The 288358-nt window shown below is 38.0% G+C and overlaps 2 protein-coding genes and 1 pseudogene across 7 annotated transcripts; 1 reads left to right on the top strand and 2 right to left on the bottom strand.

Moving 5' to 3' along the window:
- Positions 1 to 57178: 57178 nt before the first annotated feature.
- Positions 57179 to 264143, bottom strand: TMEM232 (transmembrane protein 232). 4 transcript variants are annotated; one of them, XR_013814773.1, is made up of 15 exons: positions 263668 to 264143; positions 248834 to 248969; positions 231198 to 231309; positions 229961 to 230066; positions 227402 to 227559; positions 224256 to 224355; positions 222479 to 222645; positions 212035 to 212189; positions 203857 to 203980; positions 202256 to 202505; positions 194075 to 194253; positions 176492 to 176733; positions 141397 to 141483; positions 106969 to 107062; positions 57179 to 57189 (listed from the first exon to the last, which is right to left on the bottom strand). XR_013814773.1 is itself a non-coding variant. In XM_079794161.1 (14 exons), exons 2-14 carry the CDS (start codon positions 248956 to 248958, stop codon positions 101779 to 101781), a joined length of 2019 nt encoding a protein of 672 aa, XP_079650287.1. In that variant the 5' UTR covers positions 248959 to 248969; positions 263668 to 264143; the 3' UTR covers positions 101673 to 101778. The 4 variants fall into 4 exon arrangements, 3 of the variants coding, with proteins under 3 accessions (XP_079650287.1, XP_079650288.1, XP_079650289.1); XM_079794161.1 differs by lacking the exons at positions 57179 to 57189; positions 141397 to 141483 and adding an exon at positions 101673 to 101985; XM_079794162.1 differs by lacking the exons at positions 57179 to 57189; positions 141397 to 141483; positions 222479 to 222645; positions 224256 to 224355 and adding an exon at positions 101673 to 101985.
- On the bottom strand, positions 260622 to 263967 carry LOC307110763 (periphilin-1-like; annotated as a pseudogene). The gene is made up of 2 exons: positions 263775 to 263967; positions 260622 to 261899 (listed from the first exon to the last, which is right to left on the bottom strand). The product of its transcript is annotated as a periphilin-1-like (transcript).
- A 13-nt stretch (positions 264144 to 264156) lies between the features above and the next one.
- Positions 264157 to 282247, top strand: SLC25A46 (solute carrier family 25 member 46). Of its 2 annotated transcripts, none has more exons than XM_079794191.1 (8): positions 264157 to 264618; positions 267048 to 267090; positions 268947 to 269004; positions 269595 to 269672; positions 270132 to 270232; positions 276108 to 276164; positions 277349 to 277406; positions 281458 to 282247. In XM_079794191.1, exons 1-8 carry the CDS (start codon positions 264324 to 264326, stop codon positions 282031 to 282033), a joined length of 1266 nt encoding a protein of 421 aa, XP_079650317.1. In that variant the 5' UTR covers positions 264157 to 264323; the 3' UTR covers positions 282034 to 282247. The 2 variants fall into 2 exon arrangements, with proteins under 2 accessions (XP_079650317.1, XP_079650316.1); XM_079794190.1 differs by having other exon boundaries at positions 264157 to 264645.
- The last annotated feature ends 6111 nt before the right edge of the window (positions 282248 to 288358 follow it).

Here is a 288358-nt window from a genome sequence, read left to right as displayed (position 1 = left end):
TGGCTCATAGATGATGGGAGGGGTGAAGGATATTTCTGGGGTCCCTTTCATAAGGTCATTAATCTCATCTCTGAGGGCTCCACCCTTATGACCTAATCACTTCCCAAAGGCCCCACCGCATAATAGCATCAACTTGGGGGATTAGGTTTTCAGCATATGAATTTGGGGATGACACAAGCTTTCTGAACATAGCACTAAGCAAGGCTCTTGCTGCTGCAACTGGACTAGGCTGTGATCACTGTATGTCCCAGGACAGGCAGTGGGAAAGAAAAGTTGGATGGAAATGAAGAACATACTGGAACCTATAGGGACAAATGGAATCCATGAGGACAAAGTGGAGATCACATTAGTCTCTTTCTGCAGCCAATCTTGATGTTAGGGAAAATCTGCAGAAGGATCTGGTGCCCCTGGCTGCAGAGCTGCACAAGCAAAATGAGTTGCTTACTCTTGGATGTTTGAATGAGCCAGAAGTATAAATGTGGATGGAAACTGGGATCCTTGGCTCTGAGTCCACCTCCCTCTCCTATATCAAGTTTAAAAAAAATAGTGAATTCATTTATTTCACTCTGTGCCTTTTTTTCAAAAATCCTTTAGAAGCTCAGAATTATTTAAATGGTTTCTTTTTCTCCTTAGAGCAATGTTTATTATATTAGCTATTTCTTCCCTGGCAGAATTGAAAGTCTCATCATTAGCAGATATCACCATTTTCATTTCTCCTCAGGGGACTTGATGGGTTGGAACTTAAGCATGAGTGTTCAGTGGAGACATATCCTGTGATTCAGGTTAAATGTGACATAATTCCATAAGTACCCAGCCTCTGCACACCAAAGCAGCATTATCACATACAGATGGTTATTTTCTTGGCTTTCTAGGATTTAGTGTCACCTCTGAATCTTGACACTTCATATTTCTTTTGAGGGCAAACTTGAGCTTTCTTCTCATGTTGTTTTCATGTCTAATGAATGTGTTTTTCCTGAGAGGCTTTGATGTCAGGTTATTTCTCACCCAGAGTTACACTTTAATGTGTTATCTGTGGAGTGCAACTACTAGAGCTTTACAGTGTCATTAAGTTGGGTAGGCATGGGAGCTCTACAGCAAAGGAAGGCTGAAATCTTTTCATTTTCATATTAAAGGGTCCCCACTGAAAAATAAAATGGGTTGTTTTTAATTTTTTTTTTTTTGGTCTATGGTCTTATGAAGGAAAGAGAGAAGGTTTCTATTTGTACTGTGCCATTATGGGATTTCGAATAATATACTGTACAAAGGTGATTACATTTAATTTTAGTCTTTGTAAGAACTCAGCTACCAGGACTCAGTCTCTCTAAAGAGGCTGAGTTACATGGAGAACAAAATCAATTACTGGTTTCAGGATGGTGGGGAAATAACATCAAGATAGACAGTTCCCTTCTTTATTCTTAATGCTTTGGGAGAGGACTCCAACCCTGCTCTTGTGTTATTCCTAAGTGCCAGTGGGATGACTGACACGGACTTCAGTTCTCGGGATTTCTGAGCTCTCACAGGTTAATAAGCACCTAGACTAACAGCTCTATGGGGAATTCAATTTAGAGTTTTATGTAAAGTAACATTCACTTCCAAGGGAATAAATATTTCTTATCTACACATAAGGTTTGGCTCTTAGGACTAAAGCAAAGTCATCTACTGGGTAATTTCTTCTGAAATATCTTATTCAAGCTACGGTAGCAGTAAAGTCTAACCCAGCCTGACGGTGGTGACCATCATCATTAGCATCATCATCTTTTTAGTTCAAAATAGCTTATTCTTTAAATCAAATGCAAACTGATCTGAACCTATGCAGGCAAACATAATAAATGGTAAAGAGAAAGGCTACTGTGTATTAACAAATGCATTGCATTAGATTTGGCTAATTGTCTCTTGGCTATTGAGATGTTACTAGATGTCACTATATTTGGATTTAGCTCTTGTGACCTTTAGATGCTAGCTAACATAGAGGAAGAAAGGAAGACATATCTGACTGTGCAGACAATACACACTGTAAGGCAGGTTGCAAAAGCTATTGGTTTCACGACATAAATCTCTTTGCCACAGAGAGGTTGGAAAAATCTTAGTGATTCATGGGCACAACCTTTTATTTACTCTTTTCCTGGGTGTCACTGAGGGATGGTAGGAAGGAGAAACCTTATTATCAGGAGCACCATTCTTCTATTGGAAAACAAAAAGGATGTGAAGAGAGGATTCAGTGGCTAATTATTACCATGCATTTGCTTGTTATCAAGGTGACTAACTGGAAGTCCTTGTGCAGAATTGAAAAGAGGTCTTGCAGCATTATTAACCTTCTTTTGGACTGCTCACATACACTGAGGCACTAGCTGGTACTTTGAATAGTTGTCTGTTATGGCAAGATAAACTGAAGGAAATTTTCATGGGCATCTCTTTTTATGGGAACTCATTTTTTGGAGTGTATCTTGAAGTAATGTGTGTATTAGATGGAATGGGTTTAAGAACCTAGTGAGGGACAAAGGAGGCAGAAGTGTAGCATGTACTTTCCTTTTTCTTATTGGGATTTGTCATGATTTTCTGGAGGGAAGTTTCAAAATATGAAAAGTAGCCAGAAAAGAACAAGCTCTTTAGACTATGATATCGCCCTTGTTTGCGAAGTGGCCTGCAGCATCTGGATGGTTTTGTTTCTGATAATGCTGTATGGTCCCATTTCCTAGCTCCATGGTGGAGCCTTTTTATTGTTATTCTATCCAGTTATCCTGGGGGTGCAATAGTAAGTAATTTCTGGCAGAGACCAAACCCAAAGCACAAACACTGTACCATCTCATTCGACACTTGAGGCTGCATTGTCAGAAATGTGAAGCCACAGGAAGTTCCTCACAAAGTGGTTTCGTGGTGTTCCCAGCACCGCTAGAAGTCCTTACACCTGTCAGTAATACGTGTCCCTGGCACTGTTTTGCAGATCATAAGCCTCCTTTCCCAAGGCTCTTCCAAAAGAGAGGCTCTTGAGGCAACACTCAAACAGCAGCACAAACTCTAGAATGCACCCGGGATCTCAAGAGCACATATCATGCTGGCAAATAACATTTGACAAATAAATCAAATAGTACGTTCATTATCTCCATGCACCTTGAAACTTGCACTAAAATTAAGGTGAGTTTCAGGCCACCTCCGTTCTGCTTTGAGGAAAACAGCAAAGAATCGGGAAATATTTTCATGGACATCAATAATGCTGTGGTTTAGGAATTTAACCCCTATTGAAACTGGTGATTTATACATCTTGGAAATAGGAATGATGGTAAAAACAAAAGAGAACTTTCTTCCAGTAATATTCACAAGTGAACAGGTAAATCACATCAGTGGAACTAAGACCATGAAGGAAGTTTTCTCATGTGCCCCTTTTTCTGGCCCAGCAGGAGGAATTTCCCAGGTTCAGTGCCTGTCCCTCAGGGGCTGGCATACTCAGGACAGCTCATAGTAGGTACAAAGTGGGGCATGCTATAAAACAGGTGTATTTTCCATTTTCCACTTCTATTTCTTTAAATATTAAGTTGTTCTAAACCCATTTAGGCATTGTACGTTTGTGACAGAAAAGTATATTAAAATATTAATTTATGTTTGCTTTTCCAAAGGTTTTCTATGCAGGTAGACAAACCATAGTGCTTTCATTCTTCAGGTGTGTTTGTAGAGCCAAAAGCAGAAGCCACCTAAAGTCAGTGGTTATTTCTGTTTTCCATAATATCCCAAGTTCTTTTAAGGAATGATGCTGGTGTCTCCGAGAGCAGAGGGAAAAAACGAGCCTCTCAGGAGAGACCAGTGCAAACCTCCTGGATGCTGCAGCCAGCAACGATGTTTGCAAAACCCTCGGGAAGGAGGAGCTGCAATTAGGATGGCAGTGGGACTCAGAACTGAATTTGAGTGCCTTTAAAGAGAATACATTAGATATTTTCTACATACTAGGGTTTATGGGGTGAGGTTCATACCCTCCCATATTTTATTCTCTGGGTAATTATGTGATAGCGTGCATCATAGTTTGCATAAGTCCGTCTACTAGATTGTAAGCTGCAAGGGCAGACGAATTAATAAGCCACTGTCTCTCAGCTTCAAAGGCACCTTGATGTTCTACTTTGTGATGCTGGCACGGAGACACTACAGTCACTTACCTGCTTTGCCTTACCAGCTCTCTGTCAGGCACAGCCAGTAGGGAAACTAGAGGGAGAGAAAAGCTGGAAAAGGAAGAAGGAGCACTCGCCTTCCTGTTTGCTGCCTATGCTTGTCAGTGTCACCCTGGGACGCTGCCTCTCAGCTGTGGCAGGTCATTCTAGTAGGAGCACTTGAATTGGTTTAAGTTTTTGGTTTTCTAAATCAGAACCAATGACGTTTGCCCTCTCAGAGACCTGGCACCAGTTGGTCAGTTAGGCTCCGCTCCTCAGAGGTCTGGTTACCAGACCCCCACAACCTTTCCTGAGATGAGAGTCTAGCACCTGCTGGCCCACCCCTCCTCAGAGGTCTGAGTGGCAAATCTGTGTGTCCCCAGCCCCCCAAATTTTAAGTTTTAAAAAGTCTGAACGTTTCCCTCTGACCCTTTATTATAGAGGAAGAATCTATATCCTAATACATTTGTGATACTCAAGCATTTCTTTATTATGCCTAGCTAACTATTCTGTGTATTCTGTACATGCTATTTCCTCTGTGAAAGTAACTGGTGTAGTTTCTATCTCCTGACAGGACCCTGACAGACACAAGGGAATTTTTTTTTTTTGCATGTGCCACTTTTGCCTAGAATGATATCTTGCATTCCCCATATGTTCAACCATTTCTCTCTGTTGTCCCCAGATTACTTATTCAGAAACATGTGCTAAATAAGAAAAGGAAACTATCTTGTGAACCTAAAATCGAAGATGGGGCTTTGTCTTATCTGCTGTCCTAGTGCCTGATAAGGGAGGGAAGCACCAAAATGTGTTGATATTAAGGTGCCATTAGATCAAAGGAGCTGAAATGCTGAGCTAATACCTGACGATAGCTCCTCACAAACTTGTCTGCAGAGAACTTATCCACAGAGAATTTAGCATGAAGAGGCTGTGAGAGATTTGGAGGTTGTTATCATAAGAAACCTCACCTCTCTTGACTCATATACTATCTTTGATGGGTAAAGGATGGGGCGTAAATAATTACATATTAATATTCTTCATACATGCGTCTTCTCACATAATCATCAAAGCAACCCTATAGTAAGTACTGTTTTTATATCTGTTTTATAGACAAGGATACAATGGCTCAGAAAAGTGAATTTGCAAAAGGGCACACAACTGCTAAGGTGGCAGAGCTGGGGCTTAATCTGAGGTCAGAGTCCGTGCTCTTAGAGTTCACACTCCATTGCCTCCAACCATGTTCATTCACTCACCAGGTGAGGCGCTGGATTCTCTCTTCATCGACATCAGGATCCTCCAATACCTGGTTAGTACCAGATGTGTTCCATGGCCTCATCCCAGATGGTTGTATAGCAAATTTAACTACAGGATAGGTATTTTTCTTGGTTTTGTTAAACGTTTATTTTCTGTTGGTTACAATGATGTAAAAAACTGATTAAAAGAGCAATTGGCCTATAGTTAACAAAACTGTATTATACACTTTAAAATTGATAAAAGAGATAGCATGTAAAATGTTCTTGTGCAATTTAAAAAAAAAAAACCACAAACTCGAGAAATTGGCTTTCTCACAAAATATATACAGATACACAAATGCACACATGCATATTTTCATAGTATAACTGCTCTGTCAAGTAGTGAATAGACACAATATACTGATTTATAATGTACATTATTTTATTTTCAAAGTGGACACTGAATAGCCCACTTCACATATTAAATACATTCCAGTGATGAACACGTAACTAATCTATGGAAGGCATAGGTAAGCAAATTTATGTAAAGTGAGATTGGTTCATGTGAAGTCGGGTACATTGAAATGACTGTTTCATTTCAGTCTCCTTTCCTAGTTGGTTGGCTCAGCAGAAATGTTCATTTGTCCAAACTACTCCAGTGATCCATTCTGCTGACCTCCCTCTCCCTTGCCTTTGGAAGTCGTAAGTTTCCCTTCAAACTACTCCAACTCTTGTGTAACCAAGCTTCACAAAGCTTTATGAAACATCAAGTTCTTGTCCCTGAAATAAAAGTCTAGTTACTTTCATTGTGAATTACTTCCTTCAGCTGGGTGGAATTGAAACTTTTCTGTTTTCATCTGTTCAAATAACTACCAGGTCACATGGAGGCCATGAAGAAATCAACAGAAATACTTTCTGCTTAACACTTTGGTGGCTCTAGATGCTGCAGTTAGAAAGTGAATAGGATGTATTTTCCTGTTATAAACTACCTCTTCTTAAATTTTGCCTATGCCTTCCATATTCAAGAAGCTTTGATTCAAAAAATAAGTGCAATTTGAATGTATATATTAAAAGTCTACTCCAAATATTTTCATTGAATAGTTTATCTTTACTAAAGTGCATAAGTTTCAGATATGGATCAAAGATCTGCAGTCTGTGACCTCTGGCCTCTAGATTTGCTGCTACATTTGATAACAATTACAGCAGTTGAATCTGCAGCCATCAGATTTGATTGTTGTTCCTGATAAAGTAAGCCTTTGTCAGTTTGAATTATATTTTAAAGGCTATTGGGACAACCAACTAAAATTTATAAAAATTATTAATGTTCTGAGTGTTCTTGCAAAGCAAGAGAAGCACTTTCTAAATTTCTTGGTGGTTTTGCTCTAGCATAAGCTCCTTAAGTTCTGCTTAAAATATAAAGCATTTACTGATATTTTGGTATATCTGATTACATGCTTACTGGAGAGCATAAAATAAAGTCACCCCAAAGTAGCAATGGTGACTACCAACTACAAAGAGAAACTCAAGTGGCTTCTTATTACAGCCCTACACCAATATTTCTCTAACTGTGCCCATCCACAGAATATGGATTCCTTTGTTGAGTGAAGGGAGTCAGGGTTTTGGTCACAATTGCCTCTAAGTAGGTAAAGGATTTCCAAATTCATGTAATGCTGTGTCTTTGTTTTGCCTGTGCCGACACCAAAGAGATCTAAAGCTTGGTGTGGAATATTTTAGTCCTAGTATCCTGGTGAAAACTACATGTGCTTTACAGCAAAAGCCATTTGCTTTTCAATCAATTATAAAACTACCATCTATACATATAAAGAGGTAATATGCTAATTTGTCCGTTATGGTGTCCCAGTCACGACCAGTCTGTGGGCAAGGACTTCCGCCCCCAGCGCTAACATCACGCTGCCTGCATGCGTCCCTGCCCAGTGCTGAGGTGAAGATGCCCGCCTGCATCCCCGGCTAGGGACGTGACACTGCCTGCGTGCGTCCCTGTTCAGCACTGACATGATGCTGCCGGGTGGGGGGGTGGCAGAGGGGGTTGCTGGGCTTGACGGGGGACCTCAGGCTGCACCCCTCACCCAGTGGAGCTTGACGGGGGACCTCAGGCCATACCCTCCCCCCCAGCACCAGGCCGGGGGACCTCAGGCTGCACCCCCAGCCACAGCACCAGGCTGGGGTATCTCAGGCTGTGTCCCCCACCCAACAGGGCTTGACAGGAGACCTCAGGTCACACTCCCCACCCCAGCGCTGGGCTGGGGGACCTGAGGCTGCACCTCCCGCCCAGCTGAGAGGCTGCTGAGACTGTGCCTCCCCACCCAGCGCCAGGCCAGGGTACCTGAGGCTGCGCCCCCTGCCCAGAGGGGCTTGATGGGGGTGGGGCAGGCCAGGTCTGGGTCTCCTGTGTTTTCAAAGTGCATGCAGGTGGTGGGTGGGGACTTGACTCTGGGTCATGCGGCATGCCCCAGACTCTGACAGGAGGGAGATTTTATATACACTTTACTAATTTTCTTTTATCTCTGACACTTCTATTATAGAGAAAGGGCAAATAGCAATATTAAAATATTTCTTCTAATTAATTCCCTTTTAATGTGCATGAATTTTGTGCACTGGGCCACTAGTTGTTTATATATTTGAACATCTCAAAGCTCCCAAATAGTTTAGTTTATAAGAAAGACAATATATTATAGGACATTTTCTACTAGACATTGAATGATTCTTTATATCATGCTAGAGGCCCGGTGCACGGATTCATGCACTGGTGAGGGTGTGACCTACGGAGATCGGCCCACTGTGGGAGTGCAGCTCATCTCTGTCAGCTGAGCAGCTGTGGACCCACCATCTAAGAGGCTGCTGAATGAGGAAATTAGTCTGAGCTGATATTTCGGGGTAATGTCTGGGTAAAGGCGTGCTCTGTGTCCTGGAGAAAACTGGCGGAGAGCTTTGCACCCCAAAGCCACTCGGTGAATGTCCTTGATGTGTGATGGTAGGTCAGTGATGCCAATGGGGATGTTCAGGGCAGCCGTGCTCCAGGATTCTCAGCCATCAGGACAGCCTCCCTGCAGGGTCCACAGTCATGTCCCCTCTTACCATCGCTTATGCCAGCTTCCCGTGCTCTTTCTAGAACACACCTTAGAGGACCTTCATCAGCTGGTGGGGTCAGGCCAGAATCTGGATTGTCTCAGGTATTTGATAGGTGCAGAAACTTGGCCTCACCCTGGGCCTGCTAGTGGCTGCTCCTGCAGTGGGAGCAGCCACACATCCTGGTCAGCCAAGCGGTGCTCCCACTGTGGGAGTGTACTGACCACCAGGGGGCAGCTCCTGCATTGAGCTTTTGCCCCCTGGTGGTCAGTGCACATCATAGTGACTGGTCGACCAGTCATTCTGGTTGTTCTGCTGTTTGGTCGCTGGGCTTTTATATATATAGATAAACAAAGGCTGTTAATAGGAATTATTTTTTAAAATTCAGACTTTAATGTATGCTTTGCTACTCTATTGAAGCATAAATCCTACCCCAAAACTTAGTGTTTAAAAAAACAAATAGGAGAAATATTGGCAAAATATACACTGAGTGGTCAGATTGTTATGACTACCTGACGTTTATAGGCAAATTAGCCATACACTGCATTGTATGGGATATGGAAGCTGAAGGCCTGTTTGAACACCTTTGCTGTCTGCAGTTACCAAGATAAAACATCTCCAATTTGCACAGGAACACAAGGATTGGACAGTTGAGCACTGGAAAAAAGTCATGTGGTCTGATGAATCACATTTCCAGTTGCATCATGCAGATGGCAGAGTGAGAATTTGGCAGAAGCAGCATGAAAGCATGCACCCCACATGCATGAGTACAACCCTTCAAGCTGGTGGGGGCAGTGTTATGATTTGGGGTATGTTTTCCTGGCATGATTTGGGCCCTTTAATTCATGTGGAACAACATCTGAATAGCACAATATACCTAAGTATTGTTGCTGATCAAGTTCATCCTATCATGTTGATGGCGTATCCCAATGGAGATGGCTTCTTCCAATAAGACAATGCACCATGCCACAGTGATCGTATTGTGCAGGAGTGGTTTCAAGAACATGAGGGAGACTACCTTGCTTAGGTGGCCCCCACAATCACCATATCTCAATCCAATTGAGCATTTGTGGGACAAAGTTAAAAGAGCCATCAGGCAGCTGGTTCCACAACCATCAAATCTCACAGAACTGGACAGTGCTATTTATCAGACATGGTGTCAGATTCCTCGCATCACCTTTCAACATCTCATGGAGTCAATGCCAAGAAGAATTGCTGCAGTATTGAAGGCAAAAGGTGGCCCAACGAAGTACTGAAGGGGTGGTCATAATAATCTGGCCACTCAGTGTATATCAAATAAAGTTATAATAGCCAAACTATATAAGGAATTCAAACAACTCAATTATCGGGGGAAAAAAAAATCTGATTTCAAATGGGTAAAGAACCTGAATAGACATTTCTCAAAAGAAGACATACAAATAGACAAAGATATATAAAAAGATGATCCCTAATAATCAGGGAAATGAAAATCATAATGAGATTTCAAAACCATAATGAGATAGCACCTACCATGTGTTAGAGTGACTATTATCAAACAGACAAAAGCTAAGAAGTGTTGATGAGGATGTGGAGAAAAGGGAATCCTTTTACACTATTGGTGGGAATATAAATTGGTACTGACATTTATTTATTTACTTATTTTTTTAAATATATTTTATTGATTTTTACAGAGGAAGAGAGAGGGATAGAGAGTTAGAAACATTGATGAGAGAGAAACATCGATCAGCTGCCTCTTGCACACCCCCTACTGGGGATGTGCCCGCAACCAAGGTACATGCCCCTGACCGGAATTGAACCTGGGACCCTTGAGTCTGCAGGCCGACGCTCTATCCACTGAGCCAAACCGGTTTCGGCTGGTACTGACATTTAGAAAACTATGCAGATTCCTCAAATTATTAAAAATAGAATTACCATATGACCCAGCAATCCCACTTCTGGATATTTATCCAAATAAAATGAAATTAGTATCTGGAAGAGTTATCTGTACCCCCATGTGCCCATTGATGGATAAAGTAAGTGATATATATATATATATATATATATATATATATATATATATATATATATAATTAATCCATGAGAAAAAAAGGACATACTGTCGTTTGAGACTACATGGATGAACCTGGAGGCCATTAGGCTGAGTGAAATAAGCCAGACACAGAGATATTTATATTGTATAATCTCACTTATTTGAGGAATTTAAAAAAAAGTTAAATTCATAGGAGTCAATTGTGCCTCAACAAGCTGGAAAAAATAGATTAATTATTTGTTCATGGATTTGTAATTTGGGCAGGATGAGGTGTGGGCAGTTTGCTCCTATTCTGTGTGGTATCAGGTGGGGTGGCCCAAATGAGGTTGATGGATTTACTTGTAAGATGGCTTACTCGTGTGGTAAGCACATTGTTGGTGGCTGTCAGCTGATAGCTCAGCTGGGGCTGTTGGCTAGTTGCTTTGATTCTTCTTCACAGGGATATGTCTTTGTAGCTGGTTGACTTCATAGCATGAGGTCTGGCTTCCAAGAGGGTGAAGGCAGAAACCTCTAGTCCTAATTTATGCTGTATGTTAATGGCCAAAGCAGTCTCAGGCCAGCCAAGATTCTAGAGGGTGAAGGAATAAACTCTACTTGGTAGGAGGCAGGAAGGAAATGAATTTATAGTGGTCATTTTTGCAAACAAATAATAGAGGACAATAATAGAGGACAATAGGTTTAAAAGTAGGAACGAGTAACATTAGACATTTGATCTTTGGTCAATATTGACACCTGTATTTATCTCAGGAGCATTTAGAAATTCCTTTTTAGTTGTTGAATAATCAATTTCTGCTTTGTAAATGTCAGCTACCAGTATTTATTTGAAAGATAGAAAAGGCTGATGATCTCTACCACAATTTTTTTCAGACACAGAGAGAACACAACTAGTTTGAAGACAGGGTACTTGAAACCACAGCATGACTCTCTGTTACGACCTTCTGATTTGCTCAGCAATATCTGAAAACCTGGCTAGCTTTCTGGGTTTTCATCTTTCTCAATTTGACCATAACTAATATTAGGTGCTTTTTGCTATCGGTTAAAAAGAATACTTAAAAAGCAAGACATGAAATAGAATATGTGAAATGCTAAACAGCTGACTTTGCTGGATTTTAACTTAGAATACAGGAATAAATGCCTGCATCCACAAAAATAATAATTTTTGGTCTAACTCCTTTAGAGAATTTTATCTGAGAGAATGATTTCTTTCTAGGCAAAGCTAAAATGAACATTTTTGTCATGCATTACTGGTCTCTATGTCAACTTGGGTATTTAAAGCTTGATATAATATGGCTAGTAAACTTGAGAGGGTTATATCAGTGTTCATCAACTTCAACACTATTGAAACTTGGGCTGGATAATTCTAGATTCTAGGTTGCTGTTCTGTGCATTGTAGGGTGATTAGCAGCCTACTTGGACTTTACTCACTAAATGCCAATAATTCCCACCAGTTGTGACAACCAAAAATGTCTCCATACATTACCAAATGTCCTCTGGAGTGAAATTATCTCTGGTTGAGAACCACTGGGGTTTAATAAATTCACAAATTGAAAAAATATTTTCCCTGAGGCAACTTTTCTTGTCTCAGTAGCGTTCCTCCGTCTGCCCTTTTATAATTTGAGCTATCTTAATGAGCTAGATTTATCTTCCATTTAAATTAAAAATAGGCTTCTTTAAAATTTGAATTGATATTTCAAGAAATAGAAATGGATATGTTTGCATATTTTAATGCATTTTCCACCAGTTATATTTGTGGTTGCCCCCCAAAAGTGACTTTTTAATTAAGAATTTTAAGAAAGAAATTAATAAAAAGAAAATATAAACAAAACTTCATAGATTATAGTGCTGGAAAGAACCTTCACTGTCATCTATCATACACTTATATGACAGTTGAGCTAGAAGGGCTTTAGATAGCAGGTTTGTAAAAAAAACTTTCTTATTTACAAATGAAGTCAAGCCCTAGAGAAACCATTTGACTTGGTCACACTTCAGATTTAATCACAGATTGAATAAAAATTAGAAGCTTAAATCTCCCAATTTTCAGCCTAGTTCTGTTTTCACTATCCCAGGGTGCTTTTCAAGTGAGCTCTCTTATTATCCTCCTGGTGCAGTATTTTCACAAGCATATGCTACAGTATTTTTAGACAGGACCCTATAGCACAGTGGGTGTAAGATTGAAAAGCTGCAGGAAGGGAAGAAGTAACAAAGAATGCTTATTTGAAGGAAATTCCATGTCTGTAGAGTCTGTTAAGATGAGGTTTAAGTGAACTAATAAACACTTGTATATATAGATATATCGTTTCTATTTCCAGTGTTTGGCTATGACTATATCTACTTATGAAACTATCTCTTCCTCTATCCTCTCACTCCCAATAGCCCTGAGAGATTACTTGGCATTGATACCACCCTCTTGGGAATATGATTTATTTACTTGTTTAAGAAACAGGCAAATCTAGTTCCAAAGTTAGTCTCTAAGGATAAAGCCACATTGTGGCTTGAATATATTTTGACTGTTTCCTCGGAGAAACTAGCCCTGAGGAACAAGATCAAAGGAGCGATTGGCAGCGGCCCACCTTGCAGTGAGAGGAGAAGAGCCCAGAGAAAAGGCTGCCTTGCAGAAGGCTCATCAGAGCCAGCAGTTTCTTTTCCAAGGCTCTACTCTCTCTTCTTTCTAGATTCCTTCCAAACCTCTCTGTCCCTGTGCTGCCCTTGTGTTAGTCCTGATGCCAGACATTTTTTCTCCTTTGAGTTTAGCCTATCCATTCTGTATTTAGCCTTTAAAAATTATAACTCTTCTCAACACTTATATCTTGAGAAGCAATTTACTGACTCTAACAAGTGACATAGGATGGGCAGTTCTGATGGACTGTAAGACATACTCATGTTATTTTACAGATGGAGAAATATTGGCACAAGAAGTTAAGGATGTGTCTGAAGACTCCAACCACTGAAGTGATAATACTGACAATTCAGTGCTTTTGCCTAGACCCAGTCATTCCAATACTTCTTAATGCACAAGCTTTAAACTTAACTATAGAGAAGTTAAATATTCAGCATCCTGCCTGCTGAAAAAAAGAAAATCTGAGATGTGGGAGGTAAAAGTAAAGGTTTACAATGTGGGAGAAAAGAGTAGGTCTTCTCTCCTAGTTTTCAAACTCCTTTCTCCAAATAGTATTTGAAAAATAATTTATTCCAAAAATAGAAGGATTAAATAAAACTACCATTGCTTTCCTGGAATTTGATTCAAACCTCTTGGTCAGGGCCAATGCTCTAAGTAGAGAGAGCAGTAATCATGAATTCAACAAGACGGTTTCTGAAACATCTGTCAAGTGAACCACTTCAAATTCTTTGCATATTGGCAGGGAATAATATATGCATGGATGGGTAGATGAATGGGTAAATAGATGGATAAACAGATAAACCATAGATAGACATTAAAACTTAGACTTTCTACTACATAATTAAGTATATAAATCCAGCTTTTGATTGATTGAAACATTGCTCTGAGGCTATACATTCTCTTTCTTACTCCTGTCTCATAATTGGTACACACACTCCTTCTCCTACCCCCTCTCCCCCCGCCCCCCAAATGCAATCAGTATCTGTGTCCCCTTGGAAGGAATGGAGATTGAATTTCTGAACTCCTTCCAGCGGACACCCAAATAATCACGATAACCTCTGATGAGGAGCAAAGGAAGATCACAAAAAAAGGGGAAAGGTACAGGCTTCTCTATTTTTTCTTAATGTTTTTATTTATTTTAGAGAGAGAGGAAAGTAAAAGGATAGAGATATAAAAACATCAATGAGAGAGAAACATTGATCGGCTGCCTCATGCATGCCCTTACTGGGGGTCAAGCCCGAAACCGGGTCATGTGTCCTGACCTGGAATTGAACTGGTGACCTCTTGATTCATGGGTCAATACTCAACTACTAAGCCACAACTGCCTGGCCAGGCTTCTCTATTTTAATCATTGGTACTTTTTAGGAAGTCAAAGCAACTAAGTAATTACACATATTTAATGATTGTAAAATGACTGAATAATAAAGTCCATATTACTGCCCCAATCTTATTTTTACTTGGTATCCATTACTTATGTCCAATTTCACTGATAATTTATTGATTTGAATATATATATATCCTATCTAATAAAAGAGTAATATGCAAATTGACCATCTGGCCGCCCCCATGTGGTCAAAGATGGCTGCACCCATGTGGACACAAGATGGCTGCCATAAGATGGCCAGCAGGGGAGGGCAGTTGTGGGTGATCAGGCCATCAGGGGAAGGCAGTTGGGAGGGACCAGGCCTGCAAGGGAGGGTAGTTGTGGGTGATCACGCCAGCAGGGGAGGGCAGTTGGGAGGGACCAGGCCTGCAGGGGAGGGCAGCTGGGGGGTACCAGGCCTGCAGGGGAGGGCAGTGGGGAGGACCAGACCTGCAGGGGCGGGAAGTTAGGGGTGACCAGGCTGGCAGGGGAGGGCAGTTAAGGGTGACCAGGCCAGCAGGGGGGGGGCAGTTAGGGGCAATCAGGCCTGCAGGGGAGCACTTAGGCATTGATCAGGCTGGCAGGGGAGTGGTTAGGGGGTGGTCAGGCTGGCAGGCAGAAGTGGTTAGGGCAATCAGGCAGGCAGGCAGGCAGGCGAGCGGTTGGGAGCCAGCAGTCCTGGATTGTGAGAGGGATGCCCGACTGCCCATTTAGGCCCGATCACACCAGGCTCCCTCCTCAGGGCCGGCGGCCAACCTCCCGCATCCCATCCCTCCCCCAGTCGTCAGGCCCCGATTGGACATCCCTCGAGGGGTCCCAGATTGGAGAGGGTACAGGCTGAGCTGAGGGACACACACACACACACACACACACACACACACACATACACATGCATGAATTTCGTGCACTGGGCCTCTAGTGTATGTATGTATGTGTGTGTGTGTGTGTGTGTATATATATATATATATATATATATATATATATATATATATATATATATATGCCTAAGTGACCATTACAACCAAATGACTGGAAAGACTGGAATGACCAGTTGACCAGACGCTATGATGCACACTGACCACCAGGGGACAGATGCTCAATGCAGGAGCTCCCCGTTTTGGCCAGTGCACTCCCACAGCCAACCTCCCGTGGCCAGGCATCGGCATCTGGCGTCCATTCCTTCAGCACCATCCTGGTGACCATCGCCACCTCTCCCAACCCTTCTGGGGCCTTTGGGCCCTGGGCTTGGACAGGGAACTGGGGGTGGGTGACAGCGGATGCGGCCCCTTTCCCAGGGGGACCGAGGGCTGGCTCCCTCCTCAGGGCCAGTGGCCAACCTCCTGCACTCCATCCCTCCCCCCAGCCACCAGGCCCCGATTGGCCTGCAGGCCCTCCCCACCACCAGCAGGCCCAGATCAGGCCTAGGGACCCCACCTATGCACGAATTCATGCACCTGGCCTCTAGTATATATATATCCCAGAACATAGAAACTACTTTTTACAGCAACTCAAAATAGTCAATAATTAATATCCTCTCTGTAAAAGATTTATGTATGATTGATACCAAGAGGTTCCCAAACATTAGTTTTCTATGAGTCTCTATTTTTTATTTTCTCCGCTGTTAAGACCAGAATAATTCTTCTTAGGTCATTTTGAATGATATGCTCTACTTTCAACAGTTTATATAAGAAGAAAAAATTAATTGTTGGTTGTCAGAATGCAACAAAGTTGTTAGGTAGTTATTTGAAATGATGGCTAAGACATTTTTAAAAGACTAATGTATATATACATTTACATAGCCTTTTATATAAATAAAAAATGTGGGAATAATTAATACTCCAACACAGTAGATTAAATTATGGTATATCCAAACAATGGGACACTGCAGCCATGAAAAGGCAAGCCTTCAAAGATTTTATTAATTGAGAAAATGCTCACCAAAAAATGGCATGTGCTGATTTCTTAGGGGGAAGTATGTACAAAGATTATTCTCTGTCCTTGAGGAAAGAAGTTTTCATATGGGATAATGAAACTACTGGGCCTTTGGCCATTCTACTAGAGCGTGGAGTTTATGGTATTGGCAAAAAACAAACAATAATTCTTGTGTCTATGGAGAAGGCTTCCTTGAATTTCCTTACTTGGCTCTTGGAACTCTTGTCTCTCTTAAAAGTATATTATGAGTGTAGAGGTCTAGGCTAAAGGGAATGACAAGGCCAGTTAGTCTAACCCTAAACCAGAGGAACTGGCATAGTCCCTTGTTGTCTATCAGATATGGTCAAATTTCCTAAAGGTTGGGTCTAGAGAGAGGCTTAAAGCTAAAACCTAATAGTACTAACAAGAGTAGCTACTTTGAGTTTTTGTGTGTTTGTGATCTCTGCTGTCTCTCAATCTTATGCATGATCTACTTTTACATAAAAGAATTCTGTCTATCAAATGGAATTTATGAATGATACATATGAATTATATCAAAGATGTGATGGAAATAATTTAAAACAGTAGTGGTTATCCGTGAATGGTGAAAAATAGTAACTTTTATTATTTTTCTGAGGCTTTTCTGTATTTTCTAAAACTTATTTGTTTATCAGAATAATCACATGTATAAAGACTTTTACTCACAAACATACATGCCCAAGGAATAAAACAGTGAGAGTGTATTACAAATTCTGTGGGTGTAAGTTTAGAGGCAAGATTAAAAAAAAAAAAAAAAAAAAAAAAGCACAGCTCAAATATCCAAGAAATCACACACTGTGACTGTGTCTGAATATTAGTTTAAATCAGTGTTCATTTGGTCATTTTATGCAGAGGGTCCATATCCTTAGGATTTCTAAACGAAGCAGGGATCATTGTTTAAAGTCTGTCCAACAGTAAACCCTTATTTAAAAACGTTGTTTGGTTCCCACTCAAGAATGAAATGAGCAGCTCACTGAGCAAAGATAAAGATCTGTTTGTCTGGCTCAGCTCTCTCAGGGCCAATGACACAGAGCTAGAAGCCAAAATGATAGGACGGCCAACATTTCTCCCAGTTTCGCACCTTGGTGAAGCCACATGAGTTCTGAAAAGTCTGAATTGGAGGAGCACGGCCACAGGAGGCAGCAGCCACACACAATGAGAGCAGATTAGGCTGGCCCATTGTGGGTACAGATAATTGCTCCTGCAACTTGTCCTTCAGGGCCCAGAGGTGTTTTTGAGCCAGATTCTTAGCTTATATGGCTTTTCACCTCCCAACTCCTGCCCAGTAATTCTGACCTTCCTCTCTTCAGAGTGGTCTCAGTTGAGCTACGGATATAATTCTGCACACGATCCTAACCCTGTTAGACTCCAAATGAAAAGCTGAGAATTGAGAAAAAGAATAGAATGAGGAGAACTGAAATTTTTCATGTCTCACACCTGGAAATTTCTGGTTTATTCTCAGAAATATATTAGCTACTAGTGCTAGACACTGTTCTGGGTGCTCAGCAATTATTCATTTTGCTGTTCAGAAATACTGGGGATTCTAAATCATCTCCAGATTGGTGATGCTTCCTAGGCACGTGGGCGGGATGCTGGAGGACTATAGGTGTTGCTCTACACAGTCAGACCCCAGTCCAGCCTCCCCGGAACCTCTGGAGCATCACTCATCTGGTGATGGTCTTGTCTCAGTCAGTACTGAGGTCAATGTCAGACTGTAAAATCAGCCCCAGGAGGCATACTTTGTTTACCCAAGAGATCTCTATGGATGAGAGATCTCTATGAGAACCTATGGATGGTCATGGAGCTGTGAGTTCTGGAACTCATAATTGGAAAGCATATTGTGTTAGACAGAATTCTGAGGTAGCCCTCCCTTAACATTTCTGCCTCCCTCCTCCGTTGTATGTGCCTTGTCTAATTCTCTCCCCTTAAGTATGCACAGAACCTGTGAATATAAGGGGATTTCACTCCCATGATTCGGTTATGAATCAGTTGAATTTGAGTTAATAAAAAAGGAAATTATCTGGATAGGGATGATCTAATCAAGTTAGCCTTAAAAGGTCTAGGCTCTTCTTAAAAGAAAGTTTGAAGCATGAGAATGCGAGAGGGTCTAAAAGGGGCCGTAGCATAAGGACTCAAGAGTAGCCTCTAATAATGTAGATGGACTCCTGGCCAATAGCCATCATAAAAATAGGAACTTCAGTCCAATAGTTGCAAGAAATGAAATTCTGCCAGAAGCCTGAATGAGTCTGGAAGGGACCCCAGGCAATTTGATGAGACCCCAGAATTAGTTGACTCATTTTTCAACCTGGTGAGGCTGGGCTAACTCATACCCAGACTCCTGACCCATGGAAACTGTGAGATGATAAATTTGTATTATTTAAGCTGATAATATTTTGGTACCTTGTTACAGAATAGTAGAAAACTAATATTCACTTCAAAGTTCATTTAGTTTAATATGTAAAAACCTTAATAACTACATCCATGAAAATGATGCTGCTACTTCTTACTTACCTTCAGTTCAAGGAACTTATTCTTTCAAAGAAGCTCATTCGATTGTTGGAAAGCTTTAATTATCAGGCATTATTGTCTTTTTCATATTGACTTGAAACCTGCACTATAATTTTTACTCATTGATCTTAGATCTATATTCTGGAATGACATATAAAAAAATCCCCACTCCTTTTATATTCTAGTCTCCCAATCTTCTGAAGACAGCTATCATGATCTAACTAGGTCTAATATACCCTAGGTAAAAATTCAAAGTCCTGGACTTCCCCCATTTAACAATTTTTCTAGATGTTTCAGCAACAATATACTTGAACTTGTCAAACACTGTTAAATCATGAGACCCAGAACATTATCCAAGCTGTGTCTTACAAGTACAGATCCTGTGCTTTCATCATCTCTCCTATTCGGGTATGGAGCAACTAATGATCTGATCAAAATTTGTTTGTTTTTAATTTCTCAATTACAGTCAACATACAATATTATATTAGTTTCTGGTGTATGACATAGTGACTAGACATTTATATACCTTACAAAGTGATCACATAAATATATCTAGTACCCATCTGACACAATATACAGTTATTACAATATTGACTATATTCCTATGCTGTACTTGACATCCTTGTGGCTGTTTTTATAACTGGAAATTTGTACATCTTCTATCTTAAACATGAAGGGATTAAGATAAAAATTTAAGTTAGGTGCCCTTAGAAAACAGACCTATGCAGAGTTTCACTTGTAGTGTTTGGTGTGAGTGCTCTAAGGAACAAGAAGAGTGAGGTACTAAGGAAAGCAGAGTTAGGCTGAGGGAATGTGGGTGTAAGTGTAATATAGGTACAGCAGAGACCCCAGCATTCTCCATAGTGAGCTTAGGATCCCTGATGGCCCTGCAGAATTGTTCTAAATTGAGGCAAGAGGACTTGGCCTTTATATACTCAGATCAACCAGTCATTAGATATAGCCTGCTTCTGGGGAGGAGGTAAATGCCATTACCTTTAGCTCAGGCCAATTTCCAGGGGGACCTAATCTACGAGCCCTTAGCTAACAAGACCCCTGAAGCTGGGGAAGGAGTGTCTCAGGGATCTGGGTGGCACCCAACAGTAGTCATTATAGTCCACTTAGTGTGCTGCTCAGACCCACTTGTCTGATACAAAACTGCCATCCCAGCAAGGAACAGCATTTCCAGAATTCTGGTTGGTTTTACTTCCTGGGGAACTAAAAAGAGGAATTTGAATGCCATGAACCACAGTCCTTGCCACTGAAGTTCATCTCAATATGTAGTTCATACTAATTTCTTCTCCTATATTACCCAGTTTAGATGCTCCTTACCAGATCAGCTAGGGTGTCTGCTGATCTGGGTGAATTGTTTGATAAAATGACTCAAACCTTGATCACCAAAAGGATAGAGCCTCTAGTCACCATGCCTTTTTCAGGCCGTGTGTACTACAGTTGTCCATTTATTGATCAGATTGGGCAGGAGAGTAAAAAGAGAGGCTTCAGAGAATCACCTGGATGCCCAAGTGTTCTTCTCTCCCCCCACTATGAAGCAGCTTATCTGCCTCCTCCTCATGGTCAGGTTCAATTCTCCCTGACAGAATGTTAACTCTTCCTTGCTTATTTGTAGTTGGCATGAGGAAGCTGATGTAATCAGTGACAGACATAGCTTAAAGTTTAACATGACTCTTTCTGAGTCTCCTGGTAAAAGTATTTTTTGTTGGGAAGTAGCGCCTGAGACAGAGCCTAGAATTTGGGGGAGAAAATACTAAAATTACCCAAGTGGGTCACTTGGAATAATGCTAAGTAGGACTATTAACTATTATCTCTTGGTTTCTAAACCCATGAATTTCACATACTGGGAATATAATAATTTATAATGATAGTTGGTTCAGGGCATATATTCTGTTCTGGGGATGAATAAGACAGGGTATCATAACCAAGGTGATACTTCAGCTGTGTCTTCAAAAGGCTGTTTGATATCTCCATTATCCTCTGAGGACTGATATATAAGTTAGGATTAGTGGCTACCACAGTCATATGCTCACTGTCGTAATTCTTGCAGTGAAACAGGACCTTTAGGCAGATGCCACATTATATCAGATCCCACTTCAGTGAATCAAAAACCTGTAAATGTTCAGGTAAGCTAGCTAGCTAAAACCCTGTGGGCAGAGAAGGCTAACATATGCCCAAAATACATGTTACTTTTAGTCAAGTTGCACTGCTGACTCTTCCAATGACTCCACCAGAATGGAAGAGGTTCAGTGTTATGAACTTGTCACACAGACTGGTTGGGCTTTTCAAGGAATAGTGTCATCCCAGGGACACAGCATTCGTCTTTGTTCCTGACGGGCTGAACATTTGGCAGTGGCAGAAGCTAGACTGGCATTTGTGAGTAAGAGTTCATGCATAGCCTACACTCCTGCCACCGAAATGACTGCATTAATGCACCTGTGGTACAGGCACTGAAGTGACTGGCAACGGAGGCAGGTGGAAAATCAAGTAGCTAAATCATTCTTTCTAATTCACTGGTCAGTCTATTCCACAGTGAATAAATTCTGGTGGCCAGTAGCATGCAATATGAGGGTCTTCCCCCTTTGTGCCTGCCTCCACAGGTATATTCACATGCCTCTTTTCAGATTCCTTTGTTACAAACTTCTAATCTTTCTCAGTCTAGTTAAAAAATTAATAAGCCAAGCCATTCACCACTGTCAATGATTTAATATATATTATTTTATCAGGCCACTTTTCTATGTACATATAGTGGATAGCCAAGTTCACTACTGAAGCCTGCCTATTGGGAGGATTTCCTCTCACTACTATCTTTCAGCAACATACCACAGTGGGGCAACAATGCAATTTGTTTTTGGTTTGTACCAAACGTACACGGCCAACCTATCCATGAACAAATCTTATTTGGATTCCCTCCCCCACCAACCCCCACCCCATAAGCAGGTCATAAGTGCTCCTATGCAGCTATAGATGTGAAGAGAGAGACAGAGGCAATGCACAGAGACAGTGGCAGAAGTCATAGGGGTTTGTAATACCTGAGTATGCCACTAACTTTTGTCCTCTGCCTTGCTCATGCCGGTTTTCAAATATGCCTCTTCCATCTGGTGACAAATTGCTGTTGGGCCCACCCAACCATACCACTTGGTGGGTCTGAGAGAAACCAGGTCATAATGGTTAGTCTGGTTGCACGGTTACTTGTATTTCATGATGTTGCTCTGCCTCTCCCAAGACCAGCTAACATGCCAGAAGCTATTTTTCAAATGATGAAACCCTGGCATATCCTTTCTCCAACCCTAGGGTTTTGTGTTGTGATTGCTACTGGAGCTTGTTATAAATGCCAGTGAGCATCTTTTACCATAGATACTCTAATGCCATGGGATCTACTGAGTTGTATAGGCCAACCAGCAGGGCTACTTACCTCACAGCCAGGGCCTGCATCAGAAACCTTTTCTGGCCTGGACCCTGAGGCTGGCAGCCATCTGTGTGACTCAGTGGTCAAAGCAGTATTCCTAAGAGTGAAATATGCTGTTTCCAGAACCTGAAGAAGCCAACTAGGCATTTTTCTTTTTTCTTAATAATGAGAGTCTTTAAATGCAATAAATTGGTCCTTTCCTTTGGATGGTGAAGTCCTAGCATGCCCCTTATTACTGAACTCCTAAAAACTTCACTAATGTGACAGGACTGAACTGCTATCAATTTTATTTCCTCTCATCTCAAGCACATGTGTCTTACTAAGGCCTTCAACATTTTTGCCACTTCTTGCTCATCCAGTTTGATTAGTTCGATGTCATAGATGCATGGACCAATGTAATTTCTGCTAGAGGTCCAAATAGTGTAGGTCCCTTAGAATTGTATTATGCAGAGGGAAAGAGAATTAACATAGGCTAGGGCCAGACTGATGGAGTAAGCTGTGGTAAGTCTCATGTGAATGCAAACTTCGTTAAGTCCTGCCTCCTCATTGGGATGAAAAAGAACTCATTTGCCATATCAGGGGTCATGTACCAGGCACCTGAAGCCATGTTAATTTGCTCTACTAAAGATGCCACATCAGGCACAGCAGCAGCAATTGAGGTTACAAGTTGGGTGAGTTTAACATGGTCTGCTGTTATTCTCCAGGGTGTTTTTTATGTAGGTCACACTGTTTATATGATGTGGACCACCACCTAGGCAGTCTTTTAGACCATTAAGAGTGGCATTAATTTCTGCCATTCACCTTTATATGCACTGTTGTTTTTGACTTAACTGTGTTGGTTGGGAATGGGGAAGGGAGGTGTAGTTTTACAGGCTTCCAATTAACCTTCCTCCTCCTGGTTGTTACCCTACAGGCTAGGGGGGAAATACAGCCAGCTATCAACCACAAAGTATGTCATTATACATTCAGGGGTTTGGAAAATGACCACTAAGAGGGTTTATGGATCCACAGTCCCACCGTACCAACCCAAGACACCATTTTACCCCATAATACGCACTAGAACAGGAGGGCTATGATGACACTTTGCCTCCAGGTATAAATGTCAATCTGTCAAAGCTGTACTTAACATTTCCTTTCACTAATGTATTATAATAGTTCAGGCTTCTATGACAAAATGCCACAAATTGGATGGCTTGTAAACAAAATAAAATTTTTTCACAGTTTGGAGCCTAGAAGTCTGAGATCAAGGTGCCACTATGGTCTAATTCAGCTGAGAGTCCTCTTCCAGTTGATAGATGGCTGCATTCTCATCAACTCCTCATATGGCAGAGAGCAGAGAGAGAAGACAAGCTCTCTCATGACCCTTATAAAAAAGCACTAATATCTTTCATGAGGGCTCCACCTTTATAATATCTAGTTCCAGCTATCTTCCAAAGACCCCACCACTTAATACTATCACACTGGGGAATAGAGCTTCAACATATTAAATTGGGGGAAGGGTACTAACATTCAGTCCATACAGGTATGGTTAGCAAAATAAATGGCCATAGATTCCCTTGGGGAAAGATTTGATGGATCATAGTTATTACTGTGGTGTTGCATGATCCTTCTTGGGACTGATCCTATTCTTTAACCAGTGGGTTCTGGATCTAAAAAATGGGCTCACATCCAGAATTTGGGCAAAGGATCCTGAGTTTTTATTGAGGTAACTGCCTTCAATTTCCTAACCTGTCATTTTTTTTCTTTTGAATGTATAAATTAAACAACAAACTTGTTGGCTACCATCTGTTTTGCTCCTCTACACATTTATGTGTGTCAGGTTATTCTCATTGCCACTCTCAGCATGCCACTCATTCAGACAATTGTGTCCACCTTGCTCCTGATGGGTAAGTATCATGTTCTGGCTTCAATTTCTTCGAGATCCCACTATCGCCATTGCTATGAGGGAGTAACAGCTTTTTGTATCAGATTTTGAGGTATAACCAAGAGGATTTGCTGACAAATTAGATGTGGGGAATGAGAAAAAAAGAGGTATAATAGATAACTCCTAGAGTTTTGGCTGAATGAGATAAAAATGTAACAATTTACCACCATATTGAAAACTGCGAGAGAAGTAGGCTTGGGGGAAGGGGAATCTGGAGGAGTATGGAAACTTGTAAAAATGGAATTTATGTTTTGACTGGACAATAAGACTACAAATAACACTGCTACATTTCAGCAGCTTATTTTTGGTGTACATGGTTAGCCTGGCATATTGATAAAATAATCATTTCCCTTTCTTTGGAGTTTACTTACCAGGAAGGGCCTGAGCCAGAATCAAACCAACGTCTGGGGTGGTAAAGTGTGAAGTAAAGGAACATGTCAAGATGCTTAGGACTCTTCTAGTTCTCCCCATTTCTCTAAATTCTGTATGGATCTGTTTCTTGAGTTACTGGAAACCACTGCCTTCAGGATTTAACATCCACATGGGAAGACATTTTGAGAAGATAGAGGGAGAGGTGACACTATTGCCACCACAAGTCATGGATTTTCAAGGAAATTAGATAAGACACGTCACTAAAGAGCACCCTCAACTAACAATGGCTTCAATATTATTCAGCATCTAGAAAAATCTGACCCTTTCTGCTTGACTCATTACTGGATTCTCTAGGTTCCTTAAAAAAATTAAACATCAGATTCAAATGCTGGCTTTTCAGCAAGCTCTCCTCACACTCTGATGATGGGGGAGACTGAGCTAGCTGCTTCATTTAGAGCCTGGATTTTAGAGTAGGTTATGTCAAAGAGCAGAAAGTGGTTACACCATTTTACAAATGGAAAAATGAGGGAGTGAGGGGAAGTTTTGGAGTTTTCTAAATTCATATTGAAAAATGCCAAAACTGTAAAAGAGGGGTACTGGCTGATTATGGGGTCAATTACAGGAAACATGCCCTATGACACAGAAAAATATAGCGGAGAAATGGACTCTGGTAGCACCTTTGTTCATGGCATGCTGATAAAATGATGGCAATCAGATTGAAAATAAGGTCCTGTAGGCAGAAATGGTTTTTAATGGTCCAGCTCTGTACCTCTGAAAGGTTTATTTTAGCACATTTGTAAAGGATTACACAGGAAAGGTACTTAGTTGGAAGCCCTTCCAGTCTCCTCTAGCCTTTCCTCAGACAAATGTTGAGGCAACTGCCAACTTCTATTTAGGACAAACTGATTTTATTTGTTTGTTTGTTTGTTTATGCAAGCTCTTTTCTGGTCACTAGAGATTTGGGTCTCAAATGTCTCTGACACTTTTAATTCATTTATATTTGGCACTTTGTTGCATCATATGATGATACTTTCTAATTTAGAAATATTCAAAATGGAAAAGAAATTCTCCAAAGTAGTCAATCCCAGTCCCTTAAGCTATCTGAGATGATTAGTTAAAAAGTGCCATTCTCAGAGAATAAAGTCTTCTAAAAACCTCAATCAATGAATACCTTAGGAGGAAGAAATATAGATGGCAGCTAATCACTGGAATTTGGACAATTAGGATTAGAAGAAATATTTCCTCATTGTATGCAGTGATATTTATATCTACTTCCAAGTCCTGTGTCAAATAATTATAGAGCAACTGAGAAGCAGCTAGGTCAATAAATATGTTATCAGAAAATGGTTTATACCTTTGAAGGTGTGGTAGGGAGAATAATGATTGTCCAAAGATGTCCATGTCCAAACCTCCAGAATCTGTTACTTTACATGTAATTAAGATTTAGGACTTTGAGATGGGGAGATTGTCCTGGATTACCTGGGTGGGTCCAGTCTAATCAAATGAATCTTTAAAGTGAAAGCCTTTCTGGCTGAGTCAGAGAGAGAGAGATGTGACAATAGAGGAAGGATCAGAGAGATGTGATGTAGTTAGATCTGAAGAAAGAAGAGGGCCAGGAGTCAAGGAATGCAGGTGACCTCTAAAATCTGGAAAAGACAAGGAAGTGGATTCTCCCCTAGAGCTTCCAGAAAGGAAGACAGCTTTGCAGATCCCCAGTGAGGCCTGGGTTGCAATTGCTGACCTCCAGAACTGTAAGATGGTAGATATGAGCTGTTTAAGCTACTAAGGGTGTGGCAGTTTGTTAAAATAACATTAAAAGAACTAATGTGGAAGAATTACACCTTTGATAAATTTTACTGTAACTAAAAATCTTTGACATGTACAAATATCCTATAATCACCAAAAGGTGAAGTACAAGCATATGGGCAGATGGCTATGAAGAAGCCATTTTCTTTTAAAAAATAAATTTATTATTTATATTTCTGATTCTAAAAATAATTCTTATTCAATATAGAAATTCAGGAAAAATGAACAAAATATAGCACATAAAATTTCAACATTCGTTGTCAACTATTATCAACATATCATTCTAATTCTATTTAAACATTTTCCTAGGTATGTGTGTGTATATCTATAATAATAAAAGCATAATATGCTAAGTAGACCGGACATCCTTCTGGACGTCCTTCTGAATGACCTTCTGGACTAAGCTGTGATGCAGAGGGAAGCCCGGGTCCCAGGTGCCAGAGGGAAGCCTGTGCTGGCAGCTGGGGGAAGGAATGCCTACTCTTGCACGAATTTCATGCATCGGGCCTCTAGTATCTATTTAAATAAATAGATATACATATGTATGTATATGTATATACATGTATATATAGGCCTATGTAAATGTACTTTTATATGTTTATAAGCATATATATGTATATATACACACACATAAATATACATACACAGAATAAATGGAATTTTATTATGTATCTGTAAAAGCAAAAATACTTATTTAGAATCCCTTCTCTCCTCCAGGAATGGTGGATCCAACTCATAGTAAAGCCTTTGTTTTCCTGAGCTCTTTCATGGATTTGTAAATATACCTGTACTCAGTCTACATAGTTACCAAGCTAGAAACTTGACAGTTGTCTTTGACATCTTCTTTTTCTACATTTCTTATCCTCAGTCCATCATCAATTTCTTCTAATATTGTTGTCTTAAGATATTGTCTGTCTATTTCTTTCCTTCTCTATTACCACCACCTTTTCCCAAGTCTATTGGCACTACATCTCTTTACCCACCTATGCTTATCTCTATCAGAAGTGGATTTCACATGCATCCAAAGTGACCTTTCCAAAATAGATTTCAAATATCATCCTGAGTAAAATATTTTAATGTTTTGTCATTGCTCTTAGGGTCAGACCAAAATATCCTGAATTTGACAAAAAATAATCTACATCATATACTTCCTTTCTACTTCTCTAATGTTTTCTTGTGTAAATAAAAGCTTTGGGAGAAATGTAAAGAATTTTTAAACTTTCAGTCTGAATCTCTGTATAGTGAGGAGACAATGCAAGAAAATTTTGAGGATATTTTTGCCAGAGATGTCCCCTGCTGAAAACTGAATTCTCCTTTTAACTAAATATTATGTGGTACACATTTTTTGGTATCATGAGTTTTTCAGATGCAGTAGAGAAGAGGACAGGCTTTGGAGGTGCAATAATCCAAGGGATCTTCCTTATGAGAGAGTAAATAATAATGGAATGTGTAGATCCTGTCAAAACAAACCCCAGGATTCTGCAGCTGCTGCACTTACTGGGTCTGTGGTAACCATCTCACCCACTGATCCTATGGAAGAGTCTCCTCTTCTACTTTAACAAAGTGAAGGAAAATAAGCTGACATTCAGTAAGAGCTTGTGCTCTGCCATGCATATGCTATACTATCTGAAGTATACAAGCAAAGATAAGCAACTCTAATCTCAGTCATTCTGCAAAATTTCAGAGAGGTCCAAATTTAGTCATTCCTCTGAACAGGAAAATCCATGGAGAAATCAAAGGGCTAGTGAAGGTTATTGGGGCAAACTTGCATGCCTCAGAGAGAGAGCTGAGTGCCCTGCTTTAGAAACATTTAGAACTAGAGCAGTGGGTGAAGAATAAAGAACAAATTGGCGAGAGTCCTGTACTGATGTCCTTGCAGCCCATTTGTTCATAACACATCGATCTGATGGGTGTGGGCCTTATCATTTTCAAAATTTAATTGGTTCATCCCATCTTGTTTTAAACAGTTTTAGGGTAGACTGTAGGCTATGTAAAATACAATGAAATAGCATTTATTGGAAGCAGAAAAAAAATTAAAGAGGGATGATCAGGAGTTATAAAGTGGAATGAGTAACAAAGTAGAGGAAAGTGATGCCCTGGGACAGTTGTAGACTCTAAAGTACCAACCTCTGTCAATGCAACACCTGCAGGCAGTGGTGACTTAGGCCCTGATAAGGATAAGGTAGTAGGGCTTAGCCTGCAGTTGAGGCCTCTGCATTTTAGGAGGCTCCCAAGTAGACAGATTCCCATCCTGTTTGCTCCTCAAGCATCTCCATTCCCTCTTTCAAAATGCTCATAATACATATGGTCTCCTGTGCAGTGCCTATTTGTGTTTGACTGTAAGCTCCACTTGGTCTGGTATATTCAGTACTATATTCTATCACCTAACACAGAGACCAGCATTTAGTAGTTACTCAATATGTGTTCTTTTAAGTTAATAATAATGGATCAAGGCAGGAGACGTCAGAGAGAAACATAGGCAGAGGTAAATTGATTCAATCAGAGCTGGGAACAAAATTTATTTTTCAAAATGTCACTTTATGATTATAAAATGTGCAATTATATGAATGGTGCCATGCTATGTTTAAACAATGTCCTATTGTTGGGCATCTTTTTTACTTCCAAGAGCACTCTGCTGAATATCTTCATTCACAAATCTTTACCCCCATCACAGTTTGACTGGATATTCAGAGAGAAATCATTGTATTGAATATGTGAACTATTACAAATGAAGTATTGCCTTCTCTCAAAAGAGTAACTGCCTTTCAGTGCTAGCTGATGTTTATATTTCTATCTTTTTGTTATGCAGTCTACACCTTCAGGAATCATTTTAAATTTGTGATTTCCCAGAAACTACTGCATATTTAAAAAGGCACTCTGGGCTGACCCTCCCCGGTTTTGTACCCACCGATATGACACATCTTTGGCAGGCAGAATAATTCCCCACCCCAACATGTCCATGTCCTAACTCTCATTATCTGTGACTATGTTATATTGCATGGCAAAGGGAACTAAGGTTGCAGATGGAGTTAAGGTTGCTAATCAGCTAACTTTAAATAAAGAGAATATTCTGGATTATTTAGGTGGGCCTGACGTAATTACAAAGGCCTTTTCGATGTGGAAGAGGAAGGCAGAAGAGTCAGTGTCAGAGTGAGGTGATATGAGAAAGACTCAGGACGCCATTGCTGGCTTTCAAGATGGAAGGGATCAAGAACCAAGGACTGGGGCAGCCTCCAAGAGCTGGAAAAAAGCAAGAACGCAGATTTGCCCATAGAGCCTCTAGAAAAAACTAGCCCTGACAACAAGTTGATTTTATCCCAGTGAGACCCATGTGGGAATTGTAACTTTTTAATTGTAAGATATACATTTGTGTTGTTTCAAGTCATCAAGTTTGTGATAAGTTATTACAGCAGCCCTTAGGAAGCTAATACAACACTCTTTAGCTTCCAAAGACCAGCTCTGCCTAGCCTCACCTATTCCCTCTTTATCCAAGAAAATAACGCGTTTCCATTCCAGCAGCAAGTGCTCAGCCAGCTGCTCATGCTGCTGCACCTTCTGCTTTATGGTAGTGCCCCTTAAGATAGGGAAATAAAAATAAATACAGAGGAATGTGATTGTCAGGTCTAAGCTCAAAACTCCAGTTTGGAATTTACATTTATTGATGTCTGACCAGCAGATCAACTGATATTGACTGAAACTAACCCTGGGCCATGGCCTTACTCCTTTGGCTATTGTCCCCAGCTCTGTGTCCTTTGATAGGTACTAATCAGCGCATATTCTCTAAGGGCAAGAACAAGCTATTAGCACTGCTTTTTTTTTTTAACCTCTTCAGAAGCTTGGTCCTTCTCCTTACAGATTCCAAGCTGGGAAATCCTTACACATTTTTAAATACCAGCAGCAGACTCAGGTATAGCAGATGACTTTAAGCAAGGTGATGACTTAGCCAATGTTAATTGTGCCCTCTCTGTCAACAAATCCCAAAGAGGAGATCAGTCTCTGTGTGAGTCTCACTGGGAAATAGATTATTGTTTTATGGGACTCTTGTTGCAAATCTCTGTAAACTCTGACATCAGTCATGGTCTGCTGCTGTAGTGTAGGAATTTAACAAATGCACACAGTCCTTGCCTAAGAGCAGTACTCATGGTTCAGGTGCTCAATCAAGGGTGCCAGTGTCAGATCCAGATTCAATTAATGTTTGGTGAGTACCCACAGTATAATAGACACTGTTCTAGAAACTTTCACGTTATCTCATCAATTCTCACAACAGCCCTCATTTTACAAAGAAGAAAATTGTGACACACCAGGGTTAAACACATTTCTTTAGCTGATACAAGCTAGTAAGTGACGGAGCCAGTTTTTTACTCTCTAGTCTTTTGCTATGGAGTCAATGCTTTTTCCACTACACAGTCTCCACCTCACAGCACTTGGACTAGGAGTGTAGGAAACACAGGCATGAAGCTAGCTTCCACTGCAGCCTAGCCCAATGGCCAGTCCCAGTCTTTGTATAACTCCGCCCTTTCTGTTAGATACTCTGCTCATAGGCACTGGAGAAGACCTTAGACATTGCTAATCTAGAGCAAGAGATGGTTGGTGCAAGCCCTGGGGACAAAAACACAACCTTAGTAGCCTTGGAGCAGAAAGTGTGCCAAGAGATAGAAAGAACTTGAATCTCCAAATGTAATCTCATATTGGGGGAATTATACAAATATTTTAACAGTAGAAATATTATTTAAATAAGTGGGAATAAATCACAGTATTATAGATCTGGAGAAGACCTTAGACATTGCCCAGTTCTATTCTTCACCTCACTGAGGAAACTAGGGGAAGGAAATATCAAGGTTCATGGCCAAAATCTTATATAAAACAATCATGAAGGTTAAATTAAAGCCTCTTGTAACTTAGGGCAATATTTTTTCTTTATACATGATGTTATCTCTTCTAAAGGACTATAATTTTAGGTAATAGCACTTTATAATTTAGCTGTAGAATTTCCATGTACATTTATGAAAAAAAGGTCATTTCTTGAAAGTAAAATACCTTGTTAAATCTACTTAAAAAATGCTATAGAGCTCTAGTGAATTTTGTAGCCACTTATTGCAGGACCCAGAGTAAAACTGTAAAAAGCAGACAGACATGATTTGTCTGCATAAGTGGAGTCCTCTGATCGTGGCTTTTCTGCACACAAAACAATTAAGGTAAAATAATGGGTCATATACTAAAAGACAGATTTCTCTTATCTTTCATTGAAACATAAACACCCTTATTATCGATGATGAAATGGCAACTGAGTAAAGCATGAATATTTTGTTTCCCAAGCAGCAAAATGACCAAAAACTTTATCCCCAATGCCTACCTTTCTATGTGTACAACAATAAAAATAAGCCAGAATAAAAACAAAACAGGCAATCCTGGGACAGTTTCTAAAATTACTCACTTCATCCATACATCTTAAGTTGACTATGAAAATCTCTCACTATGGATTCCTTCATTGATCCTGATTAAGAACTCGTGGTTTCTGATTGGTGGTAATAAAAATAAAACTATAAAGAATGAAGAAAAAAAACTTTGCATGATACACTATATTCTACTAAATTAAATTTGATATAGTTAACTACTGAGTGTTCCTGTGATTTGATTTATATGCATGTTAGAAAACTTCATCTTCCTTAGTTATATTATATAGAGTTCATAAAGTAGAATGTTAATGTTAATTCCCACAAAGCTGGGTGGCAAAAATTTGTTCAGGAATACTAATTCTTATTGTGCCACTTTATTTTAATGAAAAAATAAATTTTCAACTCTGCAAATTCTAACTTATAACACTTTATTCTAAATCAGTGATTTTCAACTCCTGTGCCACAAGAATTTTTAAAACTTGCACTACTGACCTCTTTTCCCTTAGATTGTCAAATAAAAAATCACAATGTCCAACACAACAATACCTGTCTTTATTATGAATGAATGAATCAAATGTAAATGAATCAAAATTATACCTATTTTTTTGTCAGATGGACAAAAAATATAACACTTTTTGGTGTGCCTCAGAATTTTAGTAATTAGTTTATATGTGCCATGAGATGAAAAAGGTTGAAAATCACTGTTCTAAATACATTACTCACTTTAAGTTTGATGAACATTTGTACTAAGAAGAATGCCAGGATCCAGTTCATTAGTTAGTAGCCCATTCAGAAAGTTTCTATGCCATTGTAGGAGCTCAAATAACTTTTGTTCAGAGTTCGCTTTAATCTAGATAATTTTTATAATCAGAAGTTCCCCAGGATGGCGACATCCTTTCTCTTTTCTCACTGTGTATTACAGAGTTTTCAGTCCCTACCCACTGGGATGATTATTTGCAATTAGAGTGTACAGAGCTCATTCATTAAGAGACTGCATGCTGAATTCCTTGGCTTGGAAATAAGGCATCTTAAAACTTGATGTACTGAAGAATTATTCCCTTTTAGGTGGTCAGCCTAAAATATATGTGTGTGTTTTTTTTCTTCTGGATCCATGGGGGGATAATAGGCAGTCACTTTCTTCCTAAATCACTTTAATTCTCTCTAGATAAAATAGGCAACTATATTTGCATTAATTTAATTAATGCGGTTACATACAGATTTCTATTGCCTAGTAAAAAGTAAATCAGGTGCAAAGAAAATTAGTTCTGCTCAGAGACTAATTTATTTCTGTCCAGAGTACAATACCATTTTCTTTTTATTCTTAGTGATTCAGTGAAAACACATTATTATATCACCTATCATAATGTGTACCGTTGTTGGTGGAATATACATGGATGTGGGTGTATGTGTATGCATGTGTGGCCTTGAATGATTGTATATATTCTGCATATGTGTACATATTGCATACCTAGTAAGAATTAATATAAGTTAAAGCAGGAACTAGAAAGCATGTTTGGTGATTTCAAATGAATCCTAAGGATTTGGGTTCCCACTAAGGGCAATCAGGAGTAATACTAATAGCTCAAATTGGGTGTCCTGTCATTTTGTGAGCTAGGAGTTTGTTCTCTGCTATTTTCAGACACTATGTAATTTTTTTTTTTTTTACAATTCCTTCAAAGTCCTGGTAAGGCTGCTGTTGTTTTACATCTCATGTAGGAAACAAACCAAATATGGAATGCCTACAAGACGTAATTATGTTAAAGAAAAGGAAGAGGGGAAACGATGGCTTAAGATCTCTATGCTGGAAAGTCTTGGCAGTGCCAGTCCCAGTTCTAATTCTGGGTGGAACGGAGACCTAGTTGGCAAGGGCCTTTCTTTGCAGAGCCAGCACAGGAAGGCAAAGAGTGAAAGTAGAGAGCAGACAAACTTCTCTGCGGAGTACAATTCATTCTTTGATTCTTTTTTTTTTTTTTTTTTTGAGTAGATTTTTTTGCTTGGCTCAAAATTTTGTTTTTATTTTGGCATCAATGACTTACTTCTTAGTGACTTTCAGGAGAGTCTTCTAAATTTATGACTGTTAAGATGTTTGTGCTAGTAGAGAGAAAACACTAGAAATGTCCATAATTAGAATATGAATAAGAAGTGTTCTACAGTCATTAGAAAGAGAAAAGAGATTGTGCTGATGTGTGTGTATTTATAGGACTGTATACATTTCTTGCCACACTAAGCTCAGAGTCATAGGTCACAGATAATAATTACCCAAACTAGAAAACATTATATGACATCTTTATTGCCATAATATTAATATTAAAAATTATAAAGAAAATATCAGAAGAAAACACTTATACAAAATAGTCCAATAAACCACATTACAACAACAACAAATAATAAATTCACAGCCTTCTGAATTTGGTGATCTAAATAATGGAAATAAATTTCCCACCAAAAGCATCTAAAATAGCTGAGTATAATATAAAAACACTAATAAAAGACAGTTTAGATAGTCATATTAATTTTGAACAAAGTGCCTGTAATGAAAATTTATTAATAGTGTCACTTCATAATGATAATAGTTTTAATTCACCAAGAATATATAACAATTTAAAATTTTTATGCACTTATTAATACAGTTCATATTCTTTAAACTTCCAAGTGACAGAACTATAAGAGAAATATACAAGTCCACACTGTAATTGGAGAGATTTTAAAAATACAGTAACTCACAGGTCAAGCAGACCTGTAAAAATATAGATAATTTTAACAGCATAGCAAATAAGCTTGAAATAATAAACATATGAGGACATTTTCACCCAACAAATGGGGGCTCACTATTTTTAAAAATGGTGAAAATTATAACTCTTAGCCACATACAGGGGTCTGCTACTTACTGGATTTTTTTCCCTTTGAAGGTATTTCAAAACTCTGAATCCCAATTTCCTCAAATTTAAAATGATAATAATAGCAGTTACCTTGTAAGACTACTACGAGCATTACATTAAACTATGAATGTAAAACATCTGGAATGTGCAAGTTGCTAAAATAAAGGCATTTCTGCCTTATTCTAATATTTACCTCACCCAGGTTTCAAAGAGCAGAACCTTTCTAACACTATGCTAATACACCAAGAATCTGGAAACAAGCTTAAATTAAATTTGTTCCTAATTTTTATATGATTTCACCTTTTTTTCTGCCTCTGACCTATATACTTTTACAGTTTAAATATTCCAAATATGCAATATAAAGCATTCTCTTCTTGTTTGGGTCACTGTAATTTTCCCTTTCTAGACTTCCTATAGTTTGTGTTTTGCTTTTAGAGTGTGATAATGCCAGTTGCTGCAAGGTGAGTGCAAGAAGGTTTCTGGCATAGGTCCAGAGTTCAGAGGTCATAAATTCTTCCTCATATATGTGTATTCAAATTCAGTTTCTACAAATTTCCATGGTAGCTAAATGGCACTTCATAGAAACTAAAAGATATGTAGTTTGTTCATATTCTATTACTTTGAAAAATATGTATAACAATTAGAGTGTTTTCATGTTTGTTTGTTTTGGTTTGCAGAATATATATGTCACTTAGCCAGAATCCAAACGCCTAGAAAGGCCCACAGTTAGTATTCATTCACAGTTCTTAGCAAGCACTAAGTGTGGTCAGGGCTCAATAAGTCCATGTTGATTGGTGAAGGACTAACCAGACACTTACTAGATTGGAGCATACATAGCACAGGAAGATGAAAGGAGTCAGGAGGACTGGGAGGCAGCACAGGAAGAGGAGAGGCTGAAAGAGAGTTCAAAGACTGAACATTCTGGAAAATCCTGCAAGTGCAGTCATTTATGAAGTGCGTGATGGTGTGCAATTGCTCACAGTCCATTGATGATGTAGGGTATGTACAGTACAAACCAGAAATGTGAGCAGGATGATTTAATTTTTTCGTTAGCAGTGGCACAGACTATAAAATATTTATGTTCATATTCTAAATATGTATGCCTGGAGTAAATAAATAATTTACTATTCAGGCTGTAAATTATTTACTAAGTTATTCTAAATATATAATACAATTTGCATTTTACTGAAAGTAAACAGGTAGACTGATGGTCTTTTAGGGTTTTGAAATAAAAAAAGAAAAGGAAAAAACATCAAGACTTAAGCTACAGTAGAAAGTTTTTTATAAAGGAGAACAATAGCAGAAGGCAGCCCCAAATATATTAGGAAACCCCCCCCAAAAAAAATTAAATAAAACACCAACAACTTAGCCTTCCTTGTTGAAAATACCCATTTTACCTGTTATTCCCAAATGCCCAAACATGATAAATGTATTTTCTTTGAAATTTCTGAGCTGGGTGTTTTGATTAGAAAATTTAGTACCACAAACCTTTTTTAAAATTGCATTTTAAAGCTTGCTGTGACTTCAAAGCAGTAAGCAAGATAATGTCCTGTTTGGGTTGGATGCTCAATAAAACGTGGCTATCTGGCTGGTTCATTCTTTGGAATCAGTCTGCCAAAGATTTCAAATCCCTAGCAATGACTCAGAAGAAAGCTCCTTCGTGAATAAATTTGCTTTCTTCTTAAGCATAGTATGTGTTGGTTGGCCAAACAGTTCAGACTCATTCCCTTGGCAAGCAGAGTTCTGAGTCCGAGTTGTTTTTGGATACATCTGTTCCCAATATCAAGCATGGAGTCATGTCTTCTTGTCTCCCACATACAGACCTGGATGCATCCTCAGAATAGCTTGGGGGAGCTAAATCTATGGTGATGGAGGGATAGATCTGCTGCCCAGAGGTAATGGACTCTACTGCCCAGAGTTCTTACCTCATGGGCATTAATTTGGGAAGTATTGATTCCTTATGTGCACAAATAATACAATTTATACTGTATACTAACGAGAACAGAGGCTCTAGAGGCAGGCATCCCAGGTTACCTCCCTATTTTATTTGGGTGGTCTTGGGCAAGTCAACCTCTACATATCTCAGTTTCCTTATCTTTAAAGTGGTGACCATAGTGCTAAACACCTCAGTAATTGTTATGAGGATTAAATGAGTTAAAACACACAAAACACTTGAATGATGCCTTACACATAGCATTCAATGAGTGCTAGTTCTTGTTATTGCTACTATTATTATAGATACATGTTTTTTTTTTCTATTAAATTTTGTGTTTATTTAAGAAAGAGATTTTTTCCTTATTAATTTTGGTAACTAGTATGGTACAGGCCATGTCAGATGATCAGTGAATACTTATTGAATGAATGAATAGGTGGATACATATGAATAAGTGGATTAATTAGTGAGCAAATGAAGTGAGATGCATACTTCAACAGAGTGGATTAGTAAGTTATTGAGAATGTTCAGTGTAACTAACTCCCAACATGTACATGCATGTAAAACTCATAATATAATTGCTATATAATTATAAACTTATTGACAATGTGTATCATTTAATCCGGAATTCCTTTGTTGGTCTTAAATAAAAATGTTCCCCCACTTTGGTTGGAAATTTAAAAGATATTGGTCTGATTTTCCTGTGCCATAGGCTGATGCATTTACCTAAAAATTTGTGAAAATGGTGCCCTCAGAAAGGAGAGTCTTGAACTTCTTGGTAACCTTTTTCTTTTACATCGTTGAGTCTCTTTACAAGCTTCCTACCAGTGAACCTGTATTCCAAAAAACAATCTTTGGGTGGTAGAGTGGTGGACAGCAGGGCTCTTTCCTAGGAACAGTTATACTTACCTTTCTCTAGGAACTCTATGGTCACTGTGGCTTCCTGTCCTTGGGGACATTGCTACCATGAAGTCCTCTGAAAACATGGAATCTGATGGAGGTAGAGCTGGTGAGAACTTGTGACAGCCAATGGGAGAAAGCAGTGGCAACACTTCTCTCTGTGCTTTTCATGGGCAACCCAAGGCCCTTGGTTTAATCCAGTTGCCAACCCCTGAGCAGGCAGGGTGAGGTGTTGCCTGACCACAGCCAAGTGAAAAATCTGTGTTACCAGACCAGAACCATCAGTGGCTATAGCATCTTCAGCTTGAATGTTAGAGCGGCGTGTGGAAGCCAACAACAAAGGCTGTTCTATTATGGCCTAAAAGGGAGGCTTCCTTGTTCTGCTCCTTTCTGCATGTCCAAGGGGGTTGTAGAGAAGAATGTTTATGTAATGGCTTGATGTGGTCTAAAAATGATTCTTGGTGCTTACCCTCATTCCCTTCTTGATGTTCATTCTATCACTGACCCTTGTCAAGTCAATGTCATTTATATCTACATTGCACTATCCAAAGGAGACAGAATAATAAATGAAATAAAGGGGAATGAGACTTAGGGATTGGATATGGGGAGAGGCAGGGACCTATTGTATATAGTACTCGATCATAAAGCTGTGTTGATGTTTTCATGTAAATACATCAAAATATCCTGGTTTCAATTATTTTTACTTTTAGTGATGACATATCTGATAATAATTAATTATTTGCCATCTAATATAGAGTGCAAAGTTTTCATAGCTTTTTGCCACCTCTTTCTTTTGTTTTTCTCTTAAAAACATTCTTTGATCTGTTAGAGTTAAAAAGTTAATAATGCTTTTCTTTAAAATAGTGAACAATTTTTATTTTCTTTTGTGTCCTTGTGTGTACTTTCTAAATATTATACAAAGGACCTCCATCACTTTAGTAATCAGAAAAAACTATTAAAGTAATAATGGGATTGCAAAAGAAAAGCTCACAATACTTCCCGTGAGGCCCTCCTCTGGCTTTCTTCCATGAAAACATTTTCTCTCTGCATGGGAGTCACAGAAATTGCTCAATGCTTTGTTGTTTTATTTCCATGGAGTCTGTCCCTTTTACATGACCCCCACCTCATTTCATCATCCCTGCTTCTATTCTAGTAATAAGATAGCTTATAGAGGAGAAAATAAAGATGCACTATTTGTCAGCGACTCTACAAAATATTTCTGCCAACTTTATGGCTTTGATTGCTAATCTAGAAAGCTATGAATCTTCTCCCATCTTCCACCTTGGGTACCATGTCTAGTCTGGCACAGGATGGGTAGGGGTGATGCTCCCATCTCTATAATATATGGAAAACACTTCTTATTCTTGGTTTTACTTTGGTCTAGCCATTAGCTCATGGCAACCAATTTTTTGTCCTTTATATTTGTTTCTTAACTATTAAAAAAGGAGCAAAGCTGACTTTGCTGCTTAAACTTTCTGTTTCCACTGCTTATTCGATGTCTGAGCTGAGTTGCTCAGGGATTGTCACTGCCTTGGTAAGCTCCTCTGCTTTCTCCACCCTTGAGTCTTTCTTTTGGGAATGGTCCTTGGCTTTATTGGGTCTAAGACTTCTTTCCAGGGAGCTTCTGGGTGTGGCTGAGGCTTTGGAGGATGTCAGTTTCTTTCGTCTCTCCCATTCTTTCTTCCTCTCTACCTTTTAGAAATATAACATTCCTGGATTATCTCTCATTGAAGAGTATTCACAGTGAGATTGCTAGAGATTTCACAGTCAGAATCCTAGGCATGAAAGGGAGAAGAGGAAAGGGTAAGTTGCATATATTGAAGATCTAAACATTCCGCATTGCAATTCCTGAAAAAACCCCTGAGGGAAGAATGGCCTTACCCTGTTTAAACACTTTCTTCCATTAGGTATGACAGGAGCAATGAGAAGTCATCTACTGTTCTCTCTATTGGAACACTTCCCCCGGACTCACCTGCCTGGCTAATTTCCACTCACCCTTCAGTATTCAGCTCAAACACAAACTCTTTTTGGAATTATTTCTTCCTGCCTTAATTTCAAAAATGCCTTTGCTCATGGCTCACTCCTGATTAGCTAGGTGACCATTCTTCAAATACCCACAATACTCTTTAGTCCTCATCGTCTTGCACAGTAATTGTTTATTTTTACCACTAGATTGAGAGCACTTTCGGGGAAGGCCCTGCCTCTTCCTTTTCTTTTTATCCTTGATACCTGGCATGGAGCTTAGCACACAGAAGGATCTCAGTAAGTATTTGTTGAATGGATAAAGGTTTGTGGCTCTGGTACTTCTGTTGTAGTATCGAAGACAAAGAACCCATGACAGGGTACAATGCCACACTGTGTCCCAGAAGTTCCTCTCTGTGATTCAAATCGCCAGTAACACCTTTTTCTAGTTTGAAATGTAAGGTGCCAGTAGAATCAGGTTTTCCTGAAAATAAAACTCCTGTCTAGCTTCTAGGACTCCATAGCCAGGTTCCCATTGTGCAGAGGTCTACACTGCACCACTGTGCTCCGTTTCAGTTGTTAGCATTTAGCCATCTCATGCAATTTTCATTTTGGTCGCTTTGTGATTCTTCATCTCTAGGCAAGAGGAGGGTAAATAAGAAAAAAGTCTCTGATGTTCCACGGCAGCTTGGCAGTCACACAGCTTTGGAAATCCGGATACCGTCCTACGTTGTCTGTGCAGTGGCGTAGCTCCAAGTATTTTAGCTCTGAAAAATGAGCTTGGTTTCTGTCTGTGAGTTAACACATGCATTTTGCACACACTCTGCTAGCTCTGTGGGAATAGTGTCCTAGAATAACAATGCCAGAACCCACCAGGCTCCTTGAGATCATAATCTTCTTTTTAAAAAGAGGGATGTGATCGCCAGAGAGGTGGAGAGATTTGCTCAAGGTCATGCCTTTAAATGGGAGTAGAACTGTAAGTCAGGTTTCTGGTGCCCAGTCTAGAGATGTTCTAAACACAATGGGCTGACTTTTCTAGCCTGGAGAAGAGCTTGTGGCTTATAATGGATCAGAGGAAAGAGAATGACTTTTCCTTTACAGAAAAGGGGTGGGGAGGAATCCCACAAAGAGGAGCATGTAACCTTAGACAGCTATGGCACCTAGCTGGGCCTAGTTTTCCTTATCTTGAAAGTGGGAATGACAGTAGTTCCCCTACCAGCTATGTTGAAGATGAGGTGACATCATGTCAGCACAGTGCCTGGCACAGAGCCTGGCCTTAGGGGGAGCTCAGCGAACAAACTCAGTGAACAAGGGCCATTATTACCAACAAGCATGTTGTCCAGCTCCGTTCCCATTCCAGCTCCAGAAAGCTTCCCAGCGGGCAATCAATGCAGCAACCTGCTGGCTGCCGAGCAGTCACGCAGGACACATTTGTGAAGGGTTTGAGAACAAATCTAGTGTGCAAGGAAACAACCAAATTCCAATAAAGCCTAATTATTTGCACTGTTTATTAATAGCTTTGCTCCTCCGCCTCTCCCCCAGCAACAAATGAGGATCTGACTTGAGGTATGGCTCTGGGAAGGGAGGGCCTGGTGTGCATTTCTGCAGGGGGTATCTCCTGCATAATGTATCCTGGCATCCAAGGGGGGTCTGGATGGCTGCCCGCTCTCAGCTTCCCTTTGTATCTCCCATCATTACCCATAAAAGCCTTCATTATGATTCGGGTCCCCTTTATTGCACAAATAAATAAAATCTGACAAAATTGTAAGTAAATCCTTTAGTGGTAAACGCTAATAGAAGAGGGCAAAAATTAATTTTATGCATGAAGAATCTCATTAAGTAGCTTCACGGAAATAAAAGGAACTGGCACCAGAGACTGGCGGGGTGCTGGCTTCCCTGCAGCCTTGCCCCGGAGGAGGCAGCGCACTCCCGCTGCTGCTGGTGGCACCAAGGATCACACGTGGCTGCATGGCTCCAGAGCCACACCTTCCAGGAAAGGCTTTAGCTCCAGGCCGGCAAAGCCTAACCCCAAGGCCCTTCCACTCCACAGGCCCTAGGGATGCACAGGGAGGGCACTAGGATGAAAGGTCTCCCAGAAACCTTGAGCAAGGCCCCGGGGCAAGGCAGGAGGCATGCTCCTAAGACAGCATTGCCTGGGCTAAGCAGCCACCAGCTTTCAAGATTCCTGCAACCAACTCTAGCCCCTCCCCTGAAGGGTCCTCTAGTGCTAACTTAACCCTATAAGCTGCTCTCAAAGGAGGATGAAGGATGTGTTGGAGGGGTTAGGGGAGGGGAGGAAGGAAAGTGAGGTACAGCAGCCCGGGCTTCAGCAGAACCCGTATTGGTCCACTGGGGATAGGAAATGGACAGCAGGCTCAAATGCTCTGCCAGTGAGGCCCACCCGTCAATGATTGATTCCATATTAGTTCCTGACCAATTAATTCTATGCATTTCTTCACTGCGTTTTTCTGGTTTTGATTCATGTTGTGTGGGATAAATGATCTATTTAACGTGGTTTACTTCCCCTCCTGGAAAGGAAGCTGTTGACATCAAGGCAAAAGTAATTTGTTCAGTCCATCTCCTCTCACTAGCTTTCTGCTTTCAGCCATTGTACATTCTAGGCGATGCCATTCATCGATACATGTTTTATCTAGATGTAAAATAACTCATTATCGGCTATTTGTGGTTTCAGTGTACAAAGACCATACACAAGTGTCTTATCATAGATAATTTTAATTGATCAACTATGTATGTAAGTACAATGGATTTTAAACACACAGTGAAATCTGCTGAGAGGATAAGGTTTTAAGAAAATATTATACTTTTTACTTATTTTCCAGTGTGGCTGCATGTCTCATAAGGAAGAGACACTCAGATACAATGGGAACTGTATTGGATATCAGAGAAAACAAGCAATAACAACATTAAGAAAAAACAAGAAGGAAAGAACAACCCTTCAATAGCAGCCCCTTATTGATGTTAAGTTGTTCCAGGAAAATTCTGTAAATCCCTGAAAACATGCTGAGAAGACACCAAACACACTAACATTTGCCTGTGCACCTGGGCATCAATAGGGCAGAAACAGTATTAGGATAATGGTCAGAAGGGAATTGAATTCAGAAGCAGCGGGAAGTGACAGAATTACATTTGAATCCCAGCTCCATCTCTTAGCAAGCCTGAGACCTAAATAGTGTAAAATAGTTCATCTTTCTGGGCATCAGTTTCCTCAAAGTTCCTTTGAGGATTGTAGAAAGCAGCACAGTGCCTGTTTCTACCACAGGCTCTCCATAAATGACAGCTCTTACGAGTCTTTAGGGAACTGAGATTGGATGTGTAAGGTGAACCAGATTGTAATCTCTGGGCCTTTTCCAACCATTTGCATCTGACTATTCCTTCTGAATATCTTCTGTTCCATATGTCGTGCCTTCACTTTGATGAAAGCACCAAAGCGATTAGAATAAAGAGCAAATGCATTTTTGAAATGTCAGCCCCAGAGCATTGTTTAGATATCGTTTCCAAGTTCCTTTCCAAGTTGTTTTTAAAGAATTCAATTTTCTTTTTAACTGTGCTTGCTGATCAAGGCACCTGCTTCATTGGTTGGGAATTTGGTTTTCTCAAACTCTGTCTTCATCATATGCCCCAACTTAATTGCCTTGCTCTCTCATCTGAATTACTGGATTTACCTTTTGTTTTTATTGTGACCAGATAAAGGTAATATTTTAGCTATCTTCCTTTAAAATGAAAAAAATCTAAATCTGACTGTCATGCAATTAATTAAAGAATTATCCATTTGTGATTAAGTGAAGATAGTTTAGTTTAGTAGTTACATCATGAAATATATGCAAATTGTATGCTGCTCTTTGAGAAAGCTGTTCTTTAATGCACACTTAATATTGAAAAGTGTGAATTCACCTATTTCTTCTTAGGTCCTTTATCATGCTTGCCCACCTTTCTGCACCAATGTGTGACAAAGATGAAATATGAAGTAAAAGAAACTTCATGGTTTTCTAAACTAGCTGCACTTTCTAATTTTATAAACCTTAAAAAAAATAGAATATTGGGACTCACCCCAAATATTCAGGGTATAGTCTGGGAAGCCCTTTTAAATCATCCATATGCAACTGTCCCATGAAGTTGTATTTAGGGAGCATTAATCTAGTCCACACCCCATATTTCACAACTGAGGAAATTGCAGTGAAGGAGAGTTAAAGCAACTCTCAAGGTCACAGAGCTATGTAATGACAAACAGGTTTCTGACCATTGGGCTATTCTGAATTCACCACTTTCATTCTGCTCCTTGGAACCACTAATTTGATGCTATTATCTGTATAAGATTTTTAAAATTATTTCTTTAATATATGACTAAATGTTTATCCCAAATCATAGAAAATAATATTACAATATCAAAACAGAAAAATACCAAGTTTACAGTAGAAGATGCCTCCAAAAACATCCAAGTCTGTAGAGTGAATGGACAAAACTTAGAAAATCTGTTTTGCTTTTTTAGTAGTTCCTTAAATGCATCCCACTCATTTGACTGACACATTGAGTCTTAAGATGGCCAACCTAGGTATCTTTGGTTACTCAGCAACCATATCTGACTCCTGCATCGATGGCCCATGCACCATGAAACTGGTGCTATAATTGGTCAATTATATGACATGATTGGCTTAGCTGAGGGGAGGAACCAGGGATGCCATTTCACAACTCTTTGAGAAACAGGATTATCCCAAGTGATAGAATCGTCTACTCTTCCTACTTGTTTTCTTATTTCTGCCTTCTCTTCTTCTCTTCAGACTGGTTCTAGGAGAAGCAGTTGAAATAAAGTTGTCCAATAGCTATGGTGTAGCTAGAGTAAAAACCGATGGAAATCTTGACATCCTCAGACTCTCATTATGTCCTCTGGGTTGACAGCACTAAACTCCTGTACATTATTCCTCCCCTCTTTGTCTCGGGTCTCCTTTTTCATGGTGATGGCAGAAACAGATGACTTTGTATGTTTTCAGTATATGAATGGTTTGAGTTTCCCTGAAGAAACTAAATGTAAAAACAATTTGTATGATAAAAACCTACTAAATTTTGAGCTTCAATTTCCTCAATGGCAAAATGTGAGAATTTAGCTATTAGCATCGTGTTTGATCACCAATACAAGTCAGTAATAATTAAAAAGAGCTACTAATGGCTTTGTATTACTATTCATTATATTAACAATTTTGATCAGAGTGTTTTTCTTATGAAAGATTCCAAATCTTTCACCATATTAAAAAACAAATATTCTCAGCCTGCACAGGTAACAGCTCTTTAATCTACTATCCACAGCGTCTTGCATTAGAAAAACATAGTTCTTCAGTGTTTTTATCACAAGGTATTGAAATTATTTGTTTTTAGGTCCTTATTTACTAGATTTTTAGCTCCTCAAGGAAAAATGCTATCACTCATTCCTTTCTGAATCTTCGGGGGCCTAATGCAATGCCTGACACATAGTGGGTGTTCAGAAAGTGCTTGTGGAATGAATAGAGAATTGCTCAGGCTCAAAAGGACCCTGAGCAATCATGGTGGCCAACACAAGGCTCCCCAGTTTAAGACCCACAGGCACACTGGACTTTGAGTTTGGGTTTTCCAAATTACAAAGAAATGAAAATCAGCTTTGTCCTCCTCCTGCCTGCCTTATAACTCATGCTGTTATGGGTTAGAAGCCTTGGCAGGGATAAGGCAAAAAGCCATTCTGTCAAACTTGGCACCTTGCTGTAAATTTGGATAATGGGTCTACTCCGGTTTAAAAAAAAAAAGAAGAAGAAGAGACAATCTGGGCTTTTTCTTCTCTTTAATGGAGTCAGATAGTTGTAACAGTTTTTTCCAGCTTCATTTAACTCCCTTCTGTTATAAGAGAATGGGAAAATCAACTTTGACAGGAACTCGCATTAAGCTGCTGATCTACAGCTATGTGGCCATTTGCTACAGAGGGGATTGTTTGTAAGAAAACTTTTTAGAATTCAGAGGTTTCTGCACAGACCACTATAGTGACTTGTTGGTTTAATAGTGATTCCAAAGAAGGCACAACTGATCTCTGTATTCATCCCATAAATATATGTTATGGTTCCAATACATTAGGACAAGATTTTCCTTACAGTCACTTTTGGAGATAAAGCACCAGGTAAGCAAACGAAATTTCCTGGTCTCTAGAGCTTTAGCAGATATTTAATTCTCATTTTGCCAGTGTAGAATCAGCAGATGTTGCCAACAAGACTCCTATAATCTATCAAGGGTCACATCCTAGGGCCCTGGCAGGCTGCACTAGATAATGAGAGGAGAGAAAAAGCAAACATTGCCCTCTGCACCACACATGCTCCACCCCAAATGCATTTATACTCATCTTGCTGACTTGGTAACTGAACTTAAACATTGCCTGCCCACTTTGATTTGCTCCTTTCTCTTAATGATTTTCAAAGGTAACAAGAGAATTGCAAATTAAAGAACAAATGAGGAAAAAAAGATAAACCCTAAGTAGTTTTTAAACAATTCACCTGGAAAGTTTATGCACAGCTGACTACATGTCTGAAGGCCATTACCAGTTCCTGGAAGGATAATATCCCTACTTCCTGTTCACTGCATTTATCTTCTCTGCTTGGCAGGAGAAAACCATTCTGCTTTGCCTTTGAGGACATAAGGGAACAATTTTCATCTCACCTGCTTTCATTGAGCTCATACTACCACCTACTAGGGCGTTGGGCATGTAGTGCTCAGTAAATATTTGTATGCTTTACTCAGTAGTGCTATTTCCCCTGTACTAATCAAAATAAGACCAAGTCATTTGAGTCTGTGATATCTGCAGTAGGGTCTGTTTAGAAACAATTTCTAGGAGAATTCCAGGCATCTTTAGTAGAATAGCATATCATACCTGTTCATAGCCATCTTTTCACACTAGATGTGACTCTTTCTAACCCCCAATCTATATACATGCTCTGATGTTGACCATTCCCTGATGACTACTGTGGTGCTTCGTAAAGAGGAGAGTGACCATTAGGTTCCAGTCCTGACACTATGTGACCTCAGAAAAATTAACTTTTTTGGACATTTACTTCTTCATCTATATAACAAGAAGGTTGGAATAGATTATCTCTAAAATTAGAATGGTTAAGGTTTTCTCTGGGTACCAATACCACTCTGTCAGCAAGTTCTGCCTGGAGCACTATGCTTATAAGGGTTGCAAGGTCACATTCTGGCTCAGAAAACAAATATCTGGGGTGAATACAATGTCTGTCATTCAGATGGAAGCATGAGTTTAAAGACTGAATGATATGCATACACCAGCTATCTGACTCTTAGCTGTGTGGCTGTGGACAACTTACTGAATCAGTTTTCTTATCTGTAAATGAGTATAACGTTAGTACCTAACTTAAGTAGAATTAAATATGGTGATACATCAAATGCATTTCAAACAGTGACTGGAACATGGTTTACACTGAATGAGAGTTAGCTATTACTTTTTTTTTTATTAATGTTATATTTCAATTATTTACCTAAGATCTCTTTCAGTTCTGATATTTAATTATGATAAGCCAACACTTGCATTTTATGAAAAGTACTAGCCCAGCCTTATGGTGTGCATTGAAATACTAGTCCTTGATTTTGGATAATCTGTTAAGTGTCCATAGTAGTTTGCCACTGGGGGTCAAGAGCAATCATTCTTCATAGGAGGTTGCAAATAGGTTAACCCTATTTCTACATCAAATGGATGGCTGGGTAATAATAAATGCAACTGGAATTCTTTTTTGTTTTTATTTATTTATTAATTCACAAACTATATAATTAGTTAATATCCACAATGTACTATTGTGGACACTAGAGATGGAGTGACATTTACAACAGAAAAGATCCCTGTTCTCAAAGAGCTTAATTCTAGTAAGGCAACAGGTGATAAATAAGTAAACAAATAAAGAAAAAGGTCAGTCTCGGAAAGTTGTAAGTGCCATGATAACCATAAAACCGTCCTGGGATAGGGAACACTTTACACCGGGTGATCAGAAAAGGCTTCTCTGGGGACAAATGTTTGAGATGAACCCTGATTCCTGAGTAGGAAGCAGCAACACGGATATGAGGAGGATTGTCTGGTCCTGTGCAAAGGCCCTCATGCAGGAGCGTGGCATAATCAGGAACAGAAAGAAGCCCAGTGTGGGTGGAGTAGAGTGAGCACAGAGGAGAACGGTAAGGGCTGAGATGAGGAGTTAAGTAGTGCCCGGTGGTTTTGGGCATCACAAGTTCTGGTAAGAAATTTAGATTTTATCCCAACATATTGAGAAGCCACATGAATGTTATAAGCAGAGAAGTGACACAATCTGATATATGCTATACTTTTTTTCTGTGAATGGTCAACATGATATCTGACTTTATTTTTCTCCATTGCACCAGAAGATATCTTTTTTTTAATTTATCTTTTTCAATTACAGTTTTCAGTCAATATAATTTTGTATTAATTTTGGGTTTACAGCATAGTGGTTAGACAATCATGTACTTTACAAAGTGTCCTCCCTGATGTTTCCAATACCCAACTGGCATCATACATATATTTTTAAAAGATCTCTATGGTTTCTTTGTCCCAAAGGGATTTTAGTGGATAAAAGTGTAATCAGGTTAGGCAGTTGCCATTAATCCAGGTAAGAACTGAAGGAATTTGGAAGGTGAAAAGATTGGATAGATTGGCATATGTTTCAGCGGGGAAGATGAAAAGATTTGCTTTAAAATGTGTTTAAGATTTTATCTAATGTGGCATTTGTCCCATATCTACAAACTTCTTTAAGGCAACAGTCCACTTCTTCCTCAAGTATTGCATTAGTTTCTAATTATTCTGCTTGTTCTAGAAGCCTAAAAATGTTAATGCAACTTTTTTGAGTATTTGTCATGGAAAAAGCATTACTTCCACACAACTCACACACTGAGAAAACTGAATCAATAGGCACCGCCAAAACAAATGTCATTGCTTGGTCTTTAGAGATATCACAATAATTTTATTGTTCTTCCACATGAAATAAATTAAAGTCCACAGCAAGTGATTAAAAGCCCATTAAAATTATCATGTACTAGAGAAAACATGAACAAACCTGAGTTCTTAAACCAAAGAACTGTCAAAATTTACAACATTCCCCCTGCTGGGCCAGCCCCATGTGTGTGGCCTCCTTGCTTCCTACCTTCCTTCAGAACACTAGAGATTACACTCCTCAACTTGCAATGCCTAACTCCCCCAAAGGAAACTCTGGTCCAAACATATGCCTTGCAGTGTCTTTGTTCCTGCTACATTGCTTTCAAGGTAAGTTATCTGGGATTCCTCCATCCTGGAGGAGGAATCCAGAGTTCAAATCTCTTTGCTTCCCACTCAGATAAGTGATGTGACTCTGCCTTTATTGACCTTTCTTATCTAGTGACTTACACATCTTTCTGCAGACATGTTTCTTCAGGATACTTTGACTTCTATCATGGCAAAGTTTGGTGTGTGTGTGTGTGTGTGTGTGTGTGTGTGTGTGTGTGTGTGTGTGTACGTGCGGATCACAATTTGTCTATTTAACATTTTACAGGCATTTGTGTTGTTACTAATTTGGGGCTATTAAATAAAGATCCTATGAATGTTTGTATAAAATTTTTGTATGTACATATGCTTTTATTTCTCTTGAGTAAATACCCAGGAGTAGAACATCTGGGTCATGTTGTAGGTGTATGCTTAACTTTTTAATAAACTGCAAGACATTTTTTCAAAGCAGTTGCAATATTTTACCACCAGCTGTACATAAAAGTTCCAATTGTTTCATGTTGTCCCCAACACTTGATGTGGCCAAAAATTGGTATTGTCAGACTGTCAGAGCTCTGGTAACATATTTATAGTTCATGACCCACTGGAAAAAAAGAACATATATAAAATCCTTTCCAATACCATATATAAAATATTGGGAAATAATTCCTCTAGTGTGCCAGTCATTGGCCTGTGATGTTCTTGGCTAAGACTAGAGAGATACTGTAATTGGAGGTGACATGATGGCCACAGAAAATGGGGAGGAAACGTTTCCTAAAGCATGGCAGGGTTATTATCAGAGGGAGAGAGAGTAAATCTAGGTAAACAAAACACTAGGTATGTTAGTATTGCCTTGAGTTTAAGGAGTGTGGAGACTGGGGGAAAACTTAGTAACAATGTTCAATAAAGTTTATGAGTAATACCCAAAGTAGGCAATATAAATCGGGCTTTTTATATCCACAAGGATCAAGGCACGAAGGGGTTCAAGACAAAGACCTGGAGTGTATAATTCTACCAATAAGTTCCCCCCTGTGCTGACCTGGAAGTGCTCAATGGGAGGTAACAAGTGAATCTTGGAATAATTCTCTGAGCCAAGGGGGGGAAAAAGCATTGTAGTGGCTTTTTAGTATGTCCTGAAAGCTTGAAAGTGCCTGCTAGGAGGCCATACTTTATCACTTAACTATTAGTTATGATTAAAAATTCTGTCAGTAAATCATGTATAAATATGGAAAACAGTAAGTTTAGAAATATTTAATTACCCCCAAATTAAGATAGCCTTAGTCCTATCCTTAGAAAGGTTCTATGTCTTCTCTGTATATTCCACTTTTTGTTAAAGTCCAGTGCTCTTAGAATGTACTCAGCTAATGGGGATATCAGTATCATTGATGGTTCTAGGGTTTGGGTAGTATTCAAATAGAAATGTGGATTGTTATTTGGAGGTACCAGTTTGTCTTCTGCTTCAATAAGCCTGATATTTCTTTGTATTTTTATCTCCAGTGTAGAGATGACATTTTTAATGTTGATATTAATTATATTGTATAATTATAGCTTGCTGATGCTTTACAGTGCATGATGGAGTAGAGATTGGTATGGGATATAGATGACTCTCAAGTGTTTCAGGACTTAAACCAATTAAATTCTTTCCATCTCTTATGAGGTTTGAGTAATTATTTCATGAAACTTATATGAAATTATTGCTATTATAAAGAAGTATTTTATTGAGAGTTAATGCGATGTTGAGGTCTGAAAAAAAGATGAGGAGAATCATTTGATTTGCTGTGCTCCAGATGTGTTGGCTTGACATTGAAATCATTATTCTTCATCTCTACCTTACTCACCTGATTTCTCTCTATCTCATTAAGTTGCTGCTATAGACATGTTCACTGGGAAAAGTCTTGTCTGCCAATGTGAGCATTGCTACCACATTCTCTCCGGTATAAACACTCCTTAAAACCAGACTCATGGGCCTGGGCTTTCAGTGCTTGCTCTTTCATGTCAAAATCCCAAGGCCAGTGTTCTGTCCTTGATTAAAATAGTTTTCAATTCCAGGTGCTCGGTCGGTGGCATGGCTTCATGAAGACTACAGGGACTGAAAAGATGATGCCATTTTATTTTATATACTCTAACTTGCCTGACTAGTTCCCTCATATTCATTCCACAAAAATAGAGTGGCATCTTTGCTTTGAATTTTAGGATACACTGAATAATAATAATAATAATAATAATAATAATAATAATGAAGAAGAAGAAGAAGAAGAAGAAGAAGAAGAAGAAGAAGAAGAAGAAGAAGAAGGTTACATCACAAACAGAAAATGTTCCCAAGTGGATTTTGTGAAGGAAAACTCTACAACTGCAATTATCAGGAGGCTCCTGGTGATCTCCACAATCCCTTTGGGAACTCATGAAAAAATGGTACTTTTCAATAAATCCATTCCAGGAACATTAGTGAGCAAGGTCTTTACAGTAGATATTGCAGGAGTTAAAGTTTCTCAGGGGACACCATCAGTAGATCATAGAACATTTCCATGTGAAACATGAACATCACAATGATAGCTTTCTTTCAGACATTTCATTGAATAACTGAGAGTTCTTGTTATCTTATGATATAACTCAGCTAAATAGTTGCCAAGGATGGATGTGCTCAAAACTAGGATACAACCCTGACCAGTTTGGCTCAGTGGATAGAGCGTCGGCCTGCGCACTGAAGGGTCCCAGGTTCGATTCCGGTCAAGGGCATGTACCTTGGTTGCGGACACATCCTCAGTAGGGGGTGTGCAGGAGGCAGCTTATCGATGTTTCTCATTGATGTTTCTAACTCTCTATCTCTCTCCCTTCCTCTCGGTAAAAAATCAATAAAATATATATTTTTAAAAAACAAAAAACTAGGATACAACTAGGGGAGTTGATAAAAAGGTAGAAAAAAAGTCATTCCCTGAAGACTAGTAATAAAGAAAAGATAAAAACAATCAGTAGATAAACAAGGAACAAAGTTATTGTGCAAGAGCACCAAGTTGGGATTCAGGGCATCTGGATGAGACTTCATGCTATGTTTTTGTGTGTGTTTTTCTGGATGGCTTTATGGAAGTCAGGTAATATTTCATACTACAATTATAGTGCTAGACTAACATTATGGGACTGGTTTCCTCATGCAATCATATTTCTGAAGGCAGAGATGACACAAAAAGAGATTATTTTACATATTCGTTCCCATTTCGTTTCTTAAATGAATTACCAAAGCACCCTATATCTGGGAGCTGATCCTCATCCAATTAGTTCCTATTCTGACATTCCCCAAATGATATTACTGATACAAGTGACCATTGGTGTTTATTGCCTAAGCTGACATATTTTGAATCTTCTCCATTTCCATCTTCATTATAGTCGCAGAAGTGGTATCCTCTTCCTTAGCCTCCTCCACAGCCAGAGCTTGTCAAGTGATTCAATTCTGATTAAGGAAAGGTAACCAAAAGTTTAGTGGCACTACTTAGGGAAGGTTTCCTTTCCATCTTGTGTTTCTCTCTCCTCTCTTACTGCTGTTTCAAACACTCACAGGATGATGCCTGAAGTTGAGACCACCATCTCGTTTCATGTTGAGCCACTGAACCTACCAGTAACCACCTACTTCCACACCTCCTGTTGTATAAAACAAACACCCCCACCCAATCTTACACTGCTGTCAATTGGGTTTTAACTACTCCTAACTGACACAGCACACGATGAAGTAATATAAATCTTCTCCATTATCTGAGGATAATTGGTGCTGAAAAAGGCCACTTAAGGTGAAATCATACAAAGCAGCAACATCAACATCAGTCAATAGGGATACAATGTTCAATTAGGATTTTATCTTGGAAAATGAGACTAAAATTGGTGAAAATAATTTAATTAATACTTAACATTTAGGTAATAATTATAACTACAGGCAGTGACAACATTATGGCTTTTTAAACATCTTTATAGAGGTATAATTGACATGTCACAAAATTCACCCATTATAAATGTACAGACTTTTTTAGAAAATTTATACTATTATACATTTATCACCACAATCCCCTTTTAGAACATTTCTATTACCCCTAAAAAGTTCTCTCCTGCATTTTTTTAGTCAATCTTCATTATTGCTCCCAGCCTCTGACAATCACTAATTAGATTTTATATCTGTAGATTTGCCTTTTCTAAAAATTTCATGTAAGTGGAATCATAATATATTTAGTCTTTTGTGTATAGCTTCTTTCATTTAATGTAGTGTTTTGGAGGTACATTCATGTTGTTGCATAAATTAGTAATTTGATCTTTTGCTGGACAGTAACCCATTGTTTGGATATACTACATTTTCTTTGTTCACCAGTTCAGAGATATTTGGATTCTTTCTATTTTTGAGTTATTATGAGAAATGCTGCTGTAAACACTGGTGAACAAATCTTGGTGCAGACATATGTTTTTATTTCTTTTGGGTGAATACCTAAGAGTGAAAATACTGGATGACATGATAAGTATATGTTTAATAAGTTTAAAAACTGCCTAACCGTTTTTAATGTAGGCTATAGACCTACATTTCTACCAGCAATGGATGAGTCACTCTTCTGGTTTCTCCACATGCCCAATGCTTCTGCTTGTCTTTTTGTTTATGGCCATTCTAGTGAATGTACAGTGCTTTCTCATTGTGGTTTTAATTTTCAATTCACTATTGTCCAATGGTATTGAGAAACTTCTCATGTGATTATTGTCCATTTGTATGCAATTTTCCCCATTTTAAAATTGATTTTTTTTCTGTATTATTGAGTTGTAAGAGATGTTTGTACAAGATACACAACATTTGTAGGATATAATAGGTATACTGGTTAATAATAGGGATTTTTTCAATAGATGAAGTTACACATATGTTGATATATATGTGATTTGATATGTATGCTATTTTGTTGTACTTACAATAAGCTTCAAAACTTCATATGTCAAGTTTGCTGAAGGCATTAACATCATAGATATTTTTACACTTAAAAATGTTGAATTTCGTGCCAGAAAAAGAGCATTTATGGGAAGTTTTAATTCATTACTTTATTTTAAAGAAAAGTGCTGCTAAATACTTCAGGAAGCTTATGGTGAACATGCTCTATCTCAAGATACTTGTGAACACTGGTTTAAATGCTTTAAAAGTGATGATTTCGATGTGAAAGACAAAGACGTCCAAGTCAACTGAAAAAGTTTGAAGACCAACAATTACAAGCATTATTGGATAAAGATGCATGTCAAACTCAAAAACAACTTGCAGAAAGATTAAACATTGCTCAGCAAACAATTTCTGATCATTTACAAGCAATGGGAAAGATTTTAAAGGAAGGAAAATGGGTGCCACATCAACTGAACAAAAGACAAATGGAAAACTGAAAAGTCATCAGTAAAATGCTGCTTCAACGGCACAAAAGAAAGTCTTTTTTGGCATCAAATTGTGACTGGCGATGAAAAGTGGATTTATTTTGAGAATCCCAAATGCACAAAATCATGGGTTGATCCAGGTCAACCATCAACATTGACTGCAAAGCCAAATCGCTTCAGAAAGAAGACAATGAATGCTCTGCATTTGTTGGGATCAGGAAGGTGTGGTGTATGATGAGCTTCTAAAACCAGGTGAAACCGTTAATACTGATCACTACCGACAACAAATAATCAATTTGAACCATGCTTTGATCATGAAACGACCAGAATGTTCCAGAAGACACGGCAAAGTAATTTTGCTTCATGATGACGTACCATCACACACTTCAAAACCAGTTAAAGACACATTAAAAGATCTTGCCTGGCAAGTATTAACCCGGACCTTGCTGTTTTCACCAGACCTTGCTCCTTCAGATTGCTACTTATTCCGATCGATGGCACATGCACTTTCTGAGCAACCCTTCAAAACATACAAAGAAGTGGAAAATTGAGTCTCTGAATGGTTTGCCTCAAAACAAGTAAAGTTCTATTGGGACGGTATCCACAAATTACCTGAAAGATGAGGAAATGTGTATTAGCGATGGACATTACTTTGCATAAAGCACTTTTAATGTTTCTCTTGAAATTATCATGTTTTCTTTGATTACAAAATCTGCTATTATTAACCGGTACCCCTAATATGATTTGAAAATATTTTCTCCCATTCTGTGGCTTGCCTTTTCATTTTCTTAATGGTGTCATTTGCAGTATCTATATTTTTAAAATAATGTTCAATTTATCAATATTTTATTTTATAATTATACTTTTAGTGTCATAACTAAGAAATATTTGTCTAACTTAAATTCACAAAGATTTTCTCCAATATTTTATTCTGAAGAATGCACAATTTTAGCTTTTTCGCCCAGATTTATGATCTTTTTTGAGCTTATTTTTGTGTGTTGCATGAGATAAAGTCTTAGATCATTTTTTTAAAAAATATGTGGATGTTCAGTTGTTCCAGCAGTTTTTTTTTAATACCATTCATTCCCCATTGAAATTCCTTGGTACCCTTGAAAAATAAATTATTCGTAAATATAAGGATCTATTTCTGAACATTTGGTTCTGTTTCAGTGATGTAAATGTCTGTTCTGATGCCACCACTACCTGAAACAAGTAGTATGTCCTTTAATTTTGTTATTTTTCAAATTATTTAGCCATTCTAGGTCTTTTGCATTTTCCTATAAATTGTAAGACCAGCTTATCAATTTCTATAAGAAAGCCTGATGGGCTTTTATAGGGATTGAATTAAATTATTGAATATTTTGGGGAGAATTTCCATCTTAAAAATATTTGGTCTTTTTATTGTTGAACAAGATATGTCTTTCAATTTATATAAATATTTAAAAATTTCCCTCAGCAATACTTCATAGTTTTCAAGGTACAGGTTTTGCACTTAAATATTTTTCTAATAACTTAAGTTATTGAATGTAATTTTCTTGATTAACTTTTGAATTTTTCTTTCCTAGAAAGGTAATATACATCAATTTTATATCTTCCTAAATTTGATTATGGACTCTAGTAGGTTTTGGGTAAATTCTCTAGGATATTCTACATACAGGATTATGTTATCTGAAAATAAAGACAATTTTACTCTATCCTTTTCAAAATATATGCCTATAATACTGTATATGTTGTAAGCTCTGAAAACCTCCCTAACGCCATCTCTATCTACTCTACCTTTCATTCAGTCATATCGACCTTTCTTTCAACAAAGCTTATGTACCCTTATTTCTGTCTTATGGTATTTTCCCATGTTAGTCCTTTTTCCTGAAACATTCTTCATCCAAATATTTCATGACTGCCTCCCCTTCATCATTTTTATCCTTCATGTCTCAAGTCAAAAATCATCACTTCAAAATGAACTTTCCCAGGCCATCCTGAGGAATTTAACTCCTCTACAACCATTCTGTATCTTTCTGTAAGCTGTTTGATTCAGAGCATTTACAACCCTCAAATAATCTTATCTTTTTGTACATTATTTCTGTCTCACAACTTTCAATTTGAATGTAATCGTCTTAGATACTATGACCTTGTATATCTTTTCCGCTGGTCAGTCCCGGTGCTGAGAATAATGCCTGCCTAGTAGTAGATGTACTTTTTCTTTCCTTTCTCTTTTTACTGTATAATTAACAAAAGAAAGAAAAATTTAAAGCTGGCCAAGAAAAACTCTTCTAAGAGAGTGATTTTTATACTTTCAGTTATTGCTATAAAGGCGACTGGAAATTATCACAGGGATTAACTGTTCCAAAGGGAAGAAAGGCCATTAAAGAAAGGTAACCTGACACATTCTGACTATGTGTTGGCTCTTTGAAACACTACAGGACATAGTAGTGTCTTAGTGCACTCATGCATGGTATTGGGATTGTCTCAGATCCTAGAGTTTAAAGGAGAGATATTCAATTGTATCTGTACAGATTCTTTCTGTGAATTAGTTTGGGAATTAAGAGTGCAATTTCTAATTCTGGGAGTTTCTGTAAAGCACAGACCAGCTCATGACATATGGGCTTGACCTTTGTTCTTCTGACCTGTGCTCATCCTGTCCTCGCTGCTCGGCCTGATGTCAAAGTATCACCATCCCAGGATGTGATGCTGCAAGGCTAATAGTGCTGACACAGAGCCATGGGGACCACTCTGGTGCACCATAGCATCCACTGTTGAGCCCACCAGATCATTTATTAATTTCCTTGGTGTCATTGTCTTGACAAGTAACTCTGGGAATTCAGTGCATATTTCCCCTTCAGCTAGATGCCACCAGAATATTTGACTCTCTGGATGTGTCAGGCAGTCTCTGTAATTAAATGGCTCAGCATTTCTGTTTGTCAGGGTGATATAAAATAAGGGGAAAAAAATGTTTGCTTTGTGAAGCCCTGCCATAAAACCTTCAGGAAGGATTATACATCATCAGGCCTTTGGCTCCCAAAGGAAACTGCTCTGAAAGACAAAACATATTTAGTGTCAATTTTCAACCAGGAGAAAATTGAATGAAATAAAGTTTGACATATGGAACAGTTTTCCTAAGTTGTTTCAAATATGAGTCACAAGAAAGGTCACTTTGAGGATATGGCAGATCAGTGAGATGCTTCTCATAATTTAAATAGAGCCCAGAGCTGCGTTACCATTGTGTGCTCATGGGTCATGCCATGGACCACTTTCAGTTAAGGATGAAGTGGATCCATTAATCATTTGTGATTGCAGAGTTGGTATTTGTGTCTTACAGTTGCTTCTATAGATAGGGAGACTGAAACTAGATTGGATAATACTTAGTAAGATTATCTCTACCTTCATTTACCTAAGCATCACTTGAAAACAGCCCTTTCACCAAGTATTTTCATTCACATAGAATTTTTAAAAATCCTTCTATACCAGCAAATTTAATACATACAGCTAGACACAGAATGAAATATAACTAGCACAATTGCATCTTCAAGTCATATTAGAAATTCAGTCTATAAAATTAACACTAATATGCTATGATGAAACATAGTTATAATACCAAACCAAAGATGGTAAGAGGAGTATATTTCTTAGAAACTATGGTCACGTATGCATTTTCGGGTGTTAATAAATTAATATGATTAAAATACAACTTCATAAAGTATTCATAGTTGGCTAGCCTCAGTTCTAGATTCAGTATACACCACAGAAGAATTACTTCAGATTCATTTTTTAAACGAATTAGGGTTTACCAAGCCTTGTATCATGCATTTCTTTGCATGGCTATGAATCAAATTAATACACCCTCTTCCTCATTGCCTCCTCCCCTGTTCATAATCCCATTTCCCCAAACACACAATAATATGTAGATTTGTTTCTGTTTTCTTGCAGTTCATGGAAAGTTAAATTACAAGAGATTACAAAGCCAGCATAGTAGCTTTCTGTCCAAATTCACAACCTCAGCAGACACAAGAAATTACTGAATGCATCTTCCCTTGGAGAAGTATGGATAGCAGCTGGAAAAGCAAATTTTCCTCCAGTATGTTAGATATAAGGAAATAAAAGGGAGCTTTTCATTTTACATTTATGAACCCATGTCACTGTCCCCTCACCTAATGCCCAAGCCTTTGTAGATTATACGTCCTTTTTGAGATAATAGCATGCCAATTGAGATTCATAGAGTATAATTGTTCCTTTTGGTGAGAGCAGCCCATCATCACAAGTAGCAACAAGAAACATGCAAAGATACAGGAGCAGATTGCCTTCTTACCTGAGCTCCCCGCACCACGTTTCCTGGGACTTTTTCTGTAGCATCAAAGGCAGTTTTGTGAGTGCTTCTGTGGTTATGTTTCAGCTTCCCACACAGCCCACATGCTAACTCTTAGTGGATTTAAAGCACCAGGCCCTTTAGTATTAGTCATGCTGATCAATTTTAATTGAAAAAGAAATATACATTTTACACAGAATGGCACAAAGTACACCCACCGAAGAAGCTGCTGGTAGGGAGGTCAGAACATTTCCTACTTGCTCCCCTCCTCTTTTGCTGGAGTCGATGTTTCTGGGAGGAAAACACAGAGTAGAGAAGGAGGAGAGGGGGTGCAGGACTGCTGGTCATCTCTGGTTGTCTGCATGGAGAAGGATGTCGCAGCCATATCACCCTCTCTGTTTTATCCTTAAGAGAAATCAAGTCATTGTGTCCTAGAAATAATTAGCACTGTTTGCTAAACATGGAGGCTAAGCATTCCCCTTATATGATCCAATTTCCTCCTTACAGTGAATCTTGGCCTGTGCCTACCTCAACATCCATCTCTATGCTCTGGCCTGGTTGATCTTCACATGCCTCATGCCTTCTTTTTCTATAACCTTCTCTCTTGTCTCTTATAGTCTTGGTACTCAAAGTGCTCTTTGCCTACAACATTTTCTGGATGTCTTTGTATAGCTGGTTTCTTATTTTTCTGTCCTTTTCTCAAATATCATCTTTACTGGACCATCTGGTCTACAATCATTCCTCACCGTCACTCATTATTGCATATCCTGTTACTTCCCCTTACAGCACTTTCCACAGAGGGAAATTATCTTATTTACTTTACTTGTCTGTCTTCTTTCCCAGAATGTAAGCTCTATAAAGGGAGAGGATTTATCTGTCTTCTATCACTGTTGGCTCTAGTGCCACATGTCCTGCACATGGTATCTGTTCATCAGACACTCATGCAAACCAATCTGAAACCAGAATAATTATTATCACTGAATAAATTAGTAAATTGCATTTTAGAGATGCCAACTAACTTGCCTGTAACCACTAAATGACAGTGATAGGATTTGAAACCCAGGTTTTCTTAGCTTAGTTCTAGTGTTACAGGTTGAATGCAGAGCTAGGAACCCCTTTTCCCACAGAATTACCTTGCAGTGTCTTCAAAAAATTTAACTCATTTAGGTAGCTTCTCTGGTGGGAAAAAAAAAAATCTGATCAACAGCTAATCATTTATCTACATGATTTCTCAGACCTCTATCTAAATAATTATTTTTTTATGATTTGCCATTTAAAACAATAAATAAGCAAATAAATTTAAAAATAAAAACCCTCCTTTCCTGAATTTGCTTTTGGATTTGTAAAACCCAAACTAATGGGTTTGTTGTTGTTTTATTTTTAATAACAGCTTTGTTGAGATATAATTCACATAACCATAAAATGTACCCTTTTAAAATGTACAATTCAGTGGTCATTAGAATATCCTCAGTGTTGTGCAACCATCATCACTGTCTAATTGCACAATATTTTAATAGCCATGAAGAAATCTCATACCGTTAGAGTTCTCTTCCCATTTGCCTTCCTCTCAGTCCTTGGCAACCACTAGTCTACTTTCTGACTCAATGCTGGATATTTAATATAAATGGAATCATATAGTTTGGGCCTTTTATGTCTGGCTTCTTTCATCTTATAAGTTTTTAAGGTTTATCCATATTATCACATGCATCAGTACTCCATTCCTTTTACTAGTATATTACAAAATAATATTCCCTATACCACTTTTTGTTATCCACTTATCAGTTGATAGACATTTAGGTTGTTTCCATTTGGGGGCTAATGTAGATAATGTTGTTATGGACAATTGTGTAAAATTTTTTGTGTGGACATATGTTTATATTTTCTTAAGTACACACCTAGAAATAGAATTGCTGGGTCATATATAAACTCTAGGTTTAACTTTTTAAGAAAATGGCAAACTATTTTCCAAAGTGACTACACCATTTTCTATTTCCATCAACAATGTATAAAGGTTTCAATTTTTCTACATCCTTGCCATCACATTTATTATTCATGTTCTTGATGATAATGATCTTAGTGGGTAGGAAGAGGTATCTCATTGTGGTTCTCACTTTCATTTCCTTAATAACTAATGATCATATGTTTATTGATCATTTGTATATCTTCTTTGGAGAAATATCTATTAAATCCTTTGCCCATTTTTTAAATTGGGTTGTCATTTTATTTTTGGGTTATAAGAATTGTTTATAAACTCTGGCTAAAAGTAAGTTCCTTATCAGGTATGTGATTTGAAAATATTCTGTCCCTTTCAGTGGGCTGTCTTTTCACTTTCTTGCTGATAGCCTTTGGAGCACAAAAGTTTTTTTGTTTTTTAATTTCGATGAAGACCAATTTAACTATTTTATATTATACTAGAGGCCCAGTGCACAAATTCATGCACTGGTGGGGTCCCTCGGCCTGGCCTGTGCCCTCTTGCAATCCTGGACCCCTCAGCGGATGTTAGACTGCCGGTTTCAGTCCAATCCCTGCAGGCCAGGCTGAGGGACCCCACCGGTGCACAAATCCATGCACTGGGCCTCTAGTATGCATATAAGATCTTTGGTTAATCTCTTCCCACACTCCCCCCTTCCCTCTAAGATTTGTCATTCTGTTCCATGTTTCCATGCCTGTGCATTGAGTGTCTGCCCCCTGGTGGTCAGTGTGTGCCATAGTTACCGGTCGAATGGTCGAATGTTTCACTTGGGCTTACACACACACACACACACACACACACACACACACACACACTAGAGGCCTGGTTCACGAAATTTGTGCACAGGGAAGGGGGTGTCCCTCAGCCCAGCCTGCACCCTCTCCAATCTGGGACCCCTCGAGGGATATCTGACTGCCCGTTTTAAGCACTAACATTACTGTTTTGGTGTGCTCCATCTAAACGGACAGTCGGACATCACTCTCACAATCCAGGACTGCTGGCTCCCAATGGCTCATCTGCCTGCCTTCCTGATTGCCCCTAACTGCTTCTACCTGCCAGCCTGATCACCCCCTAACCACTCCTCTTCCAGCCTGATTGCCCCTAACTGCCCTCCCCTGCAGGCCTGGGTCCCCCCCCCCCCAGCTGCCCTTCTCTGCAGGCCCAGTTGCCCCCAACTTCCCTCCTCTGCCAGCCAGGTCACCCCTAACTGCCCTCCCCTGCAGGCTTGATTGCCCCCAACTGCCCTCCCTTGTTGGCCTGGTCCCTCCCAACTTCCCTCCCCTGCTGGCCTGATCGCCCACAACTGCCCTCCCTTGAAGATCTGGTTCCTTCCCTGCTGGCCATCTTGTGGCAGCCATCTTGTACACATGGGGGCAGGATCTTTGACCACATAGCGGCAGCCATCTTGTGTGTTGGAGTGATGGTCAATTTACATATTACTCTTTTATTAGATAGGATAGAGGCCTGGTGCACAGGTGGGGGCTGGCTGATTTGCCCTGAAGGGTGTCCTGGATCAGGGTGGGGGTTCCCTTGGGGCATGAGGCAGCCTAGGCGAGGGGCCTGTGGTGATTTGCAGGCCAGCCACGCCCCCTGGCTACCCAAGCGGAGGCCCTAGTATCTGGGATTTATTTATCTTTTATAATTGAAACTTTGTAGCCTTGAGTGGAGTCCACGGCCAGCCAGGGTGTGCGGGAAGCTTGGCTTCCTCCATTGCCAGGGAAACCCAAGCCTCCTGCTTGCTCTGTGGCCACAGCTGTCTTAGTTGGGTTAATTTGCATACTCGCTCCTGATTGGCTGGTGGGCATGGCTTGTGGTGTGGCGAAGGTACGGTCAATTTGCATATTACTCTTTTATTAGATAGGATAGTTCATTTGTGATTTTGGTGTCATATCTAAAAAGCCATTATTTCATCAAAAGTCACAAAGATTTATACCTATTTTTTTCCCAAGTGTTTTATAGTTTTAACCCTTACATTAGGTCATGATCCATTTGAATTAATTTCTATATAATGGTATGAGTACAATTTCATTTTGTTCCTTTTGTATGTGGATATCTACTTGACCCAGCATAATTTGTTGAAAAAACTATTCTTTCTCTGTTGAATTGTCTTGGTACCCTTGTCAAAAATTATTAGACCACATAAGTAAGGTACAAAACTATTTCTGGTACAAAACTATTTTTATCACCTTATTTTCTGAAAATGTCTTGGTTTTAGAGTAGTAAGTTTCAGATCCCTATCCTGAGAATTTCAAACCACATTCATTGGACAACATACTCTTTATTTATGGTTCTCAAGTGTTGTCTTAGGTGGATTTTCCCAGCAGCAGATTCTAAACCAGGATTTAAGTGCAAGTTTTTTTTTTACTTAGGAGAAATAGGAACATGGATGGGATGGAAGACAATAATTAGAGTACTGTATTATTAAGACAAACCCTCTAGAGTGGGCAACCGGAGGTCAATATTGTGGGGAAGCACTAAGAAATTACCAAAATATTGCTCCAAGTTTTTATACTATCTGAGAGATGACAACCTGTAGTGTTTTATACATCTCCTGATTGTCATTGGTTGAAGCTTGCTCCTGAGATTGTTAATTCTCTGGAACATCCAGCCTGTGTGTACAGGGGAAGAGGGGCTCTCTACAGTGCTTGAAGACGCCTTTAAGCACACAAAGGCAGATACTGGCATTCAAAAAGTCTGGAGCACACCAAAACAGTAATGTCAGAGGGTATAGGAAAGGCATGGGTAATGTCTATTCCATGAACAAAGAGAGATTTTATTTTTCAGAGGGTGCTTAAAACTCAGGCCCTACTTAAACACTATAAACCTCTACCCCAACTACCACTTCTAGAGGAAGGCAGTAGGAATATGAAGCACGAAAAAAATACCAAGATACTATACTTGCAGCAGTATACCATTTTCAGCTGACATACTAGAGAAAATGAAACAATTCAAATGTCATACATACAGCTGGAGGGGAAGACACTTTTATATTTGAGGTCACTGACTTAGTTAGGAATCTTAGGTTGCAAGAGACAAAAAGTAAATTTGCTTAAACAAAAGAGAATTCTACTGGTTCATGTAATCAAACTATAGAAAGAGCAGGGGCAGCTGGCCTTTGGGACATCTGGAACTAGGGCCTCAAGTACAGTTATGATTCTGTCTCTACATCGTAGCTTCTTAAAATATGTAACTTCTCTAAAGCAGAAGGAATATGACTTTCTGCTGCTCTTGGCTCGGTTCCTTTTAGCCACCAAATTATAGACAAATGGGCACTTCTCTGGCAATGCAATTAAAAAATATTCATAGGAAGCAACCTACTCTGATATCATGGCCTGTTTTAACCATTCTGTCCAGAAGGATGTTGCTCTGATTTGGTTCATGTGGCCAGAGGGTAGAGCCTGTTACCAGAAGAAAAGCTGGGCAGTTGAAGCAAAGAACCATTGATTTCTGGGGAGGTTACAATGCTGCCTAGTTAACAAGAGCTGTTCAGCTGTTTTAGATATAAGTGAGTAACATCAAATATCAAATAATCAGTTTTCAAGCAAAGATTAGAATGAGAAAGAGTCTAAAAATGCCTGGGAAACTCCGAAGTGTTTCCTTCATCATTTCCCAATAATTATCACCATTTATATCTCCCAGGAATCATCCAGACAGCAACAAGACCCACCAGCCATTTCTGGGAAGGGCGAGTCTGACTGTTTGCTTTGAGGGAGCAATCTCTTTAAGAAAAAAATAAGAACATTGAAACTACTTTTACTAGTGATGTGATAAACATAGCAAGTAGTTACATGCTAATTCAGGCTATCACCTTTAATTAGGATTTGGGGAGGCTGAGTTCTGCTGTCTTCAGTCTTTGGAGATGAGCACTCATGATCAAAGAGCTCTCTTCTTTAAATAATTTAAATAGATACCCATTTTAATTAAAGTAGATATTGAATATTGGATATGAAAATGGCTGCTTTTTTTAAACCTTTAGATTTGGCTGCTGCTGCTTAAATGAATAGGTCCCTGTATGGAAGAAAAAGCATTGGAATAGTTCCTCTTCAGGGCTGAGGATCAAGTACACTCATAGCTGAAGGCCTTCTGTGATCCCAACAGCTCCCTTGGATGGAGCAGGTGGGAGGAACCCCTTCCAGAGTTAACCTGTGGGTCACTGTACAGGTCTCAACATCTGACCGAGGACAAAGCAATCTGGTTTGGGCAGGGAGGAGAGAGAGAGAGAGAGAGAGAGAGAGAGAGAGAGAGAGAGAGAGAGAGAGAGAGAGAGAGAGAGAGAGAGAATGAGACTGGATAACATAGAGCAAATTTTATTTACTTATATTTTCTGATGTCCATGTGCCCACAGACTTCTTTCTAGGCCTCTAAAAAGAACTGTGCTACTGTGCTCTTTTTTCTCCTCCTCCTCCTACTTTTTTTTCTTAAATGTTTATAGATCCTGATTAAACTCACCAGTCTAATGTGATTTCATTTATCTAGCATTTCACTGAAGTGGAAAGGACAGATTAAATTCACTGCCACTCATTTTACAGGTAGATTCCATTAATCAATGAAAATATCAATGAAAAATCATAAAAATCAATCCAGAATAATACCCTTCTAGATGTTCATGAAAACCCAATAGCATGCTGCAGCCGCCCTCCAATGAGGATTCTCTATGGATTCCCATTCACTGAGTCTGACTTGCATCCTGTCCTTTTCATACTCTGTGACTGCTCATCTCTGTCATTCCACAGGTCTAGCTCCCTTGCTCTGAGTAACTTTTGGCCATCCATCACCAACTTGACTCTTGGCATTTCCTTTGAGATGGGCTTTAACCGTTGTTTCCTGGTTTTATGCACTGGACATTTGGGCAAGAATAGCTGTCTTTCAATCACAGGTTCCCAAAGCAGGCTGCCATCTTCTCTTCTCTACTTGGCCTTTACCTCACAGAAGGAGGATCTCATACAAAGGGGTTGGACAACATGTACAAAACAATTTTGTTAAAGGAAAATAAATAGAAATTAAGACTTCCAGTAAATTAAGGCAGTGCAAGGAGAATATGGGTGGGACATGCAGAGGCAGTGGGTGGCTAATTCCGTAAAGATGAACAAGGTGTTTGAAGAATGCCAGTGATTTAGGGTGGTTATTGTCACACTGACTGAGTCAGAAGGTAATGTGAGCTTAATCATGGTGGAGAAGAGAAGAGTAAAGGAGATGATGGAAGAAGGCTCAAAGCAGGAGGGTGTGCAAAGTGAGAAACATTAAAAACATTTTTTTCCAAGACATCCAGGAGGTTGAGATACAGTTCACTTGGGCTTCTGTTTTCCCTAACACCAGCAAATTAATGTGTGGCTGAGCATAGAACCCATACATCCAGGGTAACAAGATGATGAGTTTGAAACCATTCTCTTTCAAAACTAATCAAAGGTACTTGATAACTCTGGGTACAAAATTTGTGCTAAAATAAAAGTAAAGTTTGTTTTAACCATTGCTTCGAATTCTGAAATGAAGCTCAGCTGGCATAAAAATTCAACGTCAAGAGAACACAAACATACTGCATGACCTTGCATTAGAATAAGCCTCCCAAATGACTAGAGGTACTATAAATTGAGCAAGAATCAGGCTCTTGTCTAAATGCCAATACCAGACAGGTATCAAGATTACCACGTTTCCACTGGGGCTCAGGAAAACACTGACACTAGAAATAAATGGGCCACTGCCTGTCAATGCCCAGAAGCCCACGTTCATCCTTTGTTCTGCCACAGTGAAATTCATAATAAAATGTGAACAAAAATAAAGAGCAAGTCAGGCCTATTCATATCAGAATAAGTGTCTGCTAGGATGATCCTATGCCCCAAACACTGGCAATCCTGGTACATGCATACATCTGTCAGAGAAGGGTGCATTCTGTGAGGTGTGAGGACTGACCTGCAGATTGGCATCTCCTGTCCTTGGGGAACATTAAGAGATAAAAGATGACTGCACGTTTCCTGAACATTCCCATAGCCAACTGAGCTTTTTGTATCTAAGCCACTCTCTTTCATCCTCGCTGTTCTTGCTACTGCCCTCTCCCTATTCCATGACTATCATATCTCTGTACAGAAGAGAAAAATGAAATGTGTAGGTTTAAATGGTGTCATCTCACTGCAGGAGGGTTCTACCTCACAGAAGAGAATGATCAAGTATTTCGCCAAAAGGGTTTCCTCTAATTCCTGCAAATGAGAAGGCTTGGAGGATGTCATAGTCTGCCACCTTGTACACTTTGCAGAGTGACCCTTCTTTATTCCTCTCTGGAGATGGGTCAACCTTGGCTCAGTTTTGCAGTCCAGCTATTAATCTTTCTTGCCTTCTCTTTATACCCAACCATGTCTTTTTTTTTTTTTACTTTAAAGAAAACTTTGAAGTAGACAGAGTCAAGTGATGGGCGATGAATGGCCGAAGGAGCATTGAAATACCCCCTGTGAGCGCCTCACCCAAAGACACAGGAAAGCCAAAGGAAGGACCTCTGTGGCTATCAGAACCTAGTCATGTATAACATGAGCAGCTGGATGTGGGACTCTGAATTCCTCTTAAAATACATTGTTTTGGCCATGTGATGGTTTAGTGATAATGTTTTTGTAATAATAGTGTGATAGCCAAAGTCCAGGTCCCCGAACTAAAGCAGAGAATTTGCTTGCTGACAATGTTCACCTTTGGGAAGAGTCACCTGCCATGTGCATGGTGACAGTTTCAAAGAACTAGCCTAGTTCTTCCCAGCAACATTACAGCACACACACCATAGGCATTCATTGCCTCTGACAGGAATTAGAACCAGAGGAGTTCCTTCAAGACACTGCTGTCACAATGATGCCACAGAGGTTTAGAACGTTTGTTTGTATTAGCTTGTGTATATGTAGCACTAGATGCCTGCTTTATTTTATTCCCTCTGTCTTGCAATAAACTATCATGGCAGGGATGGCCTTTTGTGCTACATTGCTTTGTAAGTATGCCCTGAAGCTAATAAGCATGGGCATGTCTGATGAATATGATGAGATAACTGTGTCAAATGCTGCTGGAGAAAGGCTGGTACATGTCTATGAGCAAAGAAGTCTGAGGCTCCCATATGAATAAGAGTGTGTGTGTGTGTGTGTGTGTGTGTGTGTGTGTGTGTGTAAGCGGAGAGAGAGAGAGAGAGAGAGAGAGAGAGAGAGAGAGAGAGAGAGAGAGGCTTGAGTGAGACATATCCTGCATGCATGCATTCATTCATTCAATCAATTATGCAACAGGTATTTACTGGGCCAGTGTGCCAGGTGCAGGGGATAAAATGAACAAAATATTAAAGTGACTATGCATGCCCTTATCCTATCTAATAAAGAGGTAATATGCAAATTGACCATCACTCCAACACACAAGATGGCCGTCCCCATGTGGACACAAGATGGTCACCACAAGATGGCCGACAGGGGAGGGCAGTTGTGGGCAATCAGGCCTGCAGGGGAGGGCAGTTGGGGGTGACCAGGACTGAAAGAGAGGGCAGTTGGGGGGGACCAGGCCTGCAGAGGAGGACAGTTAGGGGTGACCAAGCCAGCAAGGGAGGGCAGTTAGGGGCAATGGGGCCAGCAGGGGAGCAGTTAGGCATCAATCAGGCTGGCATGGGAGTGGTTAGGGGGTGATCAGGCTGGCAGGCGGACGTGGTTAGGGGCAATCAGGCAGGCAGGCAGGCAAGCGGTTGGGAGCCAGCAGTCCTGGATTGTGAGAGGGATGTCCGACTGCCCTCGAGGGGTCCCAGATTAGAGAGGGTGCAGGCTGGGCTGAGGGACAGACCCCCCCCTGCCCCCATGCACAAATTTTGTGCACCGGGCCTCTAGTAGAGTTTATAATCTAATAGGAGAGAAAGATATTACTCATATGATAGGCAGTACTAGTTGGAAAGGAAATGTAGTGTGCTGGATAATGCACAGATCTTGGGTTAAATAATGACATGAATTTGGTTAGAGGTTTTGAAAAGGAAAGTTATAATTATGTGCTCAAGCATATTTAGGGATATTGTAGACATTATATTTTCTTGATAAAAGTAGAATCTATCAATACAGTAGAATTAGATGAAATTGCTTTTGTCAAAAGAACATGTTTGATTATCAAGATATTTAGAGATTAAGTCAAGATAAAAGTGTACAAATGGTACTGCACTGATTTTGACAAGAGAATCATAATTACTGAGGGAGAGTGTGCAGGAGCTTGGGTAGGGCTAGAGAAATAAACCAAATGCTGGATGGATGAAAAAATACATGTAGAGCTTTTATGCTTAAGGATCTATTGAGCTTGGTGCATGTCATTGTGTCCCTTACATGTGCATTTTTAGCCTAACTAGAGAAACAATGAAAAGCTCACATTGCTTTGTCTGCCCTACCAGTCAGCCTTTTTGACTCTTTTGTATAAGGAATTTCTCATACAAATGGCAGAGGTCATTTTCTAGATAGTGTTATTGAATTAGTTAGGGTTGTTAGCTATGTGGCAGCCTGTTTCAATTGCCCTTCAAAACCCTTGCCTCACAAAAGAGGACTGAGTCAACACTATGAGAGGCAGAAAAGGAATAGATTCAGGGTGGGACAAAATTGTTTTTATGGCCCTAACTGGTTTGGCTCAGCGGATAGAGCGTCGGCCTGTGGACTCAAAGGTCCCAGGTTCGATTCTGGTCAAGGGCATGTACCTTGGTTGCGGGCAAATCCCCAGTGGGGAGTGTGCAAGAGGCAGCTGATCGATGTTTCTCTCTCATCGATGTTTCTCTCTATCCCTCTCCCTTCCTCTCTAAAAAAATCAATAAAATATATTTAAAAATTGTTTTTATGGAAAATAATACAATAATTAATAACTCATATAAGAATAAACTTCGTTTTGTGTACTCATAACTATAACCTCACATTTGTCCCACCCTGTAGATTAAGGAGCCAAAATCTTGAAAAACTGAGCCAAGAAGCAGAAAGAGCAACACATGGCTAAGAAGGTCAGCATCTTGGTGAAAGGATATACATGGTTTGATGGGCTGAATAAAACTTAGGTGTAGATGTCCTCCAACTCAGTCATATAAATAAATTAGTCAATTCAGGCGGCTATCACAAATTACCGTAGACTGGGTGGCATAACCAGCAGACATTTATTTCCCCCAGTTCTGGCGGCTGGGAAATCTATGATGGAGGTGCGGGGTAATTGGGATCCTGGTGAGAACTTGCTTCCTGGCTTTGCAGCAGCTGTCATCTTGCCCTGTGCTCACGTAGTGGAGAGAGACAGCGAGCTCTGGTTTCTTTCTCTTTTTATAGGAGCACTAATCCCATCCTTTGGGTCTCAGACTCATGACCTGATCTAAACCCAATTACCACCTAAAGCCCCCACCTCCAAATTAGGTGGTTTCAAGCTATGAATTTTGGGGGACACAACATTCAGTCTATAACAACTACATTCAATATTTTTGTTCCAGTGACCTAACATGGAGTCACTCTGTCTGCATAATCACTGTATTTATATGTCTGTATCTAGAAGAGACTACATGTTGTCTCCCAATATTTCATTTTCTCTCTTTCAATAGCAATGGAATACCTAATATTTAGAAGTGAGTTAATTTACACATATTTTGTGATTTTCTAGATTGTCTTCTCTTATTGATTTCTAGGTAATTCTGTTATGGTCTGAAACTATACTTTGAATAATTTCAATCCTTTAAATTTGTTGAGGTTTGTTTTATAGTACAGAATATGGTCTATTTTGAAGACTGTTTCATGTGCACTTGAAAAGAACATATATTCCGCTGTAATTGGGTGGAATTTCCTAGAAAAGTCAATTAGATAAAATTGGTTGATAGTGTTTTTTGGATCAACAATATCCTTACTCATTTTCTATCTACTTGTAATTCTGGATTTATATTTTTCTTTTCTTTCAGTTTTTACCTTATGTATTTTGTAGCTTTGTTATTGGGTATTTAAATATTAAGTTCTTTTTGAAGTATTTACTCCTTTATAATCATGGAAGATAATAAATAATATTTATTCTAAATAATATTTCTTTCTCTGGTGATAGTAATATAGCTACTTTTTTATTAATATTTACATGATATATCTTTTTTCATCTTTTTTTACTTTTAACCTATGTTTTTATAAATGAATTGATTTATTATAGATATCATATAATTGGAATTTAATTTTTTTAATCCAGTATAATTTTTTGTCTTTCTATTGGTGTTTTTAGACAGCTTATATTTAATGTAATTATTTATATGTTTGGATTAAAGAATATGATCTATTTTCTATTTGTTCCATTTGTTCTTTGTTCCTTTCCCCTCATTTTCTGCCTTCTTTTTAATTTTTGTTTAATTTTTTTTAATCTTTATTGTTGAAAGTATTACATGTATCCCTGTTTTTTCCCCATTGACCCTTCTAGCCGCCCCCAAATGCTGCCCCAGCCTTCACCACACTATTGTTTGTGTCCATGGGTTTTGCATATTTTCATATAAGTTCTTTGGCTGATCTCTTTTCATTTTATAATTATTCTATTATATCACCACTATTAGCTTATTGTTTATACTCCTTTTAAATATTTTGGTGATTGATCTAGAACTTCTACATCAAATAATTTATTAGCACTTCACAATAGTAAAAGGCCCTCATAACAGTATAGTCTCAATAACTTACTTTTTTAAAAAAATATATACTTTTATTGATTTCAGAGAGGAAAGAGAGGGAGAGAGAAAAGTATCAATGATGAGAGAATCATTGATTAGCTGCCTCCTGCACGCCCCCTATTGGGGATCGAGCCCACAAGCCTGGCATGTGCCCTTGACCAGAATCTAACCCAAGACTCTTCAGTACGCAGACCAACACTCTATCCACTGAGCCAAATTGTGCTATTGTTATTTTCTGTGCTATTGTTGTCATATGCTTTACTTTTAGATGTGCTATAAACACACAATACATTGTTATTATTTTACTTTAGACAGTCATTTCTCTTTTATGACCAATTTAAAAATAAGACAAACTGATATTTATGTTTAACTACATATAATGCATTTTCAGTATACTTTCTTTCTTTGTGTAGAGCTCAGTTTTATTGGGTAGCATATTATTTCTACCTGAAATTTTTCCTTTAATACTTATTTTAGTGTTTATAATTTTGCTATTAATTTTCTCATATTTTGTTTGAGGAAAGTCTATTTCTTATTTATTTTCAAAAATATTTCATATAGAATTCACATACAGAATTCTGAGTTGACAAATTTTTTGTACCTTCGTCACTTCTGGTTTGAATAGTTTCTAATGAGAAGCCTGTAATTCTATTTTTTCCCTGTATATATAGTATCTTTTATATCTGATTTTCAATAGTTTTAATATAATGTTCCTACATGTTTTTGTTCATCTAGTTGCTTATTTGTTAGTTTATTTTTGTATATATCTTGCTTGATGTCCTCTCAGTTGAACTTCTTGGATCTGTCATTTTATGTATGTCATAAATTTTGGAAAATTCTCAACCAGTATTTTTAAAATATTTCCTGTACTGTTTCCTCTCTCTTTCTCTCTCTCTCCATTTTTCTCTTTGTGTTTTAGTTTGATTAATTTATACTGGCTCACCTTTAAGCTCAAGTTCACTATTTCTCTACTCAGCTATATTGAATCTACTGATAGGCACATTGAAGGCATTCTTTGTCACTCTGCTTTACATATCTAGCTTATCTACTTCTATATTTTTATCTCTTCTCAATTATTCATCTGATCTGCCATGTTATTCACCATTTTCTTTAGAACTTTTACTCTATTGATGATATAAATTCTCTATTGGTACATCCACATCTGTGCATATCTGAGTCTGATTCTGTCGATTGCTTTGTCTCTTATGGTAGGTTGTTTTTATATGTGTTTTTGTATGCCTCATAAATTTTTGTTGGAATTGGCCATCTTGTGTAGGACAGGAGAATCTGAGGTAAAAAGAAAATGTTTAGGCATATAAATGGACATATCTTGCCCTAATTGGCTTGACTCAGTGAATAGTATTGGCCTGGGGACTGAAGGGTCCCGGGTTCTATTCCAATCCAGGTCGCATGCCCGGGTTGTGGGCTCAATCCCCAGTAGGGGTTGTTCAGGAGGCAACCAATCAGTGGTTCTCTCTTATCATTGATGTTTCTATCTCTCTCTCCCTCTCCCTTCCTTTCTGAAATCAATAAAAATATTTTTATAAAAATAAAAAACATAAATGAACACATCTCTTCTTCTAGGCTTAGTGTGAAGTTGTATGTGTCTGTGTGTGGTGGGAATGATTGGGTCATTATTGTCATGAGTTTAGATGGATTTTAGAGTTATTGCAATGATTACTGTCAGTATAACATAGGCTTTAAATCATGTGGACTGGTTTGCCAGAGAGATTTTCTTAAAAGTCTCTTTCACCCTCATTTTGGTCTTCCCTTTAATCTATGCCTCAGAAGGGGTCTTTCTGCATGCTTTTTCCCATCTTCAAGCAGTAAACCACTGGCAGTTGTTACTCAATGCTCATTAGCCTGGTGAGTGGGTTGGTGGCATTCTCTGTTGTTTTAAGTCTCAGTTGTAGGCAGGCACGGTGTTCCTGAGTCTTGGGTCTTCCTCAGTGATTCTTCCCCACTCCTAACTATAGGTTTGGGCCCAGCAGGTATTTCTCCTATTCCTCGCTTAGGTGTGGAGGGTTTTGTTTTGTTCCCTTCCCCTGGCATCAAACTTCTTTGAGAAGTTTTCACAGTGGACTAGGGATATGAAGTTGTTTCCCTCCCTCCAATAGTTTAAACCTCTTATTTCACAGAAGATATAAGGGAAAATTATCTGTGCTTCCACCCCATTGCCCTTGCTACTCCAGGGCCTGTATCACAAGGGACACATTTTTAGGACTCTTGCTGATATTTTGTGTGAGCACCTGGTCCTTCGCAGAAAAGCCTGTGATAAGTGCAAGTTCTCTACTACATTCTTTTCCCCCTTATGTTGGCCTATAGCAATTCATTGAGTAATTACTAGCAAGTTGAATTTCCACTTGTGACAGATAGCATCTGTCCCATGTAAGCAAGTGCTCATGTCCTAACTCTTCTTGAATGGCTTTCTTTATATTTCTGTTAGGTTGGTAATCATTAATTTCCTGCATGGATTGAGAAAAGTTATGGATTTTCAGATTGTTTAGCATTTCTGCTGCTGTTCCTTCTGCTGCTGTAGTTGTTATTTTTGTAAATGCAGGAGGAGTGGGTGCTCTTTACAGCATTCTACAGCCTAAGCAAAATGCAAGTCCCAGAATACACAATATTTAGTTGGGCATGTGACCAGTTGGAATTAAGACTCCATTTCTTGGCCTCTCTTAGGGTTAGATCTGTCCAATTATGTGCACATGGAAGTTGTAAAATTCTAGCAAATATACTTAAAGGGAGAAGGAGCATGTTTTTCTCCTTCCCATTCCTTGTTCTGCTGACTCAAATGCAGACATAAGATCTGGATCTGATGCAACCATCTTGCAACTTGAAGTGAATTTAGGAAAAGAGGGCAGTCTTGGTACTACATAGAAGTACCAAGATAGAAGGAGCCTCATATAAGCATTGGGTAACCTATATGGATATTCACCTTATAGAAAAATAAATAAATAAAATAACCTCTAACTTGTGTAATTTACTGGATATTTTCTTTGATTGCTGAACCTAATTCTAATATATAAATTTTATAAGCATTCAGTGATGAACAATTAGTATCAAGATGAGTACTATTCTGCTGGTTAGCATGACTGATGCAATAGACTTTCTCTCTCTCCATCCCCTCATCTTTAGTACCCAGTACCTAGCTCAGGGACTCACATGTCACTGGTGCTCAATAAATATTCAGTAATGAAAAATTCAGTCATACCATCTGACTATAACTTCTCCAAACTATACATTTGTGCTGCTATGTTTCTTATATTCTTTTATATAATCATGACTTATAAGTACCTCCTCAAACACCCCATTTAACCCCACCTTCAATCCTCAGTCAAAGATATATAATTAACAGAATGATTTACTATTCTTTCTTTTTGTTTTTTTCCCTTTTAGGGATGTAAAGAAAGCCGAAAAGGTGAGAACATGTCTACAGGGGAGAGGAAGAAGAGAAGCAGGAAGCTGAAAGACTCATAACTTTAAAAACGGACCCTTATAAATAAGAGGTGACTCCTGGTCATCTACTGGGATAACTCTTTGATTCTGGTTGAGCATTGGGCCATAAAAGTGTTCTTGGAAGAAATATTTCCTTTTCTTTTCCAGAAAGCTACTATCTTCCAGTTATTTATATCCCACGTTGAAGAGAAAAACAGTAAGACAGTTCTGCAATCTGTCACTGGACATAGAGCAAATGCTTGAAGATCTTACCGAGTCACCAAATGTGGCCTGAAAGCACCTGTGCCATTTTGGGTAAATTTGAAATTTCTCAGGACCAGGATCTATATGCCATCTGTTTAAATTTCAAATGTCACACCATAATGAACATAATATGTAAGATATTTCTTACACCTACAGCTGCTGTTACTGCAAAAATACCAGCAACTAGCAACTTCAGGGATTTAATTGTAAATGAAGGAACTGTATTGAGAAATGACATCTCTCCATGCAAGAAATAAAGAAGAGACACATTTCTCTTTTCTGTGTATTATTAGAACTTGTCTGCCCTCCTCAGCACATCGGCACTAATGATGCTGAAGTCCATGAAAGATAATTGCCTTGCGTCATTCTCTAGCCCCAGAGAAGGTAAGATTAATAAAGAACATTTGTTATAATTTTGCATCTAATTTATATAATGGAACCCATAATAAATAACCACACTTAACACAAACATTCATCAAAGTCAATTTATACATCAATTTGTTCACTATATGTTAAACCAACCATTTATAAGAATAAGTTGGTTTCTTTCTCTGTTTTCCTTTCTCTCTATTAAACTATAAATTATTGTTAGATATGGTAATTTTTTGCCTTTATAAAGGCAGCATTGATAATGATATATGTTGACTTCTCAGCTGTTGCTACATGATATATAATTTTGCACAGCATGTTGCTTCTGTCTGGACAAAGAGAAAATTATTGTTTTAAAAATATAAAACCATTATTGATAGTCTATTCTTCTCTCAGTAACTTGTCACCTCAGGTGAATATAGTTCATAAGAGAGGTTGTGGAATGCCATGGACTGTCACCTCTTAATTATTTAAAGAATAAGGGGCCGATACAGTCTAGTAAATAAAATTATTATCTCTAAGCATTTTTTAAAACCATTTTTAAATACCCTACCAGTATTTCTAAGCTTTAGGCAACATCATCATTTCTCCATTTTTTTATCTACCCACTATTGCAAGGAGAAGGTGGCTCTTACCCATGTATATCCTAGAAAATGCTGCCACTGCATAGTCATTTACAAATCCGTGTAGCAAGAAAAAGAAAGGATCCACAATCTTATATTGACACAGAATAATCAAGGTCAGAACTGTTGTTAATGTATGTAGCACATTTCTATCAGAAAAAGACCAAGGTCATAAATGGTTGGTGGTTCCAACTTTGGTAGCCTGAATAATGCCCCCCTTAATATGTCCATATCCTAATCCCCTCCCAGGAGCTTATGAATATGTTACCTTTCATGGCAAAAGGGAATTGGCAGATGTAATTAAATTAAGCTCTTGAGATGGGGAGATTATCCTGAATTATCCAGATGGCCCCAATGTAATTACAAGGTTCCTTATGAGAAGAAGGTAGGAGGGTTAGATAACAGAAGGAGTGGTGAGAGTGAGGGTCATGAGCCAAGGCATGCGGGATGCTTCTAGAAGCTAGAAAAAGCAAGGAATCAGATTTTCCCCTAGAGGTACCAGAAGGGATGGAGTCCTGCCAACAACTTGATTCTAGCCCACTGATGCTGATTTTGCACTTCTGACTTCCAGAAATATAAGGTAATAAATGTGTGTTTTTTTAAGCCACTAAATTTTTCATAATTTGTTATAGTAGCAACTAGACACCCAGTACATGAAATTTGTGCACAGGGAGGGGCGTATCCCTCAGCCCAGCCTGCACCCTCTCCAATCTCGGACCCCTCGAGGGATGTCCGACTGCCCGTTTAGGCCCGATCCTACCTGGATCGGGCCTAAACGGGCAGTCGGACATCCCTCTCACAATCCAGGACTGCTGGCTCCCAACCGCTCACATGCCTGCCTTCCTGATTGCCCCTAACTGCTTCTGCCTGCCAGCCTGATCACCCCCAAACCACTCCCATGACAGCCTGAATGATGCCTAACTGCTCCCCTGCCAGCCTGATTGCCCCTAACTGCCCTCCCCTGCCAGCCTGGTCACTCCTAACTGCCCTCCCCTGCCTGCCTGGTCACCCCTAACTGCCCTCCCCTGCAGGCATGGTCACCCCTAACTGCCCTTTCCTGCAGGCCTGGTTCGCCACCCCCCCAACTGCCCTCCCCTGCAGGCCTGGTCCCAACTGCTCTCCCCTGCAGGCCTGGGTCCACCCCCCCAACTGCCCTTCCCTGCAGGCCTGGTCGCCCCCAACTTCCCTCCTCTGCTGGCCTGGTCACCCCTAATTGTTCTTCCCTGCAGACTTGATTGCCCCCAACTGCCCTCCCTTGCAGGCCTGGTCCCCCCCACAACTGCTCTCCCTTCCTGGCCTGATCGCCCACAACTGCCCTCCCTTGCAGGCCTGGTCCCTCCCAACTGCCCTCCCCTGCTGGCCATCTTGTGGTGGCCATCTTGTGTCCACATGGGGGTAGCCATCTTTGACCACATGGGGGCAGCCATCTTGTGTGTTGGAGTGATGGTCAATTTGCATATTACTCTTTTATTAGATAGGATAGAGGCCTGGTGCATGGGTGGGGGCCAGCTGGTTTGCCCTGAAGGGTGTTCCGGATCAGGGTGGGGGTTCACTTGGGGCATAGGGTGGCCTGGACGAGGGGCCTGTGGTGGTTTGCAGGCTGGCCACACCCCCTGGCGACACAAGCGGAGGCCCTGGTATCTGGGATTTATTTATCTTCTATAATTGAAACTTTGTAGTCTTGAGTGGAGGCCAGGGCTGGCCAGGGCAGAAAGCTTGTCTTCCTCCATCGCCAGGGGCAACCCAAGCCTCCAGCTGGCTCCAGCTCCGTGGCTGCCGCCATTTTTGTAAGGATTTATTTATATTCTATAATTGAAACTTTGTAGCCTTGAGTGGAAGCCAGGGCAGGCCAGGGTGGGCAGAAAGTTTGGCTTCCTCCATCACCAGGGGCAACCCAAGCCTCCTGCTCTCTCTAGCTCTTGGCCGCTGCCATATTTGTTGGGTTAATTTGCATACTCGCTCCTGATTGGCTGGTGGGCATGGCTTGTGGATGTAGTGGAGGGACGCTCAATTTGCATGTTTCTCTTTTATTAGATAGGATAAGAAACTCATGTACCCACAAAGCCAGAATAGCACTTATGAAATTTTCTTTATAGAGCCATCTCTCTAAGAAAAGTGAACAAAATCAAAATTTAAGATGGATTTGAATTAGTGGGAAATTATTTGAAATTGCAAAGACTACTTTGAATACCCAAGAGGTCATGTTATTTTTTTAATGTAATATAATTTATACTTCCTAGTAGACAAAAATTTGTAAGAACACATGTATAACACAATGGAATGTCCACCTATAAAAGCAACTGTATTTATACCTGCATTACACTTTTAAATCTTTGAACAGGACCATGTATCTTTGTTCAGATGTACAAAAATATTCATATGATGTCAGTTCATCAGATGGAGACTTATGGGGGGGTATCATTTTTGAGATCAAAGTCTGTACTTGAAGACCATATTTAATGAGGTTCCTGGAAATTGATACAGTCATACTGACCATGATATGTGATTGAACTCTCTTCTCTCCTATCCTTATTTTTCAACATTAGAAATGTATTTATACCATGAGAGTAATGCCTAAATATTCATTAAGTCAACACTGAATGCATCTTATTTGGAAACATGATGTCCTATGAGATAAAATGCTAGTCTTTAAAAAACTAAATGTAATAAATTGTATTTTAATTTACAACCTGAATGTGCCTTATAATGCCAAATTTTGCATGTGAGTTATCTCTGGCTCCCACAGTATGAACTACCATTTACTGTGTGTCTTTTCTGCTAATAATATTTTGTATATTAGTCTTATTTTCCTACAAAGAAGTCAAGTTCCTTAAAGATATAGACCATATTTTCCGAGTCCTTAAGAAGCCCTCTGTATATTTATGATTAGTTAAAAATAGACTCCATTTTAATTAAATCCAAGTTATATCAGTACATTTGTCTGGAATAGGTAACTAATTGTTATTTCAGCCTAATGATATTGAGGTTAAATGCCTGAAACAAATAGCATCTTCAGGAATAAGTTTCACATAGAACTTTTCTTCTGGATTTTGTATTATTATTTTTTTTACTTTTATCTCTCAAGAAAAGGGTATGACCATATTAAACAATATTTCTAAAAATAATTTTTGTATCCCCTTGAATAGGAATGGATGTATATTGTTCTTCTAAGACAATGGCTGCTAACCTTGAGTCATAGACTCCAAAAAGTCTGTACAAGTGTTACGTGTAATTTGGTAGGTGTCCAGGGCTCTTATGGTTTTGGAGTATGAGGAAAAGCTACAGCTGGTGCCACAGAACCCACAACTCCCTTGCGTCTCGCTCCAGACAGATTTGTACAATCCACTTTATAATCCATGAGCCCTGATGCCACATAGTTACCTTCGGTTAGTTTGGCGCAAGCTATGTGCTTAATGGGATTGCAAACCATGTGAAATGCTATAGTCTCAGAAGGTGTCCTGATGTTGACAAGGCTACACCTATGTGTCTACATGGCTACATTAAGTCAGCATTCAAAATGATTCCTTAGTCTCTCTTCAGAGCTCTTAATATGAGATTGTATCCATTTCATAGAAATTCTACAATGGACCATAGTGGCTGTTACTGGGGTTGTTGTTTGGAGAGACAAGAATTTCAGCTATCTACTTCGCTCACCATAAGTGAATAAATATATACATGAATAGAAATGGTTCTGGTGTTGGCAGCTACAGTAGTGGCAGAGCAGCAGAATATCTGTAGCCCATTGCACAGTGTGGACATGCAGCTATTTCTGGAAGCTCAGGCAGTCTGTTTCCTCGGCCCTCCAAAGATTCTGTGAACTAGACTACCTACACCCTTTAATTAATCCCCTCTGCTTCATCTGGCAGGTTCCGGGCTCTCCCATGAAGAACCTTGGACAACACACCATTTAATTCAGCAAAAAAAAAAGCTTACATGGCACAAAGAAGTGGAGGACAACTGCAAAAGGTAAACTTTTTCTGACAGTTGATTTTCTTCTGAGTACAGCCATTAATCCTCCTGTCAGCAGGAATAAAGATACTTCCTGAGGAAGGTGTGAAGCAGGTTCTTGTAATGGTGAGCAGTGGCAGCATGCAAATGAGAATAAGCCTCAGGCCCTCTCACCTCCTGTTTAACTTTGCGCCAAATGGTTTCAGAACTTCAATTAAATGTGTGTGTGTGTGTGTGTGTGTGTGTGTGTGTGTGTGTGTGTGTGTGTTTAATTGAATCTACAGGAAAGATGCTTCATTTTTTTAGGAGACAATGAGACCACAGAAAATCCAAGATATTTTTATTTACTGATTATAACCAAAATATATTGATGGGGAAGAAGGTAGATTTTGTAAAGAAAATGAGATATGAAGAAAAGTTGCTTTAAGTTCCCTGTCTCAACCCCACTTAGAATAATAAAACAACATATTTCCCAGAGGTGTTGCTTTCTTCCCTCACGATTGACTTGCACTTTGCCAAAATGCCCTTAGTTGTCTTTTTGCCCCAGTATTGCTCAGATCTCTCTCAGCTGCACAGGACAGCCATCTGTCTCTGAGACCGTTCTTGTCAGGCTCAGTAACGCAGGCAACTCGCAAGTGGCTTGTTTCTCACTGCCAGCCAACCGTGGCTTCCTGCTTTTTCCTTCACACTGGGGCCAGAGATAAGCTGGTCATGTTGGGCCTTGTCAGGCCTGTCTGTTTCCCTTGCAATACCTGCTTTATCCTTCTTCCAATATCAATATGAACTTATCGCTCAGTTGAACGCCCCCTCCAAGGTACCATGCAGCAGTCCATCCATCCCCTCCATCTATGGTTCCTTTCACTGTTCCTCCTTTTAAGTCACTGGAGTGGGACAGTGGGCTCAGAAGCGTGTTAGCTCTTCTTGATTTCCATCGGCCTCAAGTGACTTCAAATCAATACGTATTAGCCACAGTGTTCTTTTCACGCAAGTGCAGATTCAAGACAAATTCCCTAGTTGCCCTTTCTTACAAGATGGCTACCCAGGACCTTTCTTTCTAGATATTCTGAAGCCACTACTCAATGACGTGCACACTCCCAATCTGAGCATCAGGCTCTTCTCCCCAAACGCCCTATATTCGGTGACACTGATGTTTGATCAGTACATGTTCACCAGGCTGCTTTTGGTAAGAGACCACTAAGTTGTGTACTTTGTGGAGGGATTGGGGATACCACACACAAAATAATCCTTGCTCTTAAGGCCCTAGCATGCACTTCTAAGACGATAATCTTTTCTGTGCCCTGTGGCCTGCCTACCTTAGCCCCATGCAATCATAAATGTTTAAATATTGACTATCCTATTTAAACAATTCCCCTCTCATTTTTCAACTCTCACTCATTCTGCCTTAGGTCAGTATAGATAAATAAAAAATGCTCAATTTGGAATCAGCAAGACTTAAGATCAAATTCTGGCTGTCCTACCTATAAAATGTGTGATACTGAGCCAATTATTTAAATTATTTGTGTTTTGGGGTTTCTCAAGTGTAAAAGATAAAATTACATGTCATGATTTAGCTGGTATTTTTATGTGAAAATTTAAACGAGATAATAAATGTATTACCTGCTATATAATTACTATTATCTGCTCAAATAAATAGCATATTATTTTTATGTATTAATAAGCAATCAGATTTACTCTCATAGAGCTGGCACATTTCACCCAATAACAGAAGCCTGGAAGCATAGGCTTAATCCATATGAAAACAGATAAAATAATATACATCCTGTTCAGTGCATCAGTAAGCAGGAAAAGGCAGGTGAGCCAATTATTCTATTTTCAGGTTGTATATTGCCAGAATCCAAATAAATTATTTTTATTTTAAATATGGGTACACAGGATGCCTGCTTAAAATCAATAAGTAGTGTAGTGGCATTCATTAGAACAAAAATTTCCAAGAACAAGCAGAATCTTCTACTTCCTTAGACACATTTTGACCTTTGTGGCATAACTTTCTGAAAAATTACTAGCTATCATGCTAGTCGATTCCTGGCTGTATTCTTTTGTTCTCTCAATCATTTTAATCTTTCTTTCTTCTCTATAATCACTGAAATACAGATATTTAGTCTGTCATTCACCTCCCACTTCCAATCCTTTCCCTAAAAGTGGTGTGTGTCAAAAACCACTTTCTGCCTTAGTATTTGGGAGCCTTGTGTCAGTGTAGAAAAATACCCATTGTCTGCTGTTGCTGTTGGGTATAAATGAGGCTGACGTATTTTGGAAACTACCTGTCCAAAGCTACTGTAGTTTGACTAATGGATCTGAACAGTGATGTCAATCTTATTCTCTTCTTTGTTAGAAGGTGCTCACTGGCAAAAAAGTGGTTCATTTTTCTAGGTAACCCATGTAATCTAATGCAGTAGTCTAAAAGCAACTTAGTATTAATGCACCATTCTTTGTTTAGCTTTGAGCACTCCAAGAAAAGAGATGAATTGGCTTTATTAATTTGGAGTATCAGTATTTAGGGTTTTATTGATTTCTTCCTATATAACTTGGGGTGTGACTAAACCACTTACCGACCTGGGTATGATTCACCTGTCTGGCCCAGCAAAGTGCATCAATATGTCCTTGGAGCTACCAGCACCAGAAAAGCCTTCTCCTCTCTGCTCATCCTCCATCACTTGCTGGGCCCTGCAAGATTTCATCAGGTCACCCCTGGGGATTTATTCCATGACCATAGTGGCTTATTCTAGCTTATGAGTTTGATTCTTTTTTTAATTTTGTTTGCTTAAATGTTGAGCTTGATATGTGTTTGAGGCCTGGTTCTCTTCAGTTCTCTCACTGATTGTGGTGCCATCCAATGTCTTTCTAACACATTCCCTTTTACTTAAATTACCTAGGGTTTGTTTGTATTGTTTGCAACCAAAGGAAACCAACTCATGCAAATGTTGGCAAACGTAGTGAGATGGTAGAGGGTTTTAAGAATAAGTAGCTGCTTATTTTCTCTTTAGTTTCCATTGCCCTGGGAGAGGTATCGGTGAAGAAATTGCTTCGACATATGTATGAGATTTCTCTGCCTGTGGATTCCTCTAGTATTTTTATGGTTTCCTGTCTTATGTTTAAGTCGTTTATCCATTTTGATTTTATTTTTGTGTATGGTGTAAGTTGGTCGTCTAGTTTCATTTTTTTTTTGCATGTATCTGTCCAATTTTTTATGTTTGGTATTGAGATCCCACCTACTTGGTTCGTCTTTCTCAGTATTGCTGTGGCTATTAGGGATCCTTTTTAATTCCAGATGGATTTTTGGAGAGTTCTTTCTAGGTCTGTGAAATACGCCGTTGGTATTTTAATGGTGAGTGCATTGAATCTATAGGTTGCTTTGGGTAGTATGGACATTTTAATGATGTTGATTCTACCAATCCATGAACATGGTATGTTCTTCCATCTGTTTCTGTCTTCCTCTATCTCTTTTTTCAGTGTCCTATAGTTTTCTGCGTATAGGTCTTTTACTTCCTTAGTTAAGTTTATTCCTAGGTATCTTAATTTTTTTGGTGCGATGATAAATGGGATTGCTTTTTTAGTCTCCCTTTCTGTAAGATCACTATTGGTGTATAGAAATGCCATAGATTTTTTGGCATTAATTTTGTATCCTGCTACATTGCCGAATTAATTTATTAAGTCTAATAGTTTTTTGATGGAGTCTTTAGGGTTTTTTATGTACAATATCATGTCATCTGCGAATAAGGAGAGTTTTACTTCTTATTTTCCAATTTGGATGTCTTTTATTTCTTCTTCTTATCTAATAGCAATGGCTAATACTTCTAGCACTATGTCGAACAGGAGTGGTGAGAGTGGGCATCCCTGTCTTGTTCCTGTTCTTAGGGGAAATGGTTTTAGTTTTTGCTCATTGAGTATGATGTTGGCTGTGGGTTTTTCATATATGGCTTTTATTATGTTGAGGTATGATCCTTCTATTCCCACCTTGCTGAGAGTTTTTATCAAAAATGGGTGTTGGATTTGAAATGGGACTACATCAAAATAAAAAGCTTTTGCACAGCAAAAGAAACCATCAACAAAACAACAAGAAAGCCCACTGTATGGGAGAACATATTTGTAAATGTTATCACTGATAAAGGTTTAACCTCCAACATTTACAGGGAACTCATACAACTTAATAAAAGGAAGATAAAGGATCCAATAAAAAAATGGGCAATGGACCTAAATAGAAACTTTTCGAAAGAAGACAGAAGAAAGGCCAAGAGACATATGAAAACATGCTCAAAGTCATTAATTATCCAAGAGATGCAAATCAAAATGACAATGCGGTACCATCTCACACCTGTCAGAATGGCTATCATCAACAAATCAACAAACGACAAGTGCTGGCGAGGATGTGGAGAAAAAGGAACCCTCATGCACTGTTGGTGGAAATGCAGACTGGTGCAGCCACTGTGGAGAACAGTATGGAGTTTCCTCAAAAAACTGAAAATGGAACTCCCATTTGACCCAGTGATCCCACTTCTAGGAATATATCCCAAGAAACTAGAAACACCAATCAGAAAGGATATATGCACCCCTATGTTCATAGCAGCACAATTCACCATAGCTAAAATTTGGAAACAGCCTAAATGCCCATCAGCAGATGAGTGGATTAGAAAACTATGGTACATCCACACAATGGAATACTACGCTGCTATAAAAAAGAAGGAATTCCTACCATTTGCAGCAGCATGGATAAAACTGGGAGAGCATTATGCTAAGTGAAATAAGCCAGGCAATGAAAGAAAAATACCACATGATCTCACTCATTTATGGAAAATAAAGAACATTATAACCTGATGAACAAAAAGATAGATACAGAGGCAGTAAAGCATCGAACAGACTGTCAAACTACAGCAGGAAGGCTGGGGAGTGTTGCGGAGGGGGGGAAAGAGATCAACTGAAGGACTTGTATGCATGCATATAAGCACAACCAATGGACACAAGACACGGGGGGGGGGATGAGGGCATGCGACAGGGGTTAAGGGAGGCTGGGGGAAGGTCAGAAGGGGGAAAAAAGGAGATATATGTGCTACTATATGTAATACTTTAAACAATAAAATAAAATTTTAAAAAAGTGGGGGGAAAACTAATGGCAACAGAAGAAATAAAACAAAGTAACTAAATTATGTCTACTTTAATACTTTTAAAAAAGATTAAGTGGCTGCTCCATAATATGTCTCTGATTCCCTAACTGTACAGGGAAGTTCAGTAGTAGGAGTGATTGATAGCTTCAACAACATTCTGGTGATGACAGGTAACATCTCTGAAGGGTAATTGTGTCTTATTTTTGCTATCCAGTAACTCTAGACTCAAAGTTGAGACGTCAAGATGGTCTGGAGTGGATGACATTTGTCCCAAGAGAGGTCATTGTACCTTGATTGAGAGAACAAGGCCTCAAATCTGTATCAATTATCAAAGCTCAGCTCCTTATTATATAAAGGCCAAGAACAGAATGCACACTTGTTTTCCTGGATCAATATTTTAAAATTATTTTTTAAAATCAGAAGATGTAGCATTTCCCAGCCAACCTTCCTGCAAGGCAATAATTGGCCAGCGCTGAGGAGTGTTGCCCCATGGAAAGGGTACATGTTTTTCTAGTTCCTGAGTCCTTATGATCCTGCTGTTTCCCTGAAAAAGAGCGTGAGTTTCAACTGCTGTTTATCATTACACTGGCAGTGGTGTTTTCCTTGAAGTTGAGCAATGTGTTTCTGGGTAATGCCTCTATCAGAGGGGGAATTAAAAACAGAGACCGAAGGAAAATGACTGGAGTATTTCTGCATGGTAGTGAGAGTATCCCAGATGACTCACCCGTTTGCATCAGTCTCATTCCCTACAGACAGTTTGGTCTGCCATCCCACTTCTAAACCCCTTTGGATTGAGGAACACGAGAATTGCCTTCCTGATGAGACATTTTCTCCACAGAGAAGATCGCCAGTGCTGCTTGAGGTTGTTTCCTGACTAAATCTTTTACATTTTGCTGCAGCCTCACGAAGTTTCAACTTCTACTCTAATTGCTCTTTCAGAACTTTAATATAAATATTAAAATAAATATTTGTACAGTTAGGGCATCAGAGACATATTATAGAGCAGCTACTTACTCTTAAAACCCTCTACCATCTCACTACCTTTGGCAACGTTTGCATGAGTTGGTTTTCTTTGGTTGCAAACAATACAAACAAACCCTAGGTACTTTAAGTAAAAGGGAATGTGTTAGAAAGACATTGGATGGCACCATAATCAGTAAGAGAACTGAAGAGAACCAGGTCCAGCAGCATAGGGACAGGAACAGCTCAGGGAAGTTCAGTAGCAGGAGTGAGTGACAGCTTCATCAACATTCTGGTGATGACAGGTAACATCTCCAAAGGGTACTTGTGTATTATTTTTGCTATCTATAACTCAAGACTCAAAGTTCAGACATCAAGATGGCCTGAAGTGGATGACACTTGTCCCAAGAGAGGTCATTGTACCTTGATTGACAGTCTCACCAAAACTGCAAACAGTGGAGGACAGGTAATTTTGTAAAAAAATGTAATAAAAAAAATTCCAGAAGCCTATCAAAGAAGAAAAAGAGAATAGTAGCTAAAAATATAGCAAAATTCACTATAATCTAACAGATGACTTCTAATGTCTTCTAATTCTGCAATTTTTTGACATAAAGAAAAATAAAAGGACCCACTGTGTGCTTTTGGCACATTCTCTACAGATTGCCTTTCATGGATATAAAGCCATATACTGTTGGCCTGACTCCTTACAAAAACAGCCCAATGCCTAAATATGAATAGAAAAGCTCAGTCTTGGTATTTCAATTCCAGAGAAAATTTTGACTAATAAATCTCTCAGACTGTGAGCAGAATTAGAAAGTCTACTTAAACTACCATAAGGCAGATAAATAGATCTAAGTGTTAAATTATATTTGCTAGTTTTCCCCCAATATAAATGGCCCTCTTTGCCATCATCTCTCTCAGCTAGGTAAAACCTCCTAATCTATGTTGGTGCCTCAGGATAGAACACTTATTTTCCCTGCAGGATTTTCTGGGATAACTAAGGATGCCCCATATTCTTATTTTGATCTGTGTAGCTTCAGCTATCCATAGATTGTCAGACGCTAAAACAATTGCTTGGCAGAGAGCTGCCTGGGACCATTCAGAGCTCAGGAGATTTACAAATGATATCAGAGGATATCTAAAGCCTCTGAACTGCAGACCTGCTACAAAGATTTGTTAAAAGCAGAGGAATTATTTATGCTGGAGGGAAGAATTACAATAGGAACACATAGGGATTTGGTCTGATGAATTCAAAACTGAGTTGAATTTAGTAAATACTATGAACCCCTATTTCTCAATGTAATTCAAAAACCTTTAAAAGTAGTAAGCTGGAAATATTCAGTGGGCAGCCTGGGCCTGTAAGCCAAAGCTAAAAAGATCTCTACACTGATTTTCAACTGTGTGTTCAGTGGGGTGGGGAGTGAGGAGGGAAGGTGTGGGAAGAGGGGAGTAGGTTGAGCAGAGCCTAACTATCTTTGTAAGCAAATTCTCCAAACTGAAACATAGGAGATGCAAAGGAGAATTAGGTATAAGATCAAAACAGTAATGTGGGTTGTGGAATGGGTGTTGGACAATGGTGTCACAACTGTTGCTTAGCTGACCACAATTGCAAAGCACCATCAATTATAGAACACATTCCGATTTCAGGGTGTTAAATGTAAAATGAATGTAGTTAGAATCATGGAAAATGGTACATCCCTGACCACTATATTCACAGCCTGAGTGCTGTTGCTGAACCTGGGCTTCTCTTTATGAAAGATTATCCTTCTTTTCAATATGCCTGTTTTCAAGAAAAGGTTTAGAGATAATCTTCTATGTCACTCCCATTCCTCTGTCTGTCAAATATCTTGTAGTCCCTGCTATATAGTCTTTCTCTTACAGGGTTGGGATGGGTTTTGTTTTTTTTAATGATTTTGCTCTGTACTTGTAATTAAGGGATGTGGAATCAGTTTCTGTTGCACATTGTCACCTGTAGATGCAGGCACGAAGAGCTTTTGCTCTAGGCTGCAGATATGAGCAAATCCTACTCTCATTCTCTGGCCAAAGTTCTCTCTATAGAGCAAGGAGTTAAGGAAACCAATTGGTGTGTCTCCTCTCTCTCTCTCTCTCTCTCTCTCTCTCTCTCTCTCTCTCTCTCTCTCTCTGTCTCTGTCTCTGTCTCTCTCTCCCTCCCTTTCATTCTCTCTAAAAATCAATGGGAAAAAATATCCTCCAGTGAGGATCAACAACAACAACCAAAAAGAAGTACTGTCTCAGGTTCATCCACCCAGTTACCTCTCTTGCAGATGCTGTAATAGAACCTCAGCGCCACGCTGGATGAAAAGGATGTTTAGCTCTAGGCCTGTGTCCTTCCAGTCTACCCCAGGGCAGTTACCTTGATGCTGCCAGGTCAGAAATTCCATACACTTTCCCCCCAAGATGTTTATGTCAGGACACATCCCAGAGAGTAAACAAAGACATATAGACTAGACCTATAAACATTCATATCAATGTTTCTCTTTGTGAATTTTCATACTTTTCCAGGGGTTCAATGTCCATTTTTCTTCATTTTTCTATCAATAAGTGACATCCCTTTCTTCTTCTTGATGTGATAGTTACCCTTTTAACAATATTTTTATAAATTGTGATTAAAGGCACATAACCTAAAATGTACTATTTTAATCATTTTTAAGTGTTTAATTCAGTAGTGTTAAGTATATTCACATTGTTATTCAACCAATCTCTAGCATTCTTTTATCTCACAGGAGTTATATACACATTGAACAATAATCTCCATTTCTTCCTCTCTCTAGTCCCTGGCAACTACCATTCTAATTTCTGTTCCTCTTAATCCAATTAGTCCAGATACCTCAAAGAAGTAGAATCATACAGTATTTGTTCTTGTGACTAGCTTATTTCACTTGGTATAATGTACGGAAGGGTCATCCATGTTGTAGCATATGACAGAATTCCTTTTCAATGCTAAATAGTATTCCACTGTTTTTATAAACCTCAGTTTATCCATTCATCTGTCAGTGAACACTTGGATTGCTTCTACCTTTTGACTATTGTGAATAATGCTGCTACAAACATGTGTGTGCCACATTTCCTTTGAGTACTATATTACTTAAACGATGATAAAGGAACATGTTATGTGAGGGGGAGAATAAAATCCACAATCTATATTGGTTATTTTCAAAATAGTATTTACTCCTCTTACATATGGTGTCCCATCTCCTTAGCACTTTGATCTCACAGCTCTTCAGAGCTTTGATCTCAGAGACACAGAAATGAGTTGTCAAACACATCCACTCAGCTTTCAATGTTATTAGTGCCTACATGAGAAAAAATAGTGTTTGTCAGTTCTTCCCACAGAGGAATATAATTTAACATTAAAAACACAAGTCAACAGAAGAACTAATTACATTTGATGCTGGAGACATTGCTTTATTCTGCTTCTTAAAGTGGGAAATAATTGGGAATTCAACCCTAAACAATCTTATCCCTTGAAAATATTCTTAGAAGACAGCTACTGCCAAATTCAATCAAACCTATTTTCTTTGCCATTGATATGGCAGCTACAGTGAATGAAAACCATCAAAAAACTACATGCACCATTGTGAGAGCTCCCTCGTGCCCTATTTTGAGTTCCACATCTCTGCTTGGCTTGAAGCAATCATGGCCATTGATATGTTGAATATATGCCTTTCTTACTGAGAAGGAAAAAAATGAAGGCCACTGTATCAGTTTAACAGTAAAAATATAGTAGCCAAACTCTCTTTTTGGAATAGAGCAACAAAAACAAGAAAAGCATCCTTCTGTAGCATATGTATTTTTATTTTTAACATCTTTTTCCAATAAAATCTTAATTCAACTGAATAAATTTTAAGTTCTTGTTGTTTGGTTTTCCTTTATCAAGTTTGTTTCATACATTACGTTAATATCTGTTTCCAATGGAAAGATGCTTAGATCCATCTTTGTTTTATATTGAAAATTATTCAAGGTATTAGGTTTAAGTTGAAATTTTTTCAGCTCCCAAACCACCATTTTATAATTTGTGATATTCTTTTCAGAGCATATTAAAATTTTGGTGAATTAAATATCAACTTCAAAAGAAAGAAATCATTACATCTTTTAACATGAGTTGCAAAGCATTACAGATTAGACTTAAAGTTGTGTGTGTGTGTGTGTGTGTGTGTGTGTGTGTGTGTGTGTGTGTTTCATCATCCCCTACAATAATTTTCCACAACTCTCAGTTAAAAATCTCAACCTGGAAGATGGCTCTCATAGTTCTACCTGATCCGGCCCAAATTTACCTCTAGTTTTATCTCCTTTGATCCCTCTGGGGTCTAATCTCCAGCACCACAGGATTCCTTGCTTTTCTTTTGAACATACTAAACTAACTCCTCTCACATCAACATAGGCTGTGTTATTCCGCAGTGATATATTAACTCCCAAACCTCAAACTCTTAAAACCTAAAGGTTTTGTCTTTTCATATCCATCATTTTTATTAAGGGAGCCCAGATTGAGAAAGGACTCCATATGTTGAACATTGTTAATTATTTTTCTGAAAGGGAATAAAAAAGAAACACTGTAAGTTTTTAAGTCAACAAGTAAATGCCCATCCCAGAAATGGAACACAGCATTTCCTTTCACAATCCATTGGCCAGAATTTGCCATATGACCCGCCACAACACAAGTGCCATTAAGCACAATGCTACTATGTGCCCAGGTGGGAGATGAAGCAGAAATATTCAGGAAAAACATGCATGACTACTCCAGTCATTTTGCACTTGCTGTCAATGCTGCCCGGAATGCTCTTCCCCCAGAATGTCAGATGGCTCACTTTCTCTTCATTCCAATTTTGCAGAAATCTTTAGGTCATGCCTGAAGGCTCTCTCTAAAACAGACCTTCCTCAACACTGTTTTGTTTTAACCTTCCCTTATTCCTATCTGAAATTATATTTTTGTTACTGGTTTTATGCATACAGACACACATATTATTTTTAATATGTAGAATGCTATATTTTATGTCATGTTCATTGATTAATTGATATATTCTCAGTGCCTAAAAGAGTATCGGGAACTGAGCAGGAAGTCAATAAATATTAGCTGAATGAATGGTTAAATAAATGCATATCCCAGATTGGTGAATAGCTGTTGAGATTATCTGTTCATTCATATCCATATGTTGGAATGTCAGTTTCACATATATGTTGCAAGGATGCAATTTTAGTTTCTTATAGCATTTTAATATAAAGAGAACATTTAGTTTCTGAAGTTTTATAAAACCATTTGGATCTTCTTTATGAGGCTCCCTCTGCTGGTTATTTTGGGCAGTTTTAAAATAATCCAAATCTAGGAAATCATGAGACCATTCGAATGTTAACTTGTTTCTTTGGGATAACTGCTTTGCATTTCAGCTTCCTATCCACCCTCCACCCCATTTTCTTTTCTAAGATGGCATTTGACTATCTGGTGGAGAGAGGTATGGCCTGTATAAGACAGTAGAGGGGAGACTGGTCCTTAAATTTTCCCAGTGTTCCCAACGTGCTCTGGCTTCTCCCTGGCCTCTGCAGCAGCATGGATGGAGGGTGTGCTTTCTGCATTAAGGCGTCTTGAAGCAGATCCAATCCTCTCTGGCGATGGGTTCACTATGCTAACACCAGAGACTGGGCATCCCATCTCTCCCCTACTGGGTGTGTCACTGGAAATGGCTGCATACAATGCCTCTCCCTTCAACTTACTGACTTGCCAGTTCCCCAGGAGTGCAGGAGTCAGTGCTGCTAACCTGATGTGCTCAGGCTCCTTATCTATCTGGATGTTTATAAACAAACCCTATCCCTTGAAGTGAGGAGTCAGGGTATCAAGCACCTTTGAATCTATACCTTCTGACTCTTACTTTCCACAATGTCTGCTTGGAATAGGGCTGGGCCTTCGCTTCCTCAGGACCTGTTTTTCTTTTCCTCTAGGGCCCTAAGTATCATGACCTAGTGATCATGTTGGAAGACACATACTACAGAAGGACTTCTACTGTATGTGTCCTCCAGTCATCACCTTTGATTGGGAGGCTTTTGGTTGGGAAGCCAAATGAAAAATTAGAGCTAGAGATGAATAGGATTCCATATATTTGCATAATATAAAAACTATGCCAGTATTTATAATATTTGTAAATAAACTCATTTTCTAAAGGCTTTATTATGCTCTCAAAAATAATTTTTTATGTAAAAAGAAATGTATCAGACTGTTAATGTACCTGAAATCAGGTAACCTGTGAAGGGCATTACATTTTTTAGATCTATCCTTGCTTTATGTTGTAAATTAGAGGATGGTTCTTCGTTTTCTCAGCATTTTCCCCATCCCTATTCTGACTTCAGTATTATAAAGGCTGGCTTTAATGTCAGTTGCAATGAGACTAAACTACATATTATTTTGCATGTGTTATGTATGATAGACACATCTTTGCATTTATAATAGAAATGCATATCCATAGCACAACACTTTGAAGGCACTCACTTTACTCTTAAATGAATAAACTTCTCTAAAAATTAGCTTTTTATTTTTATAGAAAGATATTAAGCCCTCTTAATATTCATTTACCCATTCATATCATCATTCTAGAAATACATATTGAGAGCTTACTATGGACTACATACTGTTGTAAGGACAGAGCAATTCATAATTGAACCAAACTATAAAATCCTTACTCTTAAGAAGTTTATTTCATTCTCTTCCTCATATTTGGGACTGTCCCCATATTCAATCTTAACTAAACTTGCTGGTATAATTGCAGACTCAGGGCTTAAGAACACAGGCCTAGAAGTCTGTTAAGTCAGGTTCAAAAAGGCCCACTCACTAGCTGTGCAACTTTAAATGAATTATTTGACCTCTCTAAGCCTTAGTTCCTTGTCTATAAGATGATGATAATAATCCACATGTCCAGAGTTCTGAAATGTTATTAAATGAGAAGCATCAGTACAGTACTTAACCCATACTATGACATAAGGATTCAATATATGTTGGCTTTTATCACCATCATCATCATCATCACCATCATCACCATTACCATCATGAAGTCTACTTGGCTGCCTATTGTCCTTCTTCCCTAAAATTGTTGCCGTGTTAGTCATTTTTCTAGAGTGGTTTTAAGGAGGTAAGTGAACAGGAAATGCAAGGTTTAGAATCATCATAGGAAACTGTAAAGAAACACAAGACAGTCCTTGTAATTCTGCATTGTAATATCTACTTCACTTCCCAAATGCTGTTTTGCCATCCCTGGAGGACCAGGTAAGTCTGCATCTACAACCTTGGCATTAATATTCCATTTACTTTTCATAGGCATGTTTTAAATAAAGCTATGGGTGTACTCGTGAGGTAAGGTGTTGCTAAGGACTACCTGTAATGGTATAGTCATAAGAATAGGAGCTCAGAAAGCTGAGCTAGAACCCAGGATTTACCACTTGAATTATTTGGTAATTCTCATGTCTAGCTGCAACTATTACCAAAGTCCTCTTTAAAAAGTTATTTTCTTCAAGGATAAAAAACTGTCTACTTGACAAAATGCAACACATCAATTAAATAGAGTCAAGGAAAAATTAAAAAACAAACAAAAACACGTTTTCTTTTAATTGAATGACTCTGCAAGGATACAGTAATGGCACAGCCAAAACTTTTTCCCATTGGCTACCTCTCTGCTTCCAAATGAGCAGTTTTTCTTAACCTAATTGAAATACAGTTTCTCAGCATTATATTTCTCTTTCCTTGGCGTTCAGTGGAATTGGCCTACCAGGAAGCTACCTATGGTCAATCGTCCTGAGAATACAGCATTTACCCAAACTTAGTTTTCCGACGAAATAAAGTGATGAGTGTCCTTAAAAAGAAGCTTGAGAGCAAATATAGAGATTCAACGCATCACTGGGTTGCCAATAGTCTGACTATGTATAAAACAGTTGTGCTGGTGATTCTGAAATGCTTAACCTCTACCTTGTTTATTAATTCATAAAAGAGAATCTACCTTTTCCAAGCAGAGTCATCTTGGGAAATTTCACTAGAAAGTTAGATACCATACGCATCTTTCAACTAAAAAATGCTTTGGAATTGCATTTCTTTTTATTTTTGGCTTTCCAATGAAGCAGGAATAAAAAATAACAAGGCACTAGGTATTATGTAAATAGGTCCCTGAGCTAGAAGGATTAAAGGAAAAAGTAAGCTTGAATAACATGAAAGCCAAATTATCCTTGAAATCTATGTCACTATGAAAAATGCATGTAGCTCAAAAATAACCAAATCATCAACAGAATTTGCAAAACTATATAAATATATGAATTTATGTTATAGAAGATGATAATTTAAAGTGAGTTTTGTTCTAAGTTTCCAAACATATCCCACATGTCAGAGAAAATAGCTAGAATTAGTAAATAGAATCTTACAAATACTTTGTCTCTGGTGGCAAGCCTACAGCTGTGACGTGCATTGTGGGCTGGGTGTACTATGGGACATGTCCTTTCTACATTGGCACTGGCAGAACAGCTTTTCTTTGTCTTTAGCCCATGGGCAGGGTGTGTGTGATAAATATCAGCAACTAATCAGGTATAAATGGACCTGGAGACTATTATGCTAAGTGACATAACCTAATTTGAGAAAGAGAAGTATCACATGATCTCACTTATTTGTGGAATTTAATGAACAAAATGAAGAGGCCAAAAAAATAAGAACCGAAGCATGGAGACATGGAACTGAATGACATACCTCAATGTGGAGGTGGGAGATGAGGAGAGATAAACCAAATAACTTATATACTTACTAGAGGCCCAGTGCACAAAATTCGTGCATGGAGGGGTGGTCTCCCTCAGCCCAGCCTGCACCCTCTCACAATCCGGGACTCCTCGAAGGATATCCAACTGTGGGTTTAGGCCCAGACCTAAACCGGCAGTCGGACATCCCTCTCACAATCCAGGACCACTGTCTCCTAACTGCTTGCCTGCCTGCCTGCCTGATCACCCCTAACCACTCTGCCTGCCTGCCTGATGCCCCTAACTGTTCACCTGCCTGCCTGATTGCCCTTAAACCGCCTCTGCCTGCCTGATCACCCCTAACCACTCTGCTACCTGCCTGATGCCCCTTACTGCTTGCCTGCCTGCCTGATCACCCCTAACCACTCTGCCTGCCTGCTTGATCACCCTTAACTGCTCGCCTTCCTGCCTGATTGCCCCAATCGCCTCTGCCTCGGCTCTGCCGCCACAGCTTCGTCCAGAAGGATGTCCGGAATGACGTCTAGAAGGTCGTTCGGTTGTCCAGTCTAATTAGCATATTATGCTCTTTTATTATTACTAGAAGCCCGGTGCACGAAATTCGTGCACGGGGGGGGTTGTCCCTCAGCCTGTACCCTCTCCAATCTGGGACTCCTGGAGGGATGTCCGACTGCCCGTTTAGGCCCGATCCCGCTGGGATCGGGCCTAAACGGGCAGTCGGACATCCCTCTCACAATCCAGGACTGCTGGCTCCCAACTGCTTGCCTGCCTGCCTTCCTGATTGCCCCTAACCGCTTCTGCCTGCCAGCCTGATCACCCCCTAACCACTCCGCTGCCAGCCTGATTGATGCCTAACTGCCCCTCTGCCAGCCTGTTTGCCCCCAACTTCCCTCCTCTGCCAGCCTGGTCACCCCTAACTTCCCTCTCCTGCAGGGTTGATCACCTCCAACTGCCCTCCCTTGCAAACCTGGTCCCTCTTAACTGCCCTCCCTTGCAGGCCGGGTGCCTCCCAACTGCCCTCTCCTGCTGGCCATCTTATAGTGGCCATCTTGTGTCCACATGGGGGCAGGATCTTTGACCACATGTGGGCAGCTATATTGTGTGTTGCAGTGATGACAAATCTGTATATTACTCTTTTATTAGATAGGATAGAGGCCTGGTGCACGGGTGGGGGCCAGCTGGTTTGCCCTGAAGGGTGTCCCGGATCAGGGTGGGGTTCCCTTGGGGCGTGGAGCGGCCTGAGCGAGGGGCCTGTGGTGGTTTGCAGGCCGGCCACGCCCCCTGGCAACCCAAGGGGAGGCCCTAGTATCTGGAATTTATTTTTCTTCTACAATTGAAACTTTGTAGCCTGGAGCAGAGCCAAGCCTGGGGCTCCCTCTGGGGCGGCAGCCATCTCTGTGGCAGTTAATTCACCTTCTACAATTGAAACTTTGTAGCCTTAAGTGGGTGAGCCCGGCCAGGGTGTGTGGAAAGTTTTGCTTCCCCTGTTGCCGCCGGCAACCCTGGCCTGCTCTCTCAAGCTCCATTCTGCCGCCCTTTGTTTGAATTTGTTTACCTTCTATAATTGAAACTTTGTAGCTTGAGTGGCGGCTTAGGCCTGCAACGGCTATGAAAAGCTTGGCTTGCTCTGTTACCTGGGAAACCTTGCTCACTGTGGCTGTAGCCATCTTGGATTGGGGTTAATTTGCATACTCGCCCTGATTGGCTGGTGGGCATGGCTTGGCTGGTGGGCGTGGCTTATGTAGCGGAGTGATGGTTAATTTGCATATTACCATTTTATTAGAGAGGATAGAAGATATACATAGCCCATGGACATGGGCAATAGGGTGGTGAAGACCTGGGGGGGGGGGGTAGGGTTGGGCAGAGGGAGTAAAGGGAGGGGGATGGGAGGCATCTGTAAAACTGTCAACAATAAAAAATTTATTAAGAAGTAAATTAAATTTTAAAAAATTAGGGGTGCTCTTGTTCACATTGCCACTTCAACAAGTGGAGATGTAAAAGGAATGAAGAGGCTTCAAGAGATCTATGGTAATTTTAATTAAGAATCATTAGCTGACCCAAAGTGAGCTTAATGACCCAGCAGTTTACCAAGCAATTACCAAGAAGTCAACTATGAAATTTAGAAGTCAAGTTCAGTGAACTCTAGAACACTCATTCTTGCTATGGAACCATTTGATGGCACGGACATAGTGGAATGGGTATGGTGTTGTATGGGAAGAAGGAACTGTAATTACCCTTTATATATTGTAACTTTCTTTGGATTTATCGATATTGAAATAGGAATTTTAGGGGAATATAGGCAGGTTTAGGGAATTTTTAGAATTGGGGTCCATGGAAAAACACAGGGCTACAGACTGGGAAAAGGTACATTTCCATAACACAAGGAAGCCAGGTGCAGTTACATTTCCATAAGACAAGGGAGCAGCAACAGATATATTTCCATAAGACAAGGGAACTGGAAGTAGCCAAAAAAGGTCTATATTTACAAAATAAGGAAGGAAGAAAGCCCAGAAGGAATTGGAGTACAATGAGGGAGGAGGGCCTCAGGAGTCACTATAGTAACCGATTCAAAAGGGAATATTGACCAATCAGAGGGGATACCAGGACACAGGAACTGCAGCCTTTATAACCCATGGAGACAGGAAGTTTGTGGGACTCTTTCCTCTCCCCACTTGGAAGTCTGTGCTGTGAGAATCTTCTCCTTTCCCCACATGGGAATCTGTACTTGTTCTTCAATACATCTCTACCTTTGCTGTACTACCCTCTGTCCATGGATTCATTCTTCGACTCTGGGGGGACAAAGAATCTGGGTTCCAGTCCAAAAATTCCGTATCAAAATGAAAAAAAATTTAAAGTGAGGAAAGTCACTCTAAATTAACTCATAGACAGTTATATGTCCCAGAGAGGATTTTTACGGCAAGAGCAAAAGGAATCAATTACTTGAATTATAATTGCTATACATTACTATAGAGTTCCTATCATTGTTACTGTGAGCTCCTTTTAATTGTCTACTACTCTGCAGGCCTCTTTTCCCCCAAACACCCACTCACTAGTATCCACAGTGAAGGTGTTTGTTTTGCCTATTTTCTTCCTTAAACCTCTCTTTGTCATGCCCTGCAAACCTTTGTGGATCTTTTTATTTCTCTTTTTTAAGTTGCACTAGAAGAAATGCTTATTTCTATGCTTCTGTTACTCAGAATTTACAATTTACCTTTTCTCTCTTTTGTCACCTAATATATGTCTTTTAATTTCCAGTACCCTAGGGAAACTAGCTAAAATTTCTATAAATATTTTCTTCTCAATAAGGAAACAGGTCTATGATATAGTTTGTGCAAAAAAAAACACAACAAAACAAAAAACAAAAACAAAAAAACACACACCAAAACGTTGCTTTGGTGGATGCTAAGAGAAGTCTATAGAGAATTTATAATAAACGGATGCAGGAAGACCTAGATTTGTCCTTTAAAATAAAAGTAAACAGAGTGTAAAGTGGCATAGAAACAGGTTTTATATAGAAAGGAATTTAGACCTGGGATAGGTTACCATTTCCTAGCAGTGAGGCATTTACAGATGAATACGAACTACAGTGGGTAAAAGACACCGAGTATCTTTCTCCCTTTTCTTCTCAGAGTCTAACCAACTTCTAGTGGGAAGAGTCTGGGAAAATAAATAACCAAGGCAGAGAAAGCACAAGATGAACAGCAGGAGAGGAGTTTAAAGAATCTGCCTGGTGCCCAAGTCAGCCTGAGGCTCATAGAAACCTTTGTAAATTTTGAGGCAAGATTAATATTAAGGGTATATTACAAAGAGTTCCATTTGAGTTTGTGTTAAGTACTTACTGGAAGAATTAAAGGTTAGTTGTGTTAACCTCTGCTTTGTTTAAAAAGTAAAAATTTATTTTTAAACCATTTACATGAATTTAAAAGGTCATGATGCTTTCTTCCAAGTTTTGTTTTGGTTTTGGTTTTGGTTTTTGTTGTTGTTTTTGTCTCAGAAAAGGTGAAAAAATAGGGCCTAAAATGCAGGGGGAAACAGGGGAATTGACTTTTATTGCATGGCCTAATATGTTCTAGGCATTGAGCTTGGAGTTTTTTCCAGTTATTTAACCAGCGTCTTTCAGCAGCAAAGCCACCCTGCTTTTCTCTGCACTGGAGGAAGCGTTCCAGGATGGGGAGAAGGAACTTGATTCTTCCAGGTTTTTTTTGCTCTTCCTGACAGCATGGTTTCTGGAATAGCCAACTTATTCCAGTTTCTTTTTTCTTCCTGGGATCCCCAAACAGCCTTATTGTGCCTGGTCAGAGGTACCAGCTGGGCGGGGCCTCCCACTCAGAGGGCTGCGTCCCACTGTGTGTGCTGCCCCCTCCACAGTTCCAGATTCTAATAGCCCAATCCTTTCCTCTCTGATCCCCTGCGCCTAGAGGGGGTGGCAGTTTCCTGCAGTAATGGTTTTCTGCCGATGTCTTAGTTGCCTTTTCATTGGCTCAGTTCTCTAACACCTTTTGAAACAATTCCTTATGTTAAATTCTTCATAAAATGACTGATCTGTTTCCATTTTCCTGATTAACTTCTGACTGATACCACTATTTATATACATTGTACCCATTTCCTAAATGAGTAAACTGCAGCTCAGATGGGTTCAGTAACTTGACCAAGGTGTCATAGCTAGCAAGAGGCATAGGTAGAATGTGGGCACAGATCTATGAGCCCCAGTCTTTGCTAATATTCCAGGACATAGGAGGAAAACCATAAGAAGTATGAGTTGCCAAATTTTAAGAATTTTAAAGAATAACTTAATAAAGAATTTTAGAGAATAATTTAAGAATAAAGTTATCTATCTATTATCTATAGAGCTGATTAAGAATCCTTATATCTTTATATATTCTCAAACATATAAATTATACACACACACACACACACACACACACACACACACACACACACACACACACTAGAGGCCCGGTGCATGAAATTTGTGCAACGGGGGTGTGTGACCCTCAGCCCAACCTGCAGACTCTCCAATCTGGGACCCCTCGGGGGATGTCCGACTGCTGGGCCTAAATAGGCAGTCGGACATCCCTTTCACAATCCGGGACCGCTGGCTCCCAACTGCTCACCTGCCTGCCTGATTGCCCCTAACCGCTTCTGCCTGCCAGCATGATCACCCCCTAACCACTCCCCTGCCAGCCTGATCAACGCCTAACTGCTCCCCTGCCAGCCTGATCGTCCCCAACTGCCCTCCCCTGACAGCCCGGTCACCCCCAAATGCCCTCCCCTGCATATTCCCTCTTTATTAGATAGGGTTTTTTCTTTAACATATTGGACAGCCCTAACTGGTTTGGCTCAGTGGATGGAGCGACGGCCTGCAGACTCAAGGGTCCCAGGTTCGATTCTGGTCAAGGCCATGTACCTTGGTTGGGGGCACATACCCAGTGGGGAGTGTGCAGAAGTCAGCTGATCGATATTTCTCTCTCATAGATGTTTCTAGCTCTCTATCCCTTTCACTTCCTCTGTAAAAAATCAATAAAATATACATATATAAAGAGAAACATTTAAGATTCCTCCATATCTACCTGGCTGGTGTGACTCAGTGGCTGAGACCCCAGGTTGGGGCTGGGAGGGGATCACTCCGTGGGGCCGCGCACCCCTCCCAGTCTGAGAGCCCAGGCTGGGGCTGGGACGGGATCGCTCCGTGGGGCTGTGGGCCCCTCCCAGGCTGAGACCCCAGGCTGGGGCTGGGACGGGATCGCTCTGTGGGGCTGTGGGCCCCTCCCAGGCTGAGACCCCAGGCTGGGGCTGGGATGGGATCGCTCTGTGGGGCCGCGCACCCCTCCCAGGCTGAGACCCCAGGCTGGGGCTGGGATGGGATCGCTCCTTGGGGCCGCGCACCCCTCCCAGGCTGAGACCCCAGGCTGGGGCTGGGACGGGATCGCTCCGTGGGGAGTGAATTTGTTTTTGTTTTTTATAAAGGGTCAGGAGGGCCTCTGGGCAGCATTCTGCCAGGCCGCTTACTCTGCCGGGACTCCGGCAGGGCTTAGAGGACTGGGCGCCACCATCTTGTGGCTATGGGTGCTGCCATTTTGCCGTGGAGTGACAGTTAATTTGCATATTACTCTTTTATTCGATAGGATATATGCGTTTATATGTATATTCTTATGTAGGTAAAAACTTGTGGTCTATGTGTCAAATTTAAACCAAAATTACATGAGTTTTTAGTTGCTTGCCAACATTTTGAAATTTAGTAACTTTTATTTTAAAAAAATCCCATCTGAGATGTTCTTAAAAGACTGGATGATCCCACAATACTGGACATACAGCACAAGTACAGCTGAATGGTGGGAACTTTCTTAGGGTAGAATAGGTTTTCTGTAGCCCTTGTCACTAATTTATATTACCTTCGTGACCTGGTAGTCATTTGAGTTTGATATCTCTGATAAAGAACCTGTCTCTTAAGTATCATCAAGCCACCTGTGCAAAATTAAAATTGGTTTTTATCTACATTTTTTTAGAAAAAGAGTATAAGGCATCACAGGAACCCCATCTCATTACTCTTACCCATAGGTTGAGAACATCAGATGAAGTGAACTGACATTGTAAAGATGACTCCTGATTGGATAATCAGTAAGTGCAAGTGTACCTTCCAGGACCATCCAAATCCATTCTCATAAATGCATCTGACAAAGTAAAACCACTGTCTCAAAAGTCTGCTCTGGTATATGTTAAAGTTCAACTCATTCTGAGATGACTGGGCCATTCAGATTTGCTTATAAACAGTAATTTATCAAATTGCAGCTTCAGACATATGGTTTTATTTGGCACAAATTGACTATGAAATACAAATCCAAACAGGTCTCTTGCTTCTTTTATTTGAATAATAATTATTGTAGGAGTATCAGTTAATGCTCATTCTGTTTTCAAGAAATAATTCTTACATGCAACTCACTAAACATTTGCAACTTATTTCCATTTAACTGTCCAATGAATATCAATACTCTAAGAATCATTGATTAAGTATGCTGTATGATCACAAGATAAGAGTCAATTGGGAAAAGTCTAGCTGTATTCTTGAAAATGTTTGATAAAATCACTTCACTCAAATGTGATTAAAAGCTAACTGTTAATTGAGGACTAAGATGTGACTATTACAAAGCATGTGCCAGGATGACAACTCCTTTCTAAGAGATGGTTTCCAGTTAATTAGAAGAACTTTTTCCTAATATGTAGCTATCTCGGTCTCTTTTATGCAGTGAATTTCTGGCACATGGATCTCAATTTGAGGAGGTCATTTTTGCTTCTAATGAAATTACTTCAGTCCTAGGAGGAAGCTCGTAGGGTTTGGTTTGCTTGTGTAATTTCTCTTCTCTTCTCTTCATAATTTCTTTGAAGTGATTTTTTTCCTCTAACTCTTTATCTGCACGTTCTTTGGCCTCACATATTTCATTTTCTTTCTGTCGGATCTTTAGCTCTTTCTCCCACTGTTACAGAGAAAAGGTGTCATTTACATATGATTAAAAAATTAACTTCTCAAAATGCAAATTTATATATTCAATTATCCTCTTAGGTTTTCTCACAGATATTCTTCAGGAATTAATACTCTACCACACTGGAAAAAATATATAAGCCATCTATCAGAAAGTGTACAAGTCCCACACACATAAAGAATAATTCCCTCTTAACATTTTTAAGAATAAGATAATAAGGTTTATATTTCTATATACCAAATGAATTTCCTTTCTTCATCAATATTGGTATTTACATGAGATCACAGAATCATAAAGTAAAAAATCAAGCCAAAGAAAAACCAAATTAAAGTGAAAGGCAGAAAATGTGATACTATTACATGTGAGGTCAAAAAATGAAATTAATCAGACAATAAATGCTGATTTGCAGTAGATCATTAAATATATATATATATATATATATATATATATATATATATATAACATTCATTGCAATTGAGCATGTTAACTCATAACAATAACAGCATATCTGAAGGTGAGAAGGCTAAAAAGGGCTAATTCCAATGTAACCCTGATATTTGGAGGCTAGTGATCTGAACCCATGCCAGCAAGCTCAGTGTACATTCTTGATAACCTATAATTAAGTCACTGCCTCCTTCCCAGATACTGGTCTTGCAGAACCGGTTACAGAGGCCATGGGGCTGTGGACAGTGCACTGCCCCAGAGGGAGGGTTATTAACGCTGGTGCCAGGCCAGACCATCAGATATGGCCTGGAGACCCCCAACACCTGGGGGCTTTCTTGCAAGGCCCGCAAAAAGGACCGGAAGCATAATCCATATTTGCAGGACAAAGACCACAGGGAGGGAGATATAAAGGAAAGCCCCATGCATGTTTCTTCACTCAGACTTGGAAGGCTGTTCCTGAGTCTGCTGGTGTATTAAACAGTGTCCCTCCTCTTCTTTGAAGCATCCTTGGTTTTCTTTGGTCTTCTGTAACAAAGGTAAGGTTCCTAGGAATAATGAGTTGGAAGTAACAATGGCCTTTCAACCAAGCAACATGAGGAGGACATTTTTCCCTTCTAATATCTTTCATGAAAGATAGGGTAAAAAGAGGTAATAACCCCTCTTTAGGCTAGGTGAAAAGTTCAAGGCAGAATGTCTCCTAGCATGAAATATTGGAAATTTCTAAAGATACTACTACCTACATTGCTTGTTTTGTCATCCTCTGCTCATGCATACACACAAGTGACTATGCTTAACAACCTATCAATTAACTTATAGATTACTCTATCCCAGTGCTGTGAATTATAACTGATATGAATAAGCAGGACCAAACCTCAGAATCCATAGCACATCACTCAGCCTTCCAAAGGCAATAACATTTTTTAAAATGTCAACATATGCAGAGTAAATAGTTTTTAAAAGCATAATAAAATTATATCTACTTTTTAAACTCCAATTAAAATTTAAAGACATAAGAAATATAAAAATTACTTGTACTTATCTTGAGGCTGTTCCTATAAACAGTTATTACTCATATAATTTCATTTCTTAGAAACCATTTTTTGCATGAAATACCCAGAAAATTTAGGCAAAGCATCCTGAACATTCAAGCACAGGCTGAAATTCATGCTACACATTCTGTGATACTTATCTGAGACATAATTTTTCTCATATAATAAATTAAGTAGTAATGTTGTATCACAAAACTACCAATTTTATGTTATAGCATAAAAGTAGTAGTTGGTGAAATAAGACAGTATCTGTAAACCAGATAACTAATCTGCTTATATGAGAGATTTCAGTGTACCTCATGATTTTGATCTCTACAGTGTGAAAAATTGACAGAGGATTAATGCTGAAGAACTCTCAGTAAAACAGAATGCTTTGGTATCCAAAACAGCATGTATAAAAACAGGAATATGGTATATCGCTAATGTCTAGGGGCTGTTTTTCCTCCTTTCCCCCTTTGTTAGACTTGGCAAGGCTGGAATTCACCATAACATTATAATCTTTCATTTTGTTAACCCAACAAAAAGTAAACTTTCCTCTCACATTTTTGTCTCTGTTCACCTTGACCAATTCTATTTGGATAAACCATTGTCTTGTCTTTACTTTTATAGGCCAATATTATCATTAATGTGGCAGCCAGGAAGATGTAGGTTTGCTTGAGATTGATGGGGAATAGAAGCACCATTTATTGCTTTTTTCAACCCATTCACTCAGGGATTCAATCATCATACTATGGAATACCAGCAGTATCTTAATATCTGCTGAACAATTAGGTATCTGCCTTATTCCTTGCTTACTATGGCTACTATGTAACTGTGTTTTTGTTTCTTGTCAATCCTACAGATTCTACCTCCCCATCTCCCACTTCCATTCAGGTTAGGGATTATAAACCAGAAAACTGAGCAATGAGGGAGAGTTAAAAAGAAAAGTAGATTTGAAGTCCAAAGATTTTGTTTTGTGTGTACATTCAATCATTCACTAACTTTAAAACTTGGTAAAATAACTGAAATGTAAACCGCCATTCTTATTGGTAACTATTTTACAGGATTGTTGTGAAAATTAAAGTAACTAATGTAAGGACATTTTGTAAAGGGTACAATATAACGTAAAAAGTAGTACAGCTATAGCTTCCTGAAAGGAAATGTCATATACATGAATAATTTGTTAAATATTATATTCAAAGACACTTCCATAAACCTTCCCAAATCAACACTTTGTAGTTTGTACTACTATTTGATTAGGCCACCCACTTATCAAACAATTTGGATTCTATCAAACATCAAACTTATTTTCAGAAAGGATTCCTTTACCCTTCTATAGCTACATTCTAAACAGATTCGTGGTGGGTGATTGCTTATATAATGCTCATACCTTGAAAAGAAGAAAAAAATGATAGTTTTTAGGATCAATTTCTTAGCCTTCTTTTCCTAGACTCCTCTCTATCGTTCAAAATAATGTCCTCTGTCTCTTCAACTAGCCCCAGGCAGATAAGTTTAATCACAAAGTGATTAAGTCTTTCTATTTTTTCAAGGATAAAGAATAGCAACTGAAAACTGAGTCAAAAGATTTTTTTGTGTTATTAAAACTACACAATATATATATGTATATACACCTTGACAATTTGCTGTCTCTTGTAATCTATTCTAGATAATTCAGTTGAGTGACTGGTAAAATATAGATGCCATATTTATGAACCATTAGGAATTTTTTATACTACCCTGTACATGTGATATACTGGTTTAGCAAAACTTTCATTATTGAATAAAAATATAATACTACGGCTCTCATTTTGTGTTTCCAGGGCATAATTCTGTTTTCAAATCCTAGTACTTATAGCTATTGCTAGAGTAGTTTAAATATTAGCTATATGATAAGTTACAATTCAGTGAGATCAGTAAATGAAATAATCCCTTATCATTTCTCAAAAGATCACTAATTAAATGAAATGTAAAAAATTAATCATGGGAGAGAACCCTAAAGATTCCATCTCAAAAACTATTAGAACTGATAAATAAACTCAGTAAAGCTGTAGGATACAAAATAAATATCCATAAGTTGGCTGTATTTTTATACACAAAAATGAACTATCACAAAGGGAAACTAAGAAAACAATCCTATTTACAACTGTATCAAAAAATACTTAGGAATAAATTTAACCAAGGATGTAAAAGACCTGCACTTTGAAAATTATAAAACACTGAAGAAAGAAATTTTAAAAGATACAAATAAGTTGAAGCATAAAATGATGTTAAAGAATTAACATCATTAAAATGTCCATACTACCAAAAGCATTTATAGATTCAACACAATTCCTATCAAAATACCAATGGCATATTTCACAGAACTAGAACAAATGTCCCCAAAATTTATATAGAACCACAACATACCATGAATAGCCACAACAATTCTGAGAAAAAATAACAAAGTTGGAAGATTCATGCTACCTGGTATGAAACTATACTATAAGCCATAGTAATCAAAACATCATGATACTGGCATAAGAACAGACATATATATGAATTGAACAGAATAGCGATCCCAGAAAAAAACCCACGCCTTTATGGACAATTAATATTTGGCAAAGGAGGCAAGAACATACAATATGGTAAAGATAGTTTATTCAGTAAATGTTGTAAACAACTCCTAAAACAAAAAAGCAATCATAAAACGATTTAGCAAGAAATGATCAACTAAATAAGCTCAATGGATTAAAGTATCTTAAGTAAATAGCCTTGTATTGCCACAGTTTGTTTAATTCATACCACAAACAAAGTGATTAAAGTCTTTCTAATATTTCAAGGGCAAAGAATGGTCACTGAAAATTGAGTCAAAAACTTTTTGTTCCATTTTTAAAACTATACTGTAGAAAATAAACTCTTTAGTGTTCAATATCAGACTCTTGTTTTAAAAATCTACTAATTCAGGAAACAGGATAAGGCTAGTATTTTAAACTAGAGGCCCATTGCACGAAAAGATTTGTGCAATAGGCCTTCTTTCCCTTGGCTTCCAGCACCGGTTTTCCTCCAGCACCCAGGACCCTGGCCTTTGCTCCAGCCGGAGTCTGCCTTCTTTGTCTTTGCTGTGGCACTCCCCTCCTGTAGATCCCTTTGCCCCCTGCCCTCCCTCTCATAGCAGGCATCCTGCCCCGCCTGGCCACTCCCGCCTGGAGCAGCTGGGCGGCCGCTATCTTTGGCCTTCTAATTTGCATACTCACTCTGATTGGCTGTGGGCGTAGCGGAGGTACAGTCAATTTACATGTTTGTCTATTATTAGGTAAGATGACAGAGGCCAATTTTCTGTAGCCCAGTGAAGGCTCTGATATGTATAGGTAATACAGTGAGATATAATTAAGTTTAGCAATGCCCAATCATGGCTCTACTTTTAAGTTCCACATGTTAATATTAAAGTCTCAGAACTACACATTCTAATTCAAAATACCTTTAAAAAACAAAGCTTTTGCAAGTAGTTTAAGAAAGTCAATCTTACATAATGGTCAATGATTCTTGTCAGTTCTTCATCTCTCTTGGTGAAGAAATCTGGATATGGAAACATGGGGACGTCTACTACAGAAGGATGTTCCCTTTAAAAGAGCAGAAGAACAGATCCAATATTAGGTATAGATATTCCTCCTCCCAGGAATACATAACTTTGAAAGTCATAATTCATTATTAAGCATTTTGATTCTACATTGTTAACATCAAGTAGTTAACTCTGTGCAGACTACTATATTATTAGTCTTTAGTTTTGGTAAGCCATTTGGGGTTATTAAAACTGACATTTTAGAGGATAGGGTATGACATATAGAATAAGAACTAGACAATAATAAAAAGGCAATATTCTCCTAGGAGATGTATATACTATAGCTTGTCAGTAAAAAATGAGATGTAAGGATATGAAATGCTAAAGAACGGTTGAAGTTGACTATGATCAATGGGGAAATGAAAGTGTGCCTCACCATACGTAGCCCCATGACCCTGGATATTCTGGTGGAAGTCTAAGTCTAAGAATTTGAATTAAGGCATACTAAACACACACACACACACACACACACACACACACACACACACACCAAAAAAACAAACAAACAACAACAACAAAAAAACAGTGATGTGACTTCGGTATTTCTCCTAGCTCTTCGTAATACTAAGAGTGGAACTGTGGCAGACAGCTTAGCAACAGCTCAATGAAAGTGTTGGCAGTGCAAAGTGGGGACTAAGCTATTGGAGATATATTGTTAAACTGTTCACATAATAATTGTATTATTTTAGATATTTTGAAATAATTATTGTGAGTCCAGAAATAGGTAAAGCAACAAAATGGTGATAGAGAATATGGCTTTGTAGGAGAGAAAGTGGGTTTATAAAATAAAGCTATTAGGCAAGAACCTAGTAAGTGACATAACTGGTGGAATATTTTCCCAATTCAAACAAGTCTGATAAATTTTTATAACTATAATATATGTCTACATGCACTTTTTCAAGTTGCTCTGTATATGGAGCTCTATATTTTTGATACCCTATAGTTCCCTCATATCACCAGGTTGTCTTTCTTTACACTGTACTAAATGTTTCTCAAATATTTCCTTTATCTTCATCTTCAACATCATTTCCCTGATTTAAACCATCATTCTTACCTGGACATAGACCTCTTCTTTCGAATCCCTGCATCCACCATGTCTTACCCTCTTCTCCCCCTCTTATCTCTGCACAAGGCTGGTTAATGTCTATTTATCCATCAGCTCTCAGTTCAAATCCACTACCATAGCTCTCAATCCACCATGGGCCTTTCCTTCATACTTATCTCAATTGTAATTTTAAATTTTCTGTGTGCCTGTGTGAGTTTTATATTTCCTGGTTAGAATATGAGCTACATGATTGTGCAAGATGGTTTGCTTATCATTGTTTTATCAGTTCCCAATATAATTAGTGAATTATAGAATGTATAAGTGAAAGTTGTGACATTGGGAAGAGTCTACCACAAAACACACTTATGTCAGTAGAGCAATGTCCAGTATAGCCAGGGAATGACAATTGTAGGAGACAAGTCACAGAGTGAAACGAATAGCAGGAGTTCAACTCAAGTAGCTGGTGACCATAGGAAATAAATGGAGCCCTCTCCCAACCCGTAAGATTCAGAACTATTGTGGGGCAGAAGAGCAGTGACCTTTCCACTGCATGCTGAATAGGAGCTCAAGTCCTTCTATTAAAATATTAGAAGAAAATATGATTCTAGAATGTTGGGAAATTTGGGGACATCTGGGAGCTGACACAGATTAACTATATTTAACAAAATTTGAGCACTTCTGATATTCAAAGAAATGTGCTAAATACTGTGAAAAGTGAATAAGAATAGTATAATTATTTAAAGGTTAAAAATATTCAAGTAACTTGCCTCAGATTCCTTCTTGAATTATAAAAGTTTAAATTTAAATTAAAGAGATACATAATAATATATTAGAAAACCTTTAAAATGAAAAGGTTAGATGGGTATGCTTGTGCATCAGTGATTTCTAGTTATTTCAGTTGAATAGTTTGTACTTGAAAGGAAAGATTCATAGATAACAATAATACAAGACAACTTGAGGCATAAGAGAGACAAACATTCAATGATATAAACAGAAAAATATAGTAAAACTAGAGGCCCAGTGCACAAAATTCGTGCACAGGTATGGTCCCTAGGCCTGGCCTGTAATCAGGGTCATCTTCCCAGGCTGCCTGCAGCTGTCCCTGCCCCCTGCTGCCACCCACCCCTGGTTCCCCATTTGCCATCGGGTGATCGGAGCCTGCTGGCTGGGGGTAGGAACCGAGAGGTCAGCCATTCCCACCTGCTCACCAGCCCCGCCTCTGCTGTGGGTCACCCTCCATGTGTGGGCAACTGGCTGGGCAGGGGCCTTGGCCTGGTACCTCCCACATCCCCTGCCATCTACCCCTGGTTCCCCATTCACCATTGGACAATCGCAGCCTGCCAGCCAAGGAAAGGAACCGAGAGGTGGTCAGTGCGCCTCATAGTGGCTATTCGAGCAGCCATTCTGGTCGTTCTGCCATTAGGGTCAATTTGCATAGTACCCTTTTATTATATAGGATTATTATATAGGATGGTTAAGCATATGGTTCTGCCACCTAGTATTATTTAATCCCTCTGTTCCTGTTTTTTCCATTTTTAATATAAAAGTTATATCTGTTTTATTTTTATTTTATAAATATTAAAAATAAATAAGACATAAAACATTTTTGATGGAGCAAACACTGAACAAATTTCAGGTGCATTATTCTTTTTTAAAATTCTTTATTGTTTAAAGTATTACATATGTCTCCTTTTTCCCCCATTGACTCTCCTCAGCTGTTTCCACCCCCCAGCACATGCCCTCATGCCCCTACCGTTTGTGTCCATGGGTTATGCTTATATGCATGCATACAAGTCCTTTGGTTGGTCTCTTACACCGTCCCCCCTCTCCCCTGCCTTCCCTCTGAGGTTGGATGGTCTGTTCAATGCTTCTATGTCTCTGGATCTATTTTTGTTCATCAGTTTATGTTGTTCATTATATTCCACATATGAGAGAGATCATATGATATTTATCTTTCTCTGACTGGCTTATTTCACTTAGCAAAATGCTCTCCATCCATGCTGTTGCAAATGGTAAGAGTTCCTTCTTTTTCACAGCAGCGTAGTATTCCATTGTGTAGATGTACCACAGTTTTCTAATCCACTCATCTGCTGATGGGCAACTTAGGCTGTTTCCAAATCTTAGCTATTGTAGATTGTGCTGCTATGAACATAGGAGTGCATATATCCTTTCTGATTGGTGTTATTAATTTCTTGGGATATATTCCTAGAGGTGGGATTACTGGATCAAATCAGAGTTCCATTTTAAATTTTTTGAGGAAATTCCATACTGTTTTCAACAGTGGCTGCACCAGTATGCATTTCTACCAGCAGTGGGAATTTTCTCTGCATCCTTGCCAGCACTTGTTGTTTGTTGATGATAGCCATTCTGATGATGTGAGATGGTACCTCATTATGGTTTTGATTAGTGACTTTGAGCATTTTTTCATATGTCTCTTGGCCTTCTGTATGTCCTCTTTCGAAACGAATCTATTTAGGTCCTTTGTCCATTTTTTTATTAGATTGTTTATCTTCCTTTTGTTAAGTTGTATGAATTCCCTGTAAATTTTGGAGATTTATCACCATCAAAAGAATTTAGAGGAGGAAGCCATGGCAAAATAGAGATAATTCAAGTTCTTCTTTAAATTATTCTGACTTGGACGCCTCTATTGTGGGGTCATCCAGTTGTTTAAGAAGAACACTTCAGATGGGATTATTTTTAAAATAAAAGTTGCTAAATTTCAAAATATTTGTCTGAATTTGGTATCAGGAGAATCCTAGCATACTCTCCTGTTTGATTTTTTTGAAACAGTTTCAGAAAAACAGGCATTAATTATTTAAATGTCTGATAGAATTAACCAAGTTATTTGATCCTGGGATTGTCTTGATTGGGAGGTTTTTGATGACTGATTCAATCTCCTTACTTGTTATTGATCTGTTCAGATTTTCTATTTTTTTTTTTATGATTCAGTCATTGTAGATTGTATGATGGTTCTAGAAATTTATTCATTTCTCCTACTTTATTAATCTGTTGGCATATAATTGTTCATAGTTGTCTCATGATCCTTTGTCTTTTTGTGGTATCTGTTGAAATATATTTTATTTTACTTTATTTTATTTTAGTCTTCTCTCTTTTAATTTTGGAAAGTCTAGCTAAGGGTTTGTCAAATTTGGTTACTTTTCTTTTGTTTCATGGATTTCTTCAATTTTTTTCTAATCTGTTTCATTTATTTCTGCTCTAAACGTTGTTGCTTCCTTCCTTCTGCAAATTTTAGGCTTATTTTGTTTTACTCTTTATAGTTCCTTGAGGTATAATGTTTGGTTATTGAGATCTTTCTTTTTTTTCTTAATATAGGCATTTGTTACTCTAAATGTCCCTCTTAGAACAATCTGCTGCATCCTAAAATTTGTGGTATGTTATGTTTCCATTTTCATTTATTTCAAGACTAGAGGGCCGGTGCACAGATTCGTGCACTGTTAGGGTCCCTTGGCTGGCCTGCAGGGATCGGGCCGAAACCGGCTCTCCGACATCCCCCGAGGGGTCCCAGATTTTGAGAGGGTGGTTCTCGGGTGATGCACCCTAGAATCAGGCTTCCTCCTCTCTGGTTCTGGGTGTGTCACTCGAGAACCACAGCTGCCAAGTAACAGCAGCTCGGCAGCTCCTGCATTGAGTGTCTGCCCCCTGGTGGTCACTGCGTGCCATAGCTACCGGTCTGAGCATCTGCTCCCTGGTGGTCAGTGCGCATCATGATCACTTAGCCTTTTATATATAGAGATATTTTTTATATTCTATTTGATTTTTTGACTCATTGGTTGTTCAGGAGACTATTGTTTAATTTCTACATATTTGTGATTTTCCAGTTTTTCTCTTGTTAATAATTTATAGTTTTATAACATTTTGGTTGGAAAAGATACTTGGTATGATTCCAGTGCTTTTAAATTTGCTTACACTTGGTTCATGACCGAACATATGATCTATCCTGGAGAATGTTCCATGTTCACTTAAGAACAATGATTGTTCTGCTACTTTGGGGTAGAATGTGAAATATATTAGGTCAATTAGGTCTAAAGTATATTCAAGTTCAATGTTTCCTTTTTATTCTTCTGTCTAGATAATCTATCAATTGTTGAAAGTGGAGTATTGGTGTCCTCTACTATTTTTGTAATATTGTCTGTTTCTCCCTTCAGATATGTTAATATTTGCTTAATATAATTTGGTGCTCCCAAGTTTGGTGCATATATTTTTACTAGAAGCCTGATGCATGAAATTCTTGCAAGAGTAGTACTTTCTTCCCCTGGCTGCCCACACTGGCTTCCCTCAGGCACCCGGGACCCAGGCTTCCCTTGTTGCCCCGGCTTTGTCAGGAAGCTCGTCCAGAAGGACATCTGGTTTAATTAGCATATTATGCTTTTATTATTATAGATAATTGTTATTACCTCTTGATTAATTGAACCCTTTGTTATTACATAATAGTTTTTGAGTTGAAGTCTATTTTGTCCAAGTAAGTATGGCGCTATTCTTGCTCTGTTTCTACTTGCATGGAACATCTTTTCCATCCCTTTACTTTGAGTCTCTTTGTGTTCTTAGAACTGAAGTGAGTCTCTTATATGCAGCACAGAGTTTGAGTTTTGTTTTTTTATGCATTCAGCCACGCTGTAGTTTTTGATTGGAGAATTTAGTCCATTAACATTTAAAGTAATTATTGATGGGTTTAACTCATTTCTCATTATCTTTTGTGTATTTACTTTAGGTTTTTGCTTTGTGACTTATATAAAGGATCTTATTGATAGAACAGACTATTTTAAGCTAATAACAACTTAAATCCAGTCACAAACAAAATTAGATTTTAAGTTTACCATCCAATTATATTTCAGTACTATTTTCCCTAATTCCATTTTAATTCAGTACTCTTGGGAACCATGGATCTTTCTGGAAACTGAAAGTTTTCCAATCCTTAGAGACACATTTAATCATAACTTTCATACTCAAAACCCCACCTGGTAATATTTAATATTTTATGCATCTTTAAAGCAGGAGGATTAAAAATAAATTATTTCTGGACACATAAATGACAGATTTTTCATCTCAAATAATGTTGATTTTCTATTTTATAAAGCTGATTCATTCAAGTAGCAAATCATATGTCTTTTCTTTTAACACTATTCTTGTTTTCTTTCACCATAATTTCCTTGCCTAAATCAGAGCACCTCAAGATTATAGGTTCCTGTAAAAGACAAGATTTAAAGTATGGATATTTATAACAAAGTTATCCAAAGTTAAAAAACTAACAACATAATGCTCATTGTGCTAAGCGAAATAAGCCAGTCAGATAAAGATAAATATCACATGATCTCATTCATTTATGGAATATAATGAGCAACATAAACTGATGAACAAAAATAGAACGAGAGACATAGAAGCATCAAACAGACTGTCCAACCTATGAGGGAAGGCGGGGGGTGAGGGAGTAAGATAATAACTTGTATGCATGCATATGAGATATCCAATGGACACATACAGTAGCGAGGTGAGGGCATGTGCTGGGGGGTGCGGGTGGCCGGGAAGAGATCAATAGGGGAAAAGGAGACTCATGTAATACTTTAAACAATAACGAATTTAAATTAAAAAAGCACAAATAAATCTTCTTGTATATTTTTAAGGGTGGGTTAATAAAGTAATAGCTTGTTCTCAATTTGACTATTACTATTACCATTACTTGATTTCACATTAACAGTATCTTGTACCTATTTAATTGCCTTTGTTTTGTAGTTCTTGCATTATAAAACATTCTATAGATTTAGTCCTTCCAGTGAGAGTTAAAAATTGTTCTGCTCTCACCCCTCCAACATCGATAGCCTGGGTAGTGATCCTGTTTCTGCTTGGCATGAAGAACTGCCACTCAAGGGAAACTGCAGGGTCCTTGGCTTCTACTATTCCCAGTGATCTTGTCCCAGGGGCTCTGTCCCAGACATTATCTGCTACAGTTTCAGTCTTGCTTTGCTTTGCCAGCCAGACTATTGATCTGGTAGTTTCCATATACAGTACCTATTAGAAAGTTTCAGGTGTCACTTTCACATTGACTAGACCTTACAGAAGCAACTAAGGAACACAGTCTAGGCTTGTTGAACTTTAATTTATTTTCAATTCACTGAGTCAAAATCTCCAATGGGATGTTCCACTGAAACAATTATTCCTATATTTCAGACATAAAATTTTGCAATGTTAGGCCGAGGATAGTTCTCTGCCACCGTAGCATTGCTGATGCATCTTATGTTTCAGTTTATCCACAATCCCCTAAATAATTTTTGTCATTAGAGTCTGAGGTTTTTTTCATAAGTTTTATTTTAGACAAAAATCTGTATGGTTATCAGAACAGAATTGTGCTGTGACTGAAAGATGCCAAAAGACATAATAAAAGGATGCTAAGTTTCTTTAAAGGCAGTTTATAGAAACTAATGGAGATGGTTTCACAAACTAAGAGAAAATACATTGTGCTCCAGGCTAAGGTATGGCTCCATGAACACCTCTGAACAACCTGGAAGGATGAGTAGTATTAGTGTGAATAAAGGTGCATATGTCTTAAGTGAGTACACGTATCCAAGAGCTTTTTGAGTTTGCATAGAGAACAAGTGACAACTTTAGTTTTTAATGTGTTGAGTTTAAGTGTCTTCTTTTTAAAGTATATATATATATATATATATATATATATATATATATATATATATATTGATTGATTGATTTCAGAGAGGAAGGGAGAGGGAGACAGAGATAGAAACATCAATAATGATAGAGAATAATTGATCAGTTGTGCAATTGGGCATTTGCCCTGACCAGGAATCAAACCATAACCTCCTGGGTCATAGGTCAATACTCAATGGATGAGCCATGCCAGCTGGGCGAGTTTAAATGTCTTCTTACACCAATTGGAACTGGTTGTCACTAGGCCTGTCATCCTGGGAATACTCCTCACCACTGTTTTCTGAACCCACTCTGTTCTTTTTTTTAGGTTTATTCCCTCATTTGGAGAAAGATATTCTTAAGAAGCTTCCTAGATGTGGAAAGTAGAAGGTAAATAATTTGAAAATATCTTTATTCTACCCTCACATTTAACAAATTAAAGCAGTAAAATATTCAGTGTCATTTGTTATTTGGACTCTACCCAAATGAAGAACAGAATAGATTCAGTTAAAATTTTATATGAAATGTTTATCTTTTTTCCAATATACTATTAACCAAATATATTAATACCAAGGGATGTTTGTGATTTTAGAGTATTATTTTCCCTCAGTTTATTGAGGCTGCACCATCTTCTTGCTTCTGATCCTGCTTTTGAGGCATCTGATACCATCCTGATTTCCAAGCATTTGTGGTAGCCTGTTTATTCTCTCTAGAGCTATATTATTCAAGATATTTACTCCTAATTTTATTAATAGGCAAATGCTGTAATCTCAATTAACAAATATATCTGTTGCTTACATAAAGTCTGATGCAGTTCATAATATCTCTATCAAGTGTTGAGAGAGCCTGGAGACAACTCAAAAGTTAACAGGGGGAGAATCTACCTTCTAGCATATTTATAGGATTGGTGGCAAGCCTCAGTCCTAGCTGGCTATTGGTCAATGACATCAGTTTCTTGCCATTGAAACTTCTTGGAGCAACATGGAGTTGATTTTGCTCAGAATAAGTGAGTGTGAGAGAGTCCACAAGATAGAAGCCACTACCTATTTATAACCTAATCTTGAAAGTGGCATCTTATCACTTCTGCTGTATTTATTCATTAGAAGTGAATCACTAAGTCCAGCCATACTCAAAGAAAAGAAAGTATATAAGAACATGAATACTGAGAAGCAGGAGTCACTGGAGGCCCTCTTAGAGGCCGCCTACCACAGGAGTGAAGGCTTTTTCTTGGGGAACCCCCAAATATCATATCTACAGACTTTTTATTGACATCAGCGACATTAGACGATCACCTGATCTCCTACCTGGGGTGTATCACTCTCCCCCAACACCTCCCAACCCCCAGGGAAAGGAGGGAAGGGGGAAAGTGGGAGTGACAGAGACAGAAAATCAGGGCTCTGACTCTGACTCTTTCATATTAAGACTTCACCTTCAGCCGAGCCAGTGTGGCTCGGTGGTTGAGTGTGGACCCATGAACCAGGAGGTCATGGTTCAATTCCCAGTCAGGACACATGCCTGAGTTGTGGGCTAAATCCCCAGTAGGGAGCATGAAAAAAGAAAAAAGAAGACTTCACCTTCATTCAATACAACATTCTTATAGTGTTTGAAGACTTACAAGCAGTAAAAGAGTATGATAAGAATTCTGTTTCAAAATGATTACTCTGACAGTTGTGCAGATTGAACAAGAAATACTGAAAGTTGCAGGACCATTTCAGGAGTTATTGAAACAAGAGTGTTGGCAGTACATAGTAAAGATTGGAAGTTATCTCACCAGAGAAGCAATTGATTGTCATAGCAACTATACAGATTTGGGGGTGGGAAAGTGGAGAAATACAAAAGACCATGTTTTATCCTCTCTTTTCTGCCTTTGAATGGCTCAACTCTTGCTGGTTAAAGAGCTTAATAGTACAAATCTTTAGGTTTGATGCTAAACTACTAAGAATGTTTAAATATTAATATCCCACTAGTGCTTTATTCCAGATGTTCTAAGCTATAATTTATTGACATGTTGGCATATTTCCATAATTGTGAGGTATACTACAAATAATTTGTTATTAATAATAGCTAAGGATTGAATTCTGAAAATTATTCATACTAATATAATATACTATACTAGGCTTACAATATCCCCATAATAATACTCTAATTCTTGTCTATTTATAATATGTTCTTGAATGGAATATGATAAATGGAGCATGCTGAAAATGGGACATAATCCAGACTCTGTATTTACTAGTGGCAATCTTTAGTAATATAGGAGTCATTGTAACTGGATTGCAAAGTGGAATTGAGGATCCAACAATACTCTTCTAACAGAAATAGAAAAAAAGGCTCATTTAAAAACAGGTAGTCTTAGCTTTATAACTGTTTGCTCCCAATATCTTTACCAACCAGAATTATAGGCACTGATTTTTTGCAGCACCTGGAGAGCTACTTTTTATGATCCCCTATTAGTTCCCCTATATATACAGTTAGCTTCTTCAGGTCATAAAAAATAATTAAAAATTAAATAGGAGAAAATTGATGGGTGAGATTATATTGCATCCTACAGAGGTTATTTGCCACAAATGAAATTCTATTGGGGGAAAGAGAAATATCTCAAAGATAAGAAGAGCTCTGTTTTTCTAACAGACTGTTTTCCAATAACACTGTTTGGAGATCTGAGATCCAGACAGAATGGATGGAAAACTATCTCTTCACATTCCAGCATAGCCACATTAGATAAAAGCCTGCCAGATATTGAAACCATACTAGGCAATACGGTCATCAATGTGCTACCCAGTTGTAGATCTAAGAAGGAGCTTCTACTGGCATACAAATGTGTAGAGTGGGACACAAAGACAATGAGTAAATTCTGTCTATTGGCAAACACCGGTCGTATAGAGAACTCTCTTTAGTACACAGCAAATTGAAGAAAACTTGCAAAAAAATCTGTAAATTATTGATAGATATGAAGAATTATACATTATCTCATATATCCAGAAGAAAATAAACTTTAAAAATTGCTGTAATTTTAGAAGACATATGAATCTGAAAGAAAGGTCAGAAAACTACTTGGCATTCAATAGGGTATAGGATCTATAAAATAGGAGCTGAAAAATTAGAGATAAAAACAATGTGAGATGAGGAAGGATGTTATGAAAAAATAAAGTGTCATGGTAAAAGTTCAATAAATAATAAAAGCAGTTTTAAAAATAAGAAAAATCATTATGAAAAATGAACCAGTGTTTTGGATTACCAATTCAAAAAGATTTCCAAAGTTAGAGGAAAGTAAAACCTGAAAATAAATGAGAGAAAGTATAACTAAAATGGAATAAATAAAATGTGATTCAACCTAAGAATTATCAATTAAACTAAAGAGAAAAATTGTTATAGAAACAGTATTAAAAAAATATCATCACAGAAAATTTATAGATCTGAAAAATGACCTAAGTACAGGGAAATGATTTTCTGTACCAGTTCAAAAAGGAAATAGAGACTCAAGTAAAAAAATAAACTACAAGGATAAAAGTAAAATTCTCCAAATAATGAGAGAAAAATAAGTAAACATAAATAAAATCACCCTTAGTTTTCTCCCCTACAATATGAAATTTAAAAAATGATTTGCTCTTAAGAATCTTTAGATTTTCACATACTTAAAAATAAATTCCTTCTTTATACTTTCCATAAAGTACTTACATTAGGAGATTAAGAATGGGGGTAATTCAAGCTTTGGTGATACTTCTAACCAAAATAGAGAACAAGAAAGGGCAATCGTACTGAGAGAAAGCCATTAGACTGTAATGGCTTTGAGGCCAATGATCTGTTATAGTTCTAGAAATTAACATTTAGCCAATACTTGTACAAAGACTAGCAATGAAAATTGAACCAAATTAAATGTAAATTTCAGTCTAAATAATTGTTTTAAATTTGTTACATCATTAATAAAAATATAATTTTGCTTAAGGAGAAAATGTAACTTATTTAATAAATTTAAATCATATTAATATGATCTAAAATATACATTATAGTTTTAAAATATAAAAAATTAACTGAAAATGTGTTACATTCCCCCTGTTATATGGAGTAGAGAAATGATTAGAAGAAGGATATTATACAAAATATGTTTTATTATTTATTTAGATACTTTTTATCATATATAATTTCTTTTAGAAATGTGAATATAATCATGAGAATTAAAAACAATATATATGCCTTTCTAATCATTGGGGTAAATCAAAATAAGAATAACAAGTCCTAGCCCTAACCGGTATGGCTCAGTGAATAGAGTGTCGGCCTGCGGACTGTAGGGCCCCAGGTTCGATTCTGGTCAAGGGCATGCACCTTGGTTGCAGACACATCCCCAGTAGGGGGTGTGCAGGAGGCAGCTGATGGATGTTTCTTTCTCATCCATGTTTCTAACTCTCTATCCCTCTCCCTTCCTCTCTGTAAAAAAAAAAAAATCAATAAAATATATATTTTTAAAATAATAATAATAAGTTCTAAATAGAAAAAAATGCAAGGAATTATACATAACACTTAAAAGACAGAAGACATATGAATTGTAATAATAAAATTAGATGCCATTAATACCATATAAGCCAAAGAAAAAATGTGATATGTTACCAAGCATGGATCTTTTTCTAAATATGATAAAAATTACAATCATTATCTTCTTACTAGAGGCCTTGTGCATGAAATTTGTGCACTTGGGGGGTCCCTCAGCCTGGCCTGCACCCTCTCGCTGTCCGGGAGCCCTCGGGGGATGTCCGACTGATAGCTTAGGCCCACTCCCCATAGGGGAGCTCCTGCATTGAGTGTCTGCCCCCTGGTGGTCAGTGCATGTCATAGTGACCGGTCATTCCATCATCGGACTGAAACCAGCTCTCCGACATCCCTGAGGGGTCCCAGATTGCTAGAGGGTGCAGGCCAGATCGAGGGACCCCATTGGTGCACAATCAGGGCCAGGGAAGGACACAGGAGGTTGGCCAGCCAGGGAAGGACCACAAGAGGGTTCCAGGGCATGTCTTGCCTGTCTAGCTCAGTCCCGATCGTCCGGACCCCAGCAGCAAGTTAACCTACTGGTCAGAGCGTCTGCCCCCTTATGGTCAGTGCACATCATAGCAACTGGCTGACCCATCAACTGTCTTCCCCCTGATGGTCAGTGCACATCATAGCGACTGGCTGACCCATCAACTGTCTTCCCCCTGGTGGTCAGTGCACATCATAATGAGCGGTTGAGTGGCCTTAGCCGCTTATGCTTTTAGCATATTATGCTTTTATTGGTTGAACTGCCTACTGGAGGATCAGACACTTAGCATATTAGGCTTATATTACATAGGATAGTTCAGCAGTTTACTTAAGGGAAAATTTGTTTATAAGCACTATCTAAAATACTGAGAAAAGTTCCAACTACTATTTTTTGTTGATTCTGGCTAAGTAGTGCAGTATGTTCTAGCAAAGTAAACTACCATAGACTCTTATTCAGTTTAGAATGCTTTTTTTTTTTAACATCTGGCTTCTAAAGTAAAGCTGGCTACAGAATCTTGACATTAAGAAATGACCTGTTACAATTGCAGTAGAGTAACAATTGTCCATCATGCACAAAACATTACATATACTTAAGAGAAATATAATAAAATGCTATTTGAATTGATTTTATAATAATTACTGCAGATGATAGGAAAAGCAATAATTAGTACTAGGTAAGACAAAATGCATTTTGTAGCACAGGCAATTAAAGATTGTTGACTAGTGGATTAGTTAATCTCTTCCAGCTTCTTAGTTTTCCCTCATTGTTCCTTTCAGTTTTGAACAGTACAATATAGTATACTTTTATTTGAAGAACCTATCCAGATGGCTTACATTTCCATGGGATTGATTTTTGCAGCATCTGAAGTACAGGTAGTAGTTTGTTCTGTGTGCACACAGAAAAACCTTGAATTGATTTAAAAGGAAGCAGGTCAGTGTAGATCAATTTAGGCCATGCCAACCCATGAGGAGATGCAAATTAGGATTGTCCTACTGAGACTGAAAATAGATTCCATCAAATCTTCTCTAAGCAGATTCTGAAAATGTATCTTAAAAGAGACAGCCATAAAAATACCAAGATTTGTGTAGTACTATGAATAAGAGGAAATGGAAGAAAGGGCAGGGGACAAAAAGATATTTCAACAAAATAATTTCCCAATATACTGCCTAGAGTTTTTGTTTTCTATGTTTAGTTTAGGAAGAAAGGTACTGTTGGAAGAACAAATAAAAGAGCAATCTACTAATGGCTTTATGCCAACTGATCTTGTCATTCATACTTTCTCCTGCAAAAATGACAAAGGCCAATATTCAGTTCCAAATTCAAGGGACAACATTGCATCTGAATGCATGCATATACTCTTTTCATTGTGTGAGGTGCTTAGCAGAAATATTTTTAGTGAAGCACCTGGAAAACCAAAATGTTATAATACATAGGGGGTGTAGCTCAGGGGTAGAGCATTTGACTGCAAAATGTTATAGTACATAAAGCCCCTGCACCAAAAATTGGACTTGGAGAAACACACTGCTGTAGCATAGCAATTACTTGGCTGATGTCAGAAGATCATTGCTCTACCTTGTCAACAATTTCATCTTAGAAAGAGAATGTGAAAAATGACTTTACAATGTCTTTTGGTCTATTTCTCTGCAGCACAATGAGCTATTTCTCGTAGTTTGTTACCAAAGAGAAGTGAATTCCCTATTTTGAGAACCTCATGTATAAGACACCTGACTTTAAATCTCTATTGTATACTTGAAACTGTTCAGTAATAAGGTGCTCATTCAGAGCAAATTCTTTGGCAGACATGTTTTCAGCTTGGGTGAAACTAGAGATTCCTCAGTGGGGATGTTTTATTTTATTTTTTGTCAATCCTCATCAGAGGGTATTTTTCCATTGATTTTTAAATATAGTGGGAGGAGGAGAGAAACATCCATGTGAGAGAGACACATATACCTAGGCTCCAGCAAGGGCCCTGACCAAGGACAGGGCTGGAGCCTGCAACCAAGGTACATGCCCTTGACCAAAATAGAACCAGGGACCCTTCAGTCCTCAGGCTGTCGCTCTGTCTACTGAGCCAAACCAGCGAGGTCTGCAGTAGGATCTTAGTCCTGGTCTGCCACTACCCAGCTAGGTGTAACACGGCCTCCTTGCACTTCAATTTCCTCATCTCATCCTCTCATTTGAGCCTCTCTTCTGTTTGTCTCTCACTAAGCCTTAGTTTTCTTATCTGAGTCATTCATCTTAGTGGCCTCTTCAGGTCTTTTACTATTTCACTTTTTAACAAACAAGGCTCAGTTTTAATTCAATAATCCAAGAAATAAAGGCCAATGTTATAAAACAAACACCTTAGGGCTAAAAAAGGACATTAAAAAATGATGAAAAAAATTTAATCCACTTGTGTGTGGATCTAAAAATTGTGCTATAGAATACATGAAGCAAATACAATGGGACTGAAAAGAGAAGTAGACACATCTACAATTTAGATTTGACATATCCATAATACTTGGATACTTCAACAATTCTCTCTCAGAATTTAATATAACAAATAGACAGAAAATCAATAAGGATATTGAAACCTGAAACAACACTATCAATCAACTTGATGTAATTAACATTATAGAGCATTCCAACTAACAACAGCAGAATACAAATTATGGCTCCAAATATTGTCTATGTTCACCAAGATAGTATTCTAAGCCATAAATAAAATCATAGCATATTTAAATTAATGAAAATCACAAAAGGGTTATTCTAATACTGTAAAAAAAAAACTTAAATTAAAAAACAGTAATGGAAAACTACCTGGAAAATCTTCAAATACTTGGAATTAAGCCACATGCTTCTAAATAACCCATGAGTCAAAAAGAAAGTCACATGGAAAATTAGAAGGTATTTTAAATTAAAAAAATAAAAACAAAATTTGTGGAATGCAGTTTAAGCAGTGCTTAAAGGGAAACGTATAAAATTAAATGTTTATATTAGGAAACAAAAAAAAATCAACTCATTGATCTAACCTTCCACTTTAACAAATTGATAAAGAAAACCAAATTAAGTCCTAAGATGTAGAAGAAAGTATAATATAGACATGATATTCAGTGAAATTAAAAGTGGAAAAAACTATAAAGTAAATGGAAACCAAATTCTTGTTTTTCCCAAAGATCAATAAAAACAATAAACCTCTAGTCAGACTTACCAAATAAAAAAATAAAACAAAACAAAAACAGAAGATACAAATTACCAATATCAGAATAGAAATGGAAACATCATTACAAATTCCACAAACATTAAAGGGATAACAAAAAATTATAAACACTCTAATGCCAATAAATTCAACAACTTAGATGCAATAGGCAAATTCCTTAAGGCAAAAATTATCAAAGTTCACTCAAGAATAAAAGGACTATAACATGACTACTCATATAAAGGAATTGAATTCTAAGAAAGAAAATACCAAGCTCAATCAGTTAATGCTTCTAAACTTTTAAGAAAGAAATGCCAATACCATAGAAACTTCATAAAAGTAACATTTCCTAATTCATATTATGAGGCCAGCATTGCCCTTATGCAAAACTAGAAATAAGCATTACAAGAAAATATTAGTGATCAATATATTTCATGAACATGAGCGTAATATTTTAAGCAAAATAATAGCAAATCAAATCCAGTAATATATTAAAGGGATAATAAATTCTAAACAAATAGGTTTTATCCCCCAAGAATGCCATTTCAACATTGAAAAAAATCAATCATAATTATCATATAACTAGACTAAAGAGGAAAGCCTTCATATGATTATTTCTGTAGGTAAAGAAAAGTTTTTAACAAAATTCAATATTTATTCATGATAAAAAGTCTTTGAAAACTAGAAATAGAAGGAAACTTCCTTAATCTGATGAAGGACATCTATGAAAACCTATAGCTTACATTCTCCATAATGGTGAAAGCTAAATGCTTTGCCTTTAAGATCAGAAACAAAACAAGGATATTTGCTCTCACTACTCCTACTCAACATTGAACTAGAGGATCCTAACCAGTGTAATCAATATTTTTCACAAAGGAATAAGTAGAAATTATCTTGACTCCATTGTATGCTCTTGCTGCTTTTGTCAAATATTAATTGAGCATAATAACTTGGGTCGATTTCTGGGTTCTCTGTTCTGTTCCATTGGTCTACATGTCTGTTCTTGTGCCAGTACCAGGCAGTTTTGAGAACAGTGGCTTTGTAATATAGCTTGATATCAGTCTTGTGATCCCTCCAACTTTGTTCTTCTTTCTCAGGATTGCTGTGGCTATTCAGGGTCTTTTTTTATTCCAGATGAATTTTTGGAGTTTGTTTTCGGTCTGTGTAATATGCCGTTGGGATTTTAATGGGGATTGTATTGAATGTATAAATTGCTTTGGGTAATATGGACATTTTAATGATGTTGAGTCTACCAATCCATGTTCTTCCATTTATTTATGTCTTCCTCCATCTCTTTTTTTCACTGTCCTGTAGTTTTCCAAATACAGGTCTTTTACCTCCTTAGTTAAGTTTATTCCTAAGTATCTTTTTGTGTTGTGTTTTTTTTTTTTTTTTTGGTGTAATAGTAAATGGGATTATTTTTTTTAGTTTCTCTTTCTGTGAGTTCATTATTGGTATATAAAAAGGCCATAGATTTCTGGGCATTAATTTTGTATCCTGCTACATTGCCGAATTCATTTATTAAGTCTATTAGTTTTTTGATAGAGTCTTTAGGGTTTTCTAATAAACTCAAAATAGTTAAAGGACTTAAATGTAACATGGGAAACCATAAAAATCTTAGAAGAATCCATAGGCAGCAAAATATCAGACATATGTCGTAACAATATATTTACCGATATAGTTCGTAGGGCAATGAAAACTAAGGAGAAAATAAACAAATGGGACTACATCAAAATAAAAAGCTTTTGCACAGCAAAAGAAACCATCAACAAAACAACAAGAAAGCCCACTGCATGGGAGAACATATTTGCCAATGCTATCTCAGAGAAGGGTTTAATCTCCAAAATTTACAGGAAACTCATACAGCTTAACAAAAGGAAGATAAACAATCCAATAAAAAAATGGACAAAAGACCTAAATAGACACTTTTCAAAAGAGGATATACAGAAGGCCAAAAGACATATGAAAACATACTCAAAGTCACTAATCATCCAAGAGATGCAAATCAAAACAACAATGAGGTACCATCTTACACCATCAGAATGGCTATCATCAACAAATCAACAAACAACAAGTGCTGGCAATGATGTGGAGAAAAAGGAACCCTCATGCACTGCTGGAGGGAATGCATACTGGTGCAAGCCACTGTGGAAAACAGTAGGGAGTTTCCTCAAAAAGTTAAAAATGGAACTCCCATTTGACCCAGTAATCCCACTTCTAGGAATATATCCCAAGAAACTAGAAACACCAATCAGAAAGGATATATGCACCCCTATGTTCATAGCAGCACAATCTACAATAGCTAAGATTTGGAAACAGCCTAAGTACCCATCAGCAGATGAGTGGATTAAAAAACTGTGATACATCTACACAATAGAATATTACGCCACTATAAAAAAGAAGGAACTTTTACCATTTGCAACAGCACGGATGGACCTGGAGAGCATTATGGTAAGCGAAATAAGCCAGTCAGAGAAAGATAAATATCACATGATCTCACTCATATGTGGGTTAAAGTGAACAACATAAACTGATGAACAAAAATAGATCCAGAGACATAGAAGCATTGAACAAACAGTCCAACCTCAGAGAGAAGGTGGTGGAGGGGGATAAGAGATCAACCAAAGAACTTGTATGCGTGCATATTAGTATAACCAATGGACAGGGACATTGGGGTGGTGGGGGTTTGTCCTGGAGGGCGGGCGGGAGTGGCGGGCGGTGGGGGGAGTGCGGGTCACTCAAGGATAAAGGAGACATATGTAATACTTTAAACAATAAAAAAAAGGAATAAGTAAAACTGTCTTTACTTGCAGCTGATATGATTATCTGCTAAAAATCTTATGAAATCTACAAAAAAGTATTTAGAACTAATAAGTGAGTTTAGCAAGGTTACACATTAAAAGGCCAATATACAAAAATCAATTGCAATTCTATATACTATCAATGAATAATTAGAAACCCCAATACAAAGGTTTTATAATAGCAATGAAAACATGAAATAATTAGATATAAATCTAGCAAAATATATACAACATCTATCTTCAAAAAATTAGAAAACACTGATAAGAGAAACAAAATAACGATCTAAATTCAGGGAGAGATATTCATGTTCCTGAATTGGAGAAGTCAATATTGTGAAGATGTCAATACTCTTCAAATTGATCAGAGATTAGTGCAATCACAATCATACCTCAGTAGAATTTATATTTAGCCACAGATCAATTGATTATAACAGTTACATAGAAAAGCAAAAGAGCTAGAATAACAAGCAATTTTGAAAAATAAGAATACTACCTGGGTTTATTATAGAGCTACAGTAAATGAGAGAGTGTGTTATTGACATCAGGATAGACAATGATATCAATGGAAATATATCCACAAAAATGCAGTCAATTGTATTTTGACAAATGTGCAAATGCAGTTACAATGGATCAATGATAGCCTCTTAAATGGTGCTGAGATAACTGCAATGATATATACACACAAAAAAAGAAAATAACATAAAGAACTAACAAAAACTTTGTATGATATAGAAAATTAACTCAAAATGCATAAAGACAAACATAAAACTTAAAATTATAATACTTCCATGTGAAAATAGGAGAAAAGTGTTTGTGGGTTGTGCAAGATTTCTTACTATACCAAAAGCATGAGCTATTCAATTTAAAAAAATCATAAATTGGACTTTGTCAAAATTAAAAACTTGCCCTCTGTGAAGTACACTGCTAAGAGAATGTAGATATATTACAGAGAGGGAGAAAATATTTGCAAAATAAATATTATTCAAAAGAGTAATATCTACTGTTTTTTGAAGTCTCAAATGTCATTCATTTAAAAATAACAATAAAACGTGGCCAAAGGATTTCACAAAGGAAGATCTTTGGATGCTAAATAAGTACATAAAAATGTGCTCTATATAACTAGTCATTAGGTGAAGGAGATTTAAAACCACAATGAGATACCACTACATCCCTATAAGAATGGCTGCAATTATAAAACAGCAACAACAAAAAAGCCGACAATACCACGTGCTGACACTTAGAATGTTCATATAGAATTCCTGATGGAAAGGTAAAGCAATTCAATAAATACTTGGAAAACAGTATAGCTGTTTTCTTTAAAGCTAAAGATACTTTTAACATACAATCCAGGAATCTCACCCCTAAGTATTTATTGAGGGTAAATAAAATTATGTTTATCCAAAACCCTTATGTGAATGTTTAGTGGTCATGTTTACAGTCACAGAAAACTGGAAACCAAGTGTCCCTGAACTGATGTATGAATAAAAACTTGGTATATCCATGCAATGAAATCTACTCTTCGATATAAAGGAATAGATACTAATACATACACCAACATAGATTAGTCTCAAATACATTATGCTTAGAGAAAAAAAGTCAACTTAGGCACTATAAGTTAAAATGGAATGCAAATAAGGTATTCCAATGAAAATAACACTATATAGTACAAGGAAACTATTCCATCTTTTTATAAAAATGACTGTAAAAGCCACAGTTAGATAGTAATAAATGACATACATTATAATGCATTCTGAAGTTTGTATGTATGTTGATTAGACAAAGTGGCAAAGTACTCACTTATATACACTGAGTGGCCAGATTATTATGATCTCTGAACACATAATAATCTGGCCACTCAGTGTGTGTGTGTGTGTGTGTGTGTGTGTGTGTGTGTGTGTGTGTGTATTAGAGGCCCGGAGCATGAATTCGGGTGGGGTCCAGCCAGCCTGGCCATGGGGAGGGGGCATGGGCGGTTGGCCAGCCTGCCTGCTGGTCGAACTTCTGGTATTATGCATTCAGAGATCATAATAATCTGGCCACTGTGTGTGTGTGTGTGTGTGTGTGTGTGTGTGTGTGTGTGTGTGTATCCTACCTAATAATAGACAAATATGCAAAATGACCGTACCTTCGCTATGCCCGCGATTGGCCAGGAGGCACGGGGGGGGGGGTGGTGGGACTCGGGGTGGCCGATTGGGCTGGCGGGAGGCTGAGCTTGCGTCGCCAGTGGTGGCTCGAGCTCAGCGTCTCTGCCATGGCTGTGCTGCAGCACAGAAGGGGCCTCTGGGGCAGCTAGTTCACGTCCCACCGCGGACCATCAAAAGCGGGGGAGCTGGGTGCCTGTCCACTCAGGCACCAGGCCTTTCAGAAGCCTCCGCCGTGCTGGAGGCTTCTGAAAGGCCTGGTGCACCAGCGGACAGATAACCAGCTACCCTACGATTGAAAGCAAAAGCGTGTAGGGGACCCTACACATGCATGATTCAATCATGCACTGGGCCCTCTAGTGTATATATATATATACTGTATTTTCCAGCGTATAAGACGACTTTTTAACCCAGGAAAATCTTCTATACACCCAGTCATCTTATACGCCGGAAAATATGGTATATATATATATATATATATATATATATATATATACACACATTCATAACTTATTATGCTAAACTTATTGTATCTATCTTTCTAGAAGGGGGGGGGGGCGCTCTTTGAGGATGTGTTTTTCTGCCAAAGCTCATCATATCTTATAAAGGAAGTTTTTCCATCAATTATATCTTTTAAAATCCTGTCTGTTTATTATAATTGTTTTTCTATTTTAATTTTATCTTAAATTAATTCATCTTTCAACTGTTTTATTTTCTGTATTTAGTTCTCTTGCAGCATTCATTTGTGGGAATTTAGGTTGCAGGCTAATTTAAATTGATGTTTTTATTTCTCTCTCTCATCTCCACCCTTCACTTGTTTTCCTCCTCTTTCTTTCTTTGTTGAACCTTTCTGGTGTCTTAGTTTTACAACCATCTTCTTCAGGTTGTCCCAGTGTTCTAGTACAATACAAGGTCATAAGTCAGCTTTATAGTGCTCCCTTCCTTTAGTGATAAGGGGATATTGCAGATTCATGAGCCAACTAGTTTAGAGGTTATATCTGTGTCCTCCTAATTTCCAGGTTCTAAGCCACCAGCTTCAGCAGCATTATAGTAGCTATCTTTAGTCCCTTTCAGGAGATAGAGGGACCTGACTGAAACTTCAACAATGAGCCTGGCTATGACCCCCAAACTTACCTTTATTTCCTGAAATCCTCGTAGCAACGGATCCATGGAAGTCTCTTCCATGCTGAGTCCCTTTACAACTTTCTCTTTCTTTTATGATTTAGATATGTGGGTATGCTTTTCTTGTTTGTTTTGTGTGACTATACATTTTTAATTTTAAAAACTATTTTCATAATCTCCTATGTGTTTGGAGCAGTGAGGAGAAATGGAAAGCTCTTCAGCTTAGAGCATGAACTCACTGTGTTAGCCTAGTTGGAAGTCTTGTATATAAATGACTCCAAATAAGTATCTGCTTAACTGACTTGTATAAAATTACGTCTAATGTAACATTATGGTTATATTCTACTAAGCTCCCCCTCCCTTACTTTCAGCCTTATGTATTGCAGCAAATCAAAATGAATCTCTCTGTGAGGGTAATAAGAATTAAATCTTTGGGATAATCTGCAGGCATTTTTGAGGAGATGAGGCCACTTGACAGCATTTACAGAAATTGATCTAGGCACATTTCTTTCCCAGCCTTATTATTTTATTTACGTACTTCCCACTAGAAAAGATAGATATTAGAGATCACATTTTATGCTATTGCCTTGGAAACGTCAACTTTCTGCTCTCCTCAATAGTATCAGTAGCAGTTCTTGCTCCCTGATGCCAGGCAAGGTAGAACTCCTTTAGACTATAGACTACATGGACCCTCATTTGTACCAAAGCTTTTATTTTTTGACCTATTATCAGGCTGATGTCTCTTAATGTCAAAGGTGCACAAAGCTTCAAAACGCATAGCACTGAGCTTGATCTTTAAAATACAAAACCAAAGGTGTTTTAAATCTTAGGAATAAATTCTGCATTTTACCTTATACTAGTGAATTCAAAATGTAACAGTTTTTGCCTACTGGTCATTGATATGAAAAATAAGTAGCTGTGAAAAAGGACTCCAAATACTTTTCCAAGTACTTGCCTTGGGGAGATACCAAGAACCCTTGATTTCTTAAAGGTTTCTCCATACCGTCTCCCACTGAAAGGAACCAAGGCTCCTTGAAGAAATGGATGACCTCAGAATTGGAGCAAAAAAAGATATAAGGTGAGAGCACCTTGTTCCAGCAAGTATGGAAGCACTTAAAAATGATTAGGACAAATCAAGATGACACAGAAGCCTGACTAAAAGGCCTCCCATTGTCAATATATGGCACCAAGTAAATAACGAGAATAGCAGATTAAAACTCATGAAATAAATAAGAATCAACTGAAACCACAGTGATATAAGTGAATAACTAAATAAATAATTGCATATGTAAGTAAGGAAGGAAAAGAAAGTTTTGGGAATGCTTACTCATAAATATAGTAGATATGATAGAAGTAGAAAATCACAATTTTGAAATTATGATAGTTATACAAGATATAGCAATTGATGCTGAAACTACTGGGTAAAGGTTTGTTGTGAAATGAGATATTTAAATAGTATCAAAATATTTCCCCATAAATTAATTAATTACCAATGGAATATCAAGTAACTTTATGGTGCAGAAATCAATTACACACTACCTTCATCAAGAGATGAGCATTAAAATCAACAATAATAGAATAAACTAAAATCACCCCTGATATGATACACTGAGAAGTATATATCATTTTTGTGCTATTCTTGCTGAAGATGGATAACCTGAATCTAATAATGAGGAAAATTTAAACTCAGGTTGAGTTTTGTTCTACAATGTAATTTCCTGTAGTCTATAAAACATTAATATAAAGAAACATAAAAAAGGTTGAGGACCGGTTCCAGAAAAAAAGAGACATGACAATCAAATGCAATGTGTGATCCTGGACTGGATCCTGGGTCTAGGGGGAAATAGCTATGAAAGAATTTTCAGAACAAGTGGAAAATTGTGAATATGGGATCTGAATTCTAAGATAGTATTGTATCTGATTTTGATAATTGTTCTGTGTTTATATAAAATAATGTTCTTGTTCTAAGGGAATAAATACACTGATATATTTAGGAATAAGGGACATGATGTCTGAAATTTAATCTCAGATGGCTTAATAAAAATGTGTGTGTGTGTAACATACATACATCATATGTGTGTATGAATAGAACAATGGATAGATGGATGGTGAAAGATATTAAATGATAAAGTAAATGCAACAAAATGCTAACAATTTATGATTCTAGAAAGAGTTTATGGGTGCCTTTGTACTACTCTTGAAATTTTTCTTGTTTGAAACTGTATCAAAACAAAAAGTTAGCTCCCATACTTGCATTAAAATACTAAACATTTATTCTAAGAATATTACAAATTAATTATTACTTTTGCTTACAATGTTTTTTGGAAATTCTTCAAAAATTATCTTTATACTTTGCCACTTCAGACACACACACACACATGCACGCACACACAGTTGGATGTTTATTAGGTATCTTCAACTTTATTGTCCCAAGCATGCTACTTTTGCCCATTCAGTCCTATTTTTTCCCTTGATCTCCACTCAAACCATTCTTATTTTAGTTAAGTGAGAAAATTCTTCCTGTGGCTGAGTTCAAACACATGTGACTTCCCCTCTTTTCCCCACCTTTTCTCCCACTTCAATTCATTAGACTGTGCTTGGTTCTGCCTTCAAAACATTCATCTCTAACACCATTCTACTCTTTCCCTACTCCAGACCCCCTATTGCATCTCACCTGCCCTACAGTATTAACCGCCACCAGACCTCCCTTTATCTCCTCTGGCCTCTGTTCTTCAGTTGCACTGGCCTTCTGTCAGCCCCTTACACAGGCCTGGTGATTAGTTCTCACCTGAGGGCCTTTGTTATCAGAAACATCCTCCAGAGGCTCACGTGGCTGTCCCTTTTCCTCATCCAGATCTTAGCTCAAATGCCGCCTCCTCTGCAAGGCCTTTACTGCATACCCTATAGATGGGAGCCATCTTCTGCCTAATTTTTCATCCCATTACTTGAACTTTCTTCATAGCACTTATCACACACTGAAATTATGATAATATAGTTATTTTTATTCTCCCATTTAAAGAGCCAAAGAGGAAGGACTTACCTGTCATCGTTATCTGCAGAGTGCAGTGCTCTGTACGTGCTCAAAGTACATTATCAAACAAGTGAAAAATGAACAGAAGCTACACAAGAAATAGAGTCCCATAATCTTATTTCTACTGGACAATAATATCTCACCACTATTAGCATGAGTCAGCAACGATGCTCAGGAGAGAAAAATAAGGAAAATATGCACAGCCGGACAAGCCATCATGGGGCCAGATTATGTCAGGGATATGGACTTATACTGCCAGCTTGCTCAAAATGCCATTAATTGGTAGATTGTTGCAATGGGAAGAATTCCATACATGTAAATAAATACTTGGGAGTCTGGCCCTGCTAGCATAGAGTGTGACATTTAAGCTCCACTTTATTCAGGTGTACCACAAAGCATCAGCCAGAGGATGTACAATTCTTCTATTTAAAAACATCATCTTTATATGACAAGATAAATCATTCCATATAAAAAATAAATTAAGAACTTTACATTTTGAACAAAAGAAATAATTGAGATAGTATGTATCCCCATGGCATTTGGAAAGACCTGAGAGTTAAACCTCTATACCATTAACCTACTATAAAATCCCATGCTTCCAGCTCCCTAAGCTGTTAAGTGTTTCCCAAGGACCTTCAAGCAGTAAATCAACAGCAGAACATGTTAATGCCGGTCCTGGTAACACTCATGGAGGAAGCCAGTCAAAACCTAGGTCTGACTTCCCTAAGTCACTACATCCTTATAAACAGACAATTTTCCTGAAGAAAAGTGAGGATAGCTAACAAATCACACCAAGAAAAGCACTACCAAAGCCACACATTTTCAATGTAGATACTGAGTGAAAAGCTGTCTTTACTTTCTGTGCCTGCTTAGCACACTGTCAAATGAATATGCTGATAGACGAAGACAGGGAAAACCAGGTCAAGATCAGCCTGGTTGGGAAGCTGTCTTGATAAAATGTTATAGCAGTGAGGCATCAAACTGGAAGTTCCTCGCAGCCGTGGTTATGTCCAGCTTTCTATTTGTCACTGGGACCTCCACCTGACAAAGTTGTCACATTCAACTTGTTAAGCCATTCCATCAGTGTCAGCTATGATTGGTGGTTAACATCCTATGACAAGGCAGGTCCATGAATGTGTAGTCTAGAGCCCAGACTCCTTCCCAGTACTAAAGTTAGGCTGCCTAATATTAGCTGGCTCCAATTTCAGTCTAGGGATCTGAATGTACCAGAATATTATATTTTTTTATCCTCCAAAGTGTACCATTTATTTAATGAAGGCTTACATTTTATTTTGTTATTTACAATACCATACCACTAATTTGGTATATAAATAAGCAATTTAAGGGATGCTTTAACAATTTGACAACTCCAAAAATCTAACACATATTCACAACAACTAATTTAAGAACTTGAATGAAATAAATGATAAAATGTGTCCAACAATATATCTACAAGTTTACTCATCACTCATTTTTTATAAAAGTAAAATGTTTGGATATTAACTAAATGACCAATGATACTGAATTGGTTAAATGAGCTGTGACTCCTGCAGGCAATATGGCACTCAAAACTATTAATTGCTTAGAAAATAATAGTCCATTTATTAGTTTACTCTCCCAATATTTACTGAGTATCTCCCATGTGTCAGCTTCTGCTCTAGTACAGCGATGAACAAGACTGAACAATCTGTGCTCTCATGATATTTTCATTCTAGAGAGATTAATGAGTCAGAAAAAATTTAACATTACATGAATAAATGAAAATAGCAGATTACAAAACTGTATGTACAAAATAAGCTCAATTATGAGAAATAATAAAGCTATTTACTAAGTGAATACTGCTATTTGAATAGAAAAGCATTTGTGGATTGATTAGGTATTACCAGAGAAAAGGCAATAGCGACTCTGACAGATTCCCACAACATTATTACCTCAGTAGTGAGACAGAAACAAGTTGTATCAGTGCAAGTGGATCACACTCTAATGTAGATTCATATAAACCACATTTTTAAAAAATAAGTGCATAAAAGCAGAATGCCAAGATATTCATTTACAAAGAGAACTAATTTACTAGCATGATTTCTCCCTACAGGCAAGGGAGTTATTTTCACACAGGAAATCAGTTATTTAAAAAAAATGCATGTTGAGCAAAAGATCAGAACAAAGGAAATTAGACAGATGAGAGTTGGTTTATGTAATGCTCACTTTTGTCTGTTTCCACTGATGATTTGCCTCCAAAATTTACACATTTTTTAGATGAGTTTGTTCACTCCAAAGAGTTAAATAACTTGATTGGTCATTGGGTAGTATAATCTCTCTCTTATCCATTAATGTACATTTATTTATAGGTTATGAAGTTCATAGGCCAATGGTTATATCTTAGTGTTGGCCAAAGTATGATGTGTGTGTGTGTATGTGTGTGTGTCCGTTGAGCATGCACACCTGTGTGGGTTCTGGATAAGCCATCTCCAAAAACTAGATCCAGAAGGGAAGACACTGAAATATTAATCGTGATTACCCAGGGTTGATAGAAAAAAATGGATAATTGAGGACCTACTTATTTTCCACATTTTTTAAGAAACATATATTATGTTCATGACCAGAAAAACAAAGAAGATGGATGACAGACCAATACTCCCACCAAGAAAATGGGGAAAAACAAGCTTAAATCATTCATCTGGCTAAAGGCATCATCATGCTGCTGAAACAATGAAGAGTGGATAAGGGAAGTTTTCAAAGGAAGAGAACCATAGAGAAGTGAGCTGACCATTCCTAAATACTATTTCTCCATGTAATTTCGTCAATTTTGAGTGCAGAATGGGAAGCAAAAATCTGTGTTGTGCTTTGGTAGACACCTACTGGTGTGGGACAGAAAAACTAGGAGAACTTTTGGTGACAAAACTGAATAATTGATGAGCTTCAAAATCCAGCCAGTTTTTCTCCAGAAGTATTGCCATATTCTAAAGCTATGCAGTGTGAGAAGTTAATAAATACACTGAGAGAAAGCCTCTGAAAATCAAAGCAGCATTTGCAACATAGTTTCAAAACTATGAAAAACACTAGTTCCAAAACTCAGGAAATATTTCAAAAAGCTTGCAAACCAAAAAAAAAGGAAGGAAGGAAAGAAGGAAGGAAGGAAGGAAGGAAGGAAGGAAGGAAGGAAGGAAGGAAGGAAGGAAGGAAGGAAGGAAGGAAGAAGAAAAGAAAAATACAAAGAAAATAACACCTAGATATATCATATTAAAACTGCTAAAAACAAAAGATAAAAATCTTCAAATTAGATCCATATTAGTTTGCTCGGGCTGCTATAAAAAGTATCACAAACAAAGTGACTTCAACAATATACATTTGTCTCACAGTTTTAGAGGCTATGAGACAAGAAGATCAAGGTGTCAGGTTTTGTTTTGCTTTTTTTTTTCTTTTGAATGCTGTGAGGGATATATATGCTCCATGCTTCTCTCCAAGATTCTAGTGGTGTCTGGCAGTCTGGCATTTCTTGGATTTGACTGCATCATCTTGATATCCACCTTTATCTTCACATGGCATTCTTCCCTGGCATACCTGTGTCCAAATTCTCATTTTTAGCAAGAACATTAGTCATATTGGTTTAGGGGCCTGCTCTACTCTAGTATGACCTCATTTTAACTAATCACATGTGCAGTATCCCTATCCTATCAATAAAAGAGTAATATGTAAATTGACCATCACTCCAACACACAAGATGGCCACCCCCTGTGGTCAAAGATAGCCACCCCCATGTGAAACACAAGATGGCCGCCACAAGATGGCTGGTAGGGGAGGGCAATTGTGGGTGATCAGGCCATCAAGGGAGGGCAGTTGGGAGGAACCAGGCCTGCAAGGGAGGGCAGTTGGGGGTGATCAGGCCTAAAGGAGAGGGCAGTTAGGGGTGACCGGGCCAGCAGGGGAGGGCAGTTAGAGGCAATTGGGCCAGCAGGGGAACAGTTAGGCATTGATCAGGCTGGCAGGGGAGTAGTTAGGGGGTGATCAGGCTGGCAGACAGAAGCAGTTAGGGGCAATCAGGCAGGCAGGCAGGTGAAAAGTTGGGAGCCAGCAGTCCTAGATTGTGAGAGGGCAGTCGGACATCCCTCAAGGGGTCCCAGATTGGAGAGGGTGCAGGTTGGGCTGAGGGACACAACCTCCCCGTGCACGAATTTTGTGCACCAGAGCTCCAGTTTTTAAATAAAGCCACATTCTGAGGTACTAAGGGTTATGACTTCAACATATTAATTTTTGAGAGACATAATTGAAGCCATAACAAATTATTGCCTTAAATAAATTTAAAACTTTGAATAAAAATGTAAAAAAGAAAGGCTAATTATTAATGACTAGAGGCCCGATGCACGATCCCACATTGGGCCTAAACTGGCAGTTGGACATCCCTCTCACATTCCAGGACTGCTGGCTCCTAACTGCTCGCCTGCCTGCCTGCCTGATTGCCCCTAACCGCTTCTGCCTGCCAGCCTGATCGGCCCCTAACTGCTCCCCTGCCAGCCTGATTGACACCTAACTGCTCCCCTGCTGGCTTGATCACCCCCAACTTCCCTCCCCTGCCAGCCTGATCGTCCACAACTGCCCTCCCCTGCTGGCCATCTTGTGGTGGCCATCTTGTAGTAGCCATCTTGTGACGATGTGAGGGCAGCCATCTTTGGGTGGCCATCTTGTGATGACGTGAGGGTGTCACGCAAGGATGCTAGGACCACCTAGGCTTTTATTAGTATAGATATTCCTTATGAACATGAATGTGATAATGCTAAATGAAACATTAGTGAATATTTGCATGATATATAAAAATAATACTATGTCATGGTAATGTGGGCATAAATCCAGGAATATAAGTTCGTTTTTTCAGTAAAAAAAATCAAGCGATATAATTTACCAGTTTAATAGATTAAAGAAAACATATAATTATTTTAATAGCTGCATGAACATATTTAAGAAAATCCAAGATTCTTTATTAATAAAATCTTAAAGGGTTAGAAATAAGAGTTACTTCCTAACATGATAAACATAATTTTTAAAACCTACAGCTAATATTACACGTAATGGTGAGTTATTGAAATCTTTACCCATGAACCTAGGAATGACTCAGAAAATACACTCATTATTTCTATTCCACTATAAATTGGGGATCCTAGCCACTCTCATGAGGTAAGACAAATATGTAAAATGCGTAAGTGCTGGTATAGAGGAAAGAAAAGAAAAGATTATTATCCTCAGTGACTTTTGTACATAAAAGAAAAGGATATCAATTTTAGACTTAATATATATATTTGGCAAGACTCCTTATATACAGTTAATGTATACATGGTTAATGTACAAAAATATTGTCATTTCTTTATAACAACAACAAGTAAATAGCAAGTGAACTTTTAAATAATACTATTTACAAAACATCAAAAAAACTAGAAATAATGCTAACAAAAATATTTGACTTCTATATCAAATAGTATAAGAAATTAAAGAATATCTCAGTAAAGTCAGGAATATACTTTGCTCATAGACTGAAATGCTCAATATTAAATATAGTACTTTTCTGCAAATTAATTCCTACATTCAAATTTCATAAGCTGATGCTAACATTTGCATGAAAAATGAAAAGAGCCTCAAGGCAATCTTGAAGCAGAAGAACAAATCTTTTAATCAAGATTTATTATATAGTTGCAGAAAGTAAAAGGATGATATTAGTTAATATATAGAAGTAGACCAGTGGAACAAAACACAGTCCAGAAAAAGAAGTGCAGTGATTTGATTCATTGCAAAGGGGACTCTGCACAGCAATGAAGAAAGATTAGAACTTTTCTTTTTTCAGTTACTGGGATGAATTCATTGGATATCTGTAGATAAGAAAAACTTTGATACCTATAGCACCATATACAAAATTCTGTCCCTTATAGATTGTAGTGTTTAATATGAATGACAACTTCCAGGCAAGATGAAATAATGGGTCTGTATTTATATAATGGGTCTGTATTTATGTTCCTGTCTGAATAAAGCATATATATATATATATATATATATATATATATATATATACATATATATATATATATATATATATACATCCCCAAAGACAGGAAACAGATGAGGTCCAATTGTCCTAACTTACTGCCCAGGGAAAATAGGGAGGATCCAGACAGAATTCAGCAGTTCCCTGAATTGAGGCGATAAAGCTGGTTGTACAAAGAGGCTAAAGTGGCTAGAGTTCGCAGGGCAAATTACTGGGGAGGAGAACAAGTTTAACAGAGAACTCGGGAGATCTCTGGAGGGCCCCATCATCTGAGTACTAATCAGCACATATATTTGAAGGCACTACCAGGGACTGAGAGGAGAATCAATGGAAAATTTTAGAGAAAATAATTCTTGGTGCTCATATAGGATGAAAAAATAGTTTATTTCCAGCCAAATTGGGTAATCCCATATTTCATGGGCATCAGGCAAAGTACTTAGAAAGATTTTGCCTCAGTAGAGGGACAAAATTATCCCTAGGTCAAATGCTGCCCTTGTCTTACCTAGCAAAGCTTAAAATTAAGACAGAACATGATTAAACTCTTTTTGAGTAACTTAACCATGTACCAGAACAAAGCTCAAAATAAGACAAAACTCACCATTTCTGGCATCAAATTAAAAAATATATATATTACTATGCATTTAAGCAAGCAACAAAGTGCAACCAATAATGAGAAAAGTCAGTCAAACCTGATTCAATAATGACAGTAGTCATAGAATTGTAACTATATTCTGTATATGCAAGATGCTGGAGAAAAGACTGAACATTTTGCTGAGAAACCAGGAAGGTATAAAAAAAAACAAAACCCAGATCATACTTCCAGAGATAAAAAGAAATATCTTTGATATGAAAAAAAGACATTTTCTGGGATTAATGGAAAAGAAACATTTCAAACAAATTAGTAAATTTCAAGCTATATCAATAAAAAGAGAAAACTGAAACACAGAGAAAAAAAGACTAAAAATAAAATGAACACAACATCAGTGTCAATCGGGCCTTCCAGTTGCCAGCCTGGGGCCTCCCTTCATTCCGCACCGCCCCCTGGTGGTCAGCGGACATCATAGCGAATGATGGAACTCCTGGTCTCCTGGTGAAACTCCCGAGGGAACACTTTGAATATTAGCCTTTTTAGACTAGAGGCCCAGTGCACAAAATTCGTGCACGGGGAGGGGGGGGTGTGGGGGAGAGGGGTGTCCCTCAGCCCAGCCTGCACCCTGTCGCAATCCGGGACCTTTTGGGGGATGTCCAACTGCCGGTTTAGGACTGATCCCTCAGGAATCCCTGAGGATTAGATCTAAACTGGCAGTCAAACATCCCTCTCACAATCTGGGACCACTGGCTTTTAACTGCTTGCCTGCCTGCCTGATCGCCCCTAACCACTCTGCCTGCCTGCCTGATGCCCCTAACCACTCACCTTCCTGCTTGATCGCCCCTAACCACCTCTGCCTTCCTCCCTCATCACCCCTAACCACTCGCCTGCCTGCCTGATCACCCCTAACCACTCACCTGCCTGCCTGATCACCCCTAATCCCTCGCTGGGGGGGAGGGCCAGATGGGGCGAGGGGCCATGGTCGTTCTGGTCTCTGGTCGTTCTGGTTGTTCCACCGTTTCGGTCGCTGGGCTTTTATTATATAGCATAACATTAGCAAGATAGAAAATACTGGAAGATGGGAGACAGTGGAGCAACATTTTTAAAGTACTAAAACAAAAACAAAAAAATGCTGTCAACATATAATTCTTTACCCACAAGAAATGTATTTTTGAATTTAAGGCAAAATAAACACCTTTTCAAACTTATAAAAACTTGAAGAATCCATCACCAGCAGACTTGGTTTTTTTGCATAAAAAATACATATATAAAAGAAAGTCCTTCAGGCAAAAGGAAAAGGATGCCAGACAGAATTCTGGATTACACAAGGAATAAAGAGTACCAAAAACGGTAGCTCCATGGATAAATGTAAAATCTTTTTCTCATATTATTTAAATCATTAGCACATTCTCTTCTTCTGTTAATTATTCCACCTTCACAGCTAGAACTGCAACAAGCAATGATTGTGTTTCTATCTTTTACTGTTACCATTTACAGCAAAAAAATATGTTGTGTGATTTATAACAGAGGTAGAAGTAAAATTCATGACAAGAGTAACAGAAAGGCCAGGAGGGAATAACAGAAGTTTCAGTAACTTATACGACATGTGAAGTGTTACAACAGCCCTTGAAAGTAGATTGTGATAAGCCAGCGATTTTCAAAAATTTTTTAAAACATTCAATACCTGACCATTTAATTAGGGGTACTGACCTATTTTCCCTTAGATTATCAAATGGCAATAGCCAACATAACAATGGCCACCTGGTGTGAAGGAATCAAAATTATATCTATTTTTTTCACATCTGCAAAAAATATATGTATTTTGGAGTATCACAGAATTTTAGTAATTAATGTGTGCCATGAGATTAAAATAAGGTTGAATATCACTGTTGAGATAAAGATGTATCTTTTAACCCATATAGCAGCCACACAAATAACATAATAAGGACTTATAGCTAAGAAGCCAACAAAGCAGATACAATGAAAAATACTCAATTTAAAATTAATTGTGGTGTTAAGGTTCCTAATATCTTGTTGAGAGTTTTTGCATTTATGATCATCAGGGACATTTATCTGTCATTTTTTTGTGTGTCCTTACTTGACTTTGGTATCAGTGTAATGGTCAGCTCAATAAATCTCTTTGGAATTGTAAAATAATAATAATAATAAAAAATAATAAAAAATAATAAAAAATAAAAATAAAAAAATAATTAAAAAATAAGTGTACACACACACCAGAGAGAGAACAAATAATAGACAGAATAAACAGGGGAAAAAATAGAAAAATGGTATAGGTAAACCAAATAATATCAATAATTATATTAAATGTATATGGTCTAAACATTCTGATTCAATGGCAAAAATAGAGAGACACATGCAAGCTGCCTATAAGAAGCCTACTCCTAACCACAACTAGGGTAAAGTAGAACAGAAAACCATATACTATGCTAACACTTATTATATAACATGCTAACTAACATTAATCAAAAAATGCCAGAGTGACTATATAAGCAGCCATGTGTGGACAAAGCCTTCCACAGTGATCATGAGTGATCCTCATCTAGCAGAGGACAGTGTGAGACAGGGATGGCAGAGGTGAGACCATTAACCACATCTCTCTTCCCTTTCATTATCCCACCTTCATGCTGGAACTGCAACCAGCAGTGATTGTGTTTCTATCTTTTGTTGTAACCATCATTGTATGTGGGCTATTGTTTATAAAGAGTACTCACCACTGATGGGGCAGGATGCTCAGAACAGAAGTTCAAGAGGCCATTGTCTCCATGGCTACATCTAGTCTGGATTGCACCCAGTGCACTCTATACAAAACAATTATCCAAATATAACAGGATGCCAACCTTTTATCAGGTTATAACCTATATAGAAAAATCTAACAAGCTCTTTCTCAACCTTACCTGAAGCAAAGAGAGAAGCTATTATTATAGTTTTTGTTGTAATTAAATTCCTTTATCGTGTTGATTATCAGAAGGCCTAGTCAGCAGATCAAAGGATGCTTGAACACCAGTTTCGTAGAAGAAAGGTGTTTTTATTTAGGAAATACATTTTAGAAAATTTGAATGATGACCTTTTATTTATGGTGTAAAATACGAATTTGAAATTATTAAAATGAATCAGCTTTTGAGATGAATAAAATTCTCCATAAATACTGGGGACTATATAAATTATTTCATAGGAAACATTTCATTTAATCCTTTCATGAAACCCATGAGGCAGACAGAATAATTCTAATTTTGTATTAAGAAACTGAGGCTTTGAGTTTACATGGCTTAACACACAGACCTAGTAAGCTGGACTAAAGTTTTTCAATAACAATTAAAGTATTGTTAATGCTATATTGCAGCTATCTCATGACACATGTTGCTAATTAATTTAACCTAAATAACTGACCCTTAAGTAAAAATTATCTTTAAAACTATAATCTCTTTAAATTTGGATGAGAGTAATGAGAAAAATGTTGGCTTATTCAGTATTGATCTTAATGTCAGAACCAGGGTCTATATTTAACTATCAAATTGATTATTTTATTTTTCCAGACATGTTAACCTAATTGAGTTGCTCTGGTCCCATCTATTAAATTTAATCAAAATCACCGGGGAAAACATTTTTCACTCTTATAAACACTGAAATCATGATTAAATGGCTCACTCTTTCAAACATATTTGCTCCAGTGTGATATGTCCTCTACTTTTTCAAAATAATATATTGTAAGGTACTTTAAATTATAATTACTTGTATCCTAAATGGAATCATTTGACCCCGGAGTTCCATTTTAGTCCTGCCAATAAATCAATTACAATGCTTGCTGAACATTTATTATCAGATCAATGCAAAAAAACATACAAATAAAATATATTATTCTAGTATTCAATGGGTTTACAATGTGGAGTTGAATATAACAATAGGGGAACCACTGAGTTAAATAAAAGGGTACAGAGATAATGAAGGAAAACTAACTTTGAACAATAAGGAGTAATAACAAACCTAAGGTAATAAAATCAGTATACAAACCATATAAAACAACATGTTTCTAGGAATAAACTAATGTGAATTGATGGGGACTTCTTTAACTTAGAAAAATGTACTTGTTCAAAACCTGCAACAATATAACAATATATATATATATATATATATATATATATATATATATATATATATATATTTAATAGTGAGACTTTAGAAGGATCTCTTTTGATTTAGAGAAAAATGTAAAAATGCTCATTAACCCTACTTCTTGTCAAGATTATCGAGGCATCCTAGTCTACATATAAGAAAAAGAAATAAGCAGAAAATATTGTTATTTACAGATGTTTTGATATATGCATAGAAATAGAATCTACAGAAAAACAATCAAGACTATTAAGAGAGTTGAAAAGTTTTACAGTATACACCAACTGGAAATTTCCCTTCAGCTGTCAAAAAAAACACCTTGATCCATTGTATATGTTACAAACGCGTCATCCATGCCCACTCCCCACAACCTTTATTTCTTCTGAGGACCCAGTCTCAGTTAACTGCTGCACAGTTCATCCCATTGTCACAGACAAAAATGTGAATATCATCCTAAACTCTTCCATCTCCCTCACCCCTAAAATCCAATCAGCTACCAATCCTGTTAGTCTTCCCTCCAATCCAGCAAATTCTCATTGCTTCACTGACATTTCCCTAGTAAAGCCATAACTATCTCTTGTCTAAAGAAATATTATAGTTAAATATGTACTTTTTAAAAAAATGAAAAGAATATAGAGAATATGAGAAACTAATATTCTCATCTAAGAAGCAACCAGATCTCACCTGGCCTCCTATTTTTCAGAATTGCATCCCTCCCTCTACTTCCTATCCAAAGTGATATTTCTAAACTGCAAATTTGATTGTGTAGTACCTTCATGCTTAAAAATTTGTTGATGCCTATCATTCTTAAGATAAATTTAAATTCCTTAATAGGCCTAAGAAGGTCCTGTACTATATACCTCCTAATCCTATCTAATAAAGAGGGAATATGCTAATAGACCATCATGCCCTCACAAAGATGGCAGTGCCTACAGCCAATAAGGAGGGAATATGCTAATTGACTGCCACACCCTCAAAGATGGCAGCTCCCACAGCCATAAGATAGTGGCGCCCAGTCCCCTCAGCTACGCTCGGGCGGCAGGTGCCACTCCGCGTGCCTGCCTCCAGAGTCCCCCAGTACCCTCAGCCCCCAGCTGCCCAGGGCCGGCCCAAGGCGCAAGCAAGCCTTGGATGGTGGCTTCCCAGCCGATGCCCGAGGTGCAGGCAAGCCTTGGATGGTGACTGCCCAGCCACCCAGGGCCCCCTCGAGGCTCAGGTAACCAGGGCCAGCTGCGGATTGCGCTGCAGGCAGTGGCAACAGCAGAGGTGTGATGGGGGTATCACCTTCTCCTGATCGCTGAGTCGCCTCCCACCCCTGAGGGCTCCCGGACTGTGAAAGGGGGCAGGCTGGGCTGAGGGACCCCCCCTCCAGTGCATGATTTTTCATGCACCAGGCCTCTAGTTACCTTATAAAGTCTTATCTTTCTTGCCTCAAATTCCTGCTATACATCCATATTGACCTTCTTAGAGTTCTGGGGACACACTATGCTTGTTCTCATACATGTTTTTTCTTCCACCTATAATACATCTCTTTACCCTCCCTCTCCCCCTTCCTCCTTTACCTAATAATTCCTACTCGTTCTTCAAGTCTCAGCTTAGATGTTATTTCCTTCAGAAAGCCTCAAATCTGGGTTATATGTTCTTCCTGCATAATCTCATGTATGCTCTATTGTTCCCATTATGTCATTTTACCATATTGCATTACAATTATTCTATATCTTTATCCTCATTAGATTGTAAACTGCAAAAGAACATAAATTATATTTCATCTATCACTGAATCCCTATTACCTATCATACTTCAATAAATATTCCTTGACTAAATTATTTGAATGAAAAAAAGTTTTAAGAGATACCATATTAATGTGGAGTGATCAATAGGTTAGCCATGTAGTATTCAACAAGAAGTTTTTCAGAAATTAATTTCATTTCATTGAAGGACAAAAGATCTAAATAAAATAGAGATCACAATTATTCCTAACTGATCTACAAACCCATTACACTTCCAATAAAAATTTCAATAAGACCACTCAGAAAATTGGACAAATTGATTCTAAAACCTCAATAATTGATAAGATCATGGAGTACATGAAAAACTAGAGAAAGGGATTTGTCCTGGCATACTCAAAGACTCATTGTAAAGCTATAGTCGTTAAAGCAGTGAGTTGTTGGGATGAAAACAGAAAAGCAAACAACTGAGGAGAGAAACAGACTACATGTATATATAACAGACTATATGTATATATAACAGATGTAGCATTGCAATCTGTTGTAAAAGGATAGATTATTCAATAAAATGATGCTAAGACAACTTGTGTTCCATACAATAAGTGGTAAAAATAGATTCCCACCTTATACTATGCAAGGAGATGAAATATTCCAGATGGGTTAAAGACCAAAATGTGGAAACCAAAACTGGAGGTTTCTCAAGAAAAATGGGAGAATATTTTTAGGCTATCAAGATGGAAGGATTTATTTTAAATAAGCCACAAAATGTAGAATACTTATAAGAGAATGTAAATTAAATACACTAACCTTAAAAACTTTCATAGTAAAAAAAAAAAAACATTCTAAAGAAAATGCAAGTAAGACATATTTTGGGAAGAAAATCTGGGCAATATTTGAATTTAAATTAAAAACATAAAATTAATGGGAAAAAGTAAAACAGCAGTAGGGAAAAAATGGCATTGAGTATGGTCAGGTATTTCACTCAAGAGAATTCAAAGTATCCAATTCAACCTATTAAGACATGCACAATCAAAAAATAATAGCAGAATGCAAATCATAGCAACACCATTTCACATAATGAATTTAGTCTAAAATTTTGATTAGCGGGAATTCTTATACATTGCTGTATAAATTATACAACCACTTAGGAGAACAATTTGGCAATACCTAGTAAAGCTTCATATGCATACTTGTATCACTCAGCAATTCCTTTTCTAAGTAAATATGTCTCTCTCTCTGGGAAGCTCTTACTCATCTTCCCAAGGAAGCATAAGCTAGAAAACTCTTTCTAACACTGGTTGGAATTGAAAAATAAAGAGTTAGAATTACCTAATTGTCCATTTGTAGCAGAATAGATGATCTGAGGCTTAGTCATATATTTATATACTAAACAACAGTTAAAATGAGTAAACTAAATCTATAACCATCAACATAGGTAGTTCCAACATATATAATGTTGACAAAAAAACAATTGCCACATTAGTAAATTTCAAAAGCACCATACTGAGTAAAAAGCGATGTTGCAAATAAATATATCTGTTTTTAAAAAGTTTAATAAGCCCTAGCTGGTTTGCTCAGTGGATAGAGCATTGGCCTGGGAACTGAAAGGTCCTGAGTTTGATTCTGGTCAAGGACACATGCCTAGGTTGCAGGCTCAATCCCCAGTAGGGGGCGTGCAGGAGGTAGCCAATCAATGATTCTCTCTCATCATTGATGTTTCCATCTCTCCCTCTCCTTTCCTCTCTGAAATTAATTTAAAAAAAAATTTTTTTAAGTTTAATAAAACACTGACACCAAAATAGTGGATTGCTTATAGGCATATGTAGTATAAGTATAGATACTTGGACATGAATGAGTCTCTGAAATTTTAGAACAGTGATTACTTCTCAAGAAAAAGGGAAAGAATGTGAGTAAAGTGAAGGAATTGTGAATAGAACTCATCTCTTAAATCTGGGTACCAGGGTGTGAATGTTCTATTATTTTGGTTATTTGGTCATATTTGACAATTTTTATATTTTTAATTTAAAGGTGGTCTTATTTAATATATGTTATGAGCTGAATTGTATGCCCCAACTTCATCTTGAAGCCCTAACCCCTGGTATCTCAGAATGACTATATTTGAAGATAGGACCTTTAAAGTGGTATTTAAGGTTCAGATGAGCCCTAATTGAATCCAACTATTGGCCTTATAAGGAAATTAAGGACACAGACATCAGGGATGCCAATGCACACAGAAAAGTCCATGTGTGGTCTTAGTGAGAAGGCAGCCATCCTCAAGCCAGAGAGAGACACTTTAAGAAAAACTAGACCTTGCTGACACCTTGATCTTGGACTTCTAGCCTCTGGATCTGCTCCCCAATTTGTGATACTTTGTTATGGAAACCCTAGTAAGCTAATATAGTACATGTATGTGATCATAAAAAATAGAGTTCATAATAAAATTACCATAAAAATGGATTAGTGTAGAAGAAATATTATGAAGTCTAGATATTTTTTCCATACAAAGAACTAAGTTGACAGCAGATTGCCTATGTTATAATGAAACACCCAATGAGAAGAATATCTGAACTTTGCTAGCATTTTCCAGATGTTATTCTTACTGCACTTTAGGCCATCCTGATATTACTTCATGAATGGCCCAAGGGATATATGTGCTTGATGATTTGCATTTTTATGAAAAATAGTAACTTTTTCAGTTATCTTACTTCTGGTATTTTGAAGATTAAACTTTTACTTTTCAGATTTGTTGGCCTAATAGCACCAAGAGACAGAGAATGATAACATACATGGTCTTGGGAATACAAAATTCATTTGTTTTAAGACAGTCAACCAAAAAGGACAAGGAGGTATGTGGAATCAGATCTGCCTTTGGGAATAATAAATTAACTCTATTAGTTTGGCTCCATTAAAAAAATTGTAAAGGTTCTCAAAGCAAACCTGAGGCCTGTTTTAGATGTTCAAGAAAATAGATATATTTCCAAATGAAACACAATATTCTAAACACATTTAGTGAGATGCATCCAACTATTTTGTTATTATTTTCTACAGAAGAAAGCAAGCAATAGGTTTCAGTTTTCCACTGGGAATTGTGCTTTGTTTGGCTTCGATAGTTGAGCTTCCTTCCATAGGAAGCCCCAAACTGTCTTGTACAGTGGGTCTTTGTTGTATTATAATAATGCTTGGAAATATGGAATGATGCTCCAGTCTAATGGTATCAATTTTTATTCAGAACTTATTACTCAAAGTAACAAAGCTAGTTTGGTAAATGAAGTAGTACAGCATTCTGAGGAGTTCAACTTTCTTTGTAACATTGTGGCTTTTTGCTCAAATAATTATATTTAATTATTATGTTTTGCCTCTCAGCAAGTTGAAATGTGGAACTATAACATTAACAAGACTATTACACAAACCTTTGGGTATGTCAATCATGCAGTCCCTCAATTGTTATATTAACTATTAGTTAAGAAAACCAACCTCCAGCTAGTCAGAAACCTCTATTTCCCCTCAATCTAAAAGTTGTTTCCCAAAATGTCTGTTTCTTTGATAAACTGCCTACAAGATTACAATAATTTCATAATGATGATAAACCACTATCAATTTACTACATCAACATACATCAATTGAATTGATTAAACTTACATCTCATTTTGTATAATAGAAATACAATCACTGCAATAAAACACTGTCGTGGAATTAATGTCTTCTTACACTGAAAATATAAGTCTTGCCTTTGGCTTGGTATTTTATTAAGCAGCAAGAGACCATTATCCAGTGACAACACTTCATTTCATTGACATCTCAAATATATTCTTAATATCCTTTATATTTATGTTCCGTTTAGAATGAGAAGATTAGAATAGGTGTTATTATAGTGGAAAGGCATTCATTATTACATTCTGAATAGTATTACCATGTGACGTGTCTCAGCCATAAGAACCTCTTGGGAAGCATTGCATCTTTTATCCTTACACATTCATAGCTGACTGTATTCCATGCTATGAATTTTTCCTGTGTTGATCACCAACATTGGCCCAGTGTTGTTGCTATATGATGCCCACTTTAATTTACATACTATGGAAATTACTCTGATCACTAAAATGTTTACAAAATATTTTTTAAAGTTATCTAACTTTAAGCCAAAATAACCACAAATTCAAATTCTTACTCCACTTTAAATAAATGTCTTCCTTTCATTTTGAAATCACTGCCCTCAGCACTTTTCCACACTCTGAATTCTAATGATTTGCCTATGCATGTAAAATACAGAATTGCATTATCCTTATAACTCAAACTAAGAGAAACACAACTTCATTTGAAATATCTAGGCAACTAAGGCCATTTTTGGGCTTAGATTATCCAGTTCTCTATCACATTTTGCATATACAGTATATATATATATATATACACACACACACACACATATATATTTATATATATGTATATATATGTGTGTGTGTATATGTATATATGTATATATATATACATATATATATGCACAGATATATATATATATATATGCAAATAAGGGGTAAATTATACAAAACCAGATTCTTAAATGTGAAGTGGAAGACAGAATAAGAAACTATGAAAATTCATCTGTGGGCATCGATGTTGAAAGTCCGTATGCACAGCAAGGGAAATTAACAGAGTTTTAAGATATTACTGTAAGACAATATTTTTAGTGTATTGAGTGTTTAAAGTGCCAAATTGCCTTGTTTGTTTTACACCACTGCTATAATCACAACTCAGCTAGCTATTGAAATGCTAAGTAGTGTTTTGTCTATGCATTATTGTAGAAGTGTTTTGATTAAGAGCAGATGAAGACATTTTTTTTTTTCTCTTTCTTTGTGGTTTAAGCATAAGGTAGTAAAAAGTCATGGATTGATTTCTTTGGCTGAAACTTAAGGGGTCATGTAGAAAATCTTTAAACTCCTTAAATTCTATAAAATTCTTTAAATATATAAGTTCTTTAAAAAGTTGTTGGCTGACTCCAATGTACCATGGCCAGTTATATAGTTTTTGTGACTTCTCTTTTCCCCTAAAATATCCAAGAAGGACTCACTATTCAGAGAAATAATGACTTTAAAACCTGAGGTCCTAATTTCATTGATTTTTGCTTTGTTTTGTTTTTGCCTTTCTGCTCTTGTCAAAATACATTTAGATTTAATCTGTAATATAGGAAAATACTGTCTTTTAGCATATACCCTAGATATTTTTCTCTGTGATGACTCATATAAATTACTAGTATAAATTAGTATAATAAATATATAAAAAGTAGTGTATACCATTCATAAGTGTACAATCTGTTAAATTATCATGATGTAAATAAATTCAATTAAATAATACCCATGTCAAGAAATAAAAATTACCTTTATCCTACATTTTAATACTATAGATTAGTTGTGATTCTTTTTGAACTTTAGATAAATGGCATTATAAAGCACATATTTTTTATATCTTGATTATTTAGCTCCACAGTATTGTGCATGTAAATATAGTTTATTCATTTGTATTATATAACATTTGATGACTATATCACAGTATATTTGTCTGATCTATCAGTGCAGATTCTGGATTTTGTAGGTGTTCACTAGTTTTTACCTATAGTATCTGTTTGTGGTGATTGTTTATTAAATGCATAATTTTCAAAACATAGTTGTTTTAGTGTCTGCTAAGGCACTACTCACTACAACTTACTTTCCGTGGATGGTTAAATGCTGTAACCCCAAGTGCAATACGTTTTGTAAAGAATTCACTTCAATCAATACCCACATGTACCAGGCATGTATTGTACACATATTCAATTCAACATAACATTTAAAATGCATATTTTTTCTGGTGAGAGAAAAATATATAATCCTAATTTTCTTCCCTAAATCTATTTAATTTACAATATTAATATGACATTATTTTCAAATTTTACTTTAGACAGTCATCCTTAAAATAGCTATTCATTATTTTTGTATTATTTGTCTTTTAATTCTCAGGGATATTTACAGTGTGTTTCACATCCTATAAAAATAAAAGTTGGAAGTTAAAGTTATGTAAGAGCAGTCTAATTCAGTGTTATTTAAATAAATAGCAATGGTCCTTTCGGCATGGCTCAGTGGTTAAGTGTTGACCTATGAACCAAGAGGTCATGGTTCGATTCCCAGTCAGGGCACATGCCCAGTTGTAGGCTCGATCCCCAGTGTGGGACATGCAGGAGGCAGCCAATCAGTGGCAGCCGATCAATGATTCTCTCTTATCATTGATGGTTCTCTCTCTCTCTCTCTCTCTCTCTCTCTCTCTCTCTCTCTCTCTCTCCCCCCCCCCTCTCTCTCTCTCCTCCTCACCCTCTCTCTTCCTCTCTGAAATCAAGAAAAAATATATTAAAATAAATAAAATAAAATAAATAGCATTGGAAGAAAAAAATCCCACAAACGTCTATATTCTCCATGAAAAAAAATCATCTCTAGAGATTAAGAAATGAATTACCATTTCCTTTTTTAATACTCAACTCTTACTTAAATAGCCTAACAATGTATTTTCATTATCTATTTTTCATATCCAAATGCAAGCCTCTAAGCAACTCACCTTATCAATGAAAAAGAATTTACAGATATTTCTCCCTCGGAAAAAAATTAGAGATAATGAAAATGATGAATATGTGTGGGAAAGAATTCTTTAAACTGGACAAAATTTCCTAAGTAATAAATTCAACCTCATTAAAATTAGGAACTTATATCAGCATAAAATAGCATAACAAGTATGGAAAAGCAGACTACAATTTAATCAATAAAATGAATAAACTAAATAACAATGGAGGTGCCAAGATGGCTATGGAGTAGGTGGAAGCTACACACATCTCTCCCGGTGCCACACCAGAATTATAGCTAAACTAGGACCCCGTTGCATGAAGTTTTGTGCAATAGACTTTTCCTTCACCTGGCTGCCGGCACCAGTTATCCGCCAGCAGCAGTTTTCCTCTGGCCACCCGCCGATCGGAGCGCCTCCTGTCAGCACGATCGGCCACCCCGAGAGGCACTCCGATCGGGAGGCGCTCCGATCAGCGGGTGGCCAGAGGAAAACTGGTGCTCGTGGAAAACTGGTGCCGGCAGCCACGCAATCGGCCACCCCGAGTTCCGCCACCAGCGTCTTCCGCAGCGCCGGCCTAAGCAGCGCCGGCCTAAGCAGCACCGGCCGTTTAAGCCTGCGGTAGGAGCGGGGGGCGGGGACTCGCGAGTCCCCGCCCCCCGCTCCTACCGCCAGCCAATCGGCCACCCGGAGTCCCGCCCCCCAGCCTCCCGCTGGCCCAATCGTGGGCGTAGCGGAGTGATGGTAATTAGCATATTACCATTTTATTAGGTATGATTATAGAGCACTCAACCTGAATAACCAAATGAAGGACAGCTGAATAGGAGTATTATAATCAAGGATTTACAGAAGAAGCTACATGAAGACTGGTAAGAAAGGCAAAGACGCAGAGAGGGCTTGCCCCTGCACTCATGTGTAGCAGCTAAGTAATATCTCAGCTGCAGAAGTCACTTCTGAGGAGCGTGGGGTTTCAACCCCAGGCTGGAATCCCCAAGGCGGAGCACCAGGGCTCAGAAGAGAAGCCTGCATAGCATCTGGCAGTGAAATTCAGTAGGGACTTTGTCCGTCTAAAAGAGGAGGAAGTCTGCCAGAAACCCAGGCACTTTCTTAAAAGGCCAAGGCACAAAATCCTGCTCTTGACACTGACCCGGGGCTTTGGTAGAGGGAAGGCAACCCACGGCTACAGGAGTCCTAAAGAGATCTGGGTGGCATGGCCCTGAGAAGAGATCTGGAGGGGCAACCACTGAGGTCCCTGTGCTGAGTCCCTATTCTACACCGCACTCAGGGGCCATCTTCCCAGGGTCCAACACTGCTACTCTTACAGCACCAGCCTGAGAGTGCACTCGATTTCCTAAAATAAAATAAAAGTTTGACAGTTGTAAATGTTGGTGAGAATGTAACCTTAAGTATTTTGAGAGTAAAAAATGAAAGTGAGCTGATCATTTTGAGACAGAGAAGGACTCTATTATTATAAATTAAAGAAAATAAATCTGTTGAATAAAAAAAAACCACATGAATCCTTCCTTTCCTAGTTAAAAAAAAAACAAAAAAAAAAAACACTGAGCTTAAGTATAATAGGGACAAAGATACAACAGATTTAAACATTTCATGCATAGAGAAGTTTACCGTTTCTGCATTATTTTTCAAGTTAGATATGGTATTTTGTAATATAATTTTATGATTTCTTAGTAAAATTGCATTTAAATCACAAAATTACAACAAAAATTTTTACTCTCAAAATACTAAGGAAACTTGCAGGTTTTGTTTAAAACTTTTACAGTCATTTGACAGTTCATTATAAAAAGATCCCATTGTTCATGTGCTAAAAATTAGGTGACTATATTAAAGTTAATTGTGGTGTGTAATACTTAAGCTCTTTGGCAATTCAAAATGATAGTGACTGCAGTTTTATTTCATAAAAAGAGTTGCTACTTTTTATAGCAGGCTGTGAACAAAGAATAGCAAATAATTTTAATGAATTGAAGCTCATGAATAACGTTACTCATCTAGATTTTTGGATTGGAAAAGCATTTGTTTCAGACATGCAAAGCCTTATGTTTTTATTTCAGTCTTTCATTTATAGCAATTGATTTAGGATGCCATCGTGTGGCACAATGACTGTGTTCAAAAGGCAAATGCATACTAGAGTAGAATATATATCTATTAGAGTAATGCTACAGTTTTCTTAAAATTTATTTCTGCTTAAGAATCTATAAGAGCCCTGACTGGTTTGGCTCAGTGGATAGAGCGTCGGTCTGCGGACTGAAGGGTCCCAGGTTCGATTCCAGTCAAGGGCATATACCTTGGTTGCGGGCACATCCCCAGTAGGGGGTGTGCAGGAGGCAGCTGATCAATGTTTCTCTCTCATTGATGTTTCTAACTCTCTATCCCTCTCCCTTCCTCTCTGTAAAAAATCAATAAAATATATATTTTTTACAAAGAATCTATAAGAGAATAGATAGTTCAGATGAGAGGAAAAATTCAGTTCTTTAACAACTAGGATACCTCCTTGTCTGTAAGGTGCATAAAGGAAACTAGATACAATTAAATCAAAATTTTGGAAACAACAGTTAGACTGACTCATAATCTTCCCCATTACAAAATTTAAGTGATTGAATGAGGTCATAAAATACTCCCAATTTCAGGGAAAGATGTTTTATTTTATCTTTTTGGCTCCAAAGAATATGATTTTATTTTACTCAACTACTCCAGAAAGAAGAAAAAATCCAAAGAGGTATAAACTTTTGATATTGAGTGGAAAATTACCGTGGCCTAAATCTGTGAGTGCTGTTGTCTCACGGAAAGAGAAACAGAGAGGAGGCTTGAATTCCTGAGATGTGGCCATTAGTTTTCTGATTGATCAATGGTTGTCATTTAACTTATTGAACTTTAGTTTCCTCATCTCTCAAATAAAGGGTTTGGATAGGATACATCTATGATCTCCTCTAAATCAATAATCTTCCTATAGTTTCACCTTCCCTCACACTTTAAAAAGCCTTATGTATTAACACCATTAAAAGAAAATTGAAACCTTACAGGAGAAATAAAGATGTTGAGAATTGAACATACAGTGTGAGAGGCAATAAAATTGATAAATGAAATTTTACAGATTTCACAAAAGGGGATGATGGACAACAAAGACTGAATAACTCTCAGCAGCTTTCTGGGGATGTAAAATTTGAACTGAGCATAGAAAACCAGGATTTGCATGAGGGAGTATTCTAAGTGAGTGAGGGAGAATGAGAAATGCAGGAGAGCCAACAATGGAATCAAGGGAGCAATTAAAGAGACAGAGACTCTGTACACTACTTGCTATAGACAGAATGTTTGTTTCTCCAAAATTCATATGTTGAAACCTAATCCCCAATGTAATGGAATTTGGAGATGGGACTTTTGAGAGGTTGTTGGTCATAAGGGCAGAGCACTCAAGAATGGGATTTGTGTTCATATAAAAGAGAACCCACAGAGCTCCCTTTCCGCTTCCACCATGTGAGGATGCAGCCAGAAAGTGGCTGGCTATGATCCAGTAATGCCAGTGGTCTTGATCGGGCATCTAGAAGGGTTCTGGAAACCTGGAGAAGGGGCTGTGCATAAGTTAAATAAGAGTCCAGAGATGAAACATAATTTTGAAAGGCATTTGGAGGCAGAGGAGCTTGGCTAAAGAAACCAAGTTCTCCTTGTCTCAGGACCCCTGGCTTTTTATTAATACAATTTGCAAAGATAGAGAAGAGTTTCATTATTCTTTTAACCATGGTGAGCTAATTTGACATTTATAGAACTCTACACACAAGGACAGAATACATATTTTCAAGTGCACCCAGACATTCACTAATATAGACCAAATGTTCAATCATAAAAAGTATCACTGTATTTTTTAAAATTGAAATTTTACAAAGTATGGCCTCTGATAACAGTGGAATTAAATTTTATGTGAATAAAAATGATAGCTATAAATCCCCTACATATTTGTAAATTTAAAAGTATATTATAAATAGCCATGATTCAAAGAAGTTGTTACAGGTACAATAAGAAAATATTTTGCACTTGGTTAAAATGAAAATACAAAATCTCATTAGAGGGAAATTTGTAGCTTTGACGATATGCCTTAGAAGAGAATAACAGTTTTAAAATCAATGCTCTAAGTTTCTACCTTAAAAGGCAGAAAGAAGAAGAAGAAGGAAAGAAGAAGAAGAAGAAGGAGAAGAAGAAGAAGAAGAAGAAGAAGAAGAAGAAGAAGAAGAAGAAGAAGAAGAAGAAGAAGAAGAAGGAGGAGGAGGAGGAGGAGGAGGAGGAGGAGGAGGAGGAGGAGGAGGAGGAGGAGGAGGAGGAGGAGGAGGAGGAGGAGAAGGAGGAGGAGAGGAACAAGGAGGAAGAAGGAAGAAGGAAGAAGGAAGAAGGAAGAAGGAAGAAGGAAGAAAGAAGAAAGAAGAAAGAAGAAAGAAGAAGGAAGAAGGAAGAAGGAAGAAGGAAGAAAGAAGAAAGAAGAAAGAAGAAAGAAGAAAGAAGAAAGAAGAAAGAAGAAGAAGAAGAAGAAACAACCAAAACAACAACAACAAAAAACCTATGGTATAATGACACCAAATGGATAGTCACAATAAGTACTTTGTAAGATAAAGTCAAGGCTGGAGTTGAGGATAGCAGACTCACTCCTGCATCATGGGGCTGAAAAAAACACTTGGGAAGCTGAAATCTTCAGAAAAATCATGCTGTGAAAGTACAAGGCTTTCTGGATATATAAATAGTTCTGGACATATAAATAAGTCTGGGCATACAAATAGTTCCAGACATATAAATAGCTTTAGACGTATAAATAGTTTTATACATATAAACAGTTCTTCCACGATACAAAGAACTTTGAACATTTTTGTAAATCCTTATAAGCTGATCAAAATACAAGATATGAAGTGGTGTGGTTTGTTTGCAAATCATTTATTTGCCTGTTGTATAGGGACAATAATTTTATTTCTAGAATAAGTATACTCAATATATCCCACTAAAATGTTTCCTTCAAAGAAAGTGACATTGCTCCCATTGTTTCCAGGGCTCTTGCAAGCATAAATGGATGTAATATGTGGTCTGGACACCTTTTACCTGCTTACAATGTAATAGGGGAAAAAATCTGCCTTCTGTTGCACTGTGCTACACCAAAGAGCAATGCAGAAGAATCACTTGAGCTAACAATAAATCATAAAGTGATAAACTCTTTGAAGACAAAATACTGACATCTCAGCTATTAATTAGCTTCTGTTTATAAAGGAATTCCAAGAGAGAAGTAGACTGTAAATACTCATTAGTTGTGTTATAATTATTATATATCCTCATCTTTGTGATAATGTTATATAACCCTTAAATTATGATGACATTTTCAGTATAATCAAAGATAAAAACTGTTTTTCAGGAAGAGTGTAAAACTTTTATTAATTTTAATCATAATAAGTTAAGGGATAAAAATTTTTGAGTGTCCACATTATAAAATTATAGGATAACTTTTCATGAGACAAATTTATTGTAGGCAGGTGTAGCCTTAGGATGAATGCAGCATAGGTGACCATTTTGAGGGTTCTCATGGTAGATGTAATTTAAGATAAGTGAGGCCTTCCAGACCCCAAACAGCCCTACATGACTTGGCTAGGTTCCTGGAATTTCCCACATTAAAAATTCATTTTGTAGGGTCAATAGCTTTTGGGCCTTCAAGAGCCCTCCATGAATATTTTAGTAACTGTTAGAAAAAAAACCCCTTAAGACAGTGTAAACTAACATCTCAAAAATCACTTGTTGAAACTAGAAAATATACAAGAGATAGTTGTGGGGAAAAACACTATTAGAAGTGTGAAAGAGGTCTATCATATTTAACATTTAATTTGCTTAGGCCTAGCTGTATCAAGAATATTTTAGGAAAGTAAAGTTTAGTTTAGTTTTTAATTGAGCTGTATTAAATTTTTCTACAGCTAGTAGAATAATCTGAAAGCCGAAAGTATAAGAAAAGTGCATGCAATATAAAATAAACTGTAGAAATAAAATCATTATCAAAATGGAAAATTTCCTTGTTTAGCTTGAAATGTTGTGATAATAGGAAAAGAGATGACTACCACAGATGTGCATGATGTTATTGCCATTGCTGGGATGGTAAATATCATAAGTATAAAAACAAATATTTGCTAGGACATATTTTTTTTTCTAAATCTTATTTGCATGTGTGAGTGTGTATGTGTGATTGTTTTTGCTATAAACTCCCTATAAAGTGTGTGTGTGTGTGTGTGTGTGTGTGTGTGTATGATTTATAAACAAATACATGCAAATATCTACATTTTATAAAGCAGCATACCTAAAAACCAACTGCAAGAGTCTCTTTAGATTTTTAATTTAAAAATATCAGTATTGTTTCATAAATACTATTCTATCCTTATGATTATTCCAACCCCATTGAATGAATTGATCAAATGTTGCCCTCCTCAGGCCAGTAAAGATTTACCAGGGAATTTCTGCAGTTGGAAGGGGCTGAAACTCTGGCCAAATAATAGAGCTGTGGGTACAGACTGAAATTCCAGTTAGTGCTTGGGAAGGGTAGGTCTCAAAAAAAAAAAAAATGTCAACATTTAGTATAAACATTCAAGACCACTTTTAAATCTTGAAAAAGGGGATAAAAGAAATAGGAGAAATGTCAATTTAATTCAGCCTTCAGCTTCAGACCAACATCTGTTCTCTTTAAAAGGTGAATTGGCTCTGTTCCTCTTCTGGTTAAAACCTTCCAATGACTTCCTTTTGCACGATAATAAAACCGGAATTCCTTATCTGGATTTACAGTCCTTTGAGGTCTGGTTTCAGTAACAACTTCACCTCCTCTTACTTTCCCCTTACTCACTATTCTGCAGCCACACTGACCTTTTTAGTTACCACACAAGGTGAGTCCTTCGCTTCCCCTAAGCCTTGCGTTCACTGTTCTTTCTGCCTACATTTTTTAAAAAGCAGGCTCATTCTCCTGCAGCTGGTCTCTGCCCCAAATATTCTCTCAGTAAGATCTTGCCTGGCTGTCTAATGTGGAATCCTCCAATTACTTCCCCCCCAGATGTTTGAAATTAGGAGCTGCTGTACAATGTAGTGAAAAATACATGGGATTTGCAATCAGAAAATTTGGACGGGTCATAAGTACTAACTAAATGAACTTAATTCAATTTCTTACCTCTCTGAACATCAATTTCTGATACAGAAAATGTAGGCAATAATCATACTGATTTTATAGGGTTATTTTGAGGATCAACTGAGTTAAGGTATAATCACCAAGTCGAAGATGCTAGCAATAACCTCGAAGGACTGCTCGTACATCCTCCTTTTTTTCATCCCATGTCTAATACTACTTTCAAATTGGTCAGACTTCAGCTGTATCAAAGATATCAATTACTTTAAATCTTTTTACCCAGTTAATTTCACTCATGAGATTTTAAGTAATCTGTAATTACCTCATTTGCTTTCTGATTTTTCTGACCTCTGTTTTAGATTATAAACTATGTGAAGGTGAGAATCATATTTATCTGATTTACTAGATCTTTAGTGCTTAGCGAGGTGCCTGATCTACAATAGAGATTTCAGCTAGTGTTAGTGTCCTATAATTCTACCATTATTGCAAGTGTAGCTTCCACAGCTAAACTGTGCTGTCCCAAATGACAATTTGCTTTCTTCTTTTTTGAATCAGGTGGAAACAGTGGATATGGTGAAAAATTTTGGAGATATTTTGATTGTCTGATAGATTGAGTGATTGAACATGGAATGTGAGTGAAATAGAGATAAGTATGGTTTCAAGGTCTGAGTTAATAGAAGGATGAATTTTCCATTTACTGAGAAAATAGTGGAACAGGCAGGTTTGGGTCAGAGAGAACTGAGTTAAACTTTAGATATGTTAAATTTGGGGTCTTGTCAGATCATCAAGATGGAAAAAAAAAAAATGTAGGTGGTTGTATACCTGAGCACAGAATTCAAGAGAAAATTAGGCTCCTAAGGGTCCAACATAAAAATGGGTATCATTGTGAACCTCACTAACTTAAATTAATTGAATGATTTATACTACTTTTCATCCATCTGCTTCAGACATATACACCCAGAGCCTAGTTTGATCAGGTTTACCTATGTTAGAATTCTACAGGTCAAATTTGGTCAGGATCTTTGTTCTTCTCCACAAGTCCATTCTTGGAGCCCTATACTTCAAAAATGCAGAGCAGGCCCTAAATTTTGCTGCTGAATGCTCAGCAAATGTTCTTGTTCACCTTATCTTCTGCTTTAAGAACACTATCTGCGTGATTGTCAAATGCCTATGCATGAAAGAGAGCTGTGTGACTTTTTTTTTAGAGGGAAATGATTCCCTTGAGCCTTCTATACCCAAGGAACTGACCCTTAAAATTGTATAAGAACATTGGATAATTGATCCTTGATATGTGTCTTTTTTCATTCCCTCTCCATTTGTCGTTTGCAAGTCATGCAGTGCATTCCTTTGAATATCTTGGCAGTTTATAATCAGGCACCTTGTGAGAATGAAACAGGATTTATTGTGCATCTATAAATGAAAATAGCTATTTTTCTATCCTTACATATAATAGTCACTTTAGACAGTGCCATTTTAATTCATTGTTGTTTTTGTACTAGTTTTCATCTTATAATGTGGACCTTTTACTATCTTTATTAAACGTCTCCTTTGAGATGGAGAGCTATAAAAGACCAATCAGGAAAAAAATAAAATATTGAGCTCACTTTTTAAAATAGCTGCTTGAGTAGAGGAAAGTTATTACTTAGAATATTAAAATGCTGGGCTTTTAAAAAGAGATGATAATGCTAGAATACAGGAGAGCATAGCTATAACACAAAAACTGCTACATAAATTGACTAGACATTAATTTTCACACAAGAAATCCTAAAGATTTTAGCTCAGAAAAGCTAATAAAATTTTAGTTAATTCCTAACAATGTGCCCTTTGAAAAGAGTCTATTTCAACCATTAGAGTACTGCCACATCTCTGAGAATTTGAGGTATTCAAATATGAAACCATATAGGGAGTAAGGAAATCTTAGGTACTTATCCAAGTCTGCTATCTTGCTCCATTTCTCCTATGTAACCTTACGAAATCTTACTTTCCTCATATACAAGAAGGGCATTGGACCGAATGACTCCTATGGCCCTTCCATGGAAATGGCTCTTGAAACTGGTGACAACTTTGACTGGTTGGCCTCCTCACAGTTGATAGTGAACTCCTCAGCTCTTAGGCAAGAACAAGTCCTAGCAGTGATCATGACATTTAGAAAAGAAAAGGAAGGGAAGCAACATGATCTGCTAACCTGAATTGTTCACACTGGCCATAGTGGAACATTAGGTCTTCAGTACCCCTGATGCTCTCAAACAGGCATGCTTAGATTCACAAAATTATAGAAAACTGAACTATTCTCCTTTTTTTATTCCATTGAAAGGTATACCAGAATTTGAGCAGGGGGTAGGGAGTGGTAATGAGGGAAGGAAGAATGAGAGGGACCTGAATGGTATAACTTGCATGACCAAATCAGACTTGCACACCTAATTTCTTAAATTCCTTTATCATTAAAACATAGAAGGGCTAGTTTCACCCTTAGGGACTCCCTAATAGTAATCTGTTTTTCTTCCAACACACTGCCAACCATAGTAATCTTTTGTGGTCCCAGTTATATAAAGACTAGGAATTTATTTTCTACTACACCTTACAGATACCAGTGGGTGTTAAATTGAATTTTTTTTTTTTACCAAACTTAATTATTGTTATTGTGGCAGCAGTTATGTGTTTCCACCTTTTAATTTTTGTACTTTTTTGTGTGAAAGCTCATTTTCCCTCATATTCAGTTTACTTATTTTTAAAAAATCTACTTGAACTTGAATATAATACTACAGTCCCCAACATAATAAAAATGCAGGTGGGCTGAGAAAACAGTTTTAGAGTTGGTTGTCCACATACTGAAGGGAAAATATGGTAATTAGCACACTGTTGGGACTCACGGAGACAGCCAAATAGTATCATTCAAGTCCTAAAGGGAGTTTCAGGGGTCTGAATTACCCACTTCAGCTGTCTACATCAATCAAATTAACAGCCTTCTTGTCCAATTCTCATTCATGCAGTAACATATAGTCACAATTAAAGGTAAAAGATATGGAATGGCTGACAGTGAGGCTTATTCAGCAACAGAGTATATGAATACTGAATAATTTCCATTCCTGATGATTAAAACCCTGTTGAGTCATGGTTGGATTAGATGCATCCTTGACCATAAAAAGCAAGAAAAAATGTCAAAATGTCATAAGAGAACTCCCTTAGTGCTTCCATTTATTTAAATATATTATTTCTTAAATATGTAGTTTTATGTGTATACATCCTCCATAAAAAACAATCCTATCTAATAAAAGTAATATGCAAATTAACAATCACTCTGCCACACCCATAAGACACGCCCACCAGCCAATCAGGAGTGAGTATGCAAATTAACCCCCAACCAAGATGGCTGCGGCCACAGAGCAAGCAGGAAGCTTGGGTTTCCCCGGCAATGGAGGAAGCCAAGCTTTCCACACTCCTTGGTGGGCCCAGGCCTCCACTCAAGGCTACAAAGTTTCAATTATAGAAGATAAATAAATCCCAACAAAAATGGCTGCGGCCCTGGAGCGAGCAGGAGGCTTGGCTCCGCTCCAGGCTACAAAGTTTCAATTATAGAAGATAAACAAATCCCAGATACCAGGGCCTCCACTTGGGTCACTGGGGGGGCGTGGCCGGCCTGCAAACCACCACAGGCCCCTTGCCCAGGCTGCCCCATGCCCCAAGGGAACCCCCACCCTGATCTGGAACACCCTTCAGGGCAAACCAGCTGGCCCCCACCCATGCACCAGGCCTCTATCCGCCTATCTAATAAAAGAGTAATATGCAAATTGACTGTCACTCCAACACACAAGATGGCTGCCCCTATTGTGGTCAAAGATCCTGCCCCCATGTGGACACAAGATGGCCACCACAAGATGGCCAGCAGGGGAGGGCAGTTGGGAGGGACCAGGCCTGCAAGGGAGGGCAGTTGCGGGCAATCAGGCCAGAAGAGGAGGGCAGTTGGGGGTGATCAAGCCTGCAGGGGAGGGCATATAGGGGTGACCAGGCCAGCAGAGGGGGGAAGTTGGGGGCAACGGGGCCTGCAGGGAAGGGCAATTGGGGGGGACGAGGCCCGAAGGGGAGAGCAGTTGGAGGGGGGGAACCAGGCCTGCAGGGGAGGGCAGTTAGGGGCAAACAGGCTGGCAGGGGAGCAGTTAGGCATCAATCAGGCTGGCAGGGGAGTGGTTAGGGGGTGATTAGGCTGGCAGGCAGAAGCAGTTAGGGGCAATCAGGAAGGCAGGCAGGTGAGCGGTTGGGAGCCAGCACTCCTGGATTGTGAGAGGGATGTCCGACTGCCCGTTTAGGCCTGATCCTACCTGAATCGGGCAGCCAGACATCCCTCAAGGGGTCCCAGATTGGAGAGGGTGCAGGCTGGGCTGAGGGACACACACCCCCACCCCCGTACATGAATTTTGTGCACCGGGTCTCTAGTTATATATATTTTTATATTTTCCAGCCAGATTACTATTACCTTATCATACTCTCAAACAGATCTGACCTACTGGCAACAAAACTCTGAAATGCAGGGTTAAAGGGTTAAAATGACTGCTAACTAAGTCAGGAGTGGAAGAATTTACAGTGATACTACTGGCCAGTCCTCTCTGAACTTATGTGTAATATTAATGGATATTCTGAATATTCTAGCATCCAGAATTTGAATATTTTCATAACATTGAGATTAAATATAGAGTAAAATATGGAATTGAACAAGAGAGGGAAAAGGAAACTTGTTAATTATTTTCTGCTTTTTTTTTCTTTTATATGCATGCACTAGCCAGAACCTCTCCCTGCTTGGTGTCAGTATGTTTAACATACAGTTGGTTCTTTGGCCAGCTATGTTTAGAAGTCTATGACAGCAAGTGCTATGTGATGACTGAGTATAGGTAGGATGAATACAGAAATGTTTGTAGATTTTCCAAGATGATGTAGAGGGTCTTGCTGGTAAATTTTGGGATCCTCAAGCTTGTTCAGTTATTGTTGCCGTCACTTCTTTTGCCATTTCCACTGTTCCCGTACCTCCTCCATAACTTCACAACCACTGATGAGATACATTCGTATGCTGAAAATAAACCTGTAAAGTCTTCAGTCTGAGTTAATCCAATGTCTACTTGACCAGTATGCCTCAGAGGCCAATATATAGAATATTCACGCCGGCTGGGTTCTCAGAGTGGGGTTAATTGCCCCACCTAAGCCCATGGGCTGTGTCACTTCACAGGCTCTTCTCTCACTGCTGGGTATGGTTGTCAAGGAGGTTGTCTGAGTGCCCAGTGGAATTCACTGTCTATTGTCTTTCTTCCCATATTTTATTACAGGGACAGAAGGTAAGCATTATGGGAATAAGACCAATAGGCATTTGGGAATTTGTGAGGATGAGTATGTCAAATTTGTTTTAATGCTTGGCCTTTAGAGAGGAACCCCTGAAAATCACTGTTGGCTGCAACATAGCCAAGCAATAAAAGAAGCTAGTGAGCCCAGCTGGTGTTGCTCAGTGGTTGAGCATCAACTAGGAGGTCATGGTTTGATTCATGATCAGGGTACATGCCCAGGTTGTGGGCTCGATCCTCAGTAGGAGACATGTAGTAGGCAGCAGATCAATGATTCTCTCATCATTGATGTTTCAATCTCTCTCTCCCTATCCCTTCCTCTCTGAAATAAAAATATATTTTTTAAAAAGCTAGTGAAATTATTATACACTAGAGGCCCATTGCACGAAGAGATTCATGCAATAGGCCTTCCTTCTCCTGGCTGCCGGCACCAGTTTTCCTCAGGCACCTAGGACCCAGGCCTTCGCTCTGGCTGCCACCTTCAGTCTTTTGCTGCAGTCAAAGCGCCACTCCCGTAGCTCCTTCAGCCTCTGGCCTCCCCCTCATAGCAGGTGTCCCGCCCTGCCCGGCTGCTCCGTGCCTGCATGCATGCTGCCCAGAGGCCCGGAGCAGCTGGGGGGTGGGGCCGTCGCCATCCTTGTGGGGTTAATTTGCATACACACTCCTGATTGGCTGGTGGGTGTGGTGAAGGTACGGTCAATTTGCATGTTTCTCTTTTATTAGTGTAGATGACTTTTTTGGGGGGTATGGGGCTGTGGTTCACTTATCACAAACTTTTCTTGCTTAATATCAGTATATTAATGGGTGGTTGATTTGTTAGACAGCTGCTTAGACTTGTGTGTGACAATATTGGTTTCTTATATAAATGTTTTAGTAAAATTACAATGCTAAAGACAGGTTTTTTTCCTTCGAATAGCTTTATGTAGAAAATAAAACACAAAAAGGGGACCACTCAACATTAGTTCTAGCTCGACAAGACTCAGGTTAGTGAACTATTGTGAACAGCCAAAAATTTAATGACATATCACTTCAGATATGATAAATGCTTAGCAATTACTGATCCTATATTGCAGTGACAGAGTTGGCACTGAAAGTGGAAGCTGTTCAGAGTGATAAATGGATATGACAATTTATTAAAAATATAAGGCATGATTAGTGTTGGATGTGGATGCACCCTTTTAAAAAGAGGGTGGAAGATTAAAGAAAAAACATGAAAAGAGGATTTAGAATGTGAAAATAAAAGTTTTGGGAAGAAAGACATATATGAAGTACATACCAAATGTATAAACAAATGTGCAAAGTTCAGACATGCAGCAGCAATATAGTTTGGAGATAAGGAAGACATGCATGGAGACAGCAGATGTGTCACACAATTTTCACACATCCTGGTACCATCTCTCTTTCTCCTGATGGTATCTTCCATCACGCTCTGCTCCTGGTCATGATATTCCTCACTGGGCTCCATATGCAAAACACCTGAAGCCTGTTAGGAGGACCTTTTGAACTCGCTCTGAGATCTCCAGTTTCACAGCAGCCATTGGCATAAACATTTTCACATAATCTGGTTTGGGCTGAGTTTTACTTTCTTAAACGAAAATGGAGGACATGAAGTAAATAAGGGGCCGAAAAGTGTTATGGGGAGAAATTAATCCCTTAAGTGCATATCTCTGTGCCTTTTTTGTTGGATAAACAGGTAGGAGAGATACACTGTGCCATTAATAATTATATCAGTATGTCATTAACAAATCTTTTTAAAAATTTGAAAGGCTAGTAAATTTTTTAAAGGCCTGTAAGCTTGTGAAATAACTAGGAAAGCTATTGAGTTTTTGCTTCTAAGTGACAAACTGCCCAAAATATCAATTTCTTGGTATTTTGATACATGCAAATGTCTCATTAAAGGATGGAAATTCATTTCTATTGTGTGTACCTAGATATACATACATAATATACAGGATACCATACTTCTGTCCACTGGATGTTGTCTATGAACTTAGAAAGCTTCATGTACTGGTTTGGCAATTTTTCCCCATTAGGCAGACAGATACTAAAAGTTCTTTGGGAGTATGCTCTCTGCAATTATTTTGTCACTTGCATTTGTATTTTTTGTGCAATGAGCAGAAAGTACTGACCAGAGATATTCAAAGAGAAGGATTCAATAGATTCTTTAGGAGAGTCTCCCTTATATGTCCTTGAATTAACATCTACATACACTTAAAAATTTTAAACACATATTATATAATTATCACAAATTTTCATAAATTTTCTCAAGTTGTTATAAATCCACTTGGATTTTCTTGTATCTCTTCAGCTGTTCTTAAGGTTTGGTTTGTTGTTAGTTTTGCTATCATTCTCCTTTTTCCAGACATTGAATAGTGTTTTTCCTTAAAATTCTGCCCAAGGCCCACCTCTCACATCATTTGATGTTCTTTACCAAGGCACTGCTGCTTGTGCCCGTGACTTCAGTTACCACCTTTATCCAATGACTCAGCCTAGACTTCTTCCCTGTTGACAGAACTGTGAAACTCACTGCCTACTTGAAATCACCACCTAAGGAACTCAAAAGCACCTTCAAATTCAACATGTGCAAAACCAAACCCACAATCTTCCCCTATCCCCAACCACATCTTCCTCTCCCCCAACATTCCTTGTCTCGGTGAATGGCACCACTATTGGACTAGCTGCTCTACCTGGAAAAGAGATTCTTCTCTCTTCACCTCATATCACTCTTTCATATCTGATAATCACCAAATCCTGCTGCTTTTTCTTTCAAATATATGGAATTCATCTGCCTTTTTTCCATTTCTATTGCCACCAGCCATGCTATATTGCAATAGTATCCTATGTACTTTCCATACATAATAAAGCCAGTAATGGCAAGAGTGAAAATGATTATGATATACTAATAATGAGATAATTATTGTACTGATTAATATGTCAATATATTTATTACATTACATTTATAATTATGCTATCATATTTATTAATATAATAATAATAATTTTGTGTTCATTCTGTGCCAGATAGTGGGATAAGCACTTTTAATTGACTGCCTCATTAATTTCTTATAAGAACCCAACAAGAAATGTGCTATCATTACCTCATTTTATAGACAAAGCCAGTTTGGTTTAGAGAAGTTAAGCAACTTTCCCAAGGTCATTTAGCTATAGTACTTCACACCAATGATCATGTCACATCCTCAAATATATAAGCGTACAAACACCTTTCTCTGTTCACTCCTCTCTCTAACACATAAAACACAATCAGTGCCTTCTAAGATAAAGTTGAAAATCCTGACCACCTCTTCAACCTAATCTCCCTGTGATTTAAATGCTCCATGATTTCTTTTACCATGTGAGTTTGGCACATACTGTGTCCTTCTGCTTAGCATACTTGAACCCCCTCCCAAGTTCATATCTTCATAACACCATACACCTCCTTCCATCAGGACACATCATTATTTATATACAATATCACACTCTTTCATAGCACTTATCATTGTGGAGACTTAACACATACATTTGTGTTTTTTACATGTACTTGCGTGGTTTTAATTAACACCTATCTCAGACACTTAATTGGGAAGGAAAAGTAACTTTTTATTCACTATATCACCTGAGACATTTTATTTCATAGTACCACACTTATATTAGGCACTCAATAAATAATTATTAGATAAATGAATATGGGGGAAAAAAGAAAACTGGGTGCAAAGTCCCAAGTTATTTTATGGTAGAAAAACAGTATGCTAAAGATAAAAGCAGTACAAGAACCATCAATCACACTTGAGCATGGTTTATTTGTGTTTATATTCCCACTGCCTAGCACAGTGCCTACCCATAGAGATGTTTAGTTAATGCTTACTAAAGGACTAAACCACCTGTGGTAGCAGTTCTGTCTTCTGCCTCTCATTTAAAGCCATAGCAAGATATGTCCTGGGACAGGCTGGGTTAGTTGAAGAGCAAAATTTGCTCTGACAGGTGGACAGAAAGCACATGCCCTGGGCACTAAAGTTTTCAAAGAATTCATATGTCTGAACAAGTATTTGATCTTACCAAGGAAACATGTTGAAATGGGAGGAGATTAAATCCTTTAACTAATTCACTTAATATTTTCTGAGAGCGTAGAAATTTGAGAGGGTATATCATTTGATTAATGTCATAGCCAAGTTTACATTCCAGTTAAACAGATAATACATGTTTGCCAACCACTACAAATGTGTTTCATCAGAAGCTGAACATTGCCCTTTTCTTTGAAAGAGCATAGCGCAAATGAAAAACAAAAGAAAAATGTAGATATTGGTTTTGGTTTTGGTTGCACAATTTTTGTCTTCCATAGGGCTATCATTTTGATTCTCATTGATCTGTATTTAAAACATAGCATGTTTTTACATCTTACCCAGTTCGTTTTCATAACTAAGCAATTTTAAGAGTCTGCATTCCATCGTGTCACCATGAATGAAGAACTCCTAGGGTTAATGATCATATTGAAGCTAGACTCCTGTCTTAAAAGCATAAAGCCACTATATTAAAAGCATCAGCTAAAGGTGTGGGTCCATCGATCACACCTAGATTTCTAGTTCAGACCAAGGCTCCAGTGGAAAGGCAGGAGAGGATAGGAGACATTAGAAGATAGATGGGGATTGACCTGTCTCTAAGGCAAGACTGCAGGCAAACTGAATCATGTATTGGAAATGGATATATGAAGCATGGTTCTGTCACTGGCAATTGGATTTCACTTGCAATACCACTTCAATCTCTAGAAGTTTTAACACTTCAAATGATTGATCTGAGTTGGTGATCTAACCAACTTTTTAAAAATCCAAGATTTGAAACTTTCCTTTTTAAATCCCTCTGTATGTATATGTGTGTGTGTGTGTGTGTGTGTATGTATATATATATATATATATATATATATATATATATATATATATATATTATACATATTATATATACACACATATATAATATATGTGACATATATATAATTTACATGATTATATATAATACAAGTTATGGCAAAAGTAGGTTTACAATTGTTTATATGGAAAATAATATAATAGTAATAACTAATAATACAAGAATAAACTGTTTCATGTACTCACAACTATAAACCTACTTTTGCCCCATCATGTATATGTGTATAATCCTATCTAATAAAAGAATAATATGCAGATTGACCATCACTCCAACACACAATATAGCTGCCCCCATGTGGTCAAAGATCCTGCCCCCATGTGGACACAAGATGGCCACTACAAGATGGCCAGCAGGAGAGGGCAGTTGGGAGGCACCTGGCCTGCAAGGGAGGGCAGTTGTGAGGGACCAGGCCTGCAAGGGAGGGCAGTTGAGAGGGACCAGGCTTGCAAGGGAGGGCAGTTGGAGGTGATCAACCCTGCAGGAGAGGGCAGTTAGGGGTGACCAGGCTGGCAGAGGAGGGAAGTTGGGGGCAAACAGGCTGGCAGGGGAGCAGTTAAGCATCAACCAGGCTGGCAGCAGAGTGGTTAGGGGGTGATCAGGCTGGCAGACAGAAGTGGTTAGGGGCAATCAGGAAGGCAGGTAGGCAAGCAGTTGGGAGCTTGCAGTCCTAGATTGTGAGAGGGCAGTCGGACATCCCTCCAGGAGTCCCAGATTGGAGAGGGTACAGGCTGGGCTGAGGGACAACCCCCCGCCGTGCACGAATTTCGTGCACCGGGCTTCTAGTTTAATATAACATATTAAATTAAATTATAGTATACTAGAGGCGCGGTGCACGAATTCATGCATGGTTGGGGTCCAGTGGGACCGCCCCAATCAGGGCCGATCAGGTTGGGCCAGCCAGAGGTGGGGCCAGTGTGGGGAGGGGCTGCGGGCAGTTGGCTGGCCAGCCCTGCCCCCTGGTTGAACTCACGGTTGAACTCCTGGTTGAGGGGACAATTTGCATATTAGCTTTTCATTATATAGAATTATACTATACTATACTATACTATACTATACTATACTATACTATATTATACTATATAATAAAGAGATAATATGCTAATGATCATCACACCATCATGTCATAACAACCCATCAGCAGGAAGCTGCATGTGTGGCAGGCACATGCAGGTAGGCGGGGACTTGATGCTGCATCCTTCTGGACAAAGCCTCAGCAATTGCCTGAGGCTCAGGCAAGCTGCAGATGGCAGCTGCCATTGCCCAGGGCCAGCCCAAGGCTCAGGCAAGCTGCGGATGGCGGCTGCTGCTGCCTAGGGCCAGCCCGGGGCTCAGGCAAGCCGCTGATGGCAGGCTGGGCTGAGGCTCAGGCATACCATGGTGGCTGCAAGGGCCGAGGCTCAGGCAGCTGCACGGCTGGCAGTGGCAGCAGCAGAGGCGTGATGGGGGCGTTGCCTTCCCCTGATCGGCCGCAGAGAGCGGACCTAAGCCATCAGTAGGACATCCCCTGCGGGCTCCCAGACTGTGAGAGGAGGCAGGCCAGGCTGAGGGACACGCCCCCCACACCAACCAGTGCATGAATTTTCATATACACACACACACATATATACATATACATATATATATATATATATATATATATATATATATATATATATATATACCTAAGCAACTGGATGACCGGCTGGTAGCTATGATGCACACTGACCACCAGGTGGCAGATTCTCAATGCAGGAGCTGCCCCCTGGTGGTCAGTGCACTCGCACAGCTAGAGCACCGCTCAGCTGACAAATGGGCACCAGACACCGGGCTCACGGCTGGCAAGTGCAGCTGTGGCGGTGCTACCAAGAGGTGCCAGTGGCAGGTGCAGCGGGACAGAGATGAGCAGGAGTGGCGCAGACCCTGGCCTGGGCTCAGGCTCCTCCCCAACCACCTGCCGCTTTGCGCATTACTACATCCCTTGGGGGATGTTGAACTGCTGATTTCAGCCAGATCCCCACAGGCCAGGCCTGAAACCGGCAGTCCGACATCCCCCGAGGGGTCCTGGATTGTGAGAGGGCGCAGGCCAGGCAGAGGGACCCCACCAGTGTTTGAATCCAGGGGTCTTAAGAGTCTCCCATTTGACAGAGTTTCTCCCAAACCCAACTTTCCAAGGAGTCCAATAGCCTTCTAGGAGCAGGTCTCAATGACTCCAGATTTGGGGCAGCTGACATTTCTAGCATCCCCTGTCCAGCTGATCCCCAACTTCAGATAGCTTGGCAACTGAGCCCAAGTTCTTTTTCACACTTAATTTACAATACACAGAGAGTTGCAGTTGGACAGTGTCTTTTCCCACAAAAAAACATTGACTGTCCAATTGCTTCCCACCACTCCAGTGCACCTCAGTGAGATGAGAAATGAGGATCATGCACCTCTTTTTGCTGAGAATAGGTCTCTGCAATAAAGCCTGTTTTTAACCTCTCTCCTGGGATGTTGTGGTATTAACCTTTTCCCACCCTGTCTCCATTCAGCAAATATTGGCTACACCTAGTTCTATTACTTGAGAATTAGCTCATTTTATAGAGGAAGATGCAGAGGATGTGCAGTAACCTTGGATTTGTCCATCCTGTTTATGAAGTCAGTCATGTAAAATTTCCTGCCTAAATGACAACAGATGTTCTCAGTCCATTCTTGCTAGTTTCACCTGGGCTCTCTTCCAGGTGCTGGTCTTATGAATGAAGTCTTCCAACATAAAATTTCCAGCAAACTAAGCATGATAAGAGATAAAGTTTTAAGCTAATATTCTCCTAGTCTTTACATATGTGCAAAAAAAGTAGTTGTTTGTGAGTTTTTAGCAATTCAAGGTATAATCTTAGAAAATACACTTAAGAAACCTCAGAAGCTATATGACCAAAAAGTATAGATATGGCAACTTGGTCTTCAGAGTTCTGAATCTCAGCCTTAAGGTAAATTTAAGATAGTTTTACTGACAAAGAGAGGAAAGGAAAATACTATGCTTTGAAGAAGTATTATATGCCTGTTTTTTTGGCTGCAACTTTTACGATATAGTGAAGAACCATAATGATTTTTTCATTTTTAAAGAACTGCTGAGGGGCAAAAAGAGCATGTACCCAGCAGCATGGTGCATTAACTTAAAGCAAAACCCAAAAATTCAATGTACAGAAGCAAAATAATACATTTTCTTTTGAAAATTTTAATAAAGAAAAGAAGTAAAATCTGCAAGTCATTTAGAACAAAATATATGTTTCCGAACATATAAAAGACAGAACTGCTTTCAAAGAATTTTATAGGCTAGAAACACAAGTGAGAAAAAAATGTTTTTGGAGAAAATTATAGGTCATGAGATGTAGCAGATGCTTCATTAATAAGGGAAGCATTCTGCCACCCTTGAAAAAGCAAGCTCCCATTTCCTTTTTACTAGCAAATTTTCAGATCTTCACCCGGAAATAAGTATACTTAGTGCTCTAAGGCAATAAGGAATCCTATCTTAAGTTTTCTTTCCTCCTGCCTCTTAAATGTGTCCTATATTCCAGTCCTTAAATATTGGCCTCCTTGTAGGCTTTCACATTGCTATTGGTTGAAAACACAAAATAGAGATTCCTAGGAATACTTGATGAAGAATTGATGATCTGACACTATGCATGAAGACCTTTAAGAGGTGAAAAAGAACTTAACATACAAAGGGATGTACATTATGTCTTTGTACTTTACCTATGCACTTCAACATGCTCAGATGTTCATTAATTGTATTAATTCCAGTTTGTGGACCTGGACACGGGAGGTGGAGAATTAACAAAAGGAGTTAGCTATGAGGCTGTTGAGTAAATGGAGGATCAAGCAAATGGAAAAAAGAAAATTTTCCACAATTGTTTAGTGAGCCAGTGACGTCTTCTTTTTTTTTTTCAATGCATAGCTTACATTTAAACTTGCTTTCCAACAACTTTTTAAAAAACAGGTATATCCCATACCCTTTTTAAGAAATATATTTTTATTGATTTCAAAGAGGAAGGGAGAGGAAGAGATAGAAACATCGATGATGAGAGAGAAACATTGATTAGCTGCCTCCTGCATACAGGGAATTGAGCCCACAACCAAGCATGTGCCCTGCCTGGAAAATAAACCATGACTTCCTGGTTCCTAGGTCAATGCTCAACTATTGAGCCATACTGGCTGGACTATCTCATACCCTTAATAGACAATAGAGACTATTTAACCAGGCCTGACCTAGACTTTGTATTGAAGTCACAGAGATTAGTTTGCACCAACTGCACCTGGAAATCTGCACAACTCCAGGGGGCACTGCCCACATGCACTACAGATGAATGGTGCAATGTGCAAATCGCTGTGGGAGCTGTGCCACACTGAGGAGCTTCTGCTAGAGAGATGCTCAGGCTACTGTGCCCCTGGGAGTCTCATGTGAGCCAGGGACTCTAAGTTTAATTGCTAGGCCTTATTATGAGCTGTGAGAAAATGGATAAGGAGATAATATTTATTCAAATATTTATTCAGTGATGAATGCTTATCATTTAGGTAATGAACTGTAGGCTCTGATGAGAAGCTTTTTAATAATCTTTAAAAGCCTATAGGACTCTTGGGGTCTTAACCTCACCACTCTTTTTTGTCTCTTCTCTGAGTTTGCACATTCTCTTCTTTCTCCAAAGCCCTGTGCATATCCCTCTATTTGTACCTTTCATCCTCAGTGTGTCTGACTTTCCCCTTATACCTTCTCCCTTTCCTTTTGGTCTCTTTCATCTTTCTCTCTGCTTATAACTTTTATTGCTCTGTTCTACTATTTTAAGCATTCCCAGTATGTCTCCTTTTCTCTTTCTGTCTTTACTTTCTGTGTCCCAGCAGGCACCATTCATCACCATCTGTCTCTTTCCCTTGCTGTTTGTTTAAAGTCCTTTTGTCAATATCTAATTTCTTCTAGTTTCTTTCTTCCCTTCCTTTAATTGACCATGATGAGAAACCAAAGTACACTCTTTCAGTATCCTCTCATTGTGGTTCCAGATTGATTTTCTTCAATATCTGTGATCCTTAAGAATATACAGGAGATATTTGGGGATTCTAAAGTAAATCTCAATACCCATGACATTTAAAGCTGGCATTTCCATTGTACCTTGATCACATTGCAATTTTATATATTTTTATTGATTTTTAGAGAGGGATAGAGATATAGAAACATCAATGATGAGAGAAGCATCACCAATCAGCTGCCTCCTGCATTCCCCCAGCTGGGGATTTAGCCCACAATGGGCATGTGCCATGACCAGGAATCAAACTGGTGACCTCTTGGTTCATGGGTTGATGCTTAACCACTGAGCCCCACTGACCAGCAGATCAAATTGCAATTTTATAAATATTTATAATATATGCTGAAGAATATTTTTAAATGTTTATTTCTGTATCTGAGACTACTAAAGTGCAGGTTGTATGATATTTAATCTCAAATTTACAAATCTTACTCATTGATTTAAAAAAAAATTTAATGCTTACATCTATGTAAAAATTCCCCTCAAGCATGTCTATTTTTCTGTTGACTCTGCACAAAAGAAAAGCCTGCCTACTAATCTTGTTCCATCCAATAATTATACCTGCAATAATTGGGCAGCAACAGTCCCATGATTTGGGAACTCACATAATAATTTAAACAAAGGCTAAGAAAAAATTTCCCAAATGATTTAGCATCTTTTTCAAGAAATTAGAAAATCAACCACAAAATAGATCCAAGGATAGAAGCATTAATAGATTCATAGATATAAGAACATACATGAGTTAGAATCCAAAATCTGATTTATTGAAAAAATAATAATATAAAATAGATAAAACACTAAATAAATGAATAAAGGAAAATAAAGGGACAAAATGTAGATTTACAGAATAACAATTGGAAAGAGGAGAATAACCACTGAAACAGAGAGAATGAAAGGAATCTTAAGAAACTACTTTGTTCAATTATGGCTAGGTAAATTCTGAAAAATTGAGTGAAATAAATAATATTCAATGAAAGCATAATATGCTAAATTGACTTAAGAAAAAAGAGAAAGTTCAAAAGAGGTGGGTATTCAGGATTGACACTCCAAATAATTATATGGCAAGAGCCTCAAAAAAATAAGAACTTAATCTAGCTGTTCTTGCACATTATGACTGAATAACAGCCTTGCCAATACTCATATAAAATGGGAAAATTTGACAAAGAGCTACCCTTAGAAGAAGCATAAGGTACTGATAGTCAAAGAGGGAATTCTACCAAAGTTTGACAGAGTAGATAATTTAAATTACTGAAATTATTTTAAAATATAGAAAAATAAAATAAGTGGGAATTTAGTTTTTAATTAAGATAGCATTTAAAATAAAAATATTGAAGAAAGATAGATGACAATAAATATTGCTGGGACAATTGAGTGGTCACATGGAGCAATCCCTCACACCAAAACAACAAAACCCTTCCATTAGAGCAATGATTAAAAATGTTCAAAATGAGTCCTTAAAAGTACCAGGAGACAGTATGACAAATTTTTAATCTAAAACATGCATACGTCATAGTGAAACTTGATAAATTTTATTATGTAGAAAAATGACTATATGGCAACTAAATATTATAAGCAAGATTTAAAGATAAAGAAAAAATGGTGCAAAAAATAAACATTTGTAATTCTTACCATAGACAAAGGGACACTGATTAATAGGCAAATAGTTCTTACAACGCAGAAAAAAGAAAAGACAAAAACACAACAGAAAAATGGACAAAATAAATAGGAGTTATTCCCATATAAAGAAAAAACAAAAGGCTTTAAACATATGAAAGGTGTTTGAAACACTCATCTTAAGAAAAACAAAAATGAAAGCTACTTCTAGAAACTATACTTTTCAGAATGTCAAAACCCAAAAGTTTGTCAACATCATCTGTTGGAAATACTAAAGAAAAACTAGGCAGTCTCATATATTGACAGGCACTAAGATGTATTAAATTTGCACAACTCCTCTAAAAGGCAATTTGGAAATATCTAACCACATTACAAAGGCATATGCCCTGTGACACAGCAGTTATACTTCTGAGAACTCATCTTACAGGCAATTATTCCACAATGAAAAAATATATCTATGTGAAAGTTTACTTTTGTGGTAGTCTGTAGCAGGAGACAATCAAAAACAACCAAATGCCAACCAAAATGCAACTGGTTCAATAAATTGCAGTGCATCCTAACTAAGGAAAATATCATAACTGATTAAAAAATAATGATAAAATGCTCTATGTACTGGCATGGAAAGTTCTCTAAGAAATGAAGTTAATTCATTTGCATTATGCAACAGATGTTTAGTATACCAACTTTCATGTAAAAATTGAGAAAAAATTTAAGTGTATTCCTAGTATCACATGAGCTCACTCATCTAGGGGAAAAGATGAACAACATAAACTGAAGAACAAGAACAGCATCGATCAGACTGTCAGACCTCAGAGGGAAGGTAGGGGAGGGTGGGGATAAGGGAGATCAACCAAAGGACTTGTGTGCTTGCATATGAGCCTAACCAGTGATCATGGACAACGGGGGGGGGGGGGGGGGCATGTATGTGGAGGGGATTGGGATGGGAATGGGGGGGGGTGTTGAGAACAAATATGTGATACCTTAATCAATAAAGTAATTTAAAAAAATAAAGTTTACTTATAATTTCTTATATTTATAGATTGTGTAGAACCTGGAATGATTCACAAGCAATTAATGATAAGGGAAAGTGGGGATAAACTAGGCAAATGAAGGTCAGTAATGAGAGGGAAGCTTTCACTTTATTAAAACATTGATTTATATTTTATAATAATACCTATTTTAAATATGAGAAAATAATTTTTGAGAAGGGAGTACTTGCTTTTGATAGAATACCTAGGAGGTGCTAGAGCCAAAATTTGAATTAAAAAAAAGAAATTGAGTTTAGATAATGTGGCACATGATTATAAATAATTTCTATGACTTTGAAATATAGTGTGTTAGAATAACAGGACTATTTTGAATAGTGCTTTACTTTACCTTACAGTAAAATGTAGAACTTTTTTCTTCATAGAATCTTGCTTTTTATACAGATATTTTGTTTTATGCCGTTTTATCAATGGTTTTTTCAAAGGAAGAATATCGGCAGAGGGGAAGAATAGTTTGGAAAGTATGTTGGCAACTCTCCATCCTATATATTTGGAGAAAATTTCATCCCCTGCATTTGATGAAACTTTTATATTGTAACTAGTAAAAGGATCTGTGGGGTCATTTAACTCAGCCTGTTGAAAGAAAAGAAGAAGGAACCAGTTAAGATAGCATTAAATGAGAGGGAAAATGATATATTATTAAATAAAAGATAAAATGTATGTTTGTTTTCTTTGACTAATGTTGCAGTCTTTCTGGTAAATAAAAATAGCCTTTATAAAATAGTAGTCCCCCCCACAAATTAAAATAATTACCATTTTCAATGACATACAAAATTAAGCAAGAATGAAATTTTGAAATAAAATTTTTGAATATAGTGATATAATTTTTATTTTAAATTTGCATACTTCCCACACAAGAATTTCATAACCATCTATAGTATTTATTTAATAAGAAATGAAGCAAGTAGTTGAAGTAATATAGGCATTTTATTAAATAAGAATTTCATTTCTCTATGTATAATCTAAACTTTCCTTGAAGACAACAGAAAATTTCTAAAGAACAAAATTTGTGTTAAGTAAAAAAGCAAAAAGGGCTTTGTATTTAATTTACATTAAAGATGTTCTAGGATTAGATTTAGATTTAGATTAAATTGAACATGTTCTAATAACAACAACAAAAACCCCTAATATAAGAATTCTACAATGTTTATCCAATCTTTACTCAGGAAAGAGCTATTTTCTGTATATTCCTATTTATGTTCAACAATGTTCATGACAGATTTTATATTACATCTTCTTTTGAGATGTCTAAAGGCATATTTTCCTTAGCTGGAATTGGTAATAACAAATAAAAATATAAGTTCCAAAATGTCATATATCATACTTTTTTATAATGTTCAGAATAGGTTTCTGTTAGGAATTCTATCTCACAAATAAATTATATACTTCCTCCTTGCATTTAAGTTTTTACATTTTTTATTCAATTATATCAATCTTCATGCAGTTTATTACCAGTCACTAAGGATTCATTTTATATGCCTATTGATCTTATGGTAGAAAATGAAGGAGTGGGAAATGCTTTTTTGCACATGAACAACTAACTAACCTCTTTAGGATTCCAAGATCAGGCTTGGTTCAATGAAATACTGTTTAAATATTGACTATTGCATTATTTAGACAAAATTATTGTGGAAAAAAATGAGAACAATCCTATATAATAAAAGGCTAATATGCAAATCTACCAAACAGTGGAATGACTGGTTGCTATGACGTTCACTGACCACCAGGAGGCAGATGCTAAACACAGGAGCTGCCCCCCTGGTGGTCAGTGCGCTCCAACAGGGGGAGCACCTCTCAGCCAGAAGCCAGACTCACGGTTGGCAAGCGCAGCGGCAGTGGCGGGAGTCTCTCCCGCCTCCGTGGCAGCGCTAAGGGTGTCTGACTGACAGCTTAGGCCCACTCCTGGCAGTCAGACATCCCCCAAGGGCTCCTGGACTTCAAGAGGGCACAGGCTGGGCCGAGGGACCACCCCCCCAAGTGCACAAATTTTGTGTACCAGGCCTCTATCTGATAAAGATTGAAAAAAATAAAGGGTTAGAGCAATGAGGAAAATAGGAAAAGGAAGGTAAGCCAATATGGATTACTGTAAAAGCCATTGAAGATGGGAAATAATAACATGCAAAAAAATTATTTAAAAACTAGGGGCCCAATGCATGAAATTTGTGCAAGGGGCTCAGCCCTCGCAGCCCCAGCCAGCCCTCACAGCCCCTCACAGCCCCGGCTGCCTCAGCCAGCCTTCGTAGCCCCCACCTTCATCCGGAAGGTTGTCTGGATGGTTGTCCAGAACGTTGTCTGGACAGTAATTTGGCTGTGCGGTCTAATTCACATATTAGCTCTTTATTATATAGGATAGAGTGAAAATCATGCAAATAGTAAGCACCAAAATATGAAATGAAGACTCAAGAAAGTCTCAAAATGCTGGAAAATCAATATTAAAATTTATAAAGAAAACCTATTTTTCATGTTTTAGAAAAAGAACATAATCAGTAGTTCTCATTGAAATATATGTATTCTTAAAATATATTGTATTTTAATTATCTCTGGATATTTGAATCAGCATACAATCATGTTTATACTCTTTCCAGTTGTGTATCTTGCTTATTAACTAGGTCAAAATCATGAGAAAAGCACTCAATTTGAAACAACAAATTAAACTGTGTCTAGGACACTTAGTACCAATTGTTACTTTGAGAACATTATTTAACTTCTCAAAGTCTGTGGTTTCATCTAGAAAATGGTAATCATGATACCTGGGTTATATATTCTGCTTAGCTTCCATGGCTTAATTTTTCATTAGAAAAGTTACTTCAATATCAATAGCAACATGTAGTAGTGCACAGTCTTATTACTATGAGCTCTTCCATTACTAAGAGAGTGACGAATGAATGAATTTGTGAATAAATGAATGGACTAGCAAACATCATGTCTTCTGATGACAATTTCTGATAAAACACATTGTTTCCAGGGTAGCATTACACTGCTTTATAGAATTATGATGCTCTTTCCACATGTCTTATTTGACTTCTTGTTTGCTTCCCCCCAGACTGGATAAGTCGTAGATCCAGATGTCAGCTTTCTCAAGAAGTATAATGATGGCATTCCCACCTTTCATGATGGTTCCCTGGTTGAAATTACAGGTAATCCCTCCCCCATTGATGTCCAAGGCATATCATTTCAAATATGGGTCAAATGCATCGTAGCTGGATCTATAAAAGTTTTTGCTTGTTTGTTTTCCTACAGAAAGTAGCCAGGAAATAGTATGGGCTTTGTAGTTAGAAAGATCTGAAATCAGGTCTTTTCCATGTATTAGTTAAGAATGTAAACTTGGGAAATTTAAACTCTCTAGGCTTATGTTTAGTGCTTGGTTTAGTTCCATCTTATATTTCATTGTGATATGGATTAATAATAACTGCCTTTCAGAATTTTGTAAGGATTCCTTTGGATGGCAGAGGGTGATGTGTCTAGTAGACAGTGAGAAGCTCAATAAGTGTCGGTTCCTTTCAGGGCATCTATAAGGCAGAGCACTAATGCTCCAGCCCCTGCATCTCCTTCCACCACCAACCCACAGAAGACTTGGTCCATCCTCTGCTGGGCTGAAAAAAGTATTATGTTGTCACTTTTATATTAGAACTAGAAGCCCAGTGCACGATATTTGTGCATGAGTAGGGTCCCTAGGCCTGGCCAGCGATCAGGGTGGATCAGGTTCCCCACCTTCCTGCCTCCTCCTTCCCTCGTTTCCTCAGTGCTCCACCAACGCTGTTTGCCTGCCATGTTCCATGCCATCCCCTGGTGGTCAGTGCATGTCATAGCAAGCAATTGAACTCCCGTTCTCCCAAACTCCCAAGGGAACACTTTGCATAGTAGCCTTTTATATAGAGAGATATTTGTCAACTAGGATCATGATTATACTTCTGTAGTCATATTTTTTATACTAGTCTTCCTTTTTCTCTTAAAGCCATTATTCTAATGTTACAACATTCAGCAACTTAAATATCAACTGTGCATAAATATAATTCTATACTCCTTAGAAGTAGATGTACACAAAATATTAATGACCATTCCTTATACCAGAATCCAAATTCATGAACTTCTAGTAGTTTGCATGCTAATGAACATTACCACCAACTCCATCTTTAAATGTTATTCAGACATTTACAGTTTCATCATAGGTTTCTATTTTTTTCTTTAATTTTAGCAATGCCCATATAGGCTTTAAAATTCAGGGTTTTTCTTATTGCATTGTTGAAACTTGACATTTTTATTAACAAGTGGAATTTTTTTAATATCTATGTTAATTTTACTGATTGAGTATTAAAATTGGAAAGGTTGTATTCTTAAATAATATTTCTCTTACACAAATTATAACCATATGCATGAGTGTGGCTTTGTATTGGGTATAAAGATGGTAAAAACTACCATTAATGAAGGTTAGCAGGAAGATGGTTAAGTCAACACAAGGGGAAATTCCAAGGGTACTGTAATTCAGCTAATTCACTACCCTCGACATAAGAATAAAAAGAAAGAAATAGGATTTTAAGCCATTGCAACACAATTTGCAGCTAATTCTACCTCTGTCTCTTGCTGTCTCTCTCATTTTGTCTCTACCTATCCTTAATAATCTTAGAGCTAGGAATGTTTAACTTTTTTTGTGGGAAAATTGTAATTTTTTTCTTTAAACCTCAAAATTTAAATATAAGGAACTCTTTGGTAGTCTCAAAAGACTATTTCCTACAGGAGTTATAAAATCTTACAAAGGACAGAATGAGTAACTCTTTGCTACTCCTTAGACCATTATTATTGCCATTACTTCCTGGGAGCATATTATAAATACAGAATCACAGGTCCTGTTCCTTTATACACATTAGAGTTTAAGGTGGACTGATATTGTAGATTTAAGAAAGAGACTAGGGAATATCTCATTTTCTGATTTACTAGTTGTCAGATACTGTACAAGTTACTTAACCATTCTGAGCACATTTCCTTATTCCTAACATGAGATGATAATAATACTGCACATTCTTGGGTTGTTGCTAAGATTAAACACAAGAATGGAATATATTTTTTCACAGTGTCTGGCATGCAAATAAATTTTAAATAAATATTTTTTGTTTATATTTAATTTTGGAAAGAGGCACAGTAAAAATGGCAGAGCAAAGCTTTGGGTTAAACTCATTAATGCATGCATCACTTGTTTTAATTCTGATTAGACTCAGATCCCCCTCTGTGCAGGTGATGATGGTGGGAAAGAGCTATGAGGTTAAGTGAGTTAATACATGTAAAACTAGGGGCCTAGTGCACGAATTCATGTACCTTGAAAGGAACTGTGGGCACAAGACTGCAGTGGGCACAGGGGTGGGTCTTGGCCCATTATCCGTGCCCCTGCCAGACCCTTCCCGCAACAGCCCCCGGGTCCCATCTGCCAGCAGCCCTGCTCCTGCCACCACAGCTCCCATGTGCTGATGGCACCAGCCCTGCTTGCACCCACTGATGGCATGGAGCAATTGGGGCTGGTGCCAGCAGCAGGTGCGAGTGGGGCTGGCGCTGTCAGTGGGTGGGAGAGGCAGCTGCTGCCCCAATCACCCCTCAGGAGCAGGGGGAAGTGGAGAAGCCCTCAAGAGCAATTGGGGCCGGCAGCCAGTGCGAGCAGTGGCTCCAGCACTGGCAGCCGGTGTGAGCGCTGGGTGGGACCATGGCATGTGGGAGCAAAGAATTTTCAGTAATTATCAGAGGTTCGCCCCAATGACAGAGACTGGCGCCCCTGCTCACTTGCTCCACCATCCCGCCACAGCTGATGCCCGCCATGTTCAGTGCTCTGCTGCAAATGTCTGCCATGTTCTACGCGTGCCCCCTGGTGGTCAGCACATGTCATAGTGACCGGTTGTTTGGTTGTTGTGCCATTCAATTTGCATATTAAGGTTTTATATATGTAGATACTTAGCAGTGTGCCTGGTGCATTGTAAAAGCTCTACAAATATTTTGTTCTCTTAAACAATATATCTGTTACATTGGAGTTCTGTTGATTAAGTATTTAAAAGGACTTTGCTGTTCCAAAAATACATCTCCCTTTCCACACTGTTTCCATTTATGTCAAAAGAGGAGGCATATGTGGAGGAGGAGGAGAGATAGGTACCGAGAGAAAAGAGACTAATAGTGTTGTTTGTTCTATTTTGCTGCTTTTTAGAGTACATTCAAAGTATGGAAATATTGTTAAGAATGAAAACAAATTTTATTTTAAAGATCTCACCATGAAATGTTAACCACAAAGTGCTTTCCCTGATGAGTACTCCAAATAAAGTCACCTATTCATTTTAGCTGTACATATTTCTTTTTGATATTTTAGGTCATATACCAGATGGCATAAAGCATTTATACATGATGACTTTTCCTAGGTGTGCCAACATATGCTGCTGAATTGCTTATACAGAAGAGCCTTGCTCATTGCAAGTCTCCCTGGAAGTATTTCAAACAAAGCACATCAATTAACATTTGTTTACTATGCTATTGTGAGTATATGGCAGTTTTTTATTTCTTTCCCAAATACTCAGGCAACAGTTGGGTTTATATTGAGTATGTCAGTTGAAGGGCTCATGTTTAGGAATCTATTTAGACCTGTTTTTCATTTCAAATCTGCTATTAGATATCTCACCTCTCTTCTATACTCCATTAAGCATCAAATTTTACAAACAGATATAACAAGAATTTAAAAACATCCAAAACATGGTAGCACATAATATAGTTAGTAATGGGTTTACCAATGATATAGAGAAATTGACATATTTAGTACAAACTTTTATTCATTAAATCAATAGTTTCATATAAATTGCATATTTATTTTTAAAGTATAAATAGAAAATTTATACTTAATTTCATAAAGACTCAAGTACACTCAACACTTAAAAATAAATCCTGCCCATTATACATTAGTTTACAGTTAAAGCTGTTTCACTCTGTGTAGGGAATATTACTTTACATGACGAAAGGTTCTGGGACCAAGGTGTTAGGAAAGGAAAAAAATAAAGGTTGTGCTATAAACAGTCATTTGCATTAACTGAAATAAGAGCAGATACATATTTTATTTTATATCACAGCATATGGGGCACAAGCCCTCACTGTATAGCCTTTTTTTAGATAGTCTCCATTCATGTTGAGCAGTGAGGTATCACCTAAACACTGACAGTTTTTATCCTGTGTAAGAAAGCTTCTAGCTATTTCATACTATAAATGTATTTCCCAAGGAGGTATCACAGGGCAATAATATGGTGGTTCAATAGGTTTGGGAATTAGTAAGTTATTAAGAGAAAACTAAGGATGTTTAGGGATAAATAACTAACCTCTGTAGTTTTATTACTGTAAATAGTGTTGCCAGGATAGTACCACAAAAAGAAAAGATGATCTTGAGTTTATCATACTCATGTTTTATTATAAAATTAGACACACCTGTAAAGATAACTGATCTAGAAAGTGTTTAGACTATTTCAGGCAAGAAAATATAGTTTTAATAAATTCAGAATATTTGCTCTAATACATCAAACCTATAGACCAAATGTGCTCATTCCTTTTTCTTAATGTGCTCAGTCTTTTGAAATTGTTTTGCTTTGTCTTACTCAAATGTGTGACATGTAGTTGTTTAACTTATTCTATAGTACCATTATTAACTCCCTTAAGGTAAGTTTTAAAATCTGAAATAAATATGACTATTATTTTCCTCAGAAATTAAGCATAAAAGGAATGGAGTTTTGACTATGAACTTTAGGAAAGTTAGGTCACACAAAGATATCAGAGCGGAGTGATAAGTATCGGGACGACAGAGAGAACTGCACAGATGCTGGTCACTGGTCTTCTGAATAATTAGGTTTGGAGAATTTCAGGGGGTTAGTTCAGACATTATTACTACTGAAACCTAGCATAGATGTGTTATTATGCAATTTGACATTAAAAATATACCAGCTAATAATAAACTGGAAAAAAAACTTTATGGTCAAAGTCATAAAAATGATAGAAAGAAAAACACTGGCTAGATAAAGAATAAACCAAGGAATTATTAGACATTTAACTTTATGTCATATCTATACCAACATAGAAATCTTAGTCATAAAACTATCCTCCAAAATCAAATAAAAGTCTTTTCAGGTAAGTGAAAACTGACAGAACTAGCCTCCAACAGATACTCATGAAAAGAATACAAAAGGGTTTTCTTTGAGCAGAAGAAAAATATTTCCATATAGAAGGTCAGAGATTCTAGAAGAAATGGTAAGGAAAGAAATGTAAACATGTGGGTAAATCTAAAGAATACTAAATGTATAAAAGAATGTGATATATTGATATCAAAACATAAATATACAAACACATCCAGATACACACACATGCACAATTAAAATGCTCAACTGGGAGACTGTGTAAGTAAATAGAGTTAAAATATTATAAGACCACTTTATGGTCCAGGAATATATAAAATTTCTCTACATTAAACTTCCATAATTCAAGGAATCATTTTGTAACATCTGGGTGGATGAAATGGTACAGTATTTTTTTTAAATCTTCCTCAAAGAGGCATACAGTGAGCTTTTAAAGAAAGAGAACAAGGAATAGGTACAAATAGAATCTACACTAATAAAAGAGAAAGATGCAAATTGACCATACCTTCACGACACCCACCAGCCAATCAGGAGTGAGTATTCAAATTAACCCAACAAAGATGGCAGGTTAATTTGCGTACACAGACACTGAGTGGCTGGGGGCGGGAGGTTTGCATTGTCACCCTGGCGATGATGCAGGCGTTCTGCACTGCCCCAGCTGTTCCGGGCCTCTGAGAAGATGGAAAGGTAGCTCCAGGCCGGAGTAAAGGCGGAAAGGTAGATCTGGGCTGGAGCAAAGGTGGTGCCGGCAGCCAGGGAAAGGAAGGCCCATTCTTGCACGAATCTTCGTGCATTGGACCTCTAGTAGTAAATAAGATGTAGAAATAAATATAAGGATAATGAAATTATATTAAATATAAATAGAACAAGAGTCCAAATGTAAAGACAATAATTGTAGGTTAAAAACATATTAATTCTCCAAAGAGATATACATATCAAGATTCAGAGAACTTGGAATAAAAAGGTATAAATAGGTATACTGCATATTCAAAAGAATCTATCAAAATAACCCTAATAAAAGAAAGCTACTATGGTTATATTCATAATAGGAAAGGTACACTTTTTATAAAAAAGGAAAATTTTATAAGAATGAGAGTATTGCCAATGATCAGAGAAAAATTAAAAAATAAATCAAAATTGCAAACATGATGACAAAATTTCCATATATGTAGGCATGAAGTCATAAACTTCAATAAGGCATGGTTCAAAATAGAAATTATAGTAGAAATTAGAATACTTTTGAACTGAATGATAATGAAAATATTACCACAACTTCCAGGATACACCTAAAATTATGTGTACAGGAAAATTAATAGTGTTAAAATTCATATATTAGAAAAGGGAAATGGCATAATTCAATAAAGAGTAATATAATTCAATAAATTTTTAAAAGAATAGCATATTAATTGCAAGGAAATTAGCAGACGGAAATAGAAAACTAGTATCAGCTATTAAAAAATAGAGAAGAGCACGGCTGGCATGGCTCAGTGGTTGAGCATTAACCTATGAACCAAGAGGTCACGAGTTTGATTCATGGCCAGGGAACATGCCCAGCTCAATCCCCCGTTGGGAGAATGCAGGAGGTAGTTAATCAGTGATTCTCTCTCATCATTGATGTTTCTCTCTCTCTCTCCCTCTCCCTTCCTCTCTAAAATCAATAAAAATATATTTTTTAATAATAGAGAAGACAGCAGTGTGGTGATTGTGGTTATGATTGTGGTGGAGGTTGAAGAGAGCATAGAAGGGATAAATGGTGAAAGAAAAAAAGTTGTTTTACAAAAGACAAATAAATTCATAAACCCTTGGTATTATAGAATAAAAAAAGAGAACAAAGGCAATATAAGAAGAGTCAACAATAAAGGAGGGAACACCATGAGAATTTTAAAGACATGAAAAATATAGAAAGATTTTTAGTAACTTTATAAAATACTAGGTGTACTGGTTAATAATGCAGATTTTTTTCAATAGATGGAGTTATACATATGTTGATATATATGCGATTTGATATGTATGCTACTTGGTTGTATTGTTTCAAAACTTCATATGTCAAATTTACTGAAGGTATTAACATCATAGATATTTTTACACTTAAAAATGTCAAATTTCGTGCCAAAAAAAGAGCATTTGTGGGAAGTTTTAATTCATTACTTTATTTTGAAGAAAAGTGCTGCTGAATACTTTGGGAAGCTTATGGTGAACATGCTCCATCTCAAGATACTTGTGAACGCTGGTTTAAACGCTTTAAAAGTGATGATTTCGATGTGAAAGACAAAGAACATCCAGGTCAACTGAAAAAGTTTGAAGACCAACAATTACAAGCATTATTGGATGAAGATGCGTGTCAAACTCAAAAACAACTTGCAGAAAGATTAAATGTTGCTCAGCAAACAATTTCCGATCATTTACAAGCAATGGGAAAGATTTTAAAGGAAGGAAAATGGATGCCACATCAACTGAAACGACAAATGGAAAACTGAAAAGTCATCAGTAAAATGTTGCTTCAACGGCACAAAAGAAAGTCTTTTTTGCATCAAAATTGTGACTGACAATTAAAAGTGGATTTATTTTGAGAATCCCAAATACACAAAAACATGCGTTGATCCTGGTCAACCATCAACATTGACTACAAGGCCAAATCGCTTCAGAAAGAAGACAATGCTCTGTGTTTGGTGGAACCAAGAAGGTGTGGTGTATGGTGAGCTTCTAAAACCAGGTGAAACCATTAATACTGATCGCTACCAACAACAAATAATCAATTTGAACCATGCTTTGATTGTGAAATGACCAGAATGTTCCAGAAGACACGGCAAAGTAATTTTGTTTCATGATGACGCACCATCACACACTTCAAAACCAGTTAAAGACACATTAAAAGATCTTGCCTGGGAAGTATTAACCCAGACCTTGCTGTATTCACCAGACCTTGCTCCTTCAGATTACCACTTATTCCAATTGATGGCACATGCACTTTCTAAGCAGCACTTCAAAATGTATGAAGAAGTGGAAAATTGTGTCCGGAATGGTTTGTCTCAAAACAAGAAAAGTTCTATTGGGACGGTACCCACAAATTACCTGAAAGATAGGGAAATGTGTATCTAGTGATGGACATTATCTTGAATAAAGCACTTTTGATATTTCTCTTGAAATTATCATGTTTTCTTTGATTACAAAATCTGCCATTATTAACTGGTACACCTAGTATACTAGAGGCCCGGTGCACGAAATTCATGCATGGGGATCCCTCAGCCCAGCCTGCACCCTCTCCAATCCAGGACCCCTCGGGGGATGGACATCCCTCTTGCAAACCAGGACTGTTGGCTCCTAACTGCTCACCTGCCTGCCTGCCTGATCTCTCCTAACCCCTCTGCCTGCCTGCCTGATAGCTCCTAACCACTCTGCCTGCCTGCCTGATTGCCCCTAACCACTCTGCCTGCCTGCCTGATCACCCCTAACCACTCTGCCTGCCTGCCTGCCTGATTGCCCCTAACTTCTCTACCCTGCCAGCCTGATCACCTCCTAACTGCTCCCTGCAGGCCTGATCACCCCTAACCGCCTATGCCTTGGTCCCCGCCACTGTGGCTTTGTCCGGAAGGATGTCCAGAAGACGTCCAGTCTATCCAGTCTAATTAGCATATTACCCTTTTATTAGTATAGATTTTGAAATACAGATGAAATAGATAAATTCCTAGAGAAAAAAAAATACCTTCACTTGTAAGTTCTACAAAATTTTTAAGGAAGAATTCATAACAATACTACATAATTTTCTAGAGAACAGAATAAAGAGATAACCACTTCTCAATTTATTCCTTTAGTTCAGAATAACTTTGATATAAAACTTTACATTATAAGAAAACATTATAAGAAATAAAATTATGGACTACTGCACTGATTAACATGGAGGCAAAATCTTAATCAAAATAACATCAAAGCAAATATACAATATTAAAAAGGGTATAACATTGTAATCAAGTGTTTTTATCCCAGGAATGCAATAATTATCTATAATAATAAAAGCATAATATGCTAATTAGCCAAGGCTGTGAGGGAAGCCAGGGTCCTGGGTGCATGAGGGAAGCCAGTGCTGGCAGCCAGGGGAAGGAAGGCCTACTCTTGCACAAATTTCATGCATCAGGCCTCTAGTTTAACATAAAATAAAACAGTATAATTTACCACAGTAACTTTCCATTGGCAAGTTATTTTTCACAAATTTTAATTAGCTTTATATAAAGTTTCAGTTTCTTCATCTGTAATTAAGTCTATAACTCATATATAGTATGGTTTTCATGAAGATTAAATAATGTGTGTAAAGTGCATAGTACATAGCACACAGTAAATGACTAACAAATTTTAGCTATTATTATTAATGCCTATAAATGATAAATATGAAAGAAATAAAGTTATACTGAACTATGTAACAGATTAAAATCTCATTTATGTAGTTCTCAATCAGAACACTCTTATTATGTAAAAATATTCCAAAACCTATTTTAACACAATTTATTTATTCCACAGTTCCACAGATCAGCAATTTGAACTGGGCACAACAGAATGGGTCTTCTGGTGTCATTCAAGTGTCCGTCATCAGCTCTTAGGGCAATGGGGGATTGGTTAGTCTAGAAGGGACCTGTAGAATGCGTCATAGTGACCAGTCGTTCCACAGTTCAGTCGATTTGCATATTAGCCTTTTATTATATAGGACTAGTGACCTGGTGGACAAAATTCATGCACATTAAAAGGGGATTAATTAGAGGAAATAATTTAATATTGCTATTTGCCCTTTCTCTATAATATAAGTGTTAGAGATGAAAGAAAATTAGTAAAATGTACATGAAAACCTTCCTCTTGTCAGAGTCTGGGGCTCACCACAGGACCCAGAGTCAAGTCCCTGCCCACCCACATGCACCTCAAAATCACATGAGACCCAGACCCGGCCGGCCCCCCCGCCATTGGGCTAGATCCAGACCCAGCCAGTCCCACCCTTGTCAAGCCCTGCCGGGCAGGGAGCATTGCCTCAGGTCCCCTGACCCAGCGCCAGGATGGGGACGTGGCCTGAGGTCTCCCAGCCCAGACTGGGGCAGGGGGCATGCCTTGAGGTTCTCCGTCAAGCCCCGCCAGGTGGGGGACACAGCCTGAGATCCCCTGTCAAGCCCCGCTGGGTGGGGGACATGGCCTGAGGTCCCCTGTCAAGGCCCGCCAGGTGAGGGGTTGCAGCCTCAGGTCCCCCGGCCCAGCACCGGGAGGGGGGCACAGCCTCAGGTCCCCCGTCAAGCCCCGCTGGGCAGGGGTGTGGCCTGAGTTCCCCCAACCCAGCACTGGGAGTGCACCTTGAGGTCCCCCATCAAGCCCCGCTGGGTGGGGGACATGGCCTGAGGTCCCCTGTCAAGCCCAGCCAGGCATGGGGGCGCAGTCTCAGGTACCCTGGCCTGGTGCTGGGGCAGGAGGTGCAGTCTAAGGTCCCCCGGCCTGGTGCTGGGACAGGGGGAGAAGCCTGAGGTCCCCTAGCCCAGCACCAGGACGGGAAGCGCACCTTGAGGTCCCCCATCAAGCCCCGCCAGGTGGGGGGGCGTGGCCTGAGATCCCCTGTCAAGCCCCATGGGGGCGGGGGAGGGCGTAGCCTCAGGTCCCTGCTGATTGCTCCTTAAGGCTCCTTATGGGAACTTGGCCTCAGCTGTGGGTACAGCCATCTTTGTGATGGAGTGATGGTCAATTTGTATATTCCCTCTTTATTATATAGGACTAGAGGGCCGATGCACAAAATTCATGCAAGAATAGGCCTTCCTTCCCCTGGCTGCTGGCACCGGCTTCCCTCTGGCACCCGGGACCCAGGCTTCCCTCACAGCCCCGGCTTCATCCAGAAGGACGTCCTTCTGGACATCTAGTCTAATTAGAATATTATGCTTTTATTATTATAGATTATTATTATAGATTGGTATTGTCTTATGGTCCAAATCAAGTCACATAGTCAAGCCTAGAATTTGAGTGTGGAGAGAATGAGGCAAGTATGTAGATATAGGGAGTCTTGAATAAATTAGGCAAATTACTCTAACAATCTACCACAAGTTCCAAAGCAATACTTCATTATTTTAAAAAGACAGAAAATTGTACACGAGTTTTATCTCACAAAATGACCAAACCATTAAAATTCAGAAAGAATGAACAATTTTTACCCAAAATGAATTCCTTTACTTAGCATCTCTACTTTTTATGAAACCATCCCTAAGTCTCTATAACCTTAACTTGGCAAACCAAACATATTTTTCAAATGTGATGCCTTTACTGCCCAATCCAACCCTTTTTTTTCCAACTAGGCAAGTCAGCTGATGGCTTTCTTCCAGTGTTATTTCTACTCGGCTCATGATATTTACTTATCTGAAAGATGCTCTCTTCAACCTTGTCCCTTGAATCATTTAATGTAACTTATACTTTACATTTCCAGCTCAAACACTGCATAAAGGTGACAATAATTTATTCCTCATTATTATAATAAAAAAGTGAGATACCAAACATTTATCTGAATTCCCATTTTGTACCATGAACTTTGAAGGGTCTCGCCATGTATATAATATTTCATTTGTATTGTTCCTTATCTATTTCTGGAGACTGTAGCTTCTGGGTGAGAGAGTAAAATGCATTGTGTAAAGGTCATATTTTGGACTTCTTTGTTTCTTCCATAGAATTCAGTATGGCAAAAAATAGACTTAGTTACTCAATATGCACATATTTATTTCATATTTTTCACTGATTTGGGTGAAAGCTTTTATATAACTTCTTACTTTATATACATGTAGTATCTTAGTAGTATTAACTAAGGGAATTCAAACTAAACGATATTTCAAAGTCACTAGCTAGCTTTTTTATCATTTATCATATATTTTATTGTTTAATAATTCAAATGCCTCTATCTCAACTAACTTGTATATAAAACAATTCTAGAGTGAATCGTATCTTTTAATGTATCTAATGAAAATTAAACTTATTTCTTATATTAAATATGTACTGTGCCTAAATTAATATAACTGCTTTTAGAAATTTCTCATTTAGATTTTCTCTGAGGAAAACTTGCCTTCACCACACATTTACTATTTAAAATGAATGAAAGCAGCCTTTAGAAGTCTTCTCACTGAGCATTGAAAACTAATTAGCAGGTTATGCTTTTGCTTTTATTCTTTTATTCTCAGTGCTGATGCTTGAATAATGTCTTTACTTGGATCTAGTTTCTAAAAAATATTTGCAATGTCTGATTAACTGACTTATGAATATCAAATGTAGTTATCTATAGATATTTACTAAAATTCTGAAGAAGAAAAGACTACCTTATACCAAATTATTAGCCCTGGAAATATCCATATAAATAGAATCCTAATTATAGAAATGACAAATTTGAGTTGGTTTATTTACTTACAGAATAATCCATTTGAGACGTGAAGTCACATATAAAAATAGATTTTAAAAAAGCAGAAAATAATATAAATAATTGAAAATGTCATGAAAACAGAAAAAGAAGCAAAAAGAAGACAATAAGACTGAGTGAGATGAATATATAGCGTTCTCTATTTCTGTTAGAAATTGGTCAAAACTTTTAATCTTTTTTTTTAAGCTCCAGCAAATCGCTTATACAAGACCAGTAGTAAGGTTTGAAGAGTACATGAAACTGAGGAGGCTTTATTTCCTAATTCCTAATAAAGGTGATATTGGGTGATATCGTGATCATATCTGTAATAGGTATAATAACTGTCTTTATTTCTATTTCTTTCTGTGCTCCTCAATTCAAAACCAAGGGACAAGCTGAAGCACAGTTGCATAAAGCAAAGTCCATGAAATCCAAAACAATGTAGTTCAAGTAGACAGTTCTCTGATGATCTTTTTCCATGAAAAAAATATTTTAGAATCTAGAGAAAAAAACGGTTAATCTTTGTCAGAGCACAGCTAGAGCACTGCTCAGCACTGCGGCTCTGAGTTGCTCTGAGTCCATATATTCCTCGAGGATACATATGTAATACCTTAATCAATAAATCAATCAATAAATTCTTCCCGACTGTGCCAGGGCAGGTTCTTCTCAAACTCTGCCCACTGTGCTAACTGTTGGGAACTTAGTCCAAGTCCCTCCTTTATCCTCTGCTCACATGTTACAGGTGTCGGGTCCCAGCCCTCTGACTGGGGCTGGACCTCCTAGGATGCTGGATCTTAGACAGAGAAGCCATGAGAGGTTGTGGGTGTATAAGAATGAGTCTTTATTGCAGAGGCCATATAGCCAACAGACAAAACAACTCCTTCACAGCAAGTTCTGTGCAGGCAGGCAGCCGGATACTGGCTGGTTAACATGTACATCTTTTCCACAAAGCAGCATTAGTCTCTGAACCCACAGCTATTATCTAAGCAGCCACAAGCTGCCCCCTAGACTCACCACCTCACATCATAGTGGTACCTAAGCTCTCTGCCTCAGCAGCTTCTCTAGCCTCTTTGGCTCAGCAGCTTCTCCTATCTCTCCTGTCCAGCATACTGCTACTCTCTGTAGCCTCACCCAGTAACTACCTCCAAGCTTCTCTCCTAGCTCCAGCTCTCCAGCTTCATCTGAGCTCTCCTCTCCTCCCTTTGGCCGGCCAATGACATGTATTATACTCCTTAGACAAAGAAGGCCGCATGCCAGTAATAACATCATTCATTTTGGCTACAGAAGAGCACAGTGACAGTGAGATCACTGTGCACCTGTATATCGTCCTTGGATCTGTATATGGTATCTTAGCCTTGAACGTTCTGATTACGAGTCCCAGGCTTAGAGTGGCCTTGACTATCCGATGCACTCTAAACAGAGTCCCCACAGCCTTCCATATTCTAAATCAGACTTATGATTAAAAAGCAGAGTTGAATTTTGTTTTCTACTAAGAATGTAGAATGTAGCTACTCTGTGTAGCCAACAACCCATTCATATGCTTTGATGATCAATAGGCAGAGTGGATTCCTTATTTGTTCTTTTCATTTAACATTAATTAATACCCATAATTATTATTGGAAAACAGGGCATTAAGAGCATTAGAATAATTGCATCTGTGAAAGCTAGAAAGAACCAGAAATATTTAGTGACAGTGGGGAGAAAAGTGTGTGTAAAGATAACAAACAAATTACCCTGCTCAAAATAAGACACAGAGAAGAAAAATATTGTTTGGCGTAGTTTTGAAATATAGGCTACCATATGGATAAAGCATCACTAGAAAATAATATTTGTATTTTATGAAAAATAGCGCATTTCATAATTATTTTTATGCCATTCAAATAGAACTAGAAAAAACAAGAACTTGTACAATACATTCTTAACTTTAAAGAAAATTACTTTAGCATTAGTGAGTCCAGATTTGCAATTTACATTGTCTAATGCTGGAAAGAAAAAATACATACATATAAATAAGAAAACTAAATAATTTACTATCCAAATGGAGACTCTTTTTGAGAGTGAATTAATTCACTACTAATAAGGAAGCTGGAAAATTAGGCACAGACCCAGGTTAACCTTCACAATTGGAATGCATGGTAAATGCTTCTCAAAGGCACAAGCCCAAAGTAGCACAATTATTATTCCTAAAAATCAACTCCTCTCTTCAAGATATTTAATCAGAAGATTGCCTACCCTCTTAACTAAAAATAGTTCAGCATTAAAATTTAAAAATCATGTTTTCAACTGTGTCACTGACGCTCATTGAATGTGGACATTCCTTTCTCCTTAGAAAGGACAAATGCTTCCTGATGATAGAAATACCCATTTACTCCCCAGTGTTTTATCTTACCTGAGCTATATTTAGTGCATTTTGGATCCGCTCATCTTTTTCATGATTCTTCGTTTTATGTAATGTTTGCCATATGAGGTTTCTAAGTCCATCCTGTTCCTCATCTCCTCGAAGTTCCCATGACATTTTCACCAGGTTGTACACTAAGCCGTAGTACCCAATCCATATGACTTCATCACCTGTTTAAAAATAAATAGTCTGCCCTAGCCAGTTTGGCTCAGTGGATAGAGCATTAGCCTGTGGACTGAAGGGTCCTGGATTCGATTCTGAACAGGGGCAGGTACCTCGGTTGCAGGTTCCTCTCTGGCCCGGGCCCTGGTAGGGGCTCATGCAGGAGGCAACCAATCGATGTGTTTCTCTCACATCAATATTTCTGTCTTTCCTCTCTCTTCTACTCTCTCTAAAAATCAGTGGAAAAATATCCTCGGGTGAGGATTAAAAAAAAGAAATATTGTTTGAGAAGATAATAATTTTATTCATCATACTAATGTAGAAAAAGAATGAACTGATTTTCTGAGCTTTTCAGTCTTCACTGCTTTTACTTCTTTAATTTTAAAAGATTACATATTCTTTTAAAATTGCTAACCATATAAAAAAATGAACTGCACTTCACTAATATCAAACCTCATAAATTTCAAAGTTAAACAGGTAAATTGTAAACTAGGTACTAAAAAAATCTTTAGAATTCAAGTAAAGAGGAATTTGTTCAAGGCAATATGAATACTTAGACCACCATGGTGAATTTTTATAATAAACTAGAGGCCTGGTGCACAAAATTCGTGCATGGAGGTGTGTGTCCCTCAGGCCAGCCTACACCCTCTCCAATCTGGGACATCCCTCTCACAATCCAGGACTGCTGGCTCCCAACCGCTCTCCTGCCTGCCTGTCTCATTGCCCCTAACTGCTTCTGCCTGCTGACCTCATTACCCCCTAACCACTCCCCTGCCAGCCTGATCGACACCTAACTGCTCTCCTGCCAGCCCAATTGCCCCTAACTGCCCTCCCCTGCCGGCCTGGTCACCCTAATTTCCCCCCACCCTGCCAGACTGGTCACCCCCAACTGTCCTCCCTTGCTGACCCAGTCATCCCTAACTGCCCTCCCCTGCCAGCCTGGTCACCCCTAACTTTCCTCCCCTGCAGGCCTGGTCACCCCCAACTGCCTCCCCTGCAGGCCTGGTCTCCCCGAACTGCCTTCTCCTGCAGGCCTGGTCCTCCCCAACTGCCCTCCCTGCAGACCCAGTCCCCCACAACTGCCCTCCCTCCCCTGCCGGCCTGGTCCCCCCAACTGCCCTCCCTGCTGGCCTGGTCATCCCTAATTGCCTTCCCCTAAGGGCCTGGTTCTCCATAACTGCCCTCCCCTGCAGGCCTGGTTGCCCCCAACTGCCCTCCCCTGCAGTCCTGGTCCCCCCCCCAACTGCCCTCTCTTGTATACCTGGTCCCCCCCAAATGCCCTCTCCTGCAGGTCTGGGTCCCCCCCTACTGCCCTCTTTTGCAGGCCTGATTGCCCCCAACTGCCTTCCCCTGCAGGCCTGGTCGCCCCCAACTGCTCACCCCTGCAGGCCTGGGTCCCCCCTAACTACCCTCCCTTTCAGGCCTGGGTACCCCCCCCAACTTCCCTCCCATGCTGGCCTGTTTGCCCCCAACTACCCTCCCCTGATGGCCATCTTATGGCAGCCATCTTGTGTGTTGACATGATGGTCAATTTGCATATTACCTCTTTATTATATAGTATCAGAAGACAGGAGAAAAATCATTGGCTGTTACAAGAATGACCAAAATCTATGAAACATAGCATTTGAACCAAGAAGAAAACTTTGAAAACAATGTGAGAAGCAAATGAAAATTTCTGATCTAATTATAGGCTGTAAGATTTTTTTTTTCTAATAACAGATACATAAGTCTATTGAAATAATGGAAAGAAAATAATGAATCCAGAAGAGAAAAGAAAGTCTAACACATTTCTAAAACTTATATACCAATTTGCAATTTATATAAATTATGCAGTTCTACTTTTAAAATATGCATTTCTCTTACAGAAAAAAAAAGTTTCTCTTTATTCTTTACTTTGATGGTATATTGCTATGCAAAACTATTCAGGAAAAGAGAATTCTAATTTAGGTAGTGAAGAGATAAATAAATTTGGAGAATGAAATAATAGAGTCTTAAAGGGAATATGAACTTAAGTAGCCATGATAATAGTGAGTACAACTGAAGCGGGGAAGAGAGCAAGAGGAAGAAAAGGTTCAGAAATGAAGATGGAAGTTTTAAAGCTAAATAAATTCTGTATTGTACTTTCACCCCAAATTCTGGTGATAGCCCATGTGATATTGGAAATCAATGCCCTTCTTGAAAGTCACAATCCTCAACTTTCCCTAATTCAATCTAGAATTTTATGATCCAGGCTAACAATCATCGTCACTATTATTATAAATAGAATACTTGGGCATACCTACTAGATGCCCTTATTCTAGTCATTACAATCCTGCAATGTAGACCGTATTATAGTTAGAATAACAGAAGAGAACATGTGAGCTTCAAGTTGGTTTGAAAGTTCTTACCATCATGCAGCTGATGCATGATGGAGCCAGGTGAAGGCTGATCTAATTGTGTCCCATGCAGCACAGCCTCTCCAGTTCAAATAAGTAATTTTCTTTCCAATCTCCACCTTCTATGCCATTCATATGAAAGAAAGAGACTAGAAGGTAGGAGGAGGAATCGGAAGAGAAAGTATGTACAAATTTTGGAAATGGAAGAAAACATATTATCAGCTTCCAAACTTAAGACACCCTCCACCTTTTCTGTTGTCTCTTATACTATAGAAGAGAAAGTATAAGCTGCAAATATGAGGCTATAATTAAGTGGCCAAATCTCTTTTTATTTTAATTTACTAGGATGACACTGGTTAATAAAATTATATAGGTTTCAAGTATAAAATGCTATAATTCATCAACTGAATACTGTATATATGTAAAATTAAACTAACAAAATAAAAACAGACTCATAGATACAGCAAACAGGTTGACAGCCATCAGAGGGGAGGGAGATTGGGGGGCTGGGTAAAAAAGGTGAAGGGATTAAGCAAAAACAATAACAACAACAATAAACTCATAGACAGACAACAATATGGTGGTTATCAGAGAGAAAGGGGGTTGGGGGAGGTAAAAGAGGATAAAGGTAAAACAGGATAAAGAGAGGTTAAATGGTGATGGAAGGAGACTTGACTTTGGGTGGTGGGCAATATTTTAAAAATAGAATTTTCACTCATAAACACTTAGTTAAAACTAGTATACTGCTATGTTTGAAGTTATATAGAGAGAATGATGTCAGCAAATAGGTGGGATAGAAAGTTCCCCCATCCTCATCCTCTTACAGAAATATAATTTGGCAGTCACCCATGAGCAAATATGCCTTTTGGGGAAACCTTGGGATCCAGGTAGGAGGTTGGGAAACCCCACTGGAAGCCAAGACTGAGGAGGGCTACTTTGATAGGGCATGTCTGGCCCCAGGTATCAGGCCTGACGCCAGTGATGTCCTCCCAGCTGTGCACCTGGAGGTACCCCTGACTCCTGTGAACTCAGCTTCAGCCCTGCTTGTCCACAGTCTGCCACTAACCCTATCCACCAAAGGACCCGGGAGCACCCATGCCTGGTGGTGCTCTTGGTAAGTTGACACTGACTGTGGCCACTGAAGCAGCTCTGTGACCTGGCCCAGCCTCACTCTACCACAATCCAGAGGCAGCCTGTCTACCCAGGAACCCACCCATAAAGAACCCACCCTGGGACCTGGCAGGAAGAGGCTCAGGAACCCGGTGGGAGCCAAATCCATTTGCACTCCTGGTAACAGGCATGAGATCTGCAGACCCAGAAGCAGTCCCATAACCAGGCACCAGCCCAGTTCAACCACAGTCCTGGAGGTGGTCCCACCTTCTCAGGGACCCAGCAAGGACCAAGCTCACTCATGCCCACTGACTCCCAGCAGAGAGGTTGATATAAGGAGAGAGAAAGAAGAGGAATATAATGAGGATCTCAAATTGAGCTGAAGTGGAGAGTTCATATTAGAAATGGGAAAGGTAAAACAACTGAAAATAAATGGAATCAGATTAAATGGTAGATGTTTGAGCAAAAGAGTAATGTTATATTTGCTCAATGAAATGTTATATCTATTCAAGCAATAAACTTGGAGTTTTGTGGGGTATTCCAGCTCTTTACTGTGATGAGCAGCAGAAGATTAGAGATTAAAGGAGAAACCTAAGACTTTGTGGAGAAGATCTGAGAAGACTTTTAGGAAAAGGAAGGAATGAAGTGTAAAGGAAAAACACATTTTTAAGCTCAGAAAATTGAAATAATAATGAAATCACTTGCAGAAATGGAATTATGTAGAAGAGCCTATCTGGGAAGAAATAAGACAAATATTATTTGGAAATTGTGACATGGTAGAGTGTGAGGGAAATCTAATTTTTAGCGTCCTGTAGCTTGTCATAAAATTATAGCTAATTTTCAAGTAAAATAGCAAAATGAAAGTATGGATTTGTAACTAGAAAAAAATAAGGCTTGAACTAAATATGAATAAAGAAATAATATGAGTAATTAAAAACTGAGGAATTATGAAACTCTGAAATAAAAAAAAAGTTTTTTAACAACATGATAAGTAAAATATGCTGTGGATTTTAACCAATTTATAAATTTATTTATAGGCTACCAAATTCTTTACATTAAAAAAAATGATTAATAAAAATATATCCAAACCACTTTCCTTCATATACTTTAAATTATTTTTTATGGAGGAACAATATTTTATAACCCTACAGTATTCAAATCATTGAACTGAATATGGTTTGCTTTTAGACTCCACAAGACCAGTGATGAGCCCATAAAGTATATTCTGAGAACTGTTATCAAAACTCAAAAAACTTTAAAAATGCCATTGATTTTAAAAGTGAGCAGTTCACCTGTTGATTATAAATAATATTTGGTGGAAGAATCTATTACATCCAATTGACTGACAGTTAACAAAGAAAAAAACCTTCTAAAAACAGATGGAATGCGTTACAGCTGTCATAAAAGGTAGAATGCATTCTAACATGCACATCTAGACATCTGCCTAGAAGCGTGCCTGCTATGAAACTCTTCATCCAGGGCCAAGCTGTAGCATAAAGCACTCTTCTGTTCTGCTTTGAGTGACCCTGTGGCAGCTATCAAAGATGTCACTTTAAATATACTGAGAGAAAATGTGACTCTTTGCAGCTAAGCAGAGCAGACAGTATCAAAGCTGAACCAAAATAAAATTCTTAATAAATCTTGAAAATTTATTAAGAAACGGTGATGTTTGAAAACCAATATTATGATCCTTTTTGTTGTAGCTCTATTTTAGTGTTTGAACTCCTTGGAAGCCTTTAATTTCCAGTCTAGATATTTACCTTTCACCTATACAGTGATTATAAAATATGAATATTTCTATTTATTTAAATGAGTATAAATAAGTACATACAGCCTTTATAATTTTGACAAATTTAATTTGACACCACAAATTCAAATATATTACTGAAAGGTAACTTGAATGTAAGATGTTGTTTAAAACACTGTCTTTATGAAATGCCATGATGTATAGAGTGGAAGGAACTAGATCTATGCCAAAAAAACCAATGGACAAGAACCAGGCAGCAAGCCAGGCATTTAACAAGTATTTAATAAGTCAATGCTAAGTCAACCATTGTTCTATATACACAAAAAAAGTTTCCCAGCCATTGTGGTTCTATTGATTGAACATATGTGAAAGATTTTCAACTTGCCTGTCCTATACAATTCCTGGTCAGGGTACATGCCCAGGTTGCTGGCTCGATCCCCAGTAGGGCTGTGCAGGAGGCAGCCAATCGATATCTCTCATCATTGATGTTTCTATCTCTCTCTCTCTCTCTCCCTCTCCCCTCCTCTCTGAGATCAATGAAAAAAAATATTTTTTAAAAAGAAAAAGACAATGTTATTGCTTTCAGGACACAATGTCTAGTTAAGAAAGTAAACAGAACAATATCAGTACATAATGAGTTTTAAAAAAATAATAGGAGATGGTAATGTGACCAACAATGACTAGGAGAAGAAAACTACTACAGACATAGAGAGAAAGACCTCCATGAGAAGATGATGTTCAAGCTTAGATCTGATGAAAACTAACCATGCAAGGAAATGGGGAAAACTGTACCCAGCATAGAGGATAGAAAATGCAAGGTCTTTGGACCTAGAATATTATGATAGTGTAGAGAAGCAAAAATATTGCAATTATATTTTAAATTTAGTGATTTATTTAATTATATAATAAATCCACTATGACTAATTGATCATATATGCCAAACACTATACTATCTGCTGGGTTAAATCCTATCTAATAATAGACAAATATGCAAATTGACCATACCTCTGACACACCCACAAGCCACGCCCACCAGCCACGCCCACCAGCCCATCAGAGCGAGTATGCAAATTAACCCAAACCAAGATGGCTACAGCCACAGAGAGCAAGGTTTCCTAGGTAACAGAGGAAGCCAAGCTTTCTGCCAGCAGTTGCAGGCCTAAGCCTCCACTCAAGCTACAAAGTTTCAATTATAGAAGGTAAAAAAATTCAAACAAATGGCGGCAGAATGGAGCTTGAGAGAGCAGGCCAGGGTTGCTGCCGGCAACAGGGGAAGCAAAGCTTTCCGCACACCCTGGCCGGGCCCACCCGCTTAAGCTACAAAGTTTCAATTATAACCCCAACACAAATGGCTGCCGGCCTCGGAGGAAGCCCCAGGCTTGGCTCTGCTCCAGGCTACAAAGTTTCAATTGTAGAAGGAAAATAAATTCCAGATACCAGGGCCTCTGCTTGGGTTGCCAGGGGGCGTGGCCGGCCTGCAAACCACCACAGGCCCCTCGCTCAAGCCGCCCCATGCCCCAAGGGAACCCCACCCTGATCAGGGACACCCTTCAGGGCAAACCAGCTGGCCCCCACACCTGTACCAGGCCTCTATCCTATCTAATAAAAGAGTAATATGCAGATTGATCATCACTGCAACACACAATATAGCTGCCCCCATGTGGTCAAAGATCCTGCCCCCATGGGGACACAAGATGGCCACCACAAGATGGCCAGCAGGAGAGGGCAGTTGGGAGGCACCCGGCCTGCAAGGGAGGGCAGTTGAGAAGGACCAGGCCTACAAGGGAGGGCAGTTGGAGGTGATCAACCCTGCAGGAGAGGGCAGTTGGAGGTGACCAGGCTGGCAGAGGAGGGAAGTTTGGGGCAAACAGGCTGGCAGCAGAGTGGTTAAGGAGTGATCAGGCTGGCAGGCAGAAGTGGTTAGGGACAATCAGGAAGGCAGGCAGGCAAGCAGTTGGGAGCCAGCAGTCCTGGATTGTGAGATCACAGGGATTGGGCCTAAACGGGCAGTCGGACATCCCTTGAGGGATCCCAGATTGGAGAGGGTACAGGCTGGGCTGAGGGACAACCCCCCTCCATGCACGAATTTCGAGCACCGGGCCTCTAGTATAAATATAATTCAGACATAATTCTCCATCTTAATTAACTCATAATTTAATAGAAGTGAGAATCATATACATAACAGGCCATAATGATACCTACTACAATCATATTCATAAAGAAAAGTTTTGGTCAACCTAAAAGGACAGTTTTAAATATATATTGTCCCTGTAGTACCATTTTAAAAATAAATGTATTTTATTTTTATAGCCCCCATAAACAACAGTAGCAAAATGACCTTTAGTCTTGAGACACCAAACTGGTATATTTTGATGGAGTATGACATTGCATATGTGAAGAATGTACTAAATTATGTGACATATTGAAGAGAAATTTTCTGGGTGGGAAAAGAACAAGAGAAACAGTCGATGCCTAGAAAAGATAGATGAGAAGTCCTTATGTGAAAAAGAATAAAACAAACTGATGCACATTTCATAAGTTTGCCCAGATCAACTTTTGTTTTCAAGGAATATAATTTGAATCATAAATCAACTGACTCTATATTTTAGTTGTTTGTAAATTATTGATCAAAATTTTCCATTTTATAAAATATTATTCCTATATTTATAGAAACCCCTACTGAATTTAAAATTATTTCCAACTTTAAAATGCTAACATTTTGTGAAAGGAAGACATTTTTAAAATATTTCTTGTCAAATTGAAAAATAATTTACTTACAATCATTTGAAATTTTTGAAGAGAAATAGTCCAAAAGGCCTAAAAAACTTGTTTCCCTCAGTTCTGGCTGTTCTTCTGATTTTTCCATTGGTAAAATATTTTTCTTTGAACGTTTACAGTCACAGAAACCAATAAAAGCAGTTTTTCTCAAATTAGAAATGGCTGCATACAAACAGATTTCTGTAAGAATTGTTATATAGATGTAGACAATAATCCAGGCCCAGGAAAAATCAACAGAGCCATTTTCTTTCTAAAATAAGGAAATAGCTATTATAATCCAAACATATTCTGTCAAAACAAGAACTATATACTGTATTTATAAGAAATATCTTTAAATTTTATAGAGTCGTTAAAATGATATAATCTAATATTTCTAAATGTACGTATTAAAAGGCAGATTTTACATGGATAGATTGCATAAAATCTAAATCAAAGAATATAAAACACAAGCAGCTAACTAGTATATGCAGAACTACTTTTCAACTTCATTAGTAATCAATGGAATGTAAATTAATCCAATGAGATACTGTTTTCTATATCATATTTTAAAAGAATATTTTTATATAAAGCTCAATTCTAAATTTTGGTCCTGAATAGACAAGATTCTCTGGAGTGTGTGCTTATCAAATCTTAAGATAATTTAAGATACATGAATCTGCCCTTGCTCAGAAAGGAAATTAAATGAGTCATATCAGAAAACAAAACAAAACAAAAAAAACACACACCATGACACATTTACACATTTTTCATAGGAAAGGAAGAAACATATTTTCAGAAAAGGAATTTGGACATTTACCCTAAGAATGTAAAAATGTAATTTATTAAACTATTCTAAAGAAATTGTCATAAATGCAAATAAAGATTTTACATATGAGAATCTGTTTAACATCATTTGTAATTAACTGTGATTAATTATAAACAAACTCAATGCTTAACAATAAATTAAATGATCACATCCCCACTAAAATGTAAATTTTAATAAAACCTAATAACAACAAAAATGTTTTAGAGTCCTAGCTGGTTTTGCTCAGTGGATAGAGCATCGGCCTGCGGACCAAAGGGTCCCAGGTTTGATTCATGTCAAGGGCACGTACCTTGGTTAGAGGCTCCTCCTTGGTCAGGGCCCTGATCAGGGCTCACAAGAGGCAACCAATCGATGTGTTTCTCTCACATCGAAGTTTCTCTCTGTCTTTCCCTCTCTCTTCCACTCTTCCTAAAAATCAGTGTAAACTATCCTAGGGTGAGGATTAACCACAACAAAAAATGTTTTAGTTACATTTTAAATATTTTTAAAGGGGAAACTAAATCATGTATAACTATATGATTTTGAGTTTGTTAATAAAATTTAAAGTCCCTCTCATGTATGTGTGTGTCAAGACATATAATCTATTTCTATAGCTCTATTTCTATCTATATCTATATCTATCAATCTATACTAGGATATATGGTAAATAAGAATTTAATTTTATATTTAATTAAAATTATTATTTCAAAGTTATGCTCATTATAAGCCATAATATAGTATACAATTTAAACAGTGCCAAAATTTTTTGTTTCTATTTGTCTTTTTTGTTCACCAAAATTAATAAGTATACTGTTACCTGATTCTGAACAGTCATAATGCTTAAAAGAAAATCTCTCATTATGTCCATTAAAGTTTTCAAGCAGGCCATGTTTAATTTGGCAGCCTCCCCAAGGACCAACAAAGCCAGTGCAGAATCCATCCTAAAAATGTTATTAACAAAACACAGATTTTAATGTACAATAATAAAGTTTTTAATGAAAAAAAGTATTTGGCCAGAAGAGAGGAATACCCTGGATTGCAAGATACATTACTTTCAAAAAAGACTAGTATTGCTTCACAAATATAATATTCAGCTACAAATAAATTATAATTACAAAAAAAACACAAATATTGGTTCATACTGGTTATGATAAAATCTACAAGAAAGAGCCACATTTTAGCCAATCAAGAAATGAATAGTACTTAAGAACTTAGGAATTGGAAATACTACTGTTAAATGTCTGACAGTGAGTAGAAAAACTAGATACATTTTAATAAATCAACATAATTTTATAAATATGATCCAAACAGAAATGTAATATGTAAATCATAAATACATAAATCATTCTATAAGGAGAAGATAGACACTTTAAATAATGATTTAACCATAATGTTATCAGAAACTCAGGTTTAGCCTGGCCGGCATGGCTCAGTGGTTGAGCATCGACCTATGAACCAGGAAGTCACAGTTTGATTCCCAGTCAGGGCATATGCTGGGATTGGGGGCTTGATCCCCAGTGTGGGACATGCAGGAAGAAGCCAATCAATGATACTCTCTCATCATTGATGTTGCTATTTCTCTCTCCCTTTCCCTTCCCCTCTGAAGTCAATAAAAATATATGTATATATATAAAAAGAAAAACTCAAATTTAGATTAAGAGGCCAGAAAGGGGAGGACTAATATAAATAAACTAGAGGCCTGGTGCACAAGATTCATACACATAGGGGTGGGGGGCCCTCAGCCTGGGTTGCACCTAAGCTGGCAGTTGGACATCCTTAGCCTGCCGTGGAGGTGGGAGAGGTTCCTGCCACTGCTGCTGTGCTCGCCAGCCTTGAGCCCGGCTTCTGGCTGAGAGGCGTTCCCCCTGTGGGAGCGCACTGACCATCAGGGGCAGCTCCTGCATTAAGATCTGCCCCCTGGTGGTCAGTGTGCATCATAGCAACCGGTTGTTCCACAGTTCGGTCTATTTGCATATTAGGGTTTTATTATATAGGATTAGTCTCAGTCTTTATTGAACATGGAGAAGAGGGCAGTCAGCATTTCATTTAGGAAAACTAGTTTAAAGACTATTTATTTTGCCAGTGCTTGATTTTTGATACCCAGAAGAGATGGACTATATGAAAAGCCAGGCTTTAGCAAGTCTGCTAAAAGTGTTCCTTCTCCTGCTTACAGAATTTCATTTTTGAAGCTCCAGAGAACAATGTGGAGCAGAAAATAGGCAATGACTTCTGTCTCATCAGAGAAGGCATAGGTAGGCCTCTGATTGTTTTCTTCCATTCAGCCCTACCAGGCCCTTACTTCTCTGACTGTTGGTGGTAATTAATTACAGTAGCAGGAACTCTTGTTCTTTTGTTAAAATCGTGTCAAGTTGTGAGATCCTAATTTGGGCTGAAACACCTGTGCCAGGAAAAACAGTTCTTATTAAATAATTTTAAGTAGGAGAATGGTATAATCACATTTATGTTGCAGCCCTGGCAGCACAGTCTGACAAATTATGGCAAAGAAAACTTAAGGCAAAGAAATCAATTAATAAGTTATAAGAGTCCTCCTATCTAAAAAAGAGGGAATATGCTAATTGACCATCATGCCCTCACAAAGATTGCAGTGATAACAGCCAATAACGAGGAAATATGCTAATTGACTACCACGCCCTCAAAGATGGCAGTGCCCACAGCCACAAGATCGTGGCGCCCAGTCCCCTCATCTCTGCCAGGGTGGTAGGTGCATGGCATGGCTGGGCCTACACCTAGGCGGGCCCGGCCGCTCCACGTGCCTGCCTTTGGAGTCCCCCAATCCCCTCAGCCCCCAGCTGCCCAGGGCCAGCCCAAGGCACTTGCAAGCCTCTGATGTCGGCTGCCCAGCCCCCCAGGGCTGGCCCAAGGCATAGGAAAGCCTCGGATGGTGGCTGCCCAGCCACCCAGGGCCACCCAAGGCTCAGGTAACCAAGGCCAGCCGAGGCTTGTGCTGCTGGCAGTGGCAGCAGCAGAAGTGTGATGGGGGCGTCGCCTTCCCCTGATCACCGGGTCACCTCCCGTCCCTGAGGGCTCCCAGACTGTGAGAGGGGGCAGGCCAGGCTAAGGGACGCCCCCTCCAGTGCATGAATTTTCATGCACCGGGCCTCCAGTAAGACAATAATGGCCCAAACCAAGATTGTGACAGTGGCAGCAGAGAGCAGAAGATAGTTCTGAAATGTAGTGGGTAAGCTGTCTAATTTGGTTAACTTGAGCAGAAGATATGTGTCAGGTACTGAGACAGAAATTCTTTAGGCAGGACTCTGTCTGGAAAAAATTAATTCAGATATGAACTAGCAGGAAATGAAATATTAGGGGATAATGAATGTATCAAAAGTGTTTTCATATTACTTACCTTATTTAAATATCCCTAAAGCCCTTTTGGGGTGACTATTATTTCTATTTAACTGCTAAACAGACTGTTCAGAGGGGTTATGTGACATTCAAAATTAGGCAGCAAGAGACAGGACTAAAACTCAGGTCTTCTAATCTAAGGTTGATTTTTTTTCACTGTACTATAATGTAGCAAAGCATAATTGATATATTTATCCTAGATGCAGACTAAATGTTTATATTTAGCTCAGAGGATCAAAGGATCAATAACAAATCCAGGAAATAAATGAGAAAAGTGGACCTACATTGACATCTCAGCTCATGAATAATGAGAAACATTATTAATGAAAACTTTGTTTGAATGCTGTTAAGACTGTCTCAAAAACATTATAATAATCACTTAGGACCATAAAGATAGACAATGTGAATATCAGTTATCTATCCAGAAGTAAAAGGCTTCTTGTCCATGCAAAGCAGTTGATTCTTTGATCAATTCATGTCGATGCAAACACAAATACTGTACATCTGAAAAACACTCGCTATGTCAATATAATTTTAAATTGTCAAGCTTTTTTTTGGAATACATGCATGGGGCGCATTAAATCGGCGATTTTGCTTTTGGAAATATAATTTTATGTTATACTGCTCTACTGAAATGTCATGCTGCATTTCTCAGCAATCTTCATTGGCTAATAATTCAATTATAAACACAATTCATTATTTTCATGTTAGATTAGAAAGCCCTTTGCTTGAGGTGTCTCCCCAGAGCAAATAGGGCAGTTTATAAAAGGCCAACCCACAAGGGAGCATTGAGAGGATGATGTGTCATATAAAGTTTAACCATATTAAATGGAAATCTGATTTACAGCAAACTGCTTATCTGCAGTTCAGGGCCACTAAACTTCCAAGGTAAAGGTTGGTGTGTGGCAGCTGGGAGGGGCTCACAGATTCTCCTTTTCTCTACTTCTTTACCCTGGCTTATAATTTACTAGTGGCCTGGTTCATGAAATTCATGCATGGGGGAAGGGGGGGTCCCTCAGCCCAGCCTGTATCCTCTCCAATCAGGGACCCCTGGCTCCTAACCGCTCACCTGCCTGCCTGACTGATTGCCCCTAACTACCTCTGCCTGCCTGCATGATTGCCCCTAACCCCTCTGCCTGCCTGATCGCCCCTAACCTCTCTGCCTGCCTGCCTGATCACCCCTAACTGCCCTCACTTGCCGGCCTGATCTTGCCCCCAACTGCCCTCCTCTGCCAATCTGGTTGCCCCCAACTCCCCTCCCCTGCTGGCCTGATCTCACCCCCAACTCCCCTCCCCTGCTGGCCTGATCTTGCTCCCAACGGCCCTCTCCTGCCGACCTGATCTCACCCCCAAATGCCCTCCCTTGCTGGCCTGATCTCACCCCCAATGGCCCTCCCCTACTGGCCTGATCTTGCCCTAACTGCTCTCCCCTGCTGGCCTGATCACCCCTAATGGCCTCTGCCACGGCCCCCACCACCATAGCTTTGTCTGGAAGGAAGTCAGACATCCAGAAGATGGCCAGTCGACCTGGTCTAATTAGCATATTACCCTTTTAGTAGTACAGATAGATTATATAGGATAGGATTGCTTAAATGGTGGGGAAAGCCTTTTTCATCAGGAAAAGATGCTCTTGGCAGACAAAAATACATAATCCCTATATCTGGACTGATAGCCAGCCATATGCACTATACTGCCAAACCAGTCATTAAAAAATTGAACCCCTTTCTTACACCTTACACCAAACAGCTGTTGCCCTTAAAACCCCTCCTCAGCCCCCACCTTAGTTTCTGCCTTCGCAGTTCATCCAGATTAGGTTCTGATTTGTCGGTTTCTATGCCAGTCAGGGTCAAAAGCTCTGCCTCCTGGGCAGCCATTGGTTCCTCACACTTCACCCAGATTTGGCTCTGATTGGTCGGTTTCTATGCCAGTTAGCATCTCCGGGCCTATCAACAGGCCTGATCAGAGAGGCAGGGCTGATCAGCAGCCCCAGCAGAGGCCCAAGAGAAAGAGAGGCTCAGCTGCTGGCCAGGCCCGGAGCAAAAGAGAGAGGCAAGTGCTGATCAACAGCTGCCAGGGAGGCTACGGATCAGACCCTGCTTCATTCTCCAGGCCTCTCTTCGGGTCTGATCTGCAGCCCCCTCAGCAGTCAGTGCTGGGTCGCCATGGCAACCAGGCACTGACTTCCCGTTGATCAAGGCTTCAGTCGTTTTGGATGTTATGGACCCTGGGTTTTTATATATTAGGATTGTCTTCAGTGCACTTCCTTTCCTTGTTTTCCCCCCAACCCCCATAGAGAAGAGGTTGCTCTAATTCTGCGTCTTACTTTGAGTCATTTCATGGATTCAGGCTTAGCTGAAACCACATGCTTCCATTTCTTTCCTTTTGAGTTGTGTGATCTTTATAAAAGGGGTTAAGAAAAGTCTGGCAGGCACATACATGATGAGATACCCACTGAGGGATAACATCAGAAATGGGCAGAGGAGAACCACTCATCTGTATGGACAACAGCAAATTTTGCCATTATTAATAACATTTCTTCTAATCGATCAATTGAATAGTCTCCCTCTGCATTTTAAATCTCTGAACATTTATTCATCATTATGGTACTTTACTGATATATATATAAAAAGAAATTGCTCCTGTTAATACTCACTTGGCCTTGAATTTCAGGTACTAAACGAAATATATCTTCTACCAAGTGTCACAATTCTAAGGCTATCTGGTCCAGCAAATCCTGACAAAGTCTTAATTTACTATCAAGGTCTGATGCCCCAACATTTCTATTTCATTCTAAACATATGTAGTTCATTTTCTTCATTGTCACATGTTCCCAATCTTAGGAGTATGTGAGACCATGTAAAGGAATTTCTGGTTTGATTTTGATAATTACATCACAGTTTGTTTTGTTTTATCTAGAATAATGACTTATTAAAAGCAGTTTAGGCTATTACATAAATAACTTAAATACTTGTAAGAATAAAATTTATTTTTAATGTTTTAATGTTAGTATAACTAACAGAATATTTGACTAATGGAAAAGTTAGTCAAACTGTTCATTTAAAAAGACATTAATCTTCTAATGTCAGTGGGTTATTTTTGTTTCTAGAGTCATCTTTTTTTTTAAGAAAAACCATTTTCTTAAAAAAACAGTAAAAATACAAAATAGGACCAAACTGTCAGTGCTTTTTAAAACAAGTATCTTGTCCTTTCTATTATAAACAGTCACTCTGTTTTGCCATCTTTTCAATTTACCCTTTTGTTCATTCAGCATTGTCTAAATATTGCCATGTTGATTTCCACAACACCCTCCCAGAAAAAAGAAGTCAGGTTTCAGCAACGAGATGCCCCAGAACAGTTCTCTCCTTGAAAATGCAAACAGAATGACAGTGGAATGAAGAAGAGTGCTACACTGGAACCCTTAAAATCTGGCTCCAGCCCCTAATAAGCCTAATAAACTTAGTCTCAGTTTCTTCATTTGTAAAGTAAAAAGTTTTGTATTATCTCCAACACACCCAAATCTATAAAATACTAAGTATAAAGAAAAAACTACCTTTAAGACAAATCATTAACAAAGTAAATTAGATCAATGTTGATACAATATAATAAAAACTGAAAATTGGTTAAAGGGACAATTCATTAATCAGATATTCTTAATCAGCCACTTTTAGTATCTCAGCACTTATTTGAACCTGTTTACATGGTAATGATTAGAATACTTTGAAAATAAATTTGGCAAAGTCATACAATATTTACTTTTTTATGTTAAAATATAACTTGTTGTTTTTAAAACCAAGTTAGACGTTAGAGTCTTCTAAGATCTAAAGTGGCGCTAGTTGTTTGTCCTTTGAAAATAAATTGTGTTTGATTCCCCTACAATTTATTTTCTATAATAAGAGTGGTCTGAAAGTATCAACCTAATTTGCACCAATAAAACTCTCTAACTTTTCTTACATTTAGCAGCTCTATATTAATACATATTTATTAATTCTATATTATTGATATAACATATTGAACCAGGTCAGTGGTGAACCTGGGGCGGGGGGGGGGAGGCGGTGAAGGATTAAAGAAGACAGACAAGAAAACACAATTGGGGCCATGTGGGACACTGTTCTTGGCTGGAGAGACAGTGCCACAGTCTGCAAGCCGAGTTTTTATTTTATAGTCAGATTCCACGAGGCAAAGCGAAGGTATGGTCAAGATGTTTACAATGTTCTCAAGATTTTCAAATCTACTTAATTACATGCACCTGAGAACTCTATCAAGCTTTGTTTTGGCAGCACTTGCTGCACCTCCCACAGCCCACATCACTCAGCCACCTGGGACCACGGGTTCGGACCATAAGGTCAAGCTTACAACCATAGCCTTAGGCTATAATTGTGCTGGGAGGGCTTTGCCCTCAAAGCTGGGATCTGCACATGGCTTTGCCACGAGAGGACCGTGCCCTCTCATTAGTCTGAGGCTTGAACCTGTCCAAATGCTGTAGCCGCTCTCCACACATATATTCTATTTGCATTTTGATTTTCCTATTTAAAGATGCTATCCTCACTGGAGAGAAAGGTACTAGATGAAAGAAGGTGAAGGCATTAGCCAAAGAATATATATGCAAGACACATAGACACAGGCAACAGTGTGGTGATGACCAGGGGGGCTGGGAGGAGGTGGGCAAAGGGGGAGAGGGTATGAGGACATCTGTAATAGTGGTCAACAATAAAAATAAAGTTAAAAATAAATAAAATATAAAAGAATCATGATTTTTGTTAACTGCAATACTGAGTAGGTTGCTCTCATACTAAGAAATGGAATAAGTTCTTGATGAACTGTCTTCTAAACTAGGCCATTCCTAGGAAATTAGGCAAACTCTAAGCCTTCCTCCAGAAATCTTTACTTGATCTAGATTCCCCAAAACTTCCAAATGAAACTGAGAAAACAGCTTTGGTTCATAAAGGAGGCTCCTGGTTCTTATAATTTACATATACAGAGACCATTGGTGCAGAGTGGGCTGCCAGAGGCTTAAAAACTGGAGGTAATTTTAAGAAAAATATATGACAATTGAATTTGAAACTTGCTATGGAATAACAAATTATTATTGTTAGCATTGGAAAAGGAATTCTGATCATCCTCAAATAATTGAAAGGGGTATCTCTGATCAATTTCCTCAGAAATACTCCTTTACATTTTTTCTTTCCTCCATTGAACCCATGCCCTGTTTTGTAGTAATTTAAGACTTCTTTTCCCTTCTCAAATTTACATTTGTACATTACAGGTAAGGCATAACAAAACAATATTTTTCCCCAAAAATAATAAACTGTACTTCACTGTTGTTTAACAGGTTGAAAAATAAAAAATGTTTTAAATATGGGAATTAATTTATTAATAATGGATTTAATTACATAAAGATAAACTGTAATACATGCATGGTTATACAGCCCCCCTCCAAAAAATAGGAACAATTTATTGATGAACTGAACTAATGCACAATATATAAATTGCCCTTGTCTTTGGAACTCAGATTATAAATTTTTTTTATAGTCAACTAAGGTATGATTAACATTTAAGTACAAAGGTTATTTAACATTTAAACACAAAGGTTTCTCCATGAGTTATTTTGGATTTATATGATCCCTCTTACCAGCATTTCTTTTGAAGCTGTGTTTTATGAAAGGTGAGATGTTCAAGCACGTTATTCAAATGAGGACTATTTTTCTGAACACAAGTCCAGACAGCAACACAGTGCCAGAGCAGATTGTTAACTTCATAGCTTTTCTGATTGCCTTGTAAATATTCCTGAAATTAAAATACAAAATTATATGAGGAAAGAGTTCCTTGACTTGAATAAACATAAAATAAATTTTAAATATGTGAGAATGCATATTTTCTTACACCTCATGCTTCACTAAATGGAACAATTTTGCAAGTTAACCTGAACATAATCTAATCTAATAAAAGAGTAATATGCAAATTGACCATCTCTCCAACACACAAGATGGCTGCCCCCATGTGGACACAAGATGGCCACCACAAGATGGTCAGCAGGGGAGGGCAGTTGGGAGGGACCAGGTCTACAATGGAGGGCAGTTGGGGGGGACCAGGCTGGCAGAGGAGGAAAGTTGGGGGTGACCGGGCCTGCAGGGGAGGGCAGGTAGGGGTGACCAGGCCTGCAGGGGAGGGCAGTTAGGGGTGACTAGGCCTGCAGGGGAGGGCAGTTAGGGGCAATCAGGCTGGCAGGGGAGCAGTTAGGTATCAATCAGGCTGGCAGGGGAGTGGTTAGGGGGTGATCAGGCTGGCAGGCAGAAGCAGTTAGGGGCAATCAGGAAGGCAGGCATGAGCAGTTGGGAGCCAGCAGTCCTGGATTGAAGAGGGTGCAGGCTGGCCGGAGGGACATCCCCCCCCCCCAACCCCGTGCACAAATTTCATGCACCAGGCCTCTAGAGTCTTAATATTGTTCATATGGGACCTTGATATTCAAAGACATTAAGTCTATAGTACAACAAAATTAATTAAGGAAAAATTATTAGACACAATCATGCTTCTTAGACTCTATATGACTTAGCTGTCCATGACACCCAAGGAGGAGGGACAGGGGAAAGTCTGAACAATGATCAACCAACAAATAAGGTTTTAAAATGTGGATTTCTACTTTATGGACCAAAATATATGCCTAGCTGGACACAGTCAATGTCTGCAATGGATTTTAAAAGCCTACAAATTCAGAATACAAATAGGCTGTTTTTAGTTTGTTTTTTCTTAGAGTGCTAACAGTTTTATAGATTGAATTGGTCTATTAAAGTAATTGGTATAAAGAAACCTGACTTTATTGTTAGATAACGATAACATTAGCATTCTCATTGAATTTCTGTCAACAGTAAAGATTCAAATACACAACCTATGATATGTACTCAAATTGCTAACTTAGCTAATATTTTGCTCTTTTATGCTCAAAAGAGACTCTACTTGTTTCCAAAGGAATTTAGAATTCTCACTTGTCATATAGAAGTCAGGACTATAATTTAAAGAAAAATTTCTTAAGATAGAAGGCCAGAAGTTCATACATAAATGCTAAGCTAAGACATGTTAAGTTCTAGTAGGCTGTTTAAGTCCCGCAGATGTGTACTGATTAGCTTCATGTCAAGAACTCAGACAGTGGATAAAAAGGCACAGTGAGATAAAGTCTTTGCACTCTGCTACTTACTCTTGGGAACAATCATTCAAAGAAGCAAATGGAAACAAGTCATTGTTTACAATGTAAAAACATTCCACAGAAACGCTTTATTTTAAAACAATGTAAGACATCAGACTGAGACATACTGACTGTAGTAAATGCATTATTTTTTATCCAAGTAACTCAATTTCCTGCTTTGCAGTTCAGCCCACCCAAAAAAATGGAACCCATAAAAATGAAGTTCTTTTCCCAAATTGTTCTAGATGTCTCAGCCATGGAGCCTGATGGTCTCATGTAGCAAACTTATTCAGAATCAATATATAAGTAGATAAATTTTGAAACTTGTAGTGGGCTTGACTAATTAATTTAAAAACTTTTTTTTCCATAATGTACACTGCATAGCTACACAGACTATTCAGTTAGGTCAAAAGATCTTGTTAACAAACCTATGCAACATCACCAGAGAAAATTCCCCAAAGCCTTTGGGAAATAAAATATTAGGATTTTGGACAATGAACAAGATTTAAGTTTTATTTCCAGTTTTATATGATACCATTTTTACTCATCATTGAGAAAGAATGAAAGCAGCCTCTGATGTCTGGAACTGATTTGACTTCAATATAATTACAAGCTGCTCTGACATTCACAACCAGGTCATTTTGTTTCCTGTTGGATATTAACTCACAGAACATCAAACTTAGACAGTGGTACTTTGAGAACATGATACATGAACAAACAAGGCTACTTGATGAAGTTTTCCTAAGCATAGGCAAAAGTCACTGTGCCACCCACAAAATAGAATTGTCCCTACTTTCTGGCAACATCAAATCTTGATAACTTCCTCCAATCACCCAAACAAAGTCCAAATCCTGTAATAGAGTCATTCTAACACTTTCTTACTAAAATATCCTGTGGTTCTTTGGCCATGTGTTCTCTCTCTGCAACAAATAATAAACCCATTTTGCTTAAAATGCATGTGCAGTCCTGATGGTCTTTGGGTGAAGGGCATTGGTATAATCAAGAGCAAATGATGAATTTGCTACACCTGTGAGTTTTCCAGGTAAGTGAGGCTGATTTATACTTGTGCATTTTATGTATTTTAAGCATTTGCATGGAAATCTTGGTGAAGTTTCTTCCCTGCATGTTTTCTTTTAAAAAAATACATGAATTTGCCAAACTTGAATAAATGAGTATAATAATGCTGATTATGTGATTTAATGCAATCATCATGTACATCATCAGCATAACAAACCAAAGCTATTTGGTGGCGTAGAGTTCTTTGCCTTTACACTAAATCAGTCTTACTCAGTGTGGTTAGCAGATAAGTGCCATCTGCAAACTGTTAACTGGAGTACAGAAATAAAGAATACACATTGTTGTATACAAGTGCCGGCGAGGATGCGGAGAAAAAGGAACCCTCGTGCACTGCTGGTGGGAATGCAGACTGGTGCAGCCACTGTGGAGAACAGTATGGAGTTTCCTCAAAAAACAGAAAATGGAACTCCCATTTGACCCAGTAATCCCACTCCTGGGAATATATCCGAAGAAACTAGAAACACCAATCAGAAAGGATATATGCACCCCTATGTTCATAGCAGCACAATTTACAATAGCTAAGATTTGGAAACAACCTAGGTGCCCGTCAGCAGATGACTGGATCAGAAAACTGTGGTACATCTACACAATGGAATACTATGCTGCCGTAAAAAAGAAGGAATTCTTACCATTTGCAGCAGCATGGATGGAATTGGAGAACATTATGCTAAGTGAAATAAGCCAGTCAATGAAAGAAAAATACCACATGATCTCACTCATTTATGGATAATAAAGAACATTATAAACTGATGAACAAAAATATAGATACAGAGACAGTAAAGCATCAAACAGACTGTCAAATTACAGGGGGAAGGTTAGGGAGAGGTGGGGGAGATAAGAGATCAACTGAAGGACTTGTATGCATGCATATAAGCATAACCAATGGACACAAAACTCTGGGGGGTGAGGGCATGTATGGGTGTGGGGTGGGGGGGACAATGGTAAGATATGTACACATATAATACCTTAATAAAAAAAGTGGGGGAAAAAAGAATATACATTGAGAAACTTATAACAAGTTGACAGAGTTAATTTTATATATTTTGCCTAATAGAAAAAAATTATGCTTGCATTTTCATGTTTTTATTTTTGGTAATTCATTATCATTGTAGTTTACAAAACTACGAGTCTATGACAGTTTGGCAACTAACAAAAAATGTTAAGAGGGATCTTTTACCCTAGTTTGAAAAGCACTAAGCACTGCATTAAGTAACTTCCAAATAACTTTTTCTTTTTACCCTTCCCTCCCTCTCCTTTTTTTTTTTTTTTTTTTTTTTTTTTTTTTTTGGCTTTATGACCACTTCCTATAGTTCTTTCATCTCCCCCCTTAATGTCCTATCCAGCTTTGGGCTACGTTGCTTTGCAAACTGGCCCCTGTGCAGAGAGGGTGGGAGAGACCTAAGAATGAGGCAGACCACTCCAGATTGGAGGTGGCAGGTTTAATAAGCAAGGCAACTTACCATGCTTGTCTTGAAGAGCCACCAGAAGAGTAGATCACATCCACCCACCAGAATCTTAAAATTTATATAGAGGTCTTAATTAGGTTCAGTCATGTATACCATCCAGATGGTCTGAACAACACATTGCTTTGTCAAGGTCACATCCTTGAAAAGTGCTCCCATTGTGGGAACAGTGAGGAGAATATACATTCCAAGGACAGAGGAGGGGTGAGGAGCTCTGATTGCCCAGGGTCGACTGGAGGTCAATTCCTCTAGATTACCTCCTCCAACAGTGGCTATCAGTGTCAGTTTGTACAATGCCTACTTTAGGGTGCCCACCTAAAAAAGTATTGTTAATTTTACATTGGCTCAGAATTCAAAAGGCCACATCAGCTTAAATTCTATGCAAATTTGAGTACACAAGCTCTGAGAGTCTGACCAAGTTCTCTTTTATAACAGAAACTAGAGGCCCAGTGCATGAATTCATGCCCAGGTGGGGTTCCTTGGCCTGGCTAGCAATCTGGGCCCATTGGGGCCATCTTGCCCAGTCCCTTTCTAGGGGGAGGTACCATGGGAGGTTGGCCAGCCGCAGGTGGGAGGTTGGCTGTGGGAGGACCCTGACCACCAGGAGGCAGCTCCTGTGTTGAGTGTCTGCCTCCTGGTGGTCAGTGCATGTTATAGCGACCGGTCAACAGGTCATTTGGTCGACCGGTCGTAATGGTCGCTTAGGCTTTTATATATAAAAGCCTGGGCTCTATTTTGGCTGCTCAGAGACAGCTTTTTTAGTTCCATCCTTGTTTTCAGCCATTTTGGGGATGGTTGACATTGCCCTGAAAGGACTACAAATGCGTTGCTTGGATAGTAGGACATGAATCATAGGATAATGCTCCTCATTTTAAATAACCTGTGTCTCAGGCTAACCCAATTCCTAGTAACCATTTCCAATTACAGTACAGCACAAAATATCCCAAATTTAGAGAATACCTTTAGGATACCAGGTACTTAAAGCAGAAAGGATGAGATTGCTAATCACATTTTAACATAAACTCCGCATGTTTCCTGGCTTTCAGAAAACTATTTGTACTTTAGGACAGCTGCAACTATTCTGTAAAGAGTCTATAGCATTTTAATTGAGATTGAATCTACCTTCTCCAAAGAGCTATGTTATTATCATGTGACAACTAGCAAATCCAGCTTTGTTAGTGAGCAAAGGACAGAGTGAGAACTCAATCCAGTGGTCTGGCTCTGCAATCCTCAGAACTAATTAAAGTGTACCATTTGTCAAAGTCAGTGGGAACCCTGTGTCTGTATCAGCTTAAAAGGATATTGAAAGGAGAAATAGGTCCCAGCAGCAGGAAAAAAAAAATGTCCTATTCTTAAATAGAACCAACACCCATTTTGTGAGTGTCCTAATGTGTATATCCTACAGAATTCTTTCCCCCCAGAAGTTTTATAGCAACACTTTGGAAACAAATTAAATAATTATGCTCATAATCCAATGCTTATAAATATATTAAAAATATTTTACAGTGGCCAAAATATGCTCACATGGACCTTTTAGCATTATTAAAGGATAAGGGCTATAGAAATAAATCCACAAATCCTCTACTAAAGTATAATAATAATAAAGATGGGAGAGAGAATGAATACAAGTATATCTTTTATATTCCCCTATTTAATGAATAAATACTCAACTGAACAGGAGAGGCTGCCTCAGGTTAATAATGGAGAAATGAGCTGAAACTGGAGCACAACATTAAATGATGCAGTCAAGCACTGAATCAGTTAGCTCAACCAGCAATGTTAGCAGCACTGTGGCTACACTACCTTTTAAATTCTTTATATTATAAGGTAATGGGAGGAGAAAAGGGAGAGCAAGAAATCTGATAGGCTAAAATCTGTTTTAACCTCTTCACAGAATTACACCTATAGTGCTGACATAGAGCTTAGAAAAAGTTGGAACTGTGCCCTTAGTTCCAAAAAATGGGAAAGGGCACAGAAAATTAGGGACTGGTCCTACTCTAAGGAGATACATTCTTTTGATGTGTTGACCTTTTGCCCCTTCCAATTCAAGCCAAGCTGTACAGCAGTCAGCTTCCATTTCCTGGTGCACCAAGAGTGGTTGATTATCAGAGAAGCAGAATCCACATTGAAGGCTGCCTATCTCATAACCAGAACACTCATGTCCTGAAGATCTCACAGTATCCTATTTGTTTAAAAGAAACACACTCAGATAGATCACTACATTAAGTTTAAGCACAATTAACTACATACTTAAGCACAATCATTTAGTCAGTACAATCATGTCCTTAGGTGAAAATTATTATATTTAATAATCATTGTTTATACTTGCATGGCAATAATTTACAAGGCACATGCTTTTTGCAATTTTCACAACAACCCTATAGATTAGTTAGGGCAAATATGATGATGATGACAGTGATGGTCTTTTTGTTTTGGAAAGTCAGTAATAAAAATCAGTTTTACTTCATAAGTTACATGTCTCAAAAGTGATGATTATAATAAGCAGCTCTGAGAAGGTTAAGAATGTTGCAGACATCATTTTTAAGTAGAGTTGGTATGTAATATTATATTATTCATGTTAGTTTCAGGTGTACAATACAGTAATTGGATGTTTTTATAGTACTTGACAATGTGAGGTGACACCTTTTTTTAAAGATATGCAAATGAGATTTGGACAGCTGAATGGGCCTCCTCTGGATCACACAGCCAATTGGTGAGCAGGTTTTCCCTCTTCATAATCAATGCTCTTTCTGTTGCTCAATATCATAGGTTATATATTTATTGTAAAACATTTTTAAACTTAAAAACAAAGTCCTGCCCTAACCAGTTTGGCTCAGTGGATAGAGCGTCGGCCTGTGGACTGAAGGGTCCCAGGTTCGATTCTGGTCAAGGGCATGTACCTTGGTTGCGGGCACATCCCCAGTAGGGGGTGTGCAAGAGGCAGCTGATCGATGTTTCTCTCTCATCGATGTTTCTAACTCTCTATCGCTCTCCCTTCCCCTCTGTAAAAAAAAAATCAATAAAATATATTTTAAAAAAAACACACAAAGTCCTTTTTATGCATGCAGCAATTTGTGTTCATTAGCAATTAAAACAAAAAAGTTCAGATTTCTCAGGATGTGTCACTCTTTATATAAATGGTTAACCAAGTAATGAGCAAGAAAGAAAACACTAAAGCCTAGAAAAATTAAAAATAGGTGTGCTTAAATGTTTTTCCTTATACACTTAAATTTTAGGTAGTTTTAGAAAGGGCTCAATGGAAAGATTGGAAAACTGTGAGGTAACTTCTAGATAAAACTATTTTAAAAGCTAATCTTCCTTAAATTTCCTTAGTTGTTTCAACTTGAATTATGTTAAATGTATTTTTTTCATTTTAAGAAAAACAATTCAAATAGAAAAACTATCTATATAAAAGCCTAAGTGACCATTCGACTGTTCGACCGGTAGCTATGACACACAATGACCACCGGGGACAGACACTCTGACCAGTAGTTGTGATGCACACTCACCAGCAGGGGGCAGACAGTTGACACAGGAGCTTCTGAGCTGTGGTGACTTGGTAGCTGCAGTTCTCAGGTGACGCACCAGAACCATAGAGGAGGGAGCCCGATTCTGGAGTGCATCACCAGAGAACTGCCCTCTCGCAATCTGGGATCCCTCAGGGGATGTCAGAGAGCCAGTTTCGGCCAAATCCCCACAGGCCAAGCTAAGGGACCCCAGCGGTGCATGGGACTGGGACTCCAGTTTTTTATATTTATATTAGAGGCCCAGTGCACAAATTTGTGCATGGATGTGGTCCAGCAAGCCTGCCCCAATAGGGGCCCATTGGGCCGGTCAGCAGGAAGGAGGGGCCGCGGGTGGTTGGCCAGCCCTACCCCCAATCAGGGTGATGAACTCCTTTAGCTTTTTCTTGTCTGTGAAGCTCTTTATCAGGCCTTCAATTCTAAATGAGCTTTGCTGGGTAGAGAAGGGCATGGCAAGAAATATTCAAAGTGACAAAGAACAAGGACCTGCAGCCAGGGTGACCTTCATTTTGAAAGGACGTGGCTGCTCCGGCGGCTGAGGGTTCAGTCTCGGTGAAACCTGAATCAGTCTTTGCATCAGGCAAGTGGAATCGCTGAGGCCTATTTGAGAGTTGCCAAGGCTGGGGGCGTGATCTCAGAACAGTTAAAAACACATTCGTGAAGAGATGTTATGGGTTCTCTTTCATCAAAAGGCCACGTGTCTGTGCTACACCAACAGGGCTGCTTTAACAATGAAGCCTCCATCTACAAGCCCACCCGCCTCCAGGAGCTGGCGGGAGGTTGAAAGTGGCTGCGTAGATGAGGCCGGTGCCAGGTGACCTGGCAGGTGTCAGCAGCTTGGCCGTCTGAGCCCCAGGCACGGGGAGACAGGCTCTGACATCACCACCACATGGAGGATTTGACAGTATCAGCAGCAGTTCCAGAGCTTGTTGCTATTTTGTTTTATTTTTATCTCCTTTTCCCTTTAAACCTCTCCAGGTTACATGCATTCAAGAGAGGAGCAGCCTTTGCAGCCTCCTCGGCAGAGAGCACGCCTTCGATCTGGGTTCACATGCAGCTGGACAGAGTCCTGTTTAGAAACAGTGTAGGTCTTGCATTATTTGCACTATTACCGATAAAGGGGGTTTTAGAGTCTGGCACGTGAATATGTTTCCTGCTTATCATGAGGGCAGGAGGCTGAGTGCAGCCACAGGCACAGCCACAGTTCTTCACTCACACACAGGCCTCCATCCAAGGGCAGTGATGCAGGCCCTTTGCACACAGAGGGGGTTGGGGAGCAGGGTCAGGCAGCAAACACAGAACATGGCCATCCGTGGCCCTGTTTTTCCCATACCTTCTGTCTTAGTCCCGATCTTCCTGCTCGGGGTCTTTAGCGTCTTCCTCAGGCGGCTGTGGGACATGATGTTTATCAGACTCTGTCAGCACGGGGGTTCCTGAATCAGGCTCCCTTTGGCATTGTGGTGGTGTGGGAGGACAGCATGAAGGTGCAAACACAACCCACGCGGACTCCTTGTTGAGCACCTTCTGTATACCTTCTGAATACCTGGTGGGCGTCTCCCCTCAGAAGGGGTGCCGACAGCTCAGTTGCATACTCCCTGTAGGTGGGGCGGCCTGAGGGAGGGGCTGTGGGAGGTTGGTGGGAGCCAATCCAGCCGGATCAGGCTTGTTAAGTTTGCAGTGTGTGTCATAGCCACCGGTTGTTCCAGTTGTTCTTGTCGTTCTGCCATTATGGTTGCTGGGCTTTTATATATATACTAGAGGCCTGATGCACGAAGATTCATGCAAGAATGGGCCTTCCTTCCCCTGGCTGCCAGCAGCACCTTCGCTGGGGCCGGAGCCGCCTTTCCACCTTCCCATGCTGCCCAGAGGCCTGGAGTGGCTGGGGCCATGTGGGAAGTGTCCTGCCCCGCCCCTGGCCGCTCAGTGACTGTGTATGCAAATTAATCCGCCATCTTTGGTTAATTTGCATAATCACTCCTGATTGGCTTATGAGCATTGTGAAGGTATGGTCAATTTGCATCTTACTCTTTTATTAGTGTAAATAGAAACTATAAAATCATAAGTATATATAACAAAAAATAAAAGAATCAAGGTTTTACAGTGTTTACTGCTTTCTTTTGTAATATATGTAAGAAAAGGAAATAAAGACATCATCAACCCCAGAGATTGAAATGTGTCATTTGACATACATCATCCCATAAAGTATATAAACAATTACATGGCTCACTGTAGTTCTGTTTGTATAATACATTTGCATAAGAGTTTATTACATACCTAGGAATTATATAAGTGGGACAGCTAATTTTCTCTAATGTTAATGACTAATATCTGAGTTAGAACTGGAAAGGAGATTTTTCATATACTAGGGATTATTTTAATTTTTCAATTTTGAACTACTTAAATTTTTTTGGTTGATTTTAATAGCACATTAAATGTTATTACATATGAATTATGGAAGCATAAAAATATTACACTTGTTCTCATTAATAGACTGCACTTTATACACTTTCCTTTTAATAAAAATGTAATATCTTAAAATGTTCATTTATGTGTCAAACTAAATTATGTTGCAATTTTCATTTAAACAGTTGAGATGGACTCTATAAGGAAAAAAGGCTTATGACATTACTCTATTTAAAGTAGTAGTGGTGCATATTGATGCCCCACTACTAATCCCATTAACTACTCCTCTGGTGTGATGAACTCAGTGTCTTTGCTGTTCCCTCCTCCCCACAGCTAAACTCAATTCAGAAATGCTTACTAAACTGGCAAGCACAAATATTTAATCATAGTAATCTTAATTTGATTCATCGTGCACTAGTATAGACTCACCATATGAGAATCTGTGCCCTCATCTTGATTCTTGTTTTCCACATGGCTAAAAATTGAGTCAGATGGTAATTCTCTTTTACATATAATTTCCATGGTTTTCAGAATAAATTTCACACTTGAAAAAATGTTTGGATACATATAATATGACTCTTCAGAGAAAGTAAGTGCTATTGTAAGAATAAAAATTTGTGAGAAATATTTCATTAATATCTTGTACAGTGTTTCATTTGTCTTTTAGTTATTAAAGTATAATTAAATTCAGTACTTCAATGCTGAAACTGCTGTACAATTCCCCATGCAGATTTATAATGTTAGGTATTCCCCCTTGTGGTGTAATAGAAAACTACAAGGTAAATAATTCATACATGGAAGTTCATATGGTGGAATGCCCAATTAAGAACAGTTACTGCCCACCTGGGTTGAGCATTGACCTTTGAACCAGGAGGTCACAGTTCAATTCCCAGTCAGTGCACATGCCTGGGTTGCAGGCTCAATCCTCAGTAGGAGGCAGTCGATCAATGATTCTCATCATTGGTGTTTCTAGCTCTCTCTCTCCCTCTCCCTTCCTCTCTGAAATCAATAAAAAATATATTTTAAAAAAATAATAGTTACTGCACAACAATGCTTGGAAACTTTCAGCTGATAAGACATGAAATTATAATATATACTATATTTATAATGAATACTTTAAAATTGTAATCCTAGAAACAAACTAATGTCATTGCTATTAACTCAACATTCTCCATTTTTATTCCTTTTCAAAATGTTATTAATTTTTTAAAGTATATATTTTAAGTATAGCAACAATTATGCCATTTAACATAAGACTATATGATATTTAACAGAACCATCTTCATGGTGTTTATCTATATATAAACTTTTAGACTATCTCTGAGTTTCAGTTCATTGACAGAGTGGAAAAATTCATAATAACCAATCTTTTACTGGATTGCTATATGTATAGGTAGCATCTGCTAATAGCCTATAGGCTTTTATTATATAGGATCCTTTCTTTCTTTAATTCCTTACAGTGTTCAACATAGTGATTCTTCACATATTCAGATGATGGTGACAAGTAAATTTTGAAGATTTACTTGAATAAAACCTAAAGTTCTCACTTTAGCCTGTTATTGTGGATATATCCCAAGAAAGCCAATATCTTTGTTTCATATAAAGATAAAATCTCCAAATTTTTCCCTCTTATCAAATACTGTTAAGTACATCCTTACTTAGGCTGTATCTCTGTTTTCAACCACAGAGAGATAGCCTATTAATCAACATGTAAAATTTAGGGTTCCTCTTCAATTCCTCGCTTTCCCTTATATATTGCTTAGATCCAACTGATCACTTAAATCCAGTGTCTTTTTAAGACTACTTTACTGTATCCTATTCTCGTTTTAATTGTATTTAACATCTCTTGCCTATACTGATGTCATAGCTAATTGACCTCCACATCCACTCTCTCCTTACTCCAGTCCAGCTCCCCCTTCACCACTAAGGTTACCTTAGTAAAATATGAATTTAACTTCCTTACAATCTAGAGTAGTGACTACTACATATGAGGAAACTGAGTCAGACAAGGTGGTAGGAGTAGTTAAGTAGAAAAGTTAAAAGTAAAAACCCATGCAACCTGGTCCAAAAACTGTGCTCTTCAATACTGTACCCATCATCTTTCCTGAAATAGAAAACACAGCTTATGCTCTTTATAGAGATAGCCTGAGCTTCTCAAAATATAACATAAAACATTCATAAGTGTAGAAAATAAGAGATAGTCTACCGTATAAAAATGGTTGAAGTCTAAGTAAGTGTTCTTTAAAACTTTCTAGGTGACCATACAGGAAATATATAAAAAGTCTTAAGGAGATCAAATAGCCAATCTGTCAAAAGAGAAACAAAAAAGCATTTTTTGTGTTGCATCAATAAATGTTTAAAAACCATAAAGAAAACAAACCATTTTCTTATTACATTGGCTTTTGATGGAACAATTTCAAACTCTTGAGATTATGTGCTTTTGAAATAATTCTAAAACATTTATATCAAGGTTGAAATACTGGTTCAGCCAAAAACACATTTATAAATCATCTCTACATTATATATAATGACCAATACTGAATGATATTTTGTTCTGTGTCTTTTAGAACAGTATTTTTCAAATTGCAAGCCATGCCCTTTAAGTGAGTCATGAAATCAATTGAGAGGGGATTTTTAAATAAAATAAAATACCATAGTACATTGCACAGTTCCTTTTTTCACTTATATATAAGTATGTTTTAATGTGTGTGCTGTATTGCAATGCAAAACATATTTCTCCCTATGGGTCTCAGTCAAAAAAATTTAAAAACACTTTTTAGGTAGTTTGAGAAATAGTCTGCATGTTCATAGTATTCTGTACTAAGATCCCATTCCCTCATGAAAAAAATATCATACACACACACACACACACACACACACACACACACACACACATATACACACATACACACACACACACATATATATATATATATATATATATATAAAGAGCCAGGGTCCATAATGTCCAAAACAACCAAAGGCTCGACCAAACACCAGAAGTCAGTCCTGCAGTCCTGAAGTCAGACCCAGCACTGACTGCCGCGTTGAAGGCACCTCAGCGACCCATCAATGACTGCTGAGGGGGCTGCGTTCAGTCATGGACAGAGGCTGGGAGAAAAAGCAGGGTCTGATCACAGCCGCCATGGCAGTCAGTGCTGGGTTGGCGTGGTGGAAGTCAGTCCTGCAGACAGTGAAATTAGGGTCAATTAATATTGAATGAACATAGGGTCTATTAATATCTCTTTGAGAGGAGTTGAGAATATAAAGTACAGTGTAGAGCAATTTACTTATATTATTTCATATAATATAAACTCTTTTCAACTAAGATATTTTCCTTTATTTAAAATGTATCTTTATTGTTGAAAGTATTACAGATGTCCCTTTGTGTTAGTTTTTTTTCCCCCCATTGATCTCCTCTATCCTGCACCTGCCCCTTCCAGGCCTTCACCAGATTATTGTCTGTGTCCATCGGCTATTCCTATCTAGAAAGATTTAGAGGGGAAAAAAAATAAAAGATATGCCAGGTAAATATTGGACAGAAGAGCTGAAGTTGATGCATGAATACTGGATACAGGCTTGAAGACAAACACAACTCATGAGATAAAGTTAGTCATTGTAACATAACAAAAGGTTCCTTTCACTAAAGAGATAAGGTGGTTCCCAATACTTATACAAATAATAGAACAGTGTGGGGGTTCAGAATGAACCTCACCAAGATGTGTCTAAGTGGTATGCAGATTTTTGAGCTAAGGGCAATTTTAGTTTCAGGCTCAAGTGAAAATTCTGCCCCTCCCTTTATCTAAAATAAAATTGAATTAGAGGCCTTGCTCATAATAACACATTAGCCTATATAATAAAAGGCTAATATGCAAATCAACCGAACAGCAGAACAACCAGTTGCTATGACATGCACTGACCACCAGGGGGCCGATGCTCAATGCAGGAGCTGTCCCTGGTGGTCAGTGTGCTCCCACAGGGGGAGCGCCACTCAGCCAGAAACCGGGCTTATGGCTGGCTAGTGCAACAGTGGTGGTGGGAGCCTCTCCCGCCTCCGCGGCAGTGCTAGAGATGTCCGACTGATGGCGAAGGCCCACTCTCCATAAGGAGCCACCAGTCAAACATCCCCTGTGTGCTCCCAGACTGCGAGAGGGTGCAGTCCAGACTGAGGGACCCCCCCCCCCCCCCCGCTCCGAGTGCACAAATTTCGTGCACTGGGTCTCTAGTAAAACTATAAACCCACTAGTGAAGCTAAATCTCTTTTACTAACAATAAATTTTGCAGCAGGCAACATGATCGCCACACATGACATCAGTCCAGGAGCTTATAAAACATGAACTACTGGAAGATGATTTCCCATTTGATGGCTCTAAAATGGCTGGGAATACTGCGAGAAGAATGATTTTTCTCAAACTGAGCAAGCATTTAAAAAACTGAGCAAGCATTTAAGGTGATCTATTGGCATTTTTTAAATAAAAAAGTGGCATTTTAAAATCCTTAAAATAGAGAGGAGAAAAGCTACATGTACTAAGATGTAAGGATAAGTTTGATTTTTAATTGAATCCTAGAGAACTGGTGCATAAAATCTGTGCACTAGCGGGGAAGAGTCCCTCAGCCCGGCCTGCACCCTCTCACAGTCCGGGACCCCTCACTCCTTACTGCCCACCTGTTCACTGCTCCTTACCGCTTGGCTTGCTGCTCCTTAGTGCTGCCGCAGAGGCGGGAAAGGCTCCCGCTACCGCCGCTGCGCTAGCCAGCCATGAGCCCAGCTTCTGGCTGAGCAGCGCTCCCCCAATGGGAGCACACTGACCACCAGGGGGCAGCTCCTGCGTTGAGTGTCTGCCCCTGGTGGTCAATGAGTATCATAGCAACAGGTCATTCTGGTCGTTCCACCATTTAGGTCACGTAGGATTATTTTCTTACATAGTTGGTGATATATTTTCTAGAATTATCTCTGTTTGAATAGCAAGCAATAATACATTATCCAGCATACCCAGTGTGGCTCAGTGGTTGAACATTGACCTATGAATCAGGAGTCATGGTTCGACTCCAATCAAGGCATATGCATGCTCAATCCTCAGTAGGGGATGTGCAGGGTGCAGCCAATCAATGATTCTCTCTCATCATTGAAGTATCTGTCTCTGTCTCTCTCCCTCTCTCTTCCTCTCTGAAGTCAATAAAAATATTTTTTAAAAATGCATTACCCACATTTAGAGAAGACTGATACAAACTGCCAAGTGAGAGAATATTCTATAATAAACCAAACACTGTTCAGATCCTAAAGCAGATGCCATATGGTTACACATAGTACATGTAGTAATTACAACACATTAAAAATATTTTAAAACATACCTTTGCCAGCTTTACTTCCACAGAATATAAGAATGGCTTTAGGAATGCATCACAACAGAATCTATATAAAATCGATTCCGCAAGAAAAAATAAGACAGGTGGATGATCATAATAAAAGGAAGCATGGTCCAAGGAAGCATACAGCATATTTAAAGCTTCTGAAAAATCAAAAAGTAGAAACTCTATAATTGATAAATTATGCTGTTTTCTACATGCTACAATTAAGTTTTACAGTGAACTATTTGCTCCGTCCCAAGGCAGACTGTACTTTTAAAATATTTACAAATTCTTTTACACCTCTCCCATCAAGTCGGTCCCCTTGCCCTTGAACCTGATCAGGCCTGGTGGTTACTTCAACCAATAGACTGTGGCAGAATTAACACTGCAGGGTTTCCAAGACTAGATTAGAAAAGGCAATCCAGCTGCCACCTGGATCTTTCTTTCAAAATAGGAACTTTGGAATTCTAAGCTGCCATGGAGGAAGTCCAGCTTTTTCAGAAGTCACAAAGCTTGAAAGACCATAGAGACAGGGATGAGAAAGAGAAAGAGAGAATGCCCAAGGAACTCCAAGCTGTTCCAGCCAACACAAAATAGATCACCCAGCCACATACACAATAGTGTGGGAAATAAGGCAGAACTGGATGACAAAAGACAGTGCTAAAGATAAGTGCTATAAAAGAGAAGAGTAGGAAATCAAGGCAGAGAAAATAGGGCCCAGTGGAACTGAACAAGAAAGAATATTGAGCTTAGGCCCTAAAGAAAATTGCACCTCAAGTCATCACAAAGATCTGAGGAACTGTCATGTAAGTATCTGAGGAAGAACAGCAAATGCACAAAGATTTGAGAAACAGTCATGTAAATATCTGAAGAAGAATAGCAAATGCAGGGACTTGAAAAAGGAAAAGCCCTGGCAAGTTCAAGGGATGGGAAGGAGACCAGCATGGCTGGAGCATAAGGAATAAGTAGGGAAGGCAGCCAAGAGCCAGATCATCTATAGCCTTGTAGCCCATAATATAAAGTTGGAGTTCTTTTTAGGTTAACATAAAAGAAAATATTTAAATTTAGAATGGTCACTGCTGACTGGAGGGTGGACAGTAGAATAAGGAACCTCCAGATCAGGCTACAGCCTACAGGGTACAGGCTGGACACTGATGATGAGGGTGTTTCAGTTGTGGAGCTGGTAGAAAGAAATCATACTTAGGGCTTTTATTTGGAGTTCAATATTATAATGAGCTTTTGGCTGTGTGTAACAGAAAACACAGTGTCTTCAAATAACTATGCTTGTAACTTCACAAGATCCAAGTTGGAAAGGTTCCGAGGCTGGTTAAGGTAACTGCCCTCTGTGTGCATGTCTCCATCTTCTGGTTCCCCTGGTGTACCTGATGACTGTGATGACTATACAAGCACTAGGCATTTCGTTCTTTCCACCACAGCATTTAGAGAAGAATCCAGAGAGCACAGGGAGGAAAGGGGTGCTTTGTTCTCAGATATGTCTTTATCAAAAGCAATTCAAAGGATGAGTACCGTATTCCAAACAGACTCATCTTCACATCTCTTGATCAGGACCAGGTCCGGTGACTACCCCATCTATCTAATCACTTAAGTTTAAAGAGGTGTTGTCTTACTTAGCTTAGCTCAGTCATGATTCACCCCTGAGGCTGGGAAAGGCCATTCCACTTCTGAATCACGTGACTGCAGGATGCCTGAACAAAACTGAGGTTTAATTGACAAAGAGGAGCAAGTGGCTACCGGTTGCTGGTAAGCCAAGAGTGTTTACTTCCATATCATTTAAACATTTAATAGAGGTGAAGATGTGGATGGCACTGTGACAAAGTGTTGTATAGGCAAGTTAAATGCAAAATTTTTCTTATTCTTCCTGTTGCTTGGAAGCTCCCAGACAGCACTACAAAACCCAATTTACACAGGGAAATACTCTCTGACCTCATGCACTTCACATTCTGAAAACTCATTTTAAAAGGCACACACATAAAATTTAGGTCTTTTAGGATAATGATAGAAGCAATTTTACCTCCTTAAAAATAATGGTTTTTAATTTCTTTTTTAGATTAGTTGGAGGGTAGTTTGAAAGGAGACATATAAGTGAGAAGTGATAAATGAAAAGGTAATGAGTAAAGTGGCTGTTTAAAATAAGTGAAAAACTAACGGCCATTTGGTTAATGTTTTATGAGTAAGAATTCTAAAATGCAGAATCAAGTTTCTCTATAGTCTCTATTGTAATTGAAAAATCACTAAATGACACTTTATATTACTTTTTAATTAGTTACTAATTTTAGAAAAAAGCAATAAAGACAATGCTGAGCAAAAGAGTTTAAAGCAATTTTGTAATTAAAAAGTTGAGCAAATTCATTAATTCAAAATTACAAAAGGAACTTTCATAATGAAACATTATCAGGTATTTCAATAGAGAAAGACAAATTTTTCTGGGATCCTGCACAATTTCTAAATATTAAAGGTCTCAAATTACACCTTCACTGCTAATAAAAAATAAAAAAAAAAAACACTTAGGGTAACTGGGAAGAATTTAGTTAAAGCACATACCGTCTTGAATTTCTCCTTTGCATTGAGCCAGATACGATATTTCAATCCATGTAGTAGGAAGATGCACATGTTCCCCGGTGCCTAACGTGCTGAGACCCAATTTTCTCTGTGATGGGGAAACATGAAAGAGGAAAACAAATATGTACTATTTATTTATTTATTTATTTATTTATTTAAATTATCCCTTAATTATATTTTCAAAGTCATTCTATGAGGTTGATGCTCTGTGGCTAGAATTGTATAAAAATTTTTATTTTTTATTTTTGCTTTTATTATTTTTACATGTTGATTCTTTATGTAAACTGTTTTAGTAGTAAAATGTAGAGAATGTTTGTTACTATTCTGAGTGATATTAGTTATTTGTTGAAAATAATTATCACTCTTCATTTTCTAGGGCTTTCTTCTATTTTTACGTCATTTCCCTACCAAGAGGATGCATCTCTGATTTTAAAAAGAAAATAAAAATATATTGATGAAATGTGATTCAATAGGAATTAGCTTCACGCCAAACTGCTGAAAAATTCTGGCTACTGCACTGTAGATAGGCAGAAGTTAATAAACATGACAACCCTCTGTGCATATATTGGCATATATAGTGAAGGTTAAGAAAAGCTTTCTTCCCTCTTTACATCATATCTCAGATACCGTTTTTTAAAGACAAAGTAGAATTTTCATTATAAAAAATGTATTTACCAGCCTTTGATATTCTGATGTGGGCTCTTTGACTAGTGTCAGCAGCTATATTCCCTAATAATTTAATAGGAATCTCACTCCAGAAGCCATTTAACATTGAATTATCTCTATATACAAGAAGCTAATATGCAAAGTGTCCCCTCTGGAGTTCCACCAGGAAAACAGGAGTTGGATCGCTCGCTATGACGTGCACTGACCATCAGGGGGTGGTGTGGAACATTGGTGACCAGCAGCAGCAGGGCACTGAGGGAGCAAGGGAAGGAGGAGACAAGGAGTCAGGGAGGTGGGGATGTGGGGAGATGGGGAACCTGATCTGCCCTGATCACCAATCAGGCGTAGGGACCCTACCTGTGCACGAATTTCATGCACTGGGACTCTAGTTTGATTATAAACTTTAATTTGCATTAATATTTTTAACTATGCCTACCTATAATTAAAGAAGGGTGTATTCTTTTTTTTTCATTCAATATTTTAGAACAAGTAATCATCCACCAACTAGAACAGAAAGTTCACATACCAACTAAATCAAATAATGTAACACTACCTTACATTTGAGAAGGATTTTTCTAGCTAGGTCCAACAATTTTTCCTTCTCTTTTGGATTTTTTGTTTCATTGAATCTCAAGATAAATTCTGCTGTGATTGAAAATGGTGGCCTAAACAAAACAAAAATCAATAATTATACCTATCACTTCTAAATTTTAATTAACCAACTTCTGATGGTTAAGTATAACTATTTTTTCTTAAAAATAACCTTATAAGGATGTTTCACACAAAAACAAATCAGTAAAACAATATATATTTACAGTCCTCCTAGATTAATCTTATCATACTTAGCATATTTGGATTGAGAAACAGAATTCTCATGATGTCAATGAACTTTATAAACTCTGGAAAAAAGTTTCTGGGATGGTTGCCAGAAATCTTGTTGGTATATGCCTTCTTCATAGGTAAAATCCAGCACACCTTTAATTATAAAGACTGATTTACTTCCTTATATATGTCACTATTAGTTGAATTTAAGATAAACCTTTATCCCATAATGTAAGCTGAATCAGTCCAACTATGGCTGGAGTGGGCAGGGAAGGAAAGATATATGTAGTAAGGTCAAAGTGACAAATAGCCAGATTAACTCTAGATAAGATGGGAAGCCATTACAGGATTTTGATAAAAGGCATGACATGATTTAATTTAATTTTTAACATGATCATCCCAATTCTGGGTTGAGAGTTGAAGTGTCAGGAGGTAGATGTAGCAAGGGAGGAAGCACACATATTTAAGTGAGAGGTAATGGTGGCTTGGATCAGAGTTCTAGCAATGCAAGTAAATAGAACAGTTTGGATATTGGATGTATCTTGACATGAGCTCTAATCAGACTGCCCAATGAATTAGAAATTAAGTGTGGGGGGGAAGGGAATTATGATTGAACTGAGTAACTGGAAGGATGGAATTGCCATTTACTGAGATGGAGAATATTGATATAGGAGCAGATGTGGGGTGAGGGTAGAGAATAGGTTCCGTATTGGGACATGTTATGTTTGAGATGACCATGGTCATCCAAGTGACAGATGGATATATGAGTTTAATCTCAAGAAAAAGTTTCATACTTGATACATCATTTTAAAAATCATTAACATATGTAAGATCTTTAAAGTCTTATGAATGAAAAGGACCCCATGAGGAAAGTATAGAGAGAGTACATAAGTATATAAAAGAGAAGTGAGACAAATAAGTTGAGGTTGTAGGCTAGAAAATGAGCAGACTGATTATAAGATGGGCATGGAATCAAAAATGACATCAAAGACATAATGAATAGGTAGTAGAATTAATGAGTTATTTATTAGTGTAGGCAAATAATTGTTGAAGTCATGCTATTCAAGGAGTGATCTGAAAGACTAAAACATATTTTTAACATCTTACTATATTCAGAATTTACTGAATTAGCTAATCTGTGGGATATAGAAAAGAAAACAGGAATAAAAATTATACTTTGCTTCTGATTAATTCACAGACCTATTGGGGAGACACATGTACACAAAAGTAATCACAGTGACACATGATCACAGGATAGGCAGAGGTAATAGTATGATGCCCTGTAATTAGAACCAAATATAGATATCCTAGATAAAAACAATTAATGAAATAACCAAGTTAAAGCCTGGCCGATGTAGCTCAATGATTGAGCATCGACCTATGAACCAGGATGTCACGGTTTGATTCCTGGTCAGGGCACATGCCTGGTTTCAGGTTCAAAACCTAGTTGTGAGTGTGCAGGAGGCAGCTGACCAATGATTATCTCTCATTATTGATGTTTCTGTTTCTCTCTCTTCTCTCTCTCTCTCTCTCTCTCTCTCTCTCTCTCTCTCTCTCTCTGAAATAAATAAAAATATTTTAAAAAAAGAAATAATCAACTTTTTAACTGCCATACTAAAATGGATGTTCACTTGGTCATATATTTAGTAACATTTATTGACTATCTTATATATATCAGGCACTAAGCTTGGAATTGGGGATATAACTGTGAAATAAACAAAAAACCCTGCCCTCATGGAGCTTATAGTAAAATAAAGAAAGAATTGAGGTTATAGAACTTACAAAATATCCTAGAATTTGACATTTTTAAATAAATAACTTCATTCTTTTTAATGTTTTTATTGATTTTTAGAGAGAGAGAAAGGGAGGAGGAGATACTGATAGAAACATATATGAGAGAGAAACATTGATTGGCTGCCTTATGCATGCCCCCTACTGGGGATCTAGCCTGCAACCCAGGCATGTACCCCAGCTGGGAATCAAACCCTGACCTCCTGGTGCATGGGTTGATTGATGCTCAACCACTGAGTCACACCAGACAAGCTGAGTAACTTCATTCTTGATTTGCTATTCTTTATTTTACTCAGAGTAAAATAAAGAATAGCAAATCAAGCACCTCTACCTAGCACCTCTGTGAGTCAAACATTCTTCTAGGCAACAGAACACAAGCAGAAATGAATAAAAAAGCAAATGTGCAATCACTTGCCTCATGGATTATATACTCTATTGGGGGAGAGTAGATATGCAATATCTACAAGAAAACAAAGAATAAGATGATTTTTGAGGGTGACTGCTGTGAAGACAAAAGCACAGTGGTATGAAAGATAATACATTGCAAGAGAGCTATTTTATATTAGGCAATCAGGGAAGATTTCAAGGGAGACATATCTGAGCTGGGATGAGAGAGAGACCAAGAAGACCATGGATAAAGAGAAACTGATGACAAATCAGAGTTAGCTAGGAGCTAGATCTCGCAGGGTATTTAGACCAAAGGTAGGGTCTGGATTTTCTCCAGATGTAATGGGAAGACAATATAAACTAAACGAGAGCATAAAAGATTTAATTTACATTCTAAAAATATCACTAAGGCTGCTGTTCAGAAAGTAGGATCAGGGATACTGATTAGGAGGCTGCTGCAGAAAGACAAGGAATTAGATGATGGTGACTTCGTAGAGGAGGAGGTCATAGAGATGAAGAAACTGCTTAACTACAAAGGGCCAAGAATTCATCTCAGCTCTAATTCTAAAGCCCACAAAAATCTGTTCCATAATTTAGTATTGATGTATCTGTCTTTCAGTACTTGCTGTAACTTGAGGTTCTTAAGTTTTTCCTTATTGCTATATATACAATTTGCTTAGTGAACACCTGGTGATTAACTGATACTAAACTATACTTTCTCTGTTTTTGTTTGTTTGTTTGTTTGTTTTTTGTTTTTAATTTCTTTATTGATTAAGGTGTCACATATTTGTCCTCATCCCCCCATTCCCATCCCACACCCCTCCCCACGGATGCCCCAACCCCCTGTTGAACTTAACCATTGGTTAGGCTCATATGCATGCACACAAGTCCTTTGGTTGATCTCTCCCCCCTCCCCCCACCCTCCCCTATCCTCCCTCTGAGGCCCGATAGTCCGATCGATGCCTCCTTGTTTCTGGTTCTGTTCTTGTTCATCCGTCTATGTTGTTCATCATTTCCCCTAGATGAGCGAGATCATGTGTCACTAGAGATATACTTATAAGAACTGAATGTGAGACGAGCAATAATAGTTATGCTGACAGGCAAATGAATCAGTCTGTAGTGAGTTTCTTTCTGGACCAACAGTTCTTTTGAGACCCAATATCAATGTCCACCAGTTCCTTATGTGTACATGTCGGCAATGACCCCTCAGCTCTGGATGGTGGACAAATGGTGGTAATGCAGGTTCGACTCCCTCTGGTTTGGTCTCGGCTGGACCCAGGGGCACGGCTTCACCTGGACCCGGGACCCAGCCTCACCCGGATCCAGGGGCACACGGCCTCACCTGGACCCGGGATCCAGCTTCACCCGGACCCAGGGGCGCGTGGCCTCACCCGGACCCAGGGGCGCATGGCCTCACCCGGGCCCAGGGGTGCGTGGCCTCTCCCAGACCCAGGGGCGCGTGGCCTCACCCGGACCCAGGTGCGCGCAGCTTCACCCGGACCTGGGACCCAGCCTCACCCGGATCCAGGGGCACACAGCCTCATCCGGACCCAGGATCCAGCTTCACCCGGACCCAGGGGCGCGAGGCCTCACCTGGACCCAGGGGTGCGTGGCCTCACCCGGACCCAGGTGCGCGCGGCCTCACCCGGACCCGGGACCCAGCCTCACCCGGATTACTTTCTCTGTTTTACAGGAGTGGGGTGGAGAAGGAGGCTCAGAGAGCCTAAGTATCACACTTAAGGTCATAGCTTTAATAGTGAACAGAACCAATATTTGAAATAAGATGTCTAAGTCTTTTTACTCAGGTTTTTTTTATAAGATCCCTTAGAATATATTACAGTATATAAATATATACTGTGTGCATTCTTCTTAATAAAATAATAGTCAATGTGACTTAAGCCTATTTCTCCACTACCATCTACAGACACCCCCAAACATACCCAACATATACACACAGAGGCACACATACAATATTCAGGGTTTCAAATACAAATTAAAAAATACATTTTCTGAAATGAGATATTTTACCTCAACTTTTTCATAGGCTCTGAGGAAAATGCATTTGTTTGATTTTATTTCTAAAGCAGAGAAAAGCCTCAGGATGAAAACAATACGTAATTTAATTTCTATGCTTACAATACACTTTATAAATAATTTAAGTTTTGTTGATTATTTTTCAATATGGATTGTGGCCTGTAATAAATCATAGAAAATATGGAAAGCCAGTGGTTTTCAGCTTTCTGTATAGATATCACATACTTAATTGGCCTACCACACTCATGTCAATAAATATATTAATGGAAAAATCAATATAGCTATTTTAATCATTTCTTACCCATCACAAATAAATTGAGATTGTTATACAAATTAAGTTATTTAATGATAAACACAACACATGATAAGAATCCAAAAGAAACTTTGAAAAAGCAAATATAGGCATTTAAAAAGAAAACATACTTTAGTCTCACACATTGCAATTTTTTCAAATTATCAAAGAATTTCACAAAGATGATTGTAATCTACTCTAAGTGCATGAGTGCAGTTCTGTAGAAAAGGTTGTAGCTGAAAATCATTGCCATAATTCTGTATAATAAAAGCCTAAAATGCAAATTGACCGAACGGCAGAACAACTGGTGGAACAGGTGGATCGACTGGTGGATCGACTGATCACTGTGACATGCACTGACCACCAGGGGGCAGACGCTCAATGCAGAAGCTGCCCCCAGCCTACAGGCCCCAGGCCAGCCAACACGGGTGCCAGCGGAGGGCCCCAGATTGCCCTGCCAGTTGCCCCACAAATGGGCCCTGATTGCCGGCCAGGCCTAGGGACCTTACCCATGCACAAATTTCGTGCATCAGGCCTCTAGTTTAATATAAAGAGAATATATTAAAGTCTCCCGACCACATGGATACCCTGCTCAAACTGACCCTTTATATACATTATCTGTGAATTCAAAAATTTTTTAGATGAAAATTCATTTGTTCAGTACATATGTAATGAAAACCTCCTACATATAAGGTATTCTGTTAGATATGATAGGACTAATAGAGGAACCAGGCCTGACCTCAGAAAGTTCACAATCTAGGAGGGAAGTGAGACACATCACAAATGATGTAGCATAAAGGAAACTACTAAAAAGAAAAGAAAAGCAGTGGGAGCACAGAAGGACAGCTCATGATTCCCACACTTCCTAGTCCTATAATCTTTGTATAATCAGTGTAAGCTATAATCTTTCATCTGTGGAAATATGGACAAAATCTTATAGAATTTTGAAAATCATTAAGCCAGGATACATAGTCTGGTTCCTGGCAAAAATTCAGCTGTAGATAACTGTGAGTTATAAGCATTATTGGTTTTGATTAAATATTCAGAAAAAGCTTCTTTGCAGAAATGGCACTTGAGCTGTCCCTTGAAGTACAGACAGAACTGGAATGTGACAGAGCAGCAGTTATTCCTTCCAAAACCTTTCCCTGCTTCTTCCTGAGCACACGATCATCCAGGCACAGTCTTTATTTCCCAGTCTTTCTGGAAGATGTGTATGGCCCATGGGAAAGCCTGGGGGATGTTCACATTTCAGGTCACGTCTAACTTAAAGACAGTCTACTTTCTCTAGAATAAGACATTTTTTTTCTCTCTTTCCAGTAGACTGGAACACAAATATGGTGCTGAATCAGCTTTGATCAGGCAAATGAGTACAATGCCCTATGAGATAATGAGGATCCTGAGTTTCTTACTGACCACTAAAGCAGAGTTATTCTGTCAGCCTACACCCACTGGATACATATTTCAGATAATACACGTCTATCTGACTTAAACCACTGACATTAGTTGCTTCAAATTTACCCTAACATAATTGTTAAACTCAAGATAAGAAATGAAGATGCAAATACTCAGTTGAGAACAAAAGTAAATGGCATTAAATAGCAATCTACGGCAGACACTTATAGCTGCATCCATCAATGTCTATTCTCCTTCATTTTTTACTAAAAGATTCTTTCTGGTAATTATGTATGCACTTATTTCTAGGTTTCAGCCAGTAAGATATAAGTAAAATTCAGATAGTAGTTCTAGGAAGTCCCCTAATAAAGTACACACGCCTTTTTTCTGCCCTTCCTCTATTCTGCTGCATGAAGCATGACTGTGATTGCTGGTGCTTTAGCAGCCATGATGGATCATGAGATGGTCTTAAGAATAAGCCATTTGATCAAGGGAAGATGGCTGCCGACAGGAAGGCAGACTGCAAGATACCATGTGAATGAGAGAACAAAGGGAGAGTGTGTGGTCGCACGGGGAGTGTTGGTTAGTGAGTTGAGGGACAGCTATACTACAGGAGACAGTGGGAGATGGCCGGATGGGGTTCCCCTTAACCGGCAGCCCCCACTGCTGTTGGGTTCCCTCCCGGAGCGACCAGCTCTGACACGGAGACTGCGCCATCTTGAAGGGGAAAGTGGATGTTATCGGAAGCCTAAAAACCTACAACTATAAGCACCTAGCGAACAGCTGCGAACCCGGGAGGGAACACCGGTTCCCAAGTGGCGCAAGCACGCGGATTTAGAGGAGCTCTGCACCCCCTCACGAAAGGTCAGATTTCGCCTGGGATAAGGTGAGGTCTGTGGTCCGGGCAGGAGAGAGAAACGTGCACTGTGGGAGCTGTAGGACCTGGGAAAGTCTGCAACCAGAAAAATCCACGGCGGTTGGGGCTGGCGTGATCCGCAAATGTGGAAGGGGGTTCAAAGAGCTGCTAACAGAAGGGAACTTTAAAAAGTAACCCATAGCTGAACTGGGCCCAGAAAGACAGCCTAGAGATTTTGGGGGTGTGCCAGCTGCTTGGACCCAAGGGGAAAGGAGACTGTGCAGACTTGCGTGCAGCGCTGGGGTTTGCGCGCTTGCTCTGGCTTCTCTCTCTCTCTCTCTCTCTCTCTCTCTCTCTCTCTCTCTCTCTCTCTTTTCTGCTATTTGGATCCTTCCTTTTGATTGCTGAGCCCAGTGCATAGGATCACCCAATTGGGAACACTCTAGGAGACTGCAGGGGAAAGTTGTTCTTGTGGAACCTGGGGATCAGAGCGGGGAATGACGATCGGAGAACCAGCTCTGGGGCGGCCCTTTCCCCCAAACCGATATTAAGTGCCATGGGGAAAACAAAATCTAAACACTAGCTAGAGAGGACCTATAGACCCAGAGGTCAATCCAGAAACACTGCCACTCAGGGGTTGAATCACAAATTGACTCTTGTGTAAACACAAATAAAGGAGTATAAGAAATAAAGACTTACTTACTGCCTACTTAAAAATCAGGACTGTGGCCTACAACACTGAGAAGCAGTGGAACGCAGGAAACTTCACTACTGTCCTGACTAGGAAACAGGCATGCCAAACAGAACAGTAGAGGAAGTGAATGAACTTCACTACTGCACATTTTTTACATTTTTTTCATCTTTTACTTAATAAACTAAATTTTTTTTTCTTTTTTCCTCACTTGATTTTACCTTTTTAATTATTACATTTTTATTTTCATTCAGTATTATTACTACTACTATTTTACCTTTTTTTTAAAAAAAGTGTCATTTTATTTTCTCTTTATTTTACTTTGGGATTAGTGTTCGACATTCCATTTTCATCTTTCCTTTAGCATTATTTTACTCTATCTCAACTTTAACTTTATGCCATCACTCTCTTCCTCACTTTTCCCCTTTGTCCTGTTTCTCTTACCCTATTCCTGCTTTAGATTTTCCCTATTCCTTCTTTTTACCCCCTGTTAAAATTTCACCCTACTTATATATCTAATTTCCAATCCACTGCTCCAAGTCCATACACACCTCTCTCTTCTCTCTCTTCACCATCCAAATTTTTTTTTCTCTCTGTCCTTTTGTTGTTGTTTGCTTGATGGTTGATTTTATCAGTTTTTTTATGCTTGTTTGTGAGAATGTTTCACTTTCTGTTTTTGTTTTTTTGTTTTTGTTTGTTTTTTGCTTCTATATTCCCTCGCCTCACTTGATATTAGTTGTTTGTAGTTTGCATTCATCTCTAGGTATTTGCTGCTAGCATTTGTTGGAACTAGTGACTGTTCTATTGGAGTTTTCTCCCCATATAAATAGTTATTTACCCTCTTCTTTCTTATTCTCTTTCTTTCTCTCTTACTTTTTTTTCCCTTTTCCAATTTCATTTTTGCACTCCTTTTTTTTTTCTCTTCTTCTTTCTTTCTTATCTTCTAATTCACCTTTCTCTGGTGGTCACCTTTATTTGGGGTTATTAATATCATGAATACATTTGTGTTCAATGCCTTGTGCGTTGTGCCTTGTTGTGTTGTATTTTCTGCCTTTAGATCAATGCAGGAGAGAGAGAACTACATAACCAGACACCTGGAGAAGAGAGATCATGGGGAGACAAAGAAACAGACCACATATGAAAGAAAAGCAGGCATCACCAGAAAAGCAAGTAAACAAAATGGAGGCAAGCAACCTGTCAGAGAAAGAATTCAGAGAAATGGTCATAAGGTAGATGAAAAGAATGTAAGCCAAATTCAACACTATGTGTAAGAACCAAGAGGAAATGAAGAAGAACCAAGAAGAAATGAAAAATGACATTGCTGCTATAAAGAACTCAATAGAAAACATCAATAGTAGACTAAAAGAAGCAGAGGACCACATCAGTGAGCTAGAAGACAAGGTAAGAAAAAATACCCAAGTAGAGCAGCTTCTGGAAAAATAATTAAAAAGCAGGAAGAGAGCCTAAGGGAACTTTGGGACAACACAAAACGAAACAACATCCACATAATAGGGGTGCCAGAAGGAGAGGAAACTGAGAAAGGAATAGAAAACCTGTTTGAAGAAATAATGACAGAAAACTTCCCTGATATAGGGAAGAAAAAACCCACACAAATCCAAGAAGCTCACAGAGTCCCAAGCAAAATGTAACCCAAAAGACCGACGCCAAGGCACATTATAATTAAATTGGCAAACACCAACGACAAAGTAAGAATCTTAAAAGCAGCCAGAGAGACACAAAAAGTTACCTACAAAGGATACGCCATCAGACTAGTGATTGATTTATCAACAAAAACATCAGGCCAGAAGGGAATGGAATGAAGTATACAAAGTCATGCAAAGGAAGGGTCTAAATTCAAGAATACTGTACCCAGCAAGGTTATCAATCAAAATTGAGCGTGAAATCAGGAGTTTCACAGACAAAAAATGACTAAGCTAGTTTATTACCACCAAACCAGCAATGCAAGAAATGCTAAAGAGTCTGATGTAAAAAGAAGAAATAGGAAGCAAAGAAGGAACACAGAGGTAAAGAATAAAAATTGCGACAAACAAGTGCCTATCAATAATAACTTTAAATGTAAATGGATTAAATGCCCCAATCAAAAGACATAGGGTAACTGATTGGATAAGAAAACATGACCCATACATCTGCTGTGTACAGGAAACCCATCTCAGAAAAAAAGACGCACACAGACTGAGGGTGAAGGGATGGAAAAAGGCTTTCCAGGTGAATGAAAAATGAAAAAAAAGAAAGCTGGGGTAGCAATACTTATATCTGACAAATTAGATCTCAAAATGAAGGACATAAAAACAGGTAAGGAAGGCCACTTCATAATACTGAAGGGAGCAATCCAACAAGAAGAAATAACTCTGGTAAACATATACGCACCCAATACATGAGCACCCAAATACATTAAAAAAAAAAAAACTCCTGGAGGATATCAAGGGAGAGATTAACAGCAATACAATTAGTAGGGGACTTTAATACCCCACTATCACCATTGGACAAATCCTCTAAACAAAAAATCAGCAAAGAAACATCAATCCTAAATGATTCACTAGACCAGATGGAATTAATTGACATCTTCAGAACATTTCACCCCAAAGCCACAGAATATACATTCTTCTCAAGTACACATGGGTCATTTTCAAAGACAGACCATATATTGGGTCACAGGCAGTCTCTTCAAATTCAAGAAGATAGAAATCATATCAAGCATCTTCTCAGATCACAATGGCAGAAAATTAGAAATCAACTACAATAAAAACAATCCAAAAAAATCAAACACATGGAGACTAAATAGCATGCTATTAAACAATGACTGGGCTACCAGAGAGATCTAAGAAGAAATTAAAAACATCATGGCAACAAACGACAATGAAAACACAATAATTCAAAATCTATGGGACACAGCGAAAGCAGTCTTGAGAGGGAAGTTCATATCTCTACAAGCCTACTGCAAAAAATAAGAAACAATGGTAATAAACTACCTAACCCTCCAACTCAAAGAGTTAGAAAGAGAGCAACAAGAAAAGCCCAGTGTAAGCAGAAGGAAGGAAATAATAAAGATCAGAGCAGAGATAAATGACATAGAGACCAAAAAATAGATAAAAATAGAAAAGATCAACAAAACCAAGAGCTGGTTCTTTGAAAGGATAAACAAGATTGATGAACCTCCAGCCAGGCTCACCAAGAAGCAAAGAGAGAGGACCCAAATAAACAAAATCAGAAATGAAAGAAGGGAAATAACAACAGACCCCACATAAATACAAAGGATGGTTAAAAAATACTATGAACAACTCTATTCCCACAAACTGGACAACCTGGAGGAAATGGACATATTCCTAGAAAAATACAACCTTCCAAAACTCAATCAGGAAGAATCTAAACATCTCAATAGGCCAATAACTATGGAAGAAATTGAAGCAGTTATCAAAAAACTTCCGGCAAACAAAAGCCCGGGGCCAGACAGCTTCACAGGGGAGTTTTACCAAACACTCAAGGAAGATCTAAAACCTATCCTCCTCAGACTATTCCAAAAAAATTCAAGAGGAAGGAACACTTCCAAACTCATTTTATGAAGCCAGCATCACACTAATACCAAAACCAGATAAAGACAACACAATGAAAGAGAATTACCGGCCAATATCCCTCATGAACATAGATGCCAAAATCTTCAACAAAATTCTAGCAAATCAGATCCAGCAGTACATCAGAAAGATCATACACCATGACCAAGTAGGATTTATCCCAGGGATGCAAGGATGGTACAATATCCGCAAATCAGTACACATGATACCTCACATAAACAAATTGAGAGATAAAAATCACATAGTCATATCAATTGATGCAGAAAAAGCATTTGACCAAATCCAACACCCTTTCTTTCTTTCTTTCTTTTTTTAAATATATTTTTATTGATTTTTTTACAGAGAGGAGAGAGAGGGATAGAGAGTTAGAAATATCCATGAGAGAGAAACATCGATCAGCTGCTTCTTGCACACCCCCTACTGGGGATGTACCCGCAACCAATGTACATGCCCTTGACCGGAATTGAACCTGGGACCCTTCAGTCTGCAGGCTGATGCTCTATCCACTGATCCAAACCGGTTTTGGCCAACACCCTTTCTTGATAAAAACTCTCAACAAGGTGGGAATAGAAGGATCATACCTCAACATCATAAAAGCCATATATGATAAACCCACAGCCAACATCATACTCAATGGGCAAAAATTAAAACCACTTCCCCTAAGAACAGGAACAAGACAGGGATGCCCACTCTCACCACTCCTGTTCAACATAGTACTGGAAGTATTAGCCATTGCAATTAGACAAGAAGAAGAAATAAAAGGCATCCAAATTGGAAAAGAACAAGTAAAGTTGTCCTTATTTGCAGATGACATGATTTTACATAAAAAACCCAAAAGACTCCATCAAAAAACTATTAGACTTAATAAATGAATTCGGCAATGTAGCAGGATACAAAATTAACGCCAAGAAATCTATGGCCTTTCTATACACCAATAGTGAACTTACAGAAAGAGAGACTAAAAAAAGCAATCCCATTTACCATCACACCAAAAAAAATTAAGATACCTAGGAATAAACTTAACTAAGGAGGTAAAAGACCTATACGCGGAAAACTGCAGGTCACTGAAAAAAGAGATAGAGGAAAACGTAAACAGATGGAAGAACATACCATGTTCATGGATTGGTAGAATCAACATCATTAAAATGTCCATACTACCCAAAGCAATCTATAGATTCAATGCATTCCCTATTAAAACACCAACAGCATATTTCACAGACCTAGAAAGAACTCTCCAAAAATTCATCTGGAATAAAAAAAGACCCCAAATAGCTACAGAAATCCTGAGAAAGAAGAACACAGTAGGTGGGATCTCAATACCAGATTTCAAGCTGTATTACAAAGCTACTGTTCTCAAAACAGCCTGGTACTGGCACAAGAACAGACATATAGACCAATGGAATAGAATAGAGAACCCAGATATCAATCCAAACCACTATGCTCAATTAATATTTGACAAAGGAGGAATGAACATACAATGGAGTCAAGACAGTCTCTTTCAATAAGTGGTGTTAGGAAAATTAGACAGATACATGCAAAAAAATGAAACTAGACCACCAACTTACACCATACACAAAAATAAACTCAAATGGATAAAAGACTTAAACATAAGATAGGAAACCATAAAAATACTGGAGGAATCCACAGGCAGCAAAATCTCAGACATATGCCAAAGCAATTTTTTCACTGATACCACTCCTAGGGCAATGGAAACTAAAGAGAAAATAAACAAATGGGACTACATCCAAAAAAAAGCTTTTGTACAGCAAAAGAGACCATCAACAAAACAATAAGAAAGCCCACTGTATGGGAGAGCATATTTGCAAATGTTATCACTGATAAAGGCTTAATCTCCAATATTTACAGGGAACTCGTACAACTTTATAAAAGGAAGATAAAGGATCCAATAAAAAAAAAATGGGCAACGGACCTAAATAGAAACTTTTTGAAAGAAGACAGAAGGAAGGCCAAGAGACATATGAAAACATGCTCAAAGTCACTAATTATCTAGAACTACTATCTGAATTTTACTTATAAGTCCCGTATGTCAAGTATGTCAAGCTCTGCTGTGTCTCTATGTGGCAAGTTATGATTTAGTGATCAGCATGGTAATAATTCAAAATTTCTTGCCTCATTTTCTGTTAATGTATTAACTGCATTGACCTTCTACAACTGAAATCAAGTATTAAAATCTTAATCCTTTCTCATATTCTACCCTCTAGAGCAGTGATGGGCAACCTTTTGAGCTTGGTGTGTCAAACTTCGCCAAAAAACTGAGCATAACTTGGGTAGTGTGTCACTTTGAGGAAAAAACTAACTCCAAGACTCTAGTCGCAAATGTTTCATCCTCAGGAGCAGCAAATGTTTCATCCTTGGCATGCAGCCATGTGTCATCAGAAATGGCTACGCGTGTCAGTGCTGACACACGTGTCATAGGTTCGCCATCACTGCTCTAGAGACTTGAACCAAGACAATGGTACAAGCCCAAGAATAAGAGGACTGTGGGTTTAAAATCTTGCAAGACCCTACATATTTTGTACAGATAATCTTATCAGTAGTTGCTGATACATTATTTGGGGTAATATATCCTAAAGGAAGCTACACTGTAATATATTGAATGTGTTCATGATTTTTTTGGCCACCAGGCTCCTAAGTTATCATATTTTTGGCTAAATCACTTGTTAGCCAACCCAAATGCTACAAGTACAGATGTCTCAATCTAAAATTAACAGATCTAATTACGAGATCTTAACCATTAGGATTTCTTTAAAGGCTTATAATAATTCAGATGCATAAAACAAAAACAAATAATATTGTTCAAATAACAAAAGACCAGCATATAAATGAATCTAAAAAAGTTTCTTCCTGGTGCTTGACAACAGACATTTAAAACCCACATACAGAGCTATATTATATTAAAAATGTATACATATAAAAATCAAAATTATATTGATATACACTATAAATATATTATATTTTTAAAATATTTAGAATATGCATTTGTTGAGCACATTTTACTAAATATAAAAGTGTAAAAAACATTAATAAAAAGGAAATATTTCAGGCTTATTAACATTTCAGGAAGCTTTGAAGACTACAGAATCCTAGATATAAAAAATAAGCAGCTTATGTAACAAAGATGTAAAATAATCCTAATAGTTTGCCTAAATCTTCTTAATGTAAGACTTAGATTCCCTTTAATTTTTTCCCAGTCAGCTAAAATGTGTATAGTTTATTTAAGTCTTCAAAATCTTTTGGTCTTTTCCATCTCTAGATGATATTTTTTTAAAAAAAGCAAAATATACTATACATAACAAAATAATCTTAGTTTTAAAATAAATAGTGGCAAAATAGTGTCATCTGGAACCAGTAATCCATTGTAATGCTATGTGATTCTCCCTTTGGTCCAGAAATGTGTGGACTTCAGTACCTCATTTGAAGGATTTACATGGGTCCCTTTGTGTGTCTCTAACAGAACACACTCTGAGCCTGCAAAAACTCATGTATCTAAGGAAGAATAAGTGAAGCACATTTAGTATGAGGCCTATGACAATTCATGCAAACCTAAGAAGAAGAAGAAAAAAAGAAAAACAAAGATGATGATCCTTCGTGTAAGTTAGGTCTCTACTTCATCTCAAACAGGGTCAGATTCTGATTCTCTTGATACAGGGGGTCATGGAGAGAAGACGCAGTATGTTTTCCAAGTGACCGTACAGTCAAGAGAAGGCCAGGATTTTCAAAGTGTGGGAAACTTACTGGAGGTTCCCTCCACATTGTCATCCCAATTCTTTCTTCCTAATCCCGGGGAGCTATAGAGAAGCTAGCCTGGGTGCTCAGCAAAGAAAGAAGAAAGGAAATGTGTGTGTGTGTGTGTGTGAAGATCGGTCTCAATATAGATTTATACCCCAGGCAAAGATAGATAAATGGCCGGGAACACTCAGGCAGCAAAGTTAGTTTCAGCTGTCCCAACTGGTAGCATCTACAGGTGCCTCGCAGAGAACAAATGCAAGATTATCTGGTGGATGACACAAACACTTCCCCCACTCCCCGAAGGATAAGTGGGAAAGGATAAGCCACAACATAAATGAAAACAACAAAAATTAAAAATTTACCAAGACTATAAACATTGGAATAATTAAGACACAAATTGTACAACTATCATACCTATTCTATAATATGCTTAAAAGTATCTGTAGGCAACCAGATACTCTAAGCCTAAGTAGATTTGAAGAAAAATATTACTAGAAATGTAATATATTAATATATAATTATTAAAATGGAATGGATAAATTTGGTAAGAAGAGAGATAATTAGTCATGCAGAAAACAGATCACATCAGAATAAATTATTCACAATAGAGTAAAAATAGACAAAACTGGAAAATGAAGATGAAAGAGTAAAGGATGTGAAAAATAAAATGGGATGGTCTTATATGCATTTAATCAAGAGTCCAATAATCAGAGATAAGAGAAAATGGGTTTACAAGGTAATAACTGAAGAAACAATGTCTGATAATTTATCAGGAATTATGAAAGACACAGTCCATAGATACATCAGGTTTAAGAAATCCAAGGAGAATAATTTTTAATTATATTCAGACACATCACAGTAAAACTGCAGAAAATGCAAGACAATAAAACATTTTTGAAAGCACTCAAAATTGGGGAAAACACATTAATCCTAAATAAAATAGCATAAAAATTTCACCCAATTTTTCAACAGCAATAAGGAAAGCTGTGAGTGGAATGACACCTTTGGTGTGCTGCAGGAAAAGAATAAAAGCAATAACAGACCAAAGATAATTCCATATTCAGCCAGGCCAGCATGGCTTGGTGATTGAGCATTGACCTATGAACTACGATGTCACAGTTTGATTCCCAGATAGAGTATATGCCTGGGTTGCAGGCTCGATCCCCAGTGTGGGGCATGCAGGAGGCAGCTGATCTGATTCTCTCTCATTGATGTTTCTATCTCTTTCTCCCTCTCCCTTCCTCTCTGAAATCAATAAAGAAATATATTTTTTAAAAATAAAAATAATAAAAAATTAAATTTCCAGACTTCTGTATGATGAAAGGTACCACAAAACCAAAGTTAAAAGACAGGCCAGACTGAATGAATTAATAATAAATATTTAAGAATATTAAGTATCAATTTGAAAAGACAACACATATTAAATTGGTCAAACACATGAGCAGGCAAGTACCACTTTGGCCCTACGATACCAGCAAATATTAAGAAGTCTGACAATACCAGGTATTGGTGAAGATGGGGGAAGTGATATTTTTACATACTGGTAAAGCAAGTGTAAATTGATTCAGGCACTTTGGCGAGCAATGGCATCAAGTTAAATTTAAGAAGCAAGGCATAAAAAAAATCCACTTCAATGAAACATACAGGTACACAAAGAAATGTACAATAATTTTCACTATAGCATTAACTTTATGGAAAATACGGTAAGTAAAATAAGAATTTATTATATTTGAACATTATGCCACTGCTGAAGTGAATGAAGAAAATACATCATTAGCAATATGACTTGAATTAAAATCATAACATTAACTTTTTAAAATCAAATCATAGATATATGTTATGATTTATCTCTGTATATAATTTATGTAATTACATAATTATATTTAAAATCATGTGGAAAATACAATTTTGTATTCAGGTATATTAAAGTAGAAATATGATCTGCAATTACATATACCACAATTATTATAGTTGAGAGGGCATGTTGTCAGAGCTTCAAGTTGATCTGTTGATCTATTCTTCATTAAAAAAATATATTTGAAATAAACATAACAATATTTGACCTTAACCAAAACAATATATAATAATGTTTTATTATATATTCTATTCTTTTATTTTTTTTTAAATTTCTTAATGTCACACACAATTTTTAAATTATCAACAAACTTTGATCTAGTAACTTCATTTTAAGACATTATATACTAAAGCAATAATTTGATGCAGAAAAACATTCTACTGTGGTTTAATATAAAATAGCAAAGGATTTAATAATAACTAAAATGTTTCATAATGTAATGGTTATTAAATGCTTTCTCATGTGTTTTAGATTATGGCAATTTAAAACACATATATGATTATAAAAGGATTGCTTATTTTAAACAAACATAGAACTCAAAATTTTAGAAATGATTAATAATGGATCTATTTATTTAAAAAATAGTAATTTTTTAATTCTGTACAGCATTTGTATTGATGTACAAAATAGCCTGTAGTTATACTTATTGCTCACATTGTCTGTATTTTCTGAATTCTACAATACCTATGGGTCCACTACTTTAATAATATGAAAAATTTTTAAACTTACTTTGATTTATCACTCCTTCTTTTCTTTTCCTTTTGCAAATTAAACCTCAAGACTTTTTCTTTATAAGAGGGAGCTATTACTCCAAATATATCAGTCACAGGTGATTTCTTAACAGGCATATTCATGGATCATAAACCTAAAGAGAAATATTAAACTGTATATTAGAATACAAATATACTCCCAGTGCCACATAATATATTTCATGTAAATTTATTATTTATGGGGAAATGGGTGGCAAGAAGGAAATCAGGCTGAAGCATGAAATTGTATTAAGGAAATATTTAAATTTAAATTTAAAGTGTCAGACTTAGGATTCAAACCCAACTTTGAATCAAAAACCCATGTTCCATATATTGTTACTACTATAAAATTAACCTTTCATGTAATATTTAGTCTTTATTGTACTTTACCAGTTTTATCAGTAAAACCATTGAAAGAACAGCATGGCATAGTAGTTAAAAGAATACAACCAGACTAACTGATATACTTAACTGCTCTGTACCTCAGTTTCCTCTCCTGTAAAAGAGAATAGTACCTTTATAGCATTGTTATAAAAAATCCTACCTAATAAAAGAGAAACATGCAAATTGGCCGTACCTCTGCTACGTCCACAAGCCACGCCCACCAGCCAATCAGGAGCGAGTATGCAAATTAACCCAACCAAGATGGCGACAGCCACAGAGCTGGAGCAAGCAGGAGGCTTGGGTTGCCCCTGGCAATGGAGGAAGCCAAGCTTCACTCTGCCCTGGCCTGCCCTGGCCTCAGCTCAAGGCTATAAAGTTTCAATTATAGAAGATAAACAAATCCCAGATACCAGGGCCTCCATTTGGGTCACCAGGGGCTGTGGCCGGCCTGCAAACCACCACAGGCCCCTCGCCCAGGCCATCCCACGCCCCAAGGGAACCCCACCCTGATCTGGGACACCCTTCAGGGCAAACCAGCCAGCTCCCACCATGCACCAGGCCTCTATCCTATCTAATAAAAGAGTAATATGCAAATTGACTGTCACTCCAACACACAAGATTGCTGCCCCCGTGTGGTCAAAGATGGCTGCTCCCATGTGGACACAAGATGGCTGCCACAAGATGGCCAGCAGAGGAGGGCAGTTGGGAGGAACCACGTCTGCAAGGGAGGGCAGTTGGGAGTGATCAAGCCTGCAGGGAAGGGCAGTTGGGAGGACCCAGGCCTGCAGGGGAGAACAGTTGGGGGGGACCAGGCCTGCAGGACAGGGCAGTTAGGGGTGACCAGGCCTGCAGTGGAGGGCAGTTTGGGGGGATCAGGTCTGCAGGGGAGGGCAGTTTCGGGACCCAGGCCTGCAGGGGAGGGCAGTTGGTGGTGGGGGGGGTGGTCCAGACCAGCAGGGGAGAGCAGTTAGGGGCGATGAGGCTGGCAGGGAGGGTAGTTTGAGGGGACCAGGCCTGCAGGGGAGGGCAGTTGGGGGTGACCAGGCTGGCAGGGGAGAGCAGTTAGGGGTGACCAGGCTGGCAGGGGAGCAGTTAGGCATCAATCAGGCTGGCAGGGGAGTGGATACGGGGTGATCAGTCTGGCAGTCAGAAGTGGTTAGGGGCAATTAGGAAGGCAGGCAGGTGAGCAGTTGAGAGCCAGCAGTCCTGGATTGTGGGGTCCCAGATTGGAGAGGGTGCAGGCTGGGCTGAGGGACACACATCTCCGTGCACGAATTTCGTGCACTGGGCCTCTAGTAGGTTAATATATGTAGATTGCTTAGAATAGCCTGAGTCATAGGAAGTTTTACATAAGTGCTTGTGATCATTATTAGATTACTATGCTTTCAGTTTTTTAAGGTTACTTATAAATTTCTTTTTATGTCTCCTGTCTTTTTACCATTTAGATTATGCTTTTTCTGCTTGCCCTCATATCCAGATTTATTTTTCTTTTGAAGCATGTCTAAGCACATTTTATAGGTGTGAGACCAAAACTAGGTCATAATATTTGTGTTTAGTGGAATATTTAAACAGCAAAATGAAGTAACAAAATGGGTAGTCAGAATTATATTGAATTATTTTGCATTTCATTTTTAAGATATCTGATTCTTAAAACACATCATTATATTAGTCAAGGTTTTGGTAGGAAACAGATGACACACTTAAATGGGGTAACTGAATAAAGAGACTTTCCAATGACGTTGGCAGTTATTTAAATAAAAAAGAAAAGGAAATCCGAGATGGTGTTGTTCTCAGGGGCTGGCAAGAAGAGAGTAAACCATTACCACTCTCAGGATTCCACTCTAATCATCTGCCTGTGCTTTCCACTGGTGTGCGACAAGGATTTTTAAAACATGCAATAACTGACTATTTTGTCAGGGGCACTGACATCTTTTCTCTTAGACTGTCAAATATAAAAAATGACAACTATAGCTGTCTGATGTGAATGAATCAAAATAATACCTCTTTTTGTCAAATAGGGAAAAAAATATATTTTTGGTGTCCCACAAAATTTTAGTAATTAGTTTATGTGCATGAGATGAAAAAGGTTGAAAATCGCTGAGCTACACCAAACTAGAAGCCAGAAGGTGCAGGGCAGAGTCCAGTAGAATGGAAAGGAGATCTGGAAGGGTAATGGGAAAATAGCACAAAATAGATTATAAACTCAAAACATCATTATCTATTGCTATTGGCTATAGTGAATTTTGCTTATAATAATCTACATCCATTAGAATATAAAGCAAAAGTATGTTTATGTCCGTAGCTATATTGAGCTATGTATAGAAACATCATTCAAAGTGGACCTAACTGTAATATAAAATACAAGTTATTCTCAACAGAATTAATATATTCCGGAGTTGTTGCTTTTTCACATCTGCTGGTAAGAGGGTAGATTTTTGGACCATCTGCTCAAAATGCAAGTTCTATACCATCTTGCTGATGAGACTTTCCCAGATGGGGTGGGTAGAAAATGTCAAATTGCTGTGAAAGTTTCTTCATGATTACTCTCAATTTCTGGCTTATTTTAGGAGTACTTATCTTGATAGTAATAGTGCTTAACCAAAAGTAGTTTGTGAAACACTATTTGAAAATATTTTTATATACAACAGAGATAATAAGACTCCCTAATGTATTTTATGGATTAGAATTGCATTTGACTAAGAATAAAAGAAACACGCCCAAATAATCCCAAATTTCCCAAAAGAAAATAATGATGTCTTCATAAATGTTTCCCAAAAAGGTATTGGAATTAAACCCTCAGTGAGATAAATAAACAACAACAAAATAAGATTTTAAATTACTCCTTCTCCATACCAAAAATAAACAAACTAGAGAACCTAATAATGTTACCAATGTTCACAAAATTTTTCATCTTTTTGTAAGAATATTCTTCATAAAATTCTCAAAACTTAAACCTAAAACTATCAACAAAGTAGAGTCTAAAACCTAAAACTATCAACAAGGAATTATTATAGCTGTTGTTGCTATCTGTAAAGTAGGATTCAGTCAACCTTCATATGACTAGTATTATCAGTAGTAGTATTACTGTTATTATTACATGTGCAGTAGGGCCAGTCAAGCCTTCAAATGACTAGAGCTTCAGTTGATATCTAACTGAAATCACAGGAGAGACCCTAAATAAGAGCTACTCAACCTCAACTGTGTACAATCAACTCAAGAACTATGAGAGTTGATAAAAATTATTTAACCTACTAAGTTTTAAGGTGGTTGTTAGATACCCAGCATACTCGTTGGATTGTACAATGAACATTAATGCATTTCACTATATGTACATTTTACCTAAGTAAAAATAAGATTAAAAAAGAATATATTATATGGGAATTAGGTTTGGTGACATAGAACAGAAGTAAAAATGACAATTGCTTAGCAAGATAGAAATGTATTTCTAATGTTAAAAAAAAATTTTTTTTAAGTTCAAACCTAGACAATTTAGGGTCTGTTTAGCAGCTTCACAGTCATAAGAAACCAAGGCTCCATCTATATCTTCCTTTCATGGTCATTGTCGGGCCTCACCTTGCTTCAGGTTGTTCACTGGTTCATGTAGCATCAAATTATTAGGGATGCACTACTGTGGCTATGTGCTATTGACTTCTGTTTTCAAAGGAATTCTGTTAATTAAGTCTCCTTTTCATCTCTTCTGCCATTCTCCTAAATTAGGATGTTATTATCTTTGTCCTAGATTAATACAATAACTTCTTATCTTCCAGTCTCCTGTCCTGGCTTCCTCTAGTCTAATCTTTTACATGACTGCTAAAACTTTTCCAAACTTAAATCTCCTAATCATTTCACCCTTCCCCAGTCCCCACCTCCTTGTTTAGGCCCTTGAATATATCCCTGCTATCAACAAAAAAGTCCAAACTCAGAGTAGGAATTGTCAGATAGCTGGAGCATTAAGTTTGAGTGTATGGTTTATATTTTATCTGTCATGTTTTTTAAAAAATAGCTAATTGTTTTGTTTATCATTAAAAAGTTAATATATGTGTATATCAGTTATAAATTTTAATTGCAAAGTGTTTAGGAAATATACATTGGGAACTGGATTATCTCATCCATTTCAGGGTCCTACACTTATGTTAAAAACACACTTTATTGGACCATTTTACCAAGTGGCATGGGGATGTGGAAGAAAGTGAGGAAATACAAAACCATGTCCCATTTGGAAATAGTTAAAAGACTAAAAATGTGTAGTTTGTAAAAGAGAAGTATAGGCCATAGGGTACCATTAACGTCTCTTAAGGATGAAGGTTTTACATATATTTTCAAGAACTCCTTTCCCTTTTGGTTTGTACTTCTCTATTCAGAGAATTTATGAATATATATACAGGCTTTCTTCTCTTCTTGCCTGCATTTCTGCAAGGCAGGAAGCTGAAGCTGCCTGAAGTCACTGGCTTAAGCTCGTTGAAAAGATGATGCTAGATGAATTCTTTTATTGGGCTTATGATGTGTGTCAGTACTTTTTAATTTTTTGCAATAGTCAACATAATATGAAATAAAGAAAACTATATACAAACTCACACTTCCATATAAACTAGAAATAAAAGAATGTTTTTGACTATTTTATATTTAGCACCACCAAACAGTACCACAATATTTTTTGTAAGGGGTTGTCATTTAGAAAATTCTCTTTGGTTCAGTTTTCACAAAAGTAGAAGTGCTTCTTTTCCTGTGTTTGATAGATGTACAGATAATTAAAATGCTGTCCCTTCCCTTAAGAAATTATAACCTATGAACAACATAAACTGATGAACAAAAACAGATCCAGAGACAGAGAAGCATAGATCAGACCGTCAAACCTCAGAGGGAAGGAAGGGGAGGGTGGGGGTAAAGGGGAGAGATCAACCAAAGGACTTGTATGCATGCATATAAGCATAACTAATTGACACAGACACAAGGGGGGTGAGGGCATGAGCAGGGGGGTGGGGCGGAAGATGGGGAGATAAGGATACATATGTAATACCTTAATCAATAAAGAAAAAAAAAGATTCACAAGGGAAAAAAAGAGAAAGAAAAAGAAATTATAACCTAGAGAAAAAGGACTGGCTTATAAACCAATACTATCACATTTTAAGATGCTGAATTCCATGACAAGGCTTCAGCTGATTTAGGGGAGAAAATTTGCCAAGAGAAATATTTGATCAATATGGCATTCTATAAAAGTATGACAAGATCTAAATAATAGTCTATTTAAATTTAAGAATGACTATCTGTCTCAACAGAATTCTGTCTGTTTTGGCCTTGAGTTCAAAGAATGAAAGTATCTTTATCTAATGAACAGGATACCTAAAATCTGAAAGAACTTAACACAATGGAATTCTTTCAGCCCAAAATTATCAAATAATATGGGGGGTGTTTAATTGTTCTTTTTATAATCTAAAACAAGCGTAAATCAAAATATTTAGGCCATTTCTGAAGGAGTAAAGGAATCATCAAGAACTGAACATTGAATGTGGAAATTTAAGAAGGTTTAAAATATCTGAATATCTGCATGACATCTGATGAAAACCTCAGTCCTGAACCTGATGAAACAGGTACTGGTGCTATGTCCTAGAAGAGCATTAACCATGCCTGAGGATAGGCAGCCCACAGTTTTTAAGGACACTAAGCACTGGTTGGCTGCTCTTAGGATACTAATGCCATAGGATACACTTGGTAGTAATTAGAAAAATCCAATATTCACAGTGTATGAAGGACATGCACATTTTGCCTAAGCATGACTAATCAAAAAAGGAAATCTGAATAGCCAGAGAAGTGATTGAATGACCTACTAGCTGAATGACCACTTCAGACCAGGTTCATGAAGTTATTACAGGCAATCTGTATTAAAAGAAAAATGTAAAATGTATTTTTCTCAAAGAACTGCTTCCTACATCCTCTCCTGGACTTCTTGTAAAAAGTAGTATTTTCAGTATTTGTTCTCCCATCCTACATACACACATACAATGTAACATCAGTGATAAACACATGTGGTCATGAAAATTTATATTCTATAAATAAAAGTATAAACTTAACTGTGAGATAGCTGCCACAGAGATCCAGAAATCCAAGGTATGAATGAGTTCAGGCTTATTGATGCCGTTAACATCATGTATAATTTTATGTGTGGATATATGTTTCCAAGTCTCTTGAATATATATCTAGGAGAGGAATTGCTGAATCATGTGGTAACTCTATGTTTAACCATTTGAGTAACTGCCAGATTGTTTTCCAAAGTGGCTACACTATTTTACATTCTCACCAGCAGTGTATAAAGGATTGGATTTCTCCACATTCTCACTAACACATTATCTTTTTTATTACAGATATCCAAACAGGTCTGAAGTGGTTTTGATTTGAATTTCCCTAATAGCTATTGACTTAATCATCTTTCCATGTGCTTATTAGACATTGTATGTCTCTTTTGAAGAAATGTATATTCAGATCCTTTGCCTATTTTTCATTGTGTTGTCTTTTTATTATTGAGTTGCAATGTGTAAAAGAGAAAACATCTCTTTTTGCTAAAGGCCATGATATCACATCTAGATTTAATACTTGACCTACTTGGTGTTTTAAACTCTACCAGAAATAGATTTTTAATCAACCAATCTCAATATCAATGAGGTAATCTGTCATGTGGGCCCTGTCCAGCCCTACCCTCTCATAGGCAGAGGAGGCAATCGCATGAAAACAAAACAAAACAAAACAAAAAAACAAAAAACCCACCTGTATATTTCTTTCCCCCAAAAGAAGATGTCTTGATCAGAAAATCCTTTTTCTTTTGTTAATAGCTCCCTTGCCCCACCTTTCTTCCTATATAAACCCCTTATTTGTATAACTCCTTGGAGCTCCTTTCTTGATGCTAGATGGGATGAATCACTTAATAAAGCCAATTAGATCTTCAAATTTACTCAATCGACTGTTGTTCTTTAACAAATTGTTCTTATACATATTAGATACAAATCCCTTTTCAGATGTATGATTTGCAAGAATTTTCTTCCAATCTGTAGGTTGTCTTTTCATTTTCTTGATGATATGCTTTGAAGAGCTGTATTTATAATTTTTTATAAAGTCTATTTGTTGTTGTTGTATTGTGCTTTTTGTTGTCATATCTAAAAAACCACTGCCTAATCCATGTCAGAAAGATTTATGCCTGTTTTCTTCTAAGGGTTTTGTAGTTTTAGCTCTTACATTTAATTTTTTTATCCATTTGAGTTAACATTTGTATATGGTATGATATAGGGTTCCAACATCATTCTTTTGCATATGGCTATCCAATTGTGCCAGAACCATTTGTTGGAAATTTTTTCCTTCATTGAATTATTTTAGCACCCTTATCAAAAAGCAATTTACCACAAATGTGAGGGTTTGTTTCTATTCTATTTTATTGAAATCTATGTGTTTTATGCCAATACCACATTGTCTTGATTACTGATGCTCAATAGTAATATTTGAAATTGAGAAATGTGAATCTTCCACTTTGTATTTCTTTTTCAATATTGTTGTTTTTGTTTTTTTTCTATTCCAGGCCCAAGGTAGCCTTGCCATGTGAATTTTAGGATCATATTATCAACTTCTGCAAAGAGATCAGTTAGAATGTCAATATGGGTTGTACTGAACCTGAGGATCAATTTGGGAGCATTGCCATCTTAACAATATTAGGTATTCTTATCCATGAGCATAAGTTGTCTTTCCATTTATTTTTGCCTTTTTTAATCTCTTTCAACAATATTTTGTTTTTTTTGTTTTTTTGTTTGTTTTTTTTTTATATACATTTTATTGATTTTTACAGAGAGGAAGGGAGAGGGATAGAGAGCTAGAAACATCGATGAGAGAGAAACATCCATCAGCTGCCTCCTGCACACCCCCGACTGGGGATGTGCCCGCAACCAAGGTACATGCCCTTGACCGGAATCAAACCCGGAACCCTTCAGTCCGCAGGCCGCTGCTCTATCCACTGAGCCACACCGGTTAGGGCATTTTTTTTTATTATTATTTTATTGATTTTTCACAGAGAGAAAGGGAGAGAGATAGAGAGCCAGAAACATCGATCAGCTGCCTCCTGCACACCCCCCCACTGGGGACATGCCCGCAACCAAGATACATGCCCTTGACCGGAATCGAACCCGGGACCTTTCAGTCCGCAGGCCGATGCTCTATCCACTGAGCCAAACCGGCTTCGGCAACAATATTTTGTACTTTTCAAAATGTAATTTACATTGCCTTTGTTAAATGTATTCATATTTTATTCTCTTTGATGCTATAATAAGTGGAGTTTTTCTTAATTTACTTCCTTTTCAGTTTGCTAATTGCTACTGCAAACTGATTTTGTCTATATATCTTACATACTGCAAGATTGTTACTTTTTTATTAGATCGACTAGTTCGCTAGTAGCTTCCTTAGCATTTTCTATATGCAACATCATATAGAAAATGTATTTTGTGGAATACAGGGATTTATTATCTCCTAAAAACTATTGTGAAATAAGTTTGGAAAACATTGCATTAAACAAAATTAAAGGTTTGCATACTATAAGACATCTCAGAGTTGTTAACATGCTCCTGTGAGATACAAATCTCCCTGAGTAGCAGTAGGATATACATTTGTTGCTAAATTTTACCAGAGAAATCTTTAGGACACTAAAGAGTTCTGGAATCACATGCACAAAAAAATGGGGGAAATTCTAATTTATAAAACTACACAGAGTATTTATTAAGCATTTGTTGCAGGCACTTTACTAGGAGTTCTGGATGAACAATGAGCTTCAACAGAGGAACACTTACCAAATTAACCATGATAATGAATGATTCTGATTATGAATCAGATGCTCAAAGGAATATAACATTATTTATCAAGATTACAAGAGTTCATGCCAAATAGTTCTTACTGAAATAAAAAAATCTAGTACTCACCTTGAACCTAAAGAGTTATTTGAGACATCAAAACAAAGAACATATATGCACTGAAGAGGTATGTTTCAGCTGATCAAATGGCTCCAGTAAACTGTCTGGTGCTTGGCAGTTCATTTGCCACCTAGCATAGACCCAGAATTTTTTTAAAAAAGGAAAAAAAAGATTTCAACATTAATCCCTAGTGTATTTTTGTTAAAGCTCCAGTTAAAATAAGGTTAAAAAAAAGTACACTTGTTAATTTTGTTTCCTGAGAACTAGACAATGTTAAAATTATAGCAAAACCTTTGGATAGGTAACCTGCATTACAGAATGTATGATACAGACTGTAGTCTTAAGAAACACAGGATAATTGGACCAAAACCACCAAAAAAAGATATAATTTAGACATATTGTTGAAATCGGGTAAAAAAGGGAATCCTATCGTCATCTCGCCTCCTCCTAGAAATTTTTCCTAAGTCAATAACTTGTACCACCTTCTCAAGATTGCCTTTAAAAAATAATTGCATTTAACATCCTCAGTGAACCTTTCTCCCTCCCCAAACACACACACTTCAAATTTTTGAACGAGAAAGACAGAGAGAGATGGGAGGGACAATTTCACCTATTATACAAGGACTTGAAAACTGTCCAGCGAGGCAAGTTGGCTTCTGAAATAAGGCTTGCCAGAGGACAAAGGAGTCCCTGTCCAGAGGAAATTAAAAGAATTCGCCTATTGATAGCAATAAGTTCACCCACCTCTTTCGTCTTCCCAGCACAAAAGCTATTTCCCTATCAGATGGCCTGGTGGCTGACCTTCTTCCTGCCTTCGCAGGATGATTTTCACCTTAGATTCTTAGTAGGGGCCAGGATGGCTGGCCTGCCTAGGGGCGCGAGTAGTGGAAGCTTCTTCCAACAGCCACAACCATGGACCCCTCCCCCAAAATAGGCTCAGTGCTCCCAGGTATGGGTTTTTGTGGATCTCCCGGTTGCCTAGGGATGATGAGTGTGGTGATAACCTTAACTCAGGTCCTCAGAAACAAAACCTAGCAGTCACCACAAACTCACCGCAGCCTCAGGGTTGCTGGGGACCAAGACTGGTTGCTAAGGACGCTGTAAGAGCCACTCCTTCGAGTCCGAATGTTGTTCTTTTAGTGTCTCCTGACTAGGTTTAACCAATCAGGACCTTTAAGTGCAATTCCACCGTCCTTTCCCCGCCTTCACCACATTTGTGTTCAGTATCGAACGAATAGATGCAATTATACGTGAAAGACCTTTCTTAGCTTTAAAATATCATCATAAAGCACATAGTAATGATTCGGTTTTAATACTGTACATACGTTAGCTATCCGGCAGTAGCTGCAGCGAGAATTGGTATGACAGAGCCAGTGTCCCCTCAATGCCTAAATACCTCCACCATAGCCTCGTCCCCCAAAACACAGTATCTACATTTAAAATTAAAACAGCATATTTATACAAAGGTAGCTATTTCTTTTAACCAAATTGCTGTTCAAAGGCTCCTTTTACATAGAAAATCTGGATCTGATGGCGGATAAACAAAACATCCAGGGTGTTCTGTAAGTATTAACCACAAGGGGGCGAATTTCAATTCAAAAGAATGCCAATTTTTGAATATAGTATCCATTAATATTTTCTAATTCAAATCCTTATAAAATTCCCTGTCTACCAAGTGCCAAGCAACTTCAACTTTAAAAATTTCACAAATTTTGAGGAATTCTGATTAACTTTAAAGTTAATTTATAGAGATTGTTCTTGTTAAGTAAATTGCCTTAAAATATTAAGAACTTCAAGGCAATTTAACTGATGAAAACTTCAGATACATCAATCCAGAATTGTTTCTGTTCATAACAAGCACCAGGTAAGTTTTGTGATTTTTTAGCAAATCTTTATATTTTAAACAGAAAGTATTAATCCAAACTCTTAAACTGTGAACTTTGAACAATTATGATGTGTCAATGTAAGTTCATCAATTATAACCAATGTACCAAATGGTTGGTTATTGATAATGGGGAGGCTATACATGTATGGGGGAAGGGAGAGTATGGGAAATCTCTGTACCTCTTAGTGTGTGTGTGTGTGTGTGTGTGAACTCAAAACTATACTAAAATATAATAAAAATTGAAAATTAATTCATTTAAAAAATAAAGTTTGAAAAAACAGAAATTACAATATCCAGTCCCAGACTTCTCTGAAACACATTTCTCCTAAAAGATAGGTAAATTGAGGATAGAAACAAAAATAAAACTAAGATATAACAGAGAGAACAAAAATATAATTATATTAAAAAGAATTAGTAGGGAGAAAAAGCTTCTTTGAACTAAAAAATAATAAACTTGAGACAATGAATTAAGAGTGCTTATCTATTCCAAATAAAATAAATATGGAAAGAATATTATATGCATTTAAAAATAGCTTGGTGAACTTTATTTAAAATTTATTTCAAGAGATCTAGGGAAAAATATTAAAAGCATTAAAAATACAAACTATTAAACAGGGTACTCACAAAGGAACAAGAAGCAGGTTAGCTAAAATATTCTTCTCCGAAATATAAAAATCAGTCGATGCTACAGAGCATTTATTTTTTATATATGATATATGTCATTTCCTTTCTTCTTTTACTTAAAAAACAGGATTTTAATGTGAGGTGTCTTTTAAAGATTTACTATAATGAGTGTTTATACTCAAAGCAAATATTCTCTAAGATAACAAGGTATTCAGTTTATTTGGATCTTATACTTAAACATATTAAAACTTACAAATCCTAAGATAAGTAAACAACCACTTAGAATTCTAACATTTTCACATGGTATCATTGACTATAAAATGCAAAAAGACTATAAATGTTTAAGTGGCATGATCTGTAAAAATTACACTAATATGACCAAATGATCACATACTGTGGAAGACTTACAAGACATGAGTAACTATGGAAAGCTATTCTCCAGGACTTGAAAGATTATTTGACCCATCATTTTAGAGGTGGGTTGGGGGGGGGGGGGGGGAAAGGGAGGGAGATAAGTATGAATTAGGAGGCTCTACATGTAGATAAGAAAATTCTAATTAAAGTATCTTAAGACTATTTTAGATGCTTATTTGATATTGAAAAGGTGGCCAACTACCAAAAAGTACTTCTCTTCTTCACAAATATCCATATATCAAGAATTTACACAATCTGGCGGTGGGAGGGGGGAGGGGGGACCTAGAAACATTTTCTTTTGCCTGAGCAAGTACATTTCTAAAAAGAAACATCAAAGTCTTGACTAGAGGTGTCAGACTGCAATGAAATGCTTGAGTTCTTTAACACACTGCTCACCTATTTCATGTAAATTCTGTCTCAATGCAAACTGTATGGACTTTCCTAATGAAGGGTCTTTTACAATCAGCATTTTCACAGCCCATCCTGAAAGTTTCAGTCTTGTTGGTAAACCTGTTCGAATCTGTTTTTGGTGCAATTAGAGTGACTGTTTAGCTGACTGCCTTCAAATAATTCTATGCCTTCTGTTGCACAGGATTCAGGTTCTTCTGGCTGGTCAATGGACAATGGTGCTGTGGATCCTACATCACACTCAGAAATTTCAGGTAAGTTACTTTCATCTGCCTGCTCACTTTCAGCAGCCCATTTGCTTGCAACCTCAAGTTCCTTTGCAGTTAGCCTACTGGGTTTGTCTAACATTTTTGATGAAGGAACACTTGAAAAGCTTGAGGGTAAAGTGTCTGTCTCTTGATGTTTTCAAAGACTGAATACACTGAGTGGCCAGATTATTATGATCTCTGAATGCATAATAATCTGGCCACTCAGTATGTGTGTGTGTGTGTGTGTGTGTGTTTGTGTGTGTGTTAGAGACCCGGTACATGAATTCGGGCATGGGTGGGGTCCGGCCAGCCTCGCCAGGGGGAGGGGACATGGGTGCTTGGCCAGCCTGCCTGCTGGTCAAACTCCTGGTCGAGGGGACAATTTGCATATTAGCCTTTTATTATATAGGATATACACTGAGTGGCCAGATTATTATGTGTTCAGAGATCATAATAATCTGGCCACTCAGTGTAGGTCTCTTTTTACTTCTATGTTGAGACTGATGGAAAGAGTTAAGTTTTGCTTCTTTCTGGAGAGTAGCTTCTACTACTGACACTGGAGCCAGATCTGCTGTGTGGAGAATCCTTTCTCAATGACCAGCCTTCACATGATGTAAAGCTTAGAAACGTTTTCCTCTAAAGCCATCTCTTATGTCTCTATATTCAGGCTGACAACTTCCAAAATGATAACCTCTTCTTCATATGACCATTATCCCTTTACATTTCACTTTTATGACTTGCCTTTTCATGTCCTTTGCTCACATTTCTACTGATTTCCCTTTATTGGTAAGAGCTTTTTTTTTTTTTTTAACAAAAAAGTGACCCATTGTCTAAATCATGTTAAAAATGTGACATTTCCCAATTTGTGACTCATTTTTCAATTTTGATTAAAATGTTTTTATTTATTTAGAAATTTAAATATTCTATGGTCAAGTTGATTAGTCTTTCCTTACATGGCTTTTTACTTGTCACTTTTAGAAAGTTTTTCAATCTATTTGAAAAATATTCACCTTTTATTTTTTCTATAGTCACTATTTTTTAAAAGGGAAAAGTACAATATATTATAGCTGGAATTTATTTGGAGATAAATTGCAAGATGGGGCTGTTATTGTTTTTCCCCTCAACTGGCTACCCAGTTGTCGTCCTTTTAATAATTCATCCTTTCTTCACTGATATGTATGTAAATTGTAAGATGCTGTTGCTTTTATATTAAAAGCATACACACACACACACACACACACACACACACACACACCTTTTCCTCCTTCTCCTTTTAATAAATAAATAAAATTTTGGATCTGCGCTAGTCCCATCTTTGAGCCAATATTCCTAAGGGACAGAGAAATATTTTTTTATTGCCATGTCCTGTAACCAATATTGGTTACATAGTAACTTGGTACTCGTACTCATTTTAAGGGAAAGACTACAAACATTTGCCCAAGCCCCATCACAACTCAAGAATGTCAATCCGCTTAAGAGGAATTTGGTTATCACTTTAAGTAAAGGTTCCCTTCTAGAAGATCGAGAATAGTGCGTCAGGGTTCTCTTCTGAAAGCCCTCGGAATGCTGGGCTCCAGCGGGGAGAAGGGGCACAGGAAGAACCCATGGTGGGCTCAGTCAGACCTAGGGACAGGGACTCTGCCCGAAGAGCCCTTGGAGCTGATGAAAACAGGTAGTAGGGTCATTTTAATTTTTCAACTGAGGTCTTGATGTTTAAAGGTATAAACACCCTGAGTGGTTTAGATGCAGCACAAAATACCTACAGAAGACGATTTGTAGGTATTTTGTGGCATTAGAAAAGCAAAATGCTTAATTCCTTAAGTCCCTGAGAGTAGTTTACGTTCACGGCGAGGAGCCGCAGAGGACAGAAGAGCGGGGTTTTCTCCCTGCACGTTCCTTTTTAATGCTTACTTACGCGGTCCACACCACCGCTGCGCTCACCGGGCCGAACTTCTCTCGATTTTACCCAAAACGCCAAGTGCGGGAGGCAAAGTTAGATGTAATGTTAGGAATACGCCGCACCGCGCACCTGAGCAACGCCCCCGTGGCAGGTGAGGCACCAGCCTGCAGAGACAAGACCGAGATCTGAGGCCGGTGTGTGGAGCGGGACGTTCAGGCTGAGATCTCGGCGAGTCAGATCCCGCGAGGCCTTAGTTATCATTTCCCTATGAAACGTCTTTATTCGACCTTCTCCGATCCAGGTCGTCTCGTCCATCCCTGTTTCCTCAAGGCATTTCTTTGGTAAAGTGTTCCATTAACTCCAGTCACCTCACCACTTCCTCCTCCCTAAAGGTGGCAGTTTAAGGGTGGGCGCCGGATTACCGAATCGTCTCCCTAGCAACCGCGTCTCCGAAGACCGCCGGAAAGGGCTAGGATCACGTGCTCTGTGAACTTCCGGGTTGTCAGCGTGACTTCCGGTTGTCAGTTTCTCCGGACGCGGTGGCGGCGGCGGCGGCGGCGGCAGTGGAGGAAGAGGAAGAGGAGGTGGAGGGAAAACCGTGCGGCCCGAGGTCGCCGCGGCCCCAGTCGTGGTGGGCTCCAGAGGGCTCGCCTCGTCCTGCCCCGTCTGCGATGCATCCGCGGCGCCCGGACGGGTTCGATGGCTTGGGCTATCGCGGGAGTGCGCGGGATGAGCGCGGCTTTGGCGTGGCCTTCCCTGCAAGGTCCTTCAGCTCCGGGCCGGAGCTGGGCCACTGGGTGACCACTCCCCCAGACATCCCCGGGAGCCGCAACCTGCACTGGGGCGAGAAGAGCCCGCCCTATGGCGTGCCCGCCCCCTCCACCCCCGAGGGCCCCGCCGAGGAGCCCTTGCCCGGCGGCAGCAGCGGCGGCGGCGGCAGCGGCGTGCCCGCGGGGCCGAGCACGGGTGAGGGACGCCGGGAGCCAGGCCCGGGTGAGGGGACTGGCGGGGCGGCGGCCTGCGGACCCCAGACGCCGCGCTGAGGGTCCCGCCTTCGGGGCCTCTGGGTCTAATCGCGTGCCACACCCAGCGCCCTCCCCGTGTCCTCTGCCCTTGAAGTGGGCCTCCTCTCTCTTCCTCACATAACAAATGTTTTCTCCGGGATGACTTCCAAAAAAAAAAAAGACACCTGTCTTAGCTAATTAAGTGGCCACTGTATTTACTTGATGTGATTAATTGTAGCTTTGTGTTCTGCAGAGGTTTTTTTGTTTTTGTTTTTTCAGCATGGACAGGCTTGGGCTCAAACCTGGCTCTACCAATATTAAAAGCTCAGAAACTGTGTAAACGTCTGTGAGCCCTCAGTTTTCTCATTTTTAATGTGGATAGAAGAATGTCAGGGTTTTTTAAGGGTTAAATAAGAATGCACAGTACACTGTGGAGCACATAGTAGGCTAAAAATATTTGTTTCCTTCCTTTCCCCCTTTTAATTATAGGAGTTGAGTCTGTTTTCTAAATCCCAAAATACCCCCTGGCATCAAACCCCTTTTTGGTAGAAGAGAAAATGTTTATACTTTCCCATTTTCTTCTGTTAAAACTTAATGGTAATATCAAATTGAGCCTCACTCATATTAAATGATTCACTTGAAATACACAGAGAAGTTCTAATTTTATTCTTTCTTATTTTTAATGGGCTGAAGTAGCACTTTCTACTTACATAAATTATAGATCCTAAATTCATGTATCCCATGGGAACTCTGTAAAGATTTATGGAATTGAGAAATATACCCACCTACTGCTTTTTTTTTTTCCTGACCCAAAAATTCCACTAACAAGCAAAAATCACTGATACAGTTTCAAGATAAGACTTTAAATTCAAGACATAATTCTTTTCCAAAGGATTGTCAGAAGACCTGTCTTAATTGCAATACTTGTAATTTAGATATCCTCAGCAACTTTTTTTACTCATAAAATGGAAATAATGGCACCCTCTTCCCATTCTCCTGAAATTGTTAGAATAGTAGATTATATTAAATATAAATTTAAGTATATTTATCATTGAATATAAAATATAAGTATATTTTAAACATCGATTTTATCCTCATTTCTTCTATTTTGACTTGTAGGTATAATAAGATTTATTTGATTTGGGATAACTAGGAGGAATAGACTTTAAATGCAGTATGATGAGCAAATGATGTGGAGGGGGGCCAGTGATTTAGTGTCATGCAATTAGCTTGTTCACTCTGTCTGGTTTTCTTTCTGTTGGTCCCAAGAGGAGTACTGGAAAATTTAAATGAAATAATTCAAAATGCATATATACTTGCTACATAGTTACATTCTTAGGCAGTAAAGTTTAGATTATTTTTTCATAATTTATGCGTTGATGGTTACAATGAGGAAGAGCTCTTAATGTAACTAGGGCTGTTGTTTTTTTAGCAGCAGTAAGAGGCTGGTGAGTCTACTTTGCAAGGTGGATAGAAGCCTGAGAGCATTATACAGTTAACAATATTAAACCTTCCTAATACCTTCCAGAAAATATGGTATTTTCTGTTACTATTAGGGGATGATCGGGACACACAAAAAGGGGAAAGAACTGAAAGGAGGAAAATGCCTTCACTTGGGCAAAGAAAAGCTCTCTCGCTTGTACGTTTTCCAAAATAAGGGTGAACCAAATAATGTCCTCAGGGACATGTTTGCATGGCCTTGTTCTGACTGTAATGAAATCGGGCGTTGCTTCATTTAAAAGAGCAGAGATGAGAGAGATGGAGGAGATGGGACAAGAGAGGAGAGAGAGAAAAGAGATTGAGAGCCCTTTATTGCCCGTTTTGATTATTCTTTCAATTTAATAATTTCGTGGTGTTTTACTTGTGACTGTTGGTTTAACATAAATACTCTCTACCACTAACAGCGAATGACTAATTTTACAATATGGGAGGTAAAGTTGTTGGTGTACGTATCAGAGCTTTCTACAGAAAAAATTGTATGTTGTTTGCAGTCAGAAGTTACAAACTGATAGCACATAGATTCTACCTGCAGATATGTTTGATTTGGCCCACACAATGTTTTAAAATAGTTACCAATCTTTTTTATTGAAAGATACTACATAAAAATATTTATTTTTTTTTTAGAAAAATCACAGCTTAGAAACCAACCCTGAGCCCACAGTCCCACATTGCAACAATGAATTGGAGCTGAAGAGCAGTTGTGCCTTACAACTTGCCACAAGCCCAACAGAGTTCTTCACTCATTCAAATGACTTCCCTGGCCCATATCAGAATTTGACTTGGGGACCTGGAGTTTACATGAATATCGTGTTAATAAAAGAAAATATTTTTTGTTGTTTTTGCAGTAAATCTAAGTATTGGTTATGAGTAATCTTATTTCTTCTATTTTAGAACAGTTGAGTAGATTTGCTGGATTTGGTATTGGACTTGCAAGGTAATGTTTTATCTAAATAATTTTAATTTCTATTTATAGTTTTTAATGTTATAATAAATGATTAGTAGTGTTCCCTTTAGATTGATTCTTTGTAGCAGTAGATTAAATATTAAATAATATTTTGCAGAAAAAATTATTTAAAATTTATAAGTTTAATTTTTCCCCCCAGTAAGGATAGAGAATAGTCATTAAATTTTATAATCACAAAATAATTTTGTAAGGAATATTGTTAACACCTTTCATATGTATCTATCCAAAGAATAAATCAATTCTAATCTTAATTCTTCTCCTCCAAAAACCAAGTCATTTTACATTGAATCTTTTTTAAAAATTGAATTATAACAAGATATTTAGCAACATGGAGTCTAGGTTTCAGTTATAATCAGCATTTAATGAGCATCATTTTTATTTTTAATGATTATTTTGTATTAGAAAAACCTCTAGTCTTGATTTATGTGACCTTTAGTGAATACTGTTTCAAAAATACTGGAATTGCACAAAGGCTGACATATGTTAACATAAGTCATTGTTTTAAACAAGAAAAAATTATCTTATTTGTATGATTAAACTTGAGGATGTTAATGTCAATAGAAATAAAATTTGTGTATTAACGTTTTCCTTGTGCTATAGTTAATTTTTCTTCAGCCTCACCGTTTATACTTTCAAGTCATTATCATCCTATATAATAAAAGCCTAATATGCTAAGTGTCTGACCTTTTGTTCAACCATTCGACTAGTTGCTATGACGCGCACTGACCACCAGGTGGCAGACGCTCTAACCTGTAGATTAGCTTGCTGCTGGGGTCTGGCCAATCGGGACTGGATGAGATGGGCCAGACACACTCTGGAGCCCTCCCCTGGTCCCATCCTGGCGGGCCAACCTCCTGCAGTCCTTCCACAGCTGGCTGGCTGGCCCTAATCGGGCAAGATGGGCTGGACACGCCCTGGAGCCCTCCCATGGTCCTTCCCTGGCCCCAATAATGCACCGGTGGGTCTCTTGGCCTGGCCTGTGGGGATCGGGCAGAAACCGGCTCTCTGACATACCCTGAGGGGTCCCAGATTGGGAGAGGGCGGTTCTCAGGTGACGCAGCCCGGAATCGGGCTTCCTCCTCTCTGGTTCTGGGTGCATCACCTGAGAACCGCAGCTGCCAAGTCACCACAGCTTGGCAGCTCCTGCATTGAGCATCTGCCCCCTGGTGGTCATTACGTGTCATAGCTACCAGTCGGACAGTCGCTTAGGCATATATATGTATATATATTTGCATCCACATATATGTGAGTGTGTGTAGATGTGTGCATACCCAAGCAGGCATGTGTTACTGTTAGTATTTAAGCCACAGTTGTAATTAGTTTGTGGGGAATATTTTGAGAACTATTTTGTGCCTAAAATACTAGTCAATTACCATGATCATTGAAATCCCTATAACAAGTGCAAAGTACATCAAAAACAAAATTTATAGAATGAGATTCATGAAAAATAGATGGCTCTTCTGATAGGAACTTTGTGCATAAGACATCTGAAAGAATTGAAAGGGGCATTTAAATTGTCTAGGAAAGGAGTTACCCATATTAGGTATACAGAAATGTAGTTTCATCTTTATATTATACATGTTAGTATTATATATTGTTTCCCTTGATTATCAGTTTCCAAATCTGGCTTTAATTCTTTTCATATTGAATTTTGTTACTGGTACAGTGTTTTGCAAACATGATATTTTTAAATTGTTTTTATTTTATTTTAAGAATGGGAAACAAAATAATTCATGGCTCTTCAAACAAAACTGATTTTGGATACATACATGTTATAAATTAAATTTTAGCTATATTACATATATTTATAAATTATTCTTATATAGTCTCTTTACAGAAAATGTACTGGCTCATCCTTGCATTGTTCTACGCCGCCAATGTCAGGTAAATATACTTCCTATGATATAATCCCAACCCTGATTTGAAGTACAGAACAGCCCAGCCACAGTGGCTCAGTGGTTGAGTGTCTCCACATCCCAATGAGAAGGGACTGGAATATGTGCTGCATCCTAATACTTTAAAAAAATTATTTCACTTAAGTATTGGTTCCGACCCCCTTTACTGATTTTATGATTTACTAATTGTTTATAGCTTATAGTTAGAAAAACACTAGCCATTGGGAGACATATAACTTCTGTTCCCTGAGTTCTTTGTGGTTCCTGAATGCTCTGCCACACTAAATGTAATTTAACTGTTTAAGGAAACAGAAATATCAAACCATATTACATATGCTATATTATTGTGTATATTGTGCATTGGTCTTCAGGATTGTATTTATATAACCATATGTATTTTACTTTTAATAAGTTTTTTAAAGCACTTTTAAGAGTAATTTTGCTTTGCTTATGTGTAATTTATGCTGACTTTAGAATTGAACTTTCGTTTATAATGTGACTCCACAGTATTTCTTTCATACCCTCGTTATTTCTTACAAAACAATAATAGAAAATAATTATGAAAAATATTTTTTACAGGTTAATTACCATGCTCGGCATTATCATCTCACTCCATTTACAGTCATCAATATTATGTACAGCTTCAACAAAACTCAGGTGAGAATTAGTATATAGATTTTATTAAAATTATTTATGTGTCATTTTGCCTTAGTAATAATTAAAGCAACAGTAATTTCTTATAATTTAGTTAATAAAAATATCTTAACTCTTGTACTAAAACTAAGGTAACATGATTATGGCATCTTTTTGGTGTCACTGAATAATCAGTGAATTTACACCTTTGCCAAAATTAATTAAATATTAGGGGTATTTAATCAGTATTAGAGATACTCAATTAATTGGAATGTTCATCTTGGCCTAAACGTAGGCTACCAACAAATATTAAAATAATATTAGAAATTAATTTAGTTGTAGTTTTCCACTAAAATGTCCTTTTAAATAATGTCTCATTGGAAATATCAGTGAACATTCAATATCAAGTTTTATTAAGTCCCTTTTTTTGTTGTTTCTTATTTAGCAATTAACAAAAATAACAATAAATTTTGTTTATTGTAGGGACCGAGGGCCCTTTGGAAAGGAATGGGAAGTACATTTATTGTCCAGGGAGTCACACTTGGAGCAGAAGGAATAATTAGTGAATTCACACCTTTACCAAGGTACCTTTTTGGCATTTTCTCAATATTAATGTCATATTAAAAATATAGCAAAATATAGTAGTTTCTAATAATACCTTGAATTTAAAAACTTGACTTGCCTGAAGTAGCTAAGAGAAGAAACAAAATAAATTTAATTGCTCTCTTATTGAATTAGTATATGATAAAGAAAATGCTTCCTGGTATAGTATCTATTGAAATATGTCTTTCAGCTCCTGCTGCTATGTGTCAGCAACTATCAGTTAAGGAATAAACATAATTATGTGAGCAATTCCTGCTCTTTAAGTCGCTAGTTGATGAAGGAGACACATGTAAACAAATTACAGTACATCATTATATGTGCTATAATTAAACCCCTTTCAGAGCCCAGGGGACACTTTGCATAGAGTTATTGTTAGGATTTCAGAAAAGAACTGAAATCTGAGCTAAGTCTTGATTTATGGGCAGGAATTGACTTGGCAGAGAAGGAGAGGATTCAGAGTAGAGGTGACAGCATGCCCATTGGAGGTTGGAACGTCTGGGTAATAAGGGTCTTGTGCTAAGAATAGTGGGCATGTATGGAGTGGAAGAGAAGGAAAAGGGGTTAAGGGGTTAAACTGAAGCATGGCAATGCCTTTGTAAGGGATTTAGGTTTTATTCTCTGTGGGATTGGGAATCGAAGGTGTTTTTGTTGTTTCTTTTTGTTAACATGGGTGATTTGATCAAGGATAATATTCAAGTGATAGTGTAAAAAAAAAAAAAGACTGGTGTAGACTGAGACTTGTGTAGAACTGTCAGTAATCTAGGCCAGATTGAGAAGGGTTTAAACTGTGGAATAGAATAGAAAACGATGAGCTGGAGAGACATTTCTAAAGTATATTTGATAACTGGTGCTATATTGGGAATGGGCATATGGAGAGTGAATTGTCATCAGTGACTGAGATTTCTAGATTGGAATCAAGTTGAAGAATTCATGAAGGAGAATAAGTTGGAATGGGGGAAAAAGATAAGGAATTTAACCTTCAATAGATGATGTTTGAGATTTCTGCAAGACATCTAGGGGGAACATGTCTAATAAGTAGTTGGAACCGTGGGTCAGAGTCTTTGAAAATGTTTGAAGCTGAAGGCATAGCTTTGAATGTAGTGGTATAAAAGTAGCAGTTGAAACATTAGGATGGATGAATTTCTGAAGGTGATAATGTAGACTAAGTGACAGAAAGTGGACCAAACACAGAATCCTGGGCAATGTGTGAGTGCACATGTGTGTGCCATACCTGTGTGTGTATTAGGAGAGGTAATTGAGGGGAGTAATAGAAGATGATCACAAAACTCATCGAAAATAGCAGCATACTGTAGGACAATAGTGTCATCGAAGCCAAGAGAGGTGAATTGGAATTGTTAGATATATTTGGAGGGAGAGGGTAGAGAAATTGGGTAAACTTATTTCTGCACCTGTTTTCTCCCTGGAACAGGATACAAGGTCATTAGGTGAAAGAAGAATGAGGAAAAGCATGAAAAGAATGAGTAACCTAGGTTCTCAAACTTAATATGTTCCTGAAGGCTGTTAGAAAACTGAACCATGTTTTCCCATTAGAAATAATGTAAATCGAATTAATCTGTTCCAGACCCCCAAATGATTCCCTGTTTTAACCTTTCTTATATACATTACATATTTAATTACTGTTTAATCTGTAAGTAAACACTTTAAAAACAAAAAGGACATTAAATGTAAGTGAAATTTTAACAAAAAAGAAATGAAAAATTTCATAATGATAAGCAGCAACAACAACAAAAAAATATTCACAGCATAATTTCCTGAGACGTTAATGTGAGGTTTTGCAGTAAAATGACTTATACTCACGCATTCTCTCCTTCGTCACCTGAGAGATCAGTGACTGATCACATAGGTATCGTCATGAAAGGGCTGTTGGTTTGAGAAGTGAATTGTTCAAGATGGGAAACATTCGAGAACCACGTTCGACTGTGTATGTTTGGGACAGTCACAGCTACTATGTGTAACAGAAGGGGAACCTTACTAGGAATATATGAAAGGAATGTTAATAGGTAATATTGGAAAGCATAAATTTGTATAAGTGCTATTTGGTAGGAATCTGTGATTTTCCCCTATCAACACTAGATTCCAGAGACAGCATTAAAGATTTTGAATGGTTTGCTAATGTAATTATAGTGATAGAAATGTATTAGCCTCAGAAGCTACTGAGGTGGTTCATTCTATCCTAGTACAGTGTAAAAAAAATTTTTTTGTTGATCCAAAGGTGGCCCCTGGTAGGTAAATTTTTGGGGTTGACAAGGAAGTGGGGTAGTTGCACGTACAGCCAACTGACATCTCAAACTTGGGATTCAGTCTTTTATAGGGAAGAAAATGAAGACAGGCGAGACTAATAGTAGGCTTTTTGCCAGTGTTTGCTTTCAAAGGACTGTATAGTCTTGAAGGTCTTGAAGTTCTTTTAAAACAGCTTTGCTAAATGTTATAAACAAAACAAAACATTTAGCCAGCGACAAGTTTCCCATCTACTTTAAAAATCTGAATTTATGATGTTGGCTAACTTTATTCACCCTATTGCTTTTTATATCACAGGATAAAATGAAAAGTTAGTACTTGTCATCAAATGTTGTTGAAGTCCTGCCAGAAACACAAAATTTTATAAAAATTTAACAAATTTCAGGAATTTCTGTATGGTAAAATGTAAAGAATTCTGCATTTGCAGTCAGACACCATTGGTCTTGCCTACACCACTTTTTAGTTCTGGGAACTTAGGCAAGTAATGACACTTCTCTAAAGCACAAGTGAAGTAGTAACTTTCACTCCAGGTTGAGGAGAAGGAAAAAAGAAATGGGAAGGCACAGAATTTTATCAACCTTTCTCATTCTGGAGATATACAGACACATCAGATTATGTGGACATTTTGAATCATATTTAGGAAGACATGAGAGGTTATCTTTGTTGTATTTTATCTGGATAATTTTGGTAATAAGTCCCACTCATTAACTAACTTATTTACTTAACTTACTAATATTTCCTGAGCACCTACTATGTTCTAGGTCCTGTACTAGAAATCAGGTATACAATGAGAAGAAGAAACAAAAGGTACCTTAGGTCTAGTATAAGGGACATACATTAAGTAAAATAATCCCACTAATGAATAACTAAGTACCAATTGAGATGGTTGCGGAAGAAAAAGAATATGGTTCTGTGAGAGTATTAAAGGGTTAGGAACAGTGTCAATAATAAAATGACACTTGTTTTTGTGTAGATTATGTATTAGGTATGTATATTCGTCTATCAAGTGGAAAGAATACGAGTGCCTGATGGCTGCTGAAAGGACAAACAAGTTGCCAATTAAAAACTGCATTGGACTTAGTGTCATGAAGGTCATGGGAACCTTGGCAAGAACTATTTTTGTTGGAATATTTGGGTAGAAACCAAATTGGAGTGCATTTAGAGGTGAGTGGGAAGTTAGGACATGGAAATAGCAAGTTTAGAAAGTTGGCTGTGATGAGGGATGAAAAAAAGTAGCTGAAGATGAGAGGTTTGGGTTGGGTTGAGGGAAGATTTTTTTAAGAGGGAAGCTATTTGAGCATGTGAAATGAGAGACAATGGAAATTAAAGACTACTTAACTATAGAGTTATTTAGACAATGGGGAGGAGGGGGATGGGGCAAGCTGGAGAGAATCAATGGGGAGGGAAGAAAACATAGGTAATACTTTCAACAATAAAGAATTATTTTAAAAAACAGAAAAAAATAAAAATTCTCTTTTGTGTAGATTATGCATTAAGACACTATCAATTAGAAAACTATTTTGAGAAAAAACAAGTCACTTCTCTCAATTTTGTTGCTTGTTTGAAGGGTAGTTTTTGCTTGTGAAAACTGATTTAAATGTATTTAACACAGGTTTTGATATTTAATAATGAAATATAAAAAGGTTTAATCACAAGTAGATTTCTATACTACCCTCTTTCCTGAAGCACTTTAATGTGCTAATTTAAATTTCTAGAGCTGTGGCAATAAGTTTTACTCATTTTATAAAAGAGTAGAGAATAGATACAAGGAAAAAAGTCTTAATTTTTTATAATTGATTCTAAATTTTATTTTTCTCTCTTTTACCTTAATAATCTTACCTTAATAATTAGTTTTGTATTCAAAGGGAAGGTGGTCCTGTCCTTTCAGAAACAGGCCACAGACCCATCTGTCCATAATGTTAATAACAGTTTCATGCTTCAAATCAGTATCATAATGGCCTTGAAAAGAGTAATAGTGCCCAGATGATTGGCAAACCACGTAGCATATTTTGTTTTATAATCACAAAGACACTGTCAGTAAGATGAGAGGCCTAATTTTTTTTTTGCATTTTTCATCGTAATCATTAAATATCATTTCAGCTCTATTTTTCTGTGGTTGTTCAGGCCTATAGTATTCTAGTATTAATCAGAATGTGACCCAGAAGGTTCTCTAGGGTCTTATAAATCAGAGAAGATTATTCTATTGTCTAAAAATTTCTCTGCAGACCTCTCAGTCTCTTAGAAAAATGTAGGAAAGTTCACATACCACCCGTGCTATAATTGTACTGAGTCTGTTTTTAGAGCACTTACATTATTAGTGATTAATTATCTTTGCCTTTTTAATGTAAAATATATTTATTCCTTTATCTCCTTATGTTTCTTATATTCACTTACTTGAGATAGAAAATGTTTTTCTCAGTTTCCTGCTGTGGCTATTGTGCAGTGAGTGTCAGTTTTATCAGGGGAACTGATAGTAGCTAGTCTCCTCTTTATTTTACACCCTCCTTTCTTTGCTATTCTCCCTCTCCCTTCCTCCTCCTTCTTCTCCCCTTCAATCCCCATTGTCTGACTCTTCATTTACTCTTCCTTTTGCTCTCCATATTCTTTCTCTTTTTTTACTTTTCTCTTGATACAACTTTTTCCTTTTTTGTTCTTCTTTCAGCTTGCCTCTCTTCTTTTTCTCCTCTTTCCTCGTTTCCAAAGGTAACCTAAATATCAGAAAACACCCAGTGCTAGATCTTGGTTCCAGATCTAGCGTTTTTTCTGTGTCCTTTGCACATGACCCTGTGACCTTTTTGACTTTTATTTTCTCAAAGTAAAACAAACGCAACAACACCTGCTCTGCTGCTCTCACAGGATTCCTTCTTGTATCAGATGAGATGAGAGGGAGCAGGGGCAGAAGCAGACTTCACGTCAGAGACCAGGGTTTAGAGCCCTTGTTTTACTACTAACATTATTCTGCATATAGTTACTTCATTTTGTTCGTTGTTTTTTATTCCCATTCTTACATACTTTTTAAAGCTTTATTTCTCCCTTTTATCCTATTCCTTGTTACCTTTTCCCTTTCCCACCCATTCTTTTTTACTCAACCTATCCTTTTTAAAAATATATATTTTTATTGATTTCAGAGATAAGGGAGGGGGGGGGGGAGAGAACCATCAATGAGAGGGGGGAGAGAATCATTGATCGGCTGCCTCCTGCACGCCCCCTACTGGGGACTGAGCCTGCAACCCAGGTATGTGCCCCAGAGGGAGCCCTTAAGTCCAAAGGCCAACTCTCTATCCACTGAACCAAACCAGCCAGGGCTCAACCTAGCACTTTTATATCTCCTTTAATTTCTCATGTTCATTTTTGTAATCAGTTATAACTTCCTCCTCTGTCAGCTGATACAAAAATACCTTGCACGTTGTTTTTCTTTTCAAACCACTGCAATTGTTTAAAATGTGTCCCAGAAAGGAACATGTTTTCCACTAGAATATATTTCTCCTACAGATTTTTTAAAATTAAAACTTGATTACCTTTTTGCAAGTTGGGCTAATTCAAGATGTTTTAAGTAACATGGCTTTTGTTTTACTTAAATTTATTTTTATTTTTTAGGGAGGTTTCACATAAGTGGAATCCTAAACAAATAGGAGAACACCTTCTGCTGAAATCGTAAGTGAAATTTATATTGAAAATTTCTATTAATTTTTATAGCACTATAACTGAAAAAAATCATTAAATAACTATACTGAAGGAAATTAGAGCAATGAAATATTTAAGGGACTAGAAGTTCAAAGGACAAGTAAGAGGGTTTAGGAATAAAAATCCTGAAATATATATTATCTTTAAAATAAACTTTCTAATTTGAAAGGGTGAAATCACAACCTAATTTTTCTTTGTGTTCTTAGGAAGTTAGCAGAGGTCCTCAACTTTTTAAACACAAGTTGCCAAGAAAATTATTATTATTATTTTATTATTAAGCAGAGATAACAAATTTATTTGTATGGTGATGAGCAAACTAAAAAACGTAGTCCTGAAGGCACTTAGTGATTTTACAACACTGACCATTTTGGTAGATTAGAATTTTACTCTTCACTTTTTAATTTTTTTTGAAGATTGTGAATTGGAAACCCCCCCAGCTTGCTGGCTCCCTTTGTGGGGCATTCTAGCACATTATTACTTAGTGATGTTCCATTCACCTTGAAAACCACTACTTGCCAGGACCTGGCCCATAGGGTTAGGTAAGTCCCACCTTGATATTATTTTAATAACTATATTTTGCAGGCTTGCAAAGTTGTAATATTACTCTGTCTAATATTAGTGGTAGGAAACAACTTTGCAAAGCTGTACAATATTGTTTTTTAATAATAAAAGGGACTTCACTTACCATTGAAGACTGGCTTAACTCTGCTGGGTGGGAAATCTGGGAATGGATAATAGCAGAACTTGTTCAGATATCACTGAGAAGGCAAGCAATAGAATGGATCCCACACCCTATATTTTAAGTGTCAGAGTTACAGGCTTCATTACCTATGTGCAGGTAGAGGTCCAAACAATGACTCAAACGAGCCTACATTTCATACTGCTTTAAAATAAAATCTATGTTCTTTGCAGGCTGTCCCTGTGTTATTATTAATACTTAATGTTTCATTTCTAATTGTTGAATAAAGATCTTCTGTTACAGGTCTCTGAAGTATCTTTAGGCTATAGGTATTAATAGTTGAAAACCTTACAAATATCACTCAGGCTTATTGATACATTAAAGTAGAATTATGTTGATACATTAAAGTAGATATTAAAAGATTTAATATAAGCATCTTGTTTCAATAAGCTGATGTTTGTTTTAATTTCTACAGCCTAACTTATATAGTGGCAATGCCTTTTTATTCAGCAAGTCTGATTGAAACAGTACAGGTGAGCTATTTTTTATGGTCATTTTTTACTTAATAGTATTTTGGAATATTAAATGTATTATTTATGCCTGATTTTATAACAGAGAAATTTAAAACAGTATCCTTTTAAAATTTTATTTTGCAAATACACACATATCAAAGATTATATACTAGCGCTTTCCTGATAAGTATACGGTATTTTCTTTTCAAACCTACTTCACACTTTTAGTTTTAATTTATTTTATCCCTTCTGTAGACAGCTGTATACTCTTTATTCAGATATCTTAGAATTCAGCCTATGGAATACAAAAAATCCAAAGGGTTGTGTGTATGTTTTTTCAAAATTTTAAGATAAAACTCAGAATGATTATGGCTTATCAGAGGTCAATAAATTAAGCATGAAACATGATAATCATCCTAACAGTGAGAAGGTAGTCTGCATAGTAGTTTATTAACAGCATTCTTATTAAATAGGCCTTTTAAGGAACATTTGATACTATGGTGTGGTAAGTGCTACAAAGCTAAAGCAATCTCCTGCTAGTTTTTTAAGTTGTTTTATTCTAACCACAGGGTGGCGCTCAAGTACATCAAATTCATAGATTTTTTTCACCATTGGATTCTTACACTTAAAACTGTCAGATGAAGATAGTTTAACTTCACCTATACACAAAATCCAACTAATTGTGCATCACCTATCTGCCATCTCCATCATCACATCCTCTAGCATATTATTTTTCTTCAATATGTATGAATTTCTTCTCTATAAAAACCTCAGTGGATCAGCCTTTTCTCTTCAAATTACTCTTTTCCACGTAATTGCTTTATTGGCCCCATCGCTGATTATTTATTTATTAGAATTGACTTAGTGAACATAAGTTAACATCTTGCTACTCAAGTACACTTTTCTCTGCTTTTGCACTTGGCATTGCATTAAATAAATGGTATCACCTTTGGGACTGCAGCTTACAGTTACTACTCTATGAGATATTCTCATAGATATGGGAAAAACAGCAGGAAGCTGATTGTTTAAGAAAAAACAAGCAGCAGGATATAGTGGCGGAAACAAGTTGATCAGAATCACAAGTCTGTTTAGATCTGTGACTTTAAACAAATATCTTAACCTTTCTAAATCTTAACTTTCTCACTCATAAAATGGGAACAGTAATTTAATAACTGGGTTGTAAAAATTGAGTTACTTATATAAAGTGCCCAGCTCACTATGTTTGTTTGCTTATTAACCCAGTATCTAACCCTCTTTTTCCTGCTCCAGGTTCTACCTGCTAATTGCCTCATTTTGATTTCTTTTGTCTGATTTTCTAGAAGTCTTTTTATGTCTCCTTAAGTTTCTCCTCTTGCACATCTTCCTCTTCTTTAAGTAACTTCTTTGCCATCTGTTCTACCATACTCTCAGACACAGTCCTTGACCCTGTCTGCTTTTATCCTGTATTCACCATCCTGGAGAACTCATTCACTCTCATGAATCATTTTGACTCTAATCTTTAATATGTGAATTAAATCATTATCACCTCAAGACTCAGCTCATAAAAACAATCTTGTCTTACTCCCCTGAAAATTAGCTTCCTTTCGAGCATCTCCTTTCTTATTAATGTACTATTGTTATCTTCACCCTAGAGACTTTAAACTTTAGTTCTTGTTTTTAGAAATGTCTTGATTTTTATATTTCTTTCATCCCTCATAACCAGGCAGTCATTATGCCTTCTTAGTTCTAACTCCAAAAAGTAACTGAGATTTGTCTGTTTCTCTCCACTGAAAGACAACCATTCTCATCCCTTCTTTATCACATACTCGGTTTATTATGTTAGCTTCTTTCTTCCTATTTCACATCCAGTAGGGTTTTGCCCTCCTGGGAGCTCGTTGAGAACATTCTTCCCTTGAAAAATACACATTCATACATAGATCTCCTGAAGACCTCCTGATCCCTTAAATATGAGCTTCCTAGTGAGCTGTTGTCTTCATTAACAATCCCTGTTCTAGTCACTGCATTCCACATCAGTGTAAGATTAATGTTCTTCACTTTCAGTTCTTCCATATTTTTGCTGATTAAGGATCCACACGGACTCAAACTTCCTAAAATCAATTTCAGACTTTTCAGTATAGTATTCAATTAAGGTTTTTATTAACTTCACTTTATCTTTTCAGTTAATCTTCCTTAACTGCTCTTTTTTTAAAAAACATCATTAAATAGTTATTGAGTGTCAACCTATATCAGGCACCATTATAGACCTTGGGGATATAACAGCAAACAAAACAGACAAAAATGGTCTGCCTTCATAGCAGTTATATTTTTATGGGGAAGATAAACATAAACAAAATCAATGTAAAGTATACTCGATGGTGCTAAGTGCTAAAGAGAACAAAATAATGCAGGGAAATTAAATAAGATTAATGGGTTGGGCGGAGCAGCTATTATTATTTTTTTTTAATCAGAAAAGGCCTTACTGAGAAGGTAACGTTTGAGTAAAGATCTGAGCATATGAACTGCATAGATATTTGGGAGAAGAACATTCTAAGCAAAAGGAAAGCAAGTGCAAAGGTCCTGAGATGGGACTGTATTTCATGTGTTTGAGGAGCAAAAAGGAGGCCAGTATAGTTGAAGCTCACTAAGCAAGAGGGAGATGAGTTCTGAGAGGTAAGAGGATGATAAATCATAAAGGACATTTTAGGTCATTGTAATAATTTAGCCTTGACTTTGAGGGGCATGGAAAGTCTTTGGTATATTTGAACCAAAGAGTGATTCTGGCATGTCTTTATTAGGATCTCTTTCGCTGCTGTATTAAAAATAAACTAGAGTGGGAAAGGATCAGAGATAGGTAAATGGACTAGGTGAGCTGATTTTAGTCTGTGGTTTTAAATGTATTATATTTACTGAAAACACAATTATATGTCCAGCTTGGAGCTTTTTATCATCTAAATTGTAAACTCCAAGTTTACCCCTTAACATTTCTGAACTCTTGATTTCTCCCCAAAATGCTACCCCATCCATATTTCCCAACTCAGTAAGAAGCATTGCTATTCCACGTCCTCTGGCCAACATCTTGAGGTTATCCTTGACTTCTCTCCTTCCTACCCAAATCCAATCCACCAGTAATTCCTATTGGCTGTAGTTTTAAGATAAAAGCACAACTAACGCACTTCCCTCCCATTACTACCTTGTAGTCTATCATCTCTTTCTGGATTATGTAATAACTTTTTAACTGGTTTCTCAGCCTGCCCTCTTGTTTTCCTCTGCACAATAGCCAGTGTTAACCTATATTATATCTTGTCCATCTTCTGCTTAAAACCAGCTACCTTTCCATCTGATTTTTCCACCTGACTAAAAGCCAGAGTCTGCTCAGTGGCATGGTATGGCCCCTGACTACATTATAACTTCATTTTATACTTTCTCTTCTTCAGTCATTACTGTAGCCAAATAGGCTTCTTGCTGTTCCTTTTCTGCCTGTCCATGATTCTGACCTGTATCACAAACTTTGTTATACATATCCTCAAAATTATAGATAGGCAGAGACATTGCAGATGATAATGACTAAGGCCTGGCTTTCAGGCCTTTTTTCACTTAATACTCCTAGCAACTCTATGCATAAAAGGTAGATGGTACTAATTGCATTTTTAGAGAATGGTAAACTGACTCTTAGGAGAAGTTAAATAACTTGCCAATGGTCACATAACCAGTAAGTAATGGAGGCAGGGTTGAAACCCACTTGTAAGAAGTCTAAGCACTATACTACCTCTTTTGGTGTCCTGGAGTTAATGCTTTTCAAAATTATTTCTCAGGAGCTTCTTGAGGCCGGGGAAACCAGGTGTGTCCCCACCCACATCTCCTACTCTTTTCCTTTTCCAATAAAAGTAGCTCCCACTTCACTGCTATCTGTTTTTATGAAATTTCATTTGAAAAAAAGAATCTAACACCTAGGTAAATTTGAAGTCTGTAAACTATTGATGTTTTCCCTTTTTGGTCAGCAAGTTACTATTTAAAAGGAACCTAAAAAGAGCCCTTTTTGGAGGGCAAAATAAGCAAATATTAACTTCCACTCATTTCATCATTTTTATTTTAGAGTGAGATAATTCGAGATAATACTGGGATTTTGGAATGTGTTAAAGAAGGCATTGGAAGAGTGATAGGCCTGGGAGTGCCTCATAGCAAACGACTACTTCCTCTTCTCTCCTTGATCTTCCCCACGGTGCTGCATGGGGTTCTTCATTACATCATCAGCTCCATCATTCAGAAGATCGTCCTACTAATTCTAAAGAGAAAGACTTACGGCCACCCAGCTGATAGCACTAGCCCAGTGCAGAGTATGCTGGATGCTTATTTTCCAGAACTAATTGCTAACTTTGCTGCCAGTCTTTGCTCTGATGTTATACTTTACCCTTTGGAAACAGTTTTGCACCGCCTTCACATTCAAGGAACACGCACAATAATTGACAATACAGACCTTGGCTATGAAGTGCTTCCAATTAATACACAGTATGAGGGAATGAGAGACTGTATCAATACCATAAAGCAGGAGGAAGGAATGCTTGGTTTTTATAAAGGGTTTGGTGCTGTTATAATACAGTACACACTGCATGCAGCTGTCTTACAGATAACCAAAATCATTTACTCTACGCTTCTTCAAAATAGCGTTTGAGATATAAGTTCCCGATTAGTCTAAAAGGCACAATCTGGACACTTTGCTATGAAATTGTGAGGGATAAAAGTGAATACTGGGGGGGAAATGGATTAGAAGTGAAACTGGTAGAGAAAGCCCATGCTCGTTATATTGACTTTTTTTTTTTTCTTAAGGCATAGGTCTCTTTGGGATCAAAAGTATTACAAATTTGAAAACTCAATAAAAATAATACTCATCAATTAAATTCTAGCTAGTGTAGCACACATACTGAATAAAAATGATCTTGGGCAGAAGCAAAAATTTATCAGCAAACACAAAACAAAATTTTACAGAGCTGAACTTATTCCATCTAACTTTAATATTTATTACATGTTTATTTTACCTTCTTGGTTGATATTGGTATGTCATCCTTAATGTGTAGTATCAAGAGGTCATACTTTACCTTCAAGCAATAAATATGTAACCAGTGATGATGAGAAGGATTAGATTTGGCAATCTGTAATCAGGAGTTGAAGTTTTAAATTGTATTATCCCTATATAACGTTTTAATGGCTGCATATTATATAAAGCCATTTATGTTCACATACAAAACTTGGAATTTCCTTCCTTTCAACAAATTTTCCACCCTTAGATCAGCTTATTGCATAAGATGAAGTCACACACTTTCTGCTTAAATATCAAAATAAAATATTAAAAGCCAAGGTATCCAAAGATTTAAGGCAAACAGCATACTTGTCTATATCCAAATGCAACATTTCGGTACCAGCAACTTGATATTCGTCATATGTTTATAAAGCTTGATTTGCTTACCTAGTTATGTGAATCATCAGGCTGTTTTTAGAGCCACTCTTAACAGAGATAGAAAATAAAATAATCATGACAACTATTACTGTTTCTAAATTTAGAAATTGTGTATTGAAAGGAATGTCACTTGTCTTTCATTTCTGAATGACTTGTCTTAGTGGAGACGTGATTAAAATTCACCTGGGAATTTGTGCCTCTTGCCTTCTGTATAGTTATCATAAATTAATGTCTTCAGTTTTTATTCCAGGTTTGTTTATAATTTCATACTCCAAACTAGATATACATAAATGGAAAAGCAGGTCTCTCCTTAACGCCTTTTACTTAAACTTGTTTGGATGAATACTGAAGAAAAAATATAAACTTTAAAGAAAGTTTGTCCTCACTTTTTATGGATGAGGTAAAGAGGTAAATTTCAATAAATACTAAGCAAAAAAATTGTATGTTCCTAAATGGATGAAGTTCTTTGTATAGTAAAATGATATGCATTTGACTGATCCATCATTAAACATTTTAAAGTTTCATTTCCTCCCGTAAATGGTCACAGTTTTACTATGAGCCATGTAGCACACTGAAGTGCAATGACTTTGCACTTATATTTTCCAACCAGATTTATAAATAGATTTATTTTAGTTGTTAAATATCAGAGAAGTGGTTACTTGATGTAATTAATAATGTTGGAATCAAAAATGATATCCAAGAAGTGTGAAACAGTATTTAAGTAGCAACTCTGTCTACTATCCTGTGTTGTATGTTTGTGGGTGGTTTTTTCCCCCAATTACTAAAACATACAAGTTTTATGTTTTTAAATTTCACCAAGAGAGGAAAAATAAAATTAAACACCACTGATTAGATGTTGTATTTTATGGTTACTCCTTCAGATTAGGGTTTACTTTGTCCAACGTATGGCATTTAAATTGTATTCATTGCTTTTAAACTACTAAGTAAATTGTTAGATATTTATATGTCGACTTCCTAAAAATCCTTTCATTTTTATTATAATCAATGAAGATGGTTTCAGGCAAGAGTTAACTTCTGAAAATTGCAAGTTTCAGAAAATTTCTGGAAGAGAATCTGAATGGAATCAAGTATTTACTAGTGGAAATATATGGGATCTTTTACCTAGCTAAAAATTAGGTATTTCAAGATTATTTGATGGAAGTTAGCATGCAGATTCAGTTGGATAACTGTTTCATTATGAAATCATTACAAGACTAATAGCTTGAACCACACACAAGTAAGGTTAGTCTTATTTTCTGTCTCTTTGGAAAAAGTATACAAATTAACATCAAAACAAAATGAAATTAGCCTAAAAAGTTGAAATGTAGCAAGTTAAAATACTAATTTTTTTTAACTCCTCACCTGAGGATATGTTTTTATTGATTTTAGAGGGAGAGGAAAGAAGAGAGAGAGAGATGAGAGAGAAACATTGATCCGATCAAACTCGCAACTTGGGTATGTGCCCTGGCCCTTTTGGTGTACTGGACAACACTCTAGCCAACTGAACCACTCAGCTAATGCAAACTACTAATATTTTTTACTCCCATTCCAAATTAGTTGAAATATAAAAATCTTAAAAATTCAAGCACTTAAATGCTGGCCAAATAAGTTTAACTGAATTTAGAGAGGAATAAGTGAAATAAACATTGGACATGCTCTTTCCCTTTTTAAAAGAGCTCTATTTCTTTAGTATATAGGTGCCAAAAGCAAATATCCATGCACTACATTTCTTTAGGTGATAATAGCTCAGAATAATATTTGTAATTCAGTATGATTAACCTTTTGCACTCGGATGTCCAGTGTGACTCGACACAGTTAGCATTAGAATAAAGGAATCGAGAAAAAAGCAAGCGAGTGCAAAGGGTTGATAGTATTATGAATGAGAATCCATAGGCCCAATGGTCCTTACACATAATCGATTTTGGCCATGGAGATGAAGTGTGATATGCTTGCCCTACATTATATGAGTTCTTAATTTGAGTCAGATAGCTAGAAAGCGATTGAATTAAAAACTGAAACACATGATAAATATTAACTTACTTTGTTTAGTGAATTTGTTCATTGATTTGCTAAATCTGTTTATAAGTTTCTTTACCATAAGGTACCCTTTCTATGGACCCTTGAAAAATAATTCCTAAATTTATCAAATTTAGTCAAGCCTCTAAATTTTCAGCACTAGATGCTATGAGATAGTTAAAAACCAGCCAATTTCAAAATGGCTCTGGATTGGGGAATGTGATGTCTTAGTTACTGTTTACACAAACAAAACTGGAGAGGTAAGAAGTCTCACTCATGTACCTGACTACTCACAGCTCTCTTTTTTAGTACTGGCTTTCTTATAAACGCACAAAATATTCATTTTACCTGTTGGGCACAAATGCTTCAACATTTCTCAGTGTGTTCATAGATCTGCTCAGAAAATAAAATATTCTGCTTTGATACTGGTCTTTTTCACATGCCCTCAGTTTGCTTACTCCCGTGTTTTATCATAAAGGACTACTTTTTCAGCTCTTAAAAGGATAGGCAGGTTTGAATTAGTTTTTTTTTTAATCAATAATACGTAAGCAAATAAAATCCTCTTAGTAACACTTCACATTGCACTAGAATTTCAGTGATCTTAACTTTGGCATTTCTGCTTTCTCTTCTAAGTAGTTGTACATTTTGCTCGCTAATGTAATGTCTTTCTTCTGAGTCATTTAGAATCACTAATATGTTACCAAGTTGGATAGCAGAGTAGCAAAAATTTGGGATTTGACAATGACTCATATAATATTACCTCAACTAGAAGAGGTGTTTTGTCTGTATGTGTATTTCGGTGTGTCTTTTTATGTTGTTTTTATCTCACTGATGTTTTCAGTAAGTTGTGTAACATGAAAAGATTCAATAAAATGTTAAAATAAAGTTAGAATTTTTCTATTACTGAAATGTTGAAATAAAATTAGAATTTTTATATTACTGATGTTGGAGAACTATGCAGGCTGGTGATATAGTAGGGGTTCAGAATATGTCACCCCAAAATATGCGGGGTTGGCATTTGTTTAAAGGTACTTGAGAAACGGGTGCAAAAAGGAGACTGCCCCTCCTTTGCCCCTCTGAAAGTGGATGATAAAGTTACCCTGCCTGTACCAGGGGGTAGAAGGCACCCTCATCCTACCAGAGACATGAAATTTAGGGCTGAAAGGGCTTTGTAAATAAACCTTGTTAATTCCTCGCCATTTATTTCCCTTAGCACAAGCCCCTCTGCCTTGTCAATTCTTCACAAGTGGATTGTTTCATTGTCTAAAAGATAATAAAACTTTCTGCTATGTTCACTTCTTTGCGTCATGTTTTATAGGGCTTCTGTATATACAAATTTAAATTTTTCTCCTGTTAATTTGCCTTATGTCAATTAAGTTATTAGACCAGCCAAAGAAGGGGAGAAGGAAAATTTTTCTACACCTATAGTGATGAAAGTTCCTTTTTTTAAAGAAATGAAGACCAAGAAAAAAATATATATGTAAAATTAAACTTTTTTGCCAACCATTTAAAAATGTCTTAGTGATGTTTTATGAATTTGACTCCAAAGGCAAGGGAAAACAATAAACAAATGGGACTACATCAAACTGAAAAGCTGTACAACAAAGAAAATGACCAACAAAACAAAACGATGTTAGAAGACATTTGCAAATGATATTTCTGGTAAGGGTTAATATCCAAAATATATAAAGAACTCCTACAAGACTACAACAACAAAAATGATTTAAAAAATGGCCGAAACCAGTTTGGCTCAGTGGATAGAGCGTCGGCCTGTGGACTGAAAGGTCCCAGGTTCGATTCCGGTCAAGGGCATGTACCTTGGTTGCGGGCACGTCCCCAGTAGGGGGCACGCAGGAGGCAGCTGATCGATGTTTCTCTCTCATCGATGTTTCTAGCTCTCTATCCCTCTACCTTCATCTCTGTAAAAAATCAATAAAATATATTTAAAAAATAAATAAATAAATAAATAAATAAATAAATAAATAAATAAATAAAAAATGGACAAAGAATCTGAATAGACATTTTTCTAAGGAAGACATATAGATGGCCAACAGGCACATGAAAAGATTTTCAACATCACTGATTATTAGGGAAATGCAAATCAAAACCACAGTGAGCCCTAACCGGTTTGGCTCAGTGGACAGAGCGTCAGCCTGTGGACTCAAGAGTCCCAGGTTTGATTCCGGCCAAGGGCATGTACCTTGGTTGCCGGCACATCCCCAGTAGGAGGTGTGCAGGAGGCAGCTGATTGATGTTTCTCTCTCATCGATGTTTCTGGTGTGCAGGAGGCAGCTGATTGATGTTTCTCTCTCATCGATGTTGGTAACTCTCTCTCCCTCTCCCTCTCTGTAAAAAATTAATAATATATATATAAAACCACAGTGAGAAATCACCTCACGCTTGTTAGAATGGCTGTTATCAAAATGACAAAAAAGTGAAAAAAGTGTTGGAGAAAATGAGCCCTTGTGCTGACTGTTGGTGGGATTGTACCTTGGTACAATCACTGTGGAAAACAGTATGGAGGATCCTGAAAAAATTAAGAATAGAACTACCATATGACCCAGCAATTCCGCTTCTGGGTATTTATCTGAAATATATGAAAATACTAACTTGAAAAGATATATGCACCCCTATGTTCATTGCAGCATTATTTATAACTAGAGGCCCTGTGCACAATATTTGTGCATGAGAGGGGTGGTCCTTCAGTCTGGCCTGCACCCTCTCATAATCCAGGACCCCTCAGAGGATGTTCAACTGCCAGTTTAAGCCTGATCCCTAAACCGGCAGTTGGACATCTCTCTCGAAATCCAGGACCACTGGCTCCTAACTGCTCACCTGCCTGCCTGATCGCTCCTAACCACCTCTGCCTGCCTGCCTGATCACCCCTAACTGCCTCTGCCTGCCTGCCTGATCACCCCTAACCACTCACCTGCCTGCCTGATCACCCTAACCACCTCTGCCTGCCTGCCTGATCACCCCTAACCACCTCTGCCTCCCTGCCTGATCACCCCTAACTGCTTGCCTGCCTGCCTCATAGCCCCTAACCGCTTGCCTGCCTGCCTGATCACCCCTAAACACTCTGCCTGCCTGCCTCATTGCCCCTAACTGCTCACCTGCCTGCCTAATTGCCCCTAATTGCCTTTGTCTTGGCCCCCGCCACTGCGGCTTTATCCAGAAGGACGTCTAGAATGATGTCTGGAAGGTAATTTGTCCAGTTAATTAGCATATTATGCTTTTATTATTATAGATAGCCAACATATGGAACAACCTAAGTGTCCATTGGATAAAGAAGATGTGATATATTATGTACAATGGAATACTACTCAACCAAAAAAAAAAAAGATAAAATTGCCATTTGTGGCAACATGGGTTGAACTTGAGGGTAAGTTGGCCAGAAAAGGATAAAAATTGGATGATTTCACTCACATGTGGAATATAAAAAAGAAACAAATGAATAAAGAAAATCAAAAACAAACTCATTGATACAGATAACAGAATGATGGATATCAGGGGGAAAAGTGGGGAA

The sequence above is a fragment of the Cnephaeus nilssonii genome (assembly GCF_951640355.1).
Source record: "Cnephaeus nilssonii genome assembly, chromosome: 2".
Taxonomy (NCBI): Eukaryota; Metazoa; Chordata; class Mammalia; order Chiroptera; family Vespertilionidae; genus Cnephaeus; species Cnephaeus nilssonii.
The sequence above is the reverse complement of the archived record's forward strand: the minus strand, read 5'-3'. Positions and strand labels throughout refer to the sequence as shown.

Excerpts from the sequence above, each read along its gene's own strand:
- SLC25A46 (XM_079794190.1), top strand. The coding sequence starts at position 264,324 with ATGCATCCGCGGCGCCCGGACGGGTTCGATGGCTTGGGCTATCGCGGG. Across the intron at positions 267,091-268,946 it reads TTTGGTATTGGACTTGCAAG|TCTCTTTACAGAAAATGTAC; the intron begins GTAATGTTTTAT and ends ATTCTTATATAG. Across the intron at positions 270,233-276,107 it reads GAATTCACACCTTTACCAAG|GGAGGTTTCACATAAGTGGA; the intron begins GTACCTTTTTGG and ends TTTATTTTTTAG.
- TMEM232 (XM_079794161.1), bottom strand. The coding sequence starts at position 248,958 with ATGAATATGCCTGTTAAGAAATCACCTGTGACTGATATATTTGGAGTA. Across the intron at positions 231,310-248,833 it reads AGAAGGAGTGATAAATCAAA|GCCACCATTTTCAATCACAG; the intron begins GTAAGTTTAAAA and ends TGTTTTGTTTAG. Across the intron at positions 176,734-194,074 it reads ATGCACTAAATATAGCTCAG|GCTGAGTTAAATGACCCCAC; the intron begins GTAAGATAAAAC and ends TTCTTTCAACAG.